Raw genomic sequence first — 220939 nt, 5'->3', positions numbered from 1 at the left:
TTTTATATTTGCCACAATTTATGTTTCCAGTGTTTTGAATTCTGCGTTTAAATTTCAATTTATTCTCCAAGTGGCACTTTTACAAGTTCAGCATTTCACATACTGGATGATCCATCCATCCATCTTCATCCGCTTTATCCGAGGCCGGGTCACGGGGGCAGCAGCCTAAGCAGAGAGGCCCAGACCTCCCTCTCCCCAGCCACCTCCTCCAGCTTATCCAGGGGAACACCAAGGCGTTCCCAGGCCAGCCGAGAGATATAATCTCTCCAGTGTGTCCTGGGTCTGCCCCGGGGCCTCCTCCTGGTGGGACATGCCCGGAACACTTCACCCAGGAGGCGCCCAGGAGGCATCCTTGTCAGATGCCCGAACCACCTCAGCTGGCTCCTTTCGATGCGGCTCTACTCACCCTATCTCTAAGGGAGAGGCCAGCCACCCTTCGGAGGAAGCTCATTTCTGCCGCTTGTATCCGCGATCTCGTTCTTTCGGTCACTACCCACAGCTCTTGGCCATAGGTGAGGGTAGGGACGTAGATCAACCGGTAAATTGAGAGCTTCGCTTTTACACTCAGCTCCCTCTTCACCACGACGGACCGGTGCAGCGTCCGCATCACTGCAGCCACAGCCCCAATCCGTCTGTCGATCTCCGGCTCCCTTCTCCCATCACTCGCGAACAAGACCCCGAGATACTTGAACTCCTCCACTTGGGGCAGGAACTTATCCCCGACCCGGAGTGGGCACTCCACCCTTTTCCGGCTGAGAACCATGGCCTCAGATTTGGATGTGCTGATCCTCATTCCTGCTGCTTCACACTCAGCTGCGAACCGTTCCAGTGCGAGCTGGAGGCCCTCACCCGATGAAGCCAACAGAACCACATCATCCGCTAAAAGCAGAGATGAGATTCTGAGGCCACCAAAGTGAAAGCCCAGTGTCCAGTATTCTGCGACCAGGACGAAAACCGCATTGTTCCTCCTGTATCCGAGGTTCGACTAGCGGACGAACTCTCCTTTCCAGCACCCTGGCATAGACTTTCCCAGGGAGGCTGAGGAGTGTGATCCCCCTGTAGTTGGAACACACCCTCCGGTCCCCCTTCTTAAAGATGGGGACCACCACCCCGGTCTGCCAGTCCAGGGGTACTGCCCCTGATCTCCACACAACATTGTAGAGGCGTGTCAACCAGGACAGCCCAACAACGTCCAAAGCCTTCAGGAACTCGGGGCGGACCTCATCAACACCAGGGGCTCTGCCACCAAGGAGTTGTTTAACTGCCTCAGTGACCTCGCCCCCGGAAATTGGCGGGTCATTCCCCTCATCCCCAGACTCTGCTTCCTCCTCAGAAGACATGTCAGTGGGATTAAGGAGGTCCTCGAAGTATTCCTTCCATCGCCTGACAATTTCCTCAGTCGACGTCCGCAGCGCTCCGCCAGCACTATACACAGTGCAGGTAGTGCACCGCTTTCCCTCCTGAGACACCTGACGGTTTGCCAGAATCTCTTCGAGGCAGTCCGAAATTTTTTTTCCATGGCCTCTCCGAACTCCTCCCACACCCGAGTTTTTCCTTCAGCCACTGCCCGAGCTGCATTCCGCTTGGCCTGTCCATACCTGTCGGCTGCCTCCGGAGTCCCACAGGCTAACCAAGCCCGATAGGACTCCTTCTTCAGCCTGGTGGCTCCCTTCACCTCTGGTGTCCACCATTTGGTTCGGGGATTACCACCACGGCAGGCACCAACCACCTTGCGGCCGCAGCTCAATGCAGCAGCTTCGGCAATGGAGACGCTGAACATGGTCCATTCGGACTCAATGCACACCCTCACTACGCGTTTAGGTGCACCAGGTCTGTCCAGCGTCCTCCCCCGCCACCTGATCCAACTCACCACCAGGTGGTGATCAGTTGACAGCTCAGCCCCTCCAGGGCCTCCTCTCCTGGCCGCCACCCGGCACACAATGCACCCAACCCCTATGGCGCCTCCTGTGGGTGGTGGGCCTGCGGGAGGATGGGCCCATGTCTCCTCTTCGGGCTGTGCCCGGCTGGGCCCCATGGACTAAGGCCCAGCCACCAGCCACTCGCCCTCGGGCACCCTCCCCGGGCCTGGCTCCAGGGCGGTGCCCCGGTAACCCTATCCCGGGCAGGGTAAACTGTTCCCTTAATGTTCTCTTCATAAGGGTCTTCTGAATCGCTCTTTGTCTGGTCCCTCACCCAGGACCAATTTGCCATGGGAGACCCTACCAGGGGGCAAAAGCCCCCAGACAACATAGCCCCTGGGATCCCTGGGACACACAAACCCCTCCACCACGATAAGGTAGCGATTCACGGAGAGGGTGGGATGATTGATCCCAGTAAAAACAGATATTGTTGCTTTTACTCAGGAGATCTTTACAGATGTTCAACTAATTTACATGAAAATTTTAAAATTACTAAAAATAAAATAAAAAATCAAATAGTTAATAATCAGGTGAATAAATACAAAATTAAATAATACAGGAAAGATTTAGGAAGTAACAGAAAAATAAATGTAAATGACATTTTTTAAATTAAGTAATGGAACAGTTTTAATATTTATTTACTCATAAAGTATATTTATTTATTTATTAATTATTTTTGTATTTATAATTCAAAAAATTTTCATTTTGGTGGTTTTGTCCTTCCGCGGAACAGAGAAAAAAAAACAAAACCAAACAAACAGTAAATATGACATAGACATATTTTTTGATAAATTATAAAAATCAATATGAAACCACTATTAGCATCATAAATTTTATATTATTTCTTACATTTAATTTTTTCCACTTTAACAGAAAAAATCTCTTTTTCCCTTCACTATTCCCAGTCCTCTGCATTTAATTTAGTTATTTCTTTTTTCCATGAAGGGAACTGAGGGAGGACTTACCGTCTCCCTCTGTGCTCCACTGTTTTCTACCTCAGCCCACAGTGGTAACCACAGTTTATCTACACAGGGCGTCAGGACTCAACCCTCCCAAACAAACAGGTAACTGCAAAATGAAAGACTCATATTTGGGCAGACTCTTAATTATTGCACATATCTCCCTTGGTGTTTTCTTTCTTTCTTTCTTTACACCGTGCTGGATTTTATTCCACAGCCCCCGATGTTTACGCTGTAGTGAGATGTGAGAATGACAACGTCAGGACGCGGGTGTTCAAGGAGAGCGGAAACCCTGAATTCAACCTGAGAACCATCTTCTACAGGAGATACCCCAACACAGACATCTCTGTTGAGGTTTGGCACATTCCTGTTCCCTCTCACGCAGCACACAAACACACAGGGCTAATGGGTTTCCTGTGTATTGACAGATATACAGCAGAGGTCTGCTGTGGGACTCGCTTCTCGGTGAGACTCGACTCCAGACGGCCGAGTCTGAGAGGAGTCGAAGCCTCGTGATGAATCTGCGAGGCAGACGGTCTCGTTCAGGGCTCAGAGGTTGCGTCTATCTTGAGACGTCTTCCAGCGTGTGCCTCACAGACTTGTGACAGTCTGGCTGCCCTGGCAAACACTGCCCTCTCAGGTAGAAGCTGATGAGCAAATAAAGGTGCTGTAGTTTTTTGGGGTTTTTGACCTGTTGTATTTTAAACCACAGTGAGCTGCTTGGTCTCTTGCACTTTGCTGTGGGACTTTAATAATTAGGTTATTAATGTACTGACAGATGCTCTGTGGTGATCTACTGCTCAGTTATGCAGGCACAAACACAGCAGTTCAACAAGAACAGTGGGACTGCTGCCAAAACCAGTTTGTGTTATTTTAAAATATGCATTGTTATGTGTTGTATTTTTATTGATTTGTTATTTATTTTTTGTTTTATTCATTAAAATGGTGATGTTTGGCTCTGTTAAGGTTCAAAATATTGGGGATGGAGACAAGAGAAAAAACCACAATAACAACACTGGTCCGGCCGGGTTGAGTCAAACGATGATTTAATGATCACACACGTGGGAGATGGACACTGATGCAGACAGCCTCAAAATCTCAAAATGGTGGAGCATTGCTCAAACTTTTATAACCTCTGGTGCCTCCACCTTATCATAAAAAGCCTAAACATTCACATGCTCTCTCTCACACAGCGCCTAAGCTACGACCTTGGCTCCCTGTTTATCTGCTCCTGCTGAAATGGGGCAGAAAACTCCAGCACACTCTGTTCTCTTCTACTCAGACAAATTAGACAATAACCTTCTGCGAACAGTATTTCTTATAACTCAGCAATATAATGCATCATAAAACAATATCATTCATTCACAACAAGTCAGCAATTTAATGTAATGCAAATCAGTTTAACTAATGCAATAGTTATCAGCTTCTTCTAATTCAGGAGAATAATGCAAACTAAAACTACATAATACTTCACAATCTTTAATTAGGGGTATAACATGGCATAAAATAATATCATAATTTTACAATTCCCCCTGATGAGGTCATTAGAATAATGACCTCACAAACACCCTGTAGCCCAGTGTGGCCGGGTTCATCTCTTCTCACTCCTGAGGTCCTTTGTCCCCCTGAGGGGCAAACCATATGTAAGATGACCTCTGTGTTTACGCAAGTCAGGTGCAAGAAAAACTAGGATCCCAACAGTAGCAGGTCCAGATGACAATGTCCTTGTCTCCCACTGCTTTATTTGATGTTCCCTTATACCATTCAGACGTAGACTAGAACCTCTGTCCGAAGAGCTCTTAACCTTTATTTTATTGCTGCAGCTACCAGTGTCGTCCAGATGGGTGATCCTCTGCTCTTAATTCTTCCGCCTTAGGGGTTAGACAACCTTTCAGTCGTAACACAGATCAGGGGATTATTCTGCTCCGATTTCAAACAACGATCTGTGTATTCTCCAGAAAAAGGAACAGGAAGGTGTCCCCTTTTTGCCCAACAGCCTCTCGAACTTCGTTGGTCTGGTGTTCCCGGATTTCCGCCAACCCCTTCATGGTTATTGCTGTGTTTATGGGATCCATCCTTTTGTGGTGACTAGCTGGAGCCCAAACGCCATGACCCTTGGACCCAGTTGATGTCTCGGCAGTCACTGTGTCTGACTCTGCTACGGAGGATCCTCGCATCTCTGTGACCTCGTCTGGTGTCTGTTCCTTTCTCTGTAAGAGACAGAAAACCAAAACACCTCTCTTCCTAACCCTAATAATCTAATGTTATTATCTACTGACCTTCTAGTGATTCAGAATTGGTCTAAAACATTCAGAATGTCCCAGGGACTTATTCTAATCATATCTTATGTGTGTGTAAGCAGTGTTTGCATTTAGCCCTCCGCACTCAAGGCATTTCTTACACTTTATCAGTCCGGACAGTCACGCCGAACGAAGCTTCTGACCTTCAAAAGGCCGAGTGCCAACTCGTTATAAGCACATTTGCAAGGTGTGTCTGAAAATTATTGAAACCCCTCTTTTTAACAAAAGACAAAAATTAACAAATCTTCTAAACGCTATTCAGTTCATTTCAATGAGTAATGATTAAACATGAAAGTGATAGTTTATGCTTTTTCACTGATTCTCTAAAAGGTCCGTCTTCTCGGACCGCTATTAGCTTAAGCTTTACCATTCCTAAATTATTAAAGACACAAATGAAGTTATAAAATGTTCAAATAATCCTGGTTTGATGTTAAAGCTCAACCTTCCCCCCCCCCCTTTTTTGACACATTCCAATGTGTCAAATCAACGGAGCTAGAACATTCAAAAAAAAGTTAGGCAGCTACAGAATTTCCCAGACTCTTAAGGTGATCCGCGTGTAACGTTCTGACTCAGGTATTTAATATTTTAATAAATCTCGTTTAATTAACTGCCACTATTTAAACTAACCTTAAAGACATAATTTAAGAAAAGATCACAAAAAATAACATGATATCAGTGTTTTGTAAGCGCGTGCGGCCTTCTATGCTCGAAGCCTTTCCCCTCAATAGATCAGTCAGACATTCGCGCTGACTGTAGCTTTTAACCCTTATTAACTTGAGCACAACTCTACAATGAGCAACAAGTTGCAATATGTATAAAAATGATCATGATTACACCTGCAATGAAAAATTATATCATTATCCTAACACCTGTAAATGGAAGATTCATCAGAGGTTATAACAATCACAGGAACACAGATGTTAGTATAAGGTCAAAAGCTTCAATAAATGATCATCGATGCAATGCTTGTTGCATGATTCTCATACAATAATAATGCTGACATTGAAAATAACAGTAAAACACCCCCTTTTATCCCGTTTCACTTGACACATAAACGTTTATAAATGCCTCTTTAATTCTTGATTTTATTTCCCCCTTTTCTCCCCTTACTGACCACAGCAGGGGGATCTTAGTTTTGAATTAGCCATGAATCCAGCTCACCTGACTCATCAGTGAGCTCCACCATCACTGGCGTCTGACAGGGTGGCGCTGCATACTCTTCCTTTAATGTCACTATTTTCAACCTGTTAATTAAAGTGTTTAAACCTGAAGTCGACTACGTCCACAACAAGTCAATACAGCTGTAAATGAGGCCAATTATCAATCTATTACCAATCAATAACAACAGATAACTTCTATTTTATGCATGCTTTTAATCAACCACTCACCCAGAGGATCTCCAATCCCAGGAAATGCCTTCTCCTCCTTTAATGAGTCTGTCCTCCTTCCATGCCCTGGTAACTGGTCCATCCAGAGCCATATGATCTCAAATATACATACAACAAGCCAAACCACACCTTGGTCACACCAACCCCTTTCCACCCCCAAGATGTCCAATGCCATCCTAGTATGGACTGTCAAAAGTGGCTTTAACGCTGACTGTTCTGACAATCAATTTTATAACGTTCCTGGTCAGATTTGCCAATCTCTGCACCAGAGTTTTAAACGTTTCGCCATTTTCATTAGGTTTTATCTTTTATTTAGTTTCGACTCCAGATTTTCAATTTTTTGCCAGTTGTAATTAGTTTTTACCAATTCTTTGCTAGTTTAGTCTAGTTTTTATTTTCTGAAAATCCTTAGTTTCAATTTAGTTTTATTTGTGTTTTGCAAAAGTTAAGTGTAACAAAATCTCAGTTGCATCATATCAGTCATGCTCTTCTAATTATCCTTGGGTGTTGAGACTAATAACTATTAACTCTTGCCGCACCGAGTGTTCCTAATTTTGGTTAAAGTTAATTGATAACCTTTTGAAGGCGATTGTTTCACACCTTTATTTAGATGTCCCAGTCCTGTTATCTCGGGATACATCACGCTGCCTTATCTGGGGTGAGCTGTTTTCTTGGGATGCGAGTTAAGTGGGTGAGCTCTTCAAAGAGGGGGAGTGTGCTCCCCCTGATGAGGTCTTCTAGGTAAGCTAGGTTAACCTTCTTGTGTGAGCTTTTCAAGTGCACTTTTAAAGTTTGTGGGATTTTTTGTTTTATAAATGTCCCTCAAGACCCCCTGATGACCCAGTAATTCATTTTTGCGCACTGTAGTACACATTTAGTTTTTTGCTTGTAGCTCTCATACTCTACTTGCCACTCCTCTAAGTCCTGATGTTTCTTAGAGAGGACAACAGAACCTTTAAAATTATATCCCATGTGTGGGGGTGTGGCCTTGCCAATTGTTTTTCCCACCTTTTCAAAATGGCTAGCGTGCCCACAAGCACATTTTATGGAAGAAAGAAAGGTAAGCTTGATATTTACAATTAAAATGTTTTGTTAAACTCAGATTTTTATTTTATTCAAAAAATAAACATCTGGTAAATAATTTCAGGGGTCTTTAAGAATTAGGCTCATTTACTTTCACAGGGAACATGACTAATTTATTAATGTGTGCTCTACACATTGGGACTTTATATTTATATTTATTTCACTTTTTCCTAATACCCAACTTTTGACAAAGGCGGAGAGAATTCTTAACACAATTATTAAGGGAGATTCAAACATAGATTTTTCAAAATATAAGAGGGTCAGGACCCACTAAAAGCCACACAAAGATTATCGAGATGCAGTGGCAGATGTAATAGAGAAAGACACAGGGCCACCTGAAATCTGTCGTCCTATCTGGTGCAAAACCAACATGTAGTAGAATCTGGAATTTTGATTTTGAGTTAAAAATAAAATATGGGTAAAATGCAGAAATGTTTTCCAGTAAAGTAAAAAATAAGAGTCGCAATTATAGTTGAATCCATAACACCTAATTGTTCCTACGAGATCACGTCGTTGCTGAGAGTTATCAGTGATCTCAACGTGTGAAAAGAACTGACAGTATCTGGGGTTTAAGCTCCTCTTGGCTGAGAAACCTGGGACAAACATGTGAACAAGACCTGAATAATACCAGTAATGAAGACTTCTCTCCAAAGATCAATAAAAGAAAGCCCCAATCTGATGAGAATCTAGCAAAATATGGTTCACTCCACTTGCCTGAAATGGTTAGCAGTCCAAGGCATTTCAGTTGTAGAATGATTGGGTACAACAATGAAACAGATGTGAGATGAGGGAAGTGCCAAATGTTCCTTTGTGTCTCCAAATAAAATCAGTACTTACTCAGATATCCTAAATAAATTAACTTTTGTGAAATAGAAAGGTCAGTGCCATCACTTATTCCTAAACCAATAGTTTACAGTTAGTGAAGTGTCAGTGACTTCTGGGTTGGCCCCTGATCTTCATCTTATAAGATTGTTATTTTAATAACACTTGATTCATTTAAAAGAAAAAAGAAAAAAAAGAAAAAAGAAAAAACGAAAATAATTTCTCCCTGTTTTTTCTTATTCTCTGGGTCTCAGGAGGACATTACGTCCCTCTCCACTACAAGACTCTTGTTATGTCTACAAAACAATCATATTAAAATCATCCTCAATTCTATTCTGGCGCTGTCTCCCGACTTTTCCTGACCAGATTCTGCGGGTGAACGGAGCAGCAACCCAGACGACTCGACTAACGTACTACCTTAATTTCACTATAGCAGGGCACACACACATCAATGCAACCAAACACATTTTGCTATAAATCTAGTTAATTTTAGTTAGTTTTGTGAACATTCAGTACAGTTTTAGTTAGTATTTCTCTTTTTTTTGATTTTATTACCGTTAACGCAAATTCTTTCCAGTTCTACTTTTCGTTATTTCATTTGTTGTCTTTAATAATAATAATCTCCTCTGCACCCTTGAATAAACACCATTAACATGATCAACCTTTTGCTGCTTGTTACTTCACCATCTTATTGAATCAACTACTTCATGCTTATGTGGTTTACGACATTATATTTATCTAAATCTCCACTTTGTGTCTAAATGTTTGAAGAATTTTTGAGGGTCAAATTTTGAGAATTTGACCATAGTGAAAGTTATGGCATTATCACCCCCTTTGGGGATTACCTGTTTCCAGTTTTGATGATATTCCTCCCCGTTCTTAATTTTTTTCAAGTACCCCTCTTCGGTGGCGAGAAACTGTTGGTGTGATCAAGCGGGTGCTGTAAAAACAAAAGCTCAGGACAGAACAGTCACCAGTCACGTACTTCATTCAAAATTAACAAATATCAAGCTTCATATTGATCCTCTGAGTGTAATGGTACATTTTAATTTGCACTTCTAAAAACAATATTTTCTTTATTTTACTCTTGTTCTTGTGCAGCACCACCCCTCAGCACATGCCCCTGTTATTTTATCTTACTTTTAAATTGTTGACTACTTCAAGAGAGCGCCCAAAAGACGGGGACCAGTGTTTATCATTACATATCTCCATTTTGAGTGTGGCTGTCTATCATTCCCCTCTTATTCATAGGCCTCGGTGGAGGGTTTTTTGTTTGTTTTTTTTTTTTTTTCTAAAATTAATTGACTCTCTATAGTGACCCACTATGGTTAATAATAACATGCTCAGTCATGAGTGGGATCAAACCTTTTCTTCACTTTAGCGTTTAATATTCCCAACAATATAATGTAATACCTTAATTAAAACACAGCTACTAAAACACAATTTCCTTAATGCAAACATCAGTAGCTCAACATTAGCAACCAAAGGGTTCAGTCTGCAGTTCACACTGCTGTGAAGCTACAGCTCTTTAGTCTCTGTCATTCTTCTGTCCTTGCAGACAAAACAAAGCAAAACAAAACATCCACCCTTCTTTTACAGGCTGGGTGAATTGTCTGTGGACATTCAATAATCCTAAAGTCAGTACCGTTTTTGTCTTAGTATCAAGTCAGTTAAACTTTTAGTCGTCAGTCCATGACTTTTAGTCGTCAGTCATATGCATACATCCACACACATTCATACCAAAAGTTGCTGATAATGGAGTCTCACGCGCAGCCTATTCGAGGCTCCATCACCAGCAAGATGACGTCATCATTTTAAAGGAAACAGCTCCTTGTTTGTTTTTCCTTCTTTGGACTGGATTGACTCGCTGCAATCCTTTTAGGCTTCAGGATCAGTGTCCCATATAAGTCAATTTTCTCCCAAGCCCATTATAATCATGGAGAAAAAATACTTTGCGACTGTTTTCAATAAGAATATTTTATAGCGCTTTAAAGTTCAATCTCTCAGGCCTGGATTAAAGAGCTGATTTGTTAAATCAGGAACTCACAAAATACCAAAATATCACCACCGGTGGATCACACCTCTCAGATGTTCTTATCTCAGTGCACTGTAACAAAAGAAAAACAAACGTAAACAATAAAACACTCATATAATAACAGATACTGGGGCCCATTGCAAACATGTCCAAAGTTCAAACCATCTTTCTCTCTCTCAGAGAAAGAGAACAATCCAAACCTCACTGATAGAATCAACCTAGTGTCAAACAAAACCCAAAGATCAACCAAAACTCCTTTTTGCACCAACAAAACATGTTGGATTTACTTGACTCAATCGTGGACATTAGTTACACACCACTCTTTACCTTGGCAAAAACGTAAACAACTAAGTTGAATCAACAGAACCTTTTCATAATCTCTTCGAAATAAAACTCACACCATTCATTCATCATTTTCGCTCTGTACCACTGCTCCTTGTTAGACTGTGTGAAGCACAGTAAACAATTCAGTGGAGGCTTTGAGCCATAAACAGACATCACGCACAGACATTGTTTTCATTATCAAAGTGCTTCAGACCATGTCCTCTAAGTCTACACAAATGCCCTCTGCGTGGCATGAAATACATTTAAGCAATAAATGATCAATCAGTTCTTGCTGTTGTAACCAACTCCGTATTTGGATGTTTGTGTGCAGCATTTGTTAGTAAAGCATTCTTCATTGCATCAGCGTGTGTGTGTGTGTGTGGATCACTTCTCAGTTCATTGAATCAACATTTTAATTTGTGTGTGTGTGTGTGTCATTTCTCCCTCAATCAACGAGTGCATATGTTCATATGTATGTTTCTTTTCACTCTGAGGCGGTGCATGTAGATGTGTGTGTTTGTGTGGGTGTTTGTGTTCATCACTTTCCTGTTGTAGTGTTCTGGGTAAACCACGGCCTGAAGCGTGCCCTGGGTCCTGCCCCCCTTTTCAGTCTGTTTGCATCCATTGGTGCTGCTGCTCAGAGTTCTGTCCATACTGGTTCTGGCCCCAATTGAGGCAGTCCTTTTCTCCAGTGTCCAGCATCTTCTCCTTATTTCGCTCCTCCTTAACTTGACCCTTTTGCTTCGGTCTTCCTTCAGGGTTTTGATACGCAGCTCAATTGTCTGGATGTCCGTTTGTTGCTTGCAGAAGTACGACTGCTGTCCGTTTGTTTGCAGGTGGAACGGCTGACATCCAGAAGGTGTATAGGAGAGTCTGCAGCTTCCACCTCCCCAGTGGAAGACCTCAATCTTTGTTCTGTTAGTTTTACACAGGCCTCAAGGCTCTCTGGGATCCCTTCTTGCACTCTCAAGCCCACGGCTGAGGTCGTAGTCGTGGTCCCATTCCACGGGAATGGAGTCCATGGTTGTTTGGGTGTCTCGGCCCGAGCGTTCAGTCCAGAGCTGGGCAGCCCAGAACGCTGAGCGATCGGAGGACGGCAGAGGCGACAGGAAGCCATCCCCCTAACGTTCGCTCCATAGCAGACCGGACAAATCACACTGCTCATCTAGCTCCAGGATGCTCCGGCCTGATTTCAAGTCCGGTATCTTGGACTCCAAGCCTGATGGGTTCGATTTTCAGCTAGCTCCTCCTGGGCCATGCTCAGTTTCTGCTCTGATGCCTCGAGGTCTTATTGAGGGCAGAAACCTCAGAGTCTTTTCCGTAGAAATCAGATTTAAGTCCATTGATGTTTTCCTTGCTTTGCTCCACGGCCTTTTGCGGCTCTGCTGTTCGGCTCTTCTCAGAGGTCAGCTCCTGGCCGAGCCCCGACACCTGTGCCTTCAGCTTATTTTCTCCTGGTGTTTTGTCCATTCTGAGGTGACCTCAGTTACTCCTCCTGTCCCTGGCACGCCCTTTTTGCTGCCCGATGGTCATTGTTGGTCCGTCACTGTCCTGCACAGCTTTAATGCAGAGTGGTTAAGGTCAGCATGGTTTTGCTCGGCCTCACTTTTCATCTGGGCTTGATGGGCGTCTCGTCACAGCTCTGTCAGCTGAAGCTGTCTTTTTCCATATGGCAAGAATGTAAAGAGTGTGTGAGAGGGGTGTGTCCAATCAGGCACAATGCTGGTGGCTTTGCGAGTGCCTCGTTTTCCAAATCCAGATGTTTATTTGTCACGTACACAGCAACAGAGAGAACAGTCTGTTGTTGGGATGGCTGAGGTCCTTCACCATCTTCCTGGTCTTGGTCCAGCACCGCCTGCTGTAGATTGAGTGCAGGTCAGGGTGCACCGAGCGGATGGTGCGCTCAGCTGATTGCACAACCCTCTGTAGTGCTTGTCTGTCCGGCATGGTGCTGTTCCCGAACCAGACAGTGATATAGCTGCTCAGGATGCTCTCAATAGTTCCTTTATATAAGGTGGTCAGAATCGGTGGTGGGAGCCGGGCCTTTCTCAATCTTCTCAGAAAGAAAAGACGCTGACAGAAATCTCCCCGCGTAGTGAAACGGGCCTTGGATTACCGCTCTCCGTCTCTGCTGCATGAGATCATTTTCCTGCAGCACTGTTGACAGTTTCAAGTTGTTGTGGGTCCAGCTGCTTTAGCATTTAGTCAGGGTCACATCAAAGATGGTAGAGGAGAGAGCAAAGATGGTAGAGGGGAGAGCAGGAGTCCAGGGTCAGCCTCGGCTTTTCCGGGCCGACAAAGCAGCCTGTAATCAAGCATAAAGAGAAAAAAAAAAAAAAACAAAACAAAAACAAACGAACAGGAAAATCATGTTGTATTGGCTGTGTTACTCAGAGAGGGGAAAAACAACGGGACCAGGCCCTGTGTCAGCCTTCTCTCCCCCTTTTTTTTTTTTTTTTTTTTCACCATATAATCCTCTCATAACCCACCAAGCTGACAGGACAACACAGGTACATGTTAAAATTCTTAAGATCATGTTTAAAGCACAAAAATGGAATTTTCTTTCATTCAGTAATCACTTGTATTAATCAATCAAAAGAAAACATGTCACAATTTGACTTTTATTAACCACTAAATTTGTCGTGTTATCACTGGTTGTGATTTTTTTTTTTTTTTTTTTTTGAAGTTAAGTTGTTATCCTGCAACCCAGAGGGTTTATTTGTTAGTAGTGGATAAACTTTATTGTGTAACGGCGGGTGTATGTTAAGCTTCACTGCTTTAAAGTTGCTGGAAAATCTTCACATGTTCATGGGTGTAAGCTGTTTCTTCATTGCGTGTATGTGCGTTTGTACATGGGCTAATTTAACATTTTTTCTCAAACGAGGCATTTCTCTAGCACGTGCCTCTCTCTCACATTTCTCTGCTTGTGTGTGTTTTTGTTTCACCTTCTTGTTGTGATGCTCCAGGCGCCTTCCCAACCTCCACAAGTCTGTTGGCCGCAATTTTATGTGTTAAAACTTCTCTTAATTTCTCCTTTAATTCTCTGCTAGCTGCTGTCTTTTCCACAGCTGCTGATTCTTGCTGAGTTTGGTTTCCATTACTATAATTTTGCTTCGGCCGCCGTGCTTGTGGGGGCAGTTGGTCCAGCCCCATAGCCACCTGTATCAACACACTGAGAGATTTATTTAATATCATTTTCATTACTGTTAAATAGACTAGCAGGCAAGACGCCCACCTTTGCACTGCAGACTACATGCCAGTCTCCCAACACACTCCTCTCTGAGTTTCAGCTTTAAACTCCAACATCATTCACACCCCAGTCATTCAACACCTTATTTGTAGTATCATAATCAGCAAAATCAGCGTTTTACTTACAGGCATGTATCATTGTTTGCAAATCAAAATTATAAAACTCAAAAACACGCTAAACAGCAACAAAAGTCCTCTGTGCGCGTCACAGCTCATTTGCATGTTCACACACCGTCTAAAAATAGCTCGCAGCGCTGCAGTGCGCTGTCGTCACACACAGGGTCACACAAAGCTCAGACAAAACTCTTCTATTTTATATTACAAAGACGTCTTATATTTACAATTACTGACAGGCCTGACAGATTCAGCACCTAACAAATTTCGACAAATTTAAGTTAACGGGTCCAACCGAAGAAAGCTTCACTTTTTTGTAATCAATTAACCAGTATCTGTTTCCTCCAGAACAGCCTATGGCCTGATTTCTAAAGAACCTAAACAATTTCGACAAATTTATCATAACGGGTCCAACCGAAGAAAGCTTCACTTTTTTGTAATCAATTAAACAGTATCTGTTACTTCTGGGAACAGTTTCTGACCTAACTTCTAAATCCCTAACTCAATTTAACTTTGTCCAAACAAGCACATGACACCGTTTTAAACGATGAGGAGTCTCGGTAACTCCTAGCTTATTTCGGGATGCCCTGTACCCCACAGTTAAACCAAAACTGAACTACCCCTGTTCGCCGACAGGTCAAGACCGCGCGTCCACGGCCAGGAGGGAGCGTAACCTCCGGGCTATGTGCTTCTTAGCATCTTCCAGTGCCGTCCTATAATAATTTTAACCTAACCGATTTTGAAAAATTTTACCATAACGGGTCTCACCGAAGAAAGATAACTTTTTTACGACCAATTAAACAGTCTCTGTTACTTCTGGAACAGTTTCTGTCCTAATTTGTAAAACTATTAAACAGTATCTGTTACTTCTGGAACAGTTTCTGTCCTAATTTCCCTACCAAACTACCTGAGCCTTCAGCTCAATATCCAGGGACTCAAACCCAACATTATTACTTTCATATTTCTTCAACTTCATTAAACATTCTTAAGCAACTTTAACTGCATAACACACGGTGATTCTCATCAAAATCAAAACAGACACTCTACCAGTAATTTCAGTGAGTAGACTTTAATTTAGTCATATCCAATTTGGCACATTTTGGAAATCATTCAACAGGTAGTGCCTTACCTTTAGATAAGCCGGCTTTTGTCCACTCACATCAGACCACTGGCTCGTGCCTGTCCGTTCGACAACCTCGGACCGTCCAAACTTTTAAATTCCACCCCAATACCACAGGACGAGCCCCCAAGCTGTTAAGGTTCAAAATATTGGGGATGGAGACAAGAGAAAAAACCACAATAACAACACTGGTCCGGCCGGGTTGAGTCAAACGATGATTTAATGATCACACACGTGGGAGATGGACACTGATGCAGACAGCCTCAAAATCTCAAAATGGTGGAGCATTGCTCAAACTTTTATAACCTCTGGTGCCTCCACCTTATCATAAAAAGCCTAAACATTCACATGCTCTCTCTCACACAGCGCCTAAGCTACGACCTTGGCTCCCTGTTTATCTGCTCCTGCTGAAATGGGGCAGAAAACTCCAGCACACTCTGTTCTCTTCTACTCAGACAAATTAGACAATAACCTTCTGCGAACAGTATTTCTTATAACTCAGCAATATAATGCATCATAAAACAATATCATTCATTCACAACAAGTCAGCAATTTAATGTAATGCAAATCAGTTTAACTAATGCAATAGTTATCAGCTTCTTCTAATTCAGGAGAATAATGCAAACTAAAACTACATAATAATTCACAATCTTTAATTAGGGGTATAACATGGCATAAAATAATATCATAATTTTACAGCTCACATTTGCATTTCTCATAATTAAACTATAAACACTGTGTAAGCCTGTTTTATTTTATCATCACTCAGCAGACCTACTTGCCTTAAGTCATTGAAATGTCAGTCAGCTAAGAGCCATAATCTCTCCAGCATGTCCTGTCTCTTTGCCGGCATCTCCTTGTAGTTCTTTGCATCTTCTTTTTAAAGAATAAACCTATAAAATTTAAATCAAAGTTTTAACAGCACTGCGCTCCTTTCTTTGTCAGTACATAGTACAGGATGAGTGCGTGTAATTAAATAAATGGTGACATCACTGGGAGCCATAAGGGTGAGTCATTTTTAACAGCACTTTTTTCTCATTGGACTCAAGTCTGTCTTGTAGCATTTGTCACAGTTCTGGGTCATTTGGACCCAGCATTTTGAGTTTCTTGTATTTTGGTATTGTTTTCCTGTGCTTTCCTCCTGTCTCCACTTCCCAAATCACTCCGCTGTGTATTTTAGTCCTTTGTCATTCATTGCTTGCTATCGCGTCATACACAATGTCTCCATGCTGTGTTCTCCCTTTGTGTCCTGAGCATTGCTTGGCTCGAGTTTCTTAGTTTCTAGGGTCCAGTGCCCAGTTTAGTTTTTAGTTCTGCATTTGAGGTTTTGGTTTGTTCTTGTAATGTTAATTCCTACAAAGAGTTTTTGCAGCAATAAAAGCTGAGCTTTGAGTTTTACTTTCTGTTTCTGAGTTCTGCATTTGGGTCCTTCATCCTGCCCGCCACAGCCCACACCAGGGACTTCTTCAGAACAGACGGCTGTGGTGAGTAGAACATAATTTTTCCTTACCCCTCCAAAATGTATAACAATTAAGACCGTGACTGAGGACCTCACCTCACAAGACCTAAAAGCTGTTTCTCTCTGCCCAAGGAACAAGAAATCTGATTTTGTTTCTGATTTTGAAAAACCTGAGATTTCTGTTTGTGCCAGTCAGTTGGAGAACGTTTGCTACACTGCACAAGGGGCAAAATCACAAACTAACAAGCTAACATTGAGTCTGAACCAATACTCTTTCACTAAATCTGTAAATTTTAAGTCAGTATATTCTGAGGTAGAGTTATCTGTTTCTGAGCCTGTTAACCTTGAGTCTGTAAATCCTCAGTGAACTAAAGGTAATTGTTTTACTGCTAAGATAACTGCAGAAGCGTTAACAACTGGTTCTTCTGTCTGAGACAGACAGAAGTCCCCATTCACAGGACTTTACTGACTGTTTCAATGTTGCTCCTGCCAAGCCCAGAGTTCTAATGACCAGGAATGTTAACTCTAAGACTGTGAATGTAAAGGGCTATTTTTCAATTGCTCATTCTCAGCAGAGAAACAAATTACAAAGAGCATTTCTGTGTCCCAAGAAGGAGGAGACTGTCACTCTCTCCAGGGCTTCCCCAGAGGCTGAGTTTCAGACCTCAGCAGCCTCTGGGAGCCTGGAGGATATGGAGCTAGCACAGTTGGTTCAGCTACCACCATCATCGACTGAGAGCTCAGCTGAACTCTCTCAGCCTCCTTCAGCTGTGTCACCTGAAAGCTCTACCAGGCCATTTCAGCTGTCTGCAGCAGCTTCCACAGAGAGCTCAGGCGAGCTCACCCAGCCTGCAATAAACTTTGTCTCGCTGCAGTGCTATGGCTAAGTGTCCAGAGCTGGCTGGGTGTTCCACGTAGCCTCAGCTAGCTTTGTCTCAGCCAGGGGCCTCCATACCTGCTGGCCCTGTGTCTGTTTCCCACTGGGGGCTCTGGTGACCCGCTCCAGCACTCAGTGGCTTGCATGCCACCGTCTGTTTTCGCTGGAGGATCTGAGGGGTCACACCAGCTGTCTGTCTCAGCTAGTCGCCTCCACTGTTTTGCGGTCGGCCTCCTGAGATCCTCTGTCACTGTTGGCTCAATGGGCTTACTCCTGAACTGTTTTCCGGGCTCCTGGGCTGTCAACCTTCTGGGTCAGCCACCCAAATTGGGTTGTTTGGGACACTGTTTTTGGACTTTTTTGTTTTGACTTTTGGTGCTCCTGTTTTGTTTTGCCCGTGTACGGTGCGACAGTGAATGACAATGTCTCTGTGCTGTGTATTCTCCCTCCGTGTCCTGAGCATTGGTTGGCTTGAGTCTTTTAGTTTCTAGGTTCCAGTTCCCAGTTTAGGTTTTAGTTCTGCATTTGAGGTTTTTGTAATGTTTATTCCTACGAAGAGTTTTTATAGCAATAAAGGCTGAGCTTTGAGTTTTACTTTACTTTGAGTCCTGGATTTGGGTCCTTCACCCTGCCTGCCTCACAGCACTCACCAAAACCAATTACAGTGCTCACAAAAACCAATGAACAGATACACATTTTGCTGGTATTTGAAGAGCCCCAATCTGTTTAAATGCAAACAAGAAACTTTTTAAAAGGAACAGACAGCCCATTTAGCTTTTATCTGCTCTCATTTGACAGCATTTGATTATCAGGTGTGTGGACAGCTGCTATGTGTGAGCTCCTGCTGTCAGAAGTGAAGGACCACAAACTACCATGACCATTGTTTCAGCCTTATTTGCATTTTATTTCACTTTGACCGATTTGTTTTAGGTAGCTTTTGGTCAGTCGTTCTTTCTTTCTCAAACATTTTACATCTTTTTAACATATACATGGAAATTACAAAATAACTGAATATTAGAAATGTATCTCTGAAAACAGCCAACAGGAATAAAATATTCAAAATATATATATATATATATTTTTTTTTTTTAGGTGGGTGTTATAAAAAAAACACATACTAGTCTAAAATTGCATTAAGTAACTGTTTTTCAGACTGGTGTATTTAAGTATTTATATCTTTCAAATTCATAAATTCAATACTTTTTTCACTCAAACTAAGTTTCAACAAAAAGTTTGTAGTAAAAGTAAAAGTTCTTGAATATTTAGGACTCATTATTGGGTTATATTTGTAAATTAGTTCATGAGTAGGCCTACGTTACTTTTAATTTACACATTAATCATACACATTTATTTGTACAGTAGTGTATTTTGAGCAGTGCAACATCAACAGCAATCAACTCACAGCATACTTTCCTTCACAGTGAAAACTGCCCCCTTGTGGTGACACCCTGAATACTGCATCTCCTTTAAACAACAATAACAAATAATGCGGTCCAACATATTTACAACTCAGTACACACGATAAATATCTCAACACCCCGTCTTGTACTCAGGTTGCTGGAATCTAAAGAATATTGTCCTGTAAACTACCATACAGATGTGGACTCACCAAAACATGATGTCTGCAAACTTTCCAAGTTTTAGCTCAGACACAGGTTTGGTCATAACATCTGCAACCATTTCTTCAGTAGTGCAATATAACAGGCACATTTTCGTCCATTTACAATGGGCCTTACAAAATGATATTTAATGTCCACATCTTTGCACCTCTGATGATTCACAGGTTTTTAGCTATCTATACCTTTCAAAAGCTGCCCTAAATATATAAACTCTTGTATTGTAGAAGCCAGAGCCATATATTCTGCTTCACAGGTAGAGAGCGCCACAGTGGGCTGTTTCTTTGTCTTCCATGAAACTAGAGAACTGTTCTTACATAGGTTCACACAGCATTACTGTAGGCTACTAGACCTAAATTTTCATTGTTTCTCCTAAAACACAACTTCTTATCCTTGGACCGTCTGAGATATCTTAATACATGCTTCACAGTTACCCATTGTTCCTTTGTTGGTTCATGGAAATGTTGTGATAACTTGCTTGCCACAAAACTTAGGTCTGGACTGCCTACAGCAGGGGTGGGCAATTCCAGCCTCTACTGGCTGCTCAAGATTGCTTTGCACACCTTCAGTTGGACTTCCAACTCAATTCTTTATCTTCTTCTGCAGGTGAGAAAAATGGAGAGCAGTAACCTTCTGGGACGCATCCGGAACCGTCCAAAACCCCCAGCAACCGCTCTAGGTAAAATCTAGCGATTTTAACATCATGAACACTGATGTCATAGCTTCATTTCTGTAAATATCATTTGAAGAAACTGAGTTCAGTGTTTGATTTTTTTGCAGCGATCTTTAGCGCGATATTTTGCATCATGCCCATTGCTCAGATTGCAATTGGTGAGCTCCATACTTACTTACTTGAATGAGTATTCACAGGTGTTAAGGTTTTCCAGGCAGCTCTTATTGTACTTTGTTTGAGTCATCCTCCTTGTGTCCACCAGGGGGAATATACCTTCATGAGTGTCCACGCCAGCACTACATCCCCATCCATCTGATAGTGTTAGGACTCTCAAGCCTGTTGTTCGTGTTGCTCTCCTGCTTGCCCTGCTCCAAGGAGCCTGAAGAAGGCACCTCCAACCCACTGAACACAATCTACAAAGCCTGGACCTCACTGACAATTTTATTTTTCATCTGCTGGGTTATTGCTGGTGAGTTAAAAAGTCAAGGAAGTGACCTGTTTCTGGTTGGCTGCCTGTTAAAATTGTGTAAATACAGTCGTGGTCATCGGACAAACCACCGGCATAAATTCACACCAAAGAGATTAGACATTAATGGCTCTCAGCACCGCAAACAGAACAGGACTCCTCCTAGACAATGTTTACAGTGCGCAGTGTGTTTCTATTATAGACCACATTCGTTTCAGCTGCATGAAGCTCTAAAAGGCCACAAAAAATATGATACTGTGTAAAATGCTGTCCCTCCTTCATGTGAATCAGATTCATCATAGCAGACATTGAGTCTTATGTACCCAGGGTGCAGGATTCCCTGTCTAATCATTAAAACTTGTGGCTCATTAATACATATTAATAGCACAGCGTGAAAGAAGCTAGCCACAACAAAAACAAGGATGTAAATTAGGACTGTAGTCTTTAGGGTTGAGTGTCTGATTGATCAATATGCTCTCTATTCTCATTAGTCAGAAGATCAATAGTCATTGTTCTTGGCAGAGGGAAGAGCAGATCACAATCTGTATATGAACGATGGATGTAGCTTCCAGTTCTTAAAAGTTTAGTCAAAGCAGAAGTGCCTTAAATCTGCATGTGACTACTGTGACGTGACTGCTCTGGTTCTAAAAATAAATAAGGTTGTGCAAAAGTCTCTGAGAAAATGCTCCTCAGCTTCCTCATTGTCTCACGCTTCCCAATGGCATTGTCGCCCTCTAGTACTAGTATTGCCTGGGTAGGGCCATCCAAACGCCTCACAAGAAGGGATAAAGGAAGGAAGGACAAAAAGAAAAATTTAGTAAAGTTACATTAGAAAGCGATGGTGGTGTAGGACATAGATTAATTAATGGTTAAAGTAATCTAGAAGGTCTAATAAGATCAAGACAAGACATTATTTTAAAAAAGGTTATGAATTAAGAATGTTAAAGGTGATCACAGTAGATAAACCTTAACTCATTAAAGACTTAAATCTATCCATATGCTCTCAGTGTTTGCTGCTTTCTGTCAGAGCCAAAAAGTGCAGAAAATGTCTCAGCTCAAGTTTTGAATCATCTCATTTTGGTCACGACTCTTTTGCTAGCTAACATCACCAGCAGTAGCTGACTGTATCTGTCTTAATTGTGGCTTTTGTGGTAGTGCAGTTATTTAGGTCATGCAGTACAGTGCATTTGAGTCATGATAGAGTAGGTGAGGTAAACTTGGTTGTGGATAAAATAGCAAATTTCTTGCTAATTAAATATTCCCCAAAATAGCTGTTTATCATCAAACTTGAATCCATCAATTAAATACACTTATCTTATCATTATCAGGCTCCAGACCCTTTTTATCCAGATTACACCTTGTCAACAACTGTGCCCATGAGCATAAAGGTATACCGGGGTGAGAATTAATACATGTTGTAACATTAAATTAAATTTAAAAAATTTTTTTTTCATAGGTGATGTATGGATCTACTCTATTTATCAGCCCAACTATGACAAAAACACAACAAACGTGGACCCCTACTGCAACAAGACCCTTTACCTGTTTGCCTTCTGGATAAACACTTTGGTTAATATCTCAGTTGGGTTTTTTTTCCTGGGCGTCTTCTTGTTCCTCCTCGGCTTCTGCCTGTATAGGGGTGCCAATCCTCCCGCCGACGTGTAATGACTTTTGGAAATGATAAGGGGACTGGACGCACTCAATGAATATGCTGCCAAGGCAAATATGTTGGAAATGGGTTCCAAAAAATGGCAGGATAAGTGTGTGATGTGTCCGTGCATCTTGTGTTGAAAGATGAGCATTTTCTATACCTCTGCAGCAGCTACTGTTTACAGGAATTTAATTATGCAATCAAGAAGATCACTGATGTTTAAGAATTTGTACAAGAGCTGATTCCAATAGCAAAAATATGTTTTACTTTCTTATTTGTTTCCATATTTGTCCCAGGAAAACACACAGGTCTACATTATAAATGTGAGCAAGGTTTTTCTCACAAGTATTTCAGCTTATCATTAAACTCTTTTAGTGACATTACGGATAAATCTCAGCCACTGACATCGTTTACTGGCATCTTATTTGCCAATAAAAACCCAGCATCGGTCAGTGTCAGTAATTAGCTGATATATCTGTGAATCTGTAGATGTGCTGTTACATGCTGAGCCACAAATTGGCATTATTGAGTGTACATGATGAAATTAAAAAGTCACTTTGGTTATGGTATCATTTATGAAATAAATAAATAAGAAATAAATCATGTGTAATGCGGTTTTTCATAATTATAATTCTGTAAAGTGTAGGTTTGTTTTCTGTGGAAACCAACACTTTTTTGTATTTCACTGTTCAAAATGTAATCACATCATTAAACTCTGTCAGAGGTTTATCGCTGCAAGGATGGATCATGAATCGTGAGATTTGTAATAAAAGTCATGCTGTATTTTGTCATGTTAGGAATAAAAATGAAAGAGAGGAAAGCTTTTATGCGCCGGCTGTGTAGCAACAGGAAATAGTTTCATCTGAAAAGAAGAAATTCTGCACCTATGTAGAATATATATATACTGGAAGTGCTGGGTATACAAGTCTGGCCTAAGTCTTCCGTCAGAAAGACTGCAGCAGTCCAGGAGTTTAGTTCACCGTCTTTAATGAAGCTTCACAGAAGATATGCACTTATAATTGTGGCAGGTGCAGTATCGGTGACTATAAGCATGGTTGTCTGGAAACAGAAACAGGTAACACTATAGTTAGCAGGCTCAAAGACAACCAAACAACAATCAGAACACATCATCTACTCAGACACAGCAATATTTTACAATGTCCACAAGGGGTCGCCGTAAGACCAGAAGTTGGCTAAATAGCACATATCTTCCCAGTTGCTAGTACTAAGGCAAGCATGTGGCAAGCTAACAACAGCTAAACTAAACAATAAACAACAGAAAAATCCTTTAACCGCGGGATATAATCATTGGGGGAGATTCTGGCCACTGGTATTAACTTAGTGCTAGTTAATTAAATAATTAAATAAACCTACTAACGTGGTAGCAGTGTACTGAGGCATAACTTTAGCTTAAACATACACAAACAACTATAACTATTATCATACCAGTTAACCTGTCAAAGGCAATAACACTTACAGTCTCATTAACGCACACGGAATCACACAAACTGCGATACAACTGCCATGCTCTGCTGCTGCTTTTCGTCCCTCACTCTCCCTCTGCGTGATGCGCACATGATCACTGGTACGCTCATTTGGGTGCGCTTGGTTCTTGCCTCTAGACATCCTGAGGCCGAGTCAGCAGGGAATTTGCACAACCTACATGCTAAATGATAGTCTGTGCAAGAAAGCATTAGACCGAAGCGCACAATGGATAATACGGTTATTTTCAGTGTATCTGATCTTTAAAATTTGTAATTGGATACTGTCCCAGTACTGAAGCTTACTTTTTTTTAAATATCTGTTTCTGTGAAAGACGACAATGGTTAAGGATTAAAGTGTACACCTCTATAACCAACTCTGTTCAATTATTAGTTGTTAATAATCTCTGGCTTGGCTTGCTTCCACAGCGTGTCTCTTTCCTGTCTTTCTTCCCTAACCCCAACCGAAAGATGGGAAACCACTGAATAAGAATCGGTGTTACAAAAAAGACACAGTGGAGACTCATGATTTCATCCAGGAAACACCAAGAACCTTAGAGGCTTGCAAAGTGTATGGCTGGGAAGGCCAGTTTTAGTCATGTATTTATGAGTGGGGGCTCAGTGCAGATAAGAAAACTAATATTTAGGTTTTCAGAAAATAAAAACAGTTGAACAACAGAGAAATCTGTGATAGACTTGAAATCCTCTACAAGGATCCTCCATTCCCCAGTACAGACCAGTCCCTCTTTTACAAGAGACAGCCTCCACCAGGTCTGTCCTGGCAGAGGCCGAGGGTGAGTTAGACGTGGAGTGTAAAATGGGTTAATTAAAGTGGGTTAATTAAAGCACTTTTTATTAAAGGACAGGCGTCATGTCAGCTGGTGAAACCTTAGCCCTCAGGGAGGAAGTTGATGATGGACTGCTATATTGGTGGGATTGTGGGTGTGTGTGTACAATTGAACATAGAAAAAGCACAAGCCAACGTAAACAGACAGCTGTACCCATCACAACAGTGGGCTAAGGATAGGTTTTTATAGCGTCCACAGAGAGCTAAGGGTGTAGTAATACACTTGAATTAAACCAGTGAAATGTTAAGTTGAATCAAGGTTGAAAGGATTGTTGTTTAGTGTGGATATTGGTAAATGGCCTGTATTTATATAGCGCTTTACTAGTCCCTAAGGACCCCAAAGCGCTTCACACTACATTCAGTCATTCACCCATTCACACACACATTCACACACTGGTGATGGCAGCTACATTGTAGCCACAGCCACCCTGGGGCGCACTGACAGAGGCGAGGCTGCCGGACACTGGCGCCACCGGGCCCTCTGACCACCACCAGTAGGCAACGGGTGAAGTGTCTTGCCCAAGGACACAACGACCGAGACTGTCCAAGTCGGGGCTCGAACCAGCAACCTTCCGATTACAAGGCGAACACCCAACTCTTGAGCCACGATCGCCCCATATTAATGGTATTGCGTTCCTAATGCACTACTCAGGTATTTTAAGCGCGTATCAACACAGATGATAGGGTGTCACCTGTCGCTTCACCCTGCTGGCACACACACACACACACACACACACACACACACCCTAACTTCCCATTTGCTATCAAAACTATCCAGTTTATAATCTCTATGATCTCACCAGAAGCTTGTTACAAACACGATAGCATCATAAAAAAGGTTTATTTCTTGTCTAGAAAAACAGAAATAGGAAAAAACTGATTTCCAAAAGCACAAGGAAAGTATTTCTGGGGAGACAATAACCCGATGGACCAGTTGCAGGAACCCAAAACATGGTAGGTGTGTTTTATCGTGATTCATATAATACTGATGACGGATTTTTAGGCTAATAGTTAGGCTAACACACTTACCTCTCATGTTTTCTTTCCTCACAAAAGCGATCGATCCTCCACTTCTCTCAAGTGTCTCCCAGCACAATTTTGGCATATTTTGGTTCCTGCAACTGGTACATTGGTTATTGTCTCCCCAGAAACACTTCCCTTGTGCTTTTGGAAATCTGTTTTTTCCTATTTCTGTTTTGTTGTTTCCTATTTCAGTTGTCGTTTTTCCTATTTCCATTGTGTTTTGTGTGCTTTTGCAGCATTTGTTTTTTGCTGGTGTTTTCTTTTCTGTTTGGCCACTCAGGGCCACGGTAAATGGTAAATGGCCTGTATTTATATAGCGCTTTACTAGTCCCTAAGGACCCCAAAGCGCTTCACACTACATTCAGTCATTCACCCATTCACACACACATTCACACCAGAGATGGGCAGTAACACGTTACTTGTAACGCGTTACTGTAATCCGATTACTTTTTTCAAGTAACGAGTACAGTAAGGGATTACTATTGCAAAAACGGTAATTAGATTACCATTACTTTCCCGTAGGAACGCTGCATTACTGCGTTACTAAAACCGTGATTTTTTTGCGAGAATGTCTCATGACAGTGACGTAAGCGAGTGTGACGACAACAGCTGTGTGCAGATCAACAATGGATAATGGAGAGAGTATGAGCGTGCAGCGTTTAAAGCGTGGAAGTACTGACCTTACTTTGAGTTTGATTCCATAAAAAGTGACAAAAACATTAGCGTCCATCATGCGTGGGAAGAAAACTTCTTTTTACAGCGAAAAAAAACCCTAAACTTCTGAGCAAGCACCGAGTGCGCTACGACGTAATGGGAAACTCAGAGAAACTCGCGGATTCTTCCACTGATCGCTGCGGCACACCTGCACCAGGGTAAACCTCCGCCTGCCCCACTCCTGCTTTACAGGTGAAAATAGAGCAACAGGACCTCTAGTCTTTGACTTTATTTATTTTCTGCTGTGTTTTACTGGCATCTATTTGAAAGACTGAGTGTAAACACAAAAAATATTTTATTTTATGTGCTGGAATGTGCAGAAAATAGGTTTAAATGTTAAACTAATTTATTCAAGTCAGAGAATGTTGCATATAATTAAATTTTTGCTTGATGCATAAAGTTAAAAGATTAAAACTAAAATTAAAAAAGAGACTTTTCCATTTGATTACATTTTGTATGATGGATTATGCAGAAAAAGTAGAATTGGGCTGAAAGATCTATCGCTTTATCACCTATTCAGGTTGTAAATCGTGTTTTTAAAAAGTAACTAAGTAACTAAGTAATTAATTACTTTTGAAAATAAGTAACCAGTAAAGTAACGGGATTACTTTTTTGGGGAAGTAATCAGTAATTAGTTACTGATTACTTTTTTCAAGTAACTTGACCAACACTGATTCACACACTGTCGATGGCAAGCTACATTGTAGCCACAGGTGCCCTGGGACGCACTGACAGAGGCGAGGCTGCCGGACACAGGCGCCACCGGGCTACGCAGGGGCACGGTAGGGGCAATCACTTTGTGGCAGACCAATGTCATTGTTGCAGACGATCACTTTTTGGCGCAACACCTGGCGCTAGGGGGCAAAACAATCACATGAGGCTGCTGTTTGACTGAGGAAGAATAAAGCAGTCGTGGTAAGCCAATCACACGACCACTTCAAGATCACAAAGCATCAATGTGATATATACTAGTTTTTAAATTGTGTTGATAGGCCACGTAAAACCAGAGTTGAAAAACAATATATACACGGTATTTTTTCCTGAATACTTTCATCATGTTTAATGTCTAAGGACAGCATTAGCAAGCACTCTCTGCTTATGACCTTGTGTCAGGCCTGCAGGTATCAGGCTGTGATGTTCTCCTTTATAGTGGACAGAAAATATTTTTTGGAGTGGCACAAATAATTTGTGTGGCATCTTATTTAATAGAGAACACCTGACTGTTATGTAAATAGCTTGAAATGGCTATTTAAAAAAGGTGAAAAGTAAATGGCTGCAAATAACTTTGTTGTTTGCAAAACTTGTGCATAGGATTTTAAAATTTACAATTTATATTTACATTCAAAGTTATGAAATTGTCAGGGCTCTGTGTGCGGGCAGGTGGAGATGTGGATCCAAATGCAGGACTCGGAAACAGAATGCACCTCAAAAAACCTCAGCTTTATTGCTGGACACACTGACATAAGACATAATCTTTCAAAATAAAACAGGAAACAATAAACAAAGACGCAGACTAAGAAACATGGACTTTACACGGGCAGAATTAGACTTAAACCAGAATAAGCTGGAACATACTAAACATCATCATCATCATCATCATAGCCTGACAATAGATCAAGAAAATAACCAAAAATACAAAATCAAACCAAAACATGAGAACTCAAAATGCTGGGTCAGAACTGACCCAGAACCGTGACAGAAATATGATTCATTAAACACGTTCGTGGTTGTTACAGTAAAAGAATATAACTTTTTCTACTCAAAGTTTGGTTTTGTTTCAACTGTGCACCCCTTTGACTGTGTTTGTGGTGATTGTGCCTTTTTTAATGTGATTGTGTGGCATAAACTTTGATTGCTGTGAGGTGTAAAGTCCATCCAGTTTTTGGTGAGTGAAACCTTTGTATTTTGTTTTAGCAAGTATCTCAGTCTGTGTGAGGCACGCATATTATCACTAAATCCTATGTTAAAACATGTAGTCTCAATGCGATTGTGACCTGTGTAGAAATAAAAAAAAAAAACAGACAAAGATTTACATAATAAAAGGACGTATCATACATTATACATGCAAATTAAGAAAAATGTGCAAGAGTAATCAGAATCAGAGAAATCAGGGGATGCAGGTTTTTTGCTAGTGTGTTCCATTTATAAGCAGCAAAGTCCAAATGCTGGTTTTGGTATTCGATGGGACTGTTGTTAATTTTATGCAGGCTGCTGAACCTACATCTTGACTGCCACAACCACTACTTATGGCAGTCCTAATATGTAATGTTCGTGAATCAATCACTCAATCCCTCTCTCAACTTTTAGACTTAACGGCTGCTACGAGGCCTTGGAGGGAGGGAACACTGCAGAGGCCCTGATCGACTTCACTGGTGGAGTTTCAGAGCCGCTCAGTCTGGATCGTGAGGCTCTAAGACTTCACAGTGACCAGAGGAGGGCGCTCTGCCAGACTTTAACCAAGGTCCATGAATACAAATCCCTCATCACTTGCTCCATATGGGTAGGGCTTCTGAGTCTTGAACATTTTAAAAACTGTTAAACAGATTGGTTAAAAAGATTTTACACGTTTCTCAGCCTGCAGAGGGGGAGACCGTGGAGTCAGTGCTGGAGTGTGGGCTCGTGCGAGGACACGCCTACGGGATCACGGCAGTGAGGAAGGTGAGGTTGGGGGAGAAGGTACTGAAGAGAGGCGGGACATCCAGACTCTTTATGGTCCGCATGAGGAACCCGTGGGGGACCACAGATTGGACCGGTGCCTGGAGTCAGAGGTGAGAGGTGACTTTGAAGTCTTTGCACTGGCTTCTGCCACATGTCAGACTGCTGAGAGCATCTTGTAGGAGCTCTGGGGGGAAAAGTCTTTGCTGACTTTAACAGTGTCGCTGTGGTTTGCAGCATTTTATAATGCCACTGCTGATATTCTGGAGAGATTCTGACGTTTTACAATAGTTTGGGATTTGTTTTACTGGGGTGGAGGGACATCTGCTGTTCACATCATGGAAGTCTGAGAACTGGATCACTAAAGGTTTCTAGAAGCTGAAACACTGCTTTTATTTTTATGTCCTTTCCAAGTGTTCTGCTTTCTGTCCTTGTGTGCCCCCTGCAGGTCAGAGCAGTGGCAGCAACTGAGTCGTGCAGAGAGGGACAAGATGGGGCTCGTTGTTCGTGATGTCGGGGAGTTTTGGTACTTCTGATTTTTATTATTTGAAGAACAAAAAGTCATGTGGGTTAGCTGGTTTCTGCCTCACATTTTATTCTTTTCCTTTTCCCTCAGGATGGATTTCGAGGACTTCTGTCAACACTTTACAGACGTGGTGGTGTGCAGACTGGTGGAGAGGACTCTCTGCTGTGGCCGAGATCTAGCTGGAGAGAAGTGAGCTGCTACGGGGAGTGGGTTCTACCTCCCCCCACCCATGGAGCACCTCCACCCACTGTGCTCCAGAGTAACTCTACACTGACTCTGAGTAAGAGCAGCAACGGGCCTGGAGGGACCAAGCAGAGTGGGAACAGAAAGGAGGATCGACTCGGTGAGAGTCAACAGGAAGGAAGGAAAAGAGGAAGAAGCAAGCCTGATGTGAACAAAGTGACAGCAGAAAAGGGTGGTGGGAAGGTGAATGGAGTATGGAAGGTGGAGTTGGATAAGAGGAGCCGGCGTGGTGGATGTATCAATCACAGGGACACCTTCCTGCACAATCCACAGGTAAATATACGATTGAAACCAGGGTTTGCATCAGCACATGAATGCTAAAAATGACTTTTCATTCTTATCAGTTCATGTTTGAGGTGCGAGCCAAAGAGGAGGAGGTGCTGATCTGTCTGCAGCAGGAGGACAGGAGGATGTGGAGGAAAAATGGAAAAGGAGAAAACCTGCCTATTGGCTTTGAGGTGTTGAAGGTGAGCCGGGCCACTGAGCAACCTCACGTTTTTTGAGTCATAAAAAAAATATTTCAGTCCTTCCTCATCATCTGCAGGTGGAGGTGAACCGCTGCAGTCGGGTGCAGTGCGTGGTGGAGCAGGCGGCCAGCTCCATCTACATGGATTCCCGGAGTGTGACACTGAGGGGAACTCTGACTCTGGGACGTTATGTTGTGCTGCCCACCACCTTCCTGCTTCGCCTCTTCTCCCACTCTCGTATCAGACTCAGGTGAAATGCTGGTCAGGAAAGAAGGGTTAGAAATAGCTTTGAACGTTCTGATATTTGTAGATACTGAAAAGGTACGGAGGACCAAAGCTGCCCAAAGATTTCAAAACAAAAACATTTTTTTACAATTTTATTTTTATATTTTCCACAATTTATGTTTCCAGTGTTTTGAATTCTGCATTTAATTTTTCATTTATCAACGTACTTACTTATTTTTCTGTATTTCATTTTACTTTGCAAAGCTATGTAAAGCGCGTGTTCTCGTCAATATTAACAGGTCTGCAGTTTGTTGCAATCCACTTGGCAATTGTGTCAGTCAATATACGTCAATATATATGTCAGTCTACGTCGGACTTAGACTTGCTGAGTCCCCGATGCTCCGTGGGTGGTTTGTCGCAAGCTGGGTGACGCGTTAGCCAAAGTCCTAGCAGCATCCCCAACTAACGTATGCCTCACGTCAATGTGATATTTTAAGCTGGAAGTGCTTTGGTGAAAAGAAAATAAATTCTTCCACAATGTGCATAATACTTTATGTTGGTCGACTGTTCCGTCTTGTTATTTTTTTAATACTCAGATTTCCCATTGAGAGGGCCAGTGTGGTTAATTGGTTCAGGTGCCCGTCACTACCAGATCTATCTCTGCCTATTGCGTATGTGCGAAGGTAACTCTACTTGGACAAACTGCCCGAAATGCGTTGACAGAAACATTTCAGGGATTTTGAGTCTTCTTCTGCACTCCAGATGCGTTAACTGCGTTAACAATTTTAATCGCATTAGCCGTGATGTCGGATTAATTTGCGTTAATGCATTAATTTTGACGGCACTAATTAAAATGACTGAAAATTATAAAATGTCTAATCAGAATTAATCAGGTGAATAAATATAAAGTTAAATAATACAGGAAAGGTTTAGGAGGTAACAGAAAACTAAATGTAAGTGACATTTTTTTTAATTAAATAATGAAATACTCATTTTAATATTATTTAGTCTTAAAGTAGATTTATTAATTAGTTTGCATTTTTGTATAGTTTTAATTCTGGTGGTTTGGCCCTTCAATAGAACAGAAAAAAAACAGTAAAAAAAAGCTGGAAATTTGACTATAATATTTTTTTCTCAGTTAGGATCATAAATGTTGTATAATTTCTTACATATCATTTCTCACACGTCAATAGAAAAAATCTCCTTTTTATTTTATTATCGCTCAGCAGACCTACTTGCCTTAAATCACTGAAATGGTCAGTCAGCTAAGAGCCATAATCTCTTCAGCATGTTCTGTCCTGCCCTGCCATCTCCCTGCAGTTGGACATGGCTGATGCCTGAACATCCTTACTGGCTTCTTTCATGTGAAGGAGCATCGGTTCTATTCTCTGCCCCCCCAAATGACCGAGCAGCTTGCCCTATTCCTAAGGGAAGACCCAGACACCCTTACTATAGTACAGGAGGGAGGAGGGAACGCCACAAAACGAAGGTGAGCAGACTTAGACTGACTCTTGTCTCAGGGGGAAGGCCTCAAATGATTTTTATGTAACAATATAACATTTTTAAAATATACATATATCATATATATATACACATATACAATACATAATTTTCACAAATAAATGAAACTAAAAGCACTTGTAGTAAAAAGCTAGAATTAGCAGTATGAAATACACACCGTATAATTCAATAACAAATCTGACTTAACGACTATTTTTATCTCCAGTGGTCAGACTGAGCGGTTCGGATTACAGACCGCTGCAGACAGAGAACCAGAAGTTCACAGTTCGCATTCCTTTCTTTTAAATCATTTGATCTTTTTTTTAAAAGCATAAACATGTCTCATTTCTTTATCAGTACATATATGAGTGCATGCAATGAAATATCCGGTGACATCACTGGGACCCGTAAGGGTGAATCATTTTTAATAGCATTTCTTCTCATTAGACTCAAATCTGTCTTGTAGCATTACTACACATTACCATGCTTACAAAAACAATGCACATATACGTGTATTGCTGATATTCGCAGAGCTCCACTCCTCTGTTTAAATGCAAACAATAAACTTTTGAGAAGAACAAACGGCCCATTCCTTTTATCTGCTCTCATGTGACAGCATTTGATTATCAGGACAGCTGCTATGTGTGAGCAGCTGCTGTAAGAAGTGAAGGACCTCAAACTGCCACGACCATTGCTTTGAGCAGAAAGATGATTTCACCCTAATGACACCCTTAGTAATTCAGCCTTATTTGCATTTTATGTTACAATCGTTCCTACTTTCTCAAATATTTAACACCAGTTTAACATATTAGCCTGGAAAATTTAAAAATAAATAAATATTGAAATATATCTCTGAAAACAGTCCAAAGGAATGAAACATTCAGAAACCTTTTTGGAGCCATTTTTTAGGCCGGTGGTATGAAAAGAACAACAGTTTAAAATTGCATTAAGTAATTGTTTTTCAAACTGTTTTATTTAAGTATTGAAGTGTTTACACAGTGTGTTTCACAGTCATTTTGAAGCTTATCATTAACAACTCTCATTATTAAACCGGATGTGTGTCAGAGCCTGTCACCTCTCGCCTCTTTCACAATCAGCTGACCGCGTGAGCGAGCGCTTTAGTTTGTACGCGCGCTCCCTAGAGGCGGAGGCTTTGCATCTGACTAGGTGAGGCTGTCAGAGACGCGAGCAGCTGGCAGGAGGTGAACTCGGAGTGAGCACAAGGTAAGAGATTTAAAAGGGAATCTGTCATTCGTTTATTTAAACACAGAAACTCATTTTCCCCTCCCTCTGTCTTTGTGTTGACTTTTTGCTGTTGTTTGAGGGCTCGAGAGACGACACGCGCTTCGTGTCTGTGTCCCACGCAGGCGGAGACGCTTACCGTCTTGCGAGCTTAAAAAATTAAGGCGAGGCTGCAGTTTAACGTTAAACGTGCTGGATAGGGAACATTATAAAGCGTATGGGGGCGTTGAAAGCAATTACGTCACTTTTATAGGAACTCCGTAAAGCAACTCGGATGCTGTTAAAAGTTTGTTCAACAGGATCACACATGCTCTACATTTTTCCCCTGCTCGTGATTGTGTCTGCGTTCTCTCTTTTGTAATGTGGAACACGAGCTGTTTCCTTTCCTCTGCTCTTCCAGTAATATTGGTCAAACTGGCTTTGTAGTGAATGCAGACACACCTCTCCGTCTTCCCCTTTATCTTCTTCACTGCAGTTCAGTCGATCCAGTTTCCACACAGACTGAATCCACTCCGTGTTCACCGCGTTTAATCACATTTTCTGTCTGTGCTCATAATTAAGAGCTGCAACATAAACTGCAAGAAAGTAAATTGAATTTAGGCTCATGTGGCCCTACCTCAGATGGGAATTCGTTCGATGAGAGATGGGGTCCAGCTGCAGTATGGGAAATGTAGTATTCATTGTTTTGGACTCTCTCTTCTGAGTCTCTCCTACTTTATAGAAGAGACACACTTGATAGCTGGAAGCATGCCCATGAATTATAAAGTGTGTTATCATAGCTACTAATGCACGATGCCATCACCTTTCATTTGCAATGAAATGAAAATATGTTTGTCTAATGCAATGATTGGAGTTTTGGTCAGTAATTTCATTTTTTGTTTAAAGCTTGTCAATTAATAAAAGTTGCTCTTTTATTTATTTATTTTTTATTTTTTTTAGCAATGACACTGAAATATTTGGGAGGTTTCAGTTGACGGTCTATAAATATTACAAGAATGTAAAATTTTGCAAGACTCAGAGGTGTCCATTTAACCCTCTCAAGGCAGGCGTTGCCAATTTGCAACAGTTAAAAACTAACAACCTGATCACCCCACATACATATTTTATGAGTTTTTTTTACTCAGAAGTACCACTGCAGGACTTGGTTGTGCATTAGCAACAAGAAGTTTAATGAGAGGGTTAAGTTGTTTTTGTTGTTTTTTTTGTTTTTTAATCAGTTACATCTTATTGAGCGCTCAGAGAGCTTCAGTGTGGAAAATGGCTCCTCCGTGAAATAGAAATATTTCAGACGTGCCATCTCACATAAAGTTAGGGTGATTTACTGTTAACAACAACGTCTCACTAAAAGTTTCCTCATTATCTCCCAATGCTAATGCTAGCTGCCGCTCTGCTAGTGAATTTGGTTTTCAGATTTGATATAATTTAATGTCTTAGATATACAGTATGTTGTGACTGACCTGGTGTCTCATCAGATTAGATGTGCTGTGTTGCCATGACAACTTTTTTCTGAGAGTCCTTTCAATTGAGATTGTTTGTGGCTCACCACCGCTGCCACCATCCTGTGTTTTTGTTCTTCCTCAACACATCAGAGGAACGCTCTCTTTCTTCCTCTAATCCTGGTACCAGTCCTCATGTTATGGTACCAAACATCTGTTGCAGACTGATTTCGTAGTAGCCTGAAAAATACAGAGTTTGGTATCCAATCCTAGTGTGTGTACTGCCAGCAAGCTGCTGTACGTAATCACATTGGGGAAAATTAAAAAAGAATAGAAGTGGTGGATGGTCATATGCTAAAATTGGGTCGTTTTCAAACATTTCTCGATGTTTGATAGCCCGCTTGATGACCTGACAAACCTGTAGGTTGGAGCCCACAGGAGCCTCAGACGAAGGAGGAGCTCACAGACAAAGATACAAATTTCTTGTATTGTAATCAGAAGATTTGTTTTGTTTGCTTCATTGTCACTGCCTTTTCTGGCTGCTCAAGATCGCTTTGCACAACTTCAATTTGACTTTAAAAAGAATCTGAACAACTTTTTTTCTCTCATCCAGCTCAGCTCTTTATCTTCCTTTGCAGGTGAAGAAACTCATTAGGAAAAATGGCGAACAGTAACCTTCTGGGACGCATCCGGAACCATCCTCAACCCCCAGCACCCGCTCTAGGTAAAATCTGGTGGAACACTGGTGTCATAGTTTTATTTCTGTAAATATCATTTGAAGAAAATGAGTTCAGTATTTTATTTTTCTTGCAGCGATTTCAAAGGTGATTTTGTGCGGCATGCCCATTGCTCAGATTGCAATTGGTGAGCTCCATACTTACTTACTTGACTGAGTGTTCACAAGTATTAAAGTTTTCCAGGCAGCTCAGATTGTTCTTTTTTTGAATCATCCTCCTTGTGTCCACCAGGGACAATATACCTTCATGAGTGTCCGCGTGAGCACTTCATCCCCATCTATCTGATAGTGGTGGGAGTCTTTGGCCTGATTCTGTCGTTGCTCTCCTGCTTGCCCTGCGCCAGGGAGCCCGAAGAAGGCACCTCCAACCCTCTGAGCACAATCTGCACAACCTGGAACTCCTTGACATCTGTCTTTCTCTTCTGCTGGTTTATTGCTGGTGAGTTAAAAAGTAAAGGAAGTGACCTGTTTCTGGTTGGCTGCCTGTTAAAATTGTGTAAATACAATCATGGTCATTGGACAAACCACCAGCATAAATTCACACCGAAGAGATTAAACATTAACGGCTCTCAGCACCGCAAACAGAACAGGCAATGTTTACAGTGTGCTTCATGCAGCTTTTATAGCAGAATGTTTCTATTATAGACCACATTAGTTTCAGCTCCATGACTCTCCTAACACCAAACTGAATGTATTAAAAAGCCAGCAAAAAAATATGATACTGTGTTAAGTGCTCTCCCTCAATCATGTCACTCAGATTCATCATAGCAGACACTGAGTCTTATGTACTCGGGGTGCAGGATTCCCTGTCTAATCATTAAAACTGATATTCCACGCTAGCACTGCGTGAAAGAAGCTAGCCGCTACGAAAACAAGGAGTACAAGCTCGAAAACATGGATGTAAATTAGGACTGTAGTCTTTAGGGTTGAGTGTTGATTGATCAATATGCTCTCTTTTCTCATTGGTCAGAAGATCAATAGCCATTATTCTTGGCAGAGTGAAGAGCAGATCACAATCTGTATATGAATGATGGATGTAGCTTCCAGTTCTTAAAAGTTTAGCGAATGGAGAAGTTTCTTAAACCTGCGACGTGACTGCTGCGACGTGACTACTCTGGTTCTAAAAATACTTAAGGTTGTGCAAAGTCTCTGAGAAAATGCTCCTCAGCTTCCTCATTGTCTCACACTTCCCGATGGCCTTATCGCCCTCAAGTACTGGTATTGCCTGGGTAGGGGCATCCAAACGCCTCACAAGAAGGGATAAAGGAAGTAAATTTAGTAAAGGTATGTTAGAAAATGATGGTGGTGTAAGACTTGGATTAATCCATGTCTGGGAAACTGGGCCTAGTTTTCAGAAGTAATCTGGAAGGTCTAATAAGATCAAGACAAGACATTATTTTAAAAAAGGTTATGAGTTAAGAATGTTAAAGGTGATCACAGTAGATAAACCTTAACTCATTAAAGACTTAAATCTATCCATAGGCTCTCAGTGTTTGCTGCTTTCTGTCAGAGCCAAAAAGTGCAGAAAATGTGTCAGCTGATGTTTTCAATCATCTTTTCAATTGTCTCTTTTGCTAGCTAACATCACCAGCAGTAGCTGACTGTATCTGTCTTAATTGTGGCTTTTGTGGTAGTGCAGTTATTTAGGTCATGCAGTACAGTGCATTTGAGTCATGATAGAGTAGGTGAGGTAAACTTGGTTGTGGATAAAATAGCAAATTTCTTGCTAATTAAATATTCCACAAAATATTATCATCAAACTTCAATCAAATTTTAAATTTTATCAGGCTCGCAGGGGCGCTGGAACCTATCCAAGCTACCATTGGTCGAGAGGCAGGGTGCGTTCTGAACAGATATTCCATTTGTCATAGGGCGTTAACAAACTGCAGGCAGTTAATTGGGAATCTTTCTAATTTTGTTTTAATTTTTTTTTTTTTTTTTTTTTTTTTATTTTAGCACCCCCAGCATCCTAATGAAAATGCTGGTAATCTGAATTTGATCATGTTTGAAAGTCTGTACTTAGATCAGAGTGAGCCTATAAGTTCTGTTTTGAACAACCAGGATAAAAGTAAGATGGATTAGATGCACATAATCCAGAGAAGGAAAAAACTGGATTACTAAAACCAGATATTTTTGAAGGGTGAGAATGAGAATGTTGTAACATGCAAGGGCCACTAGGTGGCAATATATGGCTGTTTTAATGGATTACTACACACAAACCCCTGAGAGGTACATGTAACATGAATTAAGATAATTAGAATAGTTGTCTAAGCTCAGTGAGGCTTCAAGTGCTGCTTTGCACATCCTGTCAGCTGTCAGGCCTCCAAACACTAAAGTCCAGCTTATGTGCAGAGAGATCAAACAATTATTATTCATTCTTCACTTCATTTGTTTTCTTTTTCTTTTTTCTTTTTTTTTTTTTTAGGTAATGTATGGATCTACTCTATTTATCAGCCCAACTACACCAAAAACACAACAGATGTGAGCACCTACTGCAACAAGACCCTTTACCTGTTTGCCTTCTGGACCACCACTCTGGTTTACATCCTGATCGGTTTGTTTTTCGTGTGCGGCTTCTTGGTCCTCCTCTGCTTCTGTCTGTGTGGCCGTGCCGATCCCGATGACGACGTGTAACGACGTTCAGAAACGATGACGGTACTGGACGCACACAATGAATATGCTGCTGATGCAGATATGTTTACGAATATGTTGTAAGTGTGTGATTTGACCGCGCATCTTGTGTTGAAAGATGAGCATTTTCTATACCTCTGCAGCAGCTACTGTTTACAGGAATTTTATTCTGAAATCAAGAAGATCATTGGTGTTTAAGAATTTATGCGAGAGCTGATTCCAACAGCAAAATTATTTTTACTTTCCTATTTGTTTCCATGTTTGTCCCAGGAAAACACATCTATATTATAAATGTGAGGAAGGTTTTTCTCACAAGGATCTCAGCTCGTCATTAAACTCTTTTAGTGACATTACAGATAAATCTCAGCCACTGACATCGTTTACTGCCATCCTATTTGCTGATAAACGCCCAGCATCAGTCAGTGTCAGGATTCAGCTGATACATCTGAATCTGTAGATGTGCTGTTACATGATGAGCCACAAATTTGGGTTATTGCGTGTAAATGATGAAATGGAAAAAGTCACTTTGGTAATGGTATCAATCAGGGAATAAACGAATACCAAACAAAATCCTGTGTAATGTAGTTTTTCATACTTTATAATTCTGTAAAGTGTAGGTTTGTTTTCTGTGGAAACCAACACTTCTCTGTATTTCACTGTTCAAAATGTAATCACATCATTAAAGTCTGTCAGAGGTTTATCGCTGTAAGTTATGGATCATGAATCTTGACATTTGAAATAAAAGACCTGCCGTATTTTGTCATGTCAGAAATAAAAACGAAAGACAAGAGTGGGAAGCTTTGTGTGGCTAATCGATTTTATCTGAAAAGCAGAAATTCTGGACCTACACACTAAACGGTAGTTATCTGTGCAAAAAAGCATTAGACCCAATCGCACAATGGACAGTAAAGATATTTTTAGTGTATCTGATGTTTAAAATTTGCAATCTGGCACTGTCTCAATATCAAAGCTTATTTATTCAAATATCTGTTTCTGTGCAAGACGACTATGGGTAAGAATTGAAGTATACACCTCTATACACCATTCTGTTTTAAATTATTAGTTATTACTTCTCCTGCTTGGCTCGCTTCCACACCCTGTGTTTGTCCAGTCTTTCTCCCCTTAACCCAGCCGGTCACAGCAGATGGCCCCGCCCCTCCCTGAGCCTGGTTTTGTTGGAGGTTTCTTCCTGTTAAAGGGGAGTTTTTCCTTCCCACTGTCGCCAAAGCACTTGCTCATAGTGGGTCACTTGTTTCCTTTTTGTGCTATTGTTGGGTCTTTACCTCGCAATATAAAGCGCTTGTGATTTGGTGCTACCTAAATAAAATTGAATTGAAAAGGGTTAGTGTCTGTGAATAGTCAACTGCCACTGACAACTGACTAATCTGGACCATTGAAACCACTGAATAAGAGCCTATTATATATCATGATTAAAAAAAATCTAATGAATGATGATAAACTAACCATTTATCTGCCTAGCCAGTTTAGGGAAAGTAATAAAATTAAGTGTTTTACAATTACACTCGTTCAAACCCTTTTAAACAGGTTGGTTCATATACAATGTAGTTCTGTTTGGTATGTAGAATACACCTTTCATTATGGGAAAACCTTTAAATTGCCAATGTTATTGGTGTCACAAAAGAGAAACAGTGGAGATTGATGATTTCACTCAGGAAGCATACAGTGGGGCAAAAAAGTATTTAGTCAGCCACCGATTGTGCAAGTTCCCCCACCTAAAATGATGACAGAGGTCAGTAATTTGCACCAGAGGTACACTTCAACTGTGAGAAACAGAATGTGAAAAAAAATCCATGAATCCACATGGTAGGATTTGTAAAGAATTTATTCGTAAATTAGGGTGGAAAATAAGTATTTGGTCACCTCAAACAAGGAAAATCTCTGGCTCTCACAGACCTGTAACGTCTTCTGTAAGAAGCTTTTCTGTCCCCCACTCGTTACCTGTATGAACGGCACCTGTTTGAACTCATCATCTGTATAAAAGACACCTGTCCACAGCCTCAAACAGTCAGACTCCAAACTCCGCCATGGCCAAGACCAAAGAGCTTTCGAAGGACACCAGGAAAAGTATTGTAGACCTGCACCAGACTGGGAAGAGTGAATCTACAATAGGCAAGCAGCTTGGTTTGAAAAAATCAACTGTGGGAGCAATCATCAGAAAATGGAAGACATACAAGACCACTGATAATCTCCCTCGATCTGGGGCTCCACGCAAGATCTCATCCCGTGGGGTCAAAATGATCATGAGAACGGTGAGCAAAGATCCCAGAACCACACGGGGGGACCTGGTGAATGACCTGCAGAGAGCTGGGACCAAAGTAACAAAGGTCACCATCAGTAACACACTACAACGGCAGGGAATCAAATCCCGCAGTGCCAGACGTGTTCCGCTGCTGAAGCCAGTGCATGTCCAGGCCCGTCTGAAGTTTGCCAGAGAGCACATGGATGATACAGCAGAGGATTGGGAGAATGTCATGTGGTCAGATGAAACCAAAGTAGAACTTTTTGGTATAAACTCAACTCGTCGTGTTTGGAGGAAGAAGAATACTGAGTTGCATCCCAAGAACACCATACCTACTGTGAAGCATGGGGGTGGAAACATCATGCTATGGGGCTGTTTTTCTGCCAAGGGGACAGGACGACTGATCCGTGTTAAGGACAGAATGAATGGGGCCATGTATCGTGAGATTTTGAGCCAAAACCTCCTTCCATCAGTGAGAACTTTGAAGATGGAACGAGGCTGGGTCTTCCAACATGACAATGATCCAAAACACACCGCCCGGGCAACAAAGGAGTGGCTCTGTAAGAAGCATTTGAAAGTCCTGGAGTGGCCTAGCCAGTCTCCAGACCTCAACCCCATAGAAAATCTGTGGCGGGAGTTGAAAGTCCGTGTTGCTCGGCGACAGCCCCAAAACATCACTGCTCTCGAGAAGATCTGCATGGAGGAATGGGCCAAAATACCAGCTACTGTGTGTGCAAACCTGGTAAAGACCTATAGTAAACGTTTGACCTCTGTTATTGCCAACAAAGGTTATGTTACAAAGTATTGAGTTGTATTTTTGTTATTGACCAAATACTTATTTTCCACCCTGATTTACGAATAAATTCTTTACAAATCCTACCATGTGGATTCATGGATTTTTTTTTTCACATTCTGTCTCTCACAGTTGAAGTGTACCTCTGGTGCAAATTACTGACCTCTGTCATCATTTTAGGTGGGGGAACTTGCACAATCGGTGGCTGACTAAATACTTTTTTGCCCCACTGTAGAGGCTTGCAAAGTGAAGGCTGGGGTGGCAGTTTTAGCAATTTTATTTATGAGTGGGGGCTCAGTGGAGACGAGGAAACTGTTATTTAGGTTTTTTTCTATAAAATAAATCAGAGAAAACTGTGATAGACTAATGAAATATTAGCAGTAATGCATTGTAAACAGATGCCAACTGCAGTTAAACCCCAGAGGAAGCGCTTGCAAGTACGTGGCTTCCTGAGGACATAACTTTCTGTTTCATCACTAATCCTCCAGCATTGTTGTTTTGGTGGCGCAGGCTTCTTCCTTGGTACATCTTCACATCTTTTTTCAGTGCACCTCCAGGTAAACACGTTTCCTTATAAAGAGAATGAAGGTATAACAATTTTTATGCTACTTTTGTACTTGTGAGTACTTTTAATGCCAGTTAAGAATATCTCTACATGCTTATCAGTACATGACACTCAGTCTTGTGTGTCATATCGTCCCACTGATGGATTTGTTGAGTTCTTCATGACGCATCCTGTATTGTACTCTTTTATACTTGCATTTATGTTTAATAGGCAATAACTTCTGTCCATTAATTCTCTTCACCTTATCCAATCCAGAGGGGCTGGAGCCTGCATTAACTAAATGTTACTTTTAAAAAAAGAAAAGAGCAAAAATGTTCAAACAAATTTGTTGTTTGTTTTGTGGTAGACTTCCTGCCAGTACAAATGAGAGGAGCCACTTTATCATTGTCCTTTATGGGAATTTTATTTATTTTTTATTTTTTATTTTTTTATGTTTTTTGTGGCACATTACTAACATTTACATAAACTGAGTGTCTTACACAGCAGAAAGGTAACACCTGATTTTATTTTCTGTGGGGGGGATTAGGTGGTTGCTCATTATGCAAGACTGTATGGATAGTAAACGCTTCTCTTCTCTGGCAGGCTGATCTTTTCATTTTCCTGACAAATAAAAACAACTGGACTGTCTGGATCTGTGCTGGTGAAAGTTGGCACAATGGCAAAACAAACAGCATCGTTAGGTAAGAGAGTCCTGTGCAGCACATCTGCAGCTGTTGAGCCGTCTCATTTGTGATGTTAAAAATCTATTCTGTCTCCCTTCAGTTTGCATCTTAGTGCTTTTATTCGTCACAGTCTTTGCTCAAGTGATAGTTGGTAAGTGAGAGAAGCAGCACATTCAGACTGAATTTATCTGAATATATATTACCAGTGCATGTAGCATGTGTTATTTTTATGATATTATTAACAGATTAGTTGCTTCACATACAGAGATAACAGGACCAGACAATAGAAAATGACATGCATAGTTGTAAGAATACCATAGTTTCCCTTTATGCTCCTGCACTTTAACTAATGATGGTGCTGAAGGTGTTTTTGTCCTCTGCAGCCTGAATTCCAAACAAATTAGATACATAACATCTGAGACTACCTCTCAGCATCAGTAAGACACATATTGACACATATTGATTGTTTGCTCCACACTTTTTGTTAGGATCTGATCACTCAAGAAAGCAGAAGTTGTAAAAGCTTAACAGTTGAATTAAGAAAACTGTGACTCCATGAGCGAGCCCTTCACTGTGTCCCCAACAATACACCACACCAGTGTAGACTAGATCAAATAAAGAGTTCAGGAGAAAAGCCAGAGGTTTATAATAAGATAGTCATCAAACAGGTGACGTGCAAGCAGTTCTGGTGATACTTTGTCTTTGTGCCTAAAAGGTGGGGAGTACTTCAAGGACTGTCCAGGAATTCCCTTCATCCCTATTTATCTTTGTGGACCCATCTTTGCCTTCTTTGCATGGTGTATGTACGGGTCATGTAACGAGTTTTGTTGGTCCGTGACTACCCTCTTCTTCATTTGCTGGTACATTGCTGGTAAGCTTTAAGGGTTTTACTCAATTTCTGACCACAGCAGGCAGCTCTTGCAAAATAACATGACGCCTGCACAGCAGAAAATACCACATTAAGCAAGCAACGAGTATGACAGAGAACGAAATCCAAAAGCAAAACTATACGTATAGTTAATATAGGAATTATTCAAGTAACCAAGTGATAAGTTCAGATCCTAAACCTAAACCTGACCAGTGTACTCTGGGAATGGACATTTTTAACATCAAGGAGACTTTAACTTGGCAAAATAAAGGACTAATTAAGCAAAAATATCATACTAATTCAAGTACTGATGGGATTAAAGGAGGAGCTTAAACCGCTTGTTTCTAGCTGTGGATGAAGTTAGGTGCTGCACCAAAAAAAAACAGATAAGGAAAATAGAAATAATGAAAGCTAAAAACGACTGGATTCATCGCAAAGCTTGTGTTTGTTCTCCTCTCAAGTGCCCGAAGAATAGAAATATATAACACATTCTATTCAACTGTTTCTTTAATTGATATTGCACCAAAATCATTCATTTTCTGAGATCTCTCTCATATTTCTGCAGGTAATGCAGTGATCTACAGCAATTATAAACAACTTCAGATTACAGACTACAGATCCTGCAACCAGACACTCTACCTTTTTGCATTTTGGAGCACCACTCTGACCAACGTCTTATTATTTATTTGTTGTTGTTGCTATTGTAAAGAAGAGGCAGATGAGGTTGATGTTCAAGTATAAATAGACACAGAAGGTCAAAATCAGTGTGTATGCTGTCTAATGAGTGTTTTTATGGGATATGTGTATTTAAAGCATATCATCAAATGGATAAAACAGCAGCACTGACATTATAATTGAAGTGTAAAATGCAGGATTAAACATGATTATGTTTTTGTAAAAATGCTTTTGATATGAACTTGAGCGTTTGATTCATTATTACAAATAATATTTTCAGCACTTGATTACATGTGCACATAAAACAGGTTGGTTGATGCTTTTCTGCCTCACTGAGCCACTGGCAGCTCAGTTATTACGAACTCGAGATTCTCAAAGGTCCAAAACGTATAAAGCTGAAATGCAATGAAATGTGGCAAAAACAAAACACCAGGGAGAATATTTATTTCATAGAATGCTGCAGCTGAAAAAAGTTTATTCTTCAGTGGAATTGTTAGTTAACTCCAGTGCTGTGCAAAAGACCACTTAAAAGAACCCCTAAAACTAACAAAAACAAAAACTAACAAACAAAAGCAAGAAAAAACAACAACAAGATAATCTGGCTGTTTGGAAGCAAGATATAGATAAATTAGGGGGGTCTCAAGACTTTTTCTTAGTGCTTTATTAACAACAGAAGTATAGGATTATTGCAGAGATAGTACCTGTATTTAGCCTGTTAATAGCAAATATTCAATAAAAGCACCACATATCAATATTAGGCCCAGTTTTCTTCCTTCTATATGTTAATGATTTTATTTACTCCTCTAGTATTTTATATAAAGTAATGTTTGCTAATAATACAAATCTGTTTTGTCTCATGAAAACTAGATAATCTCCAACATATTATACATTTAATAAGTTATTGTTTGCAAAAATTAAAAAATAATAATAAAAAAAGTAGTTGTATTTAACTCAAACAGAAACTAGAAAAATGTTGACAATGTATGTATGCAGATAAATAGTAGTTTTATCAAGAGGGTAAAATCTGCAATATTTTGGAAGGTTTTGATGACTTTGTGACTTCCAAGAGGCAAATTTATGGTTTTATGAAAAAAGTTTCCAAATATGTTGGTTTATTTTTTAAAATTCAGAAATTGTCCTGAATGTGAATCATTGTGATAATTACATGGTGTAATATGTGTCCTGCTCATTTTAGGAGATTGCAGACGTTACAAAAAGAGTTATATTTAGCTGTATCATGGTCCAAGGTAGATCCCCCTAATCCTCTTCTTCATTACAGACTTCTGAAGTTGTTTAAATGTAACATCCTTCATAATGCCCGTGTAATGCATAATGTTGTTTTGGTTTTGTTTTTTTTGGGGGGGGGGGGGGGGTGTTACATGTCACTCTTCAGATGTCACTGGATTCGTGTTATCTTTAAGGTATTCTTAAGATGTTTGAGTGATTTAGGGTAGTATGATGATGTCTTTTGTATGTATTTCATATATAGTCCACATTCACAAATTACTCACAAATCATTATTTCACAAAGAACTGCATCATATTCGTGATCATGTTTGAATTTGTATTGTAGTCGATTTGTGAATAAATTGAACTGACAGTGTTACATTTCCTGTTTGTTCTTTATGTGAAATCGTTTCTTCATCGCTCATGTTTGAATCTTAGTTTCACTTCTTCCAAGTGGAGCAAAAACAGACTACAGTTATATTCGAACTCCACTAGATGCTCCCCTAATGCCTTTACATCCCATGACATTAATGCCTTTGCAAGAATCTGTAATTCAGCAATATTTTCTTACCTGAATTTGTTCATAATCTACAAACAGCTTTACAACTGTCTCTGACCACATGCACACAATATGATGAAATCCAGTCTGTCTTAAATGTAAACACCTGAGAAGGTTTTTATGTTGTCTGTCAGTGTAACAACAATCATAACATAATAAATATTTTTATTCTGTTTTTTTTTCCCAGTTACTCAGATGTAAAACAAAGTCAGGAAACCCAGAGGGGGTCATCTGATTGTTGGCCTTCTCTCTGTATTATTGTAGCTCTTTGAGGTGACTTTTGTGATTTAGCACTACAGGACAGATGAATAGAAAAATATGCTCTAATACAAAAAATATATATAAACAACAGATATGTGCATTATTTCACAAATGTATACACTTGGACACGCGCTCACACAACAAAAGAAGTCTAGCATTGTCAGGATGTACATAACAAATTTAGACACCTCATCGTTAAATAAACTTAATTTTACTGCATTTAAAACATCAAAACACACATATCCTTGTTTTTGTTCAATCTTATTAAAACTTAAAAACTTTACGTTGAAGTTACATTGTAACTGACTTTCAATCAAGAGAGTGAGTTAGAAAACACTCATAAGAAGTGCAACAAAATTCCCATTATGTCAAAAAGTACAAATGGCACAAACAGCTTGGAAGAAGCATAATTATTAATAATAATTGTCACAGCTGTGTTTACCCTGCACTCCCATAGTGGCTGCTGTCGTAAAAAATCAGCCTGCTAATCAATCAAATCAATCTACTCGCCCCTCGTCCTCTTGGGGGCGCTCTCAGCTCGTGGGCTCACCTGCTCACTGAGTTCACCAGTCAGTTTGTAGGAAGTGTAAAGTCCTTCAGTGGACATTAGAGCCGTCTGTTAGTGTGCAAACTGCACAGGTAATATGTATAAAATGAAAAGGTGAACATGGTGTTGGTTTGCAGCTGTGACTGACTGAAGCTTTCATCTCAGGAACCACAGCGAGGCGTAGCAGGTAAAACAGCTATAAGGATGAAGGTGTTTAACAGGTATGCAAAAAAATCAAAACAAAAAAGAAAATAGTTTAGTTCAGCTAAACACTGATAATCCCACTTTGACTCAGCTAAAATCAAGTCCTTTAAGTCATAAACCACTTCAAGAACCAGTTTGAAGCTCAGATCATCTCTGGTTTGTTGAACATTACGTACTTCACTCCGGCAGCTCTGAAGGCTGGTAATAGCAGGATACAACTGCTGAAGCAGCCAGAGGGTCTTTGTGCTGTTCTGGTAGATGTGCTTCTCCTACATGATTTGGTCCGTTGGCTTATATGTTATTGTAAATTTCCACATGTAGCTTTTGCAATGAACCAAAGATAACAGACCTGCAAAATGTCAGATGCTGAAGTTTTAATCTTAAGGACAGGTTTTGTTTTTTTCCACAGACATGTAGTGACAAACGCAAGAATCACAATAGAGTATAACAGAATAAAGTCTGCACACATATACTCTTGAGTGATATTTCATTTAATATGATGTCAGCCGACCCTTTTCCTTTTATAACAAACCCCCGGCACCCTGGAGCTGTGACGTCACCTCTGAATGGGTTATAAGCTAGTGCGTCACGCTCATAGCGTCTTTATATTTCTGTTACTGTACAGACAGTTGGAAACCTCTCAGCATGATGCCAGCTAAGCCAACGCGATTTTAGTTTTGTTAGCTAATAAGTGAAATGCGACCAATAAACAGGAGCAGCTACAGTATACGAGTTTGTTTGTTTTTTCTCACATTAATATTAGCGTTTATTCTGAAGAGTAAACCTCTTCCACCCAACTTAAGGCCGTTAATCTGTGGGTCGGACAAACAGTTTATTGGGAAATGAAAGTTACACCACCTGATAAACTATGATACGCAACCAAATTTGCGCTTAGTAACTAATTCTGTTTTACAGTATTAAGGCACATAGATGAGTTTGTCCTGTAAAGAGGCTCGTGCACCTCTCAAATGGTTGAAATCGTGACAGAGAGCATCTTCAGCATAGTTATCAGCAGCTCTAAGATAAGAGCAGGCCTTACTCCAGAGCATGGACACTGCAATCGTCAATTCATGAACTAAACTATATGGAAACTTTGCTAACTTGTCATTTTGACCAGCAAATAAAATCTTTTTCATTTAATTTGAAGCTATAATTGAACTCATGGAAATTTTTGGATTCCTATTTGCACATTAATTTCTATTTCCTAATATTCTGATTTACTTCATTTTCATGCAACAAAGTGTGACACAGGTGGGAAAACTTGAGTAGGTGAGGTGCTGGAGAAGCTTCCTGCCCACAGGAAGTGCAGATTAAATAATCGTTGACTAATTGAAGAGAAAAAAAATTAGGCAGATTAGTTGACTATAAAAATAATCGTTAGTTACAGCGCTAGTGTTCTGTTGGGTTGGGGTCAGGACTTTGTGCAGGCCAGTCAGATTCCTCCACACCAAATGTGTCTTTATGGACCTTTCTTTGGTGAACTGGTTTGCAGTCTTGTTGGAACAGGAAAGGGCCATCCCCAAACTGTTTCCAGAAACTCTTGAAAAACAACCCCACACCATAATCCCCCCTCCAAATAAGTTTGCATTCAGTGCAATGCAGTCAAACAAGTACCGTTCCCTTGGCAACTGCCAAACCCAGACTTGCCTATTGGCTTGCCAGACAGAGAAGTGTGATTCATCACTGCAGAGAACACGTCTCCACTGAGTCCAGTGACAGCGTGCTTTACACCACTGCATTGACGCCTTGCATTGCGCCTGGTGGTGTAAGGCTTGGATGCAGCTGCTCAGCCTGTGATTTTATGTGGCCTACCACTTCCTGGCTGAGTTGCTGTTGTTCCCAGTCGCTTCCCCTTTGTTGTAATACCAGCTGACTGTGGAATATTTAGTAGCCAGGAAATTTCACGACTGACTTATTGCACAGGTGGCATCCTGTCACGGTACCATGCTGAAATTCACGAGCTCCTGAAAACAACCAATTCTTTCACCATTCTTTGTAGAAGCAGTGTTCACGACTAGGTGCTCGATTTTATACACCTGTGGTCATGGAAGCGATTGGAACAACTGAATTAATTCATTTGGATGGGTGAGCGAACACCGTGGACAGCACGGCGTAGCTTGATTGCATGAGGTTTAAAGTTCTCCTGAATATTTTATGCATTTCGTTTGATTTAATCGATCCTATGAATTGAAATTCCAGCCATCAATCCTTATCTGAATCAATTTTTTCTAAACTTAAAACATTTGCACTTTATCAATAAGTAGACAGCAAATTAAAAAGTCATCCAGACAGCATGCTGTTCACGCCTCTGTCCAGATAAGAGCTCATTTTATCTGTTGGGAGATCCTTTACCTGTGGAAAGGATGAATCACAGGTTTCCCACTATGTGCATGTAACGCTGTGCAAGCGGGTGGGTGGGTGGCATTCCTTGTGATGAACTGATTAGCTACACAGATGGGCGCGTCCGACTGGGAGAATCCGAGTTTGACTAATTACAGGAAAACTGTTAACTTCTGTGAGTCACAGAGAGGCCGACTGAACTCATATTGTTAAAATGAAGAAGGTTTCATTAAACGACAAGAAAAAAACTACTATTTTTTTATTTTTTCATTTATTTTTTACACCACATTTTCACATTTCTGACACAAGACACAAACTATTATGGATTGAAACCACTTTCAACAGCTGGCTGGTGGATTTGTGAAGCAGCAGTTCTGCCTTCCCTCTGAGTCTTGACTAAATGTAGATTTTGTGGGTTTTTTGAGTCAGAGGGCTGGGCTTAGCTTGCCACAGACTGAGGCAGGAAATATCTTGCCTAACTGTGTGTGTGTTTAAGGTCGTGCTGCTTCTTGCATTGCTGCTCTTCTCTCCACTCCCTGCTCAGACGTGTTTTGTGCCACCGCCAGCTCTCTTCCCAAGGTAAGCCTTATCACGGATTTGTTTTTTTGCTTCCCTCTACAGTTCTTCACTCTGATTTCTTCTTTCTGTTCCCACTTTTCCTTTTCCCTGTACTTTTCCCCTGTCTGCTCAGCACATTCCTGCTCCTGGACAATGAGTCTTCAGTTTCACGTCATTCGGACTCGCCTCTGTCCATCATTTCATTCAAAGTTTGCCCTTTTTCACTGTAACGCTCTTACAGTTAGCAGCGAGGGAAGCCCCGTGTTTTTCATTTCCTTTCCTTTTACAGCTTTCTAACAATTTCCTTGAGGTTAGGGTGTGGCACTGAAGTAACTTCCAATCTGTGTCATTACTTTAGACAAGGAAGTAAACTACCCTTGGCTTTAAACCATAGGCAGCGTGCTGTCACATTGAATTAAAATGACACTGTTTCCTTTCTAACCCCTATTTGTTTTTCAGTCCACTCAGTATCTCCATCACTCTGTCTTGATTTCACTCTCATAAACGTAGAGCCCACTGAACCGTACACACACACATACACACACATCCTGTTCACCAGTCGCCAACTAACAGATTGCTCTCAGGTCTCTCCACGCCTGATGCTCTGTGCACCTGCATGTCGTACGCTCTCATATTTCATTGTGTGCCCAACAGCACATGAATGGCTGATTGGCTCAGTGACCCCAGCAGCCTATCTTTGACCTTGTGTATCCATCTAAGCCCTCCCTGTCGGCTCTCCTCTCCATCTAACCAGGCGCCACTTGATGCTTCAGTGGACAAGGCCAAGAGGGCATCTTTGCGTTTTTACCATTTTAACCCCTCGAGCGACCTCGTTTTCTGCTCCGCAACTCGTCTTTAGTTCGTTTTGCGTTGTTTCTCCGCAGAAGATTGGACTGGATTTTAGAGATTACAGTGCTCAGTTATTATGCTCCGTATTAAATAGACTAGAGGAGAAACTACTGATTTTAAAATACCCCTCATTGTTTTAAAGGCACGTGAAAGATGATTTTGAATGAAACCAATACCCAAATTTGAAAAATAATAGAAACCTAAAATGAAGTAAGAAAGAAATAAAAAGAGAAATAAAAACAGGCCTGTCAGTATTTATACGTTTCATGGAAACTGCAGTAAACAAAAAAGAAGCAGATTTCGGTTTTTGGAAGTTTGATGCCAGGCTTGTAATTTAAAAATGAGCTTAGCTTCAGAGCTAGTTTTGAAAAGTAAAATTGTAGTTCTGAGGTTACTCTCTCTATATTACTATTTACATTGTCATTAAAAAAAAATTAAGCCTAATGCTGTAACTAAAAAATGCCCCTTTCAAGACCTCCTCCTGGGACGATGTTCTTTAAGTTTCATCAGGCTGCGAATGCATGACCCACCTCGTGCAGACTGTTTCATGAAGTCGACTTACTTTTGTGCAAATACTTATTTATATTTTTTAACTTCATTACATTTGGCTTCATTGTTACGAAGTATTTTGGGTGGTTGCAGCTGGGCCACTGCAGCATCTTTATCATTTTCCTTTTCAGCTGTTCTGTTGTAGATGTACTGCTGTGCTTGGATCATTCCCCTCGTGCATGAACCAGATTAGCTTTAGCTGTCAGACAGATGGCCTCACGTCTGACTTTAGCATACTTTGGTATACGGAGGACTTGATGGTCCACGTTCCCCTGGCAGCCCGTCCACACAAGCCATACTTCTTCAGTGTTTTTCTACCGGCATGAACTCTAGCATTTACCATCCTAACTGAGACCTGTAGAGTCTGACATGTAGCTTTTGGGCCTTATCTTGGGGTAGAATTTGCTGCGACGTACGCTCCTGAGCAGATTATGGCATTGTGTTAAGACACCTGAATGCTTCAGATCTCCAAACTGCTCACACTTATCAGCAACTGGCTGCTACTTATCCTCTGAACCTCAGAGGCTGGATACAGAAATGCTTTGCTTAGACCAGCCCTTCACTCCTGTTTTAAAGAGGACAAATGGGGACAAGGGGAAGAGATGCGATAGAGGAGGGGGAAACAGTGGAAAGACGAAGAAGCCAGCAGCTCGCTCTCACTGTAATTATCAGCTTGGTGTTTAGCTTTAGCCAGGAAACCAGGAACCCGACTCTCCCCATCTCCACACACACACAGCGTCCTATCTTCGGGCCTCAGGTAGGCTTTCATCACTCCGGCTTCAGTTACCTCCCACATATAAGCTAACAAGGCCAGGTGAGCTCAAGCACTCCTCCTCGTCAGACCCCTCGATATCTTACAACCTCAAACACACAACACACACTCCAGTGGACACGCAGAATGGACCTGGAGTCAGACAGCATGCCGGAGGTACCAGAGGAGATCATACAGTTAAGTGGACCGGTGCTTTTATTTGTGCCTCCTTACTTACTCTTCGAGCGGCTGTCCAAGCACTGTAACCTTAACCCAGTGGCCTCTGCATGTGCCGCCTTTCTCTGTTTCCCTGCACCCCCTCTACACTACTCAGTATATATGTTCAAATGCTCACTTCACTGCGCTGTTTGCTCGATTGACAGTTTACAAAAATAATGCTGAGTTTTAAAAGCATGTTGACATCCTGTTAGTCTGACCACAGTGCCGATAGTCAGCACTGATAGATGCGCTGTTTTCTGCTGCCAAATGAATTGTTTTAAGACACATAACGCAGTAGCGCTGGGAGCAGCTTCTTACATGTTGGATCATCACTTGACTCTAATCCCTATAATTAAGCTAATTGCTTGTTTCCAGCCTCCCTTTATCTTCCCGTTGCCTCTGTAGCAGCACAGTTAAAACAAAAACTTCTCACTTATATGATGATAGAGCTAAAAGAAAGTGTTAACGTGTAAGTGCTCCACCCGTGCTTCATTTTATAAACAGATGTTTATCTAAATGCCCGTTGGGGCTCACCCTGAATGTGTTATGACACCCATAAGTTTGCCACCTTTTTTTAATTAGTTTTATCGCAAGAAAAAAACAACCCCAGAGCTTCTTGACGTTGTGAAACATTTTTATGATAAGGTTGATGATGAATATGAGAAACTGCAGATATACATCAGCATGCATCAATATGATAAAGATTATATAAAAAGCTGGGAAGTCTTTCTTCTCGCTCGTCATCGACACTGAAGTTAATATTTATCAGTATTTATCTTTGACATCTTGAAAGTTAATTTTTGGCCATTTAAATGGTAAATGGTAAATGGCCTGTATTTATATAGCGCCTTACTAGTCCCTAAGGACTCCAAAGCGCTTTACATATCCAGTCATCCACCCATTCACGCACACATTCACACACTGTGTGAATGTGTCTCATCATCAGCTACTGTTTAGCCACTTCCTGTTTATTTTGAGGTCTCTGTTCTGTTTCCCACCCTTTGGTACCACACCTGTGGTCAGTTAGGAATTCAGTCTGCTTAGTATACACCAGTCAGGCATAACCTTATGAACACCTACCTAATATTGTGTTGGTCTCCTTTTGGTGCCAAAACAGCCTTGATCATGGACTCCACTCGACCTCTGAAGTGTGCTGTGGTATCTGGCACCAAGATGTTAGCAACAGATGCTTTAAATTCTGTAAGATGCAAGGTGGGGCCGTCATTGATCAGGTTTGTTTGTCCAGCACGTCCAGCAGATGCTCGACTGGATTGAGATCTGAGGAATTTGGAGGACAAGTCGACACCTCAAGCTCGTTGTGCTCCTCAAACCATTCCTGAACCATTTCCGCTTTGTGGCATTATCCTGCTATTTAGAAAGGAGGAAAGGGAGGGGCAGAAGGTCTAGTCATTTGCACATACTTCAGTGACGTATGGGAAAATCCCCTATATGTCCAGGGCGCTTTCTTTCATTGCTCTGTGGTCCCATTCTGATGCTCACATGCTCTTTGTTGTCGCTTTCGGTGGTGGACAGGGGTCAGCATGGGTATCCTAACTAGTCTGCAGCTATGCAGCGCCCTACACAACAAACAGTTATCCTCTGTGCACTCTCACATCTTTCTATTTAAGCCAGAATTATATTTTTAAACTACAGCAGCTCATCTGTTTGAAATCACCCTGTTACTGGTTCACCATTGTTCCTTTCTTGGATCACTTTTAATAGATACTGACTGCAGAATGAGAACATGCTACAAGATCTGCAGTTTGGAGATGCTCTGACCCAGTCGTCAAGCATCACAGTTTGGCCTTAATCAAACTTGTTGAAATCTTTACACTTGCCCGTTTTTCCTGCTTCTAACACATCTTTGTGGATAAAATGTTCACTTGCTTGATACATCACGCCCACTAACAGGTGCTATGCTGAAGAGGTAATCAATGTTGTCCGTTCACCTGTCAGTGGTCATGATGTTAAGCCTGATCAGCTTTGCACTCGTCAGTTGTCAGGCTGATTCTGTTTATCACCGTTATCAAATATTCCTGACACGATCTCGCGTTTTCTAGTTTTAGCTCATGAGCTCGTGCCATGGCATTGTCATCCATTCATTCCCAATTCACAAGAATCTCTGCTTTTCCTGCGCTGTTGGTCTCATTTTAGTGAAACTTACAGTGATCACATAAGTTTATCCAAATTATACTCAAAGTCACTGTCATTTTACAGTGCCTTTTATATATGTTTTCACAGTATTACCTTCATGCATACTATTTACAGTTTCAGCATTTCAGCCATTCAGCAAAGTCGGTGACACAAGAATCTCAAGGTTCACAGAGTTTGTACAAAATTGTAAAGAAAGAATTTTGAAATGTTGATCATGGAGTCGAGTGGTCCTATTGGTTAACTTCCTCGTTATATGGGTGTGGCCTTCATATCACAAGCTAACTGCAGTAATACAATCAATGCAACAGTGCTGCTGCATGCTCATAATTGTATGCTTTTTATATCAATGGTTACTACTACTACTACTTTCACAATACTCTGACCCAAAGTCCTTTCATTTGGTGGTGAATGAGATTAATTTGTCCAGATTATCACTGTTTCCAAGCCACCCTAACTTCTCAATAGATTCTAACTCTCACTAGTTTGTGTTGCACAGCCAATGACAAAACTTTGTGTATTTCACAAATTAACTGTGGTCGATCGTCAACTTGACAAGCTATGACGTCGCCGACCTTCAAGTTCCCGTTATTGTTTTCTCTGTTCCTCATCCATTGTTGGCTTTTTAAGGACATTCCTGTGCGTTCTTGGCATATTTTATCAACCTTACCTTCTGCTTTTGACTCCTGCTTCGATTAAAACCTGGGTTTTGGCTTCTTTGTCCTTTTCCTGTGAGTCATTGCAAAATTAATTCCAAATAATTTTGTTTACAGTTCCTTTATATAGTTTTGTGCTGCTTTTAGCAGCTGGCAAGGGTATTCCTCAAGTCATCACTCCAACAAAGTCAACTTCAGCATGGTCTGTCTTCATCCAGAAGATCTTGCTGAAAACTGTAGAGCAAGGAAGCTGGCCATCACTTAAGTTACAGTTTCTGTTTTTCTGTTTAAACAACATAATTCTTGTTGCGTGAAAGTTCACTAACCTAAAGAAATGGCCACCGTCCCAGAGCTTTCAAAATATCTCTTGGTCTTTTTCAGTAGATAAAGATTGCTGACTTAATCACCCTTACCTTACAAAAGAGCAAACCTTCACTCGCATGATCCAATGAGTCGCCGCCCCGGCCAAGGACAACTCAGATGTGCTTGAAAGCTCCCAAAAAAAAAGACACTTCAAGCCTTTCCAGTGTGATCTATTGCCTTTTTATTTCTTTGTAACAAAATAAAACTTAAATACTTGTCCTATTAACCAATATATACATAATAGTTTGGTTAATAGGGCAAGTATGTAGTAGTATGTTGGCAATAAACTAGGGACCTGTCCAGGGTGTTCCCCGCTCGCCACTCTATGGCAGTTCAAATAGGCTCCAGCACCCTCACCACTGTGACCTGGACAACACTGAACAAGCATATAAAAACCGACTGATGGTCAGAAATGAACAGTACACATATCATGAAGGGGACAAACGCCATCCTTATCTCCATTTTCCACTTGTCCAATTCTGGGTCGTGTGTTGCTGAAGCCCTAATAAGTACAAGCAATAAAAAATATGATTGCAAGTTTCCACAATTTAGATGCAATGTAAAAATACAGTCAGGCACAGTGAGAGATAGTGACATGAAAGGTGGTGACGTTGGTGATCTGATCCCCCTACAAAGCTAACCGTCTGCTCTCGTGCAAAGAGACAAACCAGAAAAACCAACCAAAGACAGGAAGACGTGGGCGTATGGTTGGATGACGCACTTGTTTGTGTACTACAAAAAAAGCACAAATTTTTCGTTGCTAATGAAAAACAAGAGGGGCACGATTACGCGAGTCCACCCTGGCCTCATTCCTACCTGCGACACCAACTGTTTTTGTGCAGTGGCGCTACGGCTGCATTGGTGTCGTGTTGCATAAAAGTCATGTAATGTAGCTTGTGGTCCTTAGGCAGCAACACAACCCACACTTTGTGTCTACTTGAGGTATAATTACATTCATCACAGTGTCTCCAGCCTCTGTTCTGTTGCCTTAGAACGATTGCGGTAAGAGCGAATCAAACAACCTCCAGCTACATTCAGAAGTGTACCTTCTCCTTGAGTGTGGAGAGGAGTGTCAGTTTAGTGAGAATTTAGGCACCTTTCAGGAGTAGACAAGAAAGGTCACGTAAATCCGCTCCGTTTAGACACACTGTGGCTTCAACTTCCTCTTTTACTTCTACTTACTCCAGCCAAATCCGTGCACGCGCTCCCATGTAGAACAAGTTACACAACACTGTTTTGCCACTTCCTGTTTCTTCTTCCTTCTTTAAGGGATGTGACTCAGATGTCCTCCATGGATAAGCTTCTCATGTGCTCCCTACTCTTTATTTGTTTTTTCTTCTAACACCTTTTTACTTTGTTCTTTTCTCCATGTAGTATGCTCCCCTTGAAGCCAGTGCCAGGTCAGTTCAGCCCAGAGGTCCGGCAGCAGGGCCTGTGGGTATGGAGAGTAGAAAAGATGAAGGCGGTGCCACTAGATTCCTCTGAGGTGGGAGCTTTCTTCAATGGAGACTCCTATTTGGTGCTGGATAACCGCGGGGAGGAGGGAGCTGACCTCCACATGTGGATAGGTAAGAGACTGAAGACGCATCTGGCTTATGCAACATGCTACCCGATGCAAATCAAACACAAACTAGTCTTGACTTTACTTGGAGAAAAACAATGGAAGAGTATCTGATTTCATTTTACTCCACCCAGTAAAAGAGCTAAGCATTGTCTGGCGCTCGCTACACACATAACCCTGGCTGAAAGGCTAGTAGCCACCCCGCTGATGGTGATGACACACGAGACACTCTGCTGCCCTGATGCATCATTGTGTGTCGAGAGAAGCTGGATGAAGAGGGATGATGAGGGAATGAGTCCAGAGGGAAGCATTAAAAATACAGGAGCACTTTTATAGTACTCAAATGTGGCTGTTGTTTCCAGCATGTATCCGGTGCTTTGGTAACACTAAGCTGATTGTCACAACTTGGAGAGCCCTCTCTTCGCTCTAACATGCACCTCTGTTAATCCTCCCTCCTCCTCTTCTTGATGGACCGGCGGTGTCTTTGTATGTCCACCGTTTGTTTAGTTCAGCTTTTTTTAATCAGTCGTACCAGCGCCTGATTAGAGAGTATAATCTTTTTGGGGTTTTTTATAATAGGTACAATTTACAGATTTCCACTAAATATGTTGGATACAGGTAAATAATAAAGCTGCTATTTGAAAAGAGGATATCGATGCGAAGCAGTGTGTGAAACGCTAAGCAAACCTTTAGTGCTTCCACATAAACAAAGAGGGTAAGTAGCAGCCAGGTGCTGATATTCAAATGCACTTGATTAACTGATCAGACCTGGCACTCAGGTCTGTGTTAACATGATGCCAAAGAGAAAAGATGTCAGAAGTGGTCTTGGAGAAGCAACTGTTGTTGCCCATCAAGGAAGAGTTATAAAGGCATTCCAGTCTACAGTGAGAAAGATTATTTAGATTCAACTGGAAACAAGTTCAGAGAAATTACAAGCAAGATCATCACAAACACCTCATACCAACTGTGAAGCTCAGTGGTTGAGGGGTGATGATTTGGGTTTGTTTTGCAGCCACAGGAACTGGGCAACGTGCAGTCATTGAGTCACACATGAACTCCTCTGTGTACTAAAGTATTCTAGAGTCAAACTTAAGGCCGTCTGTCTGACAGCTAAAGCACGACTGAAACTGGGTCATGCAACAGGACAATGATGCCAAGCACAGCAGCAAACCTACAGCAAAATGGTTGGAAAACAAAAGAATTAAGGTGCTGCAAGGCAAACCTCAACCTTATTTTAATGCTTTTGAGCGCCCTCAATGAAATGAAGCAATGCTGCAAATAAGAATGGAAACAATGTGAGGCACTGATAGTCATACAGAAACCATTACTTCAAGTTACTGTTGCTAAAGGTGGGTCGACAAACTACCCAATCTTTGGGTGGATTAAGTTTTTCACACACTGCTTCTACACTTTGGCTCAGTTTTTGTTAAATAAATAATGACACAGTCTAATGAGTAATGTGTTGTTGCACATCTGAAGTTGTATTGACATTAGTTGAAGACCTGGTAAGAAACTCGTGGTTTTTTTTCTTCTTCTTTTTTATTATGTCCTGTATGTTAAAGTGTAATTCTGCAGAAGAAGAGGCAGACTGTGGCTTTCTTGAAAACTCCTCGTGCTTATTTGTCACAGGAAACCAGAGACAACAAAATAAATTCACACTGTTCCAGCTATTTTTGGAAGAACCGTTTTAGATTATAGATTTATTTCCTTTAATTAAAGCTGTTTGGCCAGTCCACAGTTGTTCCTGACCCCTGTTTAAGTATTAATACTTAGTTTTACTGGTGAAGTTAAAATTAGCTTCAGTCTAGAGTAGGAGTAAAGGTTTAGGAGCAATCAGTCTTATGTAAGCAGTACAAGAAATAAGACAATGTGCAGAGAAGCAAGAAAGCAAATATGCAGTGTGTAATATTTAGATATGTTAAGAAGCCTGATTGGCCTGGTGGTACAAACTGTCTGTAAGTCTGGTAGCACATGTAGCAGTACTCATATGTTATTTGCAGAGCTAACAGTGCTTTGTGGCCGTAGGGCTAGATGATGCACTAGAGGTCCACAGATAACCTGAATGTCCAGGAAAATGTGTGGCACCACTCTCTGTAGGCTAATTTCTGCACCGTCTCCTAGCTTTAGTATAATGAGAGGTCAGCTTCAACTCTGACATCACAAAATACAGAAGTAAATACGTTTTGAATTTGTAGGAGTTCAAATTATAATCAGAAAGTGACTCAAGTAGTCGAAGCAGCTCCTACTGGATGCACTGAGGCGGCTTTATCATCACAAACTTCACCTCAGCTGGTCGAACGTATTAATATCTTACTGAATGCTTTGGGAAATCTGCCATAAAGTTCTCACATCCCCAATCCTTTATAAATAAACTGAGTTTTTGTACAGGAAGAACATGCTTTTCAGTGACCTGTGCTCCACCCCCCTGTTCCAGGTGAAAAATCGTCTCGAGATGAGCAGGTAGCTTGTGCCATGCTGGCCACCCAGCTGGATAATTTTCTGGGTGGAGACCCCATTCAGCACAGGCACGTTCAGGGCTTCGAGACTCCGGAGTTCATGGAGCTCTTCCCCCGAGGGGTCAGCTACAAGGTGAGCAGGTGGTGCTGGAAACAGCGACGTGTTTGGATGCCTAAAACTGAAAATACCTGTAACTTTATTACCACAGCATACCTGTGCTGCACTGAACTGTGCACTGCCATTTAAAACCAGCAACAGCAAGCTTTAAAATACAATATTCTGTACCGTATGACTTTTTAATTTTATTATTTTATTTTTAGGAGATTGAGGTGGTCAGGTCTGTGTAGATTTGGCCACCTCAGGTACATCCTTGGTTACATAAATAACAGATTTTATCATTTTAGAGCTTCTTGTGGCTTCTTTACAGGTAGCAATCTGAGCTTGTTAAAATGAATCAAATCGCTCGTCCAAAAAGTCAACTGTCGTAAAACGTTAAAAAAATAAACTACCATGAAAGTTCAGTCCAAGTGATGATTCTGCTTCTCCTCACAGGAGGGTGGTGTGGAGTCAGGTTTCAGGAGAGCTCAGGGCTCTGGCACCGTGCAGAGGTTGTACCAGATCAAAGGAAAGCGCAACATCCGTGCCAAAGAGGTGGAGCTGTCCTGGAAGAGCTTCAACAAGGGAGACTGCTTCATCCTCGATCTCGGAACGGTGAGATAATCTATCAAAAGGAGGACATGCCGGGGAGAGGTGCAGCCAAACGCCACCGAATCATTTGCTCTTCTAAAATGTGTCAGAGCTATACACTAACGCGCTACACAATAACCAGTTTGTTTCGCTTTTTTACTGCAACCTGCAAATAAAATAAAGTGCCACTTTTACCACGTTGTGCTGATCTAATGTTGATAATTGTACCCAGACGATTGTGTCCTGGACCGGCTCGCAAGCCAACATCTTCGAGAAGCAAAAGGTGCGCGAGATCGCCACGCTGATCCGCGACATAGACCGACACGGTAAAGCCCGCATTGTGGATGCAAACGAGGGGGAAGAGCCGGAGGAAATGATCAGAGTAAATAAGTTTTCCTGATTTGTCATCCGATTGTTTTATTCAGGAAGGATGGGTTTTTTTTTCCATTTCCAAGTCAATAATTACATTAAAAAAAAAATCTATTTGTTTTGGTTTTTGGGTTGTTGTTTTTTTAAAAAGCTTCTCTTTGTAGTCCTTATAAGATGTTTTTGTGCTGCTGTGCAGGTCCTAGGACAGACTCCGACTTTGCCAGAGAGCACGCCAGAAGAGGACAGCAAAGCAGACGCCTCAAACATAGCCTCCCTCTACAAGGTAAGCTCTATATGCAGAACTATATGCACAAGGTTGACGTTTTAAAACCACCTTTTCCATCACTGTTCACTGTATGCTCATTCATCAGGTGTCTGATGCCACCGGTTCCATGACAACAACTAAAGTGTCCGATAAGAGCCCATTTCTCCAGGAGCTGCTGATTCGTGACGACTGCTTCATCCTGGACAACGGCTCCAACGGAAAGATCTTCGTCTGGAAAGGTGAGGAGCTGCTACTCAAACTCCAAGCGGCAAACTCGCCACCTCCTCAAATTTGATATCTGATGAAATGAAATTGTAATGAACGCAGTCAGAAATAATGATTGGCAGTTTCACGAGGACGTGAGTCTGAGGACCTGCTTACATGTGATCGGAGTAAGGGTTTCTTAAAGAGCTACAGCGGGGTTTCTACAGCTTCACACTGTCATCTCTGAACTGATCAGACAACACACCAAACGCAAATAAACATCATAGAAACATGCACTCACCCAACATCTCATCAGGTGCACCTAATCGGTGAATCGCATGACAGCAACTCAGTGCATTTAGGGGTGTAAAGATGATCAAAGCTACTTGCTAAAGTTCAAAGTGAGCAGAAGAGCATCTCTGAACACACAGCAAACGGCAAAAAAAACTCGTTAAAAAACTGAAGCCCCAAATTTCTGCCACAACTATAGTGAGAGCAGCTCCAAGGTTGATTTTAAAAAACTGTCAGAGTGATAAAGTAGCTATTAAGGTCACCAAGTTGGCTGATGCATGTGAAAATCAGACTGTATTAACTGACCTCTTTCACATTAACTATTATAGCTCATAAAATAACAAATGCAATCAAAACCTTATTAAAGTCATTAAACACCCGTGTTTCTGTACGATTTTACTTTAGAAAAGGGCTGCTGTGGTGTAAAAGCACCACGAGCTGTTTGCTGCTTCGTATCTGGGTCAGTATTTTTTGTAAATGTGCTCAGGGACCTTTTGTTCAACAATTTGTTCATCGTGGTAGCTTGTAGCAGGGACACCACGCCTGATATCGAAAGTTACCCTGAAAGTTACTCTGTGTGCGAAAAAGCTCTCAAACAGAGCTGCTAATTAACATTAGCTCGTTTAATCATCAGGTAACGGAGCCAACGATGAGGAGAAGGACATGGCCCTGCAGATGGCGGACAAATTCATCGAACAAATGAATTACCCTCACATGAAAACACAGGTACGGCTGCTAAAAGCTGCTCATGTTAAACACCGCAAACCAGTCAAGCGTCTTTCTTTACTGTAGACAGGAAAGCTCGTACAACCTCTTTGTTTCTATTTTTACAGCCACAGATCTGACGTGTGAGTTTATGATGTCAACTGCAAGGTCTTTTATATAAGCAGTAAGCAGTAAAGTTTTATGTGCGTTGCACTACAGGTGGAAATCCTGCCACAGGGAAAGGAGACCATCATCTTCAAGCAGTTCTTCAAAAACTGGAACTGAGCCTTTCGCTGGGAATCCTGCACATGGAGACGAGGCTGCGCATCTTGAGAGAGCACCTGTTACAAAATGCATCGTTTTGTTTTTTTAAAGATACATATTATACTGACTTGTATGTACATACTTGTAAGGCTGACAGTAAGCTGCCTCTTGCCTTGTACTTCGGTAGAATCAGAGATGGGATGCCACTTTTATAAAAAAAAAAAAGTTCCTTGTAGCAACAGAGAAAGGATATAAGGAGAAATATTAGATATAACTCAAGTAAATGAGATGTGCTTTTTTTTTTTTTTTTTTACATTGGTTCAATGGTGTCCCAGCTTTGCCTGCATTTCAAAAATAAATGTAAAACTGTGGTTTATACAGGAGGAAGTTGTGCTGATTTTTTTTTTTTTTTTTACCCCCCCCAGTCATCATGTGGAGAAATTATCTGATGCTTATCAGTCACGTCTCCACCCACAACTGTGGACTTTATATAACCTTTATTCTAAACTATGCCCTTACTGCTGCCACGGCTGCACAAATATTACACCCGACTGTATAATAACACACTATTAATAATTAACTATAGACCACAATAATTGGCGATTAAACAATCTGGCATTATTAAGTCGGTCACAGGGGGCATTGCATTTACTGCTGAGTAATATGTGGCATACTTTTACATAAAGGACTTTTTGAAAGGACAGTTATATATACTGTTTTACCTTTTGCCTGTTCGGCTTCAGCTGCAGGGAAATCAAATTAGTATTTTTGCACAAACACGACGTCGAGATTATTTTCACGCAACTATTAAAAAGGGGGTGAAGAGGAAACCCTAAATAATCTGAGAGGACAATATTATCAGGCCTTCATTATTCCATGTCCGTGACTTGGAGTATTCACAATAAACCAGCTGTGGGACTAAAAAATGCCAGTAATTGTTTCCTTCACTCACTTCCAAAAATGCTGTCATCATTCCTCTTTGACCAGTCCCTGTGTGGTTCCATGACCTATTTCCTACTTAGATTAACATGCCCTGGCATTTTCTCTTAATGGCTACCTGGCATAGCACAAAGGTCATTGCTTCTTTAATAATCAGCAGGCGCGTTGAAACAGACCCAAAGAATCTCCCACCTCCAGATGTCTCTCAGAGGGGATCAGCCTCTGATGCTGATGTTTATTCTGCTATAACCAAAAACCTTTGGTTTAGTTATTTAACTACAGCTACTAAATGTTACTCAGACAGCTTTCTCATTTGTCTGCTTAGAAGCTACTCTGAGCTCTGTGTGGCCTCCCAGGCTATCACACGTCTTGTTCTCAGAGTGATTTGTGCTGGTCAGCCACTCTCAGGGAAGGACCAGGTATTTTGAATTCCCCTGATTTGTACCCAGTCTTTCTTACTGCAGACTGCTGATGTTCAAACTCATTATAGGAGATTATGAAAGGTTGCTGTTTTTTGCTGTTGTTGTTTTAATGCAGAGATTCATTTTCAGTCAAGTATGCTTTTAAAGTCAGACTGAATCGCTGAATTTGGTTCTCTTACACCAACTGTGGAAACATTTGATCATATTTTTGGTTACACTGCTTCTGAAGGTTAGAAAATTCACGAATGTTCTCTTGCAGGATGATTTATTCAGGTTTAATCTCCGCCTGACTCGATTTTAAAAGGCAAACTGAAGTTTGTTCAAAAGGGGAAAAAACTCAGCGGCTAATAGTTTACACTAGATTGGTTTTATTGTATACAAACAGAAACAGCGTAAGGTTCGGCAGCTTGCATAATGACACTCTGACCTTGAAGTCACAGATAACCAGGCGGTGGAAGAAACCCACAACGATTTAGGCAAAAACTCCAGGAATAAGCTGATGATACATACAGGGAAGCATGTGTTTCTCTGACGTTTCTGCATGTAATGCTGAAGACATCCAGATGTGCATGCCTTGAGTCATTTCCAATGGAAGCTCCTATTTTTCGGCCTTTTTTGACACCATGCAATACCCTTCCAAATTGCACCCGCTCGGGACGTTATGAGTCCAGTCAATGGATGTTTTTGACATAATCAGTAACTTCTTCGACTCATAATCTGCTGTTAAGCAAAAGGAAATAAAGACATAAAAACAAATCCCACATTATGTAAAATGTAGATGTAGAACTGTAGTGTGTGGTTTTTTGTCTTTTCAGTTCTAATAAGTATTTATTTAGCACCTTTCATCACAGAGTTACAAAGTGCTTCACATGAAGATTTACTTAAAAACAATAAAAATAATGAAATAAAAGTAATATAGTCATTCCTGAAAGATGGCTTTATACTAAGTCACTGAAGTCTTTTTAATAAGCGGGGCTGACGGTTATGTGGTGTCTTTTGCATGTTGACGTCTCTCAGAGCGCTGATGCCAAACTTACTGAACTTTTGGGAACTGATCTTAAAAGCAGTGTTCATGCCAGAAAACCAACTAATTTAAACAAACTCTACCAATTCAGTTAAATATGCAGCTAGAATAAAGTCAGAGGCTTGTTGATGACTACAAGAAGCATCTGGTTGAGGTGCAACTTGCTAAGGAACATGTGACCAAATATTAGAGCCTGTGTGGATGAGAGAAAATCCTAAATAGATTGAAATGTGTGCATTTGAAAGTCGTTAAAGATCTATGCTGGATGATCAGTCCAGCCCAGAAAAAGAACAGTGATGACCATGAAATTCATCCACATGATGAGTGTTATAGACAAGATGGGACCAGTTACTGTAAACAAAGTGGCGCGTCATATATCACATTTGTGTAATATGTGTCAAGGCAAAGATAAGAGTTGCTAGGATTCAGTTTCACTACAGTCAGACTGAGTCCAGTGATGCAGTAAGAAGTGAAATCACTTTTTTTTTTTTACTGTTTGGAGAATCTTTAGCTTTTATGATTTTTTTGCAACAACTGAAGTTTATAAAGCACAGATACTGTAAATGACTCTTAACACTCCTGCTGCATATACAGTTTACCAACAGCCACACAGAGTATCTGTTTCCCTCCCAGTCATAACCTGAAATTTACTGCAGTCATAAAAAGAAAAAATCACGCCATTATACCCTCACGGCGCCCTCGGTTACGGAGCTGCCAGGAAACGTTTCGTGTCAGGGGATTCTGCATGCAGATTTCCTTGTCATAAAGTTCAAAGATCAAACCGAGAGAGACACAAAAGGATTAGACCAACAGCAGTGGCTGTCCAGTCTTCGCCACCAGCAGAGCTGCACCAGCGACAGGTACGACATAATAAGCTCATAGTTTGTGTATTAGTTTAGTGTGTCTCTTTATACCTGAGGTCTGTGGGAGATGGTTTAATTTCAAATATGAACCATTATTTTATTTTATGAATTCACTGGCAAACATAAGGCAGGTTTGTGTTGTAATTTTGTGGTGTGTTGCTTTTTTTGTTTGTTTGCTTGTTTTTGTTCTTTTCTTTTTTTAATGCTGATTTTCTTTTTACAGCTGTTTTATATCTAGCTTTAACTTTTTTCTATATTTATTATTATTATTATTATTATTATCAATTTAAAGTAATTGTATTATTTTGTATTTGATTACTTGTAATCCTGTATATGCATATACAGGATCACATATTTAACCTCCTAAGACCCGAACTCTTTCATGGCATTTTTAATTTCTCTTTGCTGTTTGGGCTGATTGGGACCTTATGAATGTAAAAACAAAGATTTTTTTTTACCTGATTTTTCTTTCTGAGAAAAATTTGATCCACATATGAGAACATTCGCTTTAAATTTCGATAGAACAGAGGCAGTATAATATCCTGACGTCAGGTCCTAGGAGGATATAGTTTTAAAACTTGCAAATATATCTGTGTGTGTGTGTGTGTGTGTGTGTGTGTGTGTGTGTGTGTGTGTGTGTGTGTGTGTGTGTGTGTGTGTGTGTGTGTGTGTGTGTGTTTAGTTCTATAATTTCATATTTTATCTTTTTCATGTGGCGTGTTTTTTCTCCACAGTGAGGAAGCCATGATGGAAATGAAAAGTATCCTAAAGCCCAAAAGAAGTACGTCTTTTTCTTCCTTTGTGTTTCATAGTGATACTTAGCACACTTTTCTTGCCCATCTGATAACTATCAACCTTCGCGTGATGCGATACTGTGCGGACTGATACAGTATCTAAAGTGTTTCCATTTATCAGAGCCATAAATCTATCACTATACTTTACACAGCCTCTGCTGGAAAGCTTTTATCTAAAGCTTGTATTTCCTGCTGCTTTTCTTAGTTTGGCAAAGCAGCATGACATTAACTGAGACTTAAAAGAGCTTTTTTTTTTTTACCCCTGCAGAGGTGAGCATGCTGCTGTCTGGGGAGGACGGCAGCGCCACCCAGAGCAGTTCCATCGGGGCCGTACGCTGGAACCTGCCCACCCATGATGAAAGCAGCCAGCCTCACAGCTCAGTCCCCAGCAGGCCCACCAACAGCCTCAATAAACAGTCACAGGTAAACCACATGCTTCAAACAGCTTTTTCTCTTCAGTTGGTCAGTGTCTGTTTGGCCTATTTGTGACCACCTCTGTCTCCTGCAGCAACAAACTCGCCAAAACGGCCTGAAAGATCTCCGCAGCCTGCAGGAGTGCGTGCAGTTTATCCAGCAGTGGAAGGAACAGGTGGATCAAGTGTGCAAGGTAGAAACTGGCAGACTCTTAGTATAGCCAGATTTAAGAGTGCACAGACCAGATAAAGATCACAATAACAAAATATTTATTGTATGCAGGAACTCCATCACACAACAGCACTGACTGTATGGATGCTGATAGCGCAGCTATTCATTAACTCTTTATAGCTCACACCCTTCACCTTATAGCATATGTAGGATGGGCGTTACCTAAGATATACAATCCGATATAATCTTCCTGTATCTTTCTGTAGTTTCATGGTGTGACATACCACCTGACACAGTGTGATGTCTTTTAGCAGGAAGCTCTGGATCCAGGAGAAGGCACCACGAAGGACGCCCAGCGTTCACAGGGGCGCGCCGAACGCAGTCTCGAGGAGAGCAGGAAGCTAATCCTGCAGTGGGCCGATGAGCTCCGCGATGTTGACAGGGTCAGTATTTACAGATGCTGATGTGAGATCAGACCAGATCAGATTGACCCTTCAAATAAAACTGAATTGAATTAAATTGAAAATCCTATTTTGATATGCAAGGTGAAACGAAAACTGTTAAAATCTAACAATGTCGTGATTAATTCAATGTCCTTAAAGCTCCTGAAGGAGACTCCCTGGCTATCTGACAGTCACGAACACGAAACTAAAGACAAGGATGCCAGTGAGGTGGCACACATGAGGATCATGGAGTGGGCAAAGGAGCTGCAGGAGGCGAGCGAGGTGAGCAGGGGGTCACTAACCAGACAACTAACTTCAAATGTGTTTTACTTTTATGTCATTTATGTTTTGGTTGGTGTCACGCTTTTCAAAGTAAATGGAGGCAAATCTCAAGCGTTTGTTTGTGTTGCAGCGTTGTGGCGTTCAGAGCGATGAGCTGGGGAAGGTGCTGCGTGTGCTGACTCTGAAGAAGAACCGGCTGATCAGGCTGATGCCTCTGTTGGAGTTCATCACCTGGTCGCTGCTCAAGGAAGGAAGCACGGTGAGAAACCTCTGCATTTCTACTGAATCAGCCCTTGAAAACATCCTTAAAACAATTCATGCTAATGCAGAAACTCTGGCATAAATTTGAAAATGAGATGAGGATGATGGCAAGATGTAAGTTTGAAGTGAAAGATAAACATCTTAGAAGTTTGATAGCACACAAATAAACCAGTGTGCAATAAACCAGTTGTTCATTTCGAATGTCACGAAGGGCAGTCGTGGCCAGGTTGTGTAACAGCTTTATGCCATGTGTGATCCAAGTGAACTCTGCACCTTCATTGCCCGCATCTATCAATGAAAGATCTCAGTGATTCAGTTTAACGACCCTAATCGGGCTCTGCTCTGATAGCACGCGTGTCAATGTCCCCCGTGAACGACGGGGCAGTCTGCAGATAAACTGCAGCACGCCATCACATTTATAGATGATGGCGTGCTGTTTTATCACAGCTCTGATTGACTCTGATTTCACCTGTCACTACTACTTGCAGTTTTTTGTGCAGAGCCGTGACCTTTGAGGCTGTAATTGAGTTTTATCTGGACCTAAATTTATGAGTACCTACTGAATTATGTATGCAGTGACTAAGCATGGCATAGGTTAGTCAGTCTTAAGGAAATAGAAAGCAAAGGAATATAAGTTAGTATGAGTTTCATTTTTATGTTTTTCCTTATCAGAAAATCGTCCCACAGTTGTGGCTCCTGGCAAAGCAAAAGTCCTGGGAAGCAGGAATTCCTCGATACATCCCCAACTCAGGTGTGTATTTTAAAATTTGCACCAAAAAAAACCTTGGGATTTTTCTTTAGCTTTTATTATGAATAATGATTCCGATGCTCAGAACAATTTGTGGAGGGGACTATTTTAAGAGCCAAACTCATCTCTTCTGCAACTATAATAAAACTCTTCATCTGTGTTTTCAGTTTGGGGGTGGATCTGCAGCGCAGCAGGTAACAACGGCCTCAGCTTTATCTCCATCCCATAAATCAACCAACAAACACCAAAGAACATGTGGTTTAATTAGCAATTTGATTTCCTTTCTCCCAACAGCTGATGTGATTCTTGACCCCATGACCAACCACCCATGGCTGCTTCTCTCAGATGACCAGCGTAAAGTCCAGGAGTCCTCTGTAGTGTCAGAGCAGCCTCAAAGCTCCCAGCGCTTCGACGAATGGCCCTGTGTGCTCGGCAGGGAGGGCTTCAGCAGCGGCCGCCATTACTGGGAGGTGAACATAGCCAATAACGGTTACTGGCGCGTGGGCGTGACCACCGCTGACTCTGAGCGGCACGGGAAGTTCACCATGATGCCAAAGAAGGGCTACTGGGTGCTGTGGCGCAGCACGCACAAATTCTACGCCTGCAGCAAGCCAGAAAAGGAGCTCCCCCTCAGCCTCGTGCCCAGGCGCATGGGGGTCTACTTGGACTACGAAGAAGGGCAGATCTCCTTCTACAACGCTGAAACCAAGTCCCACATCTACACCTTCACTGGAACCTTTAGAGAGAAACTGTACCCTCTGTTCGCCCCACTGGATGGACGCACACTCATGACGATCATCCCGCCAAACAACATCTCAGGGAAATGAGAGACAGAAAATCTCACTGGACTTTAATTTGACTCCACCTGTGAGGTCTAAGTCCATAATCGGTGATAATTCTGACCCTCTGTGCCTTTTTTTGGCTTTAAAAAAAAGTGTCTTTTCTTGGCAACCAGGGGGACAAAAATCACTCTAACTGAGATGTGTCAAAACAATTGCTTCTTGTATTTTTCCTAAGCGTACATAAGGTTAGGGTTGACTGTTGTCATAGCTACTCAGACCTCACACGGTTGTAAAGAAAAGAAAAACCCAGATTATGCATTAAAAGTATAAAAGTAGGTCATTATTGAAATTAAAAGTGCGTGTTCTCACTTTCAAAACAAAATAGTTAAAACTTAATTTTGCTAAGTTTATCTTAAATATTAACCGAAAAAAAAGAAAAAAAAAGAATTTAAAATATTTAAAACTTTAGCGCAACAACTGAGCTTTAAAAAAAGCTATAAGCTACAATGCTAATGATGTAAACAGCAGGAAGACTTTATTGATATTTTCAGTCATAGCGTGCTAAATATAGCAAATACATTTCAGGACAATTCCGATGTTGCAGCTACAAACAGCAACTGCAGAAATGGGTAAATAGATTTATTTTTAAAACCTGCAATTTAAAGAATAAGCTAACTCTGTCCAAAACTGAAGGCAACAACATGTTGCTTATTTTTTCGACATTTTGCCTCTTCGTACATGAATGCACTTTATAATGCACTTTCAGATGGCAATAAATGTTTTATATGGCTGACTTAACGTCTTGCATTCCTATCCCTTTTGGCTTCTTTTCCTAAGATTCATAGATTTTAGAGTTGTAAACAGCTTTTTGTTTACCTTTTGTATCGTGCCAAATTGACATTGGAAGTAAACTGTGTGTAAAATAAATTGTAATTGTGTGTCAGTACTCCTTCTTGCAAGCCCACGGTCCGTACTCTTCACAGTCAGCGGCGAACAGACTCGCGCCTCCCCTCAGGTCTGCGCAGTCCCTGTGATCAGAATCCCACTCCACCATCACCCTTTGAAACACACAGTGGGAGTGAAAACTCAGTGTTTAAAGCAGTACATGACAATAAACCTCATTAAAAAATATAAACTGTAAATATGTTACATAAATAAACATATGTACAGTCACATATGGTCACGTTACATACAGTCAAGTTGATGTCATTTTGTGTGTGTTTGCCTTTGGATATGTGTGTCATGTATACGTGTATATTGTTTGTTATAATATTGTAATAAAGATCAACTTAACCTTAAATGTTTCTGTTTGTTTTCATTTTTTGATTGTGTTCTGTTTGTATTTGCCTATACATTAGATAAAGAGATCACTTTTCATTTAATAAAAACGTTTTAGTGGCTAAAACAAGCAGCATCCTACTAATATTTATTATACTCTGAGAGACATTTCTGGAGTTATTGACACTGTACTGTACAGTTTTTTGTTTGTTTCTTTTTACAAAGATAAATGTGCACAGTGTACCTCAGGAACAGCCTTCTCATCAGTGCATTTACATTACCACGGTCATCGGGGGGCCGACAGCGCACAGCCCACTGACATTTTCTACTCCCGCCTCTAGAGGACTCTGCAGTCAGACAAAAAGCCTCCAGCAGCTTCTAACCCACAGGCAATCAGCCCCTGCTGCCTGTTACTCCCTCAGTGCAAATAACTACTGTTTTGCATTTGCAGTCGCTGCAGCAGGCAAAAGTGTTCTGCAACTCCAGTTTTTAATAGGAAGACTTATTATTTTATATATTATTCTTTTTTATATATTTTACTCCTTGCACTTTTATTTCTAATTCTTCCAAAATGAGTTCCTTAATTATACCGTATTATTTTATTATTTTTATTTTGTTGTTGTGATATGACTTACTGCATGTAGTGCTGGACTGCCCTCCCATCGCCCCACAGCCACTGACCCTCCTGCTTGGCATCTGTCAGTCCCACCCACAGGAAAGGAACCTGGGAGAAGTTCCTCATCACTCCTTGGATGAAATCCTGTGGTGGAAGCAACATTTAGAGCAGGGATATCATCACCGACCACACACAGCCCACTGAAGTGAGCCAGAGCAGTGACACGCCCCTTTCTGTAAGGTAGAGAAGATTAATCCCTCAGTCAACTTCTTATGAAAAAGTCTTTTTTTCAACAGCATGTCTGAGTTTTTCTACACAATAAAGAAATGTTTCTATGTTAAATGCAAGAAATGTGTCAGCACGACTGTTTAAGACTAAATTGTAAGTAATAAATGTGTAAATTGAAAGAAAAAATAAACTGTCCCAGACTGTCCTGTAATAATAAAAAGTGTATTTGCTTTTTTCTTTTCTTTCTTTCTTTTTTTTTAACTGCGCGGACTTGCTGTAAAACATAGAAATTTCTGTTGTAGATAGCACAACATTTTCAACTTTTTGTCATTTAAATGTTCACTTGTTACTTAATTAACTTTAGTGTAGTATGAATGACTTCTGGGGATTTTATTAGTAGAAAATGCTGTAAAAACTGTAAAAGAAATGTATAAAATGTATAATATCTATGCCTTTCTTGACATTTTCCAAAGCCATCCAATGGGCTTGAGTCTTTGGCGGGCTGATTCTGGCCACCAGGCAGTATGTTTGACGACCCTGATTAATTTTCTGCCAGAAATTTTACCATTTTATTTATGTTTGTTACTATGAATAAAACAAGTGCTGGTACAGAAAGCTGACATCCACCCAGGTTGGGCCATTATGCATTGGTTACTTAAGAAAGCCCACATTTCATCAGTGGTCCATAGCACAAGCTGGGGTGACTGAAAGTCGAGGTGGGCAGAAGCTGCGGGATACATCTGGGAATGTCTTGTGGGAGTCCTTAGCAAAGTTCCAACTTTTAGTTTAGCAATTTGTTTGTTTTGGGGGTTTTTTTTTGGGGGGGGGGGGGTTTAAACTTATTTTTATGCTAACTGAGACTCTAAAGGCCTCAGTTAGCGTGTTAAATGTAAATATTTATGACATACAATTAGAAAAAGATGGAACAAGCGTGGCTTGTTTGGAAAGGATTGCATCTGAACAAAGTGCACGTGGAGGAGGGGTAATGATTTGGGCTTGTTTCGCAGCCACGTGACCTGGGGTCCCTGCAGTCACTGGGTCAACCATGAACTCCCACCAAAGTATTCAAAAGTCAAATTTGAGGCCACTTGTGTGACAATAAAACTAAATTGAGTCATGCAACAGGACACAGGCACAGCAGCAAATCTACAACAGAACACTGAAAAAGGAAAGAATCAAGGTGTTGCAATGACCCGGTCATAGCCCAACCTGATTTTTAAGCTGTGTATAAAAAAAGGCTTGCAAATCTCAACGAACTGAAGCGACGCTGTGAAGTAGAGTGGGCCGAACGTCCTCAGCAGCTTAAAGTGGTTCTGATACGTACAACTTCAGAACTGTAAGTGTGTGTGATTCACATGACTTGTGCATGATGCGTTTACCATCTCTGCAGAGTCTTCGATTACAACCAGGCTGCTGTTGTGCTGCCGGCAGAACTCGGCGCTCTCATTCCATTGCCGATTTTCCTGCAGTCCGACTGAGAAGAAGTAGCAACGTCCCATCCACCACAGCCACTTTTCAGGGCACAAACTGCACCTTGAGTCTCCACATAGGAGGAAGAAACACTGATTTAAGTGTCAGATAAAACCCTGTAAGAAATGGAGCCCCACAGCTTTCACTACTCTGTGTGTGAAGCATATCACAAATGTAACCAGAAACACGCAGCGAGTGCTGTGGCGGATCACCTGTGTTCACTGTGTTTGAGATCATGTAAATCACCTTGAGTGACAGTGTGAAGCATCAGGTTCACGTCAAGCTGCTGTTTCTGGCACTGCTGCAGCTGCTCCAGCAGTTCCTGCCTTGATGTCTGACTTGCTTCTGGTGCTGCTGCCAATATGACTGACAAATATAAATATAAAGATAAGAGCTGAGCACTGAAGGTCCACTACAGGCAGCAACAAAAAAAAAAAAAAAACATCATGTCTTCCAGATGCTTCCAGAAACTAAAGCTAAAAAGCAGATTAGGATTACTTTTGCTTTTTTAAGCTACTTTAAATGCTGAGAAAGACAAATGCAACCATACTATAACCAATTTTCTTATAATAAATTAATATAACTGCATTTTTAATATTTCTTTTTCACATTTGGAGGAAATTTGAAGGGATGAACATGGAGGTGGAAACCACAGGTTTAGAGAGACAAACACAAACAGCAGAAAATAGTAGATTAAGTATGTTATATATTATGTTCTGCCAGGTTATACCCTCTGGGGGGGGGTCTCAAGTACCCCAAAGTTCCATCGTAGGACCCCTAAAAATAACCATAGTAATCACAGTAATAATAATGTGTTTTAGTCTTATTTTCTGACGTTGTCTTCAAATTTTGTATTTTGCCATCTTGTGTACTGGAGACTCTTTACCTGAGATATAGGAAAAACTGCAAATGCTTCTTACAATGAGGGGGGGGGGGGGGGGGGGCACTGCTGTGCCTTATAAAGTGTCTACTTATGTATGTTTGATTATTTAGGCTAAATGTCTGGACATTATCAGCTAATTTTATATTTTAAAGCCATCAGCCTGCTGCCATAGCTGCCAGCCAAGGAGGTGGTTTACTTTATTATCTTAAGTGTTTTTATATATATTTTTAAAATAATGACAATATTAATTATTATTATTATATAATTATATTATTCTATTCATTTCTAGTTATATGCAATGTGTTTGCTTGTGGTTGTCAGAACGAAGAAGGAATACTTGCTGAAAAAATAAAAAAGTTAAATTAAATGCTTTTAGATATTTTTTATGGAAGCGATGTGTGCTTTATAGTAACACACTCAAAAAATGTTAGTACACACAGCGGTGTGTACTGATTTCCTCTTTTTTTCTATGTTTGTCACACTTAAAGGTTTCAGATCATCAAACACATTTAAATATTAGGCGAAGTTAACACACGTCAACAGTTTTTCACGCATGGACATGTAGGCCCGGACACTCCCCCTCCCTTAATCATAAACACCTTCATTTCGAAACTTTGTTGCATTTTGAGTTTACTTGTGTTATCTTTTTCTAATATTTGGTGATCTGAAGCATTATAGTGTGGCAAACATTTAAAAAAAAAGAGGAAATCAGGGAGGGGGCGAACAGCTTTTCACACCACTTTGTTCGAAACAGAACGTGTTGATATGAATTGATATGAATTTTATACAGTTCTCCGGATCTATTTCTCCACTGGGGTACATGATGATGATTTGTGCTGAGTCTGCACAATAAAGGGAGGATTTGTATGAACTCTGTATGTATGAACTACTTTCAGTTTGATTGTTGTCCAGGTACACGGAGCAGCAGGGTGATTCTCCAGCATCTTTAATGATCATTTCAAGGCGCTGTATGCACGACCTTATGAGCAAAGGTTTGATCCTGGAATCTCCCCAAGTGTTTACAGATGAAATACTTCATGCATGTATCATTTCTATGCACGCATATTTAGACTCACCAAATAAAATGAAGGACAATAGGAGTCCTGCGATCAGGGTTAATGCTGCTATAACAATAGCCACTCCAACTGTTAGATGACAAAACTGACAGGATCCTGCACCTGTAATGATAAAAGCTCAATGAACTGGTTCTTCTTTAGCCTACCTGAGCACTCAAAGCGCTTTATACAACTCACCTCATTCACCCATTCACACAGACACTTTTATCTATGCTCTTTCTATGTAAGTGCTTTCGATCCAACAGTGGATGAATTACAGACCAAATCGGGGTTAGTATATAAGGCCATTAGGCTGAAAATAAACATGTATTAAAAATACGCCTAAGAGATAATAAAAACCAAATCAGCAATCTGATAAGGAACACACTGACCAGCACAACAACACCAAAAGACCTCAAAAACCACAGAAGATAGCTAAACAGCTTGTGATCTAAAGCATACCATATTATCTCTCAGACATGGTGGAGGTAGTAGTATGGTAGTATGGCTGTAGGACTGGCTCACTGGTGTTTATTGATGATGTGACTGCTGATAGAAGCAGCAGGGCTCTACTCTCTGCTCAGATTCAGCCAAACCTGATCAGACGGTGCCCCACACGGCAAATGGATCAAAGCATGTAGTGCAAAAGCAACCCAAGAACTTCTCAAGGCAAAAAATGTGACATTCTTCAATGAGCTATCTGTCACGATCAACAGAGCGTGCTTTACAGTGCCTTGTTACTAAAGACAAAACTAAATGCAGCTGCAGTAAAGGCCCGGTGGGCACCTCAAGGGAGGAAACACAGTGTTGCGTGGTGTTGATGGGCTTTAAACTTCAGGCAGTCAGTGACTGTAATAGATTTTTTCACCCAAATACTAAAAACAATCCATAATTGTAAAACTATGTTAGTCTGTCCAGTGAATTTGGAGCCACTCTAAATGAGGGACCGCGTATAAAAATGTCGGATCTTCTTAAAAATGAAAACAGTTTTTAAACCCCTTCAATTAAAGGTGAAAGTCTACACTTCAGGTACGTGTTGTTTGATTTAAAATCCCCAGAGGAAAAAACTAAAAAACCAGCTCTTTGTCCAAAATATTGTGGGCCCTTCAGCCGATGAACGCATTGGGAGCGTGGAGGCAAAAATACAGCAAGGAAAAAACTGAAATCCTGTTTCAATCACAAACAGGAGGTCATTTCACTTTCTAGACCACAGTAAGTGGTCCTGTTAGTTTTAAAGAACTTCAATCATGAAAGGATGCAACATAAATGTGCCTCTGATCACACCGAGGCCCATCTCCTTTGCAGAAACAAAGAAACAGATCATTTTTATTTTCAATATTAACTCATCAGACGTGTCCTGTTTTAAAGCCTTTCCTTTAATTGCTTTTTTAAAAACTAACCTGCAAGTGTTTCCCTCTTAGCTTCACCGTCTCCGTGTCCTTGTGAAGACTCCATTGCTGCTGCTCGACTGTGGTTTTGCTTAAGCAGTTTCAAAAGCTTTTTTGGCTCACGTTTTCTTCTCTCTGATGCTTCTTTTTTTTCACATTTACATGCTTATTTAAAAAAAAAAAATGTGATCACTCCACCCCTTCCTCATATTGCAGTTTGCTTTCTTACTCTGGAGTGTTAAAGTTATTACCGACACACTGCAGAGGAAGCTGTGCAGAGAATAACAGCTTATACGAGAGCGTAACTTAAGTGTTTTTTAACAGGGACCAGCTCACACCCTGGAAGTGTTATAGATGTTACACATGCAGGCGCAGAAGCACCGCAGACATTAAGCTTTGTGTTTGGTTTTATGCCATTACCTGACCTCATAAAACTGCAGTATGTTCGAGGGCATCAGGTCCTCACCGTTGACATATTTATTGTTCAAAAACTGAACAACGAGAGTTGTTTTTTGGAAAAAGGGGAAGTGTCTGCATGCATGTAGAATTAAGAGAACAAGTATACACAGACTGAGTTTTTTTTTTTCCTTTTTTTACTGTTGATGTTGATAAAATCTTAACAGCTGGACAATCATCAGCAATTATGTGTAATATGATTTATGTTAGTCGACTTGGTATCGTGGAAGATGCTTTAAGGTGTGACGTCAACCTTACACAAATATCTGTGTTACAGTGACATGCAGTGACAGAATCCAGACCACATTTAGATTATAGTGTGTTTATTTAAAACATCCTTGGCGTACAAAGTTCAGGTCGAGAAGAAAAAAAATAGAAGGTGATGTGAAAACAAGAACAAATAAAATGCTGATTTTAATAATGATCGGTCATCTACTTTATTCCTATAGCCTATTAAAAATGAAAAAATAAAAATTAATCAATAAATGAATATATCTGCAGGTATAGTAATCACATATCACAATTCTGATCAGAAAAGTCGCTGTACATTTTACTGAAGCACAACCTTGAAGTTTTTATGACTAAATAGCAGGAAATACCAAGTGGCTTATCCTTGTTTCCTTTATGGCTCAAGATCCCACTTGATGTGCCCGTCCAACAGCGTTTTGAATTTCTTCTCCAGCTGTAGCAAAACGCACAAACAGAAACAACACAATTAAAACAACGCACAATTGAAAACACAAAGCTGAGACCTTTCACCGAAGCCACAGCTCAGCACACTTGGCTAATCAAAATGCTGCTTATGTCCAAGTGGTGACAGATTCACCTCATTAAATACTCCCGTCCTTGTTGATTTCTCATCACACAGGAGAGCCTCGGACGAGGAGCACAGCATCGACAGCCTGATTTCCTCTTGGTCTTCCACTGGGAAACGAACAGAGACTGTGAGATGTGCAAACAAGAAAGAAAAAGGCATGCTTCCATTCATGGGTAAAAATTGCATATGGTGGAATAAATACAGCTATGGACAGAAAAATAAAAATCCTGGACTAGCTGGTCCGATATGTTTTCGCAGCCGTCACCTTTTGCTCGTATAGCATCTTGTTTTTTCTTTCTCTCAGTCTGCCAAGCGAGTTTTCTATCAGTCATATAAAAGCTCACACTCACTGTAAACGGTAAACGGACTGGTTGCTATTTAGTGCTTTTCTACACTTTCTAAGCGCTCAAAGTAGTTTACACAACTTGCCTCATTCACCCAGCAGGTGAGCAGAGGCTGTAAGCATTTCTCTGCTCTTTGTGAAATTTTGGGTCGCTGAAGGTGATTAAAATTGTTTTCATGATACGCTATTGGGTTAGATCTAAGACATAAATATCTTAACTGAAACCAGAAACGACTAAAGTGCATGTGGCAGCAGTGGCTCAGGAGGTAGAGCGGGTCATCTCTTGGTCTCTGGTTTGATTCCTGGGGTGTCAAAGCGTAGTTTTTCCAACTTACTAGAGTCCAATCCATCTATCATCGATCATGTTAGGTTAAAAAATTGGGACTGCCTGGTGTTCAAATTGAGTAAAAAAAAAAGAGATCTAAATAAGTACCTTTACATTTATTACCTCCTTTTTTAATCACTTATTTACTATTTACTTTATTTTGCAAAACTTGACCAGAGGGCTTAATTTGCTGATTTTCAAACTGCCAGTCTCCGTGAACTGTTTATCCAGTTTTGATAAGTGGCCTGGTATGAAATGCAATCATCAAATTTCAAATCAGATAATATTAACTCTATCTGTCCTCTACTTCGAGTCTGGATTTCACCTTTTGAAAAAAAAAAGTCAAGTAAAAAGCAAAGTTACATAAAACACAATCATGTTTTTTCCTTTCGGTTCCTTTCTGTGGCTCAGAACTTCTTTTTGAGGTGGAAAAATCCAGCCAGGCTAGACAGCTACTCGCTTACAATTCATGGGGAAAGCACAGCTGTCTAAATCTAATGGAGAAAGTGGCCAAGTAACTTTTTCAAAAGCCATAACTGAGTTCAGCTCCTTAAAATTTTAACATCAAATAAGAAATAGCCTATTTTATCTTGGAAGCAGAAAACTTCTGAACCACAAGTCCCTAATACTCAGCGACAGATCTGTGACTGAGACTTAGGGACTATCCACCAGACACTGATTTTTGGCATTTTCTTATTTAAACTTAATGAACGATGTAAATACGTTGTCCTATTCCTTGCTTTTGAATATCTTTTGCTGTCTTCTTACACTTGTTGGCTTTTAAATGGGACCTAAGTGCAGTTTTCACCTCATGTGAATACTGGTGTTGGAACAATAATAAAAGAAGTTCAAACCTGACCCAGCCCATAATCATGTGTGAAGTACAGAAAGAAAGTCAGCAGTTTTCTTCTCACTATTTTCTGTACTGCGCAAGCTAATGAGAATCAAAATCCATGATGAAGTCAAGGAGTATGACTCCTCTTATTTCACTAAAATCTGAGCAAGCACTCGGCGATGGTGGCAAGGAAAAACTCCTTTTTAACAGAACCAGGCTCATCCAGGGGCGGACAATTTCCGTGACCGATTTTAGGCAGAGCTTTTTTTAATCTTGATGTTTTTTTGGAAAAGTTTGCAAATCATTGATTAAAGTCTCTTCTCTTCAGTTTCCCATAATAAGGATTATTTCTACAGTGGCCCTGAAGGGTCAAACACACTGCAACTTGTGAAAACACCAGCATACATGAAAAAAAAAACTGCAAAAGCACACAAAACAAAATGAAACTTTCAATGAAAGTTGAATAAAACACACGGGAAACAGAATAAAACACTACAAAAGCTCAAAAAAAGTGCAAGTGACGAGCTAACTCCTGCCAAGTGTCACCTATCATGTTGTTAACAGTTTTTCTTCCAAGCTAAAAATCTTACCTGTGAAATCTGCACAGTATACTGAGGCACTTTCCTGTCTGTCAGCGATTGCGTACACACTGAAAGCATAGTTGGTCCCTGATGTCAGGTTAAGAAATGTAAACGTGGTGTCAGAGGTTGTATAATTCCAACTCTGACCCCAGAAGCTGGAGTTGAGTGTGACACCATACGTGGGTGCTGATGTGTCTTTAGGTGCATCCCAGGCAAAGGTGATGCTGTCCTTACTGACACTAGTGGCTCTGGGATTAGTAGGAGAATTTGGCACTAAAATCAAAGAAGATGGAGAAAATTAGAAAGCCATTTCTCATTACTATTTTGCAGTCAAGTCAGCCTGACATAAGAGTAATGAAGTAATGTTTTTTGTGCTAAATCAGACTTGTATGAAATAGATCGTTTCTGCCACTGAAGTTTTTTTTTTTTACATTGACATCAAAATTTTAACTTAGCTCTGCGTGGAAATCTTTTTTCTCAGTGGCGTAACAATCATTCACAGATTTGCTTTTTAGAATAAGAATTGAGATATTTCTGCTTGTAAACATTGGTGGTGGCAACCAAACAACTCTGACCACAGAAGATGACAAAAGTGACTCACGGGTGAACTTGTAGGCGGACACTGGCGTGCTGGTAAATTGTCCACTCACTGCATAGACGGTCACAGAGTAATTGGCAGCATTCTTCAGATTTTTGAATGCGATGTTTGTTGTTACACTTGTTTCGTTTACACAACGGTCGAGACAGCGCTCGACTGTGTAATTTAAAGCGCTACCAACAGGAGGACTCCAGGTAGCGGTGAGGGAATCACTTGTTGTAGTCAAAGTCAAATTTGAAATCGGTCCAGGAGCTACAAAACAGACAAGCAGTCAGATTAGAGGCGATCAGTGTAGCGTGGGACAGTTCCCGTTTATTTGTTTCTGTGCATCAACAATGAAATCAATCTGAACAATGAGAAAGAGTTACTTGTGAAGTTGTCGATCATTTCGGTTTCTCCCACCAGGTCGTTGTTGACCCACACGGTCACATAGATGAATATATGTGTGGCCGGTGGGAGACCTGTTACTGTCACGTTCTGCTGATTGGACTTTACAGTTGTATTAAACAGGCTCCTGTCACAAAGAGAAACTGTTACTAAAGCTCATACCCAAAACTCCACTCTTCATTTCATCCAGCTGAACATGAAGATCTATTTAGCTGTAATAAGAAGACCTGATGGGACAGTTAACCTCAAAATCAGAAGCTACCTATCACCGCATCATTGTCCAGAAGGAGACATACACCGAACAGTGACCAGTTGGTCTAGTGACCAAATCGTGATTTTTGGAAATTGCCGTTGAAACTCTTTCACGGGTTTTTTATTTCATCGTGAATTTTGGAGGGAGGGCTTTGAGCCCTCAAAGACAGGCGCCGTAAAAACGATTCTCTCAGTTTGCCAAGCGAGTTATATTTTAAAACTTTAAAGGTTTATTTATTTCAATGATTAATTACTGAGGAAAATATAAAAAGTCAATGTATATCAATCAAAAACATGTAATAGAAATACATGGAACATTGACAGGAATTAAAATTTACATTTAAAGTCAACATTTAGGTCATTTTTGCAGCTGATCTCTCAAAAAAACAAAAGCTGGGCAACTCAAACAGCAAAGGAATCTAAATGACCAAACAACACAACAGGCTACATATGTGTATATTATTATTTTATTTTTGGCAAACTTCCTATATGTTAATCAATAAATCAAAGGGGTGCAAAACGTTGTCCTCACATGAACTCTGCTTAGAGAAAAATGTGTGTGCATACAGTGTGGCTGGATTTCAACAAATACATACGCTCCATTCGTGTAGTTAGCTACCACAAGGATATCTGTGAAGTTTCCCACAGGTTGATCCCATTTGACCAATATCGACTCTTTTGTGTTATCAGACACTGTCAGGTTGTAAACTTTATCAGGCTCTGAAATCAGGAACAAACAGATGAGCACAAAACAGACACATCCACCAGGAAAACTTTACAGGCGCCTCTCTTCACGTCAGCAGTGGCTCTCATTTGCCTTTGCTGATTTGAATTTCATGTTATGTTAGCAAGAAAGGACAAACTGTAAACCGCTTCCTCGTTTAGGCGTAAACAAGCTTTTCGGCACCTTTCACTGGTTTCAATTACATATTACACTTCCTGCTACTAAAAGAAGAAAAACAGATACAGTATGAATATTACATGCGTAGCACAGACGTATACGCGACAAAGAATGAGCAAAAACTCACTGGTATACGCTGAGACGTGAGCTTCATAGCTCCACTTAGATGTGTCATTGACTCCCGAGACGACAGTGAAATTGTAGGGGGTTCCAGGTATCAAACCCTCAACCTTTATTCTCTCTGTTGTCACTTTAACAGGGGTGGTCTCGTAAGTCAGACGATAGAAATCCACGTTTCCCTCTGGTTTTTCCCATCTCAGAAAGACAGAGTTTTTCTCCACAGAACTGACTGTCAGGTTTGTGACTGCCTTAGGTACTGAAAAAAAACACAGATATCATCAGTGTCTCTCTCTTTTATGTTTTTTAAACGTCAGGCTGAACCAGGCTCAGATGGGGAAAGCATAAAGAAAAGAAAAACATAAACTTTGGGTAAACTTAAAATATACCATGTAGTGCAATAACGGCAAATTCGTGGTCTTAAGCGTGAGTGTTGTTCCGGGTGTTTACATGATGCTGTTCGGGGTATATTATCAGAACTATAAGCAGGCGAACAGGTGAGTAAATAAATCTATATTTCTCACGTTCATTGAAACTCACTGGTGTAGAAGGTGGCGTTCTCTGGGTTGAGGTCTCTTTTACACTTGACGGGGAACACCTGGACCGAGTAGGAGGTGCCTGCTGTCAGGTTGGAGAGGCCACAGGTCAAATCAGTGACGCTAAACTCCCATGTTTTGTTATCCTTTTGACCTTCGACCTCTACCCGATAATGGCTGATATCGCCCGGTGCAACCAACCATGTCAGGTTGGCGCTCTCAAAAGTTATATTGGTGACGCTGACTTGTCCCATGAAGCGATCTGTTTGAAAACATGATGAAGAATATTACTTAGACAGCAACGTGAAGGCAAGGACAAATGCCCCGAAGAGTTGAGGAGGGAGATACTAAAATAAAATGTGTGGTGTATAAAGCTTACCTCCTCTAAATGATTGTTTACGCTACGTGTAATAAAGTCACCTACAGTTAAATCAAATAAGGAATATTCAAGGGCTTTTTTTGGCAGGAAATATAAAGTGGACATTAGGATACAATGTTCTGAGCCTATAATGAATAAAAACATCATATATCTGAATATGACAGAATAAAACTACTCCTATTCTTTAACCTCCTAGGACTCCCAGTCAGCCCAAATAGCAAAGAGAAATTAAAAATGCATGCCATGAAGGAGTTCAGGTCTTAGGAGGTTAGATATAAGAAATACATGAATTTATGGTCTTAACCTGTGTTTGACTGGCTTAGTAGGCCTACTCCTGTCTTGACCCACCACACTAAACAGGCAACTATGATTGTTATATGTAATTTTGCAAAAAGGTCAATCATATAAACCTAAATCTGATGAAGTGGCTAGATCATCACCAAAGTGAGGTGATTAGTGTTTTATATGCTCTCAATCAGATTCAGTTAAGTTTTAGCTGCCAAACAAATGGTTTCATATTTGACTGTAGCAAACTTTCATATACAGAGGAGCTCAGAGGAGCTTGACGCAGTGACTGCATGACAAGCTGAATCATCACCCCACCACCACCGTGCTTGATTGTTGGTATGAGTTATTTGCACTGATATGGTGTTTGGTTTAATCCAAAAGAAGAAAGTGGAGATGATTGGCCGTGGTGATGTACATTATAGCCAGAGATCGCCACCTAGGTCTCACCTGTCCTCACGTCCACTACTTGCAGCACTGAGTTTAGACACACCTAAAGTGCTCACAGCATCTGGCTGTAACTGAACCTCTAAATTCCTAAATGGAAGCATTAAGCGTGGCCTTAGTTTTAACTGTAGTATTTTATTTGTGTGATAAATTAGCAGGTATCTGCATCTGTGCACCCATACAGTTTGTGACCTACCTTCATAACAAATAAATGGCAGATGCTCCAGGCAGCTCTTTTCAATCCACGGCCCAAAGCTGAGCATGGCCACACACGAGTCTTCAATGTAATTCTCATCATCACTGTCGTCTTCATCTTCAGGTTCTTCTGGCTCCTGCACAGGCGACTTCTCACACTGCGCTGCTAATGGCATCTCAGCGGTCGTCCAGGGTGCACTTGTGGTGAAATATGGAGTTGTTCTTCGGGTCGTCATGTTTTCCGTTCTTGTTGCGTGTGTTGTACTTTCGTCGGTAACAACAGATTGGTCAGTGAAGTCTGGTGTGAATTCAGTTGTTTCAGCCGGGTCATCACTCCAACTTGTCACATTATGTCCTGATTGTGTTGTTGTCGTGTTGGGCGTTGTGAATTCTGCGTTTGTAGTCATGGGTGTTGTTGGCCTTGCTGGGCATGTGCAGGAGCAGCTGCAGCACACGGTTTTGTTGGGAGGTTTTGGGGAAGGTTTAGGCAGCGGCCAGCCAGGGTACCAGTTTTGGAAGGCTAGGGGATCCCCGTTGGCCCACTGAGTCCAGTTCATAATGGGGCTGCTGGAGTCACTGTTGTTGATATAGTGTGTGGTGAAGTAGCTTTCTGTGTAGCTTGCAACAGTGCTGGTTAAGTTGCCAGTGGAGTTGTCGATAGAGTTGTTTTTGAAGTTAAAGTTCTTGCGAAGACCAATCCAGTGGTCAGAGGTGATGTCCCGGGCAAGGGCCTGAATGTTGTCTGGAGTCAGTGTCACCAGCTCTTTGAAGCAGGCCTGGCCACACACAAAAAGCTACTGTCAGTCTTTTACAGACGGGCCAAAGACCGGAGAGCATTTCATGTTATGAGATGGTTTTCTTTAACAATTTAGATTAAACTAAATCTATAAAGTTGAGAAAAATGACAGGAAAAGCGCTACAAATTTATATACTAGTAGATTTTGTCTTAAGTCTTAGACCAGTGTTTAAAATTGCTCACATATACCAACAGATGTGGCTCATGGCTCTAAACTGCAAGATGATGTTTGATACAGACATACAACCTGTGCTAAAGATATATCCGCCGCATTTAGACACACAGGTAAGCACATAGTTGACACAAGCACAACTAAAATAACTTTTTTGCTTCAAATATAACCTGGTACGTCAGTTTTGCATACTGAAACCTGTTGCTAGCATTTAGGCTATTCTAAGTTAACAAACAGCTGCTAGTGTAATCCATAACCAAGGTTTCCAAATGTTAGGCAAGTCATGTTCCTATTATTCCTGTGATACAAGTGTACAAAAAGTAAAATTTCCTTTGCCACTACTTTGTAGGTATTGATATCCTTTCATCAAAGGGAACCCAAATCCATTCAGGCCGTAATTGGAAAATATAAAAAAGGGTCTGTTTGATCCAGAGGATGATCTCAAACCCAGTAACGACCACCAGGAAAAGACGTTGGAAAACACTGGTGGTCACCTGTCTCTTAGTAGATACACCTATGGTTTTAAAATCCTATGTTGCTTTGTTCTTTAGTTATCACATTCACAAGATTTTCAGAAAACTTGACCTCTGACCTTGAGTTCACGGTCACTGAGATTCAAACTGAGATTCTTAGTAGATACACCCAGGATATCAATTTCAAACTCCTATGTCAGTTGCTTCTCGAGTTATCGCATCCACAAACTTGCATTTCCACACCGCCAACCTTTTTTTAAATTCCATATTGAATCCCCTCTCACATATCTGCCTTAGTGAATAAAACTGACGTGGTATAGCTCAGTTTCATGCTTCAGCCCGTTAGTGCATAAATTTCAGGTTTAGCCTGTACCTGACAGTAGTTTCGGGCGTCAACCCAGGTGAGATTTTTGCGCTGGATGAAATACTCTCGCTGTGCATCGCTGTACATCGACGTCAGAGCTGAGGAAGGAAACGGCAGGCAAAGGTTTGCTTGTTTGTTTGTTTTTTACAGGCTTTCCAAGTTATCAGTCAACCAATCAGGAAGCATCACTAGCTTTTTTTCCAGAGTTTTCGCAACGCTGGCGTCATCTTGTATTTGCGCTACGCTTACAGAGACTATAATATCATGTAGTGTAGTGAGTGGAATAACAGAGATCTAAGAAACATGAACATTTTCAGATTAAAATACCTTTAAATGGTGACCATAAGAACACTTTCACTCATAACTTTTTATATATCCATCTCCTGCTTTGTGACCATCAACAATTATTTTTCTCATTTCTAATTTTTTTTGTTGTTGTTGGTGGTGGTGGTGGTGGTGTTTGTAAATCGGAAGACAACCCTCAGGTTTAACTTGATTTTACAAAAACTAAGCGTTATAAAGTTAAAGCACAGCACTGAACAGCAGTGGTCTGCATTATGGCTCAATTAAAACATCGGTTTCCACGCAGAATTGAGTACAGGGTGCAGAAAAGCCTAAACGTAATGTTCCCACATAAGGACACAGAATCTCAGGAGGTTAATAAACTGACAAATAGATTAATTATTGGTCAGTTATCACATATGATGAAAATAAAGAACTATCATATTCCTAAAATTCTGGACTTGATGTCTCCTTGTACACTGGATCACAAAATATTTTCTGACATACAGATCAGATTTTTAAAAATAAACTACAAATACTCACCCCAGCACAGAAAAATACAAAATTTCACCTGCAACTTCCCCATATTGGTGCTCTGTACACTTCCAGACTGATACTGTATTAGAAGAAGGAAAAATAAAAAAAAACATAAAAAACAAAGTGACTAAAAACTCCAGCTAATCAAAAACAACAGCCTAAAAGGTGAATATTTGATGGCTCACCACTCACCCAGTCTACAGACGCATCTCTTGTGACCTCTCGGTTTGTGATGCGGGCAAATAAAACAGGTTATAAACCCCACATTTGACTGGTGTCACAAGGCTCCATTCAACTGTAGGAGCCTTTAGATAGCAACAGTTTTGCATTTATAATTCAGACTTGCAAAGCACAGAAAAATATTTGTTTATGCTGTCCAACAGAACACAAAACCACAGTGATCCTTATCGCATTTATTTTACGTTAAAGCTTAAAGTTACAAGTAATTAGTACAATACAAAAGTGAAAAATAACAGAAAAATATAGAGAAACCCTCTTATACAAAACTATTGTAAAAACTGTTTGGTCAGCGGGGACATCAACATGACGTTTACATGCAAACGTGAGAACTCACATTCACTTCCTTTTATGAAAAAGGTCCAAAAGGGGAAGAAGAAAAAAAAAAATTTTGTTCTCATTACATCTATTTACTGTGTGACTACTCAAGTAACACTAACTTATAACATCAGACACTTGTCTTTTTTTTTCCTGTAATAAAATCTATACTAAAAGACTGTTAGTTCAGGGGATGATCCAGCCAGCCCCTCATCTACCAAATCTAACTGATAACTAAAAGTAAATGTTCCCAACAACAGGCGAAACAAAAAGAGTGACGGTGAAAACTGATACATCTGCATTTATTTAAAAAAATTAAAAAAGCCCCACTAAAGAATGATCAGTTAATACCATGGGTTAGTTCTGTTTTACACAAACATGATTACATATTGCATATGAATCAAGGTTGCGCAGAGGTGGTTGCATTTCCCAGACAATCATGCAAAAAATATATATATATACATTTCTTTTTTAAAAAATGACATGGTGCGACAGGACTGTAGCACAGTAATACAGCAACATCAGAGGCAAATTCCATTCAAGTTTTGCAAGCCTAGCTTTGAACTTTATTTAAATAAACGGCAGTGACTCGTTATGACAAGGATCATTCGTAATCTCACTCAAACCATGCTGAACGGCTCTAACCCAATTAGGAACATAGGGTTGTTGTTTTCAAAAACTTTTTTTTTTTTTGTTTTTTTTAAAAAGAAAAGAAAAACATAACTGAACACAACAGTATGTCAGTCTACACTGACTAATCAGGCAGTACAGTTTTAGGAACCTTTTTAACTGAGGCAGGATGGCATTTTGAAACCTGAAATAATCCTAAAGGCTTAGACAAAAAGGTGACATTTGTTTTCGAAATTGAGGTGATGGGCATCTTAGTCGCTGTCACTCCTCTCTCCTCTCTGGAGCAGCCTCTTTCCACTGGAGGGCACGGGAACCTCATGCTTCACTGAGACCTTTGACTTGCTTTTGCTGCAGAGAGAAAGCAGGGTTATAAAATGATGCAACATATTTAGGACCAATGTACATCCCAGTGCACTCATCCAAGCTGCTAAACCGAAAGCATAACTTCCACTTTGAATACCCAAAAGGTTACAGGTAGCACAAACACAAAACCATGGCATGGCCAATTAAATAGCCCATGTTAATTTACTCTATGCTACCTTTGGGTATTCAACACTGGATGCTTCATTTTTGTTTTCATCTCAAAGCACTGAGCTGCATCTGTATAACCCTGAAGTTGCTGCCTGTAAGGAGTTTGTTTTAAATTAGAGCCCTCATGCAGCCATTTCTGATCTCTACATTAACCGTGGACACGGGTTGTCACCCTATACTTACACACCTGATATAATACTGGGATTCACCCTACGTTGTAGCAATGCCACGTTTACAGTAGTTTAAAAGTGCTCACATCAAACAATGTGAAACCAGAGGGTCAACTTTGTTTTCATACAACATGAAAAAAAACAGACACCCGGACCATCAAGACGACACGGCTAATTTATTACAAAAGCTATGTTTCGCTATAGTGTGATCATCATAAACAATACGTAATGTGGAGCTATGCTGGTATGTGCTTCAGTTTACAGGCTGTGCAGCATGGTTAACAACCACACACAGCGACCTCTAGTGTCAGGATTAGGAGACTCCAGGTTTTGATGAAAACAGGATAAATTCTACTACAGTAAAGGCCAAAGGCACACCTGACAACTGGAACCAGCTGAGACCGACTCCCTGTTGTTGTCAGTCTACAGTAGCTGCTGTCATATCCAATAAAAGTTTCCAGGGTGCCTCCTACCTGTCCTTGTCAAGCAGCTCCAAACCGTCATTGATCTTCTTCAACATCTCGTAACGCTCACGCCCACGAACCTGCGGCAGAAATTAGAGGAAAGTCATGAAATTGAAAGGCTGAGAGAGAATTTCAGTGTACTTGTATGCATATTTACTAACAGGGAGGAGAAAAACCTCCTTGTCGTCCCCCTCAGCACTGGAGGTACATTTGGACTTCTTTGTGGATGTGGTGTCAGGAGGTGGTGCGCTCTCTGGTTAGGAGATATAAATAAATAAATCAGTGAGGTCAGGAAGAAAACTAAACAAAAACTGAAACCAGCATAAACGTACTTCGTTTTTTCGCCTCTTTGGTGCCGCTCTCCTTCTTCTGTTTATTGTCCTCCTCAGTTTTACGGTCCCTGCCTGGACAAGCGCAGACGCGCACCTCGAAGCACCTCCGGCCCAAAACCAGCCCCCTAGAGAAGCACATGCAATGCAGTAAGGGTCAAACGGCTTTTCTGTGCTGCACAAACAAACTGCAAGATGAGACTTTTCTTGAGCAGTTCTAAAGATAAAATAGGCCAAAAACCAAGATGACCTGTTAAACAACATCACCATAGAAATGGTTTGGGCTGCGCTTCTGGCCACACGAGAGAGAAAACTGACTTACTCTGGAGTCTCCAGGGTCAGGATGGTGAGGATAGGTCTGCGGTTCATCCCGCCCATGCAGGAGCTGTTGCACATGAAGCTCAGCAGGATAGTGGTCATCTCTGAGCCCAACTGAAACAGGAAAAGCATAAATATTAAAATGTACTGCTGGCTCACGCAACTACAGTTAAAAGGTAATATGATACACATCCAAGAAAAAAAAAAAAAAAAAAACCTTTTCTGCGCCGTTCTTTCCAAAGTAAAAAAAAAGAAAGACTACATTTTTTATATTATAAAAGTACAACTTATTATATATCAAGTTATCGCAAGATCATAAAAATGAAGTCTCTTTTTTGGATGATTGATTATTATATGTTATCTGTATGAAACTCCACTGAAGAAATGCACACCTGTATAAAAGTGAACGCATTCAACCTATGTGTAAATCGTACCCCTTCCCTGAACTGTGTGGGGGTGTGTTCATGTGGAGAAGAAAAATGTCTGGAGCTCTTGCAGCACTTCATCCATCCACTGACAAATTTAATGAGACCAATGGAGGAAACATGAATGGGTACAAATCAAAGTTGTGTAGAAAAAGCGGAGATGTGCACCTCAGAGTGAACACAGTTGGGCAGTCATACCTGTGGAGGCTCATATGGTACAGTCACACTCTGTCTCTTTGTGTGTAGATCTTCAAAATACTGAGCCCTCTGATTGCCCTCCACTCTGATCAGATGGCTGCGATGCTCCACAGCTGAATAGACTACAGATTAAAACAAATTGAAATAGTCAGGGATGCACCAACAGTTAGGCAAGACTACATTTACTGTGTAGTCTGTGTTAGTTTTGCATTAGTTAATTATTTAAATATTGTGTGATGACAATTGCAAAGGCTCGTTTGTAATAAATGAAGGGGTTTTTTTTGGACTCCTAAATAATTTGAAATTTGCCACATTGTTGTCTTGGCATCATCCTTAATGTTCAGATTCAATGCATCCCTTCAATCCACCTCCAACTCTTCTGCTCACAGTCATATTATTTCAACCAATTTGCTTTTTTTCCCCTCCCCCCCAAAAAATGCTGTAAAGTGTCCCTTACGGTCCTCGTTCTGGTGATGGGGACATCTGCGAACAACATCAGCCACGTGCTCCGTCTTCTTGTACACGGCAGTAGCCCTGAGTACAGCACCCTGAGGAGGCTCCTTGCTCACCAGCACCTCAATGGGACTGGTCTTTGCCAGCTGACAGTACAGTTTGTTGAGCACCTCTGAGTACTTCAGAAAAAAATAAAAATAAAAAGTTTTGTTAATAACATTTTTTGATTCAAATGCTCACCAAAGACCCCAAAAAATTGTTTAAATCTTTAATCTCAAACAGAGCCAAATTGTTCAACTAGTCCAGGGGTCGGCAACCTGCGGCTCTTTAGTCCTTATGGTGCGGCTCCGCGTGGTTTGGGAAAATAAATTAGAAGTATTTAGCTGAAGTGTATTTTATTTATGTTAGTTCTTTTTTGTAGTTCTAAATTGGAAGATTGTGATATTGAAATAAAAAAAAATAAAATTATATTCTATTATTTTTTCATTGCTCAAAATAAGAGTCGCACTCGCAGAGGCCGGTGTACCCGCCGAAACGCCGTGCATTTATCGAGACTTTCAACCCCAGGTAGGCCAGTTATGAATCTTCGGATCCACATTGTCAGCAGCTATTCTAAAACAAACACCGCTCACGCCTCACAGATGACAGCTTACAGTCCTGCGTAAAGATGAAAGTGACTTCGCACAGCCCCGATTTGCAGACGCTGTGCGCAGAGGTTCAGGAGCAGAAGTCCCATTGTAAACGTATCACAGCAGACCCGACGATGTTTGCATGAAAACGCTTTTCAGCATCTCTTTATCGACCACTTTTCACACACACAGTTGCTGACGTATACAGGCGGCTGTAGCTTTTCAGCTCACAGCCCGACACACACCAACACAACAGCATAGATAGCACAGATGTAAAAGCGGCGAGGCGTGATTGCGGGTGCCGCTCAGGTGCATCCGCCTCCCTGCAGCGGCACTGCAGACCACGCCCCGCCACACACATTAACCAGGTAAAATACATATTTAGGCAGAATTTTGCAAATATCTATTTTTCATTTTTTAGCAGCATAGTGCTCCCCCCCCAATTATTTTTTTAAAAGTCAGGTCAAGGCTCCAAAAGCGATATAAGGGTGGCGGCTCACAACAGTTTTTCTTTGCTACATGGATCATTTTAGTTCAGCTTTCCTTTTGTTATATTTCTTTAAAAGTTCAAAATGTGTTAATTACATAAATAAAATGTAACTTTGGTCGTGTCCAAATTCATGGGCTGCATCCTCCTGAGGCCGCATTTGTAGACCGATTACGTCACAGTGACGCGCCGAAGGCTGTCCAGATTCGTAGACTCCTCCGACAAATGAGTCCTCCTTTTCCCCGAATTTGAAGGATGGATCGGGTGTGTCCTTCGTGGCCTACCATATCCCAGAATTCATAGCGCGGCCCAGCCAAACTCCAGTTTCCAATAATGGCAGCCGCTACTAAGTTTTAAAATTACTCATACTAATCTTTCTGGGTCACAAAATAAACTTTTAACATATTTTCAGGCGAGAAAGTAGCTGTGTAAACATCAAATATCTGCTCGGTTTATCAAGATATCGCATATTTGCAAAAGTGCTTCGAGGTTTTCGGAGACGTCTGCTACCCACCAGCTCGATAGCTAGCCGGGAGCTCGAGGGCCACTGAAGCCACCGAGAACGGCACAACTCCCGGCACATCATTTTCAGATCACCGCGGACTTTCGCTACTCGGGTTAAACGTAATATATAAGTCACTTAGACAACCTAAAAATGTGTTTTGTTTGTTTGTGAGTAAATCGGTTTGGCTGAGATTAAAGTTATTAGATTAGATAAAATAAAACTTTATTAATCCCCCGGGTGGGTTCCTCCTTGGTTTTCACACAGCTGACTAAACGTCAAAACAGAAAACTGATTAAACAGAAGTATGAGACGGTCGAGAATTTATGCCAGCATCCTGTTATATTTTAGATAGCAAGGAGCAGACGGCTGAGTTTATTAAACTCCACCGAGACAGCGGTGACGCTAATCAGGAGGCTAGACCGTCCAATTTCCCCAACTGTTTACTTCCGGCCTACCCGACCTTCTGAGGACCCGGCCCACGTAGACCACGAAGGCTGGGTCCTCAGGAGGATCCAGCCCATGAATTTGGACATGACCTTTCTCTGTAGCACTTCATGGATTTCATAAGCAACACACCTTAGTTGTTCACACAAAGCATAAAGGTAAAAAACATTATATACAGTTTTATCTTCATTTTAGATGTCAAAAAGTATTTGCGGCTCGCAGTGTTTTCTTTTGCGTGGAAACCGACTCCAAATGGCTCTTTCGGTGTTAAAGGTTGCTGACCCCTGAACTAGTCTTTCGACTCTAAAACAAAATAATCCAAAATTAAATACATTAACTTTTCTAAGCAGCAAAGCAAAATGAACCAGAATAAAATTTTAACCCTTTCTGTTCTGAGGGTGCAGGAACATGTCCCGTCATGTCAGAGCAGTGCTTTGCAAGCAGAAGGCCCTTCTCCTGCAGACCAGAGCAAGTGGTGGGGGTGGCGGGGGATTACACTGCAGAGCACCCTAACTTTAACTGAGCTAGCCAACTACATTGCACTACATGGTGAGTCACTGAAAACTTCAACACTATTGGCTCTTCAAATGCAGCAACTGACTGTGGAAGTTAAATTTCAGCGAATCGTCACAATGAAAAAGATTCCACATGAATGGCACAATGACCGATACCAAAGAATGGATTTTTAATAAAAAAAGGTAAGATGTTTTTTTTCTTCATCTTAAAATCAAGGGATAACTTAAAAGCAGTGACTTTACCAATTTAAGACCTTTTCATTAACAAGCCTCCACATTTTAAACTCTATATGAGAGTTTAACTTGTTTTATTAAATTAAAACAGTTATAAAACAAATAAAATATGCCCTTCTGCATTCAAAAAAAAAAAAAAAAAAAAAAAAAAACCCACACAAAACTAAGTTCAGCAACTGCTGCCTAAACTAAAAGCAGCTCTCAAAGTCTTCTTTATCTGTGAGGAAAGCCTCAGAAAGCAGCTTTCTGCTCCATGTCATGTTTGGTTGCAGAATAATCGATTGAGAGCACCTTCAAACTTTACATATATAATGCGTCTTGGTTTAATTACTTGGATTCAGTTAAAATGCCCATCATATTAAAATTCCTGGTGAAATTTCTGGTCGTTTGTTTTATACCAATTAAAACAGATGTAAGACAAATAACATTTATCATCCTGTTTAAGAAAAAACAACAACAAAAAAAAAACAAAACACAAGTACAGTTATAAGATTTTCCGAGGTCAGATGAACCATAACTTACAGTTGAAGTCACTGATTTTGCTGTTCCAGACTTTTGGAATCTCAGCTGAAACCCACATTCGCCAGGGTAATCTGTCGTAACCGGAACAGTGGAGGCTGCAGGTGTAATGCCGTCTTTTTGCAAAATGTCATTTGGCAGCTCAAAGAGATTTTCACCAAAGTTTTCAGCTAATTGCTGCTCATTGATCAGCTGAAAACAGACAAAGGGAAGTCAGTTTGCTTCCAAGAATAAACATGCATGTTGAAGTCACAGGAATCTCGACAAATCTTTAAAGATGCTATTCTGCATAAGGTCGGGTAATCACACCTGAAACATCTCCATGGTGTCATCTGGCCTCCAGGTTTCATCATGACCCGTTGTATTGCTGTTCACGGTTGAGGTAGTGTCCAAACTGACGGACAGAGATTCAGCCACACTGTAGGAGTAATAATTGCATTTAAAAAAAATAATAATAAAATTAATGGAATCTGGAATGAAGACTTTACTCACGGTAGCTGTTCCCACAGCTCTTTAAATGAATTCTGGCTGAAGGGTAGATTCTGGCTCAGCTGTAAATCCTCAAAGCCCTGCTCTGCCATAGTTTCTCCCCCTCCTTTCCCAGTGGTGAAGCAGGCAGGCTGTGGATATCAACAGGAAATGAGCACGGGAGATTAAGTTAATGGAGGTATGCAACAACTCACATCTCCTACAAAGTCTTAATTTAATAGTTTTCCCACAATTTTAATGAAAACAAACTAAATATAGCATTCGTTCGACTTTTTTAGAAAAAAAAAAACCACAACACTTTCGCTTTATTATTGTTATTATGCATTTATTTATTTGTTGTGGTCGAAAAAAAGAAAAACAAAAGCCGTAGAAAGAGCAGAGAAAAGCAGTCGTAAACAAAGATCGCCGTAAAAACAGTTTCTGCGCACAGGAAATGAGTTCAAAACAAGCAGACCTTTGACTCGAAGAGCTGCTGACTAGCCAAGTCAACTACGGTTAGCTTAAAAATAAATAGATTTTATAAAAGCAAGAATAATAAGAGAATTGTTCCTTAATAGCGCTTTTAAAGATCATTTAAAGACTAGGCCAACTTCTGCCTTTGCGGCCCAAACAGCCACTATGATTAGCTACCTTCCAGTAGTAGGCCGACTTTTTAATTGAATGAAGCTAGCTCGTCGTTTCACGTATGGCCACCGTGTCGACGTCTCAACAGTAATAACACCGCGTACACACTAATTTCGAGTCAAAACGTACCCCGAAGTAAATAAACACTGTGCATCCACAGCCCGACTCACATTTATAGGTTGAGGTTGCCGAACTGCGTTAGCATGACTAGCTAGTTACGCTAGCGTGACGTTCGGTTAAACGTTAGCTAGCGAAACTGTCGTAAAAACTTCCCCGTCGTATAAATGTCACTCTCGGGGATTTGCTTTAGTGTATGAGGCATGTACGACCACTCGGGTACCTTAAGCGTCCCACTGGTGAGTCACAGGTGACTGCAGAGAGTCAAAAACCGCCGACAAGTCAAAATATTTTTCTGCGAACCAAACACGTTGTTGAGGGGATTCCCACAGAAAGAGGAGGAGGGGCTCTTCTTAAGAGTTAGCTTGTCCAATCGCAGAGCTGCTTTTCTGACAAAACGCAAACGAAGCGATGACGATGTGTTCAAAACTATCGTGAACACGGCACCGTTCGTAGGAAAAGCGATAAACTTGGTCAAAACCTTGACCTTATAATGGAAAAGTGTCAACGCTTTCATTGATGTGATTTGGTTTTCAAGAGAGATCTCAATAAATGTATCTTTAATATATATTTATTTGAATAAATCCCACCAAACACATATTGTACACTAAAATTGCGATTGCAGTGTTTAAATACTTTCCAAAGTTATCCAAATGTAAAGGCTGAGGCTACGCTATGGGCCAATACATTTTCAATTGTCTTGGTTTTAAGGATCATTCCCTTCTCAGTCAGATTTCTCATGTTTTAAGGTTTTCTGATGAGTATTTGAATGTGACATCATGACATCATAATAACAAGGAGAGAGAAACGAGTGGATGTCAAAGTACAGTTTAATGCTATCCGTATGTTCAACTTACAAATAAGAAATACTTTCTTTCTAGTCTAACAAATAAGGAGAGCGTGTTTAGAAGATGGAAGGAACACTCTGAGGAACTGATTAATTAAGAAAGCGAGAGGGAGAGAAAGAGCAGGACAGAAAGAAAGCTACTGAATGAGGAGGTGCAGAGGATTGGTAAGGAGACAGTGGGGACAGAGGATGAAGAGTGGAAAGGTGGTTGGTCTAGATGACATACACTGTATTGCCCAAAGTATTTACTAACAAGTGGTAAATACACAGCAGGGTATTTACATAGAGCAGGGTCAGCAGATACCGAGGCATTAAGTGGGGTCGCCAACTTCCTGTAAAGTCAATCACTACAGAGCTCCAAACTTCATGTGGCCTTCAGATCAGCTCAAAAGATCTTCATGGAATGGGTTTCCACAGCCAAGCAGCTGCATCCCAGCATTACATTACCAAGAGCAAAGTGTTGGATGTAGTGGTGTAAAGTGTGCCACCACTGGACCCTACAGCAGTGGAGATCTGTTCTCTGCAGTGACGAATCAAGCTTCTCCATCGTGTAATTTGATGGACAAGTCTGGGTCTGGCGGTTGCCAGGAGAACTGTACTGAGGCACCTCATACAAATACCTAGGTATTGTGATTGATGACATTTTTTCCTTTAAGCCACACATCAACCATGTATTAAAGAAACTAAGGCTGAAGTTAGGGTTCTTTTTCAGAAACGGATCATGTCTCTTTTTCACCATAAGTTGCTGCCACCTCTCTACCCCTCCTCCTATTGCGGTGACGTAATTTACATGAATGCCTCTGCTCACTCTCTTCATCTGTTGGATTCTGTCTATCATGGAGCATTAAGATTTACAACAGGCTGTAAACCTTTAACACACCACTGTACTCTATATTTTCTGGTTGACTTGTCCTCAATGGCCTTACACAGGATGGTTCATTGGTATCACTTTATCTATAAATCTATTACTGGTTTACTGCCTTATTATTTAACAGAGTACATGTTACGCAAACAGTTTAGTCAATCACTAAACACTGTGCTTTTCAAAAGACGTACAAATGTTTTGGTGAAATCATCACTGTCTCATTGAGTTTCAATGGGACTACCTGTTGCACAAACATGGCATTACATACAGTGTGTTTGCATGTTTCTCATATCCCAGTACATTATTTGTGCTTAAAACACACTGACTACCTGTGTAATTAAAGGTTAAATTTAAAAGAAAACTTATATGACTGTACTGTGCCAAATGTAAAGTTAGTGGAGGAGGGATTATGGTGTGGGGTTGTTTTTCAGGAGTCTTTGGGAACAGTTTGGGGATTGCCCTTTCTTATTCCAACATCACTGCACACCAGTGCATCAAAGAAAGGTCCATAAAGACATGAATGAGATCTTTTGAGGTAACTTGACTGGCCATCACAGAGTTCTGACCTCAGCCTAATTGAACACCTTTGGGGTGAATTGGAGCAGAAACTGTGGGCCAGTGTGTGACCTCACAAATGTACCTCAGGCAGAATGGTCAGAAATTCTCATAAAACAGCCGTAAACCTTGTGGAAAGCCTTTCCAGAAGAACTGAAGCTGTTATAGCTGCAAAAGCTGCAAAAGCTGGGCTGGTCAATTGACTTTTTTACCAGCTTGAAAAACACAGTCTTTTCAAGCAGAGATGTAGTAACTACAGAGGGATAAAGCTGATGAAGGTTAAGAAGTGAGGTGACGATAAGCAGCATGGTTTTATGCTAAGAAGGCTATGATGTTTGCTTTGGTAGTGTTAGTGGTGTTACAGTCACTCCCTCTAGCAGCTCTCCTAATGTTTGAGGGCTTTTTCTCATCCTTTCTGCCTTATTGCCATAGCTGAGATGTGTTGCAGCTCGTTAGCCACTGCATAAAGACTGCCATCTCAAACTGCCTTTTTTTTGTTCCCTGGGATCTGATCTGCAGTGATCTTGTCTGTAAGTGTGTAACCCTGTGTGGCTTGGTGTGACTTATTTGTGGGTAAATCTGTACATTTGCAAAGGCAAGTTTATTGGTTCACAGTGGAAGCTCACCTCTGGCCTCACTTCCACGGCTTGAGCCTTTCTCTTGAGTCCACCAATCCGAGTGTTGGTACAAGCTTAAAGATAGTCTTACCTTCACAGGGTTGACTGTGAAGGTAGATTCCCCTCCCTGAGCCTGATTCTTCCAGAGGTTTCTTTCTGTTAAAGGGGAGTTATTACGTCCCACTGTTGCCAAGTGCTTGCTCAAAGCATGTCGTTTGACTGTTGGGGATTTCTCCATATGATTGTAGGGTCTCTAGCTGACAATATAAAGCACCTGAGATGACTGTTGTTGTAATTTGGCACTAAATATATGAACTTGATTTGGGATACTTAGGGGTTTTTTTAACTGACTGGCTCTATATACTGCAAAGTGGTTAACGCATGCTTCAATTATAACCTAAAATGTTAGGGAACTAAATAATTACATATTGGAGAAGTGTGTTTTAAGCATGCGAACACACTGTATGAGATTCCAAATTCATCAGTAACTCAGTAACTGCACAGTACTGGATCAAAACAGCTGGCAGTTGTAGTGTTAATAAAGCTACTGTATGCTCCTGCGTGCGTCTGATCGTTACATTCATTGAGGTTTAAACTAGAAACACTATGAAATAATCTCCCTCATAATCTCTCCTAACAGACCCGACGATGTTGCCTCTCATCACCCATCATGGACGCACCTTTGCCAGCGAGACGAACAGCTGCACCGACGGGCCCCTGGGGCTGCTCTCAACCTCTATAGCTGTGCCGGAGGATTTGTGTTACGCCGCGGGACTCTTGCATGATCTGTCAGAGAACGCGCTGAATGTTGGTCGCCGTCCATCTCTCCGAGCGCTCAGTGATTGCTGGTGCCGCTTTGGGGATAGGTGGCCGTTTGACCTTTGAATGAATGCGCTGATGGGGGCCGCTGAGTCCACTCTGGAGCAGTTCCAGAGAGCATATAGATACAACAGTGAGGTCTAATGCAACAGCGCAATGCAGATAGGGAGAAGACTTGTGGAGGATTCATTCACAATGCTGCAGCATATTAACTGTTCTGACTGCGGGCTCTTTCATTAAAGAAAGGTATACACATGGATGAGAGTTACTGTTTCGTTTATAAAACCTCACACTTTTTTTTGCTAATATTTTAATTATAATAATATTATAATAATATTTTTTAATTTTGCTTAGTTGGATGTAATAAATCTTTATCCTTAATCCTTTATGTAATACAACATCGGGGTTGTTAAAGTGTACTTAAATCTATTTTTGCTGATTTGGATCACATTCTTTCTACCCCAGGACGGTGACACGTAAAAAGAGACTACTCAACCAAAACTACATGCGTGGTATGTGAACGATAAACTCTATCGCTGACGTTTGTTTCCAGTCTTTTTAAAATCATGACTTCCAGATTTTTTTATCCCAAGAAATAAAACGAATGTTGTAAAACGAATGCAAATGTTGTTGCCTGTCACACACCTGTCATTCAATCAGCAGCTCTATTTGCAGTAGCATGATTTTGAACCAGGTGACCTCACCAACCACTCTCTCTCTCTCTTTCTCTCTCTCACACACACACACACACCCATACATGCCTGTGCATGCATAAATAGGTCACGACAAGGAGGAACAGTATTTACACACTGGGTTAGTTGGCTGTGTCACGTGGTGTTTGAGTGCGTGTTTGTGGTTGTGCGACTTTTTTTCGGTTGGATAACAGTAAAACACACACGCAGGTGACACTGTGACATTAAAAACGTTAACTCCTCGGCACTTCGCTGAGTCTGTGAGGTGTGTTTGTACCGATTTGCCAGTCTTCAGCCTTCCTCGCTCACTCCAAATGAATTCATGTGATATTTTTTGGCTCTGTAATATCATCATCTTAATCCCCCCCGGTTGCGTACATAAACCCCTTAACTGTGCTGGAAGAGGCTCTACGCCACTATTCCGATGGTGTAAAGTTTCTCTGCATTTAGTCAGAGTCGCACATGACTGTGCTTGGGGCCCTGGCTTTGGATGAGGGGTGTCGGGTTCTCCCACTGTTTGAGGGCAGCAAAAGGCAAAGGAGAGGGCAGCATGCTCTGACCAGAGAGTGGTGTGAGGTGGGGGTGTGTCTGCGAGGGGTGGTCATGACTCATTTCATTGGGAGATCTAGAGTAGGTTTTTTTTTTCCCACTGAGCTTGCTTGCAGGATCTCCATTCCTCCCGCCCAATGCAAAACCCTCCCACAACACACTCCCTAATCTACGCCTCTGGTCCCTCCCCAAACTTTCCCCCTGACCACACCTACTGTACACTCCTAACTCAGGTGGCAGGGCCCAATTTTAGGGCCCACCTGTTGCCTGCTGGAAGAGGATTTAGCTTTGTTGTGTGCAACAGAGAAGGAAGGAAGGGGGGTTAAATGAGGCTGATGACCTCTTTGGCATGTGATCTGAAATAGAAAGGGATTTGTATCTGTTGGGAAGGCAGACAATGGCGACCACAGCGGCAAAGACGAGCCCCCTTTTCACTTCCCATTAGGGAAGTTGAGTCATAATGGCGGACTCCGACTTTTAGGTCACCTGACATTTAACATCTCCACAACTGTGTGTCCTCCATTTGCAGGTCCAGAAATGAGGTGATTAACCTTGAGCTGTCAGTGATAAGGGAGAAGCATCTTTGCACATGCTTTGCAGATTGAGTTTATCGTTCTTTGTGGGGGGTGGGGATCTATGGCCATTACGTAACAAAGCTCATGAAAACGGTCCAAAATGAGACCAAATTTGGGCCTCTGCGTCGCTCTGGCTTACGGCTCCAGAGAATGATAAATTATTGTTGATTTAAACAGGAATCTGAAAATGTAATCACACCTTTTGTTATTTAATTCTTCATCTCTTAGCACCATAATAAAAACCAGACACCTCTTCTAAATAACCCCACCCCCACCCTCCTTCCACCACCACCTCTGCGGCCCAAGATAGATTAGGTCAGGAGAGCTTCCCGCTTGCGTCTTGACCTCTGTTGCAGGGCCTCTCTGCGTCTGCCTCCCCCCCACCCCGCCCCTCTCCTGAGAGGCGTGCACGTGGGTATGCCGGTGTCAACTCTTTAACAGCTGGACAGACAACACAAACTTCAAAGGAGAGAGGACAACCTGCGGGGCACAACGCACCAGAGCTCTTTGTTCTTCTCTTTTGGATTTAGTAGCTCGGTTCGATTTCAGTGCTAAAGTGCTCCAGTTTTAAGACGCCCGGGTTTGTCTCCGTTTGGCACCAGACGCATCTATCACCAGACTCCTACTGGGAGCCAGGAGTTGCCAAAATCATGCCGGCCGGGTTTCAGCAGCTTGGAGCGGAGGTAATTTCTTCTGGAGTTTGTTATAAACAGTTTGTTAATCTAGCTGTGCCTGTTTAGAAAGTTTCTGCAGGGATAGCCGTTATTTGTGAACTTTGCAATGTGTACTTTCAGCTATGGAAAGATTTTACGCACAGCACTTTTTCCTGACCTGAAACCTTTAAATATCTCCTGATTGTAGTGCGCTTCTTTAAAATAATCCCATGAGCCGTTATACACTTTTAACAGAATTTTAAAGGCAAAATCCGAATGTTGAGAAAGTCATGAATCTAGAAGAAGCTTTGAGTAACTCTGTTTCAAAGAGAGGGGGAAGCCTTTCTGTCCTTAGTGGTGACCTTGAGCGGCCAAAACTGAGTTTACAAGTCAGGCCTCGTAACTGCAAGCTTATGACAGGCCACCGCCTTCATAAACAAACTCTGTGTTTACTGCCCAGCTCAAACTCCATTGGAGAAATCGTTTCTAAGTGCTGGTTTTAAGCCTGACTTTCCCCTGATGTAGATTTCCATCATCTTATTAATAGGAAGAATAGGCTGCTATCCACGCTGGAATTAAGGCAACAATTCCCAAAGTTTCCCCTTTGGGAATAAACTGGAAACAGACTAAACTATGCTGGGATGTGGTGTGTGTGTGCGTACGTACGTGTGTGTGTGTGTTTGTGTTTAATGCAAAAATATTTCCCCTAAGCATAAAATCTGAAAAGGGGAAGAAGCAGTCATGTGCTTGTCTCTATTGAAATCACTTAAAGACGGAGATAACCTGCACAACCTGAGATAGTTTTGTGTTTAATCTGGGCTTGTGTTGTATCTCACAGTAAATACAAGCAGGTGCAGATTCATGCATAATGCCTGGAAATTTACTGCAAAGTGTGCATGCAGTGAAGTGCGGGATGTGTAATGAAACATTAGTGGCCACTTCTGGCACTTTACCTTTTCCACAAGGACGCACACGCTCACCACTACACACCTCTTTGTTGTGGTTTGTGAATGTTAAGCAGCACTTATCAAAAGCTCAACTCAGCAAGGTCAAGAGTTACAGATTTACACGGACAACATATTTGCAGAAGGTGGCTGAGCAGAGCTGCGGGGTCAAATTAGGTCCAGCAAATTTTACCAGCATCACCAGCATCATGTTGCTGTTGTATCAGTCCATAAGCCCACGTCACCAAAATGGGAAAAAAAACTTTTCAGGAAGCTCGTTGTTTCGACAGTACCCGTCTGTGTTTGTGTGTTCATCCAACAGTTCATCACAGACTTAAATCTTACAGGCGGCGTAACTCCAAAAGCACAAAAGACCTATAAATAAATGAAATTTAAAATTTTATAACCATGCTGGAGTGGAAGAAGTTCATTTTCCCCAAGGTCATCCTGTCTGTCACCCTGCAGACAGGTGGCAGAGGGCTGATGGGAAACTGGAGGGAAGCTAAAGTTCAGGCGTCGACATGAAAGTAGTCAGAGAAGTCATGAACAGCACTGCAGAGATTGTCTCTAGTCAGGATCACGGTTATATATATAGTTGACGTTAGCTGAGCAGCAGTGTTGTGTGTGTGTGTGTGTGTGTGTGTGTGAGAGAGAGAGAGAGAGAGAGAGAGAGAGAGAGAGAGAGAGAGAGAGAGAGAGTGAGTGAGAGTTAAAAAGATAATCGTGGTTGTCCAACAGTTATCTTATTGTTACAGTTATGAAAACACCTTTCAGGATTATTCACTGTTCTGAAAAACAAATTATTTGTAATTCACTTCTTTGTGTGTGTGTGTGTGTGTGTCTATGTGTGTGTGTGTGTGCGTGTTTCTGCTGCAGACAGTGACTGGAACCCTCGCTCTGTCAGTCTTCACGGCTGTCCTTGGATCTTTGGAGTTTGGATATAACATCGGTGTCATCAATGCGCCACAGAAGGTAAAAAAAAATAAAGAAAGACGAATGGACATAATATAAAATGAAAGAATAAAACATGTAACACTGGTGTCATGCACGAGTCTAACACTGTCATTTAACCAGACGTCAACAAAGTCGCTTCGCCTGATTTCACAAGGTGGTGTGCTTTGACACCACAACACGCTGCCTGGTGATGTTTAGACAATAAACCAAAAAGAATAAAACTATGTCATGTGAAGCCTTCCGAAGCAAAGTCAGGTGACACAGACACAGCAGGGCGAGGCTCCTTTCCATCTTTACGTGTCATCACAAAAATGACAACACATCCCTGCTCCAGGTGTCATGGAAACAAGGAAATATTTCTGTTTGCATGATGAGAAAAAGGCGTGAGAAATATGATTCATTTCCCACATCTGAAAGCAAATTTTGTGCGTTTATCCGCATTTATCTCTTTAAACAGAGCGGCCCTTCATTTGTGTGCCACGGTACTTGGACGCTGTGTAGAAAAGCCTTTTGCATTTATGGGCATCTCAGCTCTGACATCCATCATTAAAATCCTGGCACGGGTGAGGGCAGCTATCAACTAAACTTGTCTGATACTTGGGAAAATGTGAGCATAATTATCTACAGATCACTTGTTTGATTTAACAAAATACATCTTTCTTACAAATAGTGTGACACAAAGAGCAACACTCCCTTTAAGGTCACTCTATTTTTAAGCCTTTTTAATCCTGCTTTCTTCTGATTGGCTGCCCCACGTAAAGCGATCACTTAACCAGCAGCTGGGTGGGGCTGATTTGTGACCATGTTTGGGTTTTCCACTCTCTATGACATCATGTAGATCCAAGAACAGAGAAAAACCCTCTGAAACCGAGTATTTAGAGCACTCTGAACTCGAAACCTCTGGCTCTCGGTGGTTACTTGTACATACAAAGATCTCATTAACTGAAACCTCCCAATTTTTAATATGAGAATGTGCACAAGTGTGTATATGTGAGATAATATAAGTCTATATTTAAAAAAAAATGAGGAAAGCATTCTGAAAATATGAACTCATGGGAGTAAGCTGTTACTTACACGGTGTGCTTGTCTATTTAAATAGCCCATGGCCTGATTTACATAGTACTCTTGTGGTCCATGCAGCCATTCAAAGCGCTTCACGCTGCAAGCCTTTATCTAATCCAAGTTCATATTTAAAGTGACATATAGCTTTTTTTTCCTGTCGTAGTTCACTGTATTTAGTATCTCGCCCAAAGCCATGCAGACAAGTGACTTAACCACCAGCCTTCAAGCAGCCCATTTTATATACTCCATGTTTACAAAAGCTGATTTTAAGCTCTACTCGGGCCCTGTCTGCAAGACCTCGCTCCAAACTTACCTTCCCTTTTACCCACACTGAAAAAAAGGGATTGGCCAACTCTTGGATTAACGTAAGCATCTTGCGTGTATTTAACATAAGTGCCTCATGCTTTAAAGTTAAGTGTAACTACATAGTGTAGAAACTACATGATCTACAGAGAGGCTAGATTAAATTGTTCATGTCATGTTCGAGTGAAGTAAGTCAATAACTTTCAGTCTCGTATACTTTGGATCGTGGTTTCAGGAATCCATCTCAGTCAAATCGAGTAGCCTCCACTACTTTTTTTGATATACTGAAAAAAGTAAATTCGGTGTTTTTTACATTAAAAAACTCTAACTTGTAATTTAAACACAATAATTTCATGCTTCTATGAACGTAATTAAATCATGAAGGATCTGTACGAAATTCAACAACTTAATTTGTCCTTGTTAAGATGACATGACACAATCTAGTAAGAGTGGTTAGTTGCTGAACTCGTGAAATTCACAAGATCGCACGAGATGTCAAACTGTAGGAAAATCACTGGCGTTATAAGAGGCAGACAACTACGACACACCACGTGTATGCTATTGCTATTTATTGTGGATTAACCTGTCAAGGACAAAAACGTACAAAAAAATTCTGCATCAAGCCTTGAAATCATAGCTTTCCTACTTTTGTTAAGTCTGGATTGGTGGCATGGTGGTTAGTGCTGTTGCTTCACAGTAAGAAGATCCTGGGTTCAAATCCACAATCTGGCTAGTTTGCACTGGTTTCTCTCTGGGTATTCCGGTTTCTTCCCACAGTTAAAAGTTGTGCAGTTGTTAGAGTTAGGTTAATTGATGATTCTAAATTACCTGTCAATGTAAGTGCAAATGGTTGTCTAGGGTGTACCCTGCCTAACAATTCAGGGTTATTTCCCAGCCCCCCTGCAACCAGGATAAAGATAGGATGTTAGTTGTTGTAGATCCATTAAATTTTTATGTTAACCAGACTCTAGACTTTGTTGAACATTATGTAATATGAAGACAACATGTAGTATTTAAATGAGCAAGTAGTATTGGGGTAAATGTTATTTAATAGTGTTGAAATAAAATGACAAAATTGTGAAGGATTAAAATATTCCAAAGGCTCAACTTACTTCATCTAAACATGTTTCAATCGCGTTTTATGAACACAAAATGCACATGTTTATTGAATATGAAAAAGTTGTGTTGATTGAACACAATTGTTTAAGTTTCTGCCAAAGCAAAACATTTGTGTGCAACCAATGTCCACTATTGAATCAAATAAATCCAACATGGCCTTTTTTTTCAGTGCAGTTTGTGCTGCTCTTCTCTCACTCCTCTAGTCACTTGCTCCAACTTATTTTGGCACTCCTTGCAGATCATTGAGGGGGACTACAATGCAACATGGATGTACCGGTACGGGGAGCCCATCCCCACAGGGACCCTCACCTCGCTCTGGTCGCTGTCCGTTGCCATCTTCTCCATCGGCGGCATGGTCTCCTCCTTCTGTGTGGGTTTTGTTTCTGAATGGCTGGGCAGGTGAGAAAACGCAGGTCAAGCTTAGCCTTTTCTAGTGGTCTCGAGGGGATACGTTGCTTTTATCCTGATGGGTTCATGAAGCTAAGCCTATGAAATACTGTTTTATGAGATGGAGCAGATAGAACAGGCTGCAGCTCATTAATCTTACACTCTGCTTTAACTGTAACATTTAGAGGATGGTTTCCGTCTGTGCCCATGGTTGCACAGATTACTCAAAGCAAACCACAAGATTTTCTGGAAATCTGAAACAAACTGCACAAAGTCTGAATACATGAGCAAAGATTTAAGAAGTACACATTTCTTCTTCCTGAATGACACACATACTTCGCAGTCTCCTTACATACAAATGAAAGGTCTGATTTTTCATGTGTAAATGGATAGAAGCTGTAGGTTAATAAAGAGTGAAGTGGGTAGGGAGTTTGTCTGAAGTATCTTCAGTTAAAAAAAGAAAGAAAGCAGCACCCAGTCCACTCAAACACACACAAAAAGACACACTTATGTAAGGAAAGTAGGATTTTGCATGCAGCGGGAGTGGATCCATATAAACGTGGTTTTAAGGGTGAATGAAAAACAAGAAAGCAATTTTAAAAAGCACCACAAACAGAGACTTCAAGTTTTAATGCACTACAACGATAACCAAGACTGTTTTAGGAAACAGCCAGGCAGACACGACAAAACACCACACAGTGTTCAACAGCAAATGATAAATCGTCATTATAAACAGAGCAATTAAAACCTTAATCTAAGTAAACGACAACACTAGTCCAAAGCCTTCTCTAGCTAGCCTTCATTGTGATACATAAATATCTCCTTCTCAGTTCTGTATAAGCCCAAAAATAAAACCAGTCATTCAGTGAAAGCTCTGTCCGGGATGTTATGACCCAGTTTCCCGCTGTAACCTGAGTCTGTGCAAACTGGGCTGCAGTCCACAGCTTCCACTGGCTGAAAGGACATTTTAACAGAGTCCTGAATGTGCAGCTTACATAAGCTTACAACCTCATCAGAAGCAACTTTTCAGTGACTTTTAAAATATATATTAAAAAAACATTTTCAACCCAAGGTATTAACAGAATGTTACAAAATATATACGTGAGGTACCTTGTTGCTTGTGTCAAGTAAATTCCTGACAGTGTAAGCTGAGCTGTAGGAACCGTGCTACTTCTAAATTAGGTGGGAAAGACTCTTTTTTGGTTCCGATCACAGTCTAGTAAAGTAAAATAACACCAGACTGCAAAATCTAGTCACAAATGTTACTTTTCTTTAATACTCCTCTGTGCCTTCTACAGGATTTTGTGGATCAACTAAATGTTAAAGTGCTGAATAAACCAGTGTCTCTGTGCGATACTGAATAATTTTGTGTGATACTGCCCTCTAGTGGCTTCTTAGTGTTTTTTCACTACTAAACAGTGTGCATTATCCAAACTAGATGTGCACAACTCTGCTGGACAAAAAACCTGCTGTTTTATCATTTCAAAATGGTTTCAAAAATGCAGGTCTGTGCTTCTTTCAGGAGGAAAGCCATGCTTATAAACAACTTGTTTGCCTTTATTGGAGGAAGTCTGATGGGAATGTCCAAGCTCTGCCGCTCCTTTGAAATGATGATCCTTGGACGTTTTATCATTGGTGCCTACTGTGGTGAGCTGGCCACTGTCTCTTCCCTCTTTTACTCTCCATTAATGTGTCCATTTAATAAGTGGTTTAACAATCTCTTGCTTCCTTAACTCTTCCTTTGATGCAGGATTGGCATCTGGCTTGACACCAATGTACGTGGGTGAGATAGCACCTACGAGTCTCAGAGGAGCTTTGGGGACGCTGCACCAACTGGCTATTGTCACTGGCATTCTCTTCGCACAGGTATGGCAGGAACGACCGTCTATAAATAGCATCGGCATCTTCTCTCTGTCTCCATGTCCTCGACATTCAGTGGGCCTTTCCAGGCCACGTTTAAAAAGTCTGCTCACAAAAAACACATCTTGAATCCTCAAATCCATTCTCTTTGTCTGTGCACCTCCCCGTCTTTTCCTTTACTTCCACCTATAAAGGATTGTCTTTAGGTGCTTTATCATATTATCTTTTGAAATGTCACACACTCAAACTTGCTTCCTCTCCCTGTGCAGGTCCTCGGCTTGGAGTCGCTACTCGGCAGTGAGCACTTATGGCCTGTTCTGCTGGGATTAACTGTTGTGCCGACTGTACTTCAGATGGCTCTGCTGCCCTTCTGCCCCGAGAGCCCCCGATTCCTCTACATCGTCCGGTGTCAGGAGCACCACGCCAAGAGTGGTAAGTAGGGCTGCATTATTTTAAGGTCTTGGTTTACTATTATTATTCTTATTATGTAACTAAGTTTTACATTTTAAATTCTACACTATAAACTGGATTTTTAGCATTAGGAGGCAGATAGGGCCTTATAAAATAAGCTGCTGAGTTGCATTTTGGGAAATGTAGGATCTTTTTTTTTTTTTTTTGCAATTTCATTTCAATTCAATTCAATTTAATTTATATATCGCAAAATCACAACAGCAGTCATCTGAAGGCACTTGATGTTGTAAGATAAAGACCCTACAATAATAAAGAGAAAACTGCACTTAGTGACAGTGGGAAGGAAAAACTCCCTTTTAACAGGAAGAAACCTTCAGTTCAACCAAGCTCAGCGAGGGGCAGTCAGCTACTGTGTTTGGGTTTGTCCCACTTTGACCCATATCACTTTATACGTTCTTATATATAACTGATGGATACTAATGTTCGTACCTGAGAAGCGAAACTAACTCGAAGTGCCTGAAATCTGCATTCTTTCTTTTGGCCAGCAGGGGGAGACTCCTCTGGTTGCAAAAAGAAGTCTGATTCTACCAAAGTCTTATCTCTGACCACAGTAAACTGTTTTTTCTGCTGAGTTTATGGCCTCAGTAATTACTTTAAAATATTTTTTAACTAATTCTGTAAATCATAGTCTCACGGTGAGTTAAATAGTAGATAAATCAGGTTATAGTTTAAACCACGGCTATTTGGCCTTGCCTTTACATACTGTGTGGTGTCTCCAGTTCCTCGGTCAGATCAACTCCGCACTCATGATGTCTGGGTTTATCAGACATTTACAGGACTCAATGTACAGAGTATCAGTTGGACTTACGGAATTAGCTGCTAAAATGTCAGATGAGTTTTTGTACATGAAAAAAAAAACTTCCTACATTTCTACTTTCTGCAGGCCTGAGGAGGCTAACAGGCAGACAGGAGGTGGGCGACATGCTGGCAGAGATGAAGGAGGAGAAGCGGAGGATGGACATGGAGAGGAAGGTGTCCATACCCGAACTCTTTCGCTCTTCGCTTTACCGCCAGCCCATCATCATCGCCATCCTCCTGCAGCTCTCCCAGCAACTGTCGGGGGTTAATGCAGTGAGTTCTTCAAATTACACTGACTCACCTAAAGTTCCAGAAACAAGCAGTCCTTTAAAATCAGGAGCCAGTGCTGTTCAACATTGACCTAAATTTGTTTACTCCTCTGGCAGATCTTCTACTATTCCACCAGTATCTTCATGAAAGCAGGAGTCCAGAGTCCAGTTTATGCCACCATAGGAGCCGGGGTGGTGAACTGTGCCTTCACGGTAGTCTCGGTGAGAAATCGCACCGACATGCCTTTATCGCACTTTTGAAATTCAATTTGGGAGCGTTTAAATAACTTTTTGAATTTGGAACAATAAACATTCACGCCCTGTCACAGAGTCACTCTATTACTGTTTAACACTGTTATCAAAGGGTAAACAAGATAAGAGGAGTCAAAATGTTTCAGTGTCATCAAGCGGATAAAGATGTACGACTTTAGCCGTAAGAGTGCCACGGCTTCAGGGTTAGAGACTGACTATTGTAATTTGATACAATAGATTGTTTTATGAGCGCACGCTTGTAAAATCACTGCTAAACTATGGTTAACACTGTTTTAGAAGTCCTGAACTGCAGTTAGGTATATGGTAAATGTGGTTTTAGCATTATAGTGACCTGACGTTATACATATTTGAGAAAGAATCTGACCAAATCAAATGCTTTAGCTCCAAATGTCAGCTGAGGTTAACCCCCCATCCCCCCTTTACCTTCATATTAACAGCTTTTCCTGGTAGAGAGGACGGGTCGACGGACGCTCCACATGCTAGGACTTGGTGGAATGTGCATCTGTGCCGTCATCATGACCGTGGCTCTTGCTTTACTTGTAAGTAAGCCCCGATCCAAAAAAAAGGAAAATAAATAAAATCCAGACTATGGTATTCCAGACTTCGGTATTTTATATATGATTTCTAGTCTCCACAAACATCTGAACCCACTTTTCTTCTGCTCTATAGGACAGTGTTCCATGGATGAGCTACATCAGCATGCTTTCTATCTTTGGTTTTGTGGCCTTCTTTGAGGTTGGCCCAGGTCCCATCCCCTGGTTCTTTGTAGCTGAGCTGTTCTCTCAAGGTCCAAGGCCAGCTGCCATGGCTGTTGCAGGCTTTTCCAACTGGACTGCCAACTTTATTATTGGCATGTGCTTCCAGTATGTCGCTGTGAGTATCCACAATGGATGTTGTGTATGTCCACAAATGCTTTTCCATTTTTCACCCACTTCAGTTTTGTTATTCTTTTTTGGCTCGACAATCTTTTATCCTCTTAGATAAACTGATTAGATTTTGGTCTTTAAAGGTTACCAACCTTACAAAATCAAATTTTTTATTCACATTTGAAAAGTTAAGTCTGGACAGACAGATGAAAACATGAAAACCGCTACTTGACCGGTTAATAGAGGCACGTGGCATCAAGTTCAACTCTTTATAATCCGACCTTCTTCCCGTCCTTCTGCAGGACCTCTGTGGGCCATATGTCTTCCTGATCTTCGCAGCTCTTCTTCTGTTCTTCCTCATCTTCACATTTTTCCGGGTACCAGAGACACGGGGCAAGACCTTTGACCAGATTGCAGCCAATTTTCACCAGCATTCAGCTGGAGGGATGATGGATATGGATATGAGCATAGGCATGGGTATGGACATAGACAAACCCAGCACTGAGATGGACTACTTGGGGGAGGATACCATGAACTGAAGATGCCCCATGGAACTGAGAAAAATGGAACTGAGCTCAGCTTGAGAAAAGTTGGGTAAAGGGGCATGACACCAAACTTTTATTTGCTAATATGTATATTGAGATCTTTATTTTTTTTCCACATAGATTGTGGTGAAAAAGCAGTGTTAAAAGTGTGTGACAATTTGGGTGTTATGGAATTGTCCTTTGGTGGTAGCACTGCAGTACAGGGTTAATAGTTATGAATTCTGGCTTCACTTGAAAGGCTACGAACCAGTGGAGTAAAGGTCGACTGCTGTAGTTTCAAGGGAAGAAGATGCTAATAAGAACAGCCTGTCTGGCATTGACTGCCAGTGCAATAAGACTTTATTCCATGGTGATGGCAATCAGTTGCAGTATTGACAGATGGGTGTGGAGAGACTTGGGGATTCCTGCACTTTATAAACAGATATCTACAGTTTTCAAAGTTTTTAGGCATAGAAACAATAGGATCAGCAGCCAGGAGTGTGATGGAGCATGCCTGTTTTTACCAAAGATGGGAACACACATTTAAGAGATTAACATATGAATTGATTTTTTGATCTCCAATGACAGGAATCACGTCGACATACTGTGGGTTTTGAATCTTTTTTGGCGCCAAATGAAGTGTGTCTGTAACACCCGGTATTTATAGCCGTTATTTACTCAAAGCAGATGTAGAAAAGGTAGTATGATGGGTAGGTAGTGTTTTTGTTCTTTAAGAACAGGTAACAGATGCATTTAATCATGTTATACTTTTAGAAACTGATTTTATGTGCTATGTTCATGTATCCAAAGTGTAACCTGGCATCAATGTAAAAATACCAGTCTGAAACTTCTCAAGGGGCATTATCAAGCGGACCAAAATGCCTCTGGAGTTGATTTCACAGACATTGCTCTGAACTCCTCCAGATATTAGCCGATGGAGGGGTCATCCCAGGACACAAGTGTCACATTCATATAGTCTGGACAGTTAATGGTCTGCCCCTGCCAGCTTCTGTCCACATGATTTCATTTGCACAAATTACAGCAAAGGTAATTCTAAGTTCATGTTGACAGGACTGGACTGCAACCAATCTGATTATAGTGTGACGCAGTACGGTGTGACCTGAAAGTGTAAACTGTCGTAACAAACTATCGTTGTTGGATGCATGGTTGTGATTGGCTCAGTATAGGTAGTGTTCTGGGGAAATGAGTTTCAGTAAAGAAACAAAATTTTGCCTCAAATTTGAACATGAGCCTTCATACTCCTCTGGTTGTTAGGTTACCAAAAGCGTTTTCTGCATCAGTACCAAAACGCTGATATTTTGGAGTTTTCACATGTGTTCTCAACTTAAGTGTGAAAGTACTCCTCTAATAGGAAACTCACTGCACCACAGAAATGCTACTTCTGATCAAGCCTTTTGTATTTCATGTGTACATAGTGTGTTTGAGGGTCTAGGTTTTAAATTCTTTACGCACTCCAGCTGGTGTTCGGCTTTGTAGGCAGACTCGAGAAATTTCCAAGTACAAGCACCGACTTTCAAGGTTTGTGCCACACAATCGCCAAGTTTTTGTTGTGTTTTCTTTGCATCCGTCACGTGTGCCGTTTGCAGTCTATTCTTTAATGTGTCAGACTTGTCAGAGATCTGTAATCTGTATAGTGTGAATGTTGATGCAGTGGTTATGTAACCAGAGTGAAAGTACTGCAAATATTGTTAATGAAACTACCTGAAGAACCCTCATTTCTACACCTTCAATTTCTTCACTACAAAAGTAATCCAATTTCTTTGGCAAAAAAAAAAAAAAACAAAAAAAAAAAAACATGGTACAAAGGCATCAGTGAATCTGCACTCCAGTCAGAAGGGAATGAATCTTGATTTGCAAACATGATTTATTAATTAGCATTTTAAGTATTAACATTGCACATAATCCCCTCCAAAGAAAAGCACACACAAGTAAAATAAAAAGGAAATTAAGCTTCTTTCTAATCCAACCTCAACCAAGAAGATTAAGGGAGTAGTACGTTTCAAGAATTGATTTGAGGTGTTAACAGAACTAAACAGACTCCCATTATGCATCACCAATCGCAGACCTGCTTAGCTTTCCCCTCTTTAACCAAATTAATCAGAAGCCAAATTAAACTACATGATGGGCCCCATCTGCTCTATTAAAGGAAATATTTCTAAGGGGGTGGAATAACATTCCCATTTTTTCCTCTCTCCCCCTTTTTAAAAGCTGTACTTTCAATTTCTAAATGTGCACCCACCAACTACCTGTATCCCCTTAACCTGCGCTCCCTTCCCACCCTCTCCAGATGTCAGTGTGGACAGGACAAGACAAGATGAGGGGGTGGGGAAGGGGCCTGAAGGATGACTGTGAGAAGTGGTAGGATGGAGGATTGGGGGAGTGCAGGGAGGGGAGAGCAGTGCATGTGGTCTGAAATAGGTCCAGTCCTCCAACCCTAGGACCTATGAGAAACAAAAGAAAGCGCAGGAGAGATGGATTGAAAGAAAGACCCCAAAAAAAAAAAAAAAGACCTTTAATTTAAAAATAAAAAAATAAAAAGGGCACTTTTAATCCCGAGCCAAGGATTATATTGAAAGAAAATCCAATTTCCCAGAATTTGAGCCAAAAATCTTCCCTGTGTTAAACAAAAGTCTGACTCCAAACACAGGCAGCGTTCTCAAAGACTCCTTTCAATGCCATCATTCCGCCTTAAATCCATTTACTTGACTAAAGAGTTAATGTCCATCATCAGGCCCTCTGTGACAGACTGCTAATGTTGCACATGAAGCACAAGAAGTGCAACCCTACACCCTCACGTCTCCCACCCTGTCTAATCCAAGGTTGCGCCACTTTAGTGTGGGGTCCCACCTCTTGCCAAGGGTCGTGTGACCATCCTCGTGGCCATCACTCTGCTGGTGCTGGGACAGTTGTTGGAGCTGCCTGCTGAAGTGAAGAACACAGCTGAGATTTGTCAACAAAACACCTACCAATGAAAAATGAACCAGCTGGGAAAGCAAAGAGCAACTTTAATGTCTTACCTCAGGCGATTTTACCGTTTTGGGGGAGATTTTAGGAGAGGTCTTTGGCGACTTTGATGTGGGTTTTGTATCAGATGGCTTTGAGGTCTGTGGTGGGGTACTAGGCTCTGATGCAGACTTCTCTGTATCATTCTTCAATACATGGAAAAGATGTGAAAATATTAGTAAAATACCAAAGCTTTAGAACTTCAGAAGATCCAGCTAAACCATCATACAGGCACAAAACCATAGAAATTCATCTAATAGTTAGACTCCTGTCTACCATCTAGACAGTATAAATATTACAGGGACTTAAGGGTTTTCATTGTCAATCAGGCATATTTTCAGATGAGGCGAACTGTAGTTTTTCCACTCAAATCCTGATTAAAGCCAATGAGAACACCACATTGACTGTAAAATATACAAAAACATTTACAGTACAAGTATATTTAAAAATGATGGCAGCTCTCAGTGCTCCCCCCAGCACCCTATCAGATGCAACCAAGTTATAAATTTGAAAATCCTAGGTGATTTAGAGAAAGTGTGACCTCTGACCTTGAGGTCAAGGTCCCTGAGATTTGAACTTGTACAAGACTTTTGTAGACACACCCATGGTATCCTCTGTCAGTCTACCCCAGGGCAGCTATGGCTACAACTGTAGTTTGCCTCCACCAGTGTTTTGTAAAGCGCTTCGAGGGCCCCAAAAAGCACTATATAAATGAAATCCATTATTATTATTATTACTATTATTACATCACCTCGTTCTTGTATTCAAACTTAGGTGCGTTTCGCCCGCCAGCCCATCCGCTGGGCATGGTGACGATAAGTGTTCAGCATTTTACTGCTTGCATTAGAGCCTTAATATCTTCTGATAATCGTTTTCTGTGACCAGGACAGCTTGGCAGTGAAAAATAAGCTCATGTGGGTAGTGATCTTTTCTTCCCCAAACATCACTAACAGCTCATCTGTGCATAGTTTCCTCACTGAGTGATCTTGATATAGCTGAAGATCAAAAATATCTTACTTTGGAGACAGAGGACTCTGAATTCCTTTGCCTGCGTCGTCTGAACTGGCGGCGTTGTTTCTGGCCTTGGCCCTCCCCTGCTTCTCCATTGGTCTGAGGGCTGTCAGGTGCCGCCGCCATAGCCACCTCGTGCTGTGGCTGCTGCTGCTTTAGCTCACTCTTCTCCAGGCTCTCTGGTGGTGCAGCCGCCTGCTGGTCTTCTACAGCCTGATTGGGAGGTGGGCGAGGACGGAATGGCCTGAATCCGAGGAAAGCACATTAAATTGCCTCAAGAATCAAGAAGTCCTTCAAACAGGATGTCTAAGCAGGACCGTTAAGTTACCTGCGGTATGGGCGCCAGAATCTGCGTCGTGGCGGCCGCTGGGTCTGATCACTCTGGGTCTGATCACTCTGTGTCTGACCACCCTCTTCGTCTCCATCCTTCTGCTCACCAACTTCACCCTAAATTGGAAAAAAACAGACAAAAGACCATTAACAACATAAGCGTTCAACTACTTCAATCCATCTCAATGTCCAGCATCATCCTAAAGGTTGTAGTCTCCCTCACACCCGTCTTTCCGCTTTAGCTTACATCTTGTGTCTCCGGCCGTGGCCTGCGCGGCCTACGGCGGCGTTGCTGAGGCCTCGCTCCCTCACTCTCTCCCGATCGGTCAGTATCAGGACCTTGCCCATCGGCTGGCTTGTTCTGGTCGCCGGGCCGAGGGCTTCGGGGAAAGAACCGTCGACGGAATCGCCGTTTGTTGGGCGCATAGCGGCTTCCTTTTACCGGAACACCACCTGGACCGGTAACATTAGCTGCTTCGGAGCCCTTTGGAACAGAGACATGCCTGAAATGCTTTCTCCAAGAGCAGTTTTTTTTTTTTTTATACCTTTTTAAACAGCCGAGAATGTCACATTTTGTCCTTGCCATACCTTAGCTGCTTCAATCACGTCAAACTCTACAATTTCCCCATCTCCAACGCTGCGGAGAAATTTCCTGGGATTGTTCTTCGTGATTGCTGTCTGAGGAGACATGGCTAGCATTAAAAATGTGGGTACAATTAACTCCCATGAAGAAAAGAAAGACCTTACCTGATGAACGAATACATCTTCTTTGGTGTCATTCCTGCAAGAAATAAAACTTCATTAGCAAACAATAGACTGAAAAAAGTGAGGAATACTAAAAAGAAATAAGGGAGAATTCGAAACACCTTACCTGTTAATGAATCCATACCCATTACGCACATTGAACCATTTCACTGTGCCTTGGACCAAAGTGGCTACAACAAGAGCACAGCAAAAGAATAAGGAAGTGTAATAGAGCAAGTAGTCATTCAGAGCTCACACCGTTATCTTGATTACATCAGCGGTGACCTGCTCGCAAGTGAGAGCTCTATGGATCAATCATTAACCGCAAGACTTTGAAACCAGGCCTGCACTAGGTCACGAGGCGACATGGGAACACTTCCGACAATTAAGGAGTTCAAGACGAGTCACACGGACACCTGAACGATGTATTCTTCCTCACAGAGACAAGCTCAAAGCCGGCTCGTTTGTGTGTTTTACGGCAGTCTAAACTAGTTCAATTTGGCCAAATTTCCTTCTGCAATGATTTGCAGCTGGGAGGGCGCGTGCGCGTGTTTCGCTTACCAAGCGCGTGAACGACAGCTGATAAAGAAGAAAAATTGGGTCATGCGTTCAAAGTGTTCGGTTAACATGGACTTCTATACAGTCTGAATCAGCTCCATACCTACACAAACACCTGCGATTAAACCAGAGGCAGCCACTGGACTGACATGTGGGGAAAACTTTTTTTTTTGAAAAAGCACCTGTGTCCTCGAGGCCTTTTATTAATAGAAGTGAGCTTTACAAGCCAATATGTGTGACAGTCAAATAACTTCGTTTTCAACAGCGCGAGTTTAAGCATTTTTTTTTTTTTTTTGGGAATATAGTCCCCAGAAAAACCTGAAAAACTCAGCCTCAAACACGTGTTGCCTAAAAAGTACCACACCGGAGACAGCAGTGGCACCCCAGGCTGCTGTAATTAACACAAATTCAACCAGCTTGGATCACACACTTCAAGAAATATCACAGAAGGAAGGGTAAAATATATATATATATAAACACACACATTCTGTTTTTCACACCCAGGCTCGGTCAGAAGGCGCTAACTTTAAACGTTTTCTGGATATTTACCAAGAAATCTTGGCGGATAGAGTACTTCTACACCCACCTATAACTTTCCTCTCCGGCTGTGGTTTGTCTTCCACCGGTGCCGATGGTGGAGCGCTCTGCGCCTCGGCGTCGGTCATGCTCGCTGTCGGGTTACTACACTTCCACTCCCGAGTCCCCTCCCTCCTACTCTTCCCGAAACTTTCCCAAGCGCCACTGCTAAGTTTTTATCCCGGCATCCCCTCGGACTGCCGGACGGAAGCCGCGCCCTCATTGGTTTCCACGAAAGCGCGAGCTCGAATCTGATTGGTCAAGCGAGGGCGGCAATTGGGACGGAAAATCGTCAGGTGGAGGACAGACATGAGTGAAATGAAGCTGATTTGTTTTCATTTCATTTCATTCATATATATATATATATATATATATATATATATATATATATATATATATATATATATATATATATATATATATATATATATATATATATATATATATATATATATTACTAGAAAAATAGAATCGACAATCGCCAGGTTCTATTTATATAAAAATAGAATGACTGGAGTCTGTTTTTGAGAGGCCATTCATCTCTATCGATCTATATGTTATAGCTTAAAAACACAGCCTTGTAGTGTCTTTTTCACAGAACATAAATAACTGCAGAACTTAGCTGCTAGTGGGTAAACGTCTCTTTGTGATACAATGCTGTTTATATCGGTGAGTGAAAATCCCAATATGCATATACAACATGTAGACAGCCAATAGCTGCCAGCAATATAACAGCAACAGTGAAACTGTAGAAGTTAGACACATACAGTCTGATACACATTAGCATTTTTACCTGCTGTTAAACTGTTTCAGGTCTTCAAAAGAACTCTGAGCGATCTGGGAGCATTTTTCCCCATATGTAAATACAGCAATGAGAAGTTTCTGATATTTTTTTCTGCTCCTGAACAACAAATTTCTCAAAATATATATTTTTTAAATGTCATTAATTAATTGATTAAAAATAAAAAAAAATAAAAGCTCAGACTGGGGGGGGGGGGGGGGGGGGGGCACGACACTAAGTTTTCTGCCACATGGCACGGATGCTATGTAGACCAGTCAAATGTGGCATGCTTGGATCAGACACCAAATGACCACGGTAGCAGAGTCACAGTATCTGGGGTACAAGAAGCTTAAGGCAAAAGTCAGTAGCAGAATCAGCTTGTTGGTACGTTATAGATGGATGCTATTTGGATGGATGAAGAGTGCAATTTTAATTGATCAAAATGTCCTTTATTTCACTATACCCCTGATTATTTATATCCATCAGCACTTCTAGATACTTTTTTATTTGCATGTGTTATGTTCGCCACAGAAATAAGTTCTTATTTTTTTGCCCACTCAATGGTCAAAAATAGTTACACGTAAAAGGTCATCCAGAGAACTCAAATTTATTCTTCTTTTGTCCAAGAACTGAATCCCAAACTCTTGGAAATATTATTTAGCCGTCTGAAAAGATAGAGAAACTTGTTAGCACACTGGACCAATGGGCAGCACAAAATTTATGTTTTACAATACGTTAAAAATCAAAGGTTAGAAAATAAGTAATATGCTTATAAGTGTAAAGACTGGTATACAGGATTAACCAGAGCAGTGGTGAAGTAGCGGGTACCTTGAGTTTACCTAGAGTGGTAGTTGTTGCAGGAATTTAACGCTCTGCAGAAAAACTGGGCAGTCAGTTTAACATTTTCTCTGGGGGTTGTCCATGGGTCTCTATTATGTATCTCAGCGGTTTGAAATTTCTTTCTGTCATAAAGTCGAAAAGACTTTTTTTCAAGATATTCAAATCAAGACATAGACATCCACTGTCTGTAGAAGCCTGGTACCATTCAACTATGTTGTGTTTGTTGGAGTTACAGGCGTTAAGTTTTCTAGTAGTGAGCTAGAAAAATAGGTTACAGATGGTTTTTACATTAGTTTAACAGAAATAAACATTTTACATGAAGGTGAGCCAACCTAAACAGTTTAAATGTTTCATCCTGACCTGCGATGAATCCTTATCTTCGGCAAGCCAGGGACTGTTGTAAATTATCACAGCATTTTTTTAAAAAGTACATCATAACTCCAGTCATCTGTTTAAAAACAAATTGCATGACTATAGGTAATGTTCCACTCAGCGCTGTCTCTCTGTGTTTTAACGAAGCCTTGTCTTCATTTTTGTCAATGAAGGCGACAGTAAACCAGGCTGAAAGTATTCATTCAGGTTTCACTTTTTATTATGAAAAAGGAGCAGATCTTGATAAATGCATATATATATATGCACTCCTTATATATACACTTCTTTTGTACCATTTTTGGTTAGTATATTTATCTGTTATTTAAATTTGTGCGCTATGTGAGGCAGTATACGTGTAATATTGTTATGCTTGCACAATGACAATAAAGAGTCTTAAGTGTTTTTCATTCATTTAAATGCCTGTGTATTACATGACCTGGTATAAATGTTTGTCCAGTTATGTATCCATGTTTAAAAAAAATAAGCCAACATAGATAGTCTGTGCACCAGACAATATAATATTCCTGGACCTGGAGACCTGGAATGTAAATGTGCGCCTTGGGTCAGCTTCTGTTGTTTAAGTGTGCTATAAATAAAATAGATGTGACAGTGAACATAAAAAGGTTCAGGGATTTTTCACAGGGCAATGTTCTGTGGGCTACATACTGAACTTAGATTAGAGAAACAAACTATTGATCATATCGTGCCAGTATTGCTCAAGCACCAACATCAGCATTGGTATCGATGCTCTCAATATTTGGATCAATCCACCCACCTCTACCAAATAAAACCTGGCCAAGGATCAACTTTAAAATTGTAATTGATTGGTGGATGAGCTCTCTTCAGGGGTTCAATAGTCATTTTTTTACCCATACATGTATTTTCCCCGTTTGAGGACTGTTGCCTTGATGTGTAGGTTGCTGTGACTTTCCATGAAGTTAAAAAGGGGCAACAATAAGAGCCTTTTAATTTGGGGGTTAAGCTGCAGTATACCTTTAACTGCAGCCCTCATAGGTCATAGGACTCTAATTTCACAGCACTAAATTTAACCCAGCAGCTCCAAGAACTGCCAAGTTCAACGAGATAGTTCGCTGGATACGCAGATGCCATGGGTCTCTGGACAGAGAAAAGACGCTAATGAGAAGAGTAATAATTAGTAACAGAGGGAATTGCAGGATGCAGAGAGGCACACTGGCAGGATGGCGGCACTGACTCTGTGGATTAAGAATGTTTTCAGTGATCCGGGTTAAATTATAAGGGGATATACTTGTATCCTGTTTAAGGTCCTGTATGCAACCTTTTCTATGTAACTGTACTTTCTGGACAGTGTATCTGGTGGGCTCTACTGAACGCACTGTAGCTCTGGAACAGGAATTTAACAGATGGTAGTTTTAAGGAATAATTTCTGCTATTGGGAAAAAAAATTGCACTCTGAAAACTGCTGTAAAATTCTTGGTACACACATTGGTCGTAGCGTTTACGAACTACACCCCACCGGGCAAGGTAAATAAGAGCAGGACTGAATGCACGCTGCGCTAGAAAAGCTACGCATGCGCGGAATACATCCAATTGTCGAGGTTTCGTGGACATTGGTATAAAAGTAGCATCAAGCCGCTATAAATTAGCCAGAGAAAGACCGGAAAAGTCAAAACTTCCCCTTTAGTATAAAAGCATGTTATTGTAATAATGAAAGGAGACGTGGTTTTGCGTTTTAACGAGCAGTTATGTTATTTGTAGTATTGAATTGTAGTATTGTAGTACTGGGGCACAGACAGCTTTCGTGTTTTATTGAGAAGCAGAAAATTAAAAAAAAAAAAAAAAGGTTCAAAATCTGGTCAATTCACACTCTATAAAAATCAGTGTCATGTTATTCTGTGTGATTGTGTATCTGTAGCAGTATACACAGTGCTGCTTAGACGTCTTGTGCAACCCCTCATTTCTTTGTATTTTGGCTAGACAAATGGGGAATAGTTGGAGTGATTTATTGAAACGCATACAAATATACAGGGTAATACAGCACATATAAGTACTGTCACTTGTGGGAGACGGTTTTTTTCCAGCCCATTTCTTCTTTTGTCCTCCACTTGTTCATTTTCCTCCATTTTTTAAGAACACATCGATTTTGTGGAGCTAAAAATAAATTCTGTTTTTGCTACAGGCTGCTTGTAACAAAGTCCCTAAAGATACAATCTTTGCTAAGTTGTCTGTTGGGTGACTTTTTATGCCTGAATGATTAGGTCAGTGTGAAGTGGGTTAACAACAAGAACAAAAGCACTCCTCTGAAAATGAATGAAAAAGCATCCAATGTCCAAAGAGAAAAGACCTTCAGAGAGTCGGGAGAACTTTTGCTCAAGACCACTCTTAAGGTGTGTTCAAAGAGTGTGGCTCACTGGAAGCAAAATATAAAGAAATGAGGGGTGGCTTTAGACTTCTGCACATCAGACAGTACATTTACAGTGAGCCCACAGTAGATCTCTAACAGATCTAGTTTTAAAGTGTACCCTGTCTTATTTATTATTATTATTATTATTATTATTATTATTATTATTATTATATATTTTTCCTATCAAGAAGGCTTGCTCATGCAGTGATGTGAAATGTCATTGTATTGCCATAAATACTGTAGACATTGCATTGAATGTGCTACACTGTAGCTACACTGCAGTATACACTCTATTCTAACTGCATGTAACTAATTAACCAGTGCTAGCTAACGTTACTGGATAACGAGCCCTCCCTTTGCCCTCTCTCCATCTGCAAACATTAGAATCACATAAAAAAAAAACTTCAGGCTGTATTTTATTTTTAAAACCCTGGAAAAGCGGTTACAACTGCGCAATAAAGACGCAATAACATGGATGGGGATTTTATTTTGATAGTTCCAAAGGGAAGCGGGCAGTTTAGACTTCTTTTTTCCCCATGCCCTGACAGTGGTGGGGAGCTGGATGAGGGAAGAGACGGAGAAGGTGGAGTGCAGGGTACAGCCAGCACATACATAGCGGGGTTTAGGGCTCTGATTCTTTTGGGCCAGGCGGCTGAGTTTAGCGGCGGTGTACCTCTTTACGAGGTAAACTGCTCTCTGGGACAGGACAGGTGTGCTAAAAGACCCGGAATGAAAGCGGAATAAAGGAGGTAGCGAATAGCTTTTTGTTTGTTTGTTTGTTTGTTTGGAGGAAAAAAAGAGAGACATTTGGGGACATCGCAAACGAGCCACCAAGGAGGAAACAGGCTCCGGGCCAGACGACCGGTTAGCACGGACACTGAGAGGCAAAAGAGGAGGAGGAGGAGGAATAAGGGGAGAAAGGCTGACAAGTGACACAGGAGAGGAGACCCATTATCACTAGGGTGAGTTCCTAATCAAAACATCCTATAGACGGGGCGTGTTTGCGCCTGAGCAGTTCAGTTATCCTGTGCACATGTCCGTCCGAAGCCCTGTTATAGTCCCTTTAACCCCAACCTCAGGCTGCCAGCAGCAGCCTAATTACCCAGAGCTCCAGCACACCCTCCGCTAACCCATCACATCCTGCTACAGTCTGGTTACACTGACGCTTTCCTCCCTGTTTCTTGTTTGGAGGGGGGGAGAGCGAAACATAGCCGTTTCGCCATTATCATTATAATTTATTTTGCTCTTCAAATCCTAAAAAAAGGCACTGCTGAAATTGTCAATGAGAGCAGACTCTGCCACCGCCTCTGTGAACTCTCACAGTCAGCGCACAAACTTTGCGAAAAACTCGCAGGCATCATCTCCTCGGACTGCTGCTGTAGCCATGGTATTAGCTTAGTCATTACTGTGAGGTACAGGCACAACATTCAGTCAAATTTCCACGTCTGTGGGCGTGTGGGCTCCCGGCGCCACTGTGATGCAGAAGCTTTCCTTAATGGTGCGGAGGGTTTAAGGGTCATAAAATGCGGGCTGTCCGCCTTCATCTGGAGGGCCTCGGCCAGAGTGCAGCCGCCAGTGCGCATGAATACGGGGGGTACAGCGACGTTGCAGCCGACGGGCCGTGGCACGTCCTGTGAGCTCTAGGCCGCAGTACACTGCGGAGTGAGCACACAGACTTTTACCACCCGGGGTGTGACTTACCGAAACATTTTTTATTTTGCTTCACAACAAGCGGGTTTAATAAGTCACCCTACGGAGACGCCTCTTTGATTTACTTATGGATTTCAAATGCGAGAGGAGTAGTTTTAGACATTTGTACGCACAAAAAGATTTCCCAAAGTTAAAATGTTCGGATTCGTGAGTTAAACGTAAGAAATTGTGCGTAAATGATCAGTATTTCTTTATTCGGGTACGCATTTTGCACTTTGGGTCAACTTCCGTTGTTTAAATGCGCTATAGGCTCAAATAAAATAGACATGACAGTCAGCACAAAAAGATTCAGGCATTATTCATAATCATGTTTGAAGTATACCCCACCACACACACTCCAAAAAACAAACACACAAACAAAAAAAACCACAATTCACACAAACACTACAGACAGAAACAAACTATTGATCCTGTCATCCTTGTATCGATCTGACACCGATACCAGCACCGATACTTGGACCAGTCCGCCCGCTTCTAGCTGTTAGTGTTGGTAGGACCGGTTAAGCTGGTAAAGATTAAAACTGGATTTAGTTTTAGCTGAAATGCTAAGTACACACACCTCCTTACTCTCCTTTCTTTGGCCTCTGCAGCAGGCATGGCAGATGCAGAGCTGGATTTCCAGACTGGTGATGCTGGGGCATCCTCCACCTACCCCATGCAGTGTTCTGCCCTGCGCAAAAACGGCTTTGTTGTCCTGAAAGGCCGACCCTGCAAGATTGTTGAGATGTCCACCTCCAAGACTGGCAAGCACGGCCACGCCAAGGTCGGTAAATTCCTGATGTACAGAATTACACAGGGGATCTTCATGCCGGGACACATCTATCCGCAAAATAAGAATAATGACTGTAATAAAAAAAGGTCTTCTCCAATCTGGACACAGTATAAACGCAGTTCTGAAAGAAGTTTCATTGGAGCTTCAGCTGAGGGAGAATTAGCGACGAGAGTCGGTGAATTAGCACTGCGAGGTCACGGTCACTAATATTAATGCATATGAACTGACGCTTTCAGCCTGTTCAAAAACATTGTGCCTCATCAGGGTTGTAGCTTTCAACTCTTCAAGTACTTGGAAAATTACATGTACTAAACTTGGAAATATTATTTCTAGCAAATCATGCCTTTTAGAGGATAGCAGGTAGCTGAAGTGCTCTCTTTGCACGCCCATTAGAAAGGAGATTGTTCATCCTGTGTGTGTTTTTGTGCGCAGGTGCACTTGGTTGGCATCGACATATTCTCTGGTAAGAAGTATGAAGATATTTGTCCCTCCACTCACAACATGGACGTCCCCAACATCAAGAGAATGGATTACCAGGTGAGACACAGATGCTGCGGCTCCCATGCTGGTAGGAGTAATTCTGCAGCTCCCACAATGAAGTCGCTCAAAGCGACGTCTTTGATAAGACGTCTCTGTCACGCTGAGTTAACGTTCGTGTGACATTAGAAATCGAGCCTTTCCTTCTCCTCGCCTCTGTGAAAGCTTTGATTTGATCATTAGGAATGCGTTATTTGTCATCACCAGAAAATCAACGTCCCCGCCTTTGACAGCACAGCAATAACCACAAATATGCGTGTCGCTGTTTAATAAGCACAAGATTTTCTGATAGAATTTTTCCGGCTGCTCGAGGACAGTCGGCAGTTAGGTAGCAATTGCTTCCCGAGAAAAGGAGGAGGGAAGATTTGCAAGACGTGGACGCGGAGAAGGAAAGAGGAGATGCTGCCGTTAATGACGTCTTTTAATATCCTGTTAATCTTTCATGAGCGCACGGAAGGAAAACAGAACCCTGCGGCTTTGTTACGCAGCCGCGCATTTGAAAGCAAGAAGGCGCCGCATGGATGTATCGAAGAGAGCAGAGGCAGAATTTGCTGTAGTTGTTTCAGTTTCAGGGTTTCACTGATACAGTCGTGACCTCCCGGTGTCTAAAAATAGAACCAGGCCATCAATAATGTTAACAGTAACACTTTTGCTTTACCTGCTGTGACAAGCCAAAGTGTGGACTGGGGGAAAGACCCAGTTTAGAATAGGTGACTTTGAAATCCTCCAAAAATTAAAACCCGTTAAGCTCATTTCCACAAAAACATTTTAATTCTTGGATTCTGCTGTAGTAGCTTTGCATTCCTGAGAGTTTACATTAATCCCTTTTCATCTTATACCCTCCTACGGTGTCGTTTTAGTGCCTCTCTCATTTAAAAAATCTTCTTTTCTGATTGGCTGTGACTCGCAAACAGAAGGTTTGAAAAGCATGTGATCCAGTGGCTCACATGGATTACTTGTCCTTATATTGACCTCCTTACTTAAACTTTGGCCGTGTTTAATCTGGGTATCCACCTGCAACACAGGAAGTTTTCCCAGTACTCCCTGAAGTGCACCCTGTGATTCAATAGCTTGTAGAAACAGCTCGTCTGTACGATTTTATTAGTCTTTCACATCACTGCAGAGGAATTTTCTCTTCTATAAAACATTCCTTCAGTTCTTTCAGATTTGTGAGCCTCCAGTATTTCAGTCAAGTTTTGATGTGAACTTTGACCTAAGTTATTTTCTTTTTCACTCATTCTGTTGTAGATTTAAATGCTGAGGATCGTTGTTGTGCTGTATGACCCAGGTTAGCTGTAGCTGTCAGACGGATGTCCTCACGTTTGACTTTAGTGCTGACTATTGGCTAAATTTCCCAGGATGTGCACTCCTGAGACGGCTGTGGTTTTGTGTTACCACACACCTAAATGCTCTAAATCTGCAAATTGTGAAAACGTCTGCTTTTATAGAAGCTCTCAAACTTGCTGACGATCAGTTAATCAAGTGCATTTCATTATCAGCATCTGATGCTTGTTACCCTCTTAATTCCTTATGGAAGTAGTAAGAGTGCAGTGACGATTGCGCCGCTGGGCTACATAGTCCTGTGAAAACTTTCTTGCACAATGCACTGACTAATGTCTTGTATGCACTATGGCGCTATTTAGCATCTTTCAGGATGTTGTTGTGGTTCTGCAGCAGCAGCTTTACAGTTTCGGCTCAGTCTCTCCCAGTGCTCAGGATGGGCAGTCAATCAGCTTTTACTCGCACCCTGACTAGCTGTGGTTTGTTTAGTTCATTTATTTGTTCTGTGTTATTTTATCGGTGGTCAAAAAGACATTTGAGTTGTAATTTTAGATATTCAGTATCCAGCAGCCATGCTCAGCACCAGGTGAAGATGAATACAGGAGAGCATATATCAGAGTCAGGTGTTTCTCTATAGAGTCAAGGAAGAGGAAAATTATAGATAATGTAAAAGAAAAATAAACATTTGTCATGTTCTAATGATTCCTCAAATGTAGACTTAAACCTTCTTTTTTTTTTTACCTCAAACCCATCGCGTACCGATGGAAACTAGGTTACATCATATTTGTGCAGAGAGCAGAGAGAGTATCGAGTGCTGCCGCTGTTGATCAGATATGCTGGATTAAACCATGTTGTGTGCAGCAGTACACTCAAGCTTACAAACTAACAACAAAACTACAGTTAATTAATTAAGGAACAGAAAGATGAAGCTGATAAAGTCTCGCTGTGATTAAAGATCCTAATTCATTTAGAGTCTTCTGTCTCTTTTTTTCACTGTTTTTTTTGTTGTTGTCCTCTATCAGCTGATCGGGATCCAGGATGGCTACCTGTCCCTGCTCCAGGACAGTGGAGAGGTGAGAGAGGACCTGAAGATCCCAGAGGGAGACCTGGGAAAGGAGATAGAGAGCAAGCATGAAGCCGGAGAGGAGATCCTGGTGAGCACTGTTGCCTTTTTCTCCCGCGCCTGATACCGGACAGCTTCCACAGCTGCCTCGTTGCGAATTTAAATGATCGCACTTTACATAAGAACTTCTGCTCTTTCAGATCACCGTTCTAAATGCAATGGATGAAGAAGCTGCGATTGGCATCAAAGCCTTGGGGAAATAAGCCCATGCAGGTAAATGCAGAGCTGCGGCTGTGGCAGCACGCAGCTGTTCTCTTAACTCCTCCCGCAACCGCCGCCCTGACCCCAGCCTGCCTGAAGACAAGTGTGTGTGTGTGTGTCTGCGCTTGTGAGTGTGTCTCATGTAAAATTATGTATGTGCGTGAGTTCGGTCATTACACCACACACCACCAGCATGTGCCATGCTAGTGCAATGTGTGTGTGAAGTCACGCACAGATGTTGTACATGAGTGGAGCAAGGGGAAGGCAACTCTGGACATCAAGACCCGAGGCTGAGGTTTGCTGTACAGATTTGGCCTTTGCTATTATTGAAAATAAATAAATATGACCTTATTTACAATTATTTACAATTACGAATATGCACTATACTGGAAATATCCATGTTTTTAAATATGAATGCGTGTTTTTGTGTATATACTTGTTTGGACTGGATATATTAGTGATGTCAGATGACAAAATGTTACAAATTCTGCAAATTTTTTTCAAATTTAATACTGTATAAGGTGGTGGTTGCACAGCAGGGTGACCTGGTGGATTTGCCTAACCCTTTAAAGAAACAGTTCACCCCCAAATCAAATATGTGTTTCCATCGGTAGTGCTGTTTATGAATCTAGACTGTTTAAGCATGAGTTGGCCGGTTTTGGAAATATCGTACAGTGGAACTAAATGCCCCATCCATGACACTGTGTTACGTCCCCTAACACACACCATTGATGGAAAGAAAAAAAAAAAGAACAGAAAAATCGTATTACCTTGCTGTGAGCAGTTTCGTGTAGGAACTATTTTGTTTCTCTCGAACTACAACCGTGCTGTGCAGAAGGACATGTGGCTGTACCTGAGGCGAGAGGCTCGAACTAATGGCCCCTTGTAAACACAGATCCTCCTGGCTTAGCTTTCAGAAGTTGCCCACTGCTAGCTTGTCATAGCAAGCTGTTGAGCTACAGGATACTGTTGGTTGCCATATATCCTGGTAATAAATACCTTATGTTACCTAGGCAACTACAGCTTGTAAAATCTATAAAGCAATGCATGACTGGCAGGTTTCTTCTTGTGTTGATGCAGTTATTAATAATTGGCTAATAAGCTATCTCCATTCTTTCTTTCCTTGTCAACATTTTGACACACTGAGGACAAATTGAACTCCTGATTTCTCACTCAGTGGTTGATTTATTTTCCTGCTGAGCTAACAGATAAAACAATGAGGCAATTACATCACAGGGTTTTTAATGCTAACACTGGGACAGCACAAAAGCGGTGCTCGCAACTACAGGCTGACTGATTTATTGATATTATGGTGATATGCTGGTATTTTATCAGCCATTATTAGTTATATTGCTATCAGTAAAAGTAAAACAGAGATGGGAGAAACACTCTACAACCATGTTGCGAATGTTGATGCTGCAAAGTTTGTCCAGCAGAGGGCACTGTGGAACTCGCAAACACTCAATGTTTGGGATGCAGCATAGTACAAGCAGCTGATTCGAGCAGAGTTGGGCAAAGCGTAAACAAGTCAATAAACTTTAAAAAAAACAAACTACATTGATAAACTAAAAGCTACAAACACCACAACATGTTTCGTGTGTGTGAAATAAAAAATAAAAAAAATTGGTCGATATATTGAAATATCGGATTTTTAAAACACCAAGTATCGGTATCAGTTTTAACAGTCCAGCCAAGCGAAGTTCACCAATAAACAAGACAGAATGTACTTGTAGAGAAATGTAACTGATATAAAAGTGTTGATATTAAAATAAAATGAATAATAATTATCTGTGTGCGTGGGTAGACTTTGTGTAGCGGTGTCTACACGGCCACCTTGTAGCAAAAAACAAAGCAGACACTAAGCTTCACCGCAGTAATATGATCTGCATTCTTGCTTTGAAATAAGGGAACTCCATTCTTCGTGGAAACATCAGCATGTTGTCGTCACACCGTGATCAGGTTTGACTGCAAACACAGCATGCTTCGTGGGTCGCAGGATTCAAATGGAAACCTCAGAAAGAAAATAGTCCCTACATTAAACTGCTCACGTCGAGGCTTGCGGACTTTTTTTTTACTCACAGCCAGGTCATAATTTCTGTTCAGATACTTTACTTCTTGGTTATATAAATACATTATTTTGGCACTATGATCATCACATTCAGGTTATCTCTACAGCCAGGACTGGGCAACTCATGCCAGAACCATCTAGATGGCTAGAAAACACCACAAACCCGAGGAAAACATATACAAGTTTGTCAAACTTGTGTTTCACAGTAACACTATTAAGAGCATGTGTATCATTCTTATGTATAAATATAAATGAAAAGCTGAAAGTTAATATTGTAATATTTGATCAGTGTTTATCTTTTTTCCTGTGGGTTACACTTTATTTTACAGCCTGTTACTTCCTGTGTTTCTTTAAGAAGCAGCTCGCAGCCCTGTTGTAATTGTAACCTGTTTATGCACTTTCTTTCCTGTAATTCGCCTCCACACTGTGGGCTGTAGAATAAAGTCACTGTTATCTGTGCAATGTTTCCTCTGCAGAGGCCAGTTAAACCATCTCATTAAAGTACATCTCTAAGGACATATATATATATATTTATTTTTCTTAAGCATCTTCCTTCCTGACTTCTCCTTTCCTTTCTTCTCATTCCTCCCTCCCTTCTTCCAATTCTGTTTCAGGGGTAATCGAGATGCACTGGACCTGGGGAAAGGAGGGGATATTGCCTCGTCAGTTATTCTCCCTCTTTGTTTTTCATACTCTCTCCCTCTCAGTTGTCTGTCCCTGCTTCAGGTTCAATTAGTTAATAAATCATTGGAAATGTCAAACAGTTAAAAAAAAAAAAAACATACTCCATGTACATACACGTGTCCAGGCGTAGTGGTAGGTCTCACAAAAGATGGAGGTGGTGTATGATTGAGTAGCTACTTACAAGCTGTTAAAGTCACGACTATTATTATTTGTCCCCAATTTATAAAGGGCTTCAACTCCACACCTGCATTGTTCTGTTGAGGCTTGCTGAGCGTGTACCATACAGGAGTAAATACATGCCTCGATTTTGTATTTCTGTATGTCACCATTTCAGCACTGGGCCCCTACAAGCCCCGCCCCCTCCTGCCGTCATATCATCATTAGTTTGGGTTTTTACCGACATGGCACACCAAGGTTCAGCGTGTTTTTGTCTAAAAGTTTAAAGAGACGTGTCAAAGAGAGACAAGAAACCAATCCTCTTCAAGGAGAAATTCTTTTTTCTTTTTTAAAGTCCGCTGGCCAAAACGTTTCGCTTCACTGTTTGGAGTATTATTTGTCGTACTCTCAAACTGTGAGCAGTGATTCGGAGGCGGACGAGTCGTGGCGGTTTGGTGTCCTTACTTTGTGTTCATGCAGCCAGTCCAAACTGTGCAGAATGTCTTCTTGGCCAAAACAAATAAAGACGACACAAACTGCTGGCTGTTGCTTATTGTTTATTTAACAACATTTAAGCAAAAGCTTAAAAAATTTAAACCAGACCTAAACCTGATTGAAGCTGTGAGGGATGATGGGAAAAACTTAAGGCAGAAAATGGCTCTCTTACTTTCTGGTAACACATTGAAACAATCTTTCAGTTAATCTGTAGTAGTGTTCATCAATGTGTGTGTTTGTGTGTGTGAGAGAGAGACAAATCAGAAACATCAATTAAATCCAAATACTGTACACGTTCTCTTCCACTTCCTGCTACTCGATAGTGAGCAAAGGAACTCCAGACACACTGGACACGCCCCTGGTGTCACTGTGGATATGAAGGACCGGCTCTGGACCGCGTAGTCTGGCTTTTATCAGTGTTACTAACAGTTAAACGCACATAAGCACCTCGATGATGGCTTCACAGTGCAAGTAAAATAACAACATTAATTGAAGTAAAATATGAGTCTGAAGCTCAGAGCACATATGTTGAAGAGCTGCTTAGTAGCTTATTAACAACATTAAAACAAAGCTAAAAAAAAAAAAACAACTATACAAGGAATAAAACAGATCATAAGGCATAATCCAACCTACTTACAAAAAAAGAAAAAAAAAGAAAGCTATTTAAGCGCCAACAGGATCGGCAGAATCTTGAGTGGACTTCTGAAATCTGAGCACCGGTGAGTTTGATCATCTACTTGCCGTGGTGGTAAAACCTCTGCCCGCTTTGGCTGTGGGGCAGGAAGCTATGACGGGGAGCGCTCTGGGGAGAGCTCTGAAACGGAGCCTGGGGAAGGAAAGAGGAACCATGATCACAAGACAGACAAGAAGCAGAACATTAATGAACATAAACACACTGTAGCAGCTCAGACTTTACTTATACTGAATATATTTACAAGAATTACAAGCAATATACAAGTTACTTGACCACATAACACAGAATTAAAAACAAATGGTGTGTGTGTTTTGAGGGTTCACCTTTGCAGTAGGGATCTGGACCGCCATCGATGATGTGGGCAGCAGACCTGGGGTGGAAGGATGCATGGCTGGGGGGTGCATGGGCCTCAAACCACTCTGACATGACGGAAGGAAAACTGTGGTCAGCTAATGGATAACGTCTATTATTTAGATGATCACATATCACAGAGTTTATTTTTGTGTTTGTCTAATATTCCAGCAACATCTGCTGTTTCTGCTTCGCAGCATCTAAAGCTGAAACGGTCTTACTGCGTCAGTAAAGCCCGACTGTTGGTTAGCATGTTCCAGCTGCTTCTGCAGGGGTATTCCTGCTCCAGGGATGTATCCTGCAGAAGATGGTCAGGTTACTTTACAACTCCTCTGAATTTTATGTAGATCGTGGAATTAGACATAGGTATAATTTACAGCAGTGAAACCCACCTTGCTGGGAGGTGAAGTGAACAGGGTAACCAGCCTGCTGGTGAGGGAGGTACTGCATTGCTTGAAATGCAGATGCGCCTGTGGGGAAAAAGGCAAAGTCATTACAATCAATACATCTCACTGTGATCTGATTGTTTTAATGATCAATCAGCGGGTTTCTGACATTACTGACGCCACGGCAGCATCTAAATAGCATGCCGCCAACTCCACGGTGCATCCACACTTGAAAAATACAAGCTTAAAGAAAAATGACTTCGCACTCAGTGGGGGATTTTATTTTTCGGCTGAAATCAGGGCGCTTTGATCAAACGAAAGCTGTCGGCTGGACTGTCAGTTTTGCGCTTAGACTGTTTGAGAGGAGAGTTTCAAACTGTGCGAGAAATGATTTCATAGTTGATTTGTATAAACACGATGTACACGTCTATGTCAATGAAAATCAGCAAAGACTGGCGGCACCTGTGGGCTGAGATGGGCTCAGCCTACTAAAACATGCATCTTGCTCATCAAAAGCATTTCTCTTTACGCCAATGAACACATATTAAAATACCAGCACTGTTTCTAACTTCTGATTGGTTGGACAGTCGTCCCTTTCTTTTCAAATTCAAACATCCACAGGGCTCTGACGCAGGCCCAGAATGAAGCTTGATCACTCAGACCACACACAGACACACACAGACACACACATACATGATCCACTGCTTACCTGAGGTCACACACTCACACACATAATGTTCTCTGAACCATATATGGACTCAAACAATTACATATATTAGTTTAACTTGAGCTATATTTATGTGTATCACGCTTATTACTGTCAAGACTCTGATAAGGATATCGCCTTAAAACTACTAGAATGCCTTCCTTAGCCTTTGAATAGAGGCTATGCCCTCCGTCTCGACTGCCCAACTATATTTCAAGAAGCCCAGCCTGACACAGCAGCCTACAACCGGCTCAGATTGATTTCTATGTCAACTCCTGAAATCCAAGTAAAGACGGAGGAATCGCACACATGATGCTGATAGTTCATTTCTTTGTGTGTTCACTGTGCCACTAGAGAACATTGTTTGAACATTAAAGGACAAAATGACCTCTTACACAATTACAACTAGTGTATAACGCATGTTTGTGTTTGTGTACTGTGATGCACATCACCATCCATCAATCCATCTGTGTTTATTATTATTTTTTTGTAATCATTTTTTTCCTGGTGCCCTATGGCACTGCATGTTATTTAACTCCCTCGTTTCCTGTTTCTTCCTGTCTTATACAGTTTTTTTTTATCGTGTATATGATAAAATATGTAAGTCATGTCACTGTGACACATTACCCAAATGTTTACTGTACCACTGTACACACTGACAGCAAAGAAATCTTATCTCATCTTACCTCTGATCTGAGAGCTGCTTGCGAAACTGACTGGCACTGAGGGTCCAGGGGCGTAGCTGGAAGGATGCTGAGCCTGAGCCACTCCGTAGGGCTCATGGACCCCCTGACCTCCGCTGAACTGGCCGTGCTCTGCGGAGCCTGAGCTGAAGCCAGGCGTCTGATAATGACGTGCCTAAAAGAGGACGACGTGCACATGTAAACACTGTAAGAAGCATATTATATAGATTGTATTATATTTTATAAATTCTTTAACTTTAACTGGAACACTCCTTTTACTCACAGGGAGGACAGCAGCTGGGAACAGCTGTTTGCTCCTTTCTCCGAGCAGTGGGCCAGGTCTGCTGTGGCTGACTGGATTGCCTGAAGGAGAGAAAAGGAGAATGTCACTATATGAAAAACAATGACGACTCTGGCAACGCGCAGAACATGGAACTTTTCTCACCTTGAATGCCGAGGAGGTGCTGTCCTGGGTGCATGGGCAGACTCTGCTGGTAGCTCGCTGATGTCAAAGTTGTAATATCACTAAAGAGGGAGACCAAAAAGCTTAACCGACAATTAACAATCCTTTGACAAAACAACAAACTAAGTGAAGTATATATATATATATATATATACCTCTGCTCTTTTCTTCGTCTTTTCTCCTCTTCGTGGAGAACTTTCTTGAGCTGTAAAAAGAGCTGATGTTTCTCTTCTTGTAGTCCCTGAAGTTTTTCCCCCATCTTCATCACCTGATGTTTATTTGAGGAAATCATGGTGTAAGAACACACAGACTTTGTTTTGTATAAAGCTGGGAGCACAGACTAGCTGAAATGTCACATTTCAAACCTGTTCTTTCGTTTCCTCCAAGGACATCCTCTCCTCTATCTCTTTTGTCCTCTTCCTCTCTTCCTCTTCCTTCATCTTCTGCTCCATCATTTTGTCCACCTCTTCCTCCTCTGAAAAAAGTTTATTTATTAAGGTGAGTATAGTGTAGCTACTTTTTTTTGATTTCCTTTTACATCTATGACCAAAGAATAGGTTGCAGGCAGACAGCTATAACATATACACTCAGCGGGCAATTTATTGGGTACATTTTGCTATTATAGGGTTGAACCCCTTTATTCTTTTAAAACTGTCTTAATTCTTCACTGGACATATTCAACGATGTGCTGTAAACGTTCCTCAGAAATGGTCCATGTTAACATGGCACATCACACACCTGCTGCACATTCATGATGTGAATCTCTTGTTCCACCGCATCCCAAGGTGCTCTATTAAATTAAGATCTGGTGACTGTGGATGTAGTTTAACTACAGTGAACTCACTGTCATGTTCAAGAAATCAGTTTCAATTTGATTTGAGGTTTGAGACATGCAAACACACATGTTCATGAACAATACAAGAAAATCGCTTCAGTTTCCTCGCTCAAGATCAAAGTGAAACTAAAGGAGAACTGATAAGCCCTCAGGAAAAGAGAAGAACGGTTTGCTGAGAATATGAATGACCTTACACTTCTCCCACCGCAAAGGATTCTGGGAAGTAGCTAGCCGGTCGTCACGGCAAAGCTACGAGAGCGTCTCTCAGCATGGGCCCGAAAAAAGTTCTGTCAGCCGAGGAAGGAGACGATATTAAGAAGTCGCTGGAGTTTATGACAGAGGAGATTTCTACTGTCAAACTGCAGCAGAAAGCCATCCTGGACCTGGTCGAGGAAGTTAAGGCTCTCCGCATCCAGAACGCCGAGAAGGATCGGCGGCTGGCGTACCTGGAGAACAGAGTGGCGGATTTGGAGCAGTACACCCGGATGAACGATGTTATCATCACGGGGCTTCGCATCAAACCCCGGTCATACGCCCGGGCGGTCGCCACTGACAATGTAGGAGGGCCAGGAGAGGAAGATGTCAACTCCACGGAGCATCAAGTGGTTACCTTTCTACGGTCCAAAGGTGTGGAAGTGGATTATAACAACATTGAGGCTTGCCACCCTCTACCCCGAAAAAATGACAGTAACAAACCAGCCATCATTGTGAGATTTGCAAACAGAAAACAGAAAATAGCACTGTTAAAACAAGGAAGGAAACTGAAAGGATCCGATGTCTTCATGAACGAACATCTGATAAAAAGAAATGCGGACATTGCCAGGAAAGCACGTTACTTGAAGAAACAGGGAAAAATTCAAAATACATGGACCACCAACTGCAAAGTATTCATTAAACTCAATGGAACACCGGAACAAGCCAAAGTGTTGGTCATCAGAAATATGGAAGAGCTGGACAAATACTGAGGTCAACTTACTCTGGAGGTATGAATACACATGTGACGTGACACACAACACAACACATGGCACAGTCCAAAAGAACTTCATCTGCATCCGGCAACAATATCAACATGACTCATTGGAATTCTCTTTATGATAATCTGGAACTGAGAACATTTCGATACACAGACCATAATGTTCTAGACTTAGAAAAGGATATAGACCCGGAAAATAATTTCTTCTACAACATCAGCAGTAACTGCTGCTACTTCACTGATGAACAGTTTAAGCACACCATCAACACGGAAAATAAATTATCAATAATCCATTTTAATAGCAGAAGTCTGTATGCCAACTTCAACAATATAAAGGAATATCTAAATGAGTTGACAAATCCATTTGGAATTATTGCCATTTCTGAAACATGGATCAATGCGGAGAAAGGAATGGACTTTGGACTGGAGGGATATGAAGTGAATTTTGTAAATAGAAGGAACAAGAGTGGAGGGGGAGTAGCTGTGTATGTGGATAAAAACCTAAACTACAAGGTGGTAGAAAGTATGACAACTGTAATTGATAATTTACTAGAATGTATAACAATTGAAATTTATAAGGAAAAAGAAAAAAATGTAATAATTAGCTGTGTATATATAGAACACCTGGCTCTAGTATTCAAGTATTTAATGACTTCATAGAAGAAATATTCTCTAAAACAAATCAAAAAGTTATGTTTATCTGTGGTGATTTTAATATTGACCTGTTGAATCCAAAAAAGCATAAAATGACCGACGAATTCCTAAACACTATGTACAGTTTGAGTTTACATCCTAAAATAACCAGGCCTAGCAGAATTACACCACATTGTGCCACCTTACTTGACAATATTTTCACTAACAATATGGAAAACAACATTGTGAGCGGAATATTAATTAATGACATCAGTGATCACCTACCAGTTTTTGCAGTTTATGACACTAATTATAAGAAAAATCAGCATGAAGAACAACTGAGATACAGACGTGTAAGGACAGAAGAAACTATGACTGCATTTAAGAACGATCTATTAAATCAGGACTGGGACAATGTGTACAAAGAAGCTGATATTGATATTGCATATGGCATATTTTTAAGAATATTCATGGAGTTGTACGATAAAAACTGTCCAACAATAAAATACAACAGAAAGCACAAATATTCAGATAGACCATGGCTCACTAAGGGTTTACAAAATGCATGTAAAAAGAAAAATACACTCTATAGGGAATACCTAAAACAAAGAACAAAAGAAGCTGAAAATAAATATAAAAAATACAAAAATAAGTTGACCAATATTATACGTGTATGTAGAAAGGAGTATTATAGTAAAATATTGAACAACAATAAACATAATATGAAAGGAATATGGGATGTTTTAAACGGTATCATTAAAAATAATTCTGGACAACAAAGTTATCCACAATACTTTATCGATAATGGCAATATTATGGAAAACACTGCTGATAAGGTCAACAGCTTTAATCATTATTTTGTAAATATTGGACCAAAACTGGCAGAACAAATTCCTGAGTCACTGCCATCAGTAGAATGTAGTGAAAACCTGATTGATAGGAACCCTAACTCAATGTTCCTCACATCAGTGGAGGAAAAAGAAATAATTGACATTGTACACATGTGTAAATATAAAACATCTACTGATTGTAATGATATTGACATGAAAATCGTCAAGAAGGTCATTGAAGGAATTGTAGGACCTCTAACATATATTTGCAACTTATCATTTCAGACGGGAAAAGTGCCAAACAAAATGAAAATAGCTAAAGTTGTGCCGCTGTATAAAACCGGGGATAGACACCACTTCACAAATTACAGGCCTGTTTCTTTACTACCACAATTCTCCAAAATCCTAGAAAACCTGTTTAATAAACGATTAGACAAATTCTTAGATAAATATAAATTACTCTCTGACAGTCAATATGGATTCAGATCAAAAAGATCAACATCTCTGGCATTAATCGAATCAATTGAGGAGATTACGAATGCTATAGATCAGAAACAGTATGCAGCTGGAGTATTTCTGGATCTCAAGAAAGCATTCGACACAATCAATCATGACATATTAATTAATAAACTGGAACGGTATGGGATTAGGGGGGTTGTACTGCAATGGGTGAAAAATTATTTAAGTGACCGGAAACAATTTGTGAAGCTGGGTGTCCATTCCTCATCATGCTTGGACATTGCTTGTGGTGTTCCACAAGGCTCTGTACTGGGTCCAAAATTATTTATTATTTATATAAATGATATTTGTAAGGCATCTGATATATTAAAATTAGTATTATTTGCAGATGACACAAATATTTTTTGTTCTGGGGGGAATCTAAAGGAGCTGCTGGATACAATTACTTCAGAAATGTGCAAAATTAAAAAATGGTTTAACAGGAACAAACTATCGCTAAATCTAAGTAAAACTAAAATTATCTTATTTGGGAATTCCCTTAGAAATGCACAAGTGCAGATTCATGTAGATGGTGTGGAAATTGAAAGAGTACTTGAACATAAGTTTCTTGGTGTGATTATAGATGATAAATTAAACTGGAAGTCTCATATAAATCATATACATAACAAAATTTCAAGAAGTGTCTCAATCTTGAGTAAAGTAAAACACATTCTGGACCACAAATCACTCCACATTCTCTATTGTTCCCTGATTGCACCGTATTTGAATTACTGTGCAGAGGTTTGGGGCAATACTTACAAATGTTCGCTATCATCAATCTTTATATTACAAAAAAGGGCCATAAGGATAATCCATAAAACTGGTTACAGAGATCAAAGAAATCCACTATTCTTAAAATCAAAAATTCTAAAATTCACAGATCTGGTTCATTTTCTCACAGCACAAATTATATATAAAGCAATAAATAACCTGCTTCCTGACAATATTCTAAAAATGTTTTCTAAAAGGGAACGGGGATACAATTTGAGGGGGGAATTAAATTTAAAACATCCTCGTATCCGTACAACATTAAAAAGTTTTTGCATCTCTGTGTGTGGAGTGAAGCTGTGGAACAGACTAAGTAAAGATATGAAGCAATGTCCAAGCATGGCGCAGTTTAAAAAGCGGTTTAAGGATATGGTTTTTACAGGGTACAGGGAAAAGGTAGAGATTTGATAGGGTGTTCTTGTCTAATATTTTCATGTGTGTGCACATGCACGGGTTTGTTGGTATGGGTATATGTATATATATATGTATATGTATATATGTGTATATGTATATATGTATATATGTGTTTGTATGTATGTGTATATATATTAAATATATATAAAATTGTAGGTTGTGTATCCTTCAGGTGTTAATGGGGTTATTGAAAATGTGTATATGTGCGTATGTGTGTATATACGTAGGTATGGATAGATAGAAACATATATGTGTATATATTTAAAAAAATAAAATAAAATAAAAATTACACATAACATATAATGTAATTACAAGGAGGTATTTCTGTAGTCTATTGATACTAGATAGTGGAAAAGGGGTGGGATTAAATAAGCTTATGCTTCTTCCTGCTCCTTTTTGAACATGGACGTTATTTGGAGTTGTGGTTGCTCGTTTTCCTTTTGTTTGCTTTGTTCATTTGTCTCTTTTAATTCTATTTTTTTTTATACTTTTTCAACATGTTCAAAATAAAGATTCAATCAATCAATCAATCAATACTCAGGCTGACGACTCTGATTTTGTACTAAGAGGTCCACCGTGTGCAAAGAGAAAAATCACCATATTATTGCACCATTGATACAAAGCAGGATGGAATCATACTCTTATGCCGTTTACACCTAAAGGTGAGCCTACCATCTGAATATTGCAGTAGAAACTGACACTCGTCAGATCAGCAAATGTCTGGGGGGGTTTTGTCAGTCTTCTGTTGCAAAATGTTGGTGAGCCTGTGCAAACTGTAGCTTCAGTTTCCTGTTCTTAGCTGATAGGAGCAGTGCCCTGTGCTACTTTAACCCATCTGCTTCATGGTTTGACGTGTTGTCCATTCAGTGGCACCTTGGTTGTAAAATTGTTTTAGCAAAGTCATTTAAATCACATTTTTTCCTCATTCTGATGCTCAATTTGAACTTCAGTGGGTCGTCTTGACCATGTCGATATGGTAAATGCACTGGATGATTATAAATTTGTGCCTAACAAACCAGCAGGTGAGTGTATTATTACACAAAAAAATCACAATCATGGATGGATAGATTATTCGAAGAATATATGCATAAACATAGGACTTGAATCTAAATGAGGCAGGCAGATCTTAGTCAAATTTTACAGAATTACAAAGAATGAACATGAAAAGTTAATTTGTTTTATTGACTAAATGCTAAAAACAATTCATACTCTGGTTGGCTGATATTTAATTGTGACCAGGAGTATTACCTATCCAAACACAGCTCAGCGTCTTAACAGTGCTTGCTTATTTCTACAAGGATCCTTAAAGGTGTCAGATGTGACACACTAGGGATAAAATACTTTTTAAAGCGCATACACACATACACACACACAAAATGAGAAAGCACCTTGTCTCTTGCGCTCTCTTTCCCTCATTATGTGTTTGTGGAGAGCTCTGGCCATCGCGTTGGACAGCTTGGGTCTCTCAAGCAGGGCGGGCATTGTGACAGGCAGTGGAGGGGCCAGCTGGTGTGGGTCAAAATGTCAGTAATGAATCGACAAGGTCAGAGGAAATATTTAGAGTTCATTAAACTACATCAAAGTGTGCATCTACGCTCACTCAAACAAGTGTAACAACCACAGGCCTCGCTAGCTAGCCGATATCGGCCTAAGTTAGCACAGATAGCTGTACCTCCGAATACATGACGATATTTAGAGTAAAATGCACCAACAGAAAACATAGTAATTTAATATAACAAGTGATGTAGCTTACATGTGTAAACCCCTAACAAAAATAACATATTTAAACTTAACCGGGGGAAAACGCTAGCTAGCGAGGCTAGCTGCAGAGCACTTTACTGAGTTACGTATTTTATCCTACATGGTCTACTTTGAATTCAGTGCTGATAAAACTGTAAAAAGCTTACTTTTATTTCGTTGTGAGTCTTTTAATAAGAATCTAACCGTCTGGCGGTTTTTTAGCTTGATAGCACTCGAGCGGTTAAAACAGATAAAAATCAAAACGTCTCCCACAAAACATAAACAGACGGAGCGATTTCCAGACCGGTGATGCTGTTGCATTTCCGGTTCAAAGAAGGCGGTCACGCTTCGAAGTGCACTTTGGGAGTTGTAGTTTGGAAGTGCAATGCGGCGACTCTCACGTCGACGTCAGCAAAATGAAACTTCCAAGCAGTTTTGTGTATGTCGTGTTTTTATTTCTTGATGCTTATACAGTTTTATAGTTCAAATATTTGATTTCCTATCAAGGGAAAGATTTAGGAAACACCAAAGCCTCCTTGTGCCGAATATGGGCTAACCAATTTGATTTCATTGGCAAAACATGAGTAATTTCCTCATTACTTACAACAGTAAATTACATGTTCCGCTTTATTTTTCCCCAGTCTGAAATATGTTTTAATACTTTCATTACATACTACCTATTTTGTTATTTGCTACTTACACAGAACTATTTAACTATTAGATCAGTCAAAGTACTTTCTAACTGCAAGTCTCATTCATCCAAACACTTTTCTTTTCATAAATGCACTGAGGTCAAGTTGGGATTTAGTATCTTGGCTAAACATACTTTGACTTGTAGGCTAGAGAAGCCAGGGATCAAACTACCAACTCTCTGATTAGTAGAAAACCTATCCTACCAACTAAGCCACATCAGAGCTTCCTTCCCAACGTTTATTTTTTGTATGCCAGTCTACTTTTGTAACACTTAAAGAAAGCAGGTGGAGGAAAAAAATAGATGTTGGAGTCAAATGTCTTTCTTGCATATATCAAAAATTATAAACATACACGTGGACATGCATGACTTTGCAAGTCAGATTATCAGTGCAGCAACAGAAGCTGATATGATAAAGTAACCCACGCAACCAGAAGAAAAATGAACTAAATCACAGGTTCATGTTTTTGTATGTTGTGCAAACTGTAACTCCCTTGAAGCGCACAGCATCAAATTAACCAGTGTAATGTTTCATTACATTGAAAGCCACAACTCACATGGCTAAAAAAATTAAAAAAAATAAAAGTGTAATTACTTGTTACCCTGTAGCAAAGGGACAAAAAAGACAAACAGCAGGTCGTTTTTCCATCACATTTTATTATGTATGGTCATGAATAGAGAGAAAAAGCCAGTTACGCAGCTGTATACAGAGTTCAATTGTAATTTTTCTTCTTACAAAAAAAAAAAAAAACAAACTTAAAAAATAGAAGAAAAAAAATTGCACTCAGCTTTACACAATCCTTAGAAAGTAAGCCATCTAAAAATTAACAACAATAACAACAATAATCATTAGCAGTCAACATAATAGTCTTACCACTGAAAGCAGAGGATGATTATTTAGTCTGAATTCTATTATACTCCTTGCAAAGGTCCAATGCAGAGTAGCAAGCTAAATTCTCCTTGACATGCTTTTAAATAAATTTTGTCACTTTAGTTTGTTTTTTCCTAGTGAAAGAGTTCTTTCCCTTTCATTTCTCAGCCTAAGCTCAAGCTAACAAAACTGAACAAAAAAAAACCCCCCCAAAAAACATTTGCGTTCATTCTAAATAACACCCAATTTAAATCCTTTCTCCCTTAAACCCGGAGTAGCTATAGTAAAGGCCTATTTCTAGTATTATTTCATTAATCTCTCTCATTGTTTTTAAGTAAAGTACGATCGGTTTTGACACTAGAAATTGAACTGGCCATGAGACCACTTAGTTACTGTTGAAAAGAAAAGCGGGAGACAAATACAATTCAGACTGCAGAGTAATAAAGACAGAACTGGATGCGAGAGGGGTAATGCATGGGTGGTGAAAGTGCATTTGACATATTCACTCTGGGAACTGTAGGCTGCTGAGCTGGATTTAATATTTAAATGAATGAATGGATGTGGAGGTCTCAGAAAGGTGGGTAGTGGTTGAAGTGGGATCAGATTTCCCTTTGGCTGTCCCCATACACACTCTCATCACTGTAGGCAATGTAGAGGAAAAAGTCCTCTTCATGATGCTCCTGATGGGAGGGGAAAAAAGAAAAAAAACATGTTAGCGCAATATCAATAATGTAGGGAGAGGCTAAGGAGGAACAACCAAAGGAAACATGCTGGTTAAGCCATAATGTGAGAGCATGTGAGTGAGCAGGAAGCTTAACAGGACTCTTGCCTGGTACAACAATCCCATGGTAGCTGAGGTGGGTGGAATGACGTTGTTTACAAAGAAGAAGAGCGCATCCTCAGCTCGCAAGTGGATTCTTTTCCGGATGAGGAAGTAAAACTGACCCACTGATGAAAGAGAGAATATGTAATAGTAGAAATTTAACATGTGACATTACAACTCTAAAATAGAAGTCAACAACTTTTTATACTCCAAGGCAATGTTTACCCGTCAGGTCAGAGGGGACAAGGTACTTCTTCTTGTCCAGATCTCCTATTCTGGCTTTGGGTGCTTTCTCCACAATTACCTAAAGGTTAGAAAAAAAAAAGAAAGAAAAAAAAAAAAAAAAAAAAAAAAAAAAAACAGGTGTACAACATGTTTTTATTACAAAGGCTGCAATATGGTGTTCGCTTCATTGTCTCAGAAAAGGGATCTGAGAGTGTACCAAACTGTCAGTCAAGCGAGGCCAGGCACATCAAACCCAGACGAAGTGTTTAATATAACACAGATTATATTTCACAAAAGTATTTCAGTGTTAGAAAGAACCTGGTATATTTACACCCCGGCTATCAGACGTGCGGTTTAATTTTTGAACGCCTTCCCTACTAAACCTTTTTAAGTCTCTCTCCAGTCTAAAAATAGGACCGGTAAAATATCACTTGCCCACACGGTAAACACTGACTGCACAATTAATCAGCGTCCCCCCCCCCCCCTTTTTTTTTTTTTTTTAAATGAATTAGCACCTGATGTGCATTTTTTGTCAGTACCATTTTATGATGGTGAATGATAGTTTTAATTCAAATGATCATACAAAACACGACATCTGTGAATGTTCTCTGGGTCTTTGGGAAGTTATAATGGACTGTTTTCACCATTTAGTGACCAAATAAGTATTCAATTAATAGAGAAAATAAGCAGTGGTTAATTGACTACGATAGTTAATTGTTTGTTGTAGCAACAGAACAAGTTTACGGTAAACTACGATTGAAGGACTGTAAAACGAAAGCTTAAAAGTGATCATGATTGAAAGGAAAGTGTATTTCGTCATACTTTACAGGAAAAACCCGAAATCCCCACATTAAATCAGCTGATAGTTGTGACACAGACGGCCTCGATAGGCCAGACTAACTGGGGAAAGCCTTTATGATTTATCTGCAAGGAGCTGGGCGACGTAAACAACCCCGTTTTGTTGACAGCATCTATTTTAAGGCGCTCTACTGCGTTTCAACATCCAGCTACAGACCACTAAAAGAGTCTGTGCACACCTGCATGTCTTCACCGTAACCACCGTCACAGTCATAACCACCATTATTTGGCCACCAATGATGATTCACGGAAGAATAACACGGAGATCACCTGCTGGCCTGCTCACAGCGGCCGAAATTCCTACTTAACCTCTGCCGTTGTTAGCTACCATGTGTGGCGGTTACAACGTGGCAGTAAACAAACTAAGCAATATATTGTGTGGGTAAAATCTCTCTGCAATATCACATTTAGATTTTAAGATTAAATTAGTAATAAAAATAAAACAGTGAGCATAACGAAATTAGCCTGACAGCAGTATAACAGCAAGGCAACCTAGCTAGCTGTCAAGGTGCTAACGTTAGCTACTTACTGGCACCCTGTCCGGATACTTCTTTCTTATTTTCTCGCCTTCGGACCGCCTCTTCTCAAAGGGATGCTCTTCTTTGTACTGAAACTTCATCTTTAAAAGAGATGACAGACAACAAGTCGGTCACTCCGCGGTGGTACGGGTTGCTTAAGAACTGACTCGAATCGCGGACACACAAACACAAACGATGCTAGCTAGCCTTAGCCTCGCCACAGCTGTTTTCCTAGTGCGACTGCAGCGGAGGGATACAATAACAACATGACGTAGAGGAAATGGGTAGTTCGCAGGGGCGTACCTCACCTTGTTTTAAACCCCATTAACGTCGACTGTGTGATGATAATCGACGCGTATTCAAGAAGAAAATAATAATAATCTTGAAATAAACAGTATACGAAGAGCTTACGAATCAATGTTGCCTTTCTGTCTTTTTCTTTTCTTTTACGTGGAACTATTTTATTTTTTATCAGCCGCTGCGCATAAAGACGCGGGGCAGGGCACTGAGGAGGGATCTGTCCTTGTCATATGACCGAGGCCCAGCAGTTTGTGGTTAGGGAGGAGAAACCGAAAAACATGCGACATTTCATTGTGCTGGAGCTTTCGCTCCCGGTGATAAACCCTGAACCAAACACGTTTATTCACATTTCTGCAGCATGTTGGATTATTGTATGTAAGCACAAGTTACTGCGTATTTAATGGTGAACACAGTGCCTACTAAGTTTCCTCTAATTACTCGGGGTTTACGACTCATTACACCATAACAGACGAAAGAAGCAAATAACCAGGAGTTTTATCATTTACGCAAATTGTTGCTAAATGCTGGTTTTAGGATAACTTTGTGTAACTCTGGGAATTTACTGGGTTATTTTATTCACAATTTATATTTAAAAAAAAGTTTAATATTTTGTCATGAACACATTTGGTAAACAAACTGTGCCTCCAAAGCTGCCACTCATACATCCTGAAACACTCACCTGCCTATTGCGCATATGACCCACAGGTCTGTGAGTCACATCCATGTGACATCACTGTGGTTGAAAACCTCATGATCTCCTCTTGTGCACAGTGATGACACAGATTGCATAGATCTAAAAAGTACTGCACATATTTTTGTTAGAGAAACAACCCTCTCCTGCTTCAGACCAGAAAGTTGCCTGATCATTTTAGATAATATTGTCTCTTGTTTTCTTTGTTATACATTTTTTGGGGTTGTATTTTTACCCCTTAGTGTTCTAGATTTCAGTCTCATGGCTCTTTCACAGCAGGAACTTTAAAAATTAAAGTGTATACTCAGCTGATGTCAAATGCTGACTGATCTACATTATATATTATTATTATTTTACATGATATTCTCTTTTTTTTTTTGCTGTACACACACTCACACCCTCCAGGTCCAGGTACTATCACCCCCAGAGGGGCAATCTGCCCCAAGACCCAGGAGATGTTGCCCTTTGCTCTGGGGTGGAGACAAGCACAACACCCCCGGTCTTGCAGCAGCAGGGAGGCCCTGCATCCCAGACCCCAACCAGACAGCCAACTCCTCCTCCCCTCCCCCCACCGAAACGGTGAACAGAGAACAGGGATGTGAGATTGATCAATGATAACATGATAGACTCTTCTTGGAGTGAGCTCGCAAAGAAATCCGCTCGATTTGCAAGGTGGATGAAAGCAAGGCAGGTTTAAAGGGGCATCTATTTCGGTTTTCCTAATTTTCTATCACTCGTCACTTTATTAGGTGTCTCAATTCTCTGTGGCACAGATTCAACAAGTTGTTGGAAAAAATTCCTCAAAGATTTTGGTCCACGTTGACGTGATCACACAGCATTACAGTTGCTGCAGATTTGCTCATCCATGATGTGAGTCTCCTACTTCACCACATCCCAAGCGTGCTTATTGGACTGCGACACGGTGACTGTGGAGGTCATTAAACTAAAGCAAACTTATCTTCGAGAAACCACTTTGATATCATTTGTGACATGGTGTGTTATCCTGCTGGAAGCAGCCATCAGAAGATACGTGCACTACTCAAAAGAGATGGACATGCTCAGCAACAATCATCAGGTAGGCTGTGGTGTTTAAATGATGCTCACATGATACTAAGGGGCCCAAAGTGAACCAAGATAATATTTTCCACAGCATCACACCACCACTAGCAGTCTCAACTGTGAATATAAGGAAGAATGGAACCATGTTTTCATGCGGATGGCAGGGTCAAATTCTGGGTCTACCACCTGAATGCTGCAGCAGAAATTTATCAGACCAGGCAACATTTATTTTTGTGAGCCTGTGCAAACTGTAGTCTGTTTCCTGACCTTAGCTGACAGGAATGGAATCCACTGCTGTAACCCATCTGTTTAAAGGGTCAAAATAACTTCTATTGCCTTTCTCCCACCTGCCTGTTTGCCCCCGTTTAGCAGGGGCAGCTAATCAGAAGACTTTTGGCTTAGAGGGAAGGTGGAAGGAAGCTTAAACTACTTGTTTGAGGGGATAAACTGAGGAGTCTAAGAGCGTAATAGGTTCCCTTTAATAAGGTGGCTGGAAGGAAGCTGTGGTCAAAAAGGCAAAATCATATTTACCTCTTTCTGCGTTTCAACCTTTAAATCATCAGTGAGAGGCAGGTGTTAGCAAACCAAAGCATATACTGTATCAGCCTTATACCGTGATTAGAAATCACATTCTGAAGTCTTCAGCTTGGGACAAAAAAAACATTCACACATCATCACACGCACAGCTATGGCTGGCTAGCAGATGTGCAACCAAATCAGGGCTTATAGTAGAGGACTATTGCACTGCATGCTTGATACACTAACAGTAAGAAAAACGTCGATACTTTTCACTGACAGTCATTCATTTGCAAAACAGTCACAAAACAGTACAAAACACTACCTGCTGATTAAGATTATGCAACATGATTGAGATGGTCAGCAGTTCTCCCAAACGGACTTCATGTGAGGATGTTTTATCATCAAGTAGAGATGCGTATAAAAATAGAAACGAGAAAACTAATTTGCATACTTTGTCTTAAAATTACACTTTTCTTCACAATTAAAACAAATAAACGTACACATAAAAACTTAGAAGCGATTATGGCCTGCAGCAGTGCTTAAACGCACAGCTTACATGAACAAGAACAGCTTCTGTTTTTTGTCTCAAGTTCAAGCTGTAGATAAAATAAACAACAAAGATGGGACAGAAAGCCATTGTCTAGAGCTTTGGGGACAAAGGTTATTCCAGTTTGAAAAAGCCTTTATCAAAACAAAGTTAGTCTGAGATCAGTGCAGTTCCCCGTTACACCACATGGTGGCAGCAGATGATTAACCAAAGTGTTCCTCTCACAGAAACTGAACTCCAGTGAAGTTAGAGCTGCAAAATGTTAGGGCTCAAACATGAAGGGTGTTACTCGCAGTAAAAGAAAACAAGCTGAATTGTAACTGGTCGATACTGACAAGTGTTTTATTAGTAACACAGACCTGGAGACAGAGCCAATAAGAAGCCGCTGTGAGCCTTGACAAGACTGACATTGTTCAGAAGGCATTTAAAGATGGAGCGTCTAATAGTTGAACCGATACAATAAAAAGGGGAATGGGTAAAAAAATAAAATAATAATAATAAAATTAAAAAAATGCAAAGGGGTGGGAAGGCTGCAAGTTTGAATCAACTAACAAACAAACTGCAAAAAAAAAACAAAAAAAAACAGGAGATTAAGTGCAATTCTTATTAAATGAAACCAGGATGGCATCAAATAGTTTTTTAAAAATGAGGCGAAGAAATTGTTGTGGTATTCAGAAGTCATATTAGCAGATATCATGGTAACAGAGAAACAATCAGATATGGAAAGGCGGAACGGCAGTCCGTGTATCATTACAAGCCATTCTTTTCTTTTTTTTCCTCACAACTTTAAAGTGTTTATCAGAGTCCCATGAAGAAGTTTGGGAGAAACAGTTGTTGGTTATGGCTGAGGGAAAAAGAAAAAGAGAAAAAAAAAAAAAACAAAGAAAAGAAACTTCGACTTCTTGGCTATTTGTCCAGAAAAAAAAATGCCTGTGGGTGGTATGTTGCAAGCAAGGGTCCATCAGTTACATCATTTAAATTGATCCAATCTTGCTGGGGGAGAAAAAAATAGAAAGTACCCTGGGAATTGATGACTCGCCGCTTGGGGTATGATGGTGATCTTAAAAAAAATAAATAAATTTAAAAAAAAAAAAAAAAAAGGGGGGGGGGTAGTTTTCTATTTTCCCCTACTCAGTTGCTCCAAGAGGTTAAGACAGTAAACTGATGAGTTTGCTGAAGTGCAGTATGTTGTGATGACGAAGAAGAGAGAGAGAAAAAAAAAAAAGTCTTTGTTGCATCGCCGATCCTCCTCGATCTCCCAACTTTATCTTCAAATTTTTTTAAAAAGGACTAATGAAGTCAGCAAGCGTACTCCGACTCCATACACACACAGTCAGTATCAGGAGCGATAAGGCAGAGAGGCTCCTCTTTGTTTTGGAGAAGAAAAAAAAAAAAGTACAAATAAAGAACCAAGAGAAAAAAAACAACAACGAAAAAAAAAAAGAAAAAAGAAAAAAAAAAAAAAGCTGGCTCCCCCTCCCTCCCCAGTAGTTCGTGGGTTCTGTTGATCCCATACTGTTCATCCTGTGTGAGGCGGTCACCTCAGGAGGGGCTCGGAGAGGGCTGGTGGGTCGTCTACGTGGGAATGGAGGGCAGGGTGGAAGCCAGCAGAGAGAAGAGGCTGGTCAACAAGCCCGATCCCTCTCAATTCAGCCAATCACCAGAGCCGGTGCTGGTGGAGGTTTCGACTGAGGACGGAGCGGACATCAGCAGTGAACCTATGACAAACAGGAGGACATTTCAGTGTACTTGCTGCCATCGTAGCAGGGAAACCAATGCATGTTTAACACTTAGGACAAAAAAGCTCATTTATTTGTTTGAGTAAGATCAAAAGATCAGCCATGTTCACGCTGGCAAGTATTCAGAGTATTCCCATTGCTTCAATGCAACACATTAGCTCTCCTTTTCAAGAATTCAGTTATTTATTTACATTTCAGTTACCGTATTTACTGTGTAAATCTTAAATTCTGCTGTTCCTTTGATGTGACCAGAGAGAAGGATGCCACACAAATTCTCAATTTGTCTGTCTCCTTTTAACTTTTTGGCATGAAGCTGCCAAAAAGTTAAAAGTACATCCAGTCCTATACTTCTGTCAGCGTGTATGCCAAGTCAGGGAACGTGACGGCAAAGGTGATTGCTTTTATTCTGTGGAAGTATTCTTTGTGCAGCGGTAAAACAGGAGCAAAACCTCTGAAACTACAGCCAGTGACTTTTTGGTTCAGTCAATGATGCCAGCCAAAAGGAAACTGATGAGCCTGCTGCTGGTGTGTTTTGAGGAAAAGATGCTACCAATATCACACGCTGTGCAGAGGTAATGCCAGTGCACTAGAGAGGTAAACATGCAGAAGCTTACACACCCCATGGTCATATACCCAACATATACAAGCTAACTGCAAACCTGTGTTTCCTTATCTCAGTAGATTACTTTTTCATATCAGTAATTATGTAATGTAACAAGTTACTTTTAACAGTAGCTTAATCCAACAATGGATAAATCAACCTGGTGTTAAAAATAACGCCTGACATACACATCCGAAAATCAATGATAAACACTCAGCATCTCCTTTGTTTACCTCATACATTACACACTGTGCAGGTTTGCCGTTAATTCAATTCTATTTTATTTATATAGCGCCAAATCACAACAACAGTCGCCTCAAGGCGCTTTATATGTTAGCCTTAGCTTTTCGTAGGAAACTTCATCCAGATGCTTGTCACTCTTCTGAATGAATTCACATGAGATTTCTTGTCTCACACTGAATAAAAACAGCCTTTTAAAGCAACTGAACTACTTCTAAGAGGAACTGCAGACAAAATGCATGAAACATTTTTTTTGTTGCTGAAACATGACGGGCGACTTATAAAGAGAAAGCAAGTAAAGCCACCAAAATAAAGAGATGATACTTTGAGTCCTTGTGGTCATATGAGGATTTAGTCTGGTGTTAACACACTGACAGCTTGTGAGCTTTTTGCTTTACATGTCTTAAACAACTCATTTAGAATGAGGAAGTATGCAAATAACCTTACAACAAAGTAAGCCATGCAAGCCAGTGTCTGCGTTATCCCTTTGCTTTCATGCAAGCTTTATTATGCATTTTACCTTAGTGCATCCAGCATAGGCAGCAAGTTAAGAAGTGCTGTGTCACTAGGGTCGCTGAACCAGGACTTGATGGGTATTGCATTGTCTGGAGGGCAGAAAACAGCCAGTCAGTTGTGTCAGAAAAATGGACATGGTAGTGATTTTGTGCTGCTTTTCTGAAGAAGCCACAGAGTGTTCAAGGAGCTTCGCACTTAATGTACTGCAACAGCATTTTACAACACAGGCCCTGAAGTGAAAACACCTTCGCTTATGTCCTTGTCACAAAGTTCAATTCTACCAAGACAAAGATTTGATTTAATTGATCTGTTAAACATGACCGAAAACAAGCAGCCCAATATATAACTCAACTCGTTAGCAGGTATCGTACCATTTCTCATTTATGTGTGTGTACTTACAGTGAGGGGAAAATTCAAATAATCCAGTGACCTTATGTATAATTAATACGTGTGAACCAAAAGCTTCAAACTACTCAAATGCTCCACTTCTGACAGTCAGTGAGAGGAACTATAACTAATATGGTCGTGTCATGCCCACAGCTCTAGCTGTGAGCACAACAGCCACAATCTTCTGCTGCTCACATGCAAAGGTGCTCTATGTGACCAAAATAACGTAGCTTCAAAGCATCCAAATAGAAAAACTTGCATCTATACTCTAAACCATTTCTTTCTTTGAGCTTGACAGGTCTAAGACATACAAAACAAAGGCAGAAATTGTATTTATTGCACTGTAAATACATTAAACAACTTCTAATTAAACTTCATATAGACGTAACTAATGTGATGTCACTCGTGGTTTCTGAGATCTTGTTTTTGAAGCCCATTTACACTTTGAAATCTTACCTGGATGGCTTCGATAAGCACCAGGCGAGTTGTCCAGGATAACAATACTAGACAGGTCATCGTGTACTACAGACAAGTCTTTAATATAACTACCTAGATCCAATGTACAGTGCTGGGAAAAGAAAGAAAAAGAATTAAATATAATCATCTACACCAACAAAAGTCAGAGTGAAAGCAGAAACTCGATCAATATTAGGTTTAACACAGGCTGTCAGAAGACAGCGTAGAGCAGTACCTGTCTGTAGTATCTTCGTTTCAGAATGTTCCTGTTGTTATCCAGTTTGTCTGCCACTGCCGAGCCGTAGATCTCCATACTGGCTGTGAAAACCACTAGCTCATACCACTGGCTCACCTATATACACAAGAACATAACAGTCTATGTTCACAAATTACCATCAGTGTTCAGCAAGTCACAAAGGGTCAATACAAAAAATAAATACACTTTTATGAGTGTGAGTGTGCAGTACAATGGAGATTAATGACAAGGATGACAGGCAGGATTTAAAGGAGTGACGATGTTTGTGATTTACTGCTTGTTACCGTAGCCACACACACACATACACACTCACACACGGTTGTTTGAATAACACTCACCACTTCTAAAAAGAAGTCAACATGTGGCCTTTTATGTACGAAGAACCTGACTGGGTGCTTATCAATGACGACCTGTAAGGAAAGGGGAAACGGGTGGAACCAGCTCATTTAGGCAGAAATGGTATTTAAACTGGGAGTAACTCATGCTCATATATGGTTGGCCGCCCGTACTTTGAGGATGAAGTCCGGCGGTGTGCCAGGTCTCACTGTGGGCCTCAGGACGCCGTCATGATGAGAGTGGATCAGGGTCTCATCTAGGTCCAGAACCAGAATCTTCCTCTTTACTGCATCTGCATTCATTTAATAACATCAAGCTTCATTTAGCACATCTACACAAACAAAATTATTAAGAGAAATTAGGCTATGTGAAAAATCATGCACTTCAGTACAACATGTCGGTGTCAACAAGCAGGTTTCTCTTTTACTTCTAACATGTCAAATAGGGCTGCCACGATTAGTCGACTAGTCACGATTACGTCGACTACCAAAATCGTCGACGACTGATTTAATAGTCGACGCGTCGTTTGAAGCTTTGTAAGATCCCAAAAGACGCAGGAATAAGTAGTAGGATTTAAGAGTGTAATAACGGACTGAAACAGAAGATGGCAGCACTGCATGTACAAGGATGCCAGCTGCCGTTAAACCCCGAAGAAGAAGAAGCTGTGTCCCAGAATTCATAGCTCAGTTTCCAACAATGGCGGCAGCTAGTTAGTTTTAATATTACACTTATTATACTTTCTGGGTCACAAAATAAACGTTTAACATATTTGCAGGCGAGAATGTAGCTGTGTAAACCTCAAATATCTGCTCAGTTTATCAGGACACCACATATTTTCAAAAGCGCTCCGACGTTTTCGGAGACGTCTGTTACCCACTAGCTCGATAGCTAGCCGGGGGCTAGGCTCACTGGAGCCCGTGAGAACACCGGACTCCCAGCTAATTGTTTTCAAACCCACCGCCGTCTTTCGCTACTCAGGTTAAACATATATATAAGTCACTTAGATAACTTAAAAATGTTATTGTTTGGTTTTTTTCAGTATTTTATTTGTTCCTGAGTAAATCGGTTTGGCTGAGATTAAAGTTAGTTTTTACACAGCTGAATAAACGTCAAGCAGACAGCTGATTATCAGAAGTATGAGACGCTGGAGAATATACTCCGGTGTCCTGTTATATTTTAGATAGCAAGGAGTTTATTAAACTTCACCGAAACAATCTGCAAATTTCATTAAACTTCAATAAACTATCATCTTGTTTTTATTTTTAGTTAGCACATACCTTAAACACTTAAAGCTGTAAGCTAATGATAGTTATATAAGAGCAGATGCTGCTGGTACAATAAGCTGTGTTTTACGTCCAATGGATGATGATCTGATTAGTTGACTAATCGCAAAAATAATCGGTGACTAGTCGACTATCAAAATAATCATTTGTGGCAGCCCTATTGTAAACAAGGAACTGCTTATTTTAAGTCTTGACCCAAAAAAGGCAAGCCATTTTATTTTTTCCAGAGTATTTAGACAGCACAGCGAAAGGACAAACCTTTACAAAGTCATCATCAGTTTTGGTGTTGTTAACTTCCTTAGTCTTTTTTCAGTTTTAATTTTTAGAACAGAGTGTACCACCATGTGTAAAGATCTTTTTATTATTATTTACTGACTCTGATTGATGCACTTAAATGGTATGCAAATAAACAAAAGGAAACCCATTATGTGAGTTTCCTCTATGCCTGGTGAGGATATAATGTACTCCACTTTAATTCAAAGTCAACAAGAAATGATGGGCTGAGTAAGACTTGTTTATGAAAAGTATCTTATAACAATATTATAACACATCCTCTTTTATAATTAATAGTGGAAATTAAAGCCCTGACACCCAGGTGCCTTCATTTTTTTCCCCTCATCTCTTTGCAATCCCTGACTTGATGAGTTTCCTAATGTGTTTCCAGCCAATTCCAGTTACTTTTTCAGTAGACTCATTTATTCCCCCAAAGACACTCCAGCTGATTCCAGTTAAGCGCTTCGAGGACTGGGTAACCGTTTTAACCTTTGAAGCTGACCTTATTCGAATGCACAGATTTGGCAACCACACTGCCGCTTTACTTCTAGCAGAAATACCCACCATCTGCAGCTAAGTTAATGTACACTTATTCACTAGAGACTGGACCTGGATGTGCTGGTGACGTCAGCGGAATGAGTGAGAGGCAAGTAAAGTAGACTGAAATACAATCCTTCCTCTAAGTCAAGAGTGTGCTGTTGAATGAGCTCTCAGCTGACAGAAGGGAAGTTCATTCAGAGCACACAAACCAAACCAGTCAGTGCCTGAGCAAGTGGTGTGGCCCAGCCTGTAACATTTACATATCCTATCCTTTAATTCAAAGCAGAAAGTCTGTCTTTTTGTTTTGTTTTGTTTTAATCAAAGATAACATTGCATTATGTGGATGCTCACACGTTGATACTGTTATAATTGTTAAGTTTGTCGGTTGGTGTTGGTATATACAGCTAGTGTGCATCTACACATTAGGCATTCACAACTTTAGCACTGCTGTCACACATCTTGAGGATATCTATGGTCTATATACTAATCCTTCATCACTAAAGACTCTGCGTGCAATGCAGTTTATAATGTCAAAGACTATTTACATTATGCAGTGTTGACATTGCTGTTAACACCAGTTATCTCACTCATGACTGTATCAGTTCGCTTCACTGGAAAATATTCAGTCGACATTTACAGCTCTGCAAAAAAAACAACATTTGTTTTATGTTTACAATTGTTCTTTTTTTTACTTTAAAAACCAAATAAAGTCATCTAATTGAAATGCTGCAGTGCCAATATACAGCCAAATACCTTTTGTGCAAAACCACACTCTGTTGTTAAGCTGTTAGTTGGTTAAACAGCGCAAAACAACAGACCTATGCAGCAAAACAGGTTTATGAAAACAATTGACAAAAAGAATACAGCTGTGCATGAACCCATTTAATGCAACTTAATATTTGTATCTATAAAAGAAGGTCATGGGAAAAAAAAGTATCTAAAAGCTAGTGTGATTTTCCTTATGGGGAGAAGCCAGTCAGTTTGACATAGTGGCCATTTAGTCTTTACTTAAAGGTGAACATGAGGGGGATAGTTTCCAAACTGTGCATCTGTTCCAGAAAAAGTCCCAGTCAGCACAATCACTTCTTACTTGACAAACTTGTTTATCACCTTCTTCTGTCCACATTACAAAGATGCTTTTATGGTTCCTTCATTTTGTGGCCAACACACCGATGTGCCTTAGCGAAAGCATCTTTAAGACTTAGCAAGATAAGCTTTTATACAGAGAAATACCATGAAAACAACAGTGTACTCACTGAGCCTGTTTCTGGAGATGGGGGACAGGGGCAAAGTGTCGTATCGCACCGTCTGATACTGGATTATCTGCAAATGAACACAGGGAATCAAAAAGCGAATTCTCAATAGAAAGAGCACATACTGTAGCATGCACTAAACACTTAAACGATGACTTAAATATACCACGACCAGAGCTTAAACTGTGATATATTTGACAATACCATACATACCAAGTACACAGAAGCCTCAAACCCCTATTTACAATCGCTCTGACCTCAAAGAACTTTTCATGTGATTTTACAGAAGAGGAAATGTTTCATCTTTTAGGAATCTTTCAGGGTATAACAGTAAAAACGGAAAACTAATTGTGCTTTGGGGTGATAAGAGATTTTACCAGGATCTGAAATTTTTATTTTTCAGCTGCTTAAGATAAAGCATTCTTAGGAAACCAGATAAAGTAAGGGGACAGAGGAGGGCACCACACTGAAATAACGAAGTGGCTTGCGTCCAACCCATAGCGCTTCCTCTGCTGTGATCCAAATGACTACAGCGAGGATCCTTCCCAGTGCCGCTCTTGCCCAGGGGCTCTGCACTTTTCTTCACAGGGCTATTTTTATCCCCCCCAGCTGTCGGTGGGTGTCAGCGTTGCATGGGGCACACACAGAAAGGGAGACTCACAGGGTGACTTTGACTGAGCTGCTTGGTACCTGCCTTAGACAGAACCTCCCTCTATGCCCCCCCCCCCCCCGCGCTTGCCTGGCAGGGCAAGCCTGGGAGAAGCCTACTGTTGGAAGCAGCTGCTGGGTACCACGGGGGAAATCTCACCCCCGACTCAGCTCTCTGTATCTTTAAAAACATCCATCTGAAAACCTGGCACGCACACGTCCTGTGCCTCCAAACTAAGGCAACAATAAACAATAAAATGTGGACTATTTTTATTTGTTTTTCCTGCCCATCATCTTAAAAAAAAAAAAAAGATTAAATTTTACATCAACATGTGCAGGGCTTTTTCCTGGTTTAAAACTGGTCTATGGGGGGGGTGTGACTGTACACCCAGACAAAAGTGCCCTGCATAGATATATCTTAAATGACAGATGCCTGCCTATTGTCTCATTATTTCTAACCATTAGACAAACAAAATTCTTTTAGTTACTAAATTAAACTCTTATTCAACAAAGATTACTTCACAGTCCTGATGTTTCCCCTTAGGGATGAATCAAAACCTTGTGGTGGGTGCCCAAATCTTTCAAACGCAGGAAAAACCCTCATGTAGCAGCGGGCCTCTGTTTCCTTTAACCAGAACACTCAGGACATAATTAATGACTAGAAATGGACGATGGCAGCAACTAACATTTTTTCCCCTTAATTAATTTGTAAAACAATTTAATTAATTGGTTCGTGTTCGTTTCAGAGCTGAAGACAACATATTCAGGCTGCTTGTTTTGGATTAATAAAGACATTAATTTAACCATTAGATCTGCAGAAAGAAGATACAGCGGATGATTTGGAGCAACGCTGCTTTAAAAAAAGTATATTATTCATTAATTAGTTATGAAAACCATTGCAGATTTATTCTTAATCAGCTAATCAGTGAAGTACAAATATCAGCTATGTAAGCTGGTAGTTATTTTTTGCTTAGCCAATTGTTGCATGCAGAATGATAAACACAACGATTATGTAACACTGATGTGGGTAAGATTAATAACCAACCACCTCGTCATTTGTTGACATGGGATAGCGTGCCTGGGATTATGACCGGTTCCTAAAATACATAATCCAATTAATCTTATCTTCATTTAGATCTACGTATTGTGGATAAACAAGAGGTTATTATTAAGTGTAGAAAACTGGTTATCCCAGTTGTGAGAACATATATACACACACACTTCCCTCTAAACAGCCCCAACCCTAACCCCGCCATATCAGCATAATAGATGCCCTGCACTTGGATCATCATGACAAATTTCCAGTGCATCACAGACCATGCACAAGAGAGCTAAACTGCGAGAGAGAACGAGAGAAACAGAGGCAGAGAGAGGGAGAACAGTGCACTCTCTGTGCTGACTTAATCCCTCTCACTTCAGCCACAACATGGACTGAACTATTCACACTCAGGGCCTGAGGTGTTACTGCCACACAATCAACTACAGACAAACCTCTAAACAGCAAGATGACTACAACACACGAGGCAGTCCTCCAAGCTTTGTTGGTTTGATATGGCGCTTGAGCCGAAGTCCACTCATGTTACACCACATATGCACATCTATTAACGACACCACGACACCTGCGCATATGTCTAAGTTACAAACCGGTGGCTTATGTCACCTTAAATGCCATGTTTATTGTGGAGGCATTTCTGAGCGATTGAAGGTGACCTGCACGCTTAATGCACTTTAAATTTAGGGTTTGTCTGTAGCAGTTTTCACTGAGCACTGCAGCCGGATAAAGCAGTCCTGCAATTAAAAAAAGACAAACAAAAAAACGACACAGTTTTGAGGTTTGACCAATCATTCATAAATGAATCTGCAACAGTTTTGATAACTTATCATGCAATACATGTGGGGGGGAGGGGGGGGGGGGGTAATTATCGAAAGGTTTTAGATTTAGAAACATTTTGACATTTCTTTTTAAAAATTTAACTAGCCTTTTAGGTTTTAGACCATTTAAAGACTTGTGACCATAACCTAAAGAGATTTGACAAGTACCAATTTAAAATGAGATAATTAGTGGAACTTCTAAATAATTAATTAAAGCAGTCATGAGGATATTTTGGCGCACTTGACTCACTGACTCTGAATCTGTCTGATGCTTTACAATAAAGGTTCAATTTACTGTTTTAACTAAAAGAAAACTTAATTGTGGAAAAAATAGTTGTTATAAATAATTAAGCAATACTTTTTGATAACTAACTGGGAGGCTGAGGCTTCTGACATGTAAAAAACTGTCATAATATTATGACATCTCAGGTGGAGAGCGCCAGTAATTTGGCTCTCTGAAAACCAACCAAGCTTTTCATCAGGTGGGTTTCATTTAAAACTAAAACATTCAGGCACACTGGGGTCATGGCAGAGTAAAGACTTGCACGGAAAAGTGTCACACATTATTCAAAGCCCCTCTCACCGTTCGTAGGTGCTTCCTGAGGATGTACATGATGAAGCCCCATATTCTGGACGTAACGCCGAGAAAAGTGCGGATGCCAAGTAAACACTGCCGGGTCTTCAGCATGTTAATAACTAGGCAACGCGGTTTTCACCCAAGTTGCTGGGAAGGGGTAATTACTGAAAGGACTTGCTTACCACAGAGTCAAAATTCTGGTGTTTAGCCACAGCCGCCAAACTAGCAACTCTTAATTATTGGAGAGGCCAAGCAAACGTGTGAGTACCTCGCTCTGCACAATTGCGGCACAATTAGCATCAAACAGGGTAACTTCGCATTGTAACGGTGACAAGCAAACGATGAGGTGGTCGAAGAAAAAGCCGGAGAACGACGACTGCTGCTGTGTGGACCTTAGCACGCAGCTCGTTGACGTTGACAAGCTAGCTCAGGAGCTAGCTGTATGTATACCAACTACCGTTAGCTCGTAGCCACCGAGCTACCGCTAGCTCGACAGGGTGACCACCTTGAACCTTGGAGAAAAATAGACCACAAAAAAGCTGTGGGGTCCTTTCTTGACAGGCACCACTTCAACGCGACTTGAGTCTGTGCGGCTTCCGAATGGAGACAGTGTTGCAAAAGTTCCCCAAAGACTAACCGGGCCGGTTAAAATCAGTTTGTAGTCCAGTGGAAATCCGGAATGAAACTGCGAGCCGCCATCGCCGCCTTGCCGTCACTTCCGCGACCAGCTTGGTTGCGCGCAGCACGTCCACGTGGAAAGAAAACAAACCTACGAGGACGAGCATGTCAGCTAAAACCTTCAAATTAACACCTTTTAGTTTGCTCTTTAGCTCTTCAGCTGTACTCTTACATAAATACTTATGGGGAGTTTTACGTAAACATAACTCTTGCTGAGAAAGCCGTGTGACTTGGTGGTAATGGACGGGCCTGTATATTTTTAAGAGGAAATGTAATGATTTATTGGAGCATTGTGTATCTTGTATAACGACAATATCAAACCAAACTGAAATGAATGTGTGACTGTATTTGACAGCTGTCAGTAAATCACGGACTTGGTAATTGTAATTCAATGCTAAAAAGTTGCTTGAATCAAATTTCTGTAAACTATCAGACTATTAAATCTGACACTGCAATTGGCATCGGTGTTCATGTCGAACTGTCGCTCAAAACTAATTATTTAGTGCCATCAGACCTACCTGCTGACATCATCTATAAATCAGTATACATTTTCAACTTCTTTGGACTGCTCCACCACAGTGGATCAACTCACCCCCTCCCTAGCTTCTCCTCTGTTGCAGCAGCCCTCTGCACATCCTCCTTTGTGACATCCATGAACTTCCTCTGTGGCCTTCCTCTTTCCCTCCTGCCAGGCAGCTCCAACTTCAAAATCCTTTATCCAATGTATCAACTATCCTTCCTCTGTACATGTCCAAACCATATCATATCATCATCCTTCGTTTCCAAACTGCTCAGCCTGAGCTGTTCCTCTGATGTACTAATTTCTAGTCCTGTCCATTGTGGCCACTCCTAATAAGAATCTTAATATCTTCAGCTCTGCCACCACCTGTCTTTTTGTCAGTGCCACTGTCTCCAAACCATACACTGTGGCAGGTCTGAGTACCACCTTGTAAACCTTCCCTTTCACAAATCATATTTTAAACATATATTGATTATAACTCAACCTCAAAAGCTCATAAATTTAAAAAAGTATTTAAGTGTTGTACCCAAAAGAGCAACTGGTTTGAGATCATTTTTGCCAATGAGACAATATATATCCGGGACATTTTCTGGTTGTGAGCAGCATTTGATTTAATTCCTACTATAGGATGTGGCAGATGAACAGATATCCAGGATTTTTAAGATGCACACAAGTAATAAATACTGTTTTGTGTAAGAGAAACCTGTTTGTTTGTTTTTTTGGTCTTTAAGCACTTGTGAACTGTCATTTATTTTTGTCCCAGTCACTGCAATAAATCATAGTGCAGAAAAAAAAAAACAGTCATTTCAGTGCAAAAGTCACAAAATCAAAAATCAATTATTTTGTAAATAACCAACCAGAAAAAAATAAATAATTTATCCACAAACAACAACATTAAGTTTATATTTTTAGAAAAAGTGAAATGATAACGTCTCGTACATATCCAACAGATAACACACATGAAATAAGTTTAAAGCATTGAAAGCTTTTCAGTCCTTCAATGGCAAAAAAAGCAGATGAAACGTGGATCTTCAGCAGATTTTCCTGCCTTAAATCTAAACATCAAGATCATCATCAGGGTCCTCCTGGTCGTAGTCATCGTTGGCATCGGGTTCATACAGAATTCGACCGGAACCTGGGCCCGATTGCAGCAGAGCGGTTTTCCTGCAAGATTAAAAGAGAACTGTATCTTTAGGTTGTTTGTTAAAAAAAAGTTTTAAAAAGAAAGAAAGAAAATCAACATATATTAGATGTGGTCACTGAAAAAAAGTCTGACTTCTCTTTGCTGAAGACAAAGGGAAGAGCAAGTTTCTCCTTGGCCTCGCGCTCTGTGTCAGACAGGCGAATGTTGAAGGTCAAGTTAGCTGTTGGGTCCATCTACAAGACACAAAAAGGACACTTACGTCATAACAGGTTTGCTTATTTATCCATATAATGTGTGAAGCTGTTGTACACATGTTACGCTATACCTGCTGTTCCTCTGGTTCAGTCTGTCTGCGTCCAGCATGGCTGGTTTTACTCACTACAGTAACTGAGAAATCCCCTTTGATGCTGAATATCTCCTCCTAATGACAAAAATCAGAACAATAAATATTTCATAAAAGTTGTAGGAATTTAAAATAGTAATTAAAGTTCAAGCTCTTCTTACATCTTGCGTAACTTTCCCCAACTTTGATCGCTTTGTTATTTTTGCCACCGCTTCATCTCCCTTCGTTCCAGGTGCCACTGTGATAACTGAAGTAGCTAAGTGGCAGACGCTTCCCACAGTACCCCTCTGGTGCATATCTGCGTGGAGCAGACCAATAACAGCTCTCACGGCTCCCCCTAATGAAAACAGAACGTAATCGTTAAACAGGGGAAGTGCTGCACAGCCTACTAAAAATAAGCCACCCGTGAAGGACCGTGAACACAGAGAGCCTTTTATCCATAATATGCTTTTTAAAGAAAGATAACCACTTAATAGATTTTTGGGGGTGAAGCCAAGACGAGCATCTTTTCTGCGTTACGTTTTGTTTTGTATCGCTGCAGATCGCACAACAGAAATGCTGATGCGATCCGATTTGTGGTCAATTAGGCTCAGGGAAAGATGGGTAAAAGGTCAAAGCATTAAAAGCATGCTCAGATGCTGGGAGTCAGACCTCCTCCCATTCTGTAAAATTACTGAATACATGGGCCTTAAATCACACACACAGAGACACAGAAGATACATTATCACCTTTCTTAAGCTGCTGAAGACTCTTGCAGACAGCAGGTGGACTCATGTGTCTCAATATCCATGACAGCGAGTCGATTACTAAAGTCACTGGTTTGGGGTGTGATGTTTGTTTGAGCAGATGAGTGAGTTCCTCCACACAAAACTGGTGAACTGTAAAAGCCGACCGATTAGTCCACCCAAGGGGGTCCGTATAAGCACTGTGAAAGTGCAACCTGAAGTAAAAGAAGCACAAGATGAACGTTTGATTCCATGTTAAAGATCCAGAAATGGTGTCAGCGGAAGGAAGGCTGTCAAGAAGCTATTGTTAAGGAAACAGTGAGAAAGGGCTGAGGTATGCCAGATTACACAAGAACTTGGCTGAAAATCAGTGAAAACAGGTCTGATAGAGTTATGAATCCACATTTGGACTTCCACATTACTGAAGCAGTGTGGGACCATCTCAACAGCAAACACAACAAAATCTAAAGAAGACCTTTGAATGTCCTTCCTAAATACTTAAAGAAATTGCAAGAAAGCTGCATGAGAAAGTTCAGGCTGTGTTGAAAAATTAAAATTGACTGAAATTTTAAAACATCAACTTTAAAGAATTTTGAAAACTCAGTTTTTGCCCTGAGAAGGCAGGGACCGAGGCCTTCTGAGGAAGAAAATAGTCTGCTGTAATAGAATCTGCCATGTGCACCAAATACATCAAGTATTTCCTTGTGTATCATGTTTCCATTTAGCTGTCCAATGTGTGGGTCTTTGGTTAGTCTATATATGGTATATGGCCATTAGAAAAAACACATTACACACTCCTTTAATGGAGTAACAATGGTTCACACTGGAAAAAATTGAAAGCAGGTACTGTTATGCATTTCGCTTGGTAGATGAAGTAAACTTTTAAGCAAAATCACATCATTTGTTGTTGATCAAATAACTGTTTCAGCATTAAAGTTCAATACCTCTGAGTAGATGCTGTTAATCCATCTTTCAGTTCTTCCTCACTGACATCAAAACCAAGCACGTGGACAGGTTCTTCTCTAAAATCATAGCACAGGCCAGTTACTGTTTAAGCCAATACACAACTTAGACATATTTTAGGCAACAATAGGTATACAAGGAAACACGGTTACATACTTGTTCAATGCGGCACTGATGAAGCTCTTAAGTAGGTGCTGCCCAGAATAACTACAAGAATCTATGAAAGTATAAATTACATCAATTAATGTCATCATTATTGATAACAATGTATACTTATGGTCGACAACGTTCACATATTTACCTTGTATTATAAGAACCGCCCCAGTATCAGTGCCTTGCAATAGTTCAGACAACATGGTAGCATCAGCTAGTTAGCTTGCCTCTGCTTCACCGCCATTTAAAACATGAATACTTAAGAAAACATGAGTAATTTGCCTTCACGAGAACGACATAGCTTAAAGCTAACAATTATAAGTACCTAAAGTCGCTACAAGTAATGTTTCGCAGGAAAATAAAGCTTTCCCTGTCCAGTGAAAGTACAGCAGATTTCGCTAGCTACTATGTTTGGGGTGGTTAGAGTAAATAAAAAAAACTTCGTATCCCATAGTTCCCTGTGACTTCAATCGTCTTCATGAAGGAAAATGTAGTTTATTAAACGTTTACGCCCGTAAACGCGTTTGGTGAAAGGCTGAAAACTAAACTACGTTACCCAGCATACACTGCAGCACACCCTTCGCTGGCAGCCTCAAGAGGCTTCTGCCGCGCACGAAGAGGACCGTGCGGAATAAAAAGCCCCAACTTCGGTCGTTTTGTATGTCTACGACGAAGAAACGAAAAACTTCATCGAGGGAAGTTTCCGTCATGGATCTGCAGTGATTCGCAGCGTTAATTAAATGAAAGTTTACACTTCTGTTGTGGTTAGATTAGTGCACTGACGAAGAGTGGGAGATTTGTGAACAAGCGACGGTGGTATTAGTATTTTGTCGGGCTAATAGTGTGGCGACAGGTCGGTGGTGGTTTGCCCCCCGTTTGGGATTCCCCCTAGAGGGAATACAAGAACGACTTCGACAAAGTGTGGAGTTTCTTTGAACGACAGCATCTTCGATCCTCCACACACTTGGCTTTCTGCTGCCAAAGTTTCCCGGTGCTAAGGTGCAGCCACGCCGGGAGAAGGCGCAGAGCGACGGCCGCCACTCTCCGGCTAGCTCGCCTGCTGTTTCTGCTTCTCGGATCGAGGCCGTGTCGGCGAGGCGACAATGCTTGACATAATGTCTGAACACCAAGGTATGCTTATGGACTATCAACAAAACCCAACGAAAAATAGTCCTCACTTGATGTTAATCTGTTCATCGCGTAAAGCTGTCGTTTTGAGGACAGTAAGCTAAAGTGAGTTACGGCTAACGTCGTTGTTGCGTGTGTTGTAATAATGTCACAGCTCGATATTGACCGACAGTCGGACGTGTTGTCGTTAAACTACCATGAAAGTTCTTTAAAAGTGAAGACTGTGTGATTCCAACTTTTTGTACAGTGATTGTAGTTCATAGATTTGATGTTAACATTTATTACACAGTTCCCGTTAGCTTGCTAGTTAATTAACGCGCCGAACCACATAGCTTAATAGCTGCATAGCCACGGTTGCAAACCAACTCACCGAAGCCTCTCTAACGTGTCAGTTGAGATAACATGGCTTAAAAATATAATTCAGAAAAATGCCCCCCTTTTTTGGACATTAGCTCAAACTTCAAAGGTAGCCAGCACGACACGCCCGATTAACATTAGCCGATAGCACAAAGCTATCTCTGCTATGGAGCCTCCCACTACTGTATCAAGAAAGCTACCTTGGTTTGCTAGCTGATCAAGAGGCTGTTAGCCACAAGACAACCCTTAAAAATATCAAATTAAGCCTTCGACCACGCAAAACTATCGTTGTAAAAGCTCAGTAAAATGAAGTTACTCTCTCTTACCCGTTTACCGTTAACGCTACAAACTGCATAACATCCAGTTAGCTTCCCCTCTAAACGTCACCTAGCATTAGCATACACACAAAATGTACCAAAAGCATGGTGTCCAGCAAACAGACGCGTTTTTAGCAATCCAGTCAACTTTTCCTTATAAACTTGGCGTGAAAACAACGAACTCTTCTTCTAGAGTGATTTTTACACACCCACTAATTTTGTGAAGTTCAAGCAGTCACAAAGTGACACCGGTTGCGTTGTTTAAGGACGCAGAAGTTGTCTTGAAGATGTTAGTTGGTCTTTTTTTTTCTTTTTTCTTTTTTTTCGCTCAATTGACCTTCAGTCAAATATGGACGTTAATTTAACGTAGCTTTTACAAACACACTGTTTTCAAATAAGACCAGCATGCGCTTCATCGTTTATAATCCCGATTAAGGTATTGAGCCGTGTTAGCAAGCTAATGCTAGCATTAGTCCACTCTCTCGGCAACGGAATGCTTTGTAATGTAGTGGCTGTTAAGCAGTTGAAAAGTGGTCACTTGTGACTTACAGACTTTTTTTTTTTTCTTCAACAGATTCACTGTTAACGTGTAAAACGGAACCTCTGGTGAGTATATTTATCATTTGAGCACTTTATTTGACTCAGCTGCCCTTTGTTGTGGAGGGCTGTGTAGGTTAGCTTCACTCTCTTAAACAAAGACATGTTTCCTGTAGCCCCCAGAGAAGAAGAAGAGGACTGTTGAAGACTTCAACAAGTTCTGCAGCTTTGTCCTGGCTTATGCCGGTTACATCCCCAGTCCAAAAGAGGTGAGCTGTTGCTTTTTTTTCTCTCCCCCCCCCCATTTTCTTTTTAACATATCATATTAGATGTAGTGACTACTTTGCAGTTTTGACAGAAGATGTTTTTGTCTGCTTTTATAGGAAAGCTCGTGGTCCCCAACATCATCCAGCTCTGCACACAGTTCGGGGTTGTCAGCAGATGGTGGAGGTGGAGGGAGCAGCTCCAATGGCAATGCCTGGGCAGATGGGGGCTCCGACATCCACACCATCCATACATTTGTCCGCAAAGCTCGAGCAAATAAGGGCAAAAGTATTCGGCGCATGCACTCTGACAGCACCCTGCTGGATAAGATGCAGCTTAAAGACTCTCTTTATGAGACCCAGGCCAGCACTAAGGGAGAGCGCAAGAAGGACAAAAAACTGAAAAAGCTATCACTGGATTCTGCCATGGGAGCAGCAGATAGTGGCAGCAGCGAGGGTGAGAAAAGAGCCCGCATCAAACGCAGCAAGAACTCAAAACAGCCCAAAGCTAAGAAGCTCAAGAGTTCAGCTCCTCAAAGCGAGACTGACTCCGAGGCACGGAATACGCACTCCGAGGTACGAGCTGGCAGGGAGGAGCTGCCGGGGCACGGGGGCTCCTCTTCGAGCATGCAGAGCATGGGGAAGGTGCAGCCAGACGAATCCATCAGGGAAGCAGAAATGAGCTCCAGTGAGGGTGAGACATGGATCGCTGATGAAGACATTATGGTGGAATCGGGTAAGACACTGTAATTTTGACCTTTTGTCTGTTATTTACTTGGTGGTTGCTTACTTTGAACCAACTCACAACCATAATCCCCCTGTAACTCTGGTCTGTTTATCCACACAGGGGATGATTCATGGGACTTGATCACCTGTTACTGCGGGAAGCCATTCGCGGGACGGCCGATGATCGAGTGCAACCAGTGCGGCATATGGGTGCACTTGTCATGCGCAAAGATCAAGAAGTCAAACGTTCCCGACATCTTTTACTGCCACAAGTGCAGGGACTTGAGGCGGTCGGGACACAAAAAAGACACTTAAAGCTGAGCAGGACTGGAGAGGAAAAGGAGCGTTTGATCTGTTTTTGCTGTCGTCTGACACTTAACTTTCTTTGATGCCTACAGCCAAAACAGCCTAAACTATCACCTGGAGGGCAACTGTAAAGTCGGTTTGTTGGATTTCTTTCGACAATCACAACCATTCTTATTTATCCCTCACGTCTAGTTTTCGTTCCCCCTTTTGCTACTGTGAAGAACTGGGAAAAAAAAGGCAATATTGACAGTTCTTAATTGACGTCAGCATTGATTGGCTTTAGTATTACAGTTCTGGTGATGTGCATATACTTTTTTTTTTTTTTTTCTCTCTCAATAGTTCTCATATTGACTGAAGGTCCACTTTTGACTTGTAAATTATTTCTTGCGCATATTGACAAATTAGTGAAAACCTTCTCCTTTGGTCTCCGGAGTACCACCCTGAGCTTGGTCCAATCATTCCCAACCTTAAATCAATACAACACATGCAGAGTTGGGGAGAGGGAAGCCCAGCTTACATTGTCAGTTAAGAGGTGGATAATGTCACTCCTGTTATTACTTTATACGCACGTCATAATGCTAGACGGGCAGTTCGTTTTGGTTTTGATCGTACTCTGGTAGTTTGTGTTCAGCTTTTTCTTGGGTTGTCTTTAAGCCTCCTGAAATAAGAAGTTTCAATTCATTGACTCGGATAAGATTTATCACTTTGCATCTTCATTTGCATCTAGTTGTACTCAAACTATCCTTTCAGCAGTGCACTTTTAAAACCTAAATACACCCCCGCTTTTTTTTTTTTTTTTTTTTTTTTTTTGGAAAACCGGACTTGGTCATGTGCATTCATGACAGCGTGCTTAGTATTTCTCACAGTCCGGCTTATTAATCAGTTAGCCATTAACCGTGAGTCAGTTTTTACTTATGTGTTTGTTTGTTTTTTGTATTTAAATCATCTGATATCGGGGCGGGGGGAACGTTGCTGTAAGACGACTGGTTTGTTGCCGTGCTTTACGATGTCAAAGTAGCTCTGAGGCGCGTTTATGAATGGTTGTTTAAAAAAATATATATATATATATATATATATGTATTTTTTATTTCTAGGCTTTCTGAGGAAGGGGGTGATTAGAGATGCACCCCGCATCAGAAAAAGGACATATGATTGTCTCACATCGAGAACAAAGTTGTAGTGTACAGAAAACAAGTTGAGGCTGTCTAGGTTGTCATTTTGTTTATGTTGTTTGGTTTTACCATGTGCGTTTTTTCTTTTGTTCGTGGGAGAGTCATCGTAAGTCTCCAGTAGCAGTTGCATTCTCCGTACAACTTAAAATTCTGTGTACATATCCTGTTCTTTGACAACTGTACATATGTGAAAGTGAAGAGAGAATACTCAAGCAAATTCTATATTTTCTGCAGTCTGATATTGTTTTGGTTTTTTTTCCTTTAATTGTAGCTTGAAAAATAAAAGTCTTTGGGAACATGCTGGTTGAGTTTTTTTTAATTTTCTTTAATAAAATGACACACAAAAAACAAACAGTTACATATCACATTTTGTTAGGTGTTGGCACACAACAGTGTTTGTCAGGTTTTGTCTTCTACCAGCAGAGGGCGACAGCTGGCAGGAATCTCACTCGTTAGTATGGCACAGATACTGAATAAATGCCAAGTTATACAAAAATTCATGCGTGATATTTAGTAGGCTTTCTAGTTCTGATAATCTTCCCTGGGGAGGTCTGGTTCATCCTGCAAAACAAATATATAAATGCTCAGTTCTTCATATTAGACAAGTGCAAGGTTTTTAAATTATTAATGCTGAAGCATTGTTGTAGGGGCTAGAAATGGCTACCAGTGTCACAGAAAACTTACACAAGCCATGAAAGATGATAACTGCATATGCAAATAGGCCATTCAAGCAATAATGACTTCAATGACTCAAGCACATGCACACATACATATATGTATTTATGTATATTTTAAACTATCAGATATTTGTTCATAGAATACAAGTTTAGGAATAGATTGCTTTCTTTGCACTGAATGGGACAGCATATAGTTCTGTTTGCATATTTTTTTACTTTGCAGTCTGCTAAAAATAATCTGAATAATAACTTCTGTTTAAAGCTAAAGCCATCGATGTTTCAGGCCCACATGTATACTTTATGTATCAACAGTGCGAGTGTGTTGAGCTTGTGGCATTTAAATGTCGCTGCGATGCAGGTTATTTGGTGGGAAAATGGGGATAAGTGTCATTTGCCGCTCACCATTCGGGTTCTGAAGCTGGATATTTGAAAGCCGCCGATGGGGTCCAGAGGAGCGACCTTCCTCCTGTAGAGAGGAAGGCAGTCAGAATTCAACACAACATCAGGGAATCAAATACGTGCAAGCATCAAATCAAAAGACATCATTTGGTTCTGGACTGATCATTTGATCTTCTCATATTTACATCAGAATTACATGTATTTTGGCCAAGAGCTAAAAATCTTCAAAAGCGTTAAGATATTCATCTTCATCTACTTGACTCCAAATTTACAAGTGTCCTTTGTTGTAAATTACATCATAGGATTAATACATCTAATATAAGTAACAATCATCCCCATAAATCATAACTTGTCAGTTTATATAAGCTGCATAAGCACATAGTTGCTGTATTTACAGCTAATTTGCACTATTTACACCTTTTCTCTATCACGTGTGGCTGTATAACCAACTGTTCGACAATATCTAGAGCCATTTGTCCTAACCTCTTCTCATTGGCTTTCCGGTTATGCTGGTGCTGGTTCGGGTGCTGCCGCTGGGCGGGAAGGTGTTCTGTCGGGGCGATGAAAGTCTCTGACTGAAAGGAGCCATTGTCTACATCTCCCACCATCCCCCCTGCGTCACCCACAGAGAGGTCGCTCATGTCCAAGTGATCGAACAGGTGGGAAAAGACTTCTTGGTCCATTAAGGTGTCCTCCTGAGGACGTAATCAGATCATTCAATAAGATGGAAAAGGATTAAATGCCAGTAGCTGTTTAAATTGCTTGTCCGAAAGTGGTAATAAATTTAATGTCTGTTAATAAAAAAAACTAAAAGGGCTTACCCTCTTGTTTCTGGATCTGCTTGGTATGACAGCAGCAGATATCTCCTCCAGCAGCAGGTAAAGAGCCAGGAAGGGCAGCATCCATCTAGAGCCAAGCATCTGCACAGCGCAAAAGAGAGATTGTGAGTCTTGATTCCCTGTAAGGGTGCAGTCACGCAACAAAATGAATCTGAAAACAAACCCTTTGCTCACCTTAAAATCTCTGGTTTTCTCTTTGGATTTCGACTCTAAGCTGTCTCGGGTCCCTCTCTGCTGACCAGTGTGGAGAGGAGGGTATTTGTAGCCATGCTTCCAGGGTGGGTTTATATTTTGGGACTATTATGGGGCTGTTTAGGCTAAGTGTGTGTATGTGTGTGTGTGTGAGAGAGACTATGTGACTTCAGACATGCCAATTAAACCTGCCGCCTCGCTTCCTTAACATCATTATTGTCAATCATTATTGTCAAAACCTTAAGAGATTTTAGGTTCAGACAACATGCCCTGACACACTTACATACAGCTACACACACACATGGCTTCGGCCCCACCACGCCCTCCTCCGCTTTCATTATTGCTGCTGCGGACAGATGAGAGTATGATAAGACCACTTAGTTTACAAGCTCGCCCGGAGTAATGCATACCCTCAGGCTTTACATCCTCCCATGTCATTTATGCAGGCATGAAGCTGAGAAGCATGAGTGAAAACAACATCTTTATACTCTTTACACTGTATCACATCGAATGCTCGTCAGCCCGGTTTTTACAAAAGCAGAGATTTAGGTGGAGTTATGAACCGTGAAGTGATCTGCAAATGCAAGCATGTCGATTTCTTTAGGATAAGATAGCTTAACATAAGATAACACATACTTTATTTACTACTATGTCACGGCTGTCACAGAAGAAAATAGCTCAAAAAACAAAATTACACTAAACAAGGAGCTCAGTTAAGACAAAAAAGCGAAAAGCTCAGAATCTCAGTGTGATACAATGATGAGCTTAAATGTAAAATCAATGCAGGTATCGTGGTATGAGGTAGTAATCTGTCCTTGTGGCAGTGGAGCTCAAACAGGTGTTAGACAAAGTCTTCAGCTGCATGTGCGTTAAGTGGAGCAGAGGCTGGTCATGATCCAAAACCACTGACCACAGCTGGAGTCATTTGAATGTCCTCCATGTCATCTCTCACTGAATTAAGCAAGGGCTTCCTTGAAAAGGAAAAAGTCATTTGGGTGGCATCATATGTTCCTCCTAAACCTGCACATATTGTTCAGCATTAGTGGTGCCTTCACAGATGTGCCATGTGCACTGATGTACCGCCATACCATTGCAGATGCTGTATTTTGAGCATACAGCATCTGTGAATGTTTGAAAAACAACAACACAATTTTTTACTCACCATTTTAAAAGACAACTTTTCCACCTCGCCTTAAAGGAACTCAGGCCCAGAGAAGACACTGCTGTTTGTGGAGACTGTTTTAACATTTGTGTGTAAAGCAACTATATTCTTTGAACATGGTATTCAGAGGTGCTCCTAAGCTCGTGCAGTGAATTCAGCTACAGACATCGAAAACTCAGCTTATGTTATTTCAGCTGCATTATTCTGTCAGGTTTCTATAGACTTCATTTTCTTCAAACAAGTTCCTTTATGCAGCCTATAGTAATCAGACTTCAGCATACAGGGAACTTATTTTGAAAGAGTTGAAAGATTAAAAGACTTTTGCTGCACCGTGCAAACATCAGATGACAAATAGCATCTCAAATGAAGGTTCATTCTCTCTCTGATAAGAACAAAATATGCTGTGCTCCTTTTGCTCTCTGCTGGAAACCGCTATCTGTTTAGCATCCACCCAGTGAACACATAACTTGCTCAGTTATTACAGAAACCCATTTAAATGCATTTTGCAGTAAATAAGTGTATCTAGATTACCTAATCGATCATTAATAATTACTGACATATGAAAACTGTAGTAAGTTTACTAATTAATTAAAGTATTTGTGTAAGTCAGCTTGTTTTTGTGTCGTAAATCCCCAAAGAAAAGGACCCATCCACAGCAATCAGAGATAGCGTCAGTGTGTGTGGTTATCTAAAGCACTCTGCTTCGCCCGACTTCAAATCACCACCCCACTGAGACCACACAGACAGCCCTCTCCACCCGTCTTCCTCCCGCCGGCCTGCTGCAGAAAACAAAACACAGGAGAGACAGTGTAGCTGGGATGGATAGAGATTGGCAGAGGATCGGGTGGGGCCGGTGGGGCCGGTGGGGGTCTACTCGAAGGGTATGCGCTTTGAGACACGTTTTCACTTTTCCTCTTTTTCCGCCCTGTCCTAATTATTTCTATTTTGGGACACTGAGGCTCACCAAACATAGAGCCAGTGTTGATAGATCAGTCATGTATAAATAAGCCACGACAAGGCTGGCAGCATGTCAGCACGGGCAGAGGCCAGATAGGCTGCACTGATTACCCCCATTATCGGGGACAGGCCTCATTAGGAGCCTCGAGCTGGGTGTGCGACTGTACGTGTCCTTTTGTTACAACACAGGACCAAATGTCCTCCCGAAGATGTAAGCGTGAGGATCATCTTTCAGATGTTAGGACATTTTGTTGGCTCTCGTGTTTAAGAGGTTACAGGTTTCAGTAGAGAGGATTGGTTAGAGGCTAAATGCTAGGATTAAGCCAAACAAATGCTCCTGCGTCTTCGGTTTTTAAAGATGTGCTACGATACGACTACTTGCACTTGATCTGAGCCTGTTTTTTCATTTTGAGACTGAGAGGAGAGTAGTGATGCCTAGGCAAATTTAATCATGTTTAATAGCATAATGTTTATTGAGTGTTACTGATTTTCTATTCTCAAAAAAAAAAAAAAATCAATCAATCAATAAAGCAAATAAACCAGATCACATAAACCACAATGCACACAGTAAAATTTGCACACACAAAATTGTCATTGTGTGTTTTTCTATCCAGTGCATTGGCAGTGTGTTTGGGATCATTATCATGCTGAATAATGAACTTGTCGCCAATCAAACTCCTTGGAAATGGTACTGCATGGTCAACCAAAATCTGATGGCACTCTTCTACCTCCATAATTCTATTAATTTATACAAGATCTCCAACACCACTGGCTGAAACGCAGCCCTAAAGCATGACAGGTACAAGAACTGGGTTGGAAATGAGTGAAAAAGCAACCAATGAGCAAAGAAAAATCTCCAGAAAGCCTGGAAACTATTGCTCATGACCACTTTTAAAAAGAAAAATTAGTGGTCTTCTATGTCTGGCTCATTGGTAGCAAAATACTAGAAATAAGTGGAGACTTCACAATTTTGCACAGTACAGTGATTGGTAGTATGTGTCCTGTGTATGGCCCTCTCTCTCTCTCTAACTGTGTGTATGAGCTGACACACTCCGCCCCGTCTTTTTGCCCTATAAGTATCAGGCATTGCAGCAGGTCCCAAATATAGACTCGCAGAGACGATCCTCACTCACAAAAAATATTAATGAGAAAAAAAAAAAAAATATATATATATATATATATATATATATTTTTTTTTTTTCTCCGATTGAATCTGCATTGAAATGCAATGTAAGTTCAGCTATTTGTGTTTGTGAGAGATGAGCAGAAATATCAAAATGAGCAACGTATGTCAAAGACATATGAGTTTACCGTGAGCTAGCACAAAGTGAGGCAGCCAAAACAAACCACACTGAGCTGCTGATGGGAGCCATTTCTCTTTCTACTTTTATACAAACTACTCATATGTTTATTTTTGGCCTGTTCATTTTTTTTAGGACACTTTAGTTGCCCCATAAAGTCCAACGTTTTGCATCAGCTTATATATAGCAGCAGCAGTACAAGATCTTACCAATGTAAAATTGGTGTTTACCCATTACTGAATCTTAGAATTAATCTTAATTTAATAATTTAACTGAAAGTTTCCATTCTGCTTATATAAGTATGACTATTTTGATTTTTGGTTCAAGTAGCCTACATTTTACTACTAATCCTTCCTTGCTTCTATGAATACTCGAATTTCCCCTTACGTAATGTTTTAAATTAAGTTATTGCTATTTTTTAACTTCTTGCTATGTTTGAAAAGCAAAAATATAGCATTGGAAAATGCTCAATAAGAAGAACAAGTTAGTTTTAAACATTATATTTTGAGTTTAAGTTTATTTTTACATTGTTCTTAAAGCTGGATTAATTGTACAGGGTGGGCCATTTATATGGATACACCGTAATAAAATAGGAATGGTTGGTGATATTTAAGTCCTGTTTGTGGCACATTAGTATACGTGAGGAGGTAAACTCTTGAAGATGGGTGGTGACCATGGTGGCCATTCAGAAGTCGGCCATCTTGGATACAACTTTTGTTTTTTCAATAGGAAGAGGGCCATGTGACACATCAAACTTATTGGTAATGTCACAGCATGGGAGATGGGTGGTCTCGTAGGGTGTCTTGCATTGAAATCTGCTGCAATGACCTGGTTATCTGCAATGACCCAGTTACTGCGTTCACCAGATATCACCACAATTTCAATCCGCTCCTCACGTGTTAACCTCTTCGACATGTCAATGGCTGTGAACAAAGAGAAACTTGTAAATAACTCATGAAAGAATAAAGTTACGTTGAAACCAAGCACACCATTGTTTTTCTTGTGACATTATGTACATATATGTACTGTGTATTTACTGTAGTGTCTGGGTTTCCTGAGGAGGAGGAGCCGGAGAAGGTGGCTGTGATTTCTGGCATTTTGGCGCCCCCTGGTGGTCGGAGCTGCCCCAGTATTTCACAGATCGCTCCGCTCCTTCTCGTCTTCCTCCCGCATCTGCAGCGAGCGATAACAAGTTTAGACGTCCCTGGTGACGCCGGTCTCCTCTTCCCGCCCAGTGCACAAAAGCCCTCATCTCAGTGACCCACCAAAGCCTTAGCCCATGTAAAATCCCGGAAAGGGGGGAGGAGACTAGGAAGAAGTGGAGGGAGGCGTACAGCACAGCTGCAGCTAACAGGTTAAAGGAAGAGCACAGCAAGCTTCTGCTTTCCCACCACTTTCTTTCCATTTCTTGTCGCTGGATCTTCAGGGAAAACAGCCACTGAGGTGAGATATTTTTGTGTGAGTGTGTGCTGTTCCTCACCATATTTTAGCTCGAGTGTTTTTTTCTTCTTCTTTCTTTTACTACGACATAAAGACTGCTCACGAGGAAGGAGATGCTCGCGACCTTTACTTTAAGAAGCTGTAGGTGTTTTTCTCTTTAATAAGCTCTCATGGGAACATGAGAGGGAACTTTAATGACGTCTAAAGGGGCAAAAAAAAAAAAAAAGCTTAATGCTGACATTTAGTGGCAGTTAGCTGCCAGTCTTGGGCTGACACGGGGCACACCCACTCCTTTTATTTTTATGATTTAGGTCTGAAATACTGTGCATCAGGGACAAAAGGGCCACGACTTTGAACCCAACATTGTCAGGATTGTTTTGGACCTCTGGTCTGTGTCTGGATATTATCCGTGAAGCTTTGTGTCGGGATGCCACATAGGGCACATTTACACACAACCTCGAGTCGCTCGCCTTGAACGCATGACCGATTGAAGTTAAAAATTCACGTTTGTGTTATTGTCGCTCTCTGCGCACCCTCCTCCAGTCCTGCTGGTTTCTATTACACCCACCCCTCCCCTTTTTTTCTCTTCTTCCCTTTATCCTTTCAGTTTCCCATAGAAACCGTGCGGGAAGTGTGACCTTATTTTTCTTCCTCCGCCCAGAAAAGCTCTGCACCATGTCTGCTCCTGGTAAGTGCCTAGATTTCACATTTATGCTGACTTTTGTTTTCAGTTTTTTCTTTGGACGAAAATATGAAGACGTAAGAGTGTTTTAAAAACGTGAGCAGTGTGGCGTACTTTAATAGTTTTAACACTTTGCTTCCATTACGTCACGCTTTGTAAAATGCTAGAAGTTTTCTCACACTTGCCCCGTTAGCTTTCCACTAAACCCAACAGCCTGAATAATGAGCACACTGTCCAGCCCACACAGTAGACTTCTGAAGGTGGGGGATGTTTTTTAATTTTTCTTCCCCAAGAAATTCCAGGAATACTTTCTTGAAAACACGTCAGAGTCTTTGGCCCAGCAGACTTCTCTCACTGAGTGGAAAAGGTGAAAGGTGCTATTGTTTGTGTATGCCAGCGCAGTGGATGCACCCACACTTTTTTTTCTTTTTTTTTTCTTTTCTATTAAATGTGAAGTAAAGAGAGGGATGTTGAGCAAAGGCAGACCACTAGCTTCACACTGTCTAACTTCCTTTTTAAACTTTCATTACACACAAATGGCACAAGAGGTTGTTTTTTAATTGTAGTCCACAAGGCTTTATTACATTCATCAGCCTTTGCCAGCAGACTCGTGACTAAATGGGCTTTTCCAGTCACCCGGTCTTGTTCGTTGTGGTTGTAACGACTCAAAAGAAAGTAGTGCTCCACTCATGAAAGTAAATCTTTTTGGAATTTTTTGGCATTCAGACAACAATTCTAATGCCGAGACAGGAGGGGGGGAAAAAAACAACACAAAACGTTGTCAGCTTTGTATTTATCCTTACTGCTGAGTGGGAATATCAAGTGCAAACTGATTGAAAACATCATTTTATAGTTTACATGTATTCCTCACTGGTGACTGAGCCTGACCTGCACATAGGTGGTAAAGCAGTGAGGGGAGCATAAATAGAGCAGGGACAGAATCTGCATCGGTGATGGCGTCACTTCACTAGAAGGATCCTCCCGGATCCAACCAGAGATCTTTTGCTTGTTAGGTGAATATGTAAACCAATACTAGTCATAATATTAAGTAAACATGGGGGGGAGAATCCTTCCTCTTTCCCAGGCAAAGTACTAGCTGTCATGTCCACCTCGTTTTTGAGTGTCTTTCTCTGGACAGGGTTTAATTAATAATTTGATGGAGGAATAATTTCAGGAATGCTTTTCTGAGTAGTTTCTCGCTTCTGGTTGTCCATCCCTGCCCCTGCCCAGTGCTTGTAGTGCTGTGGAGACACTCCGAGGGAGGATCTGCTTAGCTGAGCTCATGGTGCATTTTCACCCTTCCATAGGAGTCCATGCTCACTCACAAGAGGAAGTAAAATTTTTCTAGATGAGACTGTGGAAAGATCATCAGGCACTCCTGCAGCTGCCTTCCTCTCACAATCTTTTACTTGGTCGCGCGTGTGTGTGTGTGTGTGTGGGGTGGGGGGGGGGGAACCACAGGCCAGTGACCTTTAGAAAAGTTAGACTCATGTGCTTCAGGTAATTGCACGATGTGAATAAAAACCAGTTTGGCCAGTCTTGAGACCAAAATCCCTCATTGACATCCCATTCCATTTAAATGTGTATAGACCTTTTTGTTTAGTTTTTTTTTCCATTACCAGTATACTCGCTGCGATTCACATCAAAAAGCACATCTGTAAAGAACATACAGTGCAGAAAAGCAGCTCAGATATAACATTCAGAGAGAAACCCAACGGGCATGTGGACGCTCTCGTCAGCAAAAACAAGCTGATCTAAATTTGATCTTTCTAAATTCTTTCTTAATTATGTCCTGACTGCTGTTAGAAAACGGCACAGCACACATACTTTCACATGATGGTCTGTCAGCAGGTGTGACTCAGGAGGCTCGTCACGTCATTTGTGTTAAGGCAGTGACTTTATGGTTGATGCTTCCTGTGTAGTAAAGTGAGCCATTAAGTAACCAATAATTTCTCTACGAGCAAAAATGTCTTCAGCTTCCTTTGTCTTTTCTTCCTTGGGCAGTTCACAACTTTCCCCAAATGAATATCTGGTAAAGGTAAATTTTGTTTTTTGGGGGTCTCGTCATAAACTAGAGCTGTTAACCAAAGTCAGTTTGTCATTTATATTTCTATATAGATTTATATATTTAAAATAAGCAGAAAACACTCATATTGGAAAAGACTACAAACACAGGAAAGCGAGATTACAAAGCTGTGCTGACCTTAAAATGAGTTTTCTGTGTGTCTCATTAATGCATGAGGAGCCCCACTTTGATCCCAGGTGGAGACACACATCTCCTGGTGTAGTAAAAAAAATAAATCTGTCACACTGAAATATGTGGAGCTACCCTTTGTCAATAAGGGTAGCTCAATAATCTTTGCTGTGCACGTAACCTGGTCAGAAGCAGGTTATATATTCAGTTTTGGTTTAAAATGGGCTGGAAGTGGCACGTTTTTACTGATTCTTTTATTTACAGCACGTTGTAAGCGCGATACAGATTCTCTGCTGGCTACTATGTTTTGCAAGAGCAGCTTGTAAAGCCGTATCTTGGAAAGATCAGGAATGAAGCGCAACAGTAAAGTTACAGCAGCTCACACTGAGCTTTGCAGTGTCAGAAAATCTATAAAAATGATTTGAGATCAGATTCTAATGTGTTGCTAAGTCTGTTTTACATGCCTCCACATGTCTTTTTATTAATATATGGGATGTTAATGTTTATTATTAGTTAAACGTGTAGCTGTCGTGTTAGGGGGGGAAAAAACTAGAGCACCATGCAGTGTTTCAATAATTTTCTCAAATTAAAATGTTGATTTTTACTGCTCTGTTTACTAAATCGCAAAATCAACAAGTTTCTGCAGCTTTAATCTCTTTTGTTTGTAACAGTGGGGAGTTTCACCATTAGGTTTTTATTATCATCGCCATTTATCATCATCATTTGATAATGTCTCTGATTGGTGTAGGAGACACTCACAGGGAGGCAGAAAGCCCGGCTTAATAGAGGAAGTTGATAACCATCATCGTGATATTGGGGTTTCAGGTCAGGCCGGCTTACACACAGTTCTCAGGGCTAAAGGAAACCGTCCTCAGTACAAGTACAAACGACCACCACGATGCATTAGACTTGCACTATTAAAATTTTCTACATTTTCTGCCTCTCCACCACACCAGATTTCTTTTTTTTTTTTTTTTTTATCTTGTCTGTTAAAATCATAGCAGCAGTCCTATGATAGTGAAACTATTAACATTTTTTTTAACCTTTATTCTTGGAAGCAGGATAAGGGAAGGTGGTTAATAAAATTCGGCATTGATTTTCCATTATCTCAGACATCTCACATTTTACATTTTACAGTGGGGCTTAAATGCTGTGTTCTAAATGAGGTCTGTACTATGGAACGAGATATGCGTGCGTGTGTGCACGACTGTAGTAGTGAGGGGAAATGTGTCTTTTTACACACCAAAGACTGATCGGTCAATGCTGTATAATTTTGACCAACGTTGTTGTCGTTATGAAGTGAGAATGATCACATTTTTGCATTTTAAACAAGGACATTACAAAACCATTCGACTCAGTTTAGACGTTATTGGCATAACATATGATCATAAGGACAGCTGTGTTCCAGTGGACCTTGCAGTTTATCTGATAACAGCGTTTTACACATTCATAAAAGTAAGCAATCCCCAGTTAGTCATTGTTATGAATCTTGTGAAAGTGAGTCCCATAGCACACAACAGAGGTGCAACTGGCCCTGTGTAGGGTCTTATGGCCCCTCGTGGCATTCTCCAGGGCAGCCACAGAGTAGGCTGGCTGCTAGCCTCTTGAGACTAGTGTGCACTTATGGTTCTGTTGATTTAACGCAACAGCTGCTTTAAATAAGATGCAAACACTGTGAGAGACAAAGTTACATATCCCTGTGCTGACGGCGTCCGCTCTTCCTATCTGAAATCCTCACTTAATGTAAGAATCTTCAGTTCCTGTCCAAAAGATCCCCAAATCTTAGTTTTCACATCACATATTCAGTTTTTCCACCATGGAAACACTGACAATTGGTTTCCAACATATCATGGATCCAGTTTTTCCAGTATAGGTAGGTCATTACTGTTGTGTTGCAATCACCGGTCAATTAGCTCTGCCCTGTCTACTAAAAAAAAAAAAAAAAAAGGGGGGGGGGGAAAGGGCGGATGATTCACAGCGTGCGCACACACGCACTCACACTCAGCAGAGTAGCTGCTTCTAGCGAGACACTCGGCGATCACTGCTCTCAGCTTCTCTCTCTGCTCTGACTGGAAGGTAAGAACCTGGAGACGACCAGCCGTGGTCAACGCAGCTGGTCTATAATCCTAAACAGCAGCTTCAGGCTTTTGACTCTTATATCATTTTTATGTGTGTATATTTATATTATCATTCATACTCAGGGTTGATGGTGTCTTTTAGTTTTTTGTGCCCTATCTTACATATTACAGCTTTATTTATTTTCCTTGTATTCTCTGGTTGTTTTATGGTAAAATTGAGCTCTACTTTCTAAAGTTTGACTGTCATAGTTTGTACAGCAACAACTGAGCTCATGAATTCAAATTCAGTCAAATCAGACTGTCGGTATATCTGAACAGGTTTTGATTGTGTCTATTTTTTTCCCCCTTCCAGTTTACCCAGGCGCTCCAAACCAGCCACCCTATCCCATGTCTCAACCCGGCGGAGCACCGTATCCAGTTCCTCCTGGATATGGAGATCCCAGTCAAGCCCCTGCACCGGGCTTCAACATGGGCTATTCAGGACAACCTGCGGTCATGTACCAGCCAGCACCCATAGGGCCAGCTCCAGGCCCTGAATACGGTGGCCCACCAGGGGGGATTTCACCAGCTCCTGGAGGTCCAGCAGTCCCCGTTGGTGTCCCACCTGGACTTGAGTACCTCACACAGGTAGGGCAGAGAAAGGTTAAACCAGTGCAGTTTTTTGTTGTTTTGTTTTATATGCTGTCCTGTTCAGCAGCTTTTGGAGTCACAATTATGATCTGAATGCACTCTTGTGCCAAACATATTTTGCTTTTCCAAGATGAGCTCTGAAAATTCACTGTAGGCTCCACTTGTTCACGTCTTTCTTTTATCTATCTAGTCATTCGTTCCTATTAGTGTTATATCAGGCATTACATTGTATGTTTAGTATTACAATATCCAAGCTGACAGGCAGATTAAAAAAAAAGAAAAGTCAGTGCAGTCAGGTGATTTTGAGAGCTACGATTGGTTCCACTGTCTTCTTAAATGTCACAAAAATTTTTTTTGTCACGAACTCTTAAGTAAACTTTCTAACAATGACCGATGACTCAGTTAATCCTTCCATTTTACTTGGAATTTGTATGAACTTGAAAAATTGCTGGCCATGTGCGTAACCCGACACAGTTCCTGGATCTGTTGCATGCCAAGCAGTAAGAGAAAAGGTCACATGTTTAAGACTGTAGTGGGTAAAAGTAGTGTTTTATAGTTCTGTTGGCTCACCATTGAAATACTTGCAGTTTGCTGCACTTTTTGGTGATCATTAATCTCAACTAGGATTTGTGACACTAAAGTCAGTTTCCTTTTTAAAACAATATGTGAGGTCATACGTGCTTTTAATTGTTTTTAGAAGGAAGAGACTTTCAGATTGCAGGATGTGCCACAGAGTTGCCTTTTTTCAGTTTGCTTTCTCTCCTTCGGTTTTAGATTGACCAGATCCTGATCCATCAGAAAGTCGAACTCCTGGAAGGTGAGGCGTGCATCTTGTTGAACACAGAATATTTAATCCTTCAGCAGCTCATAAGCAGCAGTGTGTGAGGCTTAAAGCCTCTCAAGATGAAAACGAATGGAAGAAAAATTATATCTGCCCTTGAAATTCCTTACTTATCTTTACTTCATTGCTCACCGTTTTCCCTTCTCTTCTCCCAACCACGCCCAGCATTCATCGGTTTTGAGACAAACAACCAGTATGAAATCAAAAACAGTCTGGGTCAAAAGATCTACAAGGCCAAAGAGAAGAATGACTGCTGCACCAGGAACTGTTGTGGCTCTCTGCGCAGCTTCGACATGAAAATAAAGGACAACATGGACAGGGAGGTTATCCGTCTCATCAGGCCTTTCCGCTGCGTCTCCTGCTGGTGTCCCTGCTGCTTGCAAGAGGTCAGTCCACTCTAATGTTTCTGTGTTTGAGTAGAAGTGACTTGGCTAGTGTTGAAAGAGGTTAATGGAGTCATATTGCATTCATTTACCACACCTAGACCAATATTGTTCCCGGTCAAAAGCATTTTTGGTGTGAAATCTGAGTACTCATCCATCATATCTGGATTATTGTATTTGATCTAGATGTGCTGGTTAATCTTTAGCTATATTAAATATCTGAAGAGACTCAAATAGGGAAGAATAAACTCTTTACTTTCTGTAGCACTCTGTTCACTTTCTGTAGCACTCTGTTCGTAGTTTATGTTAAGACATACCTAATCACTTTTTTTGATTAAATAAAGATAGATACAAAAGTTAGATCAGATAAAGGCAAATAAATCAAGACATTACAGTTTTATAAGGGGCAATGAATTGTTTTTAATGTAATGTAGAAATTAAAGGAAAAATCTGAAGATTTTAAGAGAAACGCGAGCTCTGTAGTTTATTTTGTGACACTTACACTTACAACAGCTCATCTCCTGTTCAGGATTTACTTCTATTCTTCAGGAATGTTTTTAGTGGAGCTGCTATACAAGTCTGATTTATTCGCCTGCCTCTGTTAACCCTGCTGGATTTAAAGTAGTTTTTAGGGTGGGAAGTGGGCTAATTTACTGCTGATTGGTCCAGGTGACCAAAGAAACTGCTCTGAGTTATCAGTGTGCTCTGTCCTGGAACCAACTGCATGCAGATTAATGTTCTCTGCATTGACAGTCGATTGGAGCTGCAGACCCTGCCTGTATCATTAGTGATCATTGATGTGAAATTGGAGTCAGTTTGACAAGGACACTGGTATTTGCTTTTTATGCACGTTTGAGTTTTATGGTGAAATGTACAGAGTGCACAGTGTAAGCAGTTAAAAGGAGGCTTCCAGTGAGCAGTCAATGCACTGTGGAACAGATGCAGACAGTTTAATTTCTTGAATTTCCCTCAGAACATCTGGTATCAGATGGTTATTTATCGGTTATTTAACACAACCTCTACAGATGTTATGAATGGGGATGCAATACATAAAGGCTGATACTGTTTGGTACCATGCTGTAAATATGCTTATTAAAGGTCTTGAATTCAACACAGGGAGACTGTGTGGACAGACTCGCTATGGCTTCTCTTGGAGATGATGTTAAAATAACTTTGTTTTTAAGCACGAGCTCCCTGCTCTTGTGGCTCAGATCCAAATAACATGTAAAAAAGCTACTTATCAACACGTCTCTAACACATTTACAGCTTAAATTTAAATCACAAGGTTCTGGCATGGCCGGGCCAGAGTCAGTATCAGCAGGAAAAGCCACGTCCATTATGTCGTCCTTCATATTTCAAAAGCTGTCCAGAGGGTCAGATCTGAGTCTTTGCCAGGACAATTCTGGCCCCCAAGACATTTGAATTCACCATAGTCTAGTGCATGTTATAGTGCATGTAACAGACATTTGATACTGCTACTTACAGCCAGACTGGAAGAAAACCTTAGTCCTGTGTTTAAAGTAATAAATAATTGTTAGTCTTTTCTCATGTAAAATACAGAGGCCTATCAGTTCTTCGTTCTTCATAACAACCTGCAGCCTCACAGTGCCAGTGGTTCATACCTTTGCCTTTCCTCTCTTTGTCTTGAGTTACTGTTGCCGAGTGGTTGCTGCTGACCGGTGTTTCAGTGCCTTTGTGTGCCACTCTGCTCAGGCAGGGTTTTGTTAAGACCATGAATGGCCCTTTTGTCTGTCCAAACTATTTCCTAGACTCCCTGATCCTTTGCCATACGTCCACTGAGACCTTTTTCTCTTTGCCCTTGTGTAATCACATCGTTAGTGGTCTGTCTACAGAAAGTTCCCAATGGTACAAATCTAAGAAGATATCCAATCATACTGCAGCTCTCGGTTTAGTGCCCAGACAGGAACCATGTGAGATGCATTCCCTTTGTTTACATGGTTTAACAATCAAGCAGTCAGCCTCACTTATCATTCCTGCTGTCCAGCATGACACCGCGTGACGTTTTATTTATAGCTGTCAGTGTCCAGGAAAGAGAGCAAACGAAGCTCTGTGAAATAGCTTTCTAATTTTGTGCAGAGCTACTATGTGTCTAACTAACTATGTGACCAACAGATGGAGGTCCAGGCTCCACCTGGGACCACCATAGGGTACGTCAAACAGGACTGGCACCCTTTCCTGCCAAAGTTTTCCATCCAGGGAGCAAACAAGGAGACACTCATGAGACTGGAGGGGCCCTGCTTTGCCTGCAACTGCTGTGGAGATGTCAACTTTGAGGTGAGCTCAGAGGGTCGTTGTTTGTGGGGGGAAACCGAACTCTGAGTAAATTTCATCCATCAGCCAACAGTGATTTGTTACAGATCCACTCAGATAATCTAAACAGGACTGGTAACAGTCACAGAAATGTTGATGATGATTTTAATTAAGTCAAAGGAATAGTTGATAGTTTTGGAAAACACTTTCTATTCACTTTATTGTAGAGTATAGTGAAAAGGTTGATACGACTCTTATCTCTCCATAAAATATGAGGGTACACCTCGAAGTCAGGCTACTATCCAGCCTGTGCAATGAAAAAATTAAATCTTCCTATTAGTCTCACTTCCTGGTTTCCCACATGACATCCTGCACACATTACTTGAGAATTGACATGATACAACTACTGGCTGCAAGTAGTTGTGATTAGACGCAGGGGAAATGCAATTGTAGGGAGGCTAAAGCAGCTTAAATAGCAGATCAGGTCAGCTGATCTGCCAGGATTGCAGCAGAGCCTGCTTTTTGTCATCTGTTTGCACAAAGGTTGTGCTTGAGATTTTCTTTATTACGTAATCTTCTTGTGTCTTGGTGAGCTTGCTTGTCAGTATTTTCTCCCACTCGTCCAGTTACTTTTCCAACACTAAAGAGCATTCATGGAAACACATTTTTCCCATTACTTTGACACCAAGTGAATGATCCTTAGTGCTGCTGGTGGTCAGATTGTGTTACCTTTCATAAGGACCAAAAAAGCTGTTTTATCTCCTGATAAGTGCATGTTAAGCTTTTATTTCTCAGCAAGAAGGCAAGAAAATTTTAAACAGCAGCAAGGCTGATGTTGTTTCCATTGTTTAAAGAAAGTGTGTGTGACAGGATTAACAACTTGTGATGAACGCTGGTATTATTTTTTTTTTTTTGCAGCTGAAGGGGAAAGATGGTGGCACACCCATTGGTCGCATCAGCAAGCAGTGGAGCGGCCTTTTGAAGGAAGTCTTCACTGACACAGATAATTTTGGCATCCAGTTCCCGCTGGACTTGGACGTGAAGATGAAAGCTGTGCTAATGGGCGCCTGCTTCCTCATCGTAAGTCCCCAATCTAGAAGAACATAGTTGATTTTGAAATATGTGGTGTGTTGTTGAATAAAATAATTCATTACTTTTAACGTTGCTTTGCAGGATTTCATGTTCTTTGAGAAAGTCGGAGAGGCCAACCAGCGCAGCAGTGTGTTTTCATAACAGAGGAAAGAGGAACCATGGGGGGGCGGCCTATGATGAAGGTGTTTTCCTGTTATGTAACATTTGTAATTGTTTTGTTCATTTGTTACCAGTCCCATAATCCATTTATATACACATACAACTCATTGTGAGTGAATAAACTCTTGATTAGATTGAAAACTTCGAATCTCTCCAAAGTCAAAGACTGAAATTTTCAGTGTTTCTGTACATTCTGTAGATGTTTCACCTCTTTTTAAGCACATCACTGTATTCATAGCAAGCAATTTACGCTACCAAATTTAAACTTGGAAACAGGTGTGGACACGCATCCTTTTGAATGTGTTTTGCTGCACTTGTGTTCACATTTCATTTCTTTCTTCTTTTTTGTCACCATCAGTTTGTCTTTTATTGTTAGTAATTTTATGTGCTTGCTCGAGCTTTATAAAGATATAACAGTATATCTAGTAGAAGTACAATACTGTTTTGTAGAAGATGTATTCATTGCTTTGCCTTCATTTATTCAGTTAAATGGTGGCAGAGTCGATCTGTCAGTCCATTGCTTTGGTATGGTGATCATCATAATCTGTGTACAGATATTTTTTTTAATTTAAAAGTTGGCTTTTGTTTATTACTTTGGTGTATGCTCTACCAAACCTATTACATTCCTTTGAGCCTCCACTGTAGGCTGTATTTGGTGTTAATCAGCAAGTGTTGGCATGCAAAACACACTAAGATATGATGCTTGACATGGTAAGCCTTAAACCTGCCTTGGCTTCATTATATCAATGTCACTGTGAATATCTTAGCACAGGGGTGTCAAACTCAAATACACAGTGGGCTAAAATTCAAAACTGGAACAAAGTCGCAGGCTAACATTAATATTTATTGAAAAAAAAAAAAAAAAAAAAAACTTCCTCCAGATATAAGAATGAATCTTTTCTTAATTTGGCCCGTGGGCCAGAGTTTGACACCTATGTCTTAGCATAAGCATTTGGCGCTAACCACTTGTGGACCACAGTTCCACTACACAGAGCCACTAGCACAGCTTTTAATCTTTTTGTCACTTATCAGAAGCCATATAGAAAACCTCGACGTTAGCCACGGGAATCCCGCTCTGGTTGTTTAGCTCAGGGTGGCATCATGTGCAAATGTTAGTGTGTAAATACACTGAAGTATAATTGCAGATATGCTCATCATTAAACCTGCCTGACATTATTTTATCATCCATGTAAATAGTTTATCTTTAAGCTCAGTTTGGGCTAAATGCTAACTACAGCCAGGAGGTGCATCACCCTAAGTCTTTTTGTCATTAACTAAAGCTTATGGGAAACATTTAGCCACAGTAAACTGGCTGTTTAGCATTTAGCCCACATAAGGAAGTGACATCGTACTAGCATGTAGACATGCTAACTTAGATGGTTGAAATGGCAAGCATCTTAACTACTAAACAACCTGTTGTTAACATGTGCCACTGTTGAGGTTTTAGCATTTAGCCCAAAGCTCTACTGTGCCTACGTACAGACAGTACCTGCCTTGTCCTAATTGTGCAGTTAGTTGACTGCCTTACAAAAAAGTCTGAACTAGTTAGCCGCTGTCACTTGTTTAGGGATGTGTTGCCTTTATTGGTGTGAAGTTGTGAATCACACATTTTTACCAAAGTGCACTCTTTTTATTCAGCAACATGTCTTCAGCCATGGTGCATGATGCAAAGCTGTTGCACAGGCTTTACTCTAAATGATCCTGTGCTCCCTTTATGGAGTTTGGTGGTTGCCGGTGACACCTCACCATCCAGTTTCCTTCACATACCACTGAGTTTGAACATGTGCCTGCGTAATGACATAGGGGAGAGAGAAAATGCAGGCGGAGGGAAAAATTTAAAAGCAGATGTTGAGGTTAGTGAGCATTGATCTGGCCTCAGAATGGTTGGAAAACCCCACAGGCAAAGCTTGCATGAAACACTGTAGTTCCTAAGTCCCTGGAAAGAGTTGGTGCAGTTATGACTGCTGGTACAGAGAACTAGAGAGGAGACCAGAATCTTAACTGAATCAATTGACTTGTTTTTTCGTTTTGTTTTTTTTTTTTTTAAATTTGGTTGCTTTGCTCTACAGTGTTTGATAGATGAGAGGTTAATGTTGCACTTCTGTGTTTAATAATCACTCTTGTTCTGGGCACGCCTCCAGCGTGAGACCTGGTTGCCACAAGTGCTTTCAAATCCAGCTAGCTGTTTGCCATCACCAACCAAATGTATTGTATGTGCATGCATAGATATATGTATATGCTGAGTGGCCAGTACTAACCAAAGCATGTACAGTTGATTTAAGTTGCGCACTCACAGTTTACTGTTCCTCTGGAAGCTTTTTTTTCTTTCTATCATATATGTACAGCTGGGAGGGGCTGGAACATGTTTCCTGTGTTTTTTATCAAAAATGTTTTGTAACACTTTTCTTGTGATTGGACATTTTTACATATACAAGCAACGATGTATTTCTCAAATAAACAAATGCAACGATAAGCCTTTATTAAAAGCACAATCGTCTCTTGTTTTTCTGCCCACGTGATGCTGCAGGAAAATCTGGGGAAGGTGCTCTGTCGGCCTAAATGTGGACCATCTGGTTGCACTTGGAGAAAATGAGCTTTGGTTTAGTAGGGGAAATCTAGTCCCTCCTGCTCCGCCTCAAAACAAGCTCCATTCAAATCGTGCTTTTAGCCAATTTTATTTTTTTTAACTGTTGAATGGCATCCTCACTTCAGTCTGAACTTTCTGTACTATTTGCCTATTAACAGAAAGTTATTTATATCCATGCCGTTGTTCAGAAGCATGAGTGAAAGACAACAGCAGTGCTACTGGGTTAGATACAAAATCTTAGTGCTCCATCTCCTGGGAGCATGTGAGATGTTCATGTATAGTATTTCAGAACATGTCTGCACATGTCCACCCATCCCTCAAGAACACTGAGGCATGGCTTTGGAGTTTGTTTTCATACATGATCACCTAATATTTTACCTGCTATTGCTGTGCAAATATTTAAACCAGTTGTAGCGTGTCGGTGTACACAGGGTCAATCTTAGCAGGCAGTAGGACAAAGGTAAGAGCCTCTCTTAGAGAACTAAAGAGCCACAGAGCTGAGATCCTGTGTTCAGGCCACCAGAGATCAGTTTCTACTACAATATTTACAAATGTATTAAAACAGAAAACCTATGTGCAAAAGACGTGCTATTTAAAACCACATCATGTCATCTTTCTTCTAAGCTGTTTCAAGAATATTAGTCAGTTTTGTCTTCGCCCACCTTCAGTATATGTAAACATTATTACTTTTCTTTTTTTAATGCCTTTTTATATAGAGCATATATTGTTTTGATTTTCCTTGATGGCCATTTATATTTTACATGTATAAAATAGATTCCGATGGCTTATATTTTATCATTAGCTTCAAAAAAACAGATAGGCAAGTGGGATTTTTTTTTTCTTTATTTGATGGTCTGACCTTTAGTTGCTGTTCAGCTCGCACTGGGTTCCAGTCATTTCATTGAAGTGCTTTATGAACCTCGTCCGTGGTCACGCCATGTACCGCCTCCATAACCTGAACAGAGCAATGAGAACAGCAGACAGTGAGCAGGAATACTGGAATTACTACCAACCAGACAAGCTGTCGTTTACATCAGTGTAAATATGGCCGCAATTTGTTCTTCTGTCTTTTATAGTGTTCAGTACGTGTACAGGACAGAAGATGGATTTAGGCAGGGTGACATCATCTGTTGGTTTATGCTGTCACCATCTTGGTTGCTAAAAAGCTGATGTTGTGAGAAAGGCAGGTTGCAAAACCATTGCCATTGAGCAATGGTTTTGCAAACCTGTGATTGAAAAAATTAGCCAATGAACGTGTGGCTTTATACCACAGATAATTCTCCGTTTTGAAATAGAATTTGACCAAGGCACCATTTTTATTCAATATGACTCTCAAATGATTTACTATGACTTACTGAGCCCATAAACTCAGGAGCAAAGTGTTTGCTCACAGGAAGCTGTGTCCCCATACCCTTCTATATGACTGGAACTCGTTTTGCAACCACAGCTACCATCTGTTGGCCTTCAGATAGAATGTAGATTTGAGACACTTCCACATTGCCTTCATTTTTTTTCCAAAGCGGAAGCTATGCCCATGTTTTATACTGTGTATGGTTCAGTAATAGCCAGAAAAGGGTTTCTGCACAACACATGATGTTACAGTGATGTTGACCTTTAATTTTTTTGGTCATAAAATGTTTTCTTTTTATAACGTAAGACATTTTTCAAGTGAGCACTTGTTTCCCTACAGGTGTTTCACAAAAACTGCATGAACAGGTCTGACCTTCACTTTGGATCTAAATAATTTCAGTTTTATCACCATAAACACCTCCACACCCCCCCAATTTTTGCACATGTCGAGGAGCGTGTCAGACTACATTTCACTGTGTGTTATACTTGTATAACTATGCATGTGACAAATAAAGAACCTTGAACCTTGATAAAGGCATAAAATCATGTTGATCAGTAGGAATCTCATCACTTGCCTGTGCAATGAGACCCTCTCTTGTGTTCCCGTTCTCTTATTCGCTCCTGATCTCTCTCCTGCTGTCAGAGTACTCATCCAGCTGGATGGCACCTGCTCCACTCCACAGTATTGAGGCACCACGCTCTATCCCCGACAACCTGCTGGGGTTGTGTCTGGTTTAGATTAGAGATGGACCGATCCTAAATTACTGGATCGGATATCGGAGAAAAATAAAAGAAATGTAATCCGATCCATTAAATATCAAAAAAGCACCTCACAAAACTTGCGACACGGCGTAACTCTGCTCATAACCGTAGCACGTAGGAGCAGTGTGCTCACGTGATAGAGCGGCTGTGTGTATTTGTAGCCTCGCTACCAAACCTGCATTTCATCTCTGAGGAAGTTATCCCAGAGAGAAGTAAAGCAAGTGTGTAAGTTGATCTCTGAATGTTTGTAAAGCATTCCCATGTTAAGCTTAACAACCGATATATGGAGCGACTGCCTCTTCTCTCTCCCTCCCTCTCCTGCTGCTACTTCAATCATGAAACTGATTAATGATCAGTTTCATTTCTGTCTGTCTCTCTTCTTTGTTTTTGGCCCACTTTGCACCAGAAAGAGGAAACCAGCGGCTGAACAACAGCAGCACGTTTAAGCTTGATAAGCTGTTGTTAGAATTTATTTAATATTACTTTCTACTCCAGGATCTTTTTCTACGCAGCTGACGGCTGTAACTGTGCAGGGGCGGATCTAGCAAAATGTCTGCCATCTATAATCCAGTTTTGAGATCCCTTCCCAGACGCCTTAACGCCCACTCACATCCTGGGCCATCTGATCTCAGGAATTCGCATGATAAGGTGGGGCCAGGTTTCACAATGAACTCACCCGAAACTCTGGCTGACTGGGATCCACACCCAGTTTCACACCTTGGCTCAGGCGATTAGAGGATCATCAGGGGGTCCTTTTGTCCCTCTGTGGGGGGTTTCTCCCACTAGGTTTATATCTGGGACTCTCCACCATTTGACCTTAGAACTGAAGAAGCTTCTCGGATGAGAGGTGAAACGTCTTCAAGTAACTTAAAGAAGTCCAGACGCTTTTCTTTGCAAGCTCCTTTGACTACGATGACCTGGATGACTGAGAACCTTCATAGACATATCTGAAGAGTACATAAATATCTGGTTTCAACTGTATATTTGATGATGTTGGTGTTTGGCTTGATTGTCAGCACAAAGAGGGAGAGAGAGGAACAGAGAGGGAGAGAGAGAATGAGGACAGAACAGAGATGGAACAAGAGCAGGTGAGACACACATGTTAGTCAAATGGTTGTTTGCCAAAACTCATCAGAACATGTACCTAGTGTTTCTTTTTAGATACCATTTGTTACTTTTCAAATATTTATTAAGTTTTGCAGGCTTGTTTGCACAACGAGGCTAAATAATTATATAAACTTTTCTCAATCTAAATATTGTACTTTGGTAGAATTAAAAAAATAAGTGTAGTGCAGGTCTATGATGATTTTTAGTGCTACTATCATCTAGTTCTGATTCTTGTTCTGTCTTGGTTAAGTCCTCAGTAGTCCTGATTTTGAACTGTTGTAGTCCTGTTTTAATTCTGGATCAGTTCTGGGTCTGGTTGAATTGGGGTTTAGTCCCTGTGTCTTGATACAGCCCTGATTTTGTTCTGCCTTGCTGCTTAATTAAAAAAGTAGTTTAAGGTGTCCTGCATATGTATATAGAATAGCATCTGGCTGCAGTTTAAATACTTTTTTTGTCTCGGTCTCGTCTCAACTTGGTCTTGGTCTTGGTCTTGATACCCTCTGGTCTTGGTCTTGTCTTGGTCTCGGATTAGGCGGTCTTGACTACAAGTCTACTCTGGTGACGCCAGTCTCCTCTTCCCGCCCAGTGCACTAAAACACTCGTGTTCACAGCTCAATGATCCACCAAAACCTTAGCTTTAAAATCCTGGAAAGGGGGAGGAGACTAGAGAGAAGTGAGAGGATGAGAGGCTTACAGCACAGGTTAGAGAAAGTGGGCAGGAACCCTCTGCTTTCCCCCCACTTAAGTTTCGTTTCTTGTCGTTGGCACTTCAAGGCACTTCAAGGGAAACAGCCAGAGAGGTGAGATATTTTTGTGTGAGTGTGTGTGCTGTTCATGACCTTATTTTTCTTATTCTAAGGAGCTTGGAAAGAAAGCATCTGGACTTCTTTAAGTTTCTTGAAGACATTTCTTCTATCACCTGAGAAGCTTCTTGGGTTCTAAGAGCAAATGGTGGAGAGTCCCAGATTTGCTCTTAGAACTGAAGAAGCTTCTCAGATGGTTGGAGAAACGTCTTCAAGAAACTTAAAGATGTCCAGACGCGTTTCTGTCCAAGCTCCTTAGAGTACGATGACCTGGATGACTGAGAACCTTCACAGACATATTTTTTTCTTATTCTTTCTTTTACTACGACATAAAGAGTGTTCACGAGGCAGGAGATGCTCGTGGGCTTTAAGAAGCTGTAGGTGTTTTTCTTTTTAATGAGCTCTAATGGGAACCTGAGTGTACTTTAATGACATATAAATGGGGAAAAAAGGGCTCCATTAGCTGCAAGTCCTGCACTGACACGGGGCACGCCCAATCCTTTGATTTTCATAATGTAGGTCTCCATCAGGGACAAAAGGGCCACAAGTTGGAACCCAACTTTGTCAGGATTGTTTTGCACCTCTGGGTTGTCTCTGAATATTATCCGTGAAGCTTTGTGTCAGGATCCCAGACAGGGCACATTTACACACAACTTCGAGTCGCTCGCCTTGAGGGCATAACCGATTAAGGTTAAGCATTCATGTTTGTGCAACTGTCGCTCTCTGTGCACCCTCCTCCTGCTGGTTTCTATCTCACCCACCCCTCCCCCTTTTTTCTCTTCTTCTTCCCTTTATCCTTTCAGTTTTCCATAGAATTTCCATAGGATTGCGTCGGGAAGTGTGACCTTATTTTTCTTCCTCCACCCACAAAAGCTCTGCACCATGTCTGCTCCTGGTAAGTGACTGTATTTCACATTTGTGCTGACTGTTTTCCTTTCTTCATTGGGAGAAAATATGAAGATGTAAGAGTGTTTTAAAAATGTGAGAAAAAAATCCGGTCCACCCCCCAAAAGAAAAACTACTCACTTGTTATCACTGTCACGGTCAGCAATGGCAGACCGTGGAGTTGAGGAAAGTGGGACCCAAACGCTGGACTCTTATAGTGAAGGACAGTGGATTTATTTATAGTGAGTGGAAGAACAACAACTATGTACAGATCCAGCCTCCAGTGGCGATTCCTCTGTGAATCCCACACAGTGCACGTGTCCATAAACAGTGAAAAAGGTGACAACTACAAAACCCGATTCTGCTCCGTGATTTCCCCTCGAGACGACGCTCTTCACTCCCGACTCCTGGTGACACAAAACCACACACAGCTCAGCAGGAAACCCACAGTAGCGATGTCGTTCACACAAACACCCATCAACAGAGGTACTTTACAGGGTTAACATAGTATAATCCCGCACTGACTGGAGCCCCGCCACCTTCCTAAGCAGGACATCAGCTGCAGCTGGTGAAGGCTAACGAGCAGAAGGTGCAACAGCCTCCAGTGCGGGAACACCTCCGGGTCACAGTCCCCTCAGCGACCCAAAAAATCCGGGAGCGCGTATGATCACACACACAGGAAGGAGGAAAAAAGGAAAGAAAACCACCAAAACACAACATACGGAATAATAAACATATCCAAAAAATACATGAGCCCTGGGTCCTTAGACTGCTGTTCACCCCAAGTCCAGCACCCTGAGGCTGTACGCTAAGCGGAAGAAAGGAGGCCAGGGACTAGTGAGTGTCAGCACCACAGTCCAGGATGAGGCAGTGAACATCCGTGAATACATCAGGAAGATGGCCCCAACCGACCACGTGCTCAGTGAATACCTCAGGCAGCAGAAATCCGAGGAAGTGGAGGCACCATCCTGGAGGGACAGGACCCTGCACAGTATGTACCGCCGGCAGATAGAAGAGGTGGCTGATATCCAGAAATCCTACCAGTGGCTGGACAAAGCTGGACTGAAAGACAGCACAGAGGCACTAATCATGGTAGCACAAGAACAAGCTCTGAGCACAAGATCCATAGAGGCTGGGGTCTATCACACCAGGCAAGACCCCAGGTGCAGGCTGTGTAAAGATGCCCCTGAGACAATCCAGCACATAACAGCAGGGTGCACGATGCTAGCTGGCAGGGCATACATGGTATGCCATAACCAAGTGGCCGGCATAGTGTACAGAAACATCTGTGCTGACTATGGCCTGGAAGTCGCAAGGTCAAAATGGGAAATGCCAACTATGGTGGTGGAGAAGGACCGAGCTAATCTGTGGGACTTCCAGATACAGACGGACAAAATGGTGGTGGCTAACCAACCGGACATAGTGGTGGTAGATAAACAGAAGAAGACGGCCGTAGTGATCGATGTAGCGGTTCCGAATGACAGCAATATCAGGAAGAAGGAACACAAGAAACTTGAGAAATACCAAGGGCTCAGAGAAGAGCTGGAGAAGATGTGGAGGATGAAGGTAACAGTGATCCCAGTGGTAACTAGCTAAGCAAGTGGCTCCAGCAAATCCAGGAAAAACATCAGAGATCTCTGTCCAGAAGAGTGCTAGGAACAGCTAAGATACTTCGCAGGACCCTCAGGTTCCCAGGCCTCTGATAGAGGACCCGAGCTTGAAGGATAGAGAGGGGAATTTATATACCGGTATATATATGTAGCGTAGTTTTTATGTGTGTATATTTATATTGTCATTCATACTCAGAGTTGATGGATTGTTTTAGTTTTTTGTGATCTCTTACATTTCCCCCTTGTATTTCTTATTTGTGCTAAATATTGGTAAATATTGAGCTCTACTTTCTCAAGTTTGACTGTCATAGTTTGTATGGCGACAACCGAGCTCATATATTCAAATTCAGTCAAATCAGACTGTCAGTATATCTGAACAGATTTCCCCTCCAGTTTACCCAGGTGCTCCAAACCAGTCATCCTACCCCATGTCTCAGCCCGGTGGAGGTACATGTCCAGTTTCTCCTGGATATGGACACCCCAGTCATGGCCATCCACCGGGCTTCAACATGGGCTATAAAAAACAGCCTATGGTCATGTACCAGCCAGTACCCATAGGACCAGCTCCAGGCCCTGAATACGGTGGCCCATCAGGGGGGATTTCACCAGCTCCTGGAGGTCCAGCAGTCCCCGTTGGTGTCCCACCTGGACTTGAGTACCTCACACAGGTAGGGCAGAGAAAGGTTAAACCAGTGCAGTTTTTTGTTGTTTTGTTTTATATGCTGTCCTGTTCAGCAGCTTTTGGAGTCACAATTATGATCTGAATGCACTCTTGTGCCAAACATATTTTGCTTTTCCAAGATGAGCTCTGAAAATTCACTGTAGGCTCCACTTGTTCACGTCTTTCTTTCATCTATCTAGTTATTTCTTTCTATTAGTGTTATATCAGTCATTGGATAGTAGAGACCTTCCCAAACTGTGGGGCCCATCCCCGGGGGGGGGGGGGGGGGGGGGGGCGCAGAGCCATGGCAGGGGGGGCGTGGGATGAAAAGGGGGGGGGAAAAAACAAAACGCTTGGACACTGCTAGCACGGGCGCCTACAGAAACGCAAAGCAGGAGATGAAGCATAGCTGAATATGTTTCCAAACCAACTTCATTCTAAGCCTAGGACTAGAAAATATGGTGAAGCATGTCTGCCCTTTGGTTTCACCTGCACAAGTGCCGAGGTAGGTCTCCCCTGCAGAATTGGTCTTCCCTTTGTTGGGAGCAGCGCTGGGCTGTTTAAATCACGGACAAACAGTATCCCACATTTGTGATTTTTAGTTCACAAACACTTGCTGTAATAACTAACTACTCCTGACATTTTGGAGATGTTAGCTCTGTATACAGTAAAGTTACAGCGGGATACAAATAATATCAGGCTGATCCTGCCACGATTTGTTCCACCTGTTCAAATCATGGACAAACAGTATCCCACAGCTGTTTATGTTTTTGAACCCATTTTGCACAGAGAGGCATTTTTTGAAAAATGTATTGATAGCAATGTTGAATATTATTACACAGGGAAAAAAAACAACTACACGTAAAATAATCACATCTGCCTTTGTAAATGGAGGGACTGTAACTGCGTGCGTGTATGTAAGCGTGTAAAACCTGCAGATAGTCAGATTAACAGTATTTTGTCTCTATCTGCCATTCTGAAATTCTCATGTAAACAATAACGTGGCGCACAGCGTGACGTGAAAAAAGGCACATACCTTTGACATTGCGTGACGAACTCTGTATTCCTCGTCCACACATAAACACAAAAAAGGAGTTTTGAAAAATCTCAGTTTTCGGTGATTCGAAACGCTGTTTACGTGTGGACGGAACAGCTGCGTTTTCAAAAATACCCGTATAGGTGTGGACGTAGCGTAAAAGAGTTAGTAGTTTATTTTCTTACTACCTGTAATTTATTGCAGGTTACTTGTATTTGCTTAATTGTTTACTAAATGTTTGAGGTGTGAAATAAACCGCAATGGAGCAAAATATGGGTGTGTGTGGTTGGAGGATGTGTGGGTGCGTGTGCGTGTTCGCGGGGGCGCGAACAACACGAAAAATGTTCGGGGAGGCGCGAAAATCTTTCTTGTAAAACAAAGGGGGGCCTGGCAAAAAAAGTTTGGGAACCACTGGCAGAATAAAAAATCATTGCAATCAGGTGATTGTGAGTGCTGTGGCATTGGTTCAGTGTCTTGTTAAATGTCATGAATTTTGATCAGAATCGCATTTATATATATATATATATATATATATATATATATATATATATATATATTAGGGGTGCAACGATATTCGTATCGATATTGAACCGTTCGATACAGTGCTTTCGGTTCGGTACGCATATGTATGAACAATACAACATTTGTAATTTATTTTATCAATTTTCCTTCTGACGATGCTGTCTGTGTTGAGCGCTCAGTGAATCTGCATTCAACTACTCCGCCTAGGCTCGACAGTGCAGCCTAGGCGGAGTAGTCGAATGCAGATTCACTGAGCGCTCAACACAGACAGCATAGTCAGAAGGAAGAGCGCAGGGCAAGCTAGCGAGACAGAAGTTAAGCTCTCCTTGTAACAGGCAAATTGAACCTCATTCAGATCTGGCGTTTGGAATTATTTTGGTTTTCATGTGACGTATGACCCTGAAGGTAAGCGAGTCATGTAAAACAGTATGTTGGATGTGCCATGCAATGCTCAATTACATGGGTGTGAACTAGTGTGTTAGCGCAGTTAGCTCGTTAACGTGGTGGCCGTCTAGCCCCATGCACGGAGCGATCGGCGGTAGCTCGTTAACGGAGATTTGCCGTGTTGTGGCGTTAAGGTCATTTCAACGAGATTAACCTGAAAGCACTAGTGGGAACACAACGAATATGACTGCACATTTACGCCGACATCATCCTAGTGCAAAGACAAATACAACAAGCATGCTACTAACTTTAGCCGAGTCATTTAGACAGCTGTTAGCACATGATTCTCCTTATGCTGCTGAGAATATAGCCCAGAAGAAGCGGATAGTATAGCTTTTATTTTGGAAAGAGACATTTCTCTGTAATAAACTCTCTTTTCCAAAGATGAGTGATTCCTCAATCAGATACAGGGCTCGCAATATCGCTAGCCCGATGTCCTGGGGCTAGCGATCTTTCCAGTCGGGCTACCAAAATCTATCTCTTCCCTGCCCGTCGGGCTATTGTAGGAAAAATATATGTCAATGCTTTTGCATTCTTTCAGAAATGTAGCTGGGTAATTATGTCATTGGCATCGGTGAGCCACTGTCAATATGTGACATATTGAAATCGCGTTTGAATTTGCGCTTGTTTTTTTGCTTTCACTTTGCAATCGTGCGAACTGTGTATAGAGAGCGACAGCACTGATCTGTGAGTGATGATAATTTGTGCACCAATTCCTCTGACATCATCTTATTAATTGTTAGCTTACTATGCAAACATGACAAGTGAAATCTCCCGCAGCAAGCTTAAACATGTGAGAGGTTGATCGTGCAGAGAATCGCTGAGCTTATGTGAGTGAGTGTGTAAAAGCATTTCAGTTCTGCTGAGCCAAATAAGACAGGTCAGGGTGAAGAAGTGACAGCCAAAGAAAAGCTTACCACAAAACGGAGAAGTTATGACAAATCAGACTATAAGGCAAAAAGAAAGTGCAGCTTTATGGTTTCATGGACAAAAGAATTTCTGTGGCTGCAATATGATGAGCTAAATAACCAGGGCTGCACATAAGTGGTCCGCAGGTGCGCATTCGCTGTCAAAATAAAAAACATGCACAAGGGTTAGGGTTAAATTTAAAAACTTTACTTTTGAGTTAAAATATATATTTATAATTTTAATAAATGACAAATAAAAAATGCATGAACATTTTTTTGTATCGAAAAAATATTGAACCGTGACACCAAAGTATCGAACCGAACCGTGAATTTTGTGTATCGTTGCACCCCTAATATATATATATATATATATATATATATATATATATATATATATATATATATATATATATATATATATATATATCCGCTAAGACTGGTGGACCTAAATCTTCACCACCACCACGTCTGGTATACATACAAGCGAAAAAGGGGAGTGGGTGGGTCAGCGCTCAGGGCACAGAAACTAAGCTGGCTTCAAACACCATTTATTTCCATAATAAAAAAAACACAGCCAGAGTCACAAATACAAGATAAAATTCCCCGTATACAATAAAAGTAGTGTTGCAACCCGCTAAAAACCCTGCCGGCAGAAATAACTATACAATATTAAAACAAGGCTAAAACATGTGTTCTATATACCAAAATTACTCTCCCATAGTCCCATAATCCCACAGTCCAGCCACACATGGGCGAATGGTCCTTATATGAAAGAGACAGGAGAGGAACTTCTCTTCCAGTATGGTAAAACTCGTCAGCAACAGACCAGGGAGGGGGCTCCTATCGCGGACCTGTCTCCTCCTGACAGCGCGTCGCCGCACAGTCCCGCCCCACTCCACACCTGAACACGGCCTCCCTCGTCTCACCGTCAGATGCAGGCAGAAGGACATCCCTGCCCTGTTGTGCATTGCAGCCATCGCCACCGACTGTTGCCGTTCCTGCGTTGGGAGTGGATCGCCGAACGACTCGCGGCACCCCACAGTCAGGCAGCAGTTCCTTCCACACACGTGCGGGCTTGCACGCGCTCCTTTTTCTCCTGCCCACCTTTCGTGCGTCACTCTCTTTGTCTCTGCGCTCGCTATCCCCTTTAACAAAAGGGGATAGCGGTCAACCTGGCGGCTGATAGGCCACCTTGGGGAACGCCCCCACCTCACAGGTGCCTACAATTGACTGTTTAGTCCACAGTGGGTTAAAGGAACATGGTACAACATTAACACAAATATAAATATGAGGATAAAACCATGCAGTATAAATATCAATAAACAAACCTGCAATATAAATATCACTATAAAATCATGCAAATAAAATCAACACTATGTACCAATACACAGATTGATAAAACATAAAAACACAAATTTCCGCTGTGTGACATATATATATATATATAAAACAGGGCGTTGTTGGAATGCTACTACGCAAGTAACCCCGGCGGAAGGGGCTACATGAATAGGATGAGGGACCTATGGATTCTTCGATACCCAACATCCACAATGACGGCAAAACAACTAGTAGCTCAGTGTTCCAACATTCGAAAGAAGGGACTGCTCTCACAGCTAGAGATTGACGAGGTACAACATAAATGCTACGGCAAGGGGGAGCCAGGACGCCAGGTCAGGGGAGAGATATCATCACCCCCACCCAAGATTGGGTATAGGGCTGGGTATCGTCACTGATTTCTAGAATCGATTCAATTCCGATTCACAAGGTCCCGAATCGATTCGATCCACGATTCGATTTAATTCGATTCGATTTAAATCTGGGAAATTTTGACAGTCAGAAATATAATTCAGATCAGAACATTTACATATTTTTGTATCTATAAAAAGGAAGCTGACACTCGCAAGACTTTATCCAAGGTGTGAGCATCACAGCAGGTGCCTTTGTGTCAAAGTAGCTGAAGATAAAACACAGAAAAACATGTAGGTGATTTTCCTGGCCTGGGATTTTATAAAAATATTCTGCAGTACATCGAAAACGAAAGAAAACCATTAATTAATGAACATTACCTCTGACGTTACAGCAGTTTTATTAGAGACACGGTTAAGCGTTTTGCATTTTGAATAATTTTAAAAAGTTTCAATTTGTTCAGTATTGAACGGCAGAAATGAGGTTTTCTTTTCGGAAGAATGTAAAAGGGAAAAAAACAGCGGCCGACAGCGCTGTAAGCAACAGTAGACTTGTGTAACAAGCAAGCGAATAATGAAGAAAGCGAAACTGTTCGAGAGAGAGAGAGAGGGGGAGGGAGAGAGGGAGAGAGCTGCGCATCGCAATGGAAGCAAAACAGTAAAAGAGTGAATTCATGACGATGTTTATGTGAAGCGTTTGGATCTTCTTTTGCTGCTGGTTCGGTCAATATTGTTTGGAGAGAGATCAAACTAACAGCTTTAGAATCAGCGCATAAAGGGCGTGAACACAAAGCGCGGACCCGGATCAGCGAGCTGTCGGCTTTCAGCCCCGACTGTGAGAAAGGCGACATCTAACTGATTCTGATCCGCTGTGTGTTTAAGTCTATGTGCAGAATCCCTGTACCTGCTCTCATTTACTGTTTGGTGGTTCTTGAAATTTTGTGAGATGTCACTAGAGATTCTGGCATTTCGGACAAAATAAATTTATATTAAAAAATCGATTTAGGATTTTAATGAATCGATTTTACGTTATCCAAGCCAGAATCGATTTTAATCGATGAATCGATTATAAAAACCCACCCCTAATTGGGTACCAAGCCCCAAGTGCGATAGGAGAAGGATTGTTGAGTGCGAGAGGAACTGACCTGAAAGAAAGGATTATGGCCAAGCTTGAAACCTGGACCCCCGTAGCCGGTTACCAATATTACGTGAAGTACCCTCAGAAGGTCTGCTAGATGATGTTAATGCAGCACTACGGGCAATACCTACAACCACGATTACCGACACTAACAAGCTGATCTACAATTCGGCAGCAGTGATCAGTGAGATGCTTGGCTACAAGTTGAACAGCCACAAGGGGCAGTACCCTCCATGGAGAAGGAGGCTAGAGGCTAAGATCAAGGTAGCACGGAGGGAGGTTAGCCAACTATCGGAGTTGCAGAAAGCCGCGATGAGGAAGGTGCCTAAGAAGTACAGGAAGCTGTCCATACCTGAGGTCTTGGAAACTGCCAAGCAAAGACTCACAGCCTTGGCCAGCCGCTTGAGGAGGTACACCAGAGAGATAGAAGGCAGGAGAATAAACCAGCTGTTCTCCACGGAACCAGCAAAGGTGTACTCTCAGTGGCAGGGGAACAATATGAGAACAGCACCACCAAGGCTGGAGGCAGAACAATACTGGAAGAGCATATGGGAGAAGGACGCAACCCATAACGGCAATGCTCAGTGGCCAGAAGGGACCGGTCCCCTCCAACTACCGACCAATAACCTGCCTCAGCACCACGTGGAAGCTCCTGTCAGGCATCATAGCGGCTAAGATGAACAGGCACATGGGTCAATACATGAGCGGGGCACAGAAAGGGATGGGCAAGAATACCAGAGGGACAAAACACCAGCTACTGGCAGACCAAGCAGTCAGCCGAGACTGCAAGACCAGACTGACCAACCTGTGCAGTGGATTGATTACAAGAAGGCCTATGACTCAATGCCCCACACCTGGATCCTGGAATGCCTAGAATTGTACAAGATCAATGGGACCCTGAGAGCCTTCATCGGGAACTCAATGGGGATGTAGCCGACAACACTGGAGGCCAACTCCAAGCCCATAGCACAAGTCACCATCAAGTGCGGGATCTACCAAGGAGGTGCTCTGTCCCCACTGCTGTTCTGCATAGGCCTGAACCCCCTCAGTGAGATCATTAACAAGACTGGCTACGGATACCGACTACGGAACGGAGCAGTTGTCAGCCACCTCCTGTACATGGATGACATCAAGCTGTATGCCAAGAGTGAACGAGACATCGATTCACTGATCCACACCAACAGGATATGCAGCAATGACATCGGAATGTTGTTCGGGCTGGAGAAGTGTAGTCGGATGGTAACAAAGAGAGGGAAGCCACTGACATCAAGACAAGAAAGCTCCTTACCATGCATGGAGGGTTTCACCCCACGTCCAGCACCCTGAGGCTATACGCTAACCGGAAGGAAGGGGGCCGGATGACTCATTTAATCCTCCCATTTTATTTGGATTTGGTATGAACCTGAAAAGCTGCTGGCCATGGGGGTGAACAGATACAGTTCCTGGATCTCTCATAGACCTCTTAGTAAGAGAAAAGGTCACATGTTTAAGACTGTTGTGGGTAAAAGTAGCATTTTGTAGTTCTGTTATTGGCTCACCATTGAAATACTTGTACAGTAGTTTGCTGCACTATTTGGTGATCATTAATCTCATCTCGGATTTGGAAATGTGTGACACCAAAGTCAGTTTCCTTTTTAAAATAATACGCGAGGTCAGTCCCGTTGGCCATTTGAACCCAGTTAAAGATCACATTCAAAAAATTTTCTTTTAAAAATCCCTCTATAGGATTTATTTGTGCAAATATTAAAGGAAACACCTCCCAAGCTTGCATTATATACACATTAGTGCTTGATTAGCTTTGCAGACAAAGAGAAAGAAGGTATGTTTGTTTAACCAGCAGAGTCTGATGGAGCTGAAATACTCTATGGCTTAAAGAATGAATTTTTATATGGGAAGGTCATTTGCATTGAAAATGCCTGATATGTGCTTTTAATTGTTTTTAGAAGGAAGAGACTTTCAGATTGCAGGATGTGCCACAGAGTTGCTTTATTTTCAGTTTGCTTTCTCTCCTTCGGTTTTAGATTGACCAGATCCTGATCCATCAGAAAGTCGAAGGTGAGGCGTGCATCTTGTACAACACAGAATATTTAATCCTTCAGCAGCTCATAAGCAGCAGTGTGTGAGGCTTAAAGCCTTTCAAGATGAAAACGAATGGAAGAAAAATTATATCTGCCCTTGAAATTCCTTACTTATTGTTACTTCATTGCTCACCGTTTTCCCTTCTCTTCTCCCAACCACGCCCAGCATTCATCGGTTTTGAGAAAAACAGACAGTATGAAATCAAAAACAGTCTGGGTCAAAAGATCTACGAGGCCAAAGAGAAGAGTGACTGCTGCGAAAGGAACTGTTACGGCTCTCTGCGCAGCTTCGACATGAAAATAAAGGACAACATGGACAGGGAGGTTATCCGTCTCATCAGGCCTTTCCGCTGCTCCTCCTGCTGTTGCCCCTGCTACCTGCAAGAGGTCAGTCCACTCTAATGTTTCTGTGTTTGAGTAGAAGTGACTTGGCTAGTGTTGAAAGAGGTTAATGGAGTCATATTGCATTCATTTACCACACCTAGACCAATATTGTTCCCGGTCAAAAGCATTTTTGGTGTGAAATCTGAGTACTCATCCATCATATCTGGATTATTGTATTTGATCTAGATGTGCTGGTTAATCTTTAGCTATAGCAAATATCTGAAGAGACTCAAATAGGGAAGAATAAACTCTTTACTTTCTGTTAAGACATACCTAATCACTTTTTTTGATTAAATAAAGATAGATACAAAAGTTAGATCAGATAAAGGCAAATAAATCAAGACATTACAGTTTTATAAGGGGCAATGATTTTTTTTTTAATGTAATGTAGAAATTAAAGGAAAAATCTGAAGATTTTAAGAGAAACGCGAGCTCTGTAGTTTATTTTGTGACACTTACACTTACAACAGCTCATCTCCTGTTCAGGATTTACTTCTATTCTTCAGGAATGTTTTTAGTGGAGCTGCTATACAAGTCTGATTTATTCGCCTGCCTCTGTTAACCCTGCTGGATTTAAAGTAGTTTTTAGGGTGGGAAGTGGGCTAATTTACTGCTGATTGGTCCAGGTGACCAAAGAAACTGCTCTGAGTTATCAGTGTGCTCTGTCCTGGAACCAACTGCATGCAGATTAATGTTCTCTGCATTGACAGTCGATTGGAGCTGCAGACCCTGCCTGTATCATTAGTGATAATTGATGTGAAATTGGAGTCAGTTTGACAAGGACACTGGTATTTGCTTTTTATGCACGTTTGAGTTTTATGGTGAAATGTACAGAGTGCACAGTGTAAGCAGTTAAAAGGAGGCTTCCAGTGAGCAGTCAAAAAATTAACAGCTACTAACCGTAGTCCATCCAGGCATGCTCAAGAAGATGGTCTTGAGGCCAAATTTAGGGAAAGCATTTGATTCAAGATCTTTGTGATCACCCATTAAACACTGTTCTACAGCCTGTTTAGAACATCAAATTCAAATGTTATTATCAGCAGACTTTGATTATTAAATTGTCAGTGTGTTTACCACTTTGATCTGCTTTTCCCCCTCAACAGTAAATGCACTGTGGAACAGATGCAGACAGCGTGACATTTTATTTATAGCTGTCAGTGTCCAGGAAAGAGAGCAAACGAAGCTCTGTGAAATAGCTTTCTAATTTTGTGCAGAGCTACTATGTGTCTAACTAACTATGTGACCAACAGATGGAGGTCCAGGCTCCACCTGGGACCACCATAGGGTACGTCAAACAGGACTGGCACCCTTTCCTGCCAAAGTTTTCCATCCAGGGAGCAAACAAGGAGACACTCATGAGACTGGAGGGGCCCTGTTTTGCCTGCAACTGCTGTGGAGATGTCAACTTTGAGGTGAGCTCAGAGGGTCATTGTTTGTGGGGGGAAACCGAACTCTGAGTAAATTTCATCCATCAGCCAACAGTGATTTGTTACAGATCCACTCAGATAATCTAAACAGGACTGGTAACAGTCACAGAAATGTTGATGATGATTTTAATTAAGTCAACTAATAATTGGGCAGTTAATAATTATAAAAAGAGGAGCTTTGGTGGAGGTTTGTTGCAAAGCAGCTTGCAGGTGAATTGCAATTGTAGGCAGGCTAAAGCAGCTTAAACAGCAGATCAGGTCAGCTAATCTCCCAGGATTGCAGCAGAGCCTGATTTTTGTTTATTATGTAATCTTCTTGTGTCTTGGTGAGCTTGCTTGTCAGTATTTTCTCCCACTCGTCCAGTTACTTTTCCAACACTAAAGAGCATTCATGGAAACACATTTTTCCCATTAGTTTGACACCAAGTGAATGATCCTTAGTGCTGCTGGTGGTCAGATTGTGTTACCTTTCATACAGAACCAAAAAAGCTGTTTTATCTCCTGGTAAGCTAACTGCACATTAAGCTCATATTTCTCAGTAAGAAGGCAAAACAAATTTAAACAAATCAGCAACAATGTGAACAGTTATGAGTGTTTAAGAAAGCAATTGTGGCTGACGAACGCTGGTATTCTTATTGTTGTTCAGCTCAAGGGGAAAGATGGCGACACCCCCATTGGTCGCATCAGCAGGCAGTGGGGCGGCCTTCTGAAGGAAACCTTCACTGACACCAGTAACTTTGGCATCCAGTTCCCGCTGGACTTGGACGTGAAGATGAAAGCTGTGCTGATGGGCGCCTGCTTCCTCGTTCCTCACGATGTAGATGGACATTGTTGATTTTGAAATATGTGGTGTGTTGCTGAATAAAACAATCGAATACTTTTGGCGTTGCTCTGCAGGATTTCATGTTCTTTGAGAAAATCGGAGAGGCTAACAATTGCAGCAGTGTGTTTTCATAACAGAAGAAAACGAAAACATGGGGGGATGCCCTGCGATGAAGGTGTTTTCCTGTTATGTACTGGGCTCCAGACTAACTTTTGCCATGATTGCACTGGTGCGCCTAACTTTTTTTCTTAGGTGGACCAGCACAAAAGTTAGGTGCACCCAAATTTTTCACCCGAATCGCTGAACCCCACTGTTTTACATGTTTCACTTTATTTTTAAATTGCTGTTCATACAAACAATATTGATTTGTAAATGATTAACTAACAATCTTGTGAACACAAATTTCTTTATTTTGAGCACCATTCTGCAAAAAAGATAAGTTACTGAAAAAGTGCTTGTGCTTAAAGTTTTTTGGCACCCCTTGGCAATATTGTAGGCAATGTTAAACTTAATCATCAGCCTGGCCTGGCTTTTAATAGCAGATAGCCTTAAAAATATTCTGCAGTAGAACAAAAACTGAAGAAAACGTGAATGGACATAATGAACATAATGAACATGAATCAACATATTCAGCAAAAGGACTAGATGTTACAATCCCTGATAATGCATTGCTATAAATGGAGAAAATCTTGAGGGATGGCTCTTATGAGGAAAGGCAACCAGTGGCACTTCCATTCCCATGTTATTACGGCCGATAGGGCATGAACAGGGAAAAGGGGGCAAAAAGACATACTTTTGAAATGTAACCCTTTCAGTACCAGTTAGATCACATAATTGTAATGATTTAGAAAGAGATAATTATTTTTTTAAAATTAAAACTAGAGATGGCACGATACCACTTTTTTATGTCCGATACCGATATCATAAATTTGGATATCTGCCGATACCGATATGAATCCGATATAGTGTGTTTTTTAATCAATAAAACTGTTTTTTTTTTTAAATATATTGCTGCATTTTGTATAAGTTAATACTCAAGTTTAAATAAACAACAACACTAAAGCTATTCTGTTATACCTGTATGTAAAAAATACACTGCACCCAAAATATTTCATAGTTCAGCAAAACTGATCAACTAATAAACTTAAACCTACTCCATCCTCCCTATTCTGGTAATTTAAAGAGTACTTAGCAGAAATATTAAGCAACCTAACTAATAGGGTTGCAAACTCCCAGCAAAGAAAATGGGGAACCACCCCCCACCCTCCACCTCATGATGCTTAATCGATGTAATCAACTTTAATTTGATGCAGTGTGAAAAAAAATGCACAGAAATAAATTATTTTTCAAGAATAATTAAATAGATTCAACATCTTTCTTTTACAGAACTGCAGACTGCACAGATGGTATCTTCCCAAAGGAAAAAGTACTACAGCTTACTAGGGTATATATATTAGACTTAACAGTTACTATATACAGTAAAGGACTTCTATACATTTTACATCAGATTAAAACTTTGGGTGTAAGATTCAGATAATTATTTATTAAAAGCTCGACATTTTAAATGAGAATAAAGAAAAGTATGTCTTTGTGCCCCCTTTTCCCTGTTCATGCCCTATCGGCCCCCCTGGCTAAACTTTGCTAGATCCGCCCCTGCACAGTTACCAGCTGTCAGCTACGTAGAAAAAGATCCTGGTGTAGAAAGTAATAATAAATAAATTCTAACAACAGCTTATCAAGCTTAAACGTGCTGCTGTTGTTCAGCCGCTGGTTTCCTCTTTCTGGTGCAAAGTGGGCCAAAAACAAAGAAGAGAGACAGACAGAAATGAAACTGATCATTAATCAGTTTCATGACTGAAGTAGCAGCAGGAGAGGGAGGGAGAGAGAAGAGGCAGTCGCTCCATATATCGGTTGTTAAGCTTAACATGGGAATGCTTTACAAACATTCAGAGATGAACTTACACACTTGCTTTACTTCTCTCTGGGATAACTTTCACAGAGATGAAATGCAGGTTTGGTAGCGAGGCTACAAATACACACAGCCGCTCTATCACGTGAGCACACTGCTCCAAAGTGCTACGGTTATGAGCAGAGTTACGCCGTGTCGCAAGTTTTGTGAGGTGCTTTTTTGATATTTAATGGATCGGATTACATTTTTATATTTCACTCCGATATCCGATCCAATAATTTAGGTCAGTATCGGACCGATACAGATACGCAATATCGAATCGGTCCATCTCTAGTTTGAACATGTGCCTGCGTAATGACAGAGAGAAAATGCAGGTTGAGGGAAAAATTTAAAAGCAGATGTTGAGGTTAGTGAGCATTGATCTGGCCTCAGAATGGTTGGAAAACCCCACAGGCAAAGCTTGCACGAAACACTGTAGTTCCTAAGTCCCTGTAAAGAGTTGGTGCAGTTATGACTGCTGGTACAGAGAACTAGAGAGGAGACCAGAATCTTAACTGAATCAATTGACTTGTTTTTTTGTTCTTTTTAAATTTGGTTGCATGCATAATTATATATGTACATATTCATCCACACTTTGATGGCATCCACACTTCAGTCTGAAGTTCTATACTATATACCTATTAACAGGAAGTTATCTTTTTAGATCCATTCCCTGGTTCAGAAGCATGAGTGGAAGACGACCAAAGTGCCCCCAGATTAGATATCAAATCTTAGTGCTCCATCTCCTGGGATCATGTGAGATGTTCATATATATTATTTCAGAAAATGTCTGCACATGTCCATCCATCCCTCAGGAACACTGAGGCATGGCTTTGTAGTTTTTTTTTTGTTTTTTTGTTTTTTTAAATGCATGATCACCTAACATTGTTTAAACCAGTTGTAACGTGTCAGTGTACACAGGGTCAATCTTAGCAGGCAGTAGGACAAAGGTAAGAGCCTCTCTTAGAGAACTAAAGAGCCACAGAGCTGAGATCCTGTGTTCAGGCCACCAGAGATCAGTTTTATTTAACAAAGTTTCTACTACAATATGTACAAATGTATTAAAACAGAAAACCTATGTGCAAAAGAAGTGCTATATAACACCACATCATGTCATTTTATCACATGTCATGTTTCTTCTAAGCTTCTCAAAAATATTAGTCAGTTTTGTCTTTGTCTGCCTTCATTTTTCTATTTTCATGTGCTCCTGTAGTTGAGGGGCTCCAAGTGTTGGAGTGTGTCACTGTTACACCACGATGGTGTGGAAAAAGTCAGCCACAGTGGCTGCCTCAAATCTCTTCAGACTCTTCTGTCTGAGCTGGTAAGAGGCCAACCCCTCTAGGGCGGGCCGGGCCTGTCGCTGGTCGTCACTCGGATTAGATAGCGGCTGGCAAACTGCAGGTTCCACTGGTGTTTGGCGAGGATCTTGACGCAGTCCTCTCTGGAGCAGAGGCTCAGCGAGTACAGCTGCTCCATCTGCAGAGAGAAACAAGAGGAGCAAGTTCAGAAGGACAAAAAAACCCACTGTGGGTATGGAAGCAGCACAAACACAAGCAGCAGTTTATCGTAAGCTGCATATAACATGTACACAGACTGCAGATTTCCTCTCTTTAAATACTTGATGGTAAGTTTATAGTTAATAAGTATTTCTTTAACATGCATGAACAAGCCTGTAAAGCACAGCTGGATTTCCTGGTAGGGCTACTCTGGACACAGATTTACTGTTGGTTACATATTAAACTCACCACTGTGCTGCCCTGTGATGTCCTAGCATTAAGTGCACAAACCGGACGATAAATAGCTGCCATAATACAAAATCTATGGGACGAGTGACCTACTTCTGGGACCCGCGCATTGTACCAATCTGTTTCTGAATTCCTCTTTTGTAGTCTTGAGATAAGCATTTACGCTGTCACCATGTTGGTTCCAAAAAAGCTGATGTGATGAGGAAGGGTGGTTGCAAAACCTTTTTTTTTTTTTATTGCCATAACTAAAACAATAATGGTCCCGAGCTTTCAACTCGAGGACCTTCTGCAAAATTCATATCATGAGTTAGAAATATACCACCTGCCTTTATCTCCAACTAACAAAGTGCACAAAACAAGACTTGTGCTGTATTAATGTGCATATTTTGACTATTGTTACTGTTTATGTGTATGCTGGATAAGCAGTATATGTTAACATTATTACTTTGTCTCTTATATCGTACATATACTGTTTTGACTTCCCTTGATGGCCATTTATATTTTACATGTATAAACTGGATTCCTTTGGCTCATATTTTATCATTAGCTTCACAGAACAGGTACAGGCAAGTGCGATTAAAATTTTTTTATTTTAATTTGATGGTCTGACCTTTAGTTGCTGTTCAGCTCGTACTGGGTTCCAGTCATTTCGTTGAAGTGCGTTATGAACCTCGTCCGTGGTCACGCCATGTACCGCCTCCATAATCTGAACAGAGCAATGAAAACAGCAGACAGTGAGCAGGAAAACTGGAATTACTACCAACCAGACAAGCTGTAGTTTACATCAGTGTAAATATGGCCGCAATTTGTCCTTCTGTCCTTTTATGTGGCATGCGGGCCGCTTTGAGGGTTCACACAGGAGCGCGTTTGCTGTCACATTTTATTTGTAGTGTGAACGAGCAGACAAAAAATAAAAAATAAAAAAAATCATTTGATCAAAAAAAAAATGGGAATTGAGCATTAAGACCTGCAGTGTGAACGTAGCCTTGGTTGCTAAAAAGCTGATGTGGACTTGAACTCGTTTTGCAACCACAGCTACCGCCATCTGTTGGCCTTCAGATATAATGCAGGTTTGAGACACTTGCACATTTTTTTAAAAGCAGAAGCTATGCCCATGTTTTATACTGTCTATGATTCAGCAATAGCCAGAAAATGAGTTTTGCACAATATATGATGTCACAGTGAAGTTGACCTTTGCTTTGTTTGAATATAAAATGTTTTCTTTTTTATACCATGCGACATTTTTCAGGTAAGCATTTGTTTCCACGAACAGGTTTTACTGACCTTCACTTTTTATCTAAATTCAGTTTTATCACTATAAAAGGCATAAAAATCATGTTGATCTGTAGGAATTGCATCACTTGCCTGTGCAATGAGACCCTCTTTTGTGTTCTGAGGCCCTTTCTCCCGTTCTCTTATTCGCTCCCGATCTCTCTCCCTGCTGTCTGAGTACTCATCCAGCTGTGGGGTAGAGCGTGCCAGCTGGGCCATTTTGGCGAGGTTGGAACCCCCAACAACCTGCTGAGGCTGGGGTTGTGTAGGGGGAACCATTTGCTGGGGCAACGCGCTGCCCTGGCCTTGGTTAATCCTTTGGATTTTTCGAAGCGCTTTCAGGTTGGGAGGTGGCGGTCGAGGAGGGGCAGCGATACTAGCCTCGCTCAGCCGACGAGGATCCTGTTGCATCACCGCACTGTGAGTCGGCATCACAGGAGGAAGGAGTCTTCCATGCTGATCCACTCTGAACACCCCTACTGTATGAGCTCGGGGCCGATGTCCACCCAAGACTGACTCCAGGCTCCTAGTCATAGCTGAAGACAAAGAAAAATATTTTTAATGTGTAAAAACTATCAAGTAGATTAAATTTATACACTAGTCAGACAGTTAAGACAAAAAGCAGAGCAAGTGCTGCTTATTGCTCTTCAGAAAACCAACATATTAGTTCACACATTAATCATTTTCCCTTCATACATGCATTTCCTTTACTGCTAATTGAATTCAGGGTTGTGGTGGTGCTCAATCATCTACCAGCTATCACAGATCACCAGTCTGTAGAATCCCCAGTTAATCTAACATGCATGCATTCAACACAGTCCTCTTTGGACTGTGGGAGAAAGCAGTGGGAGTATCCAGAGTGAGCCCACAGAGGCACAATGGCAGTATCCAAACTCCACACAGCACCGTTATTCCGCATTCCAGCTCCTACCAAGCTTCCTGATTGAGCCACCAGGGGGCAGAGTTGCTAAACAAAAGTGAGCAATTTCTGGCTGACATGAATTTGAAGCTTTATAAAAGTCTAAACTTTTAAGAGTTAAGATTGCATTTGCAAATAAATGAAAGCATAATTGTACAAATATAATAACATATATATGAAATGATCAAGTCTTGCCTTCAGCCTTGGAAAAAAAACCCTGCAATATTAATATAATGACAGTCTATTCTATTTTTTTATGCTGACTTTGTATTTCTCAGAGCTGTACCTGGTGGTTTTGATCACTACATTTTAAACCCACATGTATTCTTAGTTCCTACCTGCCATTTTCTGCAGATTGGATCCCTCCTTCTCCCTGCTGGGTCCTGACCTCCAGCCGCCACCAGCTCTGCACAGGTCACCACAGTAAACGCATTAGACTGACATCTTTAGTTTACAAAGTATATTAACTAAAAACAGGAAACAGCTGAGTGCTGTGCTTATCATTGTACAATAAAACTCAGTGACTCAGGGACCTGAGATGAAAATGTACATTTTTTTCTTTCCAGGACACAAAACTTGTCAGTTAGAATAACTCTGAGAGTTATCACTGAAACCTCTTTCACCTGATGTGTTGACCTGATTTTGTATCTGGTCAACACATTATGAAGAAGCAACCACCCCAAAATTATTAAAGACTCAAAGATATTTTAAAAAACAACGTTAGGGAGGAGTGAATGAGGGTTATCACTGACTCGTCCGGGTTCTCAGGCGTTCCCCAGGAGCGCTCAGGGTTGACGTCTCCGTGCCCGGTGTGTTGCAAACTGCCCTTTACTGGGGTTGAGATGTAGCCACCAGGGTTAGGCCCGGAGCTGCCGGAGGACACTGCGGCAGCTGCAGCAGCAGCTGAGGGGAGTGATGGGACAGTGAGGCTTGCAGGAAACCAGCCGATGGCCAACGTCCTCTGGTTCTGCCCCCTCCACTCACTCAGCTCCAGACTGCAAGGAGAAAGGGAAAACAACTGGTTAATAAGGAAACGAATTTCCTACATGCCAAACAGAAGTCAGTAAAATAAATGACTTCCACTGAGAGTTGGGGTCCCAGTAGAAAAAAAAATCCCAGCATTTTATTTGTTTCTATCAGCTGGCACCGCACATAAAACCAAAACAAGCCCACGAGGTAATTAACACATAATGCTGGCAAGACCTTGGCCACCTATGTAGGTTACATCGCAGGCTCCCTGCAGAAATCTAAATGAGGCCTTCCACTGACGTAAAGCTTCCCTCTAAAGTAGCTGAGAGTTATGTGTAATCAGCTTACTTGGTGGTCATTTACAGTGAAAAAACAGTATAATGATTAGCACAATGATTATGCTTCCATTAAACAAAATATAATAAATTCTGATAATGATGTAATATGAAACGCTCCATGGGATTACATTAACTACTCGCTTTGCTAAACAAAGTGAGGTTAAGTGAAACTGGACCATTACTCATTCTGTTTGCAGACGTCACAATAAACCCGTGGTAAACAAATAAATAAATAAAACTTAACTATACTACAAAAGCACTATTGTTGCCTGGATACCATGTCACGGCAGTCTGTATCACGTAAGGAGTTACATTACATCAGTGGGCTTAACTTCCAGCATTGTCAGTCACTTCTGAAGAGAATACTTGCTGTGTGATAATCTTATTTAACTTTGGCCTTTCCCTGCATGACTACAATACCTTTATTTGTAGATTTTTGTGTCGGAAACAACAAACTTCATGAAGTTTTTCAGATTTATATTCAACCAGATTGGTGGAAGAAAAGACTAATCATGACGCAGGTAATACCAATAGACCCATCAGACGTGTTACGTAAAATAAAAACAACACAGGGAGGCGAGTTTCAAAGCTGCTCGACCTGTTCAGCAAAGTGAAATGCATTCGAGGACTCGCCAAGAGTGGAATGTCTCTTTAAGAGCGGGCTGGTTCAAATCCCCGTCTCATCTCAACAAAGGTCCATTGTGCGAGCTAAAGTTTTTCCTTTACTCCTCTTTCGTCCCACCCACCCACCTTTCGCTCACCCACCTGTGGTCGATGACAGTCACAAGGTCGTTGGGCAAAAGTGTGAGCTTTCTGGGTTCTGCAAATTCTCTTATTGCTTGCACCTCTCTGGGTTTAGCCTGTGGAGGAAGACAGGAAAGAATTGATGTGACGTGCAGAAAAGTGCGCAGACTTTCAGGCATATTCATGAGGCAAGAACAGCAATCTCTTCTTTGATTTTTTTTTTAAATGAAAAGGACAAGAAAAGCTTCAGACCTCCGCCACCATCGCGCTGAGCTGGGCAAAGCTGGGTCTGTCTGCAGCATTGCATGCCCAGCACTTTCGCATTACAGTGTATAGCTCCAGAGGGCAATCAGGTGGCTTCTCCAGGCGTTCGCCCTCCCGCTCTACCCGCCATAATATCTAGTTGAAGAGTGAATGTCAGTGATGCTAACACACTGAGTCATAGAGCATGCCAGAAAAACAAACAACATAAGGGCGGTGATACACATTCCAAACATGAATGACAAATACCTTGCCGGCATGCACACAAATACAGAAAAAGCATGGCGTCAGTGTTCTGACAAGTGCTTACCTGCCGGCCCGACAGACCAAACCAAGGCTCTTCACAATAGGTGAACATTTCCCAGAGAGTGACACCAAACATCCACACGTCTGAGGAAAGGGAGAAAGAGCCGATGCGAAGACTCTCTGGAGCACACCTGGAGAGAAGGGAGGCAGACAAACCAGAAGCAAAAGAAAGAGTTATTGGTGTTATTAGTGAGAATCTGTTGTGACTCTAACAAGATTTCTAATTATTTCCCACTCAAGCTTCAAATTTCACCCAACTGCCCACCATGCAAACGGTATCCGTCTGTGTGCCGACATGATGTAGTGATCTTTCTCCTGGTTCAGGCCTCGCATCAGACCAAAGTCCCCGATCTTCACCATATCCTTGGATGCCAGCAGTACATTTCTTGCAGCCAGGTCCCTGTGGATGAATCTCCTGCTCTCCAGGTACTCCATGCCTGACACAATCTGCATAGCAAAGAGCCAAAGGCGGACCAGAGAGAACTCATACTGACGTGCACGCAGGGTGTCGTAAAGTGAGCCCAAGGCGGCCAGCTCTGTTACCTAGATAAAAAGAATAAAAAGGATTTTTAAAAGAAATCTGGCTCCTACAAAACACAGTAGTTTGAATAGATCAACAAACTGTTTCTAGTTTACCATCTTGAGGGGCTGTGTGAGCACCACACCATAGAGTCGTATGATGTTGGGGTGGTCTAAAGATTGCATGACGGTTACTTCTTGAAGAAAGTCTTTCAGTGTGTCCGCCTGCCTCGACATACTGCTCCTCAGCGATTTAACTGCCACAGCCAACTGAGGAGAGGAAGGGGATAAAGACAGATGCTCAGTTTTAATCAGGCATACAGACCGACACCTCACTTTAACAAGCCAAAGGGAGGCAGCAAGGGTGTGTACACGCCTACTGTTCCAGGGTATAATCATAAAAAAAGAACATGAAAGGTAAACGGTGCTACCCTGAAGTCACCTGCTGGTATTTTCTTTCTTTCTTTTCTTGTTTTTTTTAAGCAATGGCTAACAATATCTAGGGTGTAAGGATGGAAGGATAAGTTATCAACTAACCTTAGCAAGTTTGGTTTGCAAGGTGCAATCAAGTGGCACACACACACACACACACACACACACACACACACACACACACACACACACACACACACACACACACACACACACACACACACACACACACACACACACACACACACACACACACACCCACTTATTTCCCTTTATAACGGTGGCACAGAGGGTGATTTTTTTTAACTCACAGATTTATACATTATTAAGGTTTAAACTGAGGAGTATGGCCTCTCTGACTGACAAGCACATGTTTACTCTGGCAGCTATAGCGATCCGCTATGAGCAAACTTTGACCTTCACTGAGTCATTTTTGGAGCGCTTTTAATTTAGCTTCCTGACTAACACGGAATGCTATGTGATTAATTATACTAACAGTCTGCTAAAGAAGTATGTGCTCCAGTTTTTTGTGAGTGTACTATGCGAGTTATACTTTAGCCAGTGGATGTACCTTGCTAACCAAGCTTGCTAGCTTGATTAGCAAGGTAGCAAGACCTTGCACAACACAATTACATTCCAATGGATGAATTGGAGTGATGTTATGGTGATTATGTCCACCTTTTTGTAAACAGTCCTGTCCAAAACCATTTGCCAATAACAGTTTTTAAAACTTGTGGAATCTTTGTAAAAGCCAAAACAATTATTAATTGTTAAAGACAAACTTTGTGCCACTGCCAAAAGTTTTGGTCACGACTTCAGTTTCCGGTCTGACAACATCTATAGAGAAAGTCCAGCAGATCTGTAAAACGGCTTCTCACCACTCTTCCAGTGGGTGTATGCCACTCTCCCCTCTTCACCACCCCAAATGACCCAGAGCCCAGCCTCTCCGCCAGAATCAGCTCACTGTCTTGGATAAGACAAGGAAGAGCCCGGACACCGACTTCCTGGCCCTGTGCTTGACCACCTCCGGTTAACGGCTCCCCACTGAACACCTGTGTGTATCATTAAATCAATAAAAATGACAAATTGAATATCAGGCTTAAGAAAGACAGTTAACACATAACACTCCGTAACAAAGCTAATGCAAATGAAGTGTTTCGGACCTTCGGCACCCGTGACCGCACGCGCACGCTTGACTTGTAGCGTTTTAGAGCGTCCCATAGTCTTCTTTGTCCTGCAAGAAAGAAAATACAGACATGTTTGCATTTTCTGTGACTGTATATGAAATATATTTAAATCAGCAGTTTCTCAGTAAGTAATTGTCGCTTTCCTTATTCTACACCCTTCTGAAATGGTACACGCTAAATAAATAACTGTAAAATTTTCAAATAATAATTGATAATAAACCTATGCAATAGTTGCTGCTCTGTGTGACAGTATGTTGAAAACTAAGTAGCGCTTGTATGTTAATAATCTTAGCTGTTATTAACCATATTAACTTAAGCATGCAAACAAAGTGAATTCATTTGCATTAGATAACATTTCTTATTATTTTAAATTAGGGGGAAGTCTGAGAGGCCAGAAGATGTGGCTAAGAGAAAGATTTCTTTTGTGTTAGACTCTTTATGCAAACAGGTTTTAAATTCATCGATAAATAAGGCCTACACTGATTACTGCAGGTAAACAGGGGACAATGCTTTTGTTTGAGGGCCACTTAAAGCCCGTCTTTCTTTTGTGACTAACCATACCTCCATTACTGAGCCTAAGGGGAAATGTTTTCAGTCAGGGGGAGCGGTTCCTATTTATTTACACCCAGGATGAATGATCAGAGAAGATGATCAGGCTCACCAGGTTTGCTGATTCCTATCTGCTCCAGATCGGCCTCTTTGACGTAGCCGAAGTGCTCAATGCGAGTGATATTGAGGCCATCTCTGAGGCGCAGGTAAAACTTCTCCAGCTGGACTTCAGCTAGGAGTTGGTATAGCCATTGAGTGTCCTGGTCCATCACCATGACCTGGCTGACCTTCCTGTTGGGGTTATAGGTCAGAGGTTATAAGACAGTGGAGAGAATTTCTGGCCTGTTTTTCCTTTCTCCTGGAAAATCTAATTTTGTTTTAGTAGATGATATCACACCAATTAAAAAAAAGAAAAATTATTTTTTTTAAATATTATTTATATATATATATATATATATATATATATATATATATATATATATATATATATAATTTTTGCATATGGCTCACACTTCGTCAGATACACAAATCATGTCACAAAGAGACATAGTAGGGTAAAACATAATGGAAGACGCAGATAAGTGAAAATGAAACAAAGGTACCGCAAACACATACCAGCATGACGTTGCATAAAAAAAGAAAAAGAAATAAATACTTGCGACCAAGGTCTGTATCTAAATAATGGACATGGCTTTTGAGTCTGAAGAGTGAAGCTGACGTGGAATGGTCTTCAACATTTGCATGTAGTAAGCTGTTATGTTGTAAGTTGTTTAGATGTGCTTGGGAAAAGAAAGACTACATTACTGCATAAAACACTGCTGGTCACATCTTCCTGATTGGACCACTCAGTACACCTGACACAACGACGAAAAAGTATCTGTATCGGACTCTAGCTCGACAGTCTGCTGAACCACCAGTGCACCTGCCTCAAACAGGCTCTCCTCCACACTCGTCATTTACAAAGTGGTTTACAAACCCAAACATTACAGCTAACAGGTGGATTTCCTGTTTGAGTGCAGCTAGCAAACACTGAAGAACCATTTACTGCTTTAGAGACAGAGAGTGAATGTGAACAGCCTATCCTTGCTTTTTTAACAAAAAAAACTCTTTGCTTCAGCCAGGAGCAGCACAGAAATGACCCTTTTAACTGCTTTTTATTAGTTACTGTTCACTAGTTAGCTCATGTAAAATATTAGCAGCAACCAACCAACCCAGTGATGTCACGTTCTCTACTTAAACTAGATGGCGTTACACATGCTCTAAAAACTTCCATTTTCAACATTTATTTCTTAAATCCAGCTTCACAGACAGAGTCGGATCTGTAACATTCTCGAAAGCAGGGCTCCATGGTGTAAATGAGCCTTTATACATGTAGTCTTTCATGTCTACTTTAATCTGGGGCTGACTTTTGATGCACATGTTGCCACCTTGCCGCTTTGTCCCTCAGTTTCTTAGTCACATCCAGTCTAGCCTTCAAAATTGGACCTCATAACGAGTCGATGCTTGTGCGTGACTAATTTTGAACCTCATAGGCAACGATCCTGGTGCTCTGTGAAAAACACAGTTGGAAACTTTAGCTTGTCTGAGGTTTAGGGGCACCAGTCTAACCGGATCCTGTTCGCACAGCATTTATGTAACTGCAGAAGTTATAATGTGCGTTGTAATACCTCTGAAACAGTTGCATGACTGCGACTGATTTAAGGACTCTGGTCATATTTAGTTCAAATTTACCGTCGTTAGTGCTGATAGTTTTGAAGATCTTTGTGAGTGAAACAGAAGGAGTGTGTGAATTTGAATAACTTCCTCACTACAAGAAACGAAATGTTAAATGTCAGCAAATTCTTCTTTTATGAGCCGTGCTGTTTAGTTCACTGGAAGACTGTACCGCCATAAAACACTTGCTTATCACCAAACTAAGCCGAGCAGGAATGAGACAGGGAAGGCCTTCAACATTCCCCGTCAACTCTTCTGAGGAAAAAACAAAACAAAAAACACCTAGACTTAGCAACTACTTAGTTTTCCTCATTCTAACAGCCATGCAAAGGGTGCAAGAGGGTACTAGCCTGGGCTTGCACTAAATTTTCTAGGGACAACTCCCAATTAAATGAGCACTTACTGCAAGTTCAAATCAACTCAATTCCCTGCAGATTAGTTAATTAATGAAAGCACACACACACAAAAATGCACACCGGTAAACATTGTCTTTGTGTACACAGTGATGAATATTTAACCTGTCGCCCAGCTGCTGAAATCTCCTCTCAGTCTAATGGCACGTGAACCCAAGGAGTTCAACTATGTTAGCCTAATGTGGCTCAACAGTCACGTGTAGCACTCCCCCACCTTTAATCACACAGGCAGCTTTTTTTCCCCCCTTCCCAACTTCAAATATCCAGTACAGGTGCATATGTTTACACTGCAGCAACTTAAGAATGAAGCAAGATGAAACTGACAAGGAAGTGCAGAGGAGGATTACTTTCCAAAGAAAGTGCATATTTTTAGTCGTGACTGAAATATTATAGTCCACAGACACTGATCTGTGATTGAAAGGGTGCAGGGTGTGCCTCTGAAAAAAGGACAGTATGTCCATTAAGAGATTTAATTACTTACCTGGGCAAAAAAGCAGTAATTAGTTAGCATACTAATATGTACAGTGTGTAAGTAGACAAATAACTGAGTACTCCGAGAAAAAAAGATAATGTAGTTTATGTGGCATTATATTAGTTGCCTTTCTGGATCTGCCATATAAATAGCTTGGCGGTTTAATTATTAGTAAGCTGCGTGCATCTATTTTAATACAATGATTATATATTTTGTAGCTGTATTGAAAACACAGCTGCCAATTAAATGTAAAAAATTACTAAAAAGTGGCGTATTTTATGTAGTGAAACACGCTAGCATAAAAGCAACATGTAAGTAAACTACACAGTACTCTAACAAAGACATTAACTCTCAGAATTTGTTCTTAATTATTCTACAAAGGAAATGACAGTCGATTACAAAAGGTGCATTTAACACAGTTTCACATTTCTTAATAATAATGATGATAATTAAAAAAAATTCTGCAAACTTACTTATATTATTGAGTTCTTGTTAAAACGATTTAGTCGCCGGTTGGTGGCTCTCTCTTAGCCACAGACGCTTCGAGACAAGTGCTCCATGTTTGCGGTGAAACCTGTAACGACGTCGACGACGGTGCTTCGCTTCAAATCAAAGCTTCTGTCTGAGCCCGAAACCCGCTCTTCTTAAATCACCATGTGACAGATCCGGGGTGTTTTTACTCACAGGTTTGCCCGATATTATTGTGTTTCCCGGAGACAAGTGGATAAGTCATCTACCTGTAAGTCTTCGGGTTCCTCCCCCACCTCTTTCCTTTACCTCACTAGACCACACCCCTCCGTCACTCCTCTCACCTGAGCTTTGAACACAAGAGTAAACCTGAAAGGGTTAGCATAACCAAGTCAGGCTTCACCCCATGTGGTCTGAGTGATGTAAATGTATTAATGTGTCAATCGTTGGGAAGTTCTTTATTTTAGTTAATTTTATTGTAAAAAAAATAAATAGAGAAATAAATCAATAGCACATTTAAACGTGCTATATGAATACTTACTAAACAATATGATTTCATGTTTAAGTATAAATATTAAATCACTTGTAAGTATTTTTTAGACAGAAAATGTAATTATATAGCTACTATATTAAAATGACTTAAGTTGTAATATTTTGTCTGCTACAGTGGTTTGAGCTCAACTAAAACTGTTTTCATTAAGTTTATTTGTATAAAACGATCTCTAAATAAAAACTAATATATAAGGGTCGACAGTTTAGTGAAGCTGATAAAGCAAAATAAAGTCTGTCTTATTTTAGTTAAAATATTAGCTCATTTTATTTTAACGTTAGCTTTGAAGCTAATAGCTTTTCTTATGTGCACTTAGCTTATGTGCACTTAAGAGTAGGTCAATTTATTGGCAGATAAACATTAGGCAGCTAAAACTGCTTAAAGTTTCAGAAAAGTGTAAGTTGCTGATGTTGATTGTAATAATTATAATAATAATCATCATTCCACATTGAACATATGTTGTATGTAACTTAATTCTCTCAAAACTTGCATATGTGACAGAATTTGGTTCATTCGATGTGTGTTGTCTTACTAATACATGTACTGCTTGTAATGTGATTACTTTTGATCAGACATTGACTATAGCTTGAAAAGAAGATAAATATACTTTTTTGTTAAAGAGTTTGTAAACAACCAAGTTTTTGTCACTGTATACTGAGGATATTAAGAATCACAAGATGAATTATCCATACATGATAAAGCGCCATAGGCCTGGCAAAAACTGCTAGGCTAGATGTTTGCTATGAATAATAATAATTATTATAATGATAATGGAAACAATATAAAAATATAAAAAAGACAACTTTCAAAAAGATTAGAAGGTTTAATTAATATGTCGTTAAATTACTTTTAGTTTGAATCTCTGACTGTGTTACTGAATGTATTACTTGCCTTGATCAGGAAATGACCATACTGAATCATAACACTACTCCACGTGAATAGTGTTGTGATTAATTTAAGTTAATGAATACTAGAGTACAAACTGTTACCACAGTGTAATTAGCACCATTGTGTTACTCTCAAGACTGAGCATGGATTAAACCTGCTATTAGGTTTGAGTCATATGAAGTGTCACAGATGGTTTTCCGTTTCAGTCTTCCTTTCCTCCATGCCTGTTGTTGCTGAACCAGTTGGACGAGATTTTTAGCCTCTCAAGTTGCATTTGAATGCAAAGCAGGC

At 41.0% G+C, this 220939-nt stretch overlaps 16 protein-coding genes, 2 long non-coding RNA genes and 1 pseudogene across 29 annotated transcripts; 9 read left to right on the top strand and 10 right to left on the bottom strand.

The window, feature by feature from the left end:
- Positions 1-2827: 2827 nt before the first annotated feature.
- Positions 2828-20097, top strand: LOC113018719 (uncharacterized). Its single transcript, XR_003271848.1, has 5 exons — positions 2828-2983; positions 3096-3232; positions 3307-3518; positions 19872-19944; positions 20046-20097. It is a non-coding gene; the product is annotated as an uncharacterized LOC113018719 (long non-coding RNA).
- A 2928-nt stretch (positions 20098-23025) lies between these two features.
- Positions 23026-23631, bottom strand: LOC113018718 (uncharacterized). Its single transcript, XR_003271847.1, has 2 exons — positions 23533-23631; positions 23026-23114 (listed from the first exon to the last, which is right to left on the bottom strand). It is a non-coding gene; the product is annotated as an uncharacterized LOC113018718 (long non-coding RNA).
- Positions 23632-28398: 4767 nt separating this feature from the next.
- On the top strand, positions 28399-30410 carry LOC113013096 (calpain-5-like; annotated as a pseudogene).
- A 15788-nt stretch (positions 30411-46198) lies between these two features.
- LOC113018716 (macrophage-capping protein-like) lies at positions 46199-61875 on the top strand. 3 transcript variants are annotated; one of them, XM_026162044.1, is made up of 11 exons: positions 46199-46289; positions 46363-46418; positions 49238-49320; positions 56212-56405; positions 58833-58987; positions 59408-59566; positions 59775-59924; positions 60108-60194; positions 60283-60415; positions 61306-61397; positions 61596-61875. In XM_026162044.1, exons 4-11 carry the CDS (start codon positions 56213-56215, stop codon positions 61659-61661), a joined length of 1035 nt encoding a protein of 344 aa, XP_026017829.1. In that variant the 5' UTR covers positions 46199-46289; positions 46363-46418; positions 49238-49320; position 56212; the 3' UTR covers positions 61662-61875. The 3 variants fall into 3 exon arrangements, with proteins under 3 accessions (XP_026017829.1, XP_026017828.1, XP_026017830.1); XM_026162043.1 differs by having other exon boundaries at positions 46199-46384; XM_026162045.1 differs by lacking the exons at positions 46199-46289; positions 46363-46418 and having other exon boundaries at positions 49157-49320.
- Positions 61876-64827: 2952 nt separating this feature from the next.
- Positions 64828-69229, top strand: LOC113018714 (E3 ubiquitin-protein ligase TRIM39-like). Of its 2 annotated transcripts, none has more exons than XM_026162040.1 (10): positions 64828-64885; positions 65623-65669; positions 65951-66105; positions 66191-66289; positions 66582-66710; positions 66870-66992; positions 67123-67251; positions 67926-68004; positions 68169-68195; positions 68296-69229. In XM_026162040.1, exons 2-10 carry the CDS (start codon positions 65633-65635, stop codon positions 68826-68828), a joined length of 1311 nt encoding a protein of 436 aa, XP_026017825.1. In that variant the 5' UTR covers positions 64828-64885; positions 65623-65632; the 3' UTR covers positions 68829-69229. The 2 variants fall into 2 exon arrangements, with proteins under 2 accessions (XP_026017825.1, XP_026017824.1); XM_026162039.1 differs by having other exon boundaries at positions 66579-66710.
- A 67-nt stretch (positions 69230-69296) lies between these two features.
- On the bottom strand, positions 69297-75851 carry LOC113018715 (natural killer cells antigen CD94-like). Of its 2 annotated transcripts, XM_026162041.1 has the most exons (6): positions 75714-75851; positions 74335-74436; positions 72622-72741; positions 72285-72445; positions 70697-70821; positions 69297-69841 (listed from the first exon to the last, which is right to left on the bottom strand). In XM_026162041.1, exons 1-6 carry the CDS (start codon positions 75766-75768, stop codon positions 69724-69726), a joined length of 681 nt encoding a protein of 226 aa, XP_026017826.1. In that variant the 5' UTR covers positions 75769-75851; the 3' UTR covers positions 69297-69723. The 2 variants fall into 2 exon arrangements, with proteins under 2 accessions (XP_026017826.1, XP_026017827.1); XM_026162042.1 differs by lacking the exon at positions 74335-74436.
- A 612-nt stretch (positions 75852-76463) lies between these two features.
- LOC113018713 (fibronectin) lies at positions 76464-86093 on the bottom strand. Its single transcript, XM_026162038.1, has 12 exons — positions 85972-86093; positions 85786-85858; positions 84970-85058; positions 83157-83931; positions 81854-82111; positions 81324-81572; positions 80892-81015; positions 80025-80170; positions 79660-79908; positions 79068-79331; positions 76984-77081; positions 76464-76839 (listed from the first exon to the last, which is right to left on the bottom strand). Exons 2-12 carry the CDS (start codon positions 85826-85828, stop codon positions 76780-76782), a joined length of 2355 nt encoding a protein of 784 aa, XP_026017823.1. The 5' UTR covers positions 85829-85858; positions 85972-86093; the 3' UTR covers positions 76464-76779.
- Positions 86094-87141: 1048 nt separating this feature from the next.
- On the bottom strand, positions 87142-93780 carry LOC113018712 (cellular tumor antigen p53-like). Its single transcript, XM_026162037.1, has 10 exons — positions 93678-93780; positions 93495-93603; positions 93189-93377; positions 89857-90031; positions 89400-89521; positions 88781-88890; positions 88462-88586; positions 88291-88382; positions 88139-88209; positions 87142-87312 (listed from the first exon to the last, which is right to left on the bottom strand). The coding sequence occupies exons 1-10, from the start codon at positions 93764-93766 to the stop codon at positions 87216-87218; spliced, it is 1179 nt and encodes a 392-aa protein (XP_026017822.1). The 5' UTR covers positions 93767-93780; the 3' UTR covers positions 87142-87215.
- An 8-nt stretch (positions 93781-93788) lies between these two features.
- On the top strand, positions 93789-112153 carry LOC113018709 (solute carrier family 2, facilitated glucose transporter member 1). 2 transcript variants are annotated; one of them, XM_026162032.1, is made up of 14 exons: positions 93789-93852; positions 97940-98364; positions 98584-98630; positions 98898-100617; positions 102408-102503; positions 105208-105368; positions 106879-107003; positions 107107-107222; positions 107486-107648; positions 108571-108758; positions 108872-108976; positions 109465-109566; positions 109697-109900; positions 110196-112153. In XM_026162032.1, the coding sequence occupies exons 4-14, from the start codon at positions 100585-100587 to the stop codon at positions 110430-110432; spliced, it is 1530 nt and encodes a 509-aa protein (XP_026017817.1). In that variant the 5' UTR covers positions 93789-93852; positions 97940-98364; positions 98584-98630; positions 98898-100584; the 3' UTR covers positions 110433-112153. The 2 variants fall into 2 exon arrangements, with proteins under 2 accessions (XP_026017817.1, XP_026017816.1); XM_026162031.1 differs by having other exon boundaries at positions 98584-100617.
- A 131-nt stretch (positions 112154-112284) lies between these two features.
- On the bottom strand, positions 112285-116834 carry LOC113018710 (Y-box-binding protein 2-A). Of its 3 annotated transcripts, XM_026162034.1 has the most exons (10): positions 116671-116833; positions 115654-115717; positions 115530-115563; positions 115371-115460; positions 115030-115266; positions 114781-114899; positions 114459-114696; positions 113456-113587; positions 113286-113360; positions 112285-112879 (listed from the first exon to the last, which is right to left on the bottom strand). In XM_026162034.1, the coding sequence occupies exons 1-9, from the start codon at positions 116747-116749 to the stop codon at positions 113322-113324; spliced, it is 1032 nt and encodes a 343-aa protein (XP_026017819.1). In that variant the 5' UTR covers positions 116750-116833; the 3' UTR covers positions 112285-112879; positions 113286-113321. The 3 variants fall into 3 exon arrangements, with proteins under 3 accessions (XP_026017819.1, XP_026017821.1, XP_026017818.1); XM_026162036.1 differs by having other exon boundaries at positions 112285-113357; positions 116671-116834; XM_026162033.1 differs by having other exon boundaries at positions 112285-113360.
- A 2904-nt stretch (positions 116835-119738) lies between these two features.
- On the top strand, positions 119739-130107 carry LOC113018708 (eukaryotic translation initiation factor 5A-1). Of its 2 annotated transcripts, XM_026162029.1 has the most exons (7): positions 119739-120156; positions 121827-121998; positions 123337-123509; positions 123951-124055; positions 126359-126490; positions 126600-126672; positions 129343-130107. In XM_026162029.1, the coding sequence occupies exons 3-6, from the start codon at positions 123342-123344 to the stop codon at positions 126660-126662; spliced, it is 468 nt and encodes a 155-aa protein (XP_026017814.1). In that variant the 5' UTR covers positions 119739-120156; positions 121827-121998; positions 123337-123341; the 3' UTR covers positions 126663-126672; positions 129343-130107. The 2 variants fall into 2 exon arrangements, with proteins under 2 accessions (XP_026017814.1, XP_026017815.1); XM_026162030.1 differs by lacking the exon at positions 119739-120156 and having other exon boundaries at positions 121207-121998; positions 123340-123509.
- Position 130108: 1 nt separating this feature from the next.
- gps2 (G protein pathway suppressor 2) lies at positions 130109-140387 on the bottom strand. 2 transcript variants are annotated; one of them, XM_026162027.1, is made up of 11 exons: positions 140205-140387; positions 139686-139803; positions 133712-133821; positions 133502-133614; positions 133329-133429; positions 133167-133246; positions 132887-133058; positions 131501-131578; positions 131330-131406; positions 131081-131176; positions 130109-130889 (listed from the first exon to the last, which is right to left on the bottom strand). In XM_026162027.1, exons 2-11 carry the CDS (start codon positions 139777-139779, stop codon positions 130797-130799), a joined length of 1014 nt encoding a protein of 337 aa, XP_026017812.1. In that variant the 5' UTR covers positions 139780-139803; positions 140205-140387; the 3' UTR covers positions 130109-130796. The 2 variants fall into 2 exon arrangements, with proteins under 2 accessions (XP_026017812.1, XP_026017813.1); XM_026162028.1 differs by having other exon boundaries at positions 133329-133408; positions 140205-140386.
- Positions 140388-142118: 1731 nt separating this feature from the next.
- gabarapb (GABA(A) receptor-associated protein b) lies at positions 142119-144302 on the bottom strand. The gene is made up of 4 exons (XM_026162025.1): positions 144035-144302; positions 142648-142726; positions 142429-142547; positions 142119-142279 (listed from the first exon to the last, which is right to left on the bottom strand). The coding sequence occupies exons 1-4, from the start codon at positions 144122-144124 to the stop codon at positions 142199-142201; spliced, it is 369 nt and encodes a 122-aa protein (XP_026017810.1). The 5' UTR covers positions 144125-144302; the 3' UTR covers positions 142119-142198.
- Positions 144303-148577: 4275 nt separating this feature from the next.
- Positions 148578-158902, bottom strand: LOC113018705 (CTD nuclear envelope phosphatase 1A). The gene is made up of 8 exons (XM_026162024.1): positions 158123-158902; positions 155023-155089; positions 151844-151962; positions 151673-151744; positions 151314-151430; positions 151079-151190; positions 150240-150324; positions 148578-148857 (listed from the first exon to the last, which is right to left on the bottom strand). Exons 1-8 carry the CDS (start codon positions 158225-158227, stop codon positions 148797-148799), a joined length of 738 nt encoding a protein of 245 aa, XP_026017809.1. The 5' UTR covers positions 158228-158902; the 3' UTR covers positions 148578-148796.
- A 1286-nt stretch (positions 158903-160188) lies between these two features.
- Positions 160189-163075, bottom strand: elp5 (elongator acetyltransferase complex subunit 5). The gene is made up of 8 exons (XM_026162023.1): positions 162791-163075; positions 162646-162706; positions 162471-162548; positions 161530-161741; positions 160963-161138; positions 160784-160879; positions 160591-160691; positions 160189-160478 (listed from the first exon to the last, which is right to left on the bottom strand). Exons 1-8 carry the CDS (start codon positions 162843-162845, stop codon positions 160370-160372), a joined length of 888 nt encoding a protein of 295 aa, XP_026017808.1. The 5' UTR covers positions 162846-163075; the 3' UTR covers positions 160189-160369.
- A 138-nt stretch (positions 163076-163213) lies between these two features.
- Positions 163214-167053, top strand: phf23b (PHD finger protein 23b). The gene is made up of 5 exons (XM_026162022.1): positions 163214-163773; positions 165019-165050; positions 165158-165250; positions 165365-165980; positions 166092-167053. Exons 1-5 carry the CDS (start codon positions 163746-163748, stop codon positions 166283-166285), a joined length of 963 nt encoding a protein of 320 aa, XP_026017807.1. The 5' UTR covers positions 163214-163745; the 3' UTR covers positions 166286-167053.
- A 7058-nt stretch (positions 167054-174111) lies between these two features.
- Positions 174112-184886, top strand: LOC113018701 (phospholipid scramblase 1-like). Of its 2 annotated transcripts, XM_026162020.1 has the most exons (8): positions 174112-174418; positions 175023-175103; positions 179722-179996; positions 180774-180816; positions 181006-181226; positions 183357-183518; positions 184413-184574; positions 184668-184886. In XM_026162020.1, exons 2-8 carry the CDS (start codon positions 175091-175093, stop codon positions 184725-184727), a joined length of 936 nt encoding a protein of 311 aa, XP_026017805.1. In that variant the 5' UTR covers positions 174112-174418; positions 175023-175090; the 3' UTR covers positions 184728-184886. The 2 variants fall into 2 exon arrangements, with proteins under 2 accessions (XP_026017805.1, XP_026017806.1); XM_026162021.1 differs by lacking the exons at positions 174112-174418; positions 175023-175103 and adding an exon at positions 179259-179367.
- A 7271-nt stretch (positions 184887-192157) lies between these two features.
- LOC113012336 (phospholipid scramblase 2-like) lies at positions 192158-205016 on the top strand. Its single transcript, XM_026152466.1, has 6 exons — positions 192158-192249; positions 194243-194517; positions 202265-202298; positions 202488-202708; positions 203956-204117; positions 204779-205016. Exons 1-6 carry the CDS (start codon positions 192237-192239, stop codon positions 204965-204967), a joined length of 894 nt encoding a protein of 297 aa, XP_026008251.1. The 5' UTR covers positions 192158-192236; the 3' UTR covers positions 204968-205016.
- A 2880-nt stretch (positions 205017-207896) lies between these two features.
- tnk1 (tyrosine kinase, non-receptor, 1) lies at positions 207897-219573 on the bottom strand. Of its 2 annotated transcripts, none has more exons than XM_026162018.1 (14): positions 219216-219573; positions 216257-216435; positions 215572-215642; positions 215287-215460; positions 214094-214246; positions 213723-214000; positions 213462-213588; positions 213143-213289; positions 212912-213006; positions 211592-211834; positions 211178-211245; positions 210014-210456; positions 209259-209354; positions 207897-208379 (listed from the first exon to the last, which is right to left on the bottom strand). In XM_026162018.1, exons 2-14 carry the CDS (start codon positions 216417-216419, stop codon positions 208242-208244), a joined length of 2196 nt encoding a protein of 731 aa, XP_026017803.1. In that variant the 5' UTR covers positions 216420-216435; positions 219216-219573; the 3' UTR covers positions 207897-208241. The 2 variants fall into 2 exon arrangements, with proteins under 2 accessions (XP_026017803.1, XP_026017804.1); XM_026162019.1 differs by lacking the exon at positions 219216-219573 and adding an exon at positions 218376-218449.
- Positions 219574-220939: the final 1366 nt, after the last annotated feature.

The sequence above is a fragment of the Astatotilapia calliptera genome, chromosome 3 (genome assembly GCF_900246225.1).
Source record: "Astatotilapia calliptera chromosome 3, fAstCal1.2, whole genome shotgun sequence".
Classification (NCBI taxonomy): Eukaryota; Metazoa; Chordata; class Actinopteri; order Cichliformes; family Cichlidae; genus Astatotilapia; species Astatotilapia calliptera.
Note: the sequence above shows the minus strand (reverse complement) of the source record. Positions and strands in the feature narration are given on the sequence as shown.

Coding starts and splice junctions, on each gene's coding strand:
- LOC113018716 (XM_026162044.1), top strand. CDS start 56,213: ATGCTCCCCTTGAAGCCAGTGCCAGGTCAGTTCAGCCCAGAGGTCCGG. Junction 56,406..58,832: donor TGACCTCCACATGTGGATAG/GTAAGAGACTGA, acceptor CCCCTGTTCCAG/GTGAAAAATCGTCTCGAGAT. Junction 60,195..60,282: donor ACATAGCCTCCCTCTACAAG/GTAAGCTCTATA, acceptor CTCATTCATCAG/GTGTCTGATGCCACCGGTTC.
- LOC113018714 (XM_026162039.1), top strand. CDS start 65,633: ATGATGGAAATGAAAAGTATCCTAAAGCCCAAAAGAA. Junction 66,711..66,869: donor AGCTCCGCGATGTTGACAGG/GTCAGTATTTAC, acceptor ATGTCCTTAAAG/CTCCTGAAGGAGACTCCCTG. Junction 67,252..67,925: donor TGCTCAAGGAAGGAAGCACG/GTGAGAAACCTC, acceptor TTTCCTTATCAG/AAAATCGTCCCACAGTTGTG.
- LOC113018715 (XM_026162041.1), bottom strand. CDS start 75,768: ATGGAGTCTTCACAAGGACACGGAGACGGTGAAGCTAAGAGGGAAACA. Junction 72,446..72,621: donor GCTTCACACTGTCACTCAAG/GTGATTTACATG, acceptor TCCTATGTGGAG/ACTCAAGGTGCAGTTTGTGC. Junction 69,842..70,696: donor GCAGTCCAGCACTACATGCA/GTAAGTCATATC, acceptor TGTGTTTCAAAG/GGTGATGGTGGAGTGGGATT.
- LOC113018713 (XM_026162038.1), bottom strand. CDS start 85,828: ATGGGGAAGTTGCAGGTGAAATTTTGTATTTTTCTGTGCTGGG. Junction 85,059..85,785: donor TTGTATTTTTCTGTGCTGGG/GTGAGTATTTGT, acceptor TTCCTTCCTCAG/CTCTGACGTCGATGTACAGC. Junction 79,332..79,659: donor GTCCGCCTACAAGTTCACCC/GTGAGTCACTTT, acceptor CTTTGATTTTAG/TGCCAAATTCTCCTACTAAT.
- LOC113018712 (XM_026162037.1), bottom strand. CDS start 93,766: ATGGCAGAGCAGGGCTTTGAGGATTTACAGCTGAGCCAGAATCTACCC. Junction 88,891..89,399: donor TACCATATGAGCCTCCACAG/GTATGACTGCCC, acceptor TTCCTGTTTCAG/TTGGGCTCAGAGATGACCAC. Junction 88,210..88,290: donor AGGAGGTTTTTCTCCTCCCT/GTTAGTAAATAT, acceptor TTTCTGCCGCAG/GTTCGTGGGCGTGAGCGTTA.
- LOC113018709 (XM_026162032.1), top strand. CDS start 100,585: ATGCCGGCCGGGTTTCAGCAGCTTGGAGCGGAG. Junction 100,618..102,407: donor TTCAGCAGCTTGGAGCGGAG/GTAATTTCTTCT, acceptor TTTCTGCTGCAG/ACAGTGACTGGAACCCTCGC. Junction 108,977..109,464: donor GTGCCTTCACGGTAGTCTCG/GTGAGAAATCGC, acceptor TCATATTAACAG/CTTTTCCTGGTAGAGAGGAC.
- LOC113018710 (XM_026162033.1), bottom strand. CDS start 116,749: ATGACCGACGCCGAGGCGCAGAGCGCTCCACCATCGGCACCGGTGGAA. Junction 115,564..115,653: donor GGGTATGGATTCATTAACAG/GTAAGGTGTTTC, acceptor TATTTCTTGCAG/GAATGACACCAAAGAAGATG. Junction 114,900..115,029: donor CACGGCCGGAGACACAAGAT/GTAAGCTAAAGC, acceptor TTTCCAATTTAG/GGTGAAGTTGGTGAGCAGAA.
- LOC113018708 (XM_026162029.1), top strand. CDS start 123,342: ATGGCAGATGCAGAGCTGGATTTCCAGACTGGTGATGCTGGGGCATCC. Junction 123,510..123,950: donor GCAAGCACGGCCACGCCAAG/GTCGGTAAATTC, acceptor TTTTGTGCGCAG/GTGCACTTGGTTGGCATCGA. Junction 126,491..126,599: donor AAGCCGGAGAGGAGATCCTG/GTGAGCACTGTT, acceptor CTGCTCTTTCAG/ATCACCGTTCTAAATGCAAT.
- gps2 (XM_026162027.1), bottom strand. CDS start 139,779: ATGCCCGCCCTGCTTGAGAGACCCAAGCTGTCCAACGCGATGGCCAGA. Junction 133,247..133,328: donor GCACCTCCTCGGCATTCAAG/GTGAGAAAAGTT, acceptor TCTCTCCTTCAG/GCAATCCAGTCAGCCACAGC. Junction 133,059..133,166: donor TCCCAGCTGCTGTCCTCCCT/GTGAGTAAAAGG, acceptor GTCCTCTTTTAG/GCACGTCATTATCAGACGCC.
- gabarapb (XM_026162025.1), bottom strand. CDS start 144,124: ATGAAGTTTCAGTACAAAGAAGAGCATCCCTTTGAGAAGAGGCGGTCC. Junction 142,727..144,034: donor AGTATCCGGACAGGGTGCCA/GTAAGTAGCTAA, acceptor TCTAACCTTTAG/GTAATTGTGGAGAAAGCACC. Junction 142,280..142,428: donor CCATGGGATTGTTGTACCAG/GCAAGAGTCCTG, acceptor CCCTCCCATCAG/GAGCATCATGAAGAGGACTT.
- LOC113018705 (XM_026162024.1), bottom strand. CDS start 158,227: ATGCTGAAGACCCGGCAGTGTTTACTTGGCATCCGCACTTTTCTCGGC. Junction 151,191..151,313: donor AACGAAGATACTACAGACAG/GTACTGCTCTAC, acceptor TTCTTTTCCCAG/CACTGTACATTGGATCTAGG. Junction 150,325..151,078: donor TGCTTATCGAAGCCATCCAG/GTAAGATTTCAA, acceptor TCTGCCCTCCAG/ACAATGCAATACCCATCAAG.
- elp5 (XM_026162023.1), bottom strand. CDS start 162,845: ATGTTGTCTGAACTATTGCAAGGCACTGATACTGGGGCGGTTCTTATA. Junction 162,549..162,645: donor ATCAGTGCCGCATTGAACAA/GTATGTAACCGT, acceptor CTATGATTTTAG/AGAAGAACCTGTCCACGTGC. Junction 161,742..162,470: donor TTAACAGCATCTACTCAGAG/GTATTGAACTTT, acceptor CTTTTACTTCAG/GTTGCACTTTCACAGTGCTT.
- phf23b (XM_026162022.1), top strand. CDS start 163,746: ATGCTTGACATAATGTCTGAACACCAAG. Junction 165,251..165,364: donor ACATCCCCAGTCCAAAAGAG/GTGAGCTGTTGC, acceptor CTGCTTTTATAG/GAAAGCTCGTGGTCCCCAAC. Junction 165,981..166,091: donor AGACATTATGGTGGAATCGG/GTAAGACACTGT, acceptor TTATCCACACAG/GGGATGATTCATGGGACTTG.
- LOC113018701 (XM_026162020.1), top strand. Junction 181,227..183,356: donor GTCCCTGCTGCTTGCAAGAG/GTCAGTCCACTC, acceptor TGTGACCAACAG/ATGGAGGTCCAGGCTCCACC. Junction 184,575..184,667: donor TGGGCGCCTGCTTCCTCATC/GTAAGTCCCCAA, acceptor GTTGCTTTGCAG/GATTTCATGTTCTTTGAGAA.
- LOC113012336 (XM_026152466.1), top strand. Junction 202,709..203,955: donor GCCCCTGCTACCTGCAAGAG/GTCAGTCCACTC, acceptor TGTGACCAACAG/ATGGAGGTCCAGGCTCCACC. Junction 204,118..204,778: donor GTGGAGATGTCAACTTTGAG/GTGAGCTCAGAG, acceptor ATTGTTGTTCAG/CTCAAGGGGAAAGATGGCGA.
- tnk1 (XM_026162018.1), bottom strand. CDS start 216,419: ATGGTGATGGACCAGGACACTCAATGGCTATACCAACTCCTAGCTGAA. Junction 214,001..214,093: donor TCACACAGCCCCTCAAGATG/GTAAACTAGAAA, acceptor CTTTTTATCTAG/GTAACAGAGCTGGCCGCCTT. Junction 213,007..213,142: donor TCAGCGCGATGGTGGCGGAG/GTCTGAAGCTTT, acceptor CTTCCTCCACAG/GCTAAACCCAGAGAGGTGCA.